This window comes from Hyalella azteca, unplaced genomic scaffold (assembly GCF_000764305.2).
Source record: "Hyalella azteca isolate HAZT.00-mixed unplaced genomic scaffold, Hazt_2.0.2 contig3122, whole genome shotgun sequence".
Classification (NCBI taxonomy): domain Eukaryota; kingdom Metazoa; phylum Arthropoda; class Malacostraca; order Amphipoda; family Hyalellidae; genus Hyalella; species Hyalella azteca.
Window position 1 is genome coordinate 266684 of NW_025933375.1, and position 288358 is coordinate 555041.

At 38.7% G+C, this 288358-nt stretch overlaps 4 protein-coding genes across 4 annotated transcripts in view; 3 read left to right on the top strand and 1 right to left on the bottom strand.

Annotated features, from left to right (window-relative positions):
- Window positions 1–13154: 13154 nt before the first annotated feature.
- Window positions 13155–14818, bottom strand: LOC125179607 (polysialoglycoprotein-like). The gene is made up of 2 exons (XM_047885794.1): window positions 14670–14818; window positions 13155–14566 (listed from the first exon to the last, which is right to left on the bottom strand). The coding sequence occupies exon 2, from the start codon at window positions 14405–14407 to the stop codon at window positions 13175–13177; it is 1233 nt and encodes a 410-aa protein (XP_047741750.1). The 5' UTR covers window positions 14408–14566; window positions 14670–14818; the 3' UTR covers window positions 13155–13174.
- Window positions 14819–47140: 32322 nt separating this feature from the next.
- LOC108674298 (choline-phosphate cytidylyltransferase A) lies at window positions 47141–55573 on the top strand. The gene is made up of 6 exons (XM_047885788.1): window positions 47141–47191; window positions 47458–47680; window positions 48496–48647; window positions 50157–50378; window positions 51825–52105; window positions 53404–55573. The coding sequence occupies exons 1-6, from the start codon at window positions 47141–47143 to the stop codon at window positions 53558–53560; spliced, it is 1086 nt and encodes a 361-aa protein (XP_047741744.1). The 3' UTR covers window positions 53561–55573.
- An 11054-nt stretch (window positions 55574–66627) lies between these two features.
- LOC108674299 (basement membrane-specific heparan sulfate proteoglycan core protein) lies at window positions 66628–184068 on the top strand. The gene is made up of 7 exons (XM_047885789.1): window positions 66628–66849; window positions 162237–162471; window positions 165026–165188; window positions 165848–166008; window positions 169765–170019; window positions 182565–182681; window positions 183941–184068. Exons 1-7 carry the CDS (start codon window positions 66751–66753, stop codon window positions 184066–184068), a joined length of 1158 nt encoding a protein of 385 aa, XP_047741745.1. The 5' UTR covers window positions 66628–66750.
- Window positions 184069–200800: 16732 nt separating this feature from the next.
- LOC108674300 (basement membrane-specific heparan sulfate proteoglycan core protein) overlaps window positions 200801–288358 on the top strand; it is a 218311-nt gene continuing 130753 nt past the window's right edge. Inside the window, exons 1-24 of the mRNA XM_047885790.1 lie at window positions 200801–201156; window positions 223982–224095; window positions 228939–229046; window positions 237942–238064; window positions 239472–239582; window positions 241678–241794; window positions 242081–242191; window positions 243125–243253; window positions 244764–244877; window positions 246039–246152; window positions 247617–247733; window positions 249143–249259; window positions 255423–255545; window positions 256717–256833; window positions 263447–263563; window positions 265550–265669; window positions 268650–268823; window positions 270483–270599; window positions 272951–273082; window positions 275984–276091; window positions 278317–278424; window positions 283299–283421; window positions 285735–285851; window positions 288153–288260. Coding sequence (XP_047741746.1) covers window positions 201048–201156; window positions 223982–224095; window positions 228939–229046; window positions 237942–238064; window positions 239472–239582; window positions 241678–241794; window positions 242081–242191; window positions 243125–243253; window positions 244764–244877; window positions 246039–246152; window positions 247617–247733; window positions 249143–249259; window positions 255423–255545; window positions 256717–256833; window positions 263447–263563; window positions 265550–265669; window positions 268650–268823; window positions 270483–270599; window positions 272951–273082; window positions 275984–276091; window positions 278317–278424; window positions 283299–283421; window positions 285735–285851; window positions 288153–288260 — 2848 coding nt within the window. The 5' untranslated portion in view covers window positions 200801–201047. The remainder of the gene's footprint in view (window positions 201157–223981; window positions 224096–228938; window positions 229047–237941; window positions 238065–239471; window positions 239583–241677; window positions 241795–242080; window positions 242192–243124; window positions 243254–244763; window positions 244878–246038; window positions 246153–247616; window positions 247734–249142; window positions 249260–255422; window positions 255546–256716; window positions 256834–263446; window positions 263564–265549; window positions 265670–268649; window positions 268824–270482; window positions 270600–272950; window positions 273083–275983; window positions 276092–278316; window positions 278425–283298; window positions 283422–285734; window positions 285852–288152; window positions 288261–288358) is intronic.

Genomic DNA, 288358 nt, shown 5'->3' on the forward strand with positions numbered 1-288358 from the left:
AGAAACATTAACAGCAGTGAAGTGCATAATGAGCAAGGACACTAACAGTTACACAGAAATTACTATTGATCTAATAAATGACAACCGAAGTAACAAAATATTGTTCCAATTTTGGAGAGCAGACTTACCAAGGCTTTCACTTCCAGGCTAACACAATACACGGAATGCCAGTGGCTGCTAGGTACTAAATGGCGGAACTGAATTGAACGCGACTGTCGATAGTTGTGCAAGTAAATCACTCTGAACTAAAATGGAAATAATCAAATTGAGTTAGACGTTACTGAAAAATAACGATTTAAAACACAGACTGGTTGAGTGATAAAAGGTCAGATGCCTTCCGGCAACAGCGCCTTTACCCTAATGACCTTACAGGCCATATCAACCCCATTGACCACAATGGCCCCAATGTCCCCAATGATCTTGTAGACCACATTGACCCCATTGATCAATTTGACCCAAATGACTCCAATGACCCCAATGACCCATTGATCACAATGACCCAAATGACCCCATTGACAGCATTGACCCCATTGACAGCATTGACAGCATTGACCCCATTGACAGCATTGACAGCATTGACCCCATTGACAGCATTGACCTCATTGACAGCATTGACCTCATTGCCAGCATTGACCGCATTGCCAGCATTGACCGCATTGCCAGCATTGACCGCATTGACCCCACTGATCGCATTGCCCGCATTGACCCCATTGACAGCATTGACAGCAATTGAGTCCTGTATAGCTGGCAATGTTATCATTTGACCTTTGGTGCGAAATAATGCTAATTATCTTTCATCCAGTCCTGAGAGAATATATTATCCGTTTTTGTTTTTGGGTGTCGTTACAGGGCTTCAAATTTTACATTTGACAAACTTTTAAAATTCGACAAAATGCCTGAAATAAAAGTATTTGTAAGGCTAAGGCCATTGGGTCAAGAAGAAGGGAAGACTCTGCACTGGAAGGTCATTAACAACAATAGCATAGTTAGAGTGACGCCTCAAGCCAAAAATGAGGATACGTTCGTCTATGGTGAGTTTTCTCGGAAACTTGTGGATGGTATGTATGGAATAACCCATTAAATTTATACATCAAGTGAAATCAAACACTCGACTACCATTACCATTATTAAAATTCATGCCATCATATGAATGTAATATTTACTATTCGAAATACTGTATATGATTGAAAATATATACTGTACATATTATCTTAAAATATATTATTTAATTGCATAACGGTAAAAAAACGTTTCTGACGTATTATTATTGTCTTATAGATTGGGTTTACGATCAAAGCGTAAAAAACTCCACAATCTTCAAAGAAGTGGCACAGCCACTTGTTGAGGGAGTTTTAAAGGAAGCAACGCTACAGTGTTTGCCTATGGACAGACCTCATCCGGTGAGGGGTGATATACTTATGATCATAGTCAGCAAAGAAGTTTGTGCAAGGTAGCAAAAATGCAGGAACATTTCTCTCTGTCAATGTAATTAAATTTAATGTCAATTTCACAAGCATGTACCCAATGGTAGTGGAAGTATATGGGTAGATATAATAGTTATAAGTTATATTGTGCTGCTCAAAATAGCAGAATGTATAATTTTACAGAATTGAAGTAATAGATGAAATATTCTGAGGCGCATAAATAAAAAATCTTAAACTTCCAAGCTTGTGGCCTCATTGAAGAACATTTCTACAACCGAGAAGAGGTAACGCGCTTTTCCATGATTACAGTTCAGAGTACCAGGATTTGAGCAGAGAGGCAAGGGTTCGATCCCAGCTCTTACAGAACTTTCAAGTTCTGGCAAAAATGTGTTCTTCTCTTCGATAATAGAGGCTGTGCTCTCCGACAGTTTCCATATCTCCGACTCTTAGAAACTGATTCTTCGCTCGGCAAGCAAAGAATCTGATTCTGATTCTTTTTCAGCCGAGAGCTCGTCACCTGCTCCTGCAGAGCACCGCATGGTTTCCATTGACTGTAGTCTACAGCAGTTGAGACCTTATTAGCTTCAAATATTTCAATACCGAGCACCGCATTTTCAGAATTAAAGTTGGCTTTTGCCATCCTCGCAGGATTTTCGGTTTGACCTCTATGAATAGAGTTCGTCAGTGGCCGATTATATGCAGACCTCGTCAGGTCTTGCTGAATCTAGCTCCTTCCATTTGGACAACTCCACATGACCCAGAGAACGTCGCTACTGTTTCTTTGCACACATTGTAGCACGTGACTTGCTATCAAAGCTAGTGTCCAGGGCTCAAGGTAAAAATAGCGTTGACCGTTGAAAACTAGTAACGTATCCTAATTTCAATTTGTTCCCTGCCTGTTTTTGAACTATGCTAGCACCGCCTTATGCTCCCGCTAACAACCTTCACCTCCTGATCCACACTCCCGCAGGACTTAATACTAAGCAGGAAAAAGAGTTGAGCAATCTGCGCTCCAAGTCAACTATTCCAGCAAGACAGACCTGCGCGTCCTCGCCCGCATTCAGGAGTCACGAAATGGCCTCTAGTTCGCATCCTGCCTGATCTGGTAACTGCATGACTCTTGCAGTTCTGTTATGTCTACAGATAAATGAATTGGGCCAATGACTCCAATAACAGATTTGTCAGTTCCAGGCTGTGAGCATTTCACAGTCCAGTTACCAATTTTTGTGACTTGCAGGAGAGCTTTCAGGTCTGCAGCAGAGATGTTTTCAAACTCAGTGGCCATCAAATTCCTTCTTGGATTGGTGCGCACTTTCATATTTGTGAATTTGCTATATGCAGACTCTCTAATGCATTTAGATAATTTGACTGGATTTTTTAGGAAAGATTCTGCATTAGGTCCAAATGGTTTGATTAGTATGGTATTACCCTTCCCTTGACTGATCAGTGTGGCATTCATAACAGGGGAAACACGCTTGCGGCGGCTGGGGCTGATAAATTCTTGGTCGTTTACTTCATGTTCATGAGGTGGAAATTTCTTCCTAGAGGCCCCCTTACCTCGAGGAGTCAATAGTGGCATAAGATCACTTTCATAAGCATGATAAGCTTCATTATTGATTTCAGATGCAAGCTTTTTTGGTAGGTTGAAATCGTTGAATTCTTCATTGTCTTCATCACTGCTGACAGAGGCAACACACTCAAGGGCACGTTTTCTGCCCCCTGACCCTTCAGGGAATTTTTCACTTTCAATTGATGGCTCAATGACTGAGGTCATGTTTAAGGCACATAGTTCTTCATTTGCAGAAAGATCAGCAAAATCTAAGACCTCCTTGTTCGAGGTGATCGGAGATTGAGATAGGGCCAGCCCTGCCGTATCTGCCATAGCAGACTACGGCACTACGCACAGGGACAGCGTTTAATTAAACGAAGAAGACAAAACCCCAATTGATATATAAGTTTAAACAACCAAAGCAACAACATCAACAACAGAAGAAAACGAAAAGTAATACCGGTAAACAAGATAATAAAGTAGAAAAGAAGAAGAAAAAAAGGAGAAAAAAAAAGGACTGGCAAACCTGTGCAGGAGAAAGCCAGTTGGGTTTTCTAAAGAATATGAGTTGAAATGTAAGAAGAATCACACCGAAGATTTAATGACTTTAGGTTGAAGCGAGATCTTTCAATGAAAAATTAACCGGAATTCAAGGAACGCTGTTCAAACACGTGCTTACTCTTCCAACGCAACTGACTCTCTCATCATTTGACAGTGTTCCACATGAGCGGCTATTGCGGAAATTGCAGTCTTCTTCTTCTTTGGATCCATTTCTATGAGGACTCGGTTGTTCACCACCCGCCTCACGTCTGGATGGTCAGCAATGGCCAGACTGGAGCGGCCCAGAGGTCTTAAGGGGCGGAAGGTCTCAATTGTCCAGCCCGCTGAAGCTGGCTCGAAGGAAGCAGCGTTAGCATCTCAAAGAGACGAAGTGACAAGGAGGGACAGGTGAAAAGCAACAGAAACGAAGACACTCGAACAAGAGGTCGCTTACACGGGACGTCGGCCTCAGGAAATGTAAGGAATCCTACCTACATAATAACTTAACCCCACAACTGAGACCTACAGTCAGACACCGCGAGCTCAGCGGTGGGGCGCTCAGGAAAAACCCTCCTGGGAGCGCGAAATCCCATAGGACTTCTGACGAGCACAGACACCCTTCAGAAGTCCTCCCTGAGGGCGTTAATTTTAGCTGGGATAATCATACATGGAATTTTCGATATGAAAATATAATGGAACTTCAATAGGTCATTCATACAAAAATATCAGAATAATCCGATAAAATTTCGTCTACATAATTACATGTTTAATCCGTCAACTACATTACAATACGAGCAATACAATAAAGGGACGTTATTGCAGTGATATACTGCAGTGATATATACTGCAGTATAAAAACATATCCTTTCAATAAACAACATATCCTTTCTAAATAAAATAAACGAGAATGACAACTGCACATTAAGTCAAGTCTAACTTACGAGCATTGTACATTGATAGCGTATACTTTCGAGCCAATAAGTGCAGTCAGACAGTGTATAAATTCACTTGTATTTGTAAAAATATATATTTTATTTGTGATATTCGTGAAACAATGTCAACAAAACTGAGAGATTGCAAAATGATCGAAGCTTATAAGATCTTTAACGACATCAACCAAAGCTGACGCGGTGCAAACACAGTCGAGAAAAGAGAGTTACTTAACATGATTTATTCAACAGAACAAAATAAACATATCGAATAAACAATAGACACACCATAGGTACATTGGTGTGACTATGGTAGATTCCCATCGACATATGTAGTACATGAGCAAGAAGTTACACGCTCGTAGTTGCGTCTACAACTACGAGATTAATCTGTCAACTACAATTACATTGACATTTCAATGAAGTGAAGTCTGGCCAAATTTTCCCTATCTTTCCCTTTTCCCCTCTGGAACTATCCAGAGAGCTTTTTTTTCTTGCTCATCATCTAGTGAGATAATGACGCACAATAACAGTGACTGCAATAAGCTGCTGCAGCAAACAAAGTTGCTTAACCCCACAACTGAGACCTGCAGTCAGACATCGCAAGCTCAGCGGTGGGGCGCTCAGGAACAATCCACCTAGGAACGTGAAATCCCATAGGACTACTGATAACACAGACACCCGTCAGAAGTCCCATTGAGGGGAATCGCTGACGAAGTCCCATTGAGGGGAATCGCTGTTACGTTCGCTGACGGCTTATAAAACATAACGAAAGCCGTAACGCCGACTTCAAAAACTAATCCGAAAAAATAATTGCATACAATGCTCCAGCCTACCAGATAAGCCTGAACCCTTCTCTTCTTAAATAAATATACTAATCTAATAAACGACCCAATACACCCCAACATAGACATACACTTTCCCACCAAGTAAGACGTAAATCCTATTATACAAAATACACTACCATATTTAAATTCGGACCAATTTCGGACCAAAACACTTAGATCGAATGAATTTACAATTATGCCGCACACAAGAATAAGAACCGATAGGAAGAGCGGAGAAACTGTTTTCTCATGCTCTTCCTCTTCTATAATTAACCGGGCATTTTTAACAATTCGTTCCGACAAACGCATGTAATAATGTGCGTTCCTGAATTGTTCGCAACTTATGATCGTGTGATCAGGCGAACAACAAAATTCGCACATTATTTTTTGCACTGGGACTTCTACTGGACGCACAGGAGCTATTGCTATTGGAGGGACCTCTCCGGACTCGACCATGCCCAGCTCGATGGTGCCCCTGTCGTTGTAGCAGTCAGATATGGGCATCATGGAGGGATCTGCGGCAACACAGTTCATTTAGATACACCCACATGTCCGAGGGCGTGGCTTAGTTCGCCGACCTGCCTGTCTGANCACTTATGTTTTGAAAACAATATCAGGAAGATGGTGTCTGCTAGCTGCATCACACTGTCGGAGTCATTCTCAGAAGTTTTCTACAGCACGTTCACACATTTTGTGCAGGTAGACTTTAGAACACACGTTCTTTTACATGTCCCCAAAGAAAGAAATTGCAAATGCTCAAATCAGGTGACCTCGCAGGCCACTGTAAATCACCCCTCAGACACCAGACCTCCAGGAAACATGCGTTTCAAAACATGGAGTGACATTCGGGCTGCATGAGCTGTAGCCCATCCTGCTGGAACCACACGTCTCCCAATGCTTCATTTTCAATAATGTTCTAGAATAGAATAGAAGTGTCGGCACTGAAGAAATAGGCCCATGGCCTGTTGCCGATTCCTGAATTTTTCATGACTTGATTCACAAGGCATCTGGCCTTTGTAACCCGATCTTTACATAACTGACGATTGATTGAGATAGCTGCTGGATTTACTGCCTGGTCCATAATTTGCAGGGCATTTTAAGACTGAACATATGCTCCTGCATAGCTTCATCTAGTCTGTTTTTGTTTTCTATCCTGGGCTGCAAGAAATTTTGCAACATTGTAGCATAGCGATCGGAATTCACTGTCATGGTTACTCCCTCCTCCGAGAACGACTCCAACAGTGTGTTGCAGCTAACAGCCCCATCTTCCAGGTATTGTTTTCAAAACATAAGTATTCTAAATGGTATGCTATGCTAACCTCTAGGAAAATAAACTTTCTTCTATATGTACCTCCATTACTCTTTCATTTTGCCTCAAAACTGTTCATTCAGTTCTGCCCCACCTAGTATATTGAGAGGTTGAGATTGTATTGACACTTTAGGCAATTAGAAAGATTTTAACGATTTACGCAATGCAAACCTCAAGTCCCATTTAAAATGTGCTGTACTTTGGAATAGCAGTCAATGATCTTTCAGGTGGAAAAGTTAGAATAAATTATTATTGTGATTGAATTCTACAAATAAAATTGTCTTTAAGTGAGTTAAAATAACAGTTCAGCAACTTCAGTTGGAATTGAACTTTCATGTTGTTGTTTGAATTAGATTTATTGGATTAGTATTGGATTGTTTTATTTGAATTCTAGAATGCCACTTATTGGAATGCCACTTGAATTCTGTGGCGCCATTCAATATTTCACTGATCTTGAAAATCATCATCCATTCATAGAACTGGCTGCCTACTGCATCACTTGTCTACTTTGACCTGTCTCCAATGCATTCGTTTAGCGAGAGTTTTCTCAAGACACCTATGTGAAAAAACAACGATATAAAATTTCAACTAAGGTACTGGAGTCCGTTATTCGGACCAAAAGCTATCTACTCAGCCGCAACAAGTGATCACACCCGAAATGTTAGATAAATGCAATATGCAAGCATGTACGCAAATAAAATAAAGCAAGAGGAAGATGACCTGTTGCCGTGGCTTGCTCATGTTAAGCGAAGGGGAGGAAGTGCCTCACTGTGATAAAAAAGAAAAGTGTCAATGTAATCAAACACAGGAAAAGAAAAGTGTCAAAATGTTCCAAACGGAGGGAAAAAATATAATGTGTTAAATTTGGCTAATTATCGTCATGCCAGATAAATGCACATTACACAAGATATATATTTTTCTTTTTCTAACCGTTTCTGAAGAATAATTTCATTAAATTGGGAGGTATTAGTCTGTTTTTGAACAATAGAATTTCTGGTATTTCGAGCTAGGCAATCTGGTATTCTCACCAAGAAAAAAGCTGGCAACACTGGGCTCGGGCGCTAACTGCGGCATAATAAAGTAAATAAACTGCCTCCCACTCCCAGTGTCGTCTTAGCAGTCGTAGGCAGTGGTTGTGTGTCGGCTTTGGTCATCTAACGGTAAAAGCTTATTACAAGAGCTTACAAGGTAGACTAATTAGTTTATATAGTTTAACCTTAGGATTAGGGCCGAGTAATAATTATTTTAGTTTTTGTAGTAAATCGTGTGCCAGTGTGATACGCTATAAGCTAATTAGGAAAATCGGTCGCTTAATTGCGATTCGGCTTGACTACCACCTTAGTCCGGCCAGAGTCACAGGCTTGCAGCACAACTAAACTTCTTTGGTTGTCGTATCAATGCCCGTTGTCCAGACAGTACCGAGAGAGCACCATTTATAATGGTGCCTGCCGGCAACGAAATTCCTTCCACGAACTACGCGACTTAACTCGACATTGCTCGTGCTGCTGAATAGAGGTGGCTAATACGAGCTTTCTCCTGAAGAAAGTCGGGGTCGATGCTAAACCGCAGTGGCAAGCTCAAAATTTTTTTTATCTTGTCAGTTCAAACACTCGAGTCTTTTTTTGCGCTGTAAAACAGCGCATTGGCCCATTGTCAAAAACATGGACTAGAATCTAATCTCGAATAAAATTAAAATGCAGCCTCGGCGCACGACAAATGAGTTTCATTAAATGAAAAATAATAAGACTTGAAGTATAGGGTAAATAATAAACTCGGTCAGAACACGAAAATTTTACGCTTATCAGATTAGAATTGGTTGCAATTAAGGGAAAGATTGACTGTACAATATCAGCCAAACTTGAGCTGTTGAGCAGCCAGGCAACCGCATTCCAACGCACTATAAAGCTTCATAGTCACAAGATTGGCTGTTGTCCGCGACTGTACGCGAGCTCAACTTGGGCTCCACGAAAACTCCCGAGTCCCGAGTCAGGGCGCTCAAGCGAGAACGTGTGGACGGTAGCTCAGTTTTTCGATGCCTGCATCCAGCTTTACGACTCCTACAACGGGATAAGAAGATCATTCAGATCAGCTACTTCTGTCGTGCATATTGATTACTGCGCTGTCAGTTCCGTGTTGCTTCAGCCTAGCTTGGGATGAATATTAGGGGAATATTATTAATACCTCCAATAATATTTATTAAGTGTACATAAACTAGAGATTTAAAGTTGGATCGTCACTGCTGTTAGGAGGCCCTGTATTCAATTGTGCAAATCCTGGATAGCTTGAGTTCCAGTGCAGTGAAGAACTTCAACATCTCCGAGTGATAAGTCTTCGTAGCTTCTGAACTTTGTAGGACTTGAAAGACTGGCGATGGCGATAATCATGAACACGTGCCAGGCTTAACTTCGCCTGAAGGGAGAAACTTAGGAAGCGGCGCGCGTTTCTCGGAGCAACGCTAGATGATTTCTGATAGGACAGAAAGTGCATATTCTCGCTGGCGATTAGAGAACAAAATCTACATCATCGGGAGAAAGAAGCGAGTGCGATTGTTGAAGCTCTCAGGAAATGGAAGCATTTCTTACTAGGCACTCATTTTCAAATTGTTACTGATCAAAAATCCGTGTCATTCATGTTTGACTGCAGGAAACAAGGAAAAGTTAAATGAAAAAATTATGAGATGGAGAATCGAATTGTCGTCCTTTTAACTTTGACATTATTCACAGGCCAGGGAAGGCCGGCCAACTTAGTGGCCGACACGCTTACACGAAACTCAGTGGTGGTGTGCGGCGCGGTGTATAGCTTTCCTGCAGACCTAAAAAAGCTTCATGATACGCTCTGCCATCCACATCCAGGGGTCGCGAGACTTGCACACTTCGTCCGTTCGCGAAACCTTCCTTATTCCGTGGACGACATCAGGAAAGTCGTTGCTTCGTGCTCTATTTGCGCGGAACTTAAACCTCGCTTCTACAAACCACCACCTGCGAATTTAGTCAAGGCTGCACAACCATTCGAGCGCTTGAACACAGATTTCAAAGGTCCCTTGCCTTCTACAAATAAAAACTGTTACATGTTTACCGTTATTGACGAGTTTTCAAGGTTTCCCTTTGCTTTCCCTTGCGCCGATACCAGCGCGAATACGGCTATAAAATGTCTGTGTATTCTGTTCGCTATATTTGGCATGCCAGCCTACATTCATTCAGATCGTGGAAGTGGCTTTATGTCGGAAACTTTCTAGAAATTCCTTATCGAAGAAAGTATCGCTCAAAGCAGAACAACGCCTTATAATCCCACGGAAAATTCTCAATGTGAACGATATAATGGAATTATTTGGAAGACGGTGCTGCTCTGTTTGAGGTCGAGGACGATGGATACGTCACAATGGGAAATAATTCTACCCGATGCTCTGCATGCTTTGCGATCTTTGCTATCCACAGCGACTAACTCTACTCCGCATGAACGGAGCTAACATAAACTAAATTAGAAAATCGACAACTGGCTCTACACTTCCATCGTGGCTAATGGAACCTGGCAAGGTGCTACTCAAGAGACAAGTTGGCCACAGTAAGAACGAACCGCTGGTCGATGAAGTGGAATTGCTCGAGGCCAATACTCAATATGCCCAAATCCGCTTCCCGAACGGGCGTGAGACCACAGTTTCTACGAAGCATCTTGCTCTCATAGCGTCGGGTGAAGTTGTGAACTCCTGGAAGGTGATGTTAAGCCTGAAAATAAGCTTTCCATGACCAACGAAGGCGACATGCGTAGCTTGCAGCCCATTAACATGGAGAACAGTTCAGAGACCAGCATCACCAGCGAAATTGCTTCACGTACGCCACCAAGCCCCTCCAGCGAACTTGCTTCACCAGGCCCCACCAGCTAACCTGCTGTACATTTGCCACCGAGCCCACCAAGCGAACCTGCTTTACGCAGATCATTTAGAGTTTCGAAGCCCACAGATAGGCTAACATATTAAAACAGTTCCCTTTACCTTGGACATTCTGCCGGTTGGCTGTCTGGGGGCTTTGTTCCCAGATTTGGGATCTTCTTGTTTTTCCGCATGATCGCTCTAAATTCTGAACTACGAATTTTATAAGAAATATCTGGTTATTTGAATTGAGAAGACTGGTTTTATTTGCTATGGTCAAGAAGTTTCACTTTAGGCACAGCACGTCTTCTCACCTTCACGGTCAAATCCTAAAAACTCCCTTTGGAACGGTTCAGGAGCGCCGAAACCATTTTCAGACAACAAATCTTCCGCTTCTGCAGAATAATTAAGGAACTCGAAATTTTCTAAATGTGTATGCGTTTGTTTACAATTCCAACAATCGCAATCACATTACTACTTTTAAATTATATAACATATCCATAATGAGAGACTCGGAGGAAATGATACTTCATATTCTTATTTATTTACGAATTCATTTTTTTCTCATGTTTTGCATAAACAGCGTCATCTGTTTCTTGCCATGGAGAGGAGGTGGACGTCGATTGCCTGCAAGAACTTCGTGTTTATTATTAGCTACCAGATTGTGTAAGTTTGCTGGAGCTCGAATCTGGTCACTTTGCCCACAAGTTTAGGCGACAAAACAAGTTGGCTTTGGCTAGAGTAGTGTGATGCAGATTTCCATCATCCACTAAGGGATAGGCAGGCATTATACAACGGGAGAGCAGTAATCGTACCTTCCTCCATGGCACCCCACAGGGAGTGGTGTATGTGATTTTAGAGAGGAATTCCAGATTTTAGGAGTGTTAACGTTTAAGAACACAATTACTGGCTACTGCCTGGCAGCACTCGTACCTACTAAAAATGTGGCTCGCTCCGAAATCTTCCCGAGTGAGCCATAAAAAATTAATGTAAAGGTAATGAGCCATAACCCTTACGGTCATGCCCTCTTATGGTTTTTGGCTCATAACTTCAAGGGCAGGAAGAAATGTGGAATTTCATTCTCTATAAACACTAGCTCCCTTTCAAAGCTCTTTACGATGGTACGTTTGTTTTTCATTTTTTTTTTCATTTTTTCTCGAGTCAGCACCACTTGTCAAAAAGTTGACCCTTACCGAAAAGGTCCGTGACCCGTAAAAATTTGGCTCGGTCGGCTCACTTCAGTTTTCTGTTAAAGGTAGTGGCCCATGCAGGTTTGTCACATTGAAGGGTTAAGTATGAATTGGCTCTCTTGGCTTACATGCCCCATGTATTACCCTTTCAAATGACAATGACCATAGTGGGGTCGTTGAAAGGGTAATAACATAAAATATTTTTTAATCACATTCTAACATGAAAATAAGTTGAATACTGATTGCTGGCGATCATTAAAGATTGAATAAAGGTTTATATCTTGCCCATTCGATGTAAAGAAGATACTTTTACTTTTCATCACATAACGAGATTTTTTCAGAATTTCTTGCCCTGAGACAGCATGTCAACGTCATTGCTATAACATTAGACTATTTTCAAGCTGATCTGAAATGTATTTTCAAGGATCTGAATTAGTCTCACACGAACACGATTGAGACTGTTATTTGATGCTGATGAAGGGAGACTGCCTGAAAATTTCTTGGCATTGTCCGAATACTATTTTGATGCTCCTCCATGGCCATTCAGGTGCCGAGCTGTGTACCATTCTACGAAAAGTTGAATCCTAAATAGAAAAAATAGTGGTATCCAGCTCGTTTTTGTATCAAAATAACCGCGATGATGAGCACTACAACATATTACGCTTGCGAGTTATTTTAAATAAAAAATATGAAAAGTCGTGAAAATCGTCGCAGCTAGTTCCTTTTGGTGTCAAAATGTTTGTAATGATGAGCACAAAAACATATTAAAATATCATCATAATCGGATAATTATTCGCAATGTTACGACTTCTTTTCATCAGAAAAGAAAATACGACTTCTTTTCATCAGAAAATGCAACTACTCCCCAAACCTGGTATGTTGTAGTCCTCATCAGCGCAGTCATTTTGATACCAAAATCAGCTAGCTACTACGATTCTTACTGTTTCAGCTCATATTTGACGTTAAGTCGAGCGTCTACGAAAGTCATAAACGACTATAGCCCATCTTTTGCTGCCAAATTCAGACACTCGGAAAATATTTACAACTGTTTGATATATTTTCACTCTGAAGGTATATGTAAACAATTTTAAGGCAAAAACGTTTATTTAAATCACTTCCATTTACATTCTGAAAATTTGACAATTGAGATAACTGAAAAGTATGAATTGGCAATTAATTCATAATTATAACTTTAATCTAAATCACTTCCATTTCAATTCTAGACATTAGACAATTGAGATTACAGTTGAAAAGTATGAATTGGCAATTAATTCATAATCATAACGCTTATCTAAATCATATCCATTACATTCTGAAAATTTGACTATTGAGATGACAACTGGAAAGTATAAATTGGCAATTAATTCATAATCATAACTTTAATCTAAATCACTTCCATTTCAATTCCAGACATTAGACAATTGAGATTACAACTGAAAAGTATGAATTGGCAAGTAATTCATAATGATAAAGTAACAAAAGCAATTGGAAATTGCAAAAATGAACAGAAATTGACTGAAATGAACAAATGGAAACAAAATTTAGTATTTTAACGTTACAACTTTAACCTTTACAGAGTAATTAAGTACTTTGGCAGTTAATTTTAAATCATAATTATGAAAAGTAGCTGCTTGAAAAGGTTCATCATTGCGCTGTATGAGAAGTGCGTGCCTTCCAACAGCTTCTTTGAACTCCTTGATATATTTTCTGAGGCACTTCTTTGCAGCTTTTAACAGTATATTTGAACATGGTTTCACGTGATCAGGTGCAGCTCCTTCAGCTGCTTGCGAGGAGGATGCAACAACCGGTATTTCAGCAAACTCTTCATGCTCAACTCCCGATGAAGTGTCGTCTTGAGCTGGCTGCTGAAGTGCTGCAGCAGCATCATCATCTGCTGACGATGCTGCAATTGATACTTCAGCTGCAGCATTAGTTGAATTGTTATCGTCTTGAGCCGCCATCGACTCAGCAGCTGCAGAAGTGCTGCTGTCATCTCCTGACGATGGGGCAATTGATACGTCAGCTTCGCGTTGAGGCAGCATCGAATGTGCAGCAGTAGAAGCGCTGCTGTCATCTCCTGACGATGGGGCAATTGATACTTCAGCTTCGCCTTGAGGCACCACCATCGACTGTACAGCAGAAATGCTGCTGTTATCTCCTGACGATGGGGCAATTGATACGTCAGCTACGTGTTGAGGCACCATCGACTGTGCAGAAGAAGTGCTGCTGTCATCTGACGATGGGGCAATTGATACGTCAGCTACGTCTTGAGGCACCACCGTCGACTGTGCAGCAAAAGTGCTGCTGTCATCTCCTGACGATGGGGCAATTGATACTTCAGCCTCGCGTTGAGGCATCATCGACTGTGCAGCAGAAATGTTGCTGTTATCTCCTGACGATGGGGCAATTGATACGTCACCTGCGTGTTGAGGCACCACCATCGATTGTTCAGTAGTGACGTCATTGCTCCTACAACTTTCGTCAGATGACACGTGAAGTCTGGTTGAATTTTGATGGCTAATTTCACTTCCTTTCGGGGTGCTAGCTCGCACATTTCTCTCAAGTTGTACAACGTCTTTACCTTTACCTTTACCAGATTCCGGTATATTGAAAATGGTAAGTAAACTGTCATCTAATGCCGTATCGAAATAATCAAACATTTTGCAGCTTTCTGCCTCCTTGTCTGCCACCACTGCATTCCTTATTCTGCGAACGTCGGCGTGGGTCTTATCTTCGTCACTAAGTTCAGGAAGAGTTGGAGAAATGGCCTTCATATTTGTTGCTCAACCTGGGCTTCAGATGAGCTTGGAGGGTGCCAGTTCTTCATGTGGCGGTTGAGGTGGTCGCCACGTTGATAACATGCGCGACATTCAGGGCAGAGGTATGGCCTTTCATCAGAATGGACCGTATTCAGATGCCTTTTTAAGTTCCGCCTGCACATGGAGAAAATACTTGTAAGTGTAAACAGTAAATAATTTGTAACTGCACAAAATAAAACATAATTTCCAACATTCAAAAGTTTAACTGTATGCTTACTTATACTTCAAGCGTTTTCCGCAATTTTCGCAGACAAATCGTCCATCTTCTTCAGATGGATGTCCATCTTCTTCAAATTGTCCATCTTCTTCAAATTGTCCATCTTCGTCTGTAGGGTCAGGATTACGGGTGCACGAAAAACAGCTTCCCATTTTATCTGTTGAGAGACATGTTGGAGGTTAAAACTTTAAAATCAGTTAGGTGAATTTGATTAGATTAAAAACAAATACACATTATTGATGCTCAGCAAAAATAATTCTACTTATAAAAAAATTAGTGCATCATCGGTCATCACAAAATTGTGCATAGCATGTCATGTATAGAATTGTGCACCAGGCATCATAGAATGAAAAGTAATTGACCTAAACTATGATTTATTTCTCCAAAAGATACGTTGGTTGTCACTGAAACATTTCTTCCTGTTTCAGGTATGTTTGCACGATCTTTTTTACTATAGTAAATTCACTTAACCCAATTAAAATGATGTGAAATTACGAGCTGTCCTGTAAGCTTACAGATACAAAAAAATGCTATGAGGCTGCTGATATGAAGCTTGCAGTGGACAAGGTTGTTGTAAATGCTCAATGGCATCTTCATGGATATGGTAATTTCGCGTCAATATTACGATAATTGCACAGCAATAATACGGTAATTAATGTATATGAGAAAATGAAAATATTAATGTATTAATGAGAAAATGCGCTAAAAAGAGATCTAGATAAAAAAAAACATCGCTGGGAGTCATGAGCTGCACGTGTAGTGTACAAATCGTCAAACAAACGTTCAAACTTCGACTTCGGACTGCTGCCCCCTTATCGCCCCCCGATCGCCCTTTTCTTCTTTACCGCCCCCAAAATCTTTCCACCGCCCCTAGGGGGGCGATATTGCCCACTTTGGGAACCACTGGGCTAAGCAATGGTCATTCCATTGGTATTTTAAAACCCCCCTGGAATTCCAACATGTAGGGAATAATGTTTAACTGCTACTTCTAGGGCAAAATTTGAGCTTATTCATGATCTGCGCGCATGCCGTTGTTGCCAAGAGTTTACAACTTTGTGGTTCAAGAATGGCTTCCCAAGGCTTGAGAAATAGGCTTACGGCTTGAAAATTTGTTAGTTCGTGGCTCAAAAAATTCAGTCGCGGCTCACAGAGTAGACGTTTTCCTTCCCTGTATTCCAACACTTTAAGGACGTAGCAAGAAATAAATGGATATAAATAGATCACCGTATGTGCAACTCTAGTTCTGATTGGTTTACGTCACTCTTAAAACACCACACTACACGCCAGCAACAATGAAATGTCACAAACTGTTTCCATATTGATTTAAAAGCCTTTAGAATTCAAATCTAAAAAATCACTGAATTCTGGCCTGTGTGTGACTAAATGCGGCATATTGTGAAACTAATTCTGACAGCGCTTCAAAATTGTAATTTGTAATTCCAACACCCTTGTGTTGGAATTCAGACACCCTGTGTGAGCTGTGTCAGAATGCGACACACTATCAGACACAGCTTGGAATGAGCTGTGTGTGTCTAATTCCGAGCTGTGTTGGAATTAGTTTTTATGTGTCCAAAACCATCTCTTAAATTAATCATCTAGCTATTAATTTATTTACCACTTAAAATCAGCAAATACAAGTATACTTGAAGGATTCCTAATATAGCTATATTCATAGACTTATTTAAAAGTGTCAAACCATAATATTCCCTCTACACAAACAGTCAATCACTATTAACTATTTAGTAAAGCAAGGTCAATCATCAACTTTTGTAGGGTAAACACGGTATATTCCATCACATTAAGGACGCATCGAGAAATGGAAAAACTATAAAAAAATAACTGTATGCGTTACTCAAGTTCTGTTTGCTTTACGTGACTCTCAAAACACCGCACTACGAGTCGGCAACAATGAAACATCACAAAATGTTGCCATATTTATTTAAAAGCCTTTAGAATGCAAACCTACCAAATCCCTATATTCCGACACTGTGTGTGACTATAGCTTTTGCCCAACGGAGCCTCGTGGCGAAGCTCATCTATCATTGATTCTTCACTAGTAAACACAAGATCTAGAATATTTGGGGTCTGTTTACCCCTAAAATGGGTTGACTTGGTGATGTTCTGGATTAAAAATGAGTCTCGCATAGACTCCAAGAACACGGATGCTGGGTGATTCCCATCTCTTGGAGAAGATTCATCTGCCCAGTCTATTTCTGGATGGTTGAAGTCACCAACGACCAACGTATGCGACCTGCTGAATGACATGCTCGGTAAAAGGCTGTTTAGTACTTTATTGTTATCAAAGGAGCTGATAGGTGATCTGTAAATTACCCCTATGAGAAGGCTATCTTTGCCTTTTAGAGTAAGTTCGCACCACACTGATTGATGCTCTGCAGATAACTCAACTTGCTGGGCCCCAAATGAGGTTCTAACCCACAGAGCTACACCTCTACTGCACTGCTCTTCATTTAAGTTATGAATACAATCAAAACCTGGCAGCTGAAATTCAACAGGTACAATTTTCCCCCCGTGATTTTTAGGGATTGTTTCTGTAATACAAATAATGTCTATACACTCGTTTGCGATCACAGCTAACAGTTCACTTTTCTTGTTCAAAACTGAATCCGAGTTCGTGTAAAAACATACCTCACAAATACATTGTTCACAACATCCGCATGGTTAATTACACGTACGTTTCCCTATTCGCAGTCCCTTAGCTTATATCGGTACCAATATATCCCGCTATAAGCTCTCTGCCAGCTAACGAATTTCGAATAAATTCAGTTCTTCTAGGAGATTTTTACCCGTCAAAGACTAATGGTTTGTTCGAACAAACTGCAAGCCACGAAGCCAGTCGCGGCTCTCAGTACTGACTGTAAATACAAGGGGGCGAGCATTGGCATATCGCGGGTTGCGATAACAGTTACTGAATAGAGGCTGTAAAAATCGCACTCGAGGGTTGATTTTACGACTCATGGGGCGCAATGTTCGCCAAGGCAAATTTTAATTAATTCGATTAGATTTGAATGCACTTGTATATTTGCTCAGTAGCCGCATGAGCGCCAGCATAACGATGAAAATCGTTAGGATTTAATACAGGATACGGCCATATTTCTTCGATGATTGTCATGAATGAGCAAATAACGGCTAGAAACTAGCGAACAGATAAAGATACAAGAGATGAAGTTCTCGTATTGCGTGCATTACTTGCCATTACTTGCATCGTACAGTGTTTACGGCGGTGCATTAGAGTCACAGTTATGGCGTCGGAATGTTACCCAAAGTTAAATAATGAACGGACGAAATTTCAATCATAACTATAATTTCGCACACGCAATAAATTGTTGATAATATTTCCACTTGAAGTATCATGGTTACGGCCTGTACATATAACCTTCCCGCCCGATTTTGTTCTGAAAAATTTTCGCAACTTGTTCCAAAATGCCGAGCGACGAAATTGAACAGGGCCAAGCAGCGGTCGTAGAAGCAACAGAGGAAATGAAGCGCATTGTGAAAAGTCGACGGAAATTTGAAGAAGTGAGACGTTTGCGCTATAGCTTGATGGGCCCATACGAACTGCTAGACCCACTTCGAATGTCAGGGAGTGAGATCAACGACGTGCAGGTCGATACTCTCCTTGACTCGAGTAGCCCCGTGTCCTGTATGTCCCTCAAGACTGTGGAACTTTGTGGAATACGCCATCTGATCCGCTTCAGGAAGCCTACAAAGCGCATTGGCAGCGAGGGTGGCGAACTAAAAGAAATTGGCTACATTCCATTAGTACCAGCAAGAGTAGAAGAAATGAACTTCGTGTTTGAGTGCTTCATCGTTGATGGCATTACGTACCCACTTATTTTGGGCACCAATTTCATTTATTAGACTTGCCACAACATCAACCTTTATACAGTCCACGAAAGTCTGGACAAGAAATTTGATTTATTCAAGGACGATGCGGGAAGCTTACAAAACAAACCGTGCAGATTTAGCATACGTTACAAAAATCGGCGTCAAAAGTAAAAGCTAGAGGCAAAAAGTTGAAAAGAAAAATTCGTCAGCGACACGAAAGCATGCATCAAGAACTTGTAGAGTTCCGCGAACGCAATGTAGTGCACAGCATCGACTTGGAAGCGTAAAACAGAATAGAAGAGATTCGCGCAAGCTCTCTGCCAGCTAACGAATTTAGCATTAAGCTCATCGTCTTTGGCAGTGAAGTGCCCGCCCTCATTTCGACCGGATGTGAAAATACAGTAATAACTTCGGCGTTGATGAGAAAATTACTATTAACGGCACTCATGGATTAATCTGAAAAATTTCGGGACGTCATACACGCAGAAGCTGGTAACGAAAGAGTCCTCGGGACAATAGTTCTTCTTCCTGCAATGTTCGAGCATCTGCCGTTATTATTTCCAGCTGCAGTGACAGAAGCGGAGGAAGAGCTTCTATAACTAGGAATTGACGGAGCCATAGGAACGAATTAGGGTCATCACCTCAAAGAGACAAACTCACAAAGTGACTAGGAGGGAACATTTATAAATAAGTCTAAGGCAAACATTGTCCCAATGATGTTCATCTACACTGCAGGTGTCCTCATTTGGCGAGAGGATCAGCTAATGATTCTGTAGGATATCATTCACTTCCTAGAGGTCCACGTTTATTCATCAGATTAAACCTGCAAGTCCAAATAAAACTAGTAAAACCAGCAAAAGCTGAGCGCCACGCTCAGCCCAGGCTAAAGGCAAATTATCAAAATTAAGAATAAGTTCTAGTGATGAAAGATGAAAACTGTGATATATTCATCCCGATGTAGATTTTGTTCTCTAATCGCCAGCGAGAGTATGCACTTTCTGTTGTCCGAAATCATCTCCTAGCGTTGCTCCGAGAAACGGGCGCCGCTTCCTAAGTTTCTCCCTTCAGGCGAAGTAAAGCCCGGCACGTGTACATGATTGTCGCCAGTCTTTCAAGTCCTGCAAAGTTCGTAAGCTACGAAGACTGAAATCACTCGGAAATGTAAAGTTCTTCACTGCACCGGAACGCAAGCTATCCAGGATTCGCACAATTAGTCAGGACAGTGCCTCACAGCACGGCAGTGATGATCCAACTTCAATTCCCTCGTTTATGTTCACTTCATCCTTAATATTGGACGTATTAACAATATTCCCTTAATATTCATCACTAGCTAGGCTGAAGCGAGAACTGACAGCTCAGTAATCAATATGCGCGACTCTTGTAAATATGTCCACGTGCAACGTAGTAACTGATAGTTATACTAGAACACTGCAAGGCTATAATGTAACGGTTGAGAGGAGCTTCTGCGTTTTTCAGGTAACTTGACTGAAGGGTTACTGCTCTGAATGGCCTTCTCCACGTTGCAGGAGTCGTAAAGTAAAGCTGGATGCAGGCAACGAAAAACTGAGCTACCGTCCTCACGTTCTGACGGGAGCGGCCATTCCAGTGAAGTTACGGGTTTTTTTAGGTTCTTAAAAGGATTAAGCGTACACTATTGTTTGACTCGCTTTGTACGATGAAGACCTACGCATTTACCTCACAATTATACCGTACTTTCCTACTTGACAACCTAAAAGCAAAGCCATCCCGAATTTTACAATTTACACGCTGATGCAAGATCTAATAGCTAGAAAGACGGACATGTATTTACACGCGTATGGCTGAGAAGTGACTAAGGCTCCTCGACAGTTGACCAGTGTTGCTTTATTATGCCGCAGTTAGCGCCCGAGCCCAGTGTTGCCAGCTTTTTTCTTGGTGGGAATACTAGATTGCCTAGCTCAAAATACCAGAAATTCTATTGTTCAAAAACAGACTAATACCTCCCAATTTAATGAAATTATTCGTCAGAAACGGTTAGAAAAAGAAAAATATATATCTTATGTAATGTGCATTTATCTGGCATGACGATAATTAGCCAAATTTAACACATTATATTTTTTCCCTCCGTTTGGAACATTTTGACACTTTTCTTTTCCTGTGTTTGATTACATTGACACTTTTGGGAAACCTCTAGTCGCACCGCTCTGAAGGTAATCTATATAATCCACGCCTATGCTGGAGGAAGTTCAAACTTCAGAGGTGGAACTTAAAGGCAGTAAATTTGCAGTTAGTCAGAAATTACCAGAAAAATGTCAGATTTAGGCAAATATACCAGATCTGAAATATTCATAGCAGACACATGAAAATACCAGATTTGTGAAATCTGGTATAGAAATATACCATCTGGCAACGCTGGCCGGCCCGAGCCCCACAGCAAGCAGTGGAAGCCGTGGCTCGGCTCGCCTTTATTTTTCCCTCCTCGGTTCGTTTGTCGCCATATTTGGGGGGTTTTGAGGTTAGCCGAGTTGGACTCGCTAGTCGGACTCAATGGTGTATGGGGCCCTGGCACTCAACAATCAACATTCTCCAATATTCTACAGCGCTCAATATAATCTCACATTATCCGTGTACGAAAAATTCTACCCCATTCACCCGTACCAAGCACTTCTACCTATTGCGGGTACCAAACATTTCACACATACGGCAGAGCAAAACATTCTCCAACCTCAACCAGAATTGAGCCTTCTCTCAAATTCGCCAGCACCAAACAATCGCATTACCGTTAAGAATTCTTCCGCAATAACCACTTAAGTCAGTCCTCAACGTTCTCCCAAAATATTTGCAAACAACAGCCTAGTGTACCTACAGGGCTCAATTCTAACCATTTCAACACGGCACAGATTTAATATGGTAGCTAATTCCTGTGTTCGCAGGTACGAAGTACATAAATTATAATTACTTGTTCGCGGTAATGCAATTCAGAGCGAGACGAGACCTGCGAGCATTTACATCCAGTGTAATTTGCAAACGAGTCGTTATATCACGACACGTCACTTGTGTGTACCGTCTATCGAACTGTTTTGCAAGAGTCTAAAATTCTGCCTACAGTGGTTTTAAAGAAGCGTAGTTCAATTGCTACCGTCAAAATTCCAGTTGGAATTTGTGACCGTCATAACATTGCAATGGCAAATTCGTTTTACCGGCTGCAATCGGCAAAGGTTCATAACGTTCAATGGCAAATTCGAAATTTATCCTCTAATAAGTTGAAATTATTCTAAAATAACCCAATTCATAACATTTCGATTCCATTCCTGTACCAAACCCGATGATGCAACGAAAAAAACACATAATCACGGAAAACGAGCAACTTGGTTTCTTGTATCCTTGTACGACTACGATTTGTATCCTTGTTTGTACGTGTATCTCTTGAACCTGATTGTGACTGATGAAGACTAATCCCAACTATGCAGTCACACTGTTGACTGGACTTGCATTTCCACAAATGAGCCCAGCTTTCTCGATAAATTAGAAATTAGATCTGAATTATGTGGACACGAGCAGCTAAAATAACACGCTCATGCTAACATTTACCTCAAGTTACAAATTTTCATTACTGTCAGCGCCAAAATCTTTGAAGCTCAACTGAGTGTGCTAGAATACCGGCATCAGGGCGCCCGGCGCCATGCCGACTATTCGCTCAGTGCCGATGTCAGTGTCGTTTTTTAACTTTAAAAATCTATCATTTTTAAATCAAATACTTCACAAGTTCACTTTTCCCACCAAGATTACACGATTGGAATGAGAAACGTTCGCTGTTCGACATCTGATCATCACTAGTACTACGCATGAAAGCGCCCGGCAATACAAACGTGTATCGCCGTGTGCGTGTCTACTCACTCCCTCCAGCTGCAGCACGGTAAATCGGAATAATATTTAAACTTTTAGTGAGTCTAGCAACAAATTTTGCCCTGCGAACATGATAAAGTAACTATGAGGAACTAGAACCGTAAACATTGACCAGGTTTTGTAATCAATGTTTTTCGAATCAATGACTAAACTAAATTCGTGGATCTTCGCTGGTTCGCAGGTTTCTGAGGAATTAAGTCGATCGGCAGATTTAAAGAGGAAGTGTTTGTAAACACTTAAAATCAATGGCAATTTTTCATATTATTTTAATATAAATACTCAAATAAGTACTCTCAGTCGATTAATTTTCCATCGCAGATTTAACCTATCGCGGCCGAGGTTTGGAACATAACACCCACGATAGGTGCAGGATTATTGCATATCCTATAAACTTGTCTTATTATTCCTAAATAGAGAGTTCTGTCCCTTACTTCAAATAAAATTCTAACTGATTCACGTTACCGGACGCTGATCCCTTGAAGTTGAACAACTACCTTGCTACCCTTATCTGGCATCATAGTTCAAAGCCGTAATGTAACAACTAACAAGCAGCTGTATCGTGGCGATAGTCCAGCTGCATCGCGGCGATAGTCCGCAGCGTCACCGTTGCTGTCACTCGTAAACTTTGCTTTCTCGGCTGCTGAAATCTCGTCTTGCCGCTTCAAATGATGTCTGGCCGTTGAGTTAGTAACGGCCATACTTCGGAATGGTTGTTCTCTTGCTTACATTTATATAGGGTGTTTCTTTGGTGGGAGTCATGCCGCTGCTGCTGGCGGCCTTACCCTCGGACGATACTTACGCCGCGTCTGTAACTTGAATGGCTTCACTGTGACCACACATACAAAGATGGCCGAATCACGAACTCCACGCAGATCTAACTTCTAGATAGTGATAGTCATACAATGAAGTACTTTTATAAATCAATTTTATTCTCGTGGCCTTCGTTTCTCGAAGCCGCCAAACCACTGCGATAGCCGACAACCAAGCGCGCAGAACTGCAGATGGTTCACGCGGGGCAAGTATTAAAAAAAGATCCGCGACACTTTTGGTTGCTTATATACACATCGGCTGCGTATTGTACAGCCCCTAGCCTTGCTAAGACACCCACAGTCCTCGCCCTCAGCAACAGTAGTGAAATTCTTCTCGATTTGCCCGCGTGTGCGTCGCTCTTCACCGATTCCAACAATTCCCTCGCACGATATCGTAACATTCCAAGGCTCTACGACGTCTTGCCATTGAGCAATATTACGTAGTACATGTCAAATTCGTGATTCAAGTAATATAGCAATGTATCGTCAAACGACGCATTATATAACGTAAATGCTCCTTGGTATATACTTCCATGTTCAATCTTATGGAAATTGTTTCTAACTTGAGGCATTGCACCTAAGATAATTTAACGACGTTTACTCTTGAAGTTAACGTAGGGTTGCAGGCTTACATGCCTATTAATATCGACTGTAGAAACAAGCCGACAGGCATTCTATCGCTATTTTATATCACTATCACTAAGCATAGAATCTATTTTCATTGTTTTCATTGTAATTTCTCTTTCGCCAGAACTCCTAGTGGTTAAAGTCTTATTAAATTCTATAAAACTATTATTCCATGCTGCTATATTACAGGATAAATTTTATCGAGTCAAGCTGCTGGATGCGCCACCACGGCTCTAGCTGAGAGGCACTTTGCAGGGTCCAGATATTACAATTAATTTCTATGGCGTTAAAAAGAACAAACTCATCAAGCTGCTGAATGCGCGCGCCATCATGGCTCAGAGAGACACTTCGCGGTGTCCAGATACTACAATTAATTTCTATTACGTTAAAAAAGAACAAACTTATTAAGCTGCTGGAGGCGCACGACTCTGAGCGGCACTTCGCAGGGTCCAGATATTACAATTAATTTCTATTGCCTTAAAAAGAACAAAATTATTAATTAAGCTGTTGGAAGCGTTCGGCTCNGGCTATTGAACACTATTGAACACTATTGAACACTATTGCATTAATTAGTAGGGGAAGGTTTCCATTCACAGTACAGTTGTAATTAGTTATAGAAAGCAGTGATGGAAGTCTACCGAGTGTAAAAAATATTACATATTTGACCGTGATACAATTTGTTCTTTTGAGAAGACAATTTCTGAAGCATAAATCAACAGCTATTGAAAACGGTCATTGATTTGGGAAAACAGCTCCCCTACCTCGTTTGTATTTAATTAAGCTTCTAGGAAACATTCAACAAGTTTTCGGATTGAGCGAGAGTCGATGCTTGAAATTACTTTGATCTGTGCCTGACTGCATGCATGTGCATTTTCCAAATATATATTGTATACATGCGGGATATTCAACTTCGTTAGTATAGATAGGATAGGAGTGAGGAGCAAAAGTTCGAGATTCGAAGCTCCTTGTCTCAAGGATGCCGATGCGTCGCCGGATGCGGCTTAAAGGAGGCAGTGCGTCGATGTCTGATTCGGACGGAGACGCCGGCTCTTCTGCTTTGCCTGTTTCTGCGTCTCGACAGTGTCGAGAACTCTTCGTATAGGGAGCGCAGCCGTGCACCACCAATTTTGTGCACCAATAAGCCCTGAATCGAACGCCTTGGATCTCTCCGGACCTCCTCCAATCAGCCGTGAACCACTCTGCTTTGTCTTCCTCCGCCCTCGCATAGAACCTGCCGTGCACCACCAGGCCGCGGATCGAATCTGAATTCCGGGCATCGCTAAATTACGTAATTTTACGCTCACCGCATCTGATTTTAGGTTTCAGATAGCATAGTTCTGTTCCAAAATTTATCGTCCTTCGACAAGTGGCCGTTCGACCGTGGGCTGGTTTGACCCACGGCCTAGATACGGACGGCTTGAAGTGTTGAAGGCTACGTTCCGGAAGGCAGGAATCATGATGGTCCATTACATCCAGGGCAGTGGTGGTCTTCGGCAGGCGACCCTTCATATAAGTAACCAAGGCATTCACAAGCTGACCCAAATAGCCAATCATTGCCAGTTGCTGACGTGTCACTGCCAACTCAATTGTCATACATAAGAAATTAATTAAAATCTTAAGAGTTGAGGAAATTATAAATTACCCTATTCTAAATGTTTACCTAGTTTCTCTGATATTTCTGAGTGACAAAAGCTGATACTAAATTGGCCTTGCCGGGACTTTAGAACTACTAGGTTAGGAGTTTCCCTAACAACAGGCATGACAGATTTTTGTAAGGTTCAGGACTTCGAGAAGTCTTGCGTTGAAAAAGATTTTGGAGTTTGTGTCGACAAGGAACTAAAATTTACTAGGCACACTGAAACGCAAGTTAATGAATCCAATAAACTGCTTGTGCTGATCAGACGCTCCTACGAGTAACTAGATGTAGAAATGATGAATCTGTTGTTTGCCTCTGTCGTGCTCCCGAACGTAGAGTTTGGAAGCGTTGTATGGTCACCGAGACTTGAAAGGTGCACAATTTTACATTGTGGCCAGTTATGATTAAATTTTCATTTATCAATCAGTCAAGATTTCTTGTGGCCAATTCTGCTCCCGTCTTCTTTAAATTGCCGTCTTGAGAAGAATACTGCAAGGCCTGCTCGGTTCCTTATTGTCTTCCGACAGCCAGACTATCTACTGACCTGGGGTCATACTTTCAAAAAAATGAGAGATCGTAAGTTCATCAGCCAATCATTGACAGCCTTTCAAGCAAAATCCGCTAATCATAGACAAGAAAATAGGGCATAAAAGTACTTACGTTAACTTAGCGACTTTTGAAAGTATGGCCCCTGGGCCCTGGCCCAGAGCACACCTTACGCTACCGCTGTACTCCACCTGCCACACGCGCTTACCTGAGACGGTCGACGGTCACGGAGCATTACATGTGGAGACGGTCCCGGAGTTCGATCCTGCGAACTATTCGAGGAACGGGATTTGACACACACGTGTGCGGACTCAACGGGGCAGGGAAAATCGAGGTTGGTTTTCTCCAGTTTATTTCATATACTTGAGTGACGTAAGCTGAGTGACGTAAGCTGGAAATAAGATTTAATATTAGTTAATAGGTCGAGGTAGACATACATGAAACTTAAACTAAGCAGGGGGTAGACTCACATTGTTTAGACTTTAGATATTGTTTAGTACTGAACGTTATAGGATAGATGAACGTTCTTATTTGACTTCTCGATAACAAAATTACAACTGACATGACAGGAATTGTTTATGTCGGCATGAAGACGAATTCATACTAGAAAATACATATCAACTATGATATAGTCAAGAGCCTATGAGCTGGTGTTCGTGATCATGGCCGCCATTACATCGGCGCGGCACGACTCGCAGTGACAACTTTAATATGCACTCAATAACATGAATTTAGAATCACAATTCTGGAATCATACACAGTGAAGGCAATAGAGGAATACATGGATACAATAGGCTTAATAAGCTATAACATCATAAAATAAGGTAACACCGGGAGGGCTCGTGGAGCAACACATTACTCTCTCGAGCTCTAGACGCGCACTGGTACGGCGCTGACGATGCCACGCTAGCTGAGAACGCGGGAACCGCTTGACTCTCGAGTCTTGAGGGCTCGCTGCGTTCACATGGTTATAATTTCGTTGATCCTTGCGATATTTTCCACGCACTTGTGGGGTGAACGCAGGGATGAGTGAAGATTTGAAGAAAGAAAAGATGAGGATAAGAAAACTTAGTGCGTTTAATCTGACGAGTGACGAACGACGTCACAGGATTGGTTGGCCACTTGATTCCAGGCCTTCAGCAGCCAATACTATTTTGGTGACTCTAAGGAACCTGATTCAGTATTCTCTTTTTTTTACACGTATTGGCCTCGCCATCCTGTAGTGTAATGAATATAATTGCTCAAATAATAATCTATGCTTTATGTTCCGTTAAATCGATTCAGTTCTGTTTCTGTAACTTACAGGGAACCTGTGAGGGGGCGATGAGATCGGTCGACGGAACAGCCTCTCAGAAGATATTGTTGGCGCTCCGAGTATGAACGCGTTCAAGAACAGACTAGACATAGCTATGCATATGTATATGCTCCTGCAATACGATATGCAAAAATGGTAATGGTGTCGTGGTGACACTGGAAAGATCTTCAGACGTCAGGCCTTTGTATCGGCTACCGTAGCTGCCACGCGTCACGCATGCATTTTAAATATTGTTTTGAAATGATGGAACTGGGTTCCGAAAATTTTTCAATTAAAATATGATGAATTTGCTTGTTTTTTTTTTTTTTGCTTCTTGGTTTTTAGATTCTTGGTGTACTAGTCATATAAGCTGACTAATGATATAGGACATATTGTATCTATAGAGTTGATTTGAAGTAACAGATCACAACTCTCTAACAATAAAAATACGACGACGAGCCACGAATTTCGCTCAAAACACAGGCCGTCTATGACGTTTTTTTGCGGATGAGAGTAACGAGTACTGGCCACTGGGCAGTGCAGATGCAGCATGAGTGAGAAGAAGAAGGTGAACTCAGCCAGTAAGTGAGATAGGTAGGCCTAATGCTGGTTTGTGGTATCCATGATACTTTGCTGGTATACTCATAGGACTGAATAAGGACTCGAAAATGAACTTGAGGAAGAGTATAAAAAAGTCTCTGCTTTGCCAGTTGCCACAATGCGGGCGGCGTCACATGAGAGGAGTCTGAGGAGAGAGGCTAGCCTACTTTACTGGCTAGCACTAGCCTAGGGTAAACGCGGTATATTCCGACATCGTAGGTAATTCCGTCACCTCTCCAGCTTTTCCTTTATATTAAGCTTTGTTTTAGTTCCATGCATGGTGCCAATCCATAGGTTTATTTAGGTTATTCAAAAGAACCTGTTCTTATGTCATTTTGAACCGATATATAACACTTCTTTATGGACCGATCGTAAAACACACCTTCACCGGCAAAAGCTTTCACACTTCTGAAGAAGGTGAGCTGACACTCAGCCTGACAGCTACACTGGCCGTGGGGTGTGGGTGGACCTAATTTGAATTTGAATGCATGCAGCATTTTCTTGTGTGTGACGTCAGTACACGTCACGGCAGCCATATGTAAACAAACCACAGCTGACGCCTGACAGCACGACAGCTATGAAGATGGGAAGTTCAGTTTTGCATTGAAATCGATGGTTATTTGTGAATAATATTTTCGATTGTGATATTATAACATTTCTGATTGTGAAGTAATTTTGATTGTGATATTGACACTTGACAGAAGTGTCAACATTTGAACATCGAAGTTCTAACATCATGAATTATGAGGACTGACCAGAGCTAGAATCTTGGACTTGGCTGAGGCTTGGCCAATCTTACCGATGGCATTGTCATTTTTTACGTCATTGATATAAATCTGGAAGCAACGTAAGTAAGTAAGGAATTCCTAACCCCCCCGCTGAGCCGGACCGGGCGATGCTCTTGCAAACCCATAAGTACTCACAATAATCCCCTGCCACCATGGTTCCATGCCTTCATTAATGGTTAAAATGGTGACGTCATACATTTGCGTGTCGAACAGTCGAAATACTGCAAAAACACTAGGTCTTGGCCATCTAGTGGGAAAATATTGAGATCCAAAGAGAGACAATGCATGCCACATGGTGAGATCATCAAAAAATGTGTCAAATTTGACAGTTGACATGGCTCTACCAAATAGTGAATAACTGTTTTTATAGGAAGAATATTATGGTTTGAGACTTTTAAATACGTCTGTGAATATATTAGGAATCCTTTAAGTATACTTGTATTCGCTGATTTCAAGTCGTAAATAAATTAATAGATCATTAAGTTGAGATGTTGGATTTAGACACATGAAAACTAATTCCGACACAACTTGAATTGGACACACACAGATCGTTCAAAGCTTTGTATAAAAATTGAAATTTGCTTTATTAAAAGCCTAATAGCTGTTGATTAAAACGTAATTAAGTAGTGTTCAATATTCGTTAGTGTTCTAATTCAAAGCCGTGTTGTATCCCAATACAGCTCACACAGCAAACGGAATTTGTTCTAATTCAAAGCCGTGTTGTATCCCAATACAGCTCACACAGCCCATGGTCAGGAAGATGTGCCAGGTGCGCGGGAATTTATATTGTCATTTTAACGACCTGCGCGGTGCGCCGTACTATGCCGGTAAAAAAAATGCGCCGTGTGCCGACAGCGCCGTACTTTTAGAAAGCTAAAATAGTTTGAATATGGACGCGCGCCGCACGGCAATGCAATTTACGTAATCACACTGTACCGTACACACAAACGTGTATCCGCACTGCATAGTGGCTAGTCTGGAAAAGTCCTATTTTTGTCTGAAATATCGCGGCTGTAATATCATATAATTTCAGTAGGTATGAAATCTCGCGGCTCGAATGTCATAAATTTTTGTTTGATTAAAAAATCGCGGTTTGCACTTCGCAAACATGTCATTTCATAAAATTTTCAACTTCCGCAATCCGCATTGCTTTACCGTTTCCGCCAAAAATATCTTGCAGAAAAAACATAAACATCGTAATGTAAACAAATAAACAAAACGTTTGTTGAAGATCGCGCATAGTTGCGGTCATGTCAAAGCGTTCAGACTGTATATTAACATGTGCTGAACTTACAGTAGAGACAAATTTTATTGTTGCCGTTTGACTGTTTAAGGGTAAAATTAGAGATTTGGGATAACACGTGCATAAACTTTGTAAATAAATTCGCATTCGCACCTCGTAAATGGCTTTTCATGGCCGATTGTACAGCAAGTGTCAACTGAACAAGTAATAAAGCAGTCTGACTGCTCTAATGTGACCGAAACTACGCAATCAAAAAAACGTTGTTTACATTTTTTGCGGGAACTCATCGCAACTGATATCCGGACAAGCTTCGCTGCATCGTAATCCATCCAACGTACCAGAAACCTTACTTTTTTCTAAATAGTTGGCTGAAGACTGAGAAATATATTAAATGCAAGAATTTCAATCTAAATGTGTCGGCAAGATCTTCTGAAGGCGAAAATTTTGCCGATAATGCGTCGCCGTAGGTCTTTAAATCTTCGTTCACTCTCTGCACAGTGGATACGACTCACCACGTGTCGAATATTGCCACACAAAGTGACGGAATATAGGGATTTGGTAGGTTTCCATTCTAAAGGCTTTTTAATAAATATGGCAACATTTTGTGACGTTTCATCGTTGCTGACGCGTAGTGACTGCAGAAGCTCTCAGGCCCCACGGTCATCCTTGCGGTTGTCTTGTGGCTTTAGGTCCACCCAGCGTGGACATCCGGAAAAGAAGAAGAAGATGATGCGTAGTGAAGTGTTTTGAGAGTCATGTGAAGGCAACAGAACTTACGTAACGCATACGTTTCTTTTATAGTTTTTCATTTCTCGATGCGTCCTTAATGTGTCGGAATATACCGCATTTACCCTACTGCTTATTTATTGCTTAACAGCCTTAACTGCTATTTCAACATTGTGTAATTCTCCAACAGTCCAACTGCATGTGGATCTCATCATCCCCATAACGCCATTCTCAATTATCTTCCCTAGTCATTAAATTATTTGTAACTGAAGTCTGAACAATTTTTGCTCTGAATAGTGAATACTATGTTCTAAAATGAGAAAAATAATATCAGTCGACAGTCATCACTCATCAACTAGCTATATCATCTATTGACTATTGCAGATGTTTCACTTCACTTCAGATCCAAAATGATTTTGTCTCTCATTGTGAGTTTTTAAACTATCAAATGGGGTAAAAAGGAACTGGCACTGGCAGTTAAATCAGGAGTCAGGACAGTCCTCTGTCTCTGTCATGGCGTAAACATGTTATAGCAGTGAAACTAATGGGAATATTGCACAACTTAAAATAGTGGCATAAACTTCAACATTTTTCCTATCTACATAGCATAGAGGAAGTTAAGATACCTACTATACATTTACTAGCTATAAAAAATCCTTGTAAAAACTGTTAAAAATTGATATTTGAAATTGAAAAAGTACTTCTGAAGTTCTGAATTCTGATAAGGTCTTTAGTAGTTAGTAGGCTACCTAAAAAAATATTTGCCATTTTGAAAAATTTTGCTATTTTGCTTGAAAAAAGTTGGACGGGTGTCCACTTTAAAACTTCAATGACGGAATTTTTCATACCTCAATCCGAAACAAAATGCAGCCATTTCCGCACATGGCCAAAGGGGCAGGGGGTAATACGGGACACCCCTATAAATGCATTTACAGTAGAACCTTGGTTAGCAAAGGCTCCAGTCCACAAAAAAATGAATAAACAACAATGAATTTTGATTGCATTTACTTCATTCAGTGAGAAAATTCACTTGATGATAAATTTATGCATCAATGGTCATCACAAATTATGCATAGAATATCATAGATAAAATTGTGCACTGGCAATGTAGAATGGAAAGTGATATGATTTATTTCTCCAAAAAATATGATGGCTGTCAGTGTCACTAAAATATTCCGTTGTGTTTCAGGTATGTTTTTTTACAATCTGTTTTTGTTTATATATATATATATATATATATTGTTTACACACGTGCGATCGATGACCAGAGAATTCGTTGATTTATATTATTAGTGGGTGGAACTTTTCTTCAGATGACGGTAGATTAAAAAGCAAGTTTCAGAAAGTAATTCTTATTTATTAACGACGTTTCGAATGCAACAAACATTCATTTTCAAGTTAGAAGAAGCATTAAGCATTGACATTTTGGTGGAAATAAGTACATAAAATAAGTAAATAGGATACAACAGTAAAATTTTTGACCAAAAATTACTCGGAAAATTATTTCAGAGTTCAGACAATTCCGGTAGTCAGAAAATAGATAACTGGAGTCCAATCTGTAGAGATAACGGGTTCAGCCATCGCCGGTCGGTTGTTGTCTGGCCACTGCTTGATCACGATGCTGGTGAGTACCTTCAGCGCAATGCGAGTGACGGTCTGGTTGTGAGCTTGTCTCGCGTGGTTCACCTGCCCTCCAGTTTGAAGGTAGACAAGCCCAGTCCTGTTAGCTTACAGATACTACCAAAGCAAATAAATGCTATATGCAGAGCTGGGCAGCGCTACTTTCAGTACTTTGAAATGTAGGAGCTGCTACCACTACTGCTACATGCTCTAAATGTAGCAGGCACTACCGCTACCACTATAATTGCTTAAATGTAGCGCCACTACCGCTACTGCTGCTGAAAATGTAGCATGCTACTGCCCACCTCTGGTAACAACTAACATGTTGACACTAGTAACAGGCTGAGGTTGACAACATTACACCGAAATCTTTTGTACAGTTATATTCTATAATTTATATTATGTATGTATCATGCTGGTTTTTAAATAATATTTAATACTATTAAGTAAAATCTAAAGGCTTTCTCTATAAATGTAGCGGTAGCACTATAGCGGCAAAACCTTGTATCACTACTTAAATATGTAGTGGGAGCTACTGCTACCACTTCAACTGCTTGAATGTAGCACCGCTACTGCTACTGAAAATGTAGCAGCCACTAGTAGCGGCTGCTACATGTAGCGCGCTACTGCCCACCTTTGGCTATATGGCTGCTGATACCATAAAATGGGGTAACTTAGACCACTTTTTTTCTTATAAATGATGCCATTTTTTACTAGCTAAATTAGACTTGAATTGAAACGTGCAAAATACAGGTCTATACTCTAGCTTCACTCACCATAAATTGCTGGCTCCTGCCTCTCATAGTCTTTATGTAATTTAAAAAAAAATGATGGTCTTTGTTACCCCAGCTCTTGGGGTATCTTAGACCAGGTGGTAAAATCAATTTTATTTTTTGGTAAAATAACTTCAGGTTCTGGTACATTGTAGTAGAACTCTTCTAGTTACATATGTAAATGACAAACTTGAGGAAAGTGTCATAGTTTGCAAATGGGTGTGCTGCCCCATAATGGGGGAAATGTGACTACCTAATGGCAGCCCTGACAGGGTGAATATTGACTGGCTTGGAAATTAAGTTAAAATTACCATATATAAGACTCTGTAGAGTCTGAAACATAAAGAAAAAACAGAAATAGGCTGTCAAACATAAAATATTTTATATATGGTAATTTTATATTAACTTCCAAGCCGGTCTATGTTACCCCGTCAGGGCTGACATTAGGTGGTCTAAGTTCCCCCATTTGGGGGCGGCGCCCCCCATTTGCAAGCTAAGACAACTTTCCTAAAATTTGTCATTTGCATTTGTAACTAGAAGAGTTCTACTACAATGCATCAAAACCTGGAGTTATTTTACCAAAAAATAAAAAAAATTGGAGGGGGTACTCAGACAGGCTTTAAATAAGAGCTTTTTTTCGTGGGTCACATTTTTAATTTTTTAACCTATTAGATAAGCAAACTTTTTAAATCTTTCTATTGTGTTATGTAGCCTCAGTATTAGGCCTTTAATGCCCATTGACAAAATTTTTCTATGTCAAATAGTTTTTGAGTTGTGGGGGTTTTTGTAAAAAAAATGAAAAGTGGTCTAAGTTACCCCGCCGGTCTAAGTTACCCCATTTTACGGTATTAATCATTCGAAAGTTGCCTAAGCTCACACAGAAACAGAATGGCACTGTAAAAAGCAAGATAAACAGTGATACGGATTCCGAGTACTGGGCTAGCAATTGATAGTTACTTTTCTAGCTTTTCGTCTCACTTTAGCACCAACTAACTTCCTTTTTTTACAATTATGTTAAAGCAAGACTCAGATCAGTAGCTCGTTATGGCATGAAGTTCAGATCCTCAGCTTCAAATACTTTAGAGCTGGAACACCAACATCTAAAATCATTGTGATTTGGTTATAGAAACATTTCTTCACGTGTCTGACCTATTACTAGTGAAAATACATTCAGTAATCTTCAACAACTTCAGCAATTCACATCAATTTTTACTGACTACAGAACTGATCACCAAGCACCCAGGCATTTGCTACAGTTTTTGCCAATAACTTGAACAGTTGTCGGAACCACTTCATGCTTTGCTTAGAGCAGTTTTGTAAGACATCTTTTATATGAATTATAAACTTCCCATTTAGCAGCATTTTACCCCAGAATGATTTGTAATTTGATTATTGCAGTCACAATCCAATTTCATTTGCACAGAAAATGTTTTTTTCAAGCGTTAGTACCCGTGTGAAGCAAATTTTTTATTGTAGTTGAATAATAAATACCGTGTACCTCATATGGCGCACGTTGCGTAGAAATATGAAAGTTTCCATCCCAGGCGACATGCACCAATAGAGGCTCACGGTTTTTATGTCAGAAGCTTGTAGAGCTCGCTCAGACAAGAGCAGCACACTAGCCCTGATCTCGCTGCCTTGTCTGTAACTCAAGTTATTCAAGTTTGAATGAGTCGCACCACTGGAATACAGGCTATTTTGCGAGTCGCAGTCAAAGTGTTAAATATGTAGTGGGCACTACTGCTACCACTACAACTGCTTGAATGTAGCACCGCTACCGCTACTGCTACATGTAGCGTGCTACTGCCCACCTCCTGGCTATATGGCTGCTGATATGGAGCTTGCAGTGGACAAGTTCATTGTCAATGCTCAATGTCATGTCCATGGAAAACAGGGAAAACAAGGTTTGTTTCCCTTAAAGGGAAAACAAGTAAAAATCACATAAAATGTCATTTATTCTACATCATCTACAAAGGAAGAGGAGGACTTTAGAGTACTGCTAATAATAGATGAGTTCACTCTGCATGCTTCAAACATTTTAAAATTAAATTTTATTTCAAGTGTCCCAGATTACCCCATTTGCAGGGGTAAATTGGGATGCTTTTCTTATGTGTTTGGCACCTTACTGATAGTATATGGAAATTTTTGGAGATGCCATACAAGAGCCCTTGCTGCAAAGAAATGATTCCAAATTCATACATTTAAAATGAGCCCAAATTTATTTATGAAATGTTTCATGGTAAAAAGTTATCCATGAAAAATTCTCAAAATCGTCCCTTATTACCCCGTTTGAAGGCAGTATTCTTCATAGTAGCAGCATATGATAAATTTGTAGAATGTATATTCATGTTAGATATACCTAGTTCTCTTCATATTAGCAAGATATGATAAATGTTTAAAAATTGTTTGTTCATGTTAGATATAAGTAATTTTTTTATATTAGCAAGAGATGATTAATGTTTAAAAATTGTTTGTTCATGTTAGATATAAGTAGTTTTCTTCATATTAGCAAGAGATGATTAATGTTTAAAAATTGTATGTTCATGTTAGATATAAGTAGTTTTCTTCATATTAGCAAGATATGATTAATGTTTAAAAATTGTTCATGTTAGATATAAGTAGTTTTCTTCATATTAGCAAGAGATGATTAATGTTTAAAAATTGTTTGTTCATGTTAGATAGAAGTAGTTTTCTTTAAAAATTGTTTGTTCATGTTAGATATAAGTAGTTTTCTTCATATTAGCAAGAGATGAATAATGGCTATGAGCAATTACTATTAATAGTATGTATTAATTATTAGTATTATTAATAGTATACAGTATTAATTATTATGGGCCTGGTAATAGTAATAATTACCAGGCCCAAGCTGAACCACAAATGGTACAACTTGATGTGTTATTTTAATTCTACTTCATTTGCAGATACATAAAAACAAACCTAATCAAAATTAGAGTAATTCTACTTCATTTTCAGATACATAAAAATAAAGCTAATCAAAATCAAAGGTTCAATCAGAAATTTTGATAGGTTTGGGAACAACCTGAAAGGATTTCTGTGCTTTCTGAAGCAACATTTGTTTAATCTTGAAATTCATCAAAGATTGATATTAATAATGAAAAACTGGTCACTTTGGCACACTAAGTCTTTCTCTTGATTAATCTATTTTGTACAATTTTTTCAGAGGGTTATATATATGACATCATATTTTACATAGGGCAATAATCAGAGCTATTACATTGGTTGTTTAGTCAGTCATGTCTGAGAGCGTCAAGGCCAAGAGAACTTCAGCAAGTAAGTGGATTGTTGTCAATGAGAGCATATTAAATAGTCCATTGAGCATATACTCCATTGAGTATATTCTCCATTGAGCATATACTCCATTGAGTATATTCTCCATTGAGTATATTCTCCATTGAGTATATTCTGCAGAATTGGGCTATGTTTGCTTTGAAATATTCAATTGTGCTATAAAAAAAACAACATGTCCTGGACATAATTTCAAATGTCGCTTAGCACATGTTATACATTTGAACCTTATAGCCATGCAGTCAGGTCAATTTGTGCTATAAAAAAACAACATGTCCTGGACATAATTCCAAATGTAGCTTAGCACATGTTATATATTTGAACCTTATAGACATGCAGTCAGGTCAATTTGTGCTATAAAAAAACAACATGTCCTACCAATCATAGACAAGAAAATAGAGCGTAAGTACTTACGTTCACTAAACTTTCAAAAAAAGTTAGGAGATCGTAAGTTCATCAGCCAATCATTGACGGCCTTTCAAGCAAATCCGCCAATCATAGACAAGAAAATAGAACGTAAGTACTTACGTTCACTTAGCAAGTTTTGAAAGTATGGCCCCTGGTCAAGACGCTAGTTATTTATTATGTATTTACATTTTTGTTTATTAATTCAATATGGTAGCTTGTGTTTGTCAACTTAGTCAATCTTGCATTGATTAAGTTGAACTGCATGGCTTTATAATTATTATTGATATGTTCAAATAAAATTTCAAGTGCTTAGGTCATTCAAGTTTTCCGGGATTTTTTGACTCCAAAGTTTTAATGAAGTTTATTCCTTCTAGTACTTCTTTTTATTATGATTTTTCTCTTCTATTCCTAGTCAGAAGATTATTTCTTCTACTTTTAACATATTTATTTGGAAAATATAGTGTGTATTTGATAATTCAGGTGATTTATCAACTCAATTAAAAAGAAAAACATTTATTGTCATTACAAGCATTATTTCTCTCCAAACTTGCAGTTAAATCTTGCCTTATTTCAATTGGATTTTTGTACATAGGGCAATAATCAGGGCTATTACATGTAGTTAGTTCTAGGCTAAAGTATTTTTATATCAATACTAAGCATTCATCCCTTGTTATTTTTTTGCACTAATTCAATACTCACATTGTAATTATACTAGCAAACTTCTAATTTAAGTTACCTAACCCTTTAATGAATTGATATTGATTTCAATTGTAACCTAACAATTTTTCTCATCATAATTCTTACACATACCTGTGAATTATTATTTACTTCCAATTATTTACTTCCAATTTTAATTTTCCAATCTATTATTTACTTCCAATTATTTTTTACTTCCAATTCAATGAAAACATTACCATGTATTGTCTGAGGTGGGTGCTAAACTACTGAAAATATTATCTGCATATAAATATCTTGCAAATAGTATTCACTATCATTTGAGTGTTATTCAAAACTTCCCAAGCTTTCACAGTACGGTGTGTGTTTCTAACACCTATTTTGTCAGTTAATGACTTATTCATGCGTGTGTGACCTGAATATACTTAAGCATTGTTATTCTTGATCACATGAAGAATTAATGTGTTATATTAATTTTTTAATGATGGCCATAACACTAACTTATCAGCTATTTTGATAGTGAAGAGGTTTACTAAAGCGTCATGACCGCTGCCAGGCTGCTCGAGAATATTTTGCTTCTTACTCGCCTTGATATGAAAGTTGCATTTCTTACTCGCCTTGATATGAAAGTTGCATTTCTTACTCGCCTTGATATGAAAGTTGCATTTCTTACTCGCCTTGATATGAAAGTTGCATTTCTTACTCGCCTTGATATGAAAGTTGCATTTCTTACTCGCCTTGATATGAAAGTTGCATTTCTTACTCGCCTTGATATGAAAGTTGCATTTCTTACTCGCCTTGATATGAAAGTTGCATTTCTTACTCGCCTTGATATGAAAGTTGCATTTCTTACTCGCCTTGATATGAAAGTTGCATTTCTTACTCGCCTTGATATGAAAGTTGCATTTCTTACTCGCCTTGATATGAAAGTTGCATTTCTTACTCGCCTTGATATGAAAGTTGCATTTCTTACTCGCCTTGATATGAAAGTTGCATTTCTTACTCGCCTTGATATGAAAGTTGCATTTCTTACTCGCCTTGATATGAAAGTTGCATTTCTTACTCGCCTTGATATGAAAGTTGCATTTCTTACTCGCCTTGATATGAAAGTTGCATTTCTTACTCGCCTTGATATGAAAGTTGCATTTCTTACTCGCCTTGATATGAAAGTTGCATTTCTTACTCGCCTTGATATGAAAGTTGCATTTCTTACTCGCCTTGATATGAAAGTTGCATTTCTTACTCGCCTTGATATGAAAGTTGCATTTCTTACTCGCCTTGATATGAAAGTTGCATTTCTTACTCGCCTTGATATGAAAGTTGCATTTCTTACTCGCCTTGATATGAAAGTTGCATTTCTTACTCGCCTTGATATGAAAGTTGCATTTCTTACTCGCCTTGATATGAAAGTTGCATTTCTTACTCGCCTTGATATGAAAGTTGCATTTCTTACTCGCCTTGATATGAAAGTTGCATTTCTTACTCGCCTTGATATGAAAGTTGCATTTCTTACTCGCCTTGATATGAAAGTTGCATTTCTTACTCGCCTTGATATGAAAGTTGCATTTCTTACTCGCCTTGATATGAAAGTTGCATTTCTTACTCGCCTTGATATGAAAGTTGCATTTCTTACTCGCCTTGATATGAAAGTTGCATTTCTTACTCGCCTTGATATGANTGATCATTGCCTGATCATCTCAGTGAAGTTTGGTTCACGGTCTCAGCTTTTACACCTCGTCTTTTTATACTGCGCGCCGAATGCTGCGACATTACACTAGTAAGGGAGGGGATACACTAGTAGTTGCCACTACCGGGATGGGCAATTACAACAACAACCTTACACTAGTCACCCTAAAGGTACGCACACAGTGAAAGCAGGTTTGCCCGCGCGGGCAACCTGCTCCAACCTGCCACAATAATGAACATATGATAATAATGTAAGTGTTCACAGTGAAAACCTGTATGAATAGGCTTCTGTATTCTATGGTTTCAGGCGCCAGCCTGAGCAGGTAACCAGCACGCTGGCAACCTGCTTTCACTGTGTGCGTACCCTAAAGCTGTATTTCTGGCAGTTCCCACGCTCGCTGCTCATTTTGGTAGCTATTAATCATCGGCAGATAAACGTTATATTGTTCTGTGTGATTTGTTGTTGTCATGGGTTAGTGTGTTGGTTGAAGGATATAGTGTGCCGCTAGATCGATCTCGTTAGCAGAAGTGTCTTTAGAATCTTGCAATCGTTGTGGGTTGTGATTTCTTCGCCGAGGTTATATTCTGAATAAAACGCTAATTCATGCATTAAAAATATGGGTTGTGATTTCTTCGCCGAGGTTGACTTCGCCGAGGTTATGTTCTGAATAAAACGCTAATTCATGCATTAAAAATGTGGGTTGTGATTTCTTCGCCGAGGTTGACTTCTGAATAAAACGCTAATTCATGCATTAAAATGTGGGTTGTGATTTCTTCGCCGTGGTTATATTCTGAATAAAACGCTAATTCATGCATTAAAAAAACGTCTGCGTAATTCATGACTGATGGACTCGGAAGTGAAAGACTTATCGAACACACTAGCTAGGACTGACTGCACACGACGTTTTTGATAAACTTGCTTCTGATATTTTTACATGCAGGACGTCCGCTTCTCCTATAAAAAAATGAACAGTAATTTTGTAAAATTTATATAGTACATTTTGAATATATATTAGGAAATTTATGTGTTCAGCTTTGCCGTTCAAACATGTGTACCTGATTACAGAGATAAAATTAAATGTTTCTTGATTCCCATTAACTTGTTTTGTACTCTTATCAGTGTACGTATTCTTGCCATTTACCCCTCGCTTCCCTTGCTGGTGGATATATGGGTATTGCTTCGTTGTCGCTCTCATCTTGGTACTGCCATAAAGTTTATCCATTAGAGGTTAAAAATATAACTCAGTACTCACTGCAGTGAGTGACAGAGAGCGCATTTTCTCGTCGACTAAAACGTGAAGTCACGGACAGACAGACGGACATGACGAGCACAATAGCGCCTTTTATCCATAAATTAGAGATGTGTATAAGAGACAGCTGTANACTCAGTACTCACTGCAGTTAGTGACAGAGAGCGCATTTTCTCGTCGACTAAAACGTGAAGTCACGGACAGACAGACGGACATGACGAGCACAATAGCGCCTTTTATCCATAAATTAGAAAATGTGCTAACCATAAAGTTTATCCACTAGAGGTTAAAAATATAACTCATTACTCACTGCAGTTAGTGACAGAGAGCGCATTTTCTCGTCGACTAAAACGTGAAGTCACGGACAGACGGGCGGACATGACGAGCACAATAGCGCCTTTTTTCCATAAATTAGAAAATGTGCTAACCATAAAGTTTATCCACTAGAGGTTAAAAATATAACTTAGTACTCATTGCAGTTAGTGACAGAGAGCGCATTTTCTAGTCGACTAAAACGTGAAGTCACGGACAGACAGACGGACATGACGATCACAATAGGGTCTTTTTTTCCATAAATTATAAAATGTGCTAAAAATACTCGCATCAGGAGTGTTATCGATCATGCGTATGGTACGTGTGGCTGTAATTATCGGACGTTGATAAGGAAAGCAAAGAGGCTCAGTTAATCAAATCCTCAGACTTTGCGCTTCGGTAAGCCTACTGATAGAACGGTCCTTGCCCTCCTGCTACTTGGTCAGGGGCCATACTTTCAAAACTCGCTGAGTGAACGTAAGTACTTACGCTCTATTTTCTTGTCTATAATTGGTGGATTTTGCTTGAAAGCCCGTCAATGATTGGCTGATGAACTTACGATCTCGTAACTTGTTTTGAAAGTATGGCCCCAGAACTCAAGAGAACGTTTAAGGCACCCAAGCTGCATGTCCTGGGCCCATACTTTCAAAAAAAGTTAAGTGATCGTAAGTTCATCAGCCAATCATTGACGGCCTTTCAAGCAAAATCCACCAATCATAGACAAGAAAATAGAGCGTTAGTACTTACGTTCACTATACTTTCAAAAAAAGTTAAGAGATCGTAAGTTCATCAGCCAATCATTGACGGCCTTTCAAGCAAAATCCATCAATCATAGACTAGAAAATAGAGCGTATGTACTTACGTTCACTTAGCGAATTTTGAAAGTATGGCCTCTGATCACAAAACAAGAATACGTTGCCAGTTTAATGGGCGCATTGAATAACTGAAACTTCTGTAAATTCGCTTTAATATTTAGTTGAATAGGAACCCAAAGGTGCAGCATGATCTAAGTTCAACATAAGCAACTTATCGGCAGCCAAATAACACACTACTTGACGTCTTGTGGTATCATCTCCTTGAAATGTGATGCCCAGTGAGCAAGTCCAGCGTTGTTGTGCTCGATTATCATAACTAGTGTAGTTTGTACAGTATAAATATGATTGATGAGTCAAGGATTGTTCTGATTTTTGCTCCAATCACTCGCCAGGATTGTTACCGTGTTAACCTGTAAGTGTGCGAGCGATATACGTACAGTACCCTATCTGTTGATAGAGCAATAGTGGCTAACTAGAACCAGTTCGTAGTTCTTCCTAAAGTTCAGTTAGTTTGTACAGTATAAATATGATTGATGTGTGTAGGATTGTTCTGATCCTTGCTCCAATCACTCGCCAGGATTGTTATAGCGTGTTAACCTGTAAGTGTGCGAGCGATATACGTACGGTACCTACCCTATGCTATCTGTTGATAGAGAAATAGTAGCTAACTTGAACCAGTTCGTAGTTCTTCCTAAAGTTCAGTTTGAAACTGGGTCGATTTACATTCTTCCCATTATAAATCAGCCGATCATTAATGAAGTCATTATTTCCATTGTCTGAAGTCATTGAAGCAATCATGTGACAAAATACAGTATCTTGGGAAACTTGAGAGAAAATTTTCGACCATATATGTCCGCAGAGACATTCGAAATTTCAGTTTGTGTTTTTAAATTCACAAAGTATGTAATGTGTTGTAATATTCACAAATATGCAAAATATCTTTTGCATATTTTTTCGTTTCACTTGCAATAATACTGTAACTTTTCAGGCTGCGTTTGAACTTTTTATCATTATTCTCCATTCACGACTGATAGCGTATTTGTTCCTTTGTTGTCGATATGAGCTTCCAATTTTAATGTGTTTAGAAAATATAATCGAGAGTCCCACAGTTCAAGCACGTAACTTTTCTCCGAATAATTATCAAGTTTTAATAATGCTACTACTCCGTTTGAATAACAAACAGTCAATCATTTTTAACCAGGTTCTTCGAAACTGATAAGAAATGTGGATTAGTATGGGCTAAGCATTCGTCATTTCTTCATTTACCAAACTAGAAAGAATTCCTTTTTTTTTGCTCGAATTAGATTATAGATAAGAATCGTATTCAAATGTCATGATGTCTTTATCACGAGCGATAGCTTCTATTAACACGTTTGCCTGCTGATATACATATATATATATTTATATACATACATGCTTGTACTGCTCGCCTTACACTTGCTTACTGTAAAGGTCAGGCTTGCTGTACAGTCTTCGTGTATGTCTCGTCTCGTGCGGTCAAGTGTCTCGCGTGAGCGATCAGGGGCCATATACTGTCAAAATTTGCTGAGTGAACGTAAATAATTACGCTCTATTTACTTGTCTATGATTGGTGGATTTTGCTCGAAAGGCCGTCAATGATTGGCTGATGAACTTACGATCTCTTAACTTTTTTTGAAAGTATGGGCCCAGGTCTCTGGACTCTATCATACTTTGTTCTCACTCTTTCACTATCATACTTTGTGCTCAATTTTGTGCTCACTCTTTCAGTCGTCACCCTCACTTATATTTGCTGATCTGGAGGCATTTTCTCTGATTGTTTTGTTATCGTTGGTCAATGCTTCAATCGTTAAATATTGAGAGCTAGTTATTTTATACGATTACTTTTTGTTATCGTTAGTGCTTTAATCGTTATATATTGAGAGCTAGTTATTTGATAGGATTACTTTTTGTTATCGTTAGTGCTTCAATCGTTACATATTGAGAGCTAGTTATTTGATAGGATTACTTTTTGTTATCGTTAGTGCTTCAATCGTTACATATTGAGAGCTAGTTATTTGATAGGATTACTTCTTGTTATCGTTAGTTAATGCTTCAATCGTTACTTATTGAGAGCTAGTTATTTGATACGATTACTTTTTGTTATCGTTTGTGCTTCAATCGTTACATATTGAGAGCTAGTTATTTGATACGATTTCTTTTTGTTATCGTTGGTTAATGCTTCAATCGTTACATATTGAGAGCTAGTTATTTGATACGATTTCTTTTTGTTATCGTTGGTTAATGCTTCAATCGTTACATATTGAGAGCTAGTTATTAGATACGATTTCTTTTTGTTATCGTTGGTTAATGCTTCAAGCGTTAAATATTGAGCGCCAATTGTGAAATATTTTTGCAGTCGTTAGTCAGTGCTTCACGCGCTACGTGTTGATGATCACTTATTAAATATGATGACTTGTATCATACAAGTCATCATATTTAATAAGTGATAAGTTGTATGTTTGTAAGTATAAGTAGTATCTTTCATGGCTCGTGTTGTGTAATTGTTCTTTATTACATAGACCCTGTAATTGTCAGTCAAAGTGGCTGTACTATTTGTTTCTGGTGCAGAATTAATAGCCGTTCTGGGGCCGGATTATCAAAACTTCGTAACTTTTTGTACTTACGACAAGAAAGTTCTGTGGTACGTAAATACACCCTAATTTTGGCATTATCAAAACTTTCGTACGCAAGTCTTAGCTAAAAGCTTAAATGTTTTTCCCGCGCAAATGTTTTTATAATACCACCGCTAGTATTACGTTGTCATAGCAACGCCACTCATATATATAAGTCGATTTTGCGTACTTACGAAGTTTTGATAATACGGCCCCTGTACTATAGTGCCTGGAACGTGCGGGGTCAAGGAAGAATATCATTACTTCAATTACGTTCTGTATTTTGTTTAAATTTCAGATTTTGTCCTTTCGAATTTAAGAGAGAACGACCAAAAAGTGGACTAATAACATTATTTAAAATATTCTTGAAGGAATCAAGTTAGTCGAAAAATGAAACGTAGTCGCTCAGAGATGCAGAGCGGAGTGGAAGAGAAACCTGCTGTTAGGGAGGTATGTCAACGACAGGCTTATGTTAGTTCAAACATAAAGTCATGTGTTACTCATATGATGTACGTTTAAAATAAATAAAATAAAAATAGCAGTTTCAGCGTTTATTAGGCCATAGGCCTGACGCCGATTCTCAACATCGCAGAACATCCACAGCTTGTTGCGGTCTCGAACTCGCAACTCACTTAATTAACCGCCCGGCCTCCTCGCCGATTCTGACCAGAAACTGGCGCTTAGAGCTGGGATCGAACCCGCGCCTCTCTGCGCCAATCTTGGTACTCTGAACTTTAACCACTGGGCCACCCACGGTTTATAACGTGTAGTTTAATTTCACAGATTATTTAAGTATAAGTTGGGACAATTACATGGTTAAGCCAAGTTTCTTTGCTGCTTACGTACACTGTTTAAAAAAAAAACGGTCTCACCGGCGTTCTAGTTGCCGGTCGCCCCGTGAAAAAAAAAACGTTTTGCCGTTTTTATCAGATGTTTTACGGATTTCTAGTGTTAAATTAGAATAAAAACGGCGACACGGTGTTTCTTTTCACGTGCCGACCGGCCACTGAAACGCCGGTAATACCGTTAACGGTAATTTTTCAAACAGTGTAGGTTTCAGAATACATGCGTAGAATTGTCAACAAGTCTTCGTTGTAGGCAAGCATGCGAACCGGTAGCAGCTTAGCTGGTGTCTGTACGCGGTGTCTTGCAACCTTGGTGATGACTAGGCCTGGGCCTATACTTTCAAAAAAAGTTAAGAGATCGTAAGTTCATCAGCCAATCATTGACGGCCTTTCAAGCAAAATCCACCAATCGTAGACAAGAAAATAGAGCGTAAGTACTTACGTTCACTATACTTTCAAAAAAAGTTAAGAGATCGTAAGTTCATCAGCCAATCATTGACAGCCTGTCAAGCATAATCCGCCGATCATAGACGAGAAAATAGAGCGTAAGTACTTACATTCACTTGGCCAGTTTTGAAAGTATAGGCCCGGGACATTGTTCAACTTCACAATTATCCCTTAGTTTTGAAGATAACCTTGCACTCAGCGTTATTTATCACGAATTTTCTTTTATTTTTTTTACCAGATCTTCGTAAATTTAGTGTGCTTGTGAAAAGTATTAAAACGTAAGTTTTCTGCTGACAGTGTAATTATACTTACTAGTTGGGGCTTCATGACCACTTCAAGATTTTTTAATTAATTTTTAGAAGAGTTGTTTTTTTGTGTGAATTATAAATTTTAATTCATATTTTGCGTTGATTATTCGTCTTGGCTCAATACTTTGCTATTAACAAAATCAATCAACAAAATTTTTAACAAAATCAAAATCAATCCCAGGACATTCCTGGGACAAAACATCCATCTTGATGTTGAACATCTCAACTTTTAATGTAGAAATTTAATACGGCAAAAAAGTACTTAGATTTAAAGTAAAATTTGATACTGTTGAACATCTCAATGTACGTTTCATTTCTATGTATTGTTTTACCCGCTTTTTAGCGCATTTTCCCATTTATGAAAAAAATGCAGTATTGTGCTCGCCATGTCCGTCCGTCCGTCCGTGACTTCACGTTTTCGTCGACGAGAAAATGCGCTCTCTGTCACTCACTGCAGTGAGTACTGAGTTATATTTTTCTTCAACTTTTAATGTAGAAATTTGACACGGCATAGAAGTACTTATATTTAAAATATAACTTGATGCTGCAGACGATCTTCAGACCAGCGCCGTTCAGCCACGACGCAGAGGCTGTACGTGAGCGCTTTTTCTTCAACTTTTTGTGTAGAAATTTGACACGGCAAAAAAGTAACCTACGTACCTACTTACTTATATTTAAAGAAAGTTTTGATACTGCAGACGATCTTCAGACCAGCGCCGTTCAGCCACGACGGGGAGGCGGTTGTTTCAAGCGCTTTTTCTTCAACTTTTAATGTCTTTAACTTTTAATGTAGAAATTTGATACGGCATAAAAGTACTTATATTCAAAGTAAAACTTAATACTGCAGACGATCTTCAGACCGGCGCCGTTCAGCCATGACCCAGAGGCGGTTGGTTCAAGCACGTTTTCTTCAATTTTAATGTAGAAATTTTACACGGCAAAAAAGTACTTACTTAGATTTAAAGTAAAACTTAATACTGCAGACGATCTTCAGACCAGCGCCGTTCAGCCATGACCAGGAGGCGGTTGGTTCAACCGCTTTTTCTTCAACTTTTAATGTAGAAATGTGTAGAAATTTGACACTTCAAAAAAGTACTTACTTAGTTTTTAAATTAAAATGTGATACTGCAGACGATCTTCAGACCAGCGCCGTTCAGCCATGACGTGGAGGCGGTTGGTTCAACCGCTTTTTCTTCAACTTTTTATGTAGAAATTTGATACGGCAAGTACTTAGATTTATAGTAAAACTTAATACTGCAGACGATCTTCAGACCAGCGCCGTTCAGCCATCACCGGGAGGCGGTTGGTTCAAGCGCTTTTTCTTTAACCTTTAATGTATAAATTTGACACGTCAAAAAAAGTACCTACTTACTTAGATTTAAAGTAAAACTTGATGCTGCAGACGATCTTCAGACCAGCGCCGTTCAGCCACGACGCGGAGGCGGTTGGTTCAAGCGCTTTAATCTTTAATCTTTTTAACTTTTAATCTGGAAATTTAATACGGCATAGAAGTACTTAACTTTTAAGTAAAACTTGATGCTTCAGACGATCTTCAGACCAGCGCCGTTCAGCCACGACGCGGAGGCGGTTGGTTCAAGCGCTTTAATCTGGCAGTTGGTTCAAGCGCTTCAATCTTTAATCTTTTCAACTTTTAATCTGGAAATTTAATACGGCAATTACTTATATTTAAAGTAAAACTTAATTCTGCAGACGATCTTCAGACCAGCGCCGTTCAGCCACGACGCAGAGGCTGTACGTGAGCGCGAACAGTGCGAGTATCACCGCATCTCTCAGACGGACGCTGCGGCGGGCAGGACGAGACGCCCTGTACGCGTCTACGCTGATGGCATCTACGACCTCTTCCATCAGGGCCATGCCAGGCAACTCATGCAGGCCAAGAATGTCTTCCCCAATGTCTACCTGCTTGTGGGCGGTCAGTCGTTCAGTCATTACGGTCAGTCGTTCAGTCATTACGGTCAGTCGTTCAGTCATTAACGTCTTCCCCAATGTCTACCTGCTTGTGGGCGGTCAGTCGTTCAGTCATTACGGTCAGTCGTTCAGTCATTACGGTCAGTCGTTCAGTCATTAACGTCTTCCCCAATGTCTACCTGCTTGTGGGCGGTCAGTCGTTCAGTCGTTACTACAACTATGCCTTCAATAGAATGCCTTCATTCAGACGTCGTCGTTGAATAGAATTATTAATAAGGCTGTTTGATCACGATGATTATATATGACCAACTTTTTCTTCAACCCGGAATGAAGATTTTTGACGATCTGGACTGTGTTTTGTCGTCACTTGATAGAAGCTTCCCAAGGTACTGTTCTATTAATTCTTCTAGAGTTTGCATTCTGTTTTTTAAGGGATTGCATTCTGTTATCAGTTTGATCTCTGTTCTTGAATGTCGCTCATCTTAACAGGTGCACTATTTCATACTTATAACGGTAGCTTCGTATTATTTCTTCCACAAAGCTACTATTTATAATCTGTTTCAATCAATTTTTTACCATCATTCGCATGTGGCACTTCTGCCACGGTACATATACAGTGCCTATAAGTAGTATTGACCGTGGCAATATATAGCTACTGCCATACTATAATAGTAACTTGTGACACAGTTTACAATAACAGTTAACTTGTGACACAGTTTGCAGCGACTCTCTGACACACTCGCGCAATATATAGCTACTGCCATACAATAATAGTTAACTTGTGACACAGTTTACAATAACAGTCAACTTGTGACACAGTTTGCAGCGACGCTCTGACACACTCGCGCAAGGGGCGCACGGTCATGTCGGAGGCTGAGCGCTACGAGGCCGTGCGGCACTGTCGCTACGTCGACGAAGTCGTGCCGGACGCGCCCTGGACGCTTGATGACGACTTCCTTCTTAAACATAAGGTATTACATCGTGATTACTGGTATTAATACTATTATTATTACTGGTATTATTACTATTAGAATTACTGGTATTCTTACCATCATAAGTCGTGCCGGACGCGCCCTGGACGCTTGATGACGACTTCCTTCTCAAACATAAGGTATTACCTTCACAATTACTGGTATTATTACCGCCCTGATTACTGGTATTCTTACTATTAGAATTACTGGTATTGTTATCGTCATAAGTCGTGCCGGACGCGCCCTGGACGCTTGATGACGACTTCCTTCTTAAACATAAGGTATTACATCGTGATTACTGGTATTAATACCGTCATAATTACTGGTATATCATAAGGTATTACCAGGTATTTCTATTAGAATTACTGGTATTCTTACCATCATAAGTCGTGCCTGACGCGCCCTGGACGCTTGATGACGAGTTCCTACTTAAACATAAGGTATTACCTCGTGATTACTGGTATTAATACTATCATGATTACTGGTATATCATAAGGTATTCTTACTATTAGAACTACTGGTATTTACTATTAGAATTACTGGTATTCTTACCGTCATAATTACTGGTATTCTTACCATCATAATTACTGGTATTCTTACCGTCATAATTACTGGTATTCATAATTACTGGTATAATGCATTCAATTGTTAGATGACAATTAGATATATATTAGATAACAATTTAGATATACTATATTATATAGCGATAACTCACAGGCAAATCTGATTTTTTATTCCATTGATAACTTTTAGTCCGTTTATTAATTATTAATAATAAAATATGATAATAATAATTTAGTTTGAACGATTTTCTTCTTAATAATCAATTTAGAACGATTTTCTTCCGAAACAAATGCTAATGTTACTGCTCTCGCTTGTATGCTATCATTTTGAGTTGAAAAATTTCTAATGCACATTTATAAGCTTATCAAGGCCATTGGTAGCATTAGGTACAACTTCACATTTTTCTAATAATATTTAAATTACACAAGTCGCATTGAAGCATTTGACCGTGCTTAGAACTCATTGAGATGGCAGTTAATTTAACTTATTTTCACTACTATAAATGACTTTATTAAGATCAAATTGAAGCATTTATGGCACTTAATTTCACTACTATAAATGACTTTGTTAGATCAAATTGAAGCATTTATGGCAGTTCATTTCACTACTATAAATGACTTTATTAAGATTAAATTGAAGCATTTATGGCAGTTCATTTCGCTACTATAAATGACTTAGTTTATATAAAATTGAAACATTTATTTCACTCATTTCCACTACTATAAATGACTTTAAGATCGACTTCGTGGCGCACGACGACATCCCGTACACGACGGGGTCGAGCCAGGACCATTGATATCTCAGTTTATTTCACCACTATAAATTACTTAGTTTAGATCAAATTGAAACATTTATTTCACTCATTTCCACTACTATAAATGACTTAGTTAAGATCAAATTTAAGTATTTATTACACTTATTTTCACTACTATAAATGACTTTAAGATCGACTTCGTGGCGCACGACGACATCCCCTACACGACGGGGTCGAGCCAGGACGTGTACGCGCACATCAAAGAGCGCGGGATGTTCGTCACGACGGAGAGGACGGAGGGCGTCTCCACCAGCGACGTTGTCTCCAGGATTGTTAAAGATTATGACGTCTACGTCAGGAGAAACCTGGCCAGGGGATATAGTGCAAAAGAACTTAACGTCGGCTTCATAAACGTAAGTACAAATACCCTAAAGATTACGACGTCTACGTCAGGAGGAACCTGGCCAGGGGATATAGTGCAAAGGAACTCAACGTCGGCTTCATAAACGTAAGGACAAAGCCAGGGGATATAGTGCAAAGGGACTCAACGTCGGCTTCATTAACGTAAGGACAAAGCCAGGGGATATAGTGCAAAGGAACTCAACGTCGGCTTCATCAACGTAAGTACAAATACCTTTCGCTCTTTCAACTTATTTTTTTGTTCATTATAATTTTGTTTCTATTATTATTGTTTTTATTATTATTTGTTTTTATATCTACCTAATTTTTTTTTTATTACAATTTTATGTACATAATTGTTTTGTAAGTACAGATGTACCCTTCGCTCTTCCTACCTAATTTTTTTCATTATATTTTGTTTCTATTATTATTGTTTTTATTATTATTTGTTTTTATATCTACCTAATTTTTTTTTTCATTATAATTTTATGTACATTATTGTTTTGTAAGTACAGATATGGTAGGTACCCTTTGCTCTTTCTACCTAAGTTTTTTCCATTATAGTTTTGTTTCTACCGCACATTTCGCTCATTTTACCTAATATTTTTTTCATTATAATTTTCTTTCTATTATTAGTGTTTTTATTATTATTTTTATCATTTTTTAATATTTTTGTCACGTTTAAAGGAATGATTTTGTCGTCTGATATCAGTTTGAGGTGTGTGAACAGGAATGAAGCTATAGCAACATTATCAAGAAAATCAATGCGTTTCATCGTTCCTCTTGTACATGATTTTGAGTATTAAAGTCAGTTGTATCTCTAAAGAGTTAGAATATAGAACAAAACATTTCATGTTAATGTATTTGTAGAATATAGAATACAACATTTCATGTTAAATGTTAATGTATTTGTAGAATATAGAACAAAACATTTCATGTTAATGTATTTGATGAATATAGAACAAAACATTTCATGTTAATGTATTTGATGAATATAGAACAAAACATTTCATGTTAATGTGTTTGTAGAATATACGTAGAACAAAATATTTCATCTTAATCTATTTGTAGGATAGGTATATAACAAAACATTTAAAGTTAATATATTTGTAGAATATAGGACAAACGATTTCACGTTTATGTATTTGTAGAATATATAACAAAACATTTAAAGTTAATATATTTACAGGAGAAGCGATACAGACTTCAGAACAAAATGGACGACCTGAAGAAGAAGGGCAAGGACTTTATATACGCAGAACTGGAGCGTCGCAGCGAATAATGTATATTATATATAACAAATAATTTAAAATTAATATATTTACAGGAGAAGCGTTACAGACTTCAGAACAAAATGGACGACCTGAAGAAGAAGGGCAAGGACTTCATATACGCAGAACTTTCATCTTAATGTACATATAGAATATATAGCAAAACATTTAAACATAATTTATTTACAGGAGAAGCGTTACAGACTTCAGAACAAGATGGACGACCTGAAGAAGAAGGGCAAGGACTTTATATACGCAGAACTTGAGCGTCGCAGCGAAGTCCTGGCGAAGTGGGAAGAAAAAAGCCGCGACTTTATCGACGCGTTCCTTATGATGTTTGGGCGCGAGGGCAGACTGACGCAGTACCTGGTGGAGAAGAAAGACTCGGTCTTGCATGCTATATCGCCCCCCACCTCGCCCAGGGTCTCGCCTGAACACTCGCCTGCCTCCTCGTCTGATGATCTCAGCAGGTATCTTCTTAATATTTATAGTCGCCTGTCTCGTCGTCTGATGATCTCAGCAGGTATCTACCAAAAAGACTCAGTCTTGCATGCTATATCGCCCCCCACCTCACCCAGGGTCTCGCCTGAACACTCGCCTGCCTCCTCGTCTGACGATCTCAGCAGGTATCTTAATATTTATAGTCGCCTGACCAAAAAGACTCAGTCTTGCATGCCATATCGCCCCCCACCTCACCCAGGGTCTCGCCTGAACACTCGCCTGCATCCTCGTCTGACGATCTCAGCAGGTATCTTAATATTTATAGTCGCCTGACCAAAAAGACTCAGTCTTGCATGCCATATCGCCCCCCACCTCGCCCAGGGTCTCGCCTGACCACTCGCCTGCCTCCTCGTCTGACGATCTCAGCAGGTATCTTCTTTGCTTTATATTTATAGTCGCCTGCCTCCTCGTCTGATGATCTCAGCAGGTATCTTCTTTATATTTATATTTATAGTCGCCTGACCACTCGTCTGTCTCTTCGTCTGATGATCTCAGCAGGTATCTTCCTAATATTTATAGTCGCCTGACCAGTCGCCTGCCTCTTCTTAGCTTTATATTAATAGTCGTATTGAGCCTTTAGTCATTTAGTTCTGCTTACATTGCCTCGGTAAGTCTCTTAAAATACATTTAAATGATTCAACTAAACTAAACTTTAATGATTCAACTAAATTCAACTAAACTTCGTTTACCTGACATCACTCATTATTCTATTAGTGGCACCATTATTTTTGTTCACTGTTGTCAATTAGACGTGATGTGAAGCAATAAGGTTGTACCGAACCTAGGGGAACCATAATATATTGAGAATTAGTTGCTAGAAAAAAAAGATCCCAGTAGAAATACGTGCAATAAAATATGGTTCCCATAGGGGTATAATATTACTGCACTGTCAACTTTACTGTATATTTATTGCCATTTTTGTTACAGTCCGCCAGCAATTAATGTATTTGTAGAATATAGAACAAAACACTGTCAACAAAACACTACTGCACTGTCAATTGTAGAATATAGAACAAAACACTGTCAACAAAACTCTACTGCACTGTCAACTTTATTGTTTTTATTGTATTGTATATTTATTGCCATTTATATTACAGTCCGCCCGCAAAAAGCAGTCGCAGGGAGCGCAGCAAGACGAGCACTCGCTTAGCGTCGTATATTACTGCACTGTCAACTTTACCGTATATTTATTGTCATTTCTGTTACAGTCCGCCCTCAACTTTATTGTTTTTACGGTATTGTATATTTATTGTCATTTATATTACAGTCCGCCCGCAAAAAGCAGTCGCAGGGAGCGAAGCAAGACGAGCGCTCGCTCGACGTCGCGCAGCCAGGCCGCCGCCGCCGCCGCCCAGAACGACTTCTCGGACTCTGAAGAAGAGATCATCCTCGCCAAGCCCACGGGACGGCGCAGCTTGCGATAATGACCGTTACCTTTGCATCATAGTCTTCGATAATCTTAGGCCAATCATAGGCCAATTGATGGCCAATCATAGGCCAATTGATGGCCAATCATAGGCCAATTGATGGCCAATCATAGGCCAATTGATGGCCAATCATAGGCCAATTGATGGCTAATCATAGGCCAATTGATGGCTAATCATAGGCCAATTGATGGTCAATCATAGGTCAATTGATGGTCAATATTAGGCCAATTGTTGGCCAATCATAGGCCAATTGATGGCCAATCATAGGTCAATTGATGGCCAATCATAGGCCAATTGATGGCCAATCATAGGACCAATTGATGGTCAATCATAGGCCAATTGATGGTCAATCATAGGTCAATTGATGGTCAATCATAGGCCAATTGTTGGTCAATCATAGGCCAATTGATGGCCAATCATAGGTCAATTGATGGCCAATCATAGGTCAATTGATGGCTAATCATAGGCCAATTGATGGCCAATAATAGGCCAATTGATGGCCAATCATATGCCAATTGATGGCCAATCTTAGGCCAATTGATGGCCAATCATAGGCCAATTGATGGCCAATCATAGGCCAATTGATGGCCAATCATAGGCCAATCATAGGCCAATCATAGGCCAATTGATGACCAATCATAGGCCAATTGATGGCCAATCATGGGCCAATTGATGGCCAATCATAGGCCAATTGATGGCATAGCCAATCTTTGATGATTGGCCGTGCCATCGCTAACCAACATCGTGTTTGATTACTAGTGCAGCGTCGTGCTGATTCGTGTTGAGTCGTGCTAAGTCATGCTCAGTTGTGCTAAGTCGTGCTCAGTCGTGCTCAGTCGTGCTGAGTCGTGCTGAGTCGTGCTGAGTCGTGCTAAGTCGTGCTGGGTCGTGCTAAGTCGTGCTAAGTCGTGCTAAGTCGTGCTAAGTCGTGCTGAGTCGTGCTGAGTCGTGCTCAGTCGTGCTCAGTCGTGCTAAGTCGTGCTCAGTCGTGCTGAGTCGTGCTAAATTCGTGCTAAGTCGTGCTCAGTCGTGCTAAGTCGTGCTAAGTCGTGCTGAGTCGTGCTAAGTTCGTGCTAAGCTGTGCTGAGTCGTGCTAAGTCGTGCTGAGTTGTACTAAGTCGTACTGAGTCGTGCTAAGTCGTGCTGAGTCGTGCTAAGTCGTGCTGAGTCGTGTTCAGTCGTGCTAAGTCGTGCTGAGTCGTGTTAAGTCGTGCTCAGTCGTGCTAAGTCGTACTAAGTCGTGCTGGGTCGTGCTCAGTCATGCTAAGTGGTGCTCAGTCGTGCTGAGTCATGCTTAGTCGTGCTAAGTCGTGCTTACCAAGTGTCGAGCTGTCCTTCGTCATTGTATGCTCCTGCCAAAAACTAATTTTGTGGGTTGTGTTGTGCTAAAATATTCCATTCTAATTTACTGTCGCTACTGCTGCCCATTGACGTAAAAAAACTTCTTGTAAATCTTGAAAGAAACATTTTTGTGTAGATATATTTAATTCCAAAGCAACACCCATTTGGGAATTGTTGCCTTCGAAATAAATGATTCTATATACCGTATACTAATTCTGAAGTCGTTTTGAAACAGAATGCCGTCTAAAGTGAATAGTAATTCAATCGCATTTTCTAGGACTTAGATAATAATAACTGTGGACGATACTCTTATTTCCAATGATAACTTTATTTATTTTTAGCGCTAAATATGACAACTATCATATTAGGATATTATGTTACAATAAAAAATACGTGGAAGGGAATTACTTAAGTAAACGTTAGGTTCACATTATCCAGTCAAGTTTTATTTGACTCTGCATTCTTGTAGCTACCGAATGAATAAGTTTTTCATTCAGAGACATCGCGTGGTACAGAAAATTTTATGTCTAGGCAGCCCATAAGAAACCTTGTGATTTTTTCATTCAGAGACATCGTAGGTACAGTAAATTCTATGTCTAGGCAGCCCATAAGAAACCTTGTGATTTTTTCATTCAGAGACATCGTAGGTATTGTACAGAAAATTTTATGTCTAGGCAGCCCGAAAAAAAAAATTGTGGACTTGTGTGTAAGTTTGGCACAATCATCTTGCTTACAAACTGTACCATTATTTTCTGTTAATCATAACAGATACTTTCGCTACTTATAACACTTGCTGCAATATATTATCTATATATATTATCTATATATCCATGCATTATAAAATTGATAGCTAATCTCTGTGACTTTACATTTGAAACTTACATAGAAAAAATCTTCTTTATCGTGAAGTTTTCAGGCTTTCAGGCCTAGCAACTTCCTTGACTCTCTGTGACTTTAAATTTGAAACTTTTCCGCGCTTAGAAGAAAATGGAAAAAAATCTTCTTTATCGTGAAGTTTTCAATCTTTCAGGCCTAGCAACTTACTTGAGACACAACCTATTGACCGCCGTTCAAGCCACTGAACTTGCGAATGCAAATGAATTTACAGAGATTGAACAAATGTGCGTTGAATATTGTTTCACTTGCAACGAATCCTGTGTAATTTCCGCGCTTGAAAAACAATGGTACCAATAGTCTACCAATTAAGGAATTGAGAATTATTCATGCATGTGAATATATAAGATGTATATTGAATACCCTTTGCCTTTGATTACATTAGCCGTCGTCACGTTATTATGACCTATGGGCCTGGCAGTCAGAGCTACCGTTGTTAAATAGCAGGTTAATTTAATAGAAAACATACGTTTACTCATGACAACGGAACTGTTGGAAACGTCTCATATAAGTCATATTCATAGCTATAACAATATTCTCTTAATTATTTACAATGGTGTTGTTTTTATTGAGCCGAGTTTTGCTAGTTGCTGTTGTTTCAATGAAAGAACCAACCAAAAGATCCTCAGGGCAGACTTCTGACGCGTGCTGTTTCAAGTCTTTTGTGATGTCAAGTTTTTGGATGCATTATTTCTGAGAGGGGAAGAAATCCACCAACCACAGCAGAGCTTTTGATGCAAGACCCTCGGTCCAATCGCGGAGTTGTGTAAGACCCTCGGTCCAGGTCGTGGAGTTGTGTAAGACCCTCGGTCCAGGTCGCGGAGTTGTGTAAGACCCTCGGTCCAGGTCGCGGAGTTGTGTAAGACCCTCGGTCCAGGTCGCGGAGTTGTGTAAGACCCTCGGTCCAGGTAGCGGGGTTGTGTAAGCAGAATTGGCTGCGCTCTCATCCCCTGGTACAAGAGACACGGCACGTATGAGTGAGCTCTTGTACGCGCCCGTTCTTCTTTGTTGTTCGCATGTCCTTCCTTGGTACTTCGAATTTATGAGATGCCAGCGCCGCTCTTTCTTGACGCTAGCTTCATTTGACTGCCCATTTGAATCATTCTACCTTTTGTGGTGTACGAAAAATGTTTAATTTGATGATTTTTTTTACCATTTGAACTTTTACCACCATTTATACCAATTTGGTCATTATTCGTACGTGTTTCAATGAGAAAATTCTGCCATTTAATACTAATTTGGATTTAATAGACTTGCCCTATCTATTCTAGATTCACCACGTTGCTGATGTTTCTTTGGGTGACTTCAGGCGCTAGATGGTTCGGTAAAGCATGTGTTCATCTGATGGTTCGGTAAACCATGTGTTCATCTGATGGTTCGGTAAACCATGTGTTCATCTGATGGTTCGGTAAAGCATGTGTTCATCACACAACTCTGACCACCTTGACGATTATTGACGTTGATGCAGCTTCTTAACATTCTAGTGCTCCTCGTTTCAGGTTAATACTTTACAAGCACATCTTCATCTGAAAATCATGAGGAAACTTGTAAACCTGAAATATCTTGTGTCTTATAGGGTTCATTGCTGTTAATACCGCTGCCGGTTCTTGATTTAGACGAAATCACATCTCGAGGCAATCTTTCTCAACTCGTGAACTTCGTAAATTCATTATTTGATCAATGGCGGTCATCCTTTGATTGAGCCTCGATGTCTACTGCAGCAGTGATGGACTAAACGTGTGGTAATGCTATGCGAGCAATGGTGCATTTAACCCTCTACCGCCGTATGTCACTCTCCGGGAACATAACTTTCAACTTAAATTATACGTAAACTATTGAGTGCAGCAACCTGAGGACGTTTGTACGCAACAGAGAACATTTTAGAGTAACTTTCAACTTAAATTATACGTAAACTATTGAGTGCAGCAACCTGAGGACGTTAGTACGCAACAGAGAACATTTCAAAGTTGTCGTACGTGGCGGCAACCATCAGTGCAAGTCATTTTGCGCTCACTAGCAACGTATCCTTTTTGGGAAGTATAAAGGAGCGTGACAATATTGCTCCGGTTACTCATGTCAGGCGGTAGAGGGTTAAATGATACTACTATAATTGGTCTCTTGATTGATGACGAACCATCAAGCATTGTCTTTATTGTATTTTTGGTAACCAATTGTCTTCTAGCGCCACTGTGCTACGACGTTTATGTGTCATGCAATCTTTCTCCTTTCATTGCCAAGCAAAAAACCTTTAAAGATCGTAGCAGTTGTATAGATCGTACGTATTACCCATCAAATTGTTCCGATGTATCGCCACTGAGGTTAGACGCGCCGCTAACGTGACAACGATGTATGAGCTTATGAAAATGTTAATGTTTCACATGGGTTTAAATTAGTCAATTATCATGAATAACTTACTTTTCATAGCCATTGTAACCAATGAAACCTCGAAACTTAAAGGGTTGAAGTTCAACGAGAAAATCAATACATTTACTCCTTGCAATGGGTTTTTGTAGTCATGTTTCCATTGTACATTTTTCTGGATATTTACATTTTTTGGGTGGAGCTTCTATGTAATGAACTATTATGCTTTTATGGTAATGTATTTGTTAAGATAACTTGAAAACAATGTCCATGGCCAGCACTGAGCTGTCGACGATATACGGGCATGGAGGTAGAGTGCCTACACTCACTGGGGCCATACTTTCAAAACTGGCTAAGTGAACGTAAGTACTTACGCTCTATTTTCTGGTCTATGATTGGTGGATTTTGCTGGAAAGGCCGTCAATTATTGGCTGATGAACTTACGATCTCTTAACTTTTTTTGAAAGTACTGGCCCAGGTCCAAAAGGCCCAGGAGCCGTATTATCAAAACTTCGTAAGTACGCAAAATCGACTTACGAGTGGTGTTGCTATAACAATGTAAAACTAGCGATGGTATTATAAAAACATTTGCGCGGGAAAAAAATTTAGGCTTTTAGCTAAGACTTGCGTACGAAAGTTTTGATAATGTCAAAATTAGGGTGTATTCACGTACCACAGAACTTTTTTGTCGTAAGTAGAAAAAGTTACGAAGTTTTGATAATCCGGCCCCAGGTCCATAGGTTGTTTATGTTTAAGCTTACGACCGATAATAAATGGTTTAATGGAGCCTAGTCTGCGAGTGAAAAAAAGTTGCATTAAACTTATTTCCGAACGTTCCTCTGGGTTGTTTGAAGAGCTTCAATCGTACTCATGTGTTCAGCTTTTATTGTCGTTTGTAAGTTCGATTCTGTCGGTGATAAGTGATTGTTTTTGCTATTTATATATTGGCTACCTTGAACATGATACTACCGCTGATTAGGTTATTTATAGCGTTGATTTTGCTGATTTTCTGTCTCAGTTGTCGACGGCCATTAAAGTTTATAAGGGAGTATGCACTTTCGATATCATGCGTTTACAATTATAATACTTTGAAGCCTGTGCTCGGAAAATACACTTATGAAATATATTCAAGTTGGCTGCAAAAGCCGCCGCTCGCTGTGTGAGAAATTGAGGATTCTGTAAAAAATTCATGGATGAACTTCTGTACGTATGCGTTGCATTGTGACTAGTTCACCTTCATAAAATGCTGATCAATACTGTTTGAAAGGCGTACGACATAGATTGTGATGATCGAAGCGTATTATTATTTCCCGCTTAGGATATTTCGATGAGTGATGCCGGAAGAGAAATATAGTGTGACGAGAAATTTGGAGGAGTGATGCCGGAAGAGAAATATAGTGTGACGGGAACTTTCGAGGAGTGATGCCGGAAGAGAAATATAGTGTGACGGGAAAACGTCGATTTGTTCTTACATTAAACGCGATGTTAATGCGGATTGCGCAACATCGCGAAGTAGTTACGTGCCTTTTGTGTGATACGCTCTTTGTGACTATATATAGTGAGATAAACCTCTTCGATTTAGCTCGAGTTGAGATAGCGCTTATCTAACCTATTGTTCGCATGGCTGTCACCGGATACATCGCTATTCGATCGAATTATCAACATTTTCAACAGATCGAATTATCAACATTATCAACAGATCGAATTATCAACAATAAAAGGCCGTCAATGATTGGCTGATGAACTTACGATCTCTTAACTTTTTTGAAAGTATAGGCCCTGTTCAATATCCATGAACTTGCGGTTGTATAGAATTTGGACTTAATTAACTTGAATCTATTTAATGATCAGCTTATGCTTTAGAACGAGCATTGGAAACCGTTTTTTTTTTATTACTGCTTCATGGTATTCGAGCAAACTGCAGCTTACTAAGGAAGCATAATTTCTATGGATGAAGGAAGGACAATGGACGCAATTTCGAACGATGAGTTATATTCTTTTCTTAATGGTAGTTATGTTCACTATAGCTAATTGTTCCATTTAATTGCATTTCTTTGTGGAGTATAGTTTTAGAGCACCAGACTGTCCAGGTCATTAGTCAGCCTAATTCTCCTACTGCATTATCTTCATTTGAACACTTTGATGTCAATGAGATTTTATGTATTCTATCTCTAATACAACATGTATGGAAATCACCTCTAATTTTTACCCCCTTCTTACACTGAACGGTTACTCTTTTCTTAACAATTCTTGATTACAGCGTTTATTTGTACGTCTTTTCAAGCGAACTCTGCGTTTCTTCAACAGTATTTAATTCTTCATCAGTAATCCTTGATGCGAATAATCTACTACTATTTAATGCTGCCGACTCATAGGTTTTCCCTTAAATTTTTTGAAAATTCACTGCTCAAAAAAAGTTTGTTCGATCAAAAGCAGGCATGTTTCTTGCAGCGCGAAACGGTGCAATGAAAACGGCAGTTGCCTTGCGTTGCGTCTTGTCCAAACTTTGCGTTGTCTTCTGTACCCATGATTAAATTATATAAGGTTAACCCAGGAGGATTTCCGTCTTTCAGTTCAGCTTTCTTGTTACGTCACTGAGATCGAGAAACGTAAACAATCCCGTCATTCCCATGACGGATTGGTTGACTGGTTTGATCGCATTTCGGTGATTGGTTAATGTACGTGACGTCACTGAGATCAGTGACGTCACAGGCGAACAACAAACTACATCCGCAAAAATGAGCATCTCATGGGTCAACCTTATACTAGTTCAACCATGCCTGTACCCTCTCGAAGTATCACGAATACGTCTGTTTAATTGGTCACTGGAAATTGTTGGAAACAGCCTCCCTGATAGCATCGTTGACGCTCCAAGTATGAACATCTTCAAAAACAGACTAGACGAAGCTAAGCAGGAGCATTTGTTCAGTCTTAAAATGCCCAGCAAATTATGGACCAGGCAATAAGTCCAGCAGCTATCTCAATCAATCGTCAGTTATGGAAAAATCGAGTTCCTAAGGCCGGATCCCTTGTGAATCAAGTCACGAAAAATTCAAGAATCGGCAACAGGCCATGGGCCTATTTCTTCAACGCCGACACTTCTATTCTATCAATTCCAGACAACTCGGATTGATATCAACTCGCGCAGTTGCTACCTCTGGATAGCATTCGTAGGAACTTGTTCGCTGCCGCGCCTGATCTTGTAGCATTTTAACTTTGAAATCTCAGCAGGAGGTCTTTTAATGCTCGTACAGCCATAGTTGTCAGATATGGCAAACTTGAGGTTTGTTATTTTTTGCCCTCAGTTAATGAGGTTATAAATTGACGTCTCCTCTCTTTAACCACAGGGATAAATAGTGGACTGAAATGAACGGGTTTCTCTCTTATTTTTCGCTCAACAAAATAAATATCGCGAGCTTTCCCACAACTTGATCTTGTACAGATGTGTGGTATACATGGATACACGAAGGGGGAAGTATCGAAGTCGGGAGTTTTAATTTTCTGCTTAAAATCGCACTTGAAGTATAATGCGCTCCAAGTATGAACGCGTTCAAGTACAGACTAGATAAAGCTATGGAAAAATATATGTTCAGATTTGAAATGCCTCGTTATCGAACCCGGTGGAAGTCTAGTAGCTACTTCAAACTATCGCCAGTCATGAAAAGATCCGGGCAAATGTGTTGATATTAGATCTTCTGTGAACAAGGCACGAAAAGGAAAAGAATCGGCGACAGGCCACATCAGGCCTACACTCCCGCGCCGACATCACTATGTTATGTTATGTAAAGCCAAAATAATTTATTTCCAGTCGGATTAGGCTCAAATTGTCATGACGGTACGTGGGCATGTTTCATTCCTGCCGAGAATTGAGATCGCTCTAATTTTTAACTCGAAGAAGATCTACATCTAAAAGAATTCATCTAAATGCAAGACCATCATTGATGGTAACATAGACTTCTTTTTAAGTCATTCTTTCGCTTCTAAATTTTGACCAAATAAATTTTTTCACTGTAAAAGTTTTTTCACGCGAAAGTCAGCGTCACTTGCAAGCTGCAAAAAAAAGCTCTTCCACACTCAATCTTTTTCTTCCAGAAATATATTATTGAAAGAGGATCATAATTGAAGGTAATTAGTATATATAATGATATATACATGATGATAATTGAAGGTAAATAGAGGCTCAGAGGCTTCAAACTTACCCCTGTACTACCGGCAGATGAGCAGTTCAGCAGCAGATGAGATTAGGTCTCACTTACAATGTCGTAATTAATGAGAAGGTCCCCAGGAATTTAGGTTATTGTCAATAATCAATTAAATATTTTCTAATGCCCATTTCAACCATTTTTAGCGCATTTTCTCATTCATGGAATCCATTCTATTGTGATCGTTATGTTCGTCCGTCTGTCTGTCCGTCTGTCCGTGACTTCACGTTTTCGTCGACGAGAAAATGCGCTCTCTGTCACTCACTGCAGTGAGTACCATGGTTGAATCAATACATGTATTAATTCAACCATGAGTGAGTACTGAGTTATATTTTTTTATAAGGGCACTCCACAAATAAGTTGTAAGAGGAACGGCGATATCAATTAATGAAACCATCTCAGGAATTTAAAAATGATATTTTTAGCATCGTAAAAGAAAAACAAAATTCGTTCAGAGGAATTTTCCTTCGTTGCTTTTCTTTTTTTCCGTTTTTTAATAATTTCATCTACGATGAGCGGCAATCAAAAATGACCAAGTAAAGTAGTGGACTGTACTACAGCACACACCAAGAACATTGTTGTCCAGCAGCTTCTAGATTATTGAGGCTCGCCTTGCACCCAGGGCCTATTTCCCTAGAAAAATATTTTTATGAATCATCTTCAGTCTTAAAATGCCTAGCAAATTACGGACCAGGCAATAAGTCCAGCAGCTATCTCAATCAATCGTCAGTTATGGAAAGATCGGGTTCCAAAGGCCAGATCCCTTGTGAATCAAGTCACGAAAAATTCAAGAATCGGCAACAGGCCATAGGCCTATTTCTTCAACGCCGACACTTCTATTCTATTCTAAGTGTTGGGCTAACCATGGAGCCAGACCAAGTTAGACGTTCAATTTTGCCGCGGCCAACGATTCCGCTATTTCGAGACTAAAAATAGCGGTTTCAGCGTTTATTAGGCCGTAGGCCTGTCGCCGATTCTTAACATCGTAGAACATTCACAGCATTTTGCGGTCTCGAACTCGCAACTCACTGCTAAAATTATTCTGCTGTACTTAACCGCCCGGCCTCCTCGCCGATTCTGACCAGAAACTGGCGCACAGAGCTGGGATCGAACCCGCGCCTCTCTGCGACAATCTTGGTACTCTGGGGCCATACTTTCAAAACTCGCTAAGTGAACGTAAGTACTTACGCTCTATTTTCTTGTCTATGATTGGTGGATTTTGCTTGAAAGGCCGTCAATGATTGGCTGACGAACTTACGATCTCTTAATTTTTTTTTTGAAAGTAAAGGCCCTGAACTGTAACCACTGGACCACCCTGCGGCAATAATCTACTAACGCAGGTCGAAAGAATTTGGGGAACTTTAATTTACTCTGAGACCCTAAAATTGTAGTATACACACTAAAATAATTTATTTCTGCTATTGTACATGTTGCACGGGGAAAAATTGGCAATGCAGTTTTTGACAGCGAAAGATTGTTTCTTACATACGTAACTAATATTAGTTGGAAGAAGGCTTGCACCAGCCTATAGATGTTGTAGGTGTAATCATATGAAGATAAGCTTATCGTGCTCGCCCTCAATTTCCTTATCGATGTAGCAGTACGTAACTGAAGACGTGTTCTCTTGAAATTCCTATAGGCCTCTTAACGCAGTAAAAAAAAAGAGTTCAACACTTCATATCGTCTAATTTGACATGTTGACAATCCCCGCTTCACTATGTCTCCTGCTAAATAATTTCAAACTGAATTATGTCTGATCCGAGGGCACACAAATTGAACTCACTACAGTTTTTATGCAATTAATAAGAGTGTTAAATTGAGAGTTGCCTGAATTTTAGAGAGTCGGCTATCATACTGAACTTATCCGCGGGCATATTTGATCCAGTAATATCACGTGCACCAATGTTTATAATTCTGCCTCTGTACCAAAATTCCAAAATTATCAAGGTTTTATTCTAATTCATTTTCCTATGTGAGAAAAATATATAACTAATTCGTCCTGTGATGTACATATAGTTACGTTCAGAGCTTAGCTTGTATCTTATCAGCTAGGGGCTTTGTACAAAGTTGATTGTGCTCAATTTGAGTCATAGAATTCCAATACATTACTTAGATGGGTGACTGAACTATAAGCACTTAATTTGTAGCTGTTTCTTTGCTTCAAGGCTAATTGTTTTATCACTGCCTAGAATTGATCACTTCGTCGGAAATCACGTGTTGAATTTACTCGCTTTGCTTTGAAAAATTCAAAATTGTATGTATACAAGAAGAATTTTTTTATCAGCATATACGGCATCTGTTAAGCTATGATACGTAGAGTAATTTTCAGATAGAACAAATAAATGCATTAAATAGTAAAATTTTATCCTAAACTTGGAAAAAATGTGAAAAATAATTAACGGTATTTTTAACGGTTCTGAAATTTATTCGAGGAAGGAAATTTTTAGCTCGTATGATTGCGCTAATGCCTTCACATTTTTCAATGTTTATGCAACTGCATACAATTAAGTTTATTAAAACTTTATGTTCCTGATGTTGGTGATTAAACTAGAACATTTGCTGTGCGTCGACTACTTTGCAACCGCAGACACCATTTGCATTTTCTGTGCAGCTGGAGCAACCAAAACACTTTTTCATGCTTGTGGTAAAACAGATGTTATATGTAATTATTCTACACATAAGCAAATGTTATTGAAGAGAATAAAATAGAAGTGTCGGCACTGAAGAAATAGGCCCATGGCCTGTTGCCGATTCTTGTTCATAGAATATAATAGAAGTGTCGGCACTGAAGAAATAGGCCCATGGCCTGTTGCCGATTCTTGTACTTTTCGTGACTTGATTCACAAGAAATCCGGCCTTTGGAACCCGATCTTTCCATAACTAACCATAACCATAACCAGTAACTAATAACTAAACTTACCTCTGAATTACCAGTGTCTATAGCTCTTCAATAGCTGAACCTACCTTTAGAACTTCATCTCAACATTCGAACACTAAACATGGGTTATGTGTCGCCGATTGTGCAATTGTCGCGAGCACACAAAGAACTTCGTGTTGCGATAAGCACTGTCGCCGCGGTTGCCTTCTTGTATACCGCCGCCCTGTGGGCGACACGCGCGGTGTCATAGAAACTCTTTGTAGTGACGCTAACTTACTTGGCCTTACGATGTCTTCATGAGACTTCATAACATAACATAACATAACATAACATAACATAACATAACATAACATAACATAATATAACATAACATAACATAAGATAACATAACATAACATAACATAACATAACATAACATAACATAACATAACATAACATAACATAACATAACATAACATAACACAACATAACATAACATATTGAACTCGGCGCTGAAGTGTAGGCCTGATGTGGCCTGTCGCCGATTCTTTTCCTTTTCGTGCCTTGTTCACAGAAGATCTAAAATGTAAAAACTTAAAAGCAAAGAAAACTATACATTGTTACTTATTCTAATTAAGTGGCATTATTACTTAGATCTAAATCAGATCTAAAAATTCACATTAAGTGAGATTATTACTTAGATCTAAAATCATGTCATTTGACCGGATCTTTTCATGACTGACGATAGTTTGAAGTAGCTACTAGACTTCCACCGGGTTCGATGTTCATATCAAAACTATATTATGTCGCCGTGAATGCTTAGAGTAATTTGTGTCCGGTATATTATGCCTCATTGCCCATATATAACTGTAATATTTATTGTTTATCATTGTATTATTTTCGTACAGCGCAGTTACAAATTTTATATAAATTTTAAAATTTTATATCCGATATAAAATTTCCGATATATCCGATATTTATAAAAATTTATATCCGATTATAAGAAATTTATCACTGGTAACTTCTACTCAAGAGATTTTAAACGTATCATAATTCCTTTAATTAACAGAATTATTTCAATATACCAAGCGACTAATATGATACTGTCAATGAGAGTTGAGTATCTTGTGACGAATGTATCATATCTAATACGAATAATAGTATCATATCTACTATAAATAAATAATAGGATAATATATAATACTAATAATAGTATCATATCTAATATAAATAAATAATAGTATCATATCTAATCTAAATAAATAATAGTATCATATCTAATCTAAATAAATAATAGTATCATATCTAATCTAAATAAATAATAGTATCATATCTAATATAAATAAATAATAGTATCATATCTAATATAAATAAATNGGCAGTCAGTCAGTCAGTACGTGGACAGAAGTGGTCGTGTGAGGTCCACAGGAGTTGGTGCGTGGTGAGCTGTTGTTGCTGCATGTGCTCTCATCTCTCACTAGTGCTGTGTCGTGTGAACATTTTAGCGGACACTGCTGTTATTTTCTTGCGCGATGGTCCCTTGGACCTCCGCCTTCAACCTCCTGCTTGGGATCGGGGTGACCTCATGTCTCCTGATGCCCCGACTCACGGTTGCCCACTCCTTGAAACAGGTGCGTTCTATGGGGTGCCTCTTCATAATGACCTGCACCGAGCTCGATCTTTTCTGTATATCATATAATATTTCTTTGAATCTCATCAAACCAGGCAATAAGTCCAGCAGCTGTCTCAATCAATCGTCAGCTATGGAAAGACCGGGTTCCAAAGGCTGGAACCCTTGTGAATCAAGTCACGAAAAATTCAAGAATCGGCAACAGGCCATGGGCCTATTTCCTCAGTGCCGACACTTCTATTCTATTCCAAATCTTTAGGTCTGATTATTCTGATCTGCAAGTCGCGAGTCAAGCTAAGGCGTTAGGTTCAATGTTGCAGCTTTGACCTGTGGCTTTGACCGTCACCTATGGGCTGAGTATGTGGCGACCTTCATAATAAGTTAATGACCCTGCCTCGAGCTCGATCTTTTCTTTATATCACTTAATATTTCTTTGAATCTCACTAAATCTACAGATCTTTTTCTGATCTGCAAGTCGCGAGTCAAGCAAAAGCGTAAGGTTCAATGTTGCAGCTTTGACCTGTGGCTTGCGCGACGTCTGCGAGCGGTGACGGTCAAGTGGCTACACCAATTAAAATATTCACTTGTGTACGTGTTGCTAACAAGTGCGTAACGACCAGCAGAGCTTCGTACGTTTTTTTTTTTTCGCTATGGAAATTCTTCACGCGAGAAAAGCTACGGTATTGCACGTGTGTTAGTTTTTACTGCTCAATGTTCATGAATAAGCCAAGTCTATTTTAAAAAACTTTGTATGGGTTTATTTCGCTATGGAAATTTTTCACGCGAGAAAAGCTATTACATGTGTGTTAGTTGTTACTGCTCAATGTTCATGAATAAGCCAAGTCTATTTTAAAAAACTTTGTATGGGTTTATTTCGCTACGGAAATTCTTCACGCGAGAGAAGCTACTGCATGTGTATTAGTTGTTATTGCTAATGAATAAGCCAAGTCCATTAAAAAAACTAAACTTTCTGTATCAATTTTCACGGCGCATTGCAAGGTCATTAGACATTTTGTGGCACATTTGTTTTTTGTTTTATTCAATAAAAATGCGAGACTTCAGAACGCTCGATTTTTAAAATAATGACTTATTTCCTCGTTGTGGTCAGGCAGATTTTGTTGAGCTCCTCGACCAAGTTTGTGACTGAGGTTCTTGCATATTTTTTGCATTTGTATTAAATTCATCAAAACATAAAATGGAGTTCACTGCAGCCTCCTTTATAATTTGCCCTCTTATACTAATGCTAGATAGTCAAGTTATTATTTGCAATACTTAGTGAATCAGAGCGCCGTGTAAAAATTAAAAAAATTAAATGAAGAATTGAAAAATAATACTACCGTGCTTGACATCAACGTTTATGATGTTATATAACTTTCATCGAAATGTTCCATGAAGCATAGAAATTAAAACAAAAGACCAATTTGGTCTTTGTCAAATGTCAAATCTTTCTTGTCAAATCTTTCTTTCTATTCCCAGTTGCGTAATTCGAAAGAAAATTCTAAGTCAGAAAACACGACTATCGTAGCGTAGCGGCCCTCAGTCACACCACGAGTAACGTTTCGTCTTCATGACGTTAGATGCGACAGCGAGAGAAGAAGTGCTAGCAATTATCAGTTTCTTCACTGTTAGAAAAAACGGTCCCACTGGCGTTCTAGTGGCCGGTTGACCCGTGAAAATAAACTGTTTCGCCGTTTTTATCAGATGTTTTACGGATTTCTAGTGTTAAATTAGAATAAAAACGGCGACACGGTGTTTCTTTTCACGTGCCCACCGGCCACTGAAACGCCGGTCATAACGTTAACGGTAATTTTTCTAACATTGTTGGCTAACGCATCCAGTAACTAATTACTCGTATACATACTAATGTTAACGGTACTTTTAATTGAGTTTAAGCCTATAGAAGCACTGGTAAACAAGGTACCATTGCAAAGCGCCAGCTTACGATATACACAGTGAAAATTTACAGACGCGGCAGCTTCTGATTTGGATTACCAGAAGCTGGGGCGACTCTAAATTTTGTTAGGGTAATTGTGAATAAGCTGGCTAATCTTAAATGGGATAAGATTAATTGGCTGGAGCTGATCACTGGCTGCAGCAAAGTGAGGAGGCAAAGTGGAGGTATAGGGATATTAAAAATCCATGAAGACTATACTGACTTGATACTATAATGCAGACATGGCGCTATGGCTTTTAGCCGTTTTGGAACTGGTGTGGCATGCGGTGATTCTAGCGTGGTGTGTGATTTCGCAGTTCCGATGCTGCTATGCCTGCTTCCGCTGATCGTTTGGCTCCAGACCTGGTTTAAGAGTTGAATTTGTGGCTAACGGCTGCGCTTCCAAATTCAATAACATTCAAGGCACTCGTTTTATCTGAACACTAAACACAACATCAGTGTATGAAATAACAGTTTATAAGACTCTGGTATGTTGGAAAATAGTATTAACTGCTATTTTCAACGCTTCTGGTAGGGTTTCAAGTTTTTAATACACTGCTATATGAAGTACTTGATCAAAATCTTTCACTGCGATAAACGAGCGTCACAGGAAAGACGGAATTGATTATAAATGAGCGTTAAAGAAAAGACGAGATTGATTATAAACGAGCGTCAAAGAAAGGCGATATTGATTATAAATGAGCGTCAAAAAAAAGGCGATGTTGATTATAAGTGAGCGTCACAGGATAGACGAGATTGATTATAAGTAAGCGTCAAAGAAAAGGCGAGATAGATTATAAATGATATAAGTGGGCGTCAAAGAAAAGGCGATATAGATTTAATTATAAATGAGCGTTACAGGAAAAACCGTAGATGTTTTCCCGCCCTGCGAGCTGCAGACACTTGCTTGCCCCTTACACCGACTGGCGGCCATAGAGCTCATCGTGCCCCTCAACCCTAAACGATCAAGGGCTTGATCAAACTATCAAACTATCGTCTGATAGTTTGATCCGGTCAAATGACACGAGTTTAGATCTTCTGTGAACAAGGCACGAAAAGTAAAAGAATCGGCGACAGGCCACATCAGGCCTACGCTTCAGCGCCGACATCACTATGTTATGTTATGTTATGTTATGTTATGTTATGTTATGTTATGTTATGTTATGTTATGTTATGTTATGTTAAAAGCTTGCGTCAGCCGATTGTCACGAGCGTGATTGACCGTCTGGGTACCCGTTTAATTGATACTGGATGTGCGGCTTGAATGTGTTTGATGGAAAGTTTGAATGACATGCCCGCCACCATGCCCACCACCATGCCCACCTCCATGCCCACCTCCATGCCCGCCGCCATGCCCGCCAGTATGCCCACCACCATGCCCATAACCATGCCCGCCACTATGCCCTCCATCATTAGTACCATGCTCGCCATTATGCCCGCCTTCATGACTACCATGCCCGCCACCATGCCCACCACCATGCCCACCACCATGCCCACCACCATGCCCAGAGTGACCGAATCATCAACAGTTAACCAATTATTCAACATTTATTTTATGTTATGAAGAAAAGCAGGTTGATTAACACGCAAACTATTACTTTCAACTCAAGTTACAGGATCCTAAGACCTGATGGGAACACGTATACTTATATTACTGCCGTAAACATGAGGCTACTGCCGTAAACATGAGGCTACTGCCGTAAACAACTACAGCCGTAAACATGAGGCTACTGCCATAAACTGAAGGCTTCTGCCGTAAACATGAGGCTACTGCCGTAAACATGAGGCTACTGCCGTAAACATGAGGCTACTGCCGTAAACATGAGGCTACTGCCGTAAACATGAGGCTACTGACGTAAACACGAGGCTACTGTCGTAAACATGAGGCTACTGCCGTAAACATGATGTTACTTCCGTAAACATGAGGCTTCTGCCGTAAACATGAGGCTACTGCCGTAAACTTGAAGCTACTGCCGTAAACATGAGATTATACTATAAACTGAAGTCTTATACACCAGGCTACTGATAAATTGCTTTTTCTGATCTCCCATCTAACTTTTCTTACCGTATTTAATTTGTTAGTTGTTATTGTCAAACTTAGATACATGATGTAACAAATTTAACAAATATTTTTCAGGAACTTAAAATTAATGTTATGTTACCGTCCCATTTGTTTAACGCCTTACCGATTCCGGAATGGTTTCTCCTTAATGTTGGAAGCCTTTCTCGCTTCCAACATTATAATGTGCGATTTCCATTACACATCACACAACTGTCAAATTTTGCAATACATAAATCATCTATATCACTCCGATGCAGAACATTTAAAAATTTCCTAATAAATTTACTTATCTGGCGCCAATTTTGCTTTTGTCTGCAATTTAGCAACTTTTCCCGCCCGTACAAATCAAATTTCTTTTCAATTACATTTTTCCCTCAAAGGAGCGAGCTTGTCTCAGCGACCGGACGCTGCGTTGGAAGGAAGCTTCACGCTTTACGCTCGCTTTATTAGGTGTAATTTTGAGCGGCCGCGCTAGTTGCTTGCCATGCGTCCAAGATAATTACACCAGAACCTGGTGCTTAGAGTTTCCCCTGCTAACCATATAAACTAAGCCCAAGTGAGGGGTACTTGGCTGCGAGACTTTTAAACGGGAAGTGCATCTCATATGCCCCCACTGCTTCAGACACTAGATTAGAATAGAATAGTATAGGAGTTTCGGCCCTGAAGAAATAGGCCCATGGCCTGTTGCCGATTCTTGAGTTTTTCGTAACTTGATACACAAATGGTCCGGCCTTTCATATTGAATCCGATCTTTCCATAACTGACGATTGATTGAGATATCTGCTGGACTTATAGCCTGGGCCTATACTTTCAAAAAAACTTAAGAGATCGTAAGTTCATCAGCCAATCATTGACGGCCTTTCAAGCAAAATACACCAATTAAAGACAAGAAAATAGAGCGTAAGTAATTACGTTCACTTAGCGAGTTTTGAAAGTATGGCTCCTGGTCCGTAATTTGCTAGGCATTTTAAGACTGAACATATGCTCCTGCACAGCTTCGTCTGGACTTATTGCCTGGTCCGTAATTTGCTAGGCATTTTAAGACTGAATATATGTTCCTGCATAGCTTCGTTTAGTCTGTTCTTGAAGGCGTCTTAGTCTGTTCTTGTCTTGTTCTATGCGCCATTTAATCATACTAGAATGCTTACATGGAACATAGCCAACGTGGCATCTTTCACAGCCATGCATGGGCATCAGACTCAGGGAGATGGTCTACCAAGTACTGGACTGCCGTTGTCGACTAGCTTTTAAAGCGCAGATTCACTATTTCCTTGAAGAATTACTTCTGAGAAGTCTTTGTCTGAAGTATAAGTATGTTCTGTACCTGCCAAACATCGCGATTCTACCTTCGCGTCTCGAGATGCTGCCTTGAATAATTCGTCATTACTAATTCAGTTCAAAATTTAAAGAATTTAAATGTGTGTTGATCGAACCCAATTAGTTAGGTTGATACGGACGATAACGCACATGCAACACTGAGGCTCAATCCTTGTATAGCTTGTTGCTAGTATCGTTTGTTCTGATTTGACCAGGTCGATAGTTCATCTCATATATAAAACGTTCAGTCAAGACGAAACGACGATAAACGCTCATAAAACTGATATAAACGCTCATAAAACTACGATAAACGTTCATAAAAATACGATAAACTTTATACTACGATAAATATAATACTTGGATCGCTTTTCTTGGATTATGGCCGCCGATGAGTCTGCGGGCATTTAGAAGTACGGTAGTTGATCATGTAGACTGTAAACCATAATTGTGCTCTGCCTGCGGATTATGGATGTACGGTACTTAATTGTTTATGTAGACTGTAAACCATAATTGTGCTCTGCCTGCGGACATATGGAAGTACGATACTTAATTGTTCATGTAGACTGTAAACCATAATTTAGCTCTGCCTGCCTGCTGACATTTGGAAGTACGGTACTTAATTGTTCATGTAGACTGTAAACCATAATTGTGTTGTGCCTGCGGACATATGGAAGTGCCTATCATCTTCATTTCGGCTGTGGACCTATAAATTGAGGTAGACACGAGTAGTTTGTATTTCGTTGTGTCTCATTGTATGTGCATCAAATTTTTCATAATTTTCTTATTACGTTCTAAGCACGACTGACTACATATATGCCGCTATCCGATGAATGTGATTTCAAATATTTACAGACGAGCACATTCATGATTGTTAGTTTGCAATGCAAGAACACGTCATAGAGGGCACAATTTTAATTATTGAAATTTAGGTCAAAATATTCCCTCGTAATGTTCATGAGTAAGCTGAAGCCCTCAGAAATGTGCATTATATGTTCAGTAGGTTATATATGGAGAAAAAATACTTTAATCGTTCAGTAGGTTATGAATATGAAATGCTTTATACGTTCAGTAGGTTATGGAGATGAAATACTTTAAACGTTCAGTAGGTTATGGAGATGAAATACTTTATACGTTCAGTAGGTTATGGAGATGAAATGCTTTGAACGTTCAGTAGGTTATGGAGATGAAATACTTTATACGTTCAGTAGGTTATGAAGATGAAATACTTTATACGTTCAGTAGGTTATGAAGATGAAATACTTTAAAAGTTCAGCAGGTTATGGAGATGAAGTACTTTGAACCTTCAGTAGGTTATGGAGATGAAATACTGTAAAAGTTCAGTAGGTTATGAATATGATATACTTTAAACGTTCAGTAGGTAATGGAAATTAAATACTTTGAACGTTTAGTAGGTTATGGAGATGAAATACTTTATACGTTCAGTAGGTTATGAAGATGAAATACTTTGAAGGTTAAGTAGGTTATGAAGATGAAATACTTTAAATGTTCAGTAGGTTATGAAGATGAAATACTTAATACATTGAGTAGGTTATGGAGATGAAATATTTTAATTATACGTTCAGTAGGTTATGGAGACGAAATACTTTAAACGTTCAGTAGGTTATGGAGATGAAAAATTTTAAACGTTCAGTAGGTTATGGAGATGTAATACTTTATACGTTCAGTAGGTTATGGAGATGTAATACTTTATAAGCTTCATTTCTTGGCCTCACTGCTTCAGACTTCCCGATAAGATAGGCTCGGTACAAACATTCACGAGTATGTCGTAATAAATCAAGATCTGCTTATGGCTTTTCCGTTGACCGTCACATATGAATAATCTTCAGCTTTCTGCTGCCGAGATTGACACTCAACATTTGTGTTTCTAAATGTTTGCTAACTGATTGAAAAGATACTTATCAATGTTTATGTTTTATTTATTTATTCAGGCAAGTGTATTCCTTGAGCCTAATTTAATGATACTGATAATAAATGTAATTATCAACATGACGTTATATAGAATATTAGTAGACAGGTGCTAATTTCTGTTCGTTGCACTCGAGATACACAAGGTTGGGCTCTCTATCGAGTGTCGCCCCATTGCTACTGTATATAGAGGCTAAATATAGTCCTTTTTGAAACTGTCGGTGACTCTTGATTTTTACTCTCAGGCCATCTTTATATGTTGAAACTACGTGCCATTTATTTCCCTCTCAATTTCTGTTTTCTTATTGCTTATGTGCCTAGCTGTCATCGTCTGGGATGTTTTACAAAGTTACAATATGACTTTCATGGGCTGCATTATTCTAATAAAAATACACGTCGTTTGGAGGTAGAAATGGGCTTGATCAACTTACTGTTTTTCTATGGTTCTGCTGAAGAATTTTTTGCCTAATCCAGAATTGCACTAATGTAATCATTTTCGTTAAAGATTCCTTCGTATAACTAAAATTTCCGTTAAATTTAATGTGAAGAATCGTTTCAACAATTACGCAAGGCGCGCGACTTTCTATAATGAAGAATCGCGTTGAATAATGTAACTTTAAGTGTCAGGGGCCATACTTTCAAAACTCGCTAAGTGAACGTAAGTACTTACGCTCTATTTTCTTGTCTATGATTGGTGGATTTTGCTTGAAAGGCCATCAATGATTGGCTGATGAACTTACGATCTCCTAACTTTTTTGAAAGTATAGTGAACGTAAGTACTTACGCTCTATTTTCTTGTCTATGATTGGTGGATTTTGCTTGAAAGGCCGTCAATGATTGGCTGATGAACTTACGATCTATGAACTTTTTTTGAAAGTATAGGCCCAGGTTTAATCGATTCCTGACCGGATGTCTGTCAAATTAACGAGCTTGTCGATGATCTTCATTCCAAAGACAAGCCAACGATGACTCCCAAACAGAATAATCTATTCATCATCGATGTCGAGCGCTAGCAATTCTGCTCGGAAAGAACTGGATGTTGATGACAATCTATGGTGGTTTATGCGTCCTACGCACGAGTGTTTTAGTTCTCAACTGGTTTCTCACATTGACTTATTTTATAGATGACTTTTTTTTCGCACTTGAATCCCAGGGCAGAACGTAGAATTATTTTTAGCGCATTTTCTCATTTATAGAAAAAATGCACTATTGTGCTCGCCATGTCTGTCCGTCTGTCCGCCTGTCTGTCTGTCCGTGACTTCACGTTTTCGTCGACGGGAAAATGCAGTGCTCTGTCACTCGCTGCAGTGAGTACTGAGTTATATTTTTTTAATTTAGATTTAATTCATTAACGACTGATTTCCTGCCTGGGCCTATACTTTCAAAAAAAGTTAAGAGATCGTAAGTTCATCAGCCAATCATTGACGGCCTTTCAAGCAAAATCCACCAATCATAGACAAGAAAATAGAGCGTAAGTACTTACGCTGGTTAGCACTTGCTTGATTTCATTATTGGATTGCGGTAAGAGAATAAATCAGTTAAATTGGATGAAGCATTTTTACCGCGCATAATGAGCCTGCGGTCCTTGCGTCGCAGTGGCAAGTCCCTAACTTATTTAAACTTATTTAATTGGCTGGCCCCGGTAGAGCTGCCTCGTTCCTATCCATGGTAAACTTATCATGGATAATTGATAAATAAATTAAGATAGTTTATTATAGACAACAATGATGTATAACACTCGGTCAGTACAGCAGGTTTTGTGGAATAATCAATTCAAATTTGCTAAACGTACTTTATTTTTGTGAAAAATTTGAAATTGTCGAAATTGACTCGAATTTTAAGCAAGTAACATTCAATGGAGAAAGTAACAATTCATGTGGAGAAATTAGGAGATTATCCACATGAATTCAGTTGAAATATTCATCGATCTTTGTTTCAAGCTTTATAATAATTTTGCAAACTCGTAATCATATCCTTTAATTTAAGTGAAAAATCAACTAATTATTTAATTTGCAACTTGATAATTTGCAATAATATAATATCCGATAATAATTCAACTTGGCAGTAGATAACAGATAAGTTAACTATTGCCAGATAACAGATAAGTAAACTATTGCCTCGTCTTAATGTTCCTCCATTTTTATTATTGTATTCGATAAGTTAACGGCTCATTCAGCCTACACAACTAGCATCATGCAATGACTTCACCCATTTTTTCACGAGGTGGTAAAGGGTATCTGGGATACGCTCTGTGTCATTCGCTTACCAAAGACATCCTATAATCCCTCAAAGACCACCTTCATTTACCAAAGACATCCTTCATTCACCAAAGACATCCTATAATCCTTCAAAGACCACCTTCATTTACCAAAGACATCCTTCATTCACCAAAGACATCTCAAAGACCACCTTCATTTACCAAAGACATCCTTCATTCACCAAAGACATCCTATAATCCTTAATAGACATCCTTCATTTACCAAAGACATCCTTCATTTACCAAAGACATCCTTCATTTACCAAAGACATCCTTCATTTACCAAAGACATCCTTCATTTACCAAAGACACCCTTCATTTACCAAAGACATCCTATATAAGCTGGCATCAGTGTTTGTTCTCATCGTTCAAAGACAGCGAAACTCTCACAGTAATTCTTGTCGCCATATCGGGCGCTGTTCAGGGGCCGTATTATCAAAACTTCGTAAGTACGCAAAATCGACTTACGAGTGGCGTTGCTATGACAACGTAATACTAGCGGCGGTATTATAAAAACATTTGCGCGGGGAAAAAATTTAGGCTTTTAGCTAAGACTTGCGTACGAAAGTTTTGATAATGCCAAAATTAGGGTGTATTTACGTACCACAGAACTTTTTTGTCGTAAGTACAAAAAGTTACGAAGCTTTGATAATCCGGCCCCAGGGCCGCCTTCATTTCAGACTTGGAGTTGCTTTCACTTTCAGCTCTCGTGACTTTTCCAATTTATTTCACAAACTTTAGTTTCCAACTGTAAATTTTATGATGTATTCAAAACATGATTGGGCTCGCATTCAACATGAAGAATGTATTTATATCAATTTCATTTACATTTCCTGCATGTATCGTAGATGTGGTTGCTTTATTTTTCATTTTCGAATTTTCGGCCACCAGATATCAGTGATAACTACCTTCTTAATGACGTTTAGTAAAATAATCATTGTTCACCTAAAATCTTTTCTCATTACTGATATTTAGCACCAATTATAATTTTTGTTCACTCTAAGTCTTTTCTCACGTTCAAGGCTCGCTTGAAAGAGCTAGAAAATTTATGTCAATAGCCATTTAATGTCCAACGAAAGTAAATATTTAATGAACGTTGAGAATCTAGTCAGCTCCTTTGTTCCACCCACAGCGATTTTGCAGCTAAAAATGACCGCGTGCTATGTTCTACGTTTTCATTATCATCAACATCGGCTGGTCTTATTATACGTTTTCATTGTCATGTAGGTAGTCTAAATAGTCTTTTTCTACGTATTCATCGTCTAAGCTAGTCTCATTCTAGATTTTCATTGTCGTCAATATAGCCTCGTCTTTTTTTACATTTTTATTATAACCTGTATAGATTTGTCTAGTCCGAAGTTTTCATCGTCATCAACATCGGCTGGTCTTATTCTACGTTTTCATTGTCGTCTATATAGGTATAGTCTCATTCTAGATTTCATTGTCGTCAATGTAGCCTTGTCTTTTCCAACATTTTATTTATTACCTGTATAGATTTGTCTAGTCCTAAGTTTTCATTGTCATCAACATCGTCTGGTCTTGTTCTACGTTTTCATTGTCATGTAGTGTAAATAGTCTTTTTCTACGTATTCATTGTCGTCAATATAGGCTTGTCTTTTTAAACATTTTCTTTATAACCTGTATAGATTTGTCTAGTCCTAAGTTTTCATTGTCATCAACATCGGCTGGTCTTGTTCTACGTTTTCATTGTCATGTAGTCTATATAGTCTTTTTCTACGTATTCATTGTCGTCTCTATATAAGATAGTCTCATTCTAGATTTTCAATGTCGTCAATATAGCCTTATATTTTTCAACATTTTCTCTATAACCTGTATAGATTTGTCTAGTCCTAAGTTTTAATTATCATAACATCTGCTGGTCTTATTCTACGTTTTCATTGTCATGTAGTGTAAATAGTCTTTTTCTACGTATTCATTGTCGTCAATATAGCCTTGTCTTTTTCAACATTTTCTTTATAATATAGCCTTGTCTTGTACATTTTTATTATAACCTGTATAGATTTGTCTAGTCCTAAGTTTTAATTGTCATCAATTTACACATCGTCACCTGAGAAGCTTATGCACGATGGAAGCCACTAGTGCATTAACCGGTTTTTAGCTTTTTACTTCTCGCTCTAACCTTGCAACCAATACTTTATTGATGAATTTTTGCATCCATATTTGTTAACATCAATTTATACGAAATTATATTTATTTCCACTAGACTCATCATTTATCAACATGATGAATTTTTTGACATAGCTCGCTATTTCTCCATTCGATTTACTAATTAAAGTCTTAAGTATTCCGGCGTGAACGCTGGAGCTTTGGGAGAACAGGAGAAGAGATTTGGTTGAGCAGGGCTGGCACACTGGTAGAGCACCTGTAGAGCACCTGTAGAGCTCGGGTATATAGGTGGAGCACGGGCAGAGCACTGGTAAAACACTGTTAGCAGGGGTAGAGCTTGGGTAAAGAACAGGTAGAGCACTGGTAGAGCATGGGTAAAGAACGGGTAGAGCACTGGTAGAGCACGGGCAGAGCACTGGTAGAGCACGGGAATTGAGCACTGGTAAAGCACTGGTAGAGCACTGGTGGAGCACGGGCAGAGCACTGGGAAAACACTGGTAGCATGGGTAGAGCTTGGGTAGAGAACGTTTTGAGTACTGGCAGAGCACTGGTAGAGCACTGGCAGAGCACTGGCAGAGCACTGGCAGAGCACTGGTAGAGCACTGGCAGAGTACTGGCAGAGCACTGGTAGAGCACGGGTTGAGCACTGGTAGAGCACTGGTAGAGCACTGGTAGAGCACTGATAGAGCACTGGTAGAGCACTGGTAGAGCACTGGTAGAGCACGAGTTGAGCACTGGTATAGTACGCGTAGAGCACTGGTTGAGCACTGGAAGAGCACTGGTAGAGCACGGGTTGAGCACTGGCAGAGCACGGGTTGAGCACTGGCAGAGCACGGGTAGAGCACTGGTAGAGCACTGGCAGAGCACTGGTAGAGCACGGGTAGAGCAGTGGCAGAGCACTGGTTGAGCACTGGTAGAGCGCTGGTTGAGCACTGGTAGAGCACGGGTAGAGCACGGGTAGAGCACTGGTAGAGCACGGGTAGGGCACTGGTAGAGCACTGGTAGAGCACTGGTTGAGCACTGGTAGAGCACTGGTAGAGCACGGGCAGAGCACTGGCAGAGCACGGGTAGAGCACTGGTAGAGCACGGGCAGAGCACTGGCAGAGCACGGGTAGAGCACTGGCAGAGCACTGGTAGAGAACTGGCAGAGCACTGGTAGAGCATGGGTAGAGCACTGGTAGAGAACTGGCAGAGCACTGGTAGAGCACTGGTAGAGAACTGGCAGAGCACTGGTTGGCAGAACACTGGTAGAGCACTGGTTGGCAGAGCACTGGTAGAGCACTGGTTGGCAGAGCACTGGTAGAGCACTGGTTGGCAAGGCACTAGTAGAGCATGGGTAGAGCACTGGTAGAGCCTGGGTTGAGAACTGGTAGAGCACTGGCAGAGCACGGGTAGAGCACAGGCAGAGCACTGGTAGAGCACTGGCAGAGCGCTGGTAGAGCACGAAAAGAGCCTATTTGTACAGCACAAGTACGGCCCTGAGTAGGTTGGCGGGCGGGAAAAAGCTACACATCTTTATTATCATGAGCTGCTAGACTGCAAGCCCAGTATTGTGCCGCTCTCTACTTTCATGAGGTCGTCTGGAGAATGTAGATGCACGGGCAGGTCACACTCTCTCGACGGCAGCAGCAGTTAGGAATGCGTCATTTCGATGTAGAGTCTCCAGCACCACATTGCTATGTCAACCCTCGCACATGAGCACCACACTGCCATGTCAACCCTCGCACATGAGCACCACACTGCCATGTCAACCCTCGCACATGAAACTTTTTTATCACTGCCATATAGGAACAGTATTTTGTTGCGGAGACAACCCTTGCCCCTATAGAACTCATCTGGCGGCACTAACGGCAGGGGTTTGCCGCTTGAATAACCAGTGGAGACTTCCATCAACTCTTGGCTGTAAAATAACTCCAAAGTCAAAGTATTGATAATTTTATTGTGTACATCAATCTCCAGGCCAGTATCGCTAGTATTACTTTTTTTGCGTTACGATTTTAACCATAAATGAAACAAAACCACTCGAGTGCTGATATACGCAATAAGTAATTTGATTTTGTTGCTATGATGAGAATAAAACTCAATCTATTAAAATATTCCAGAAAGGGAAGAGACATGTTCAGGGAAGTTTGTCGTTTATTATGGAATGAAATGATACCAGAATTATCCGCCGTTTGTTTCACAGGGGTCGAAGCTCTAGGCTATTGAAGGCAAATGTTCCTCATGGTAACGTGGGTTCGCTGCATTGTCCGCCGGAAATGAATAATGAATTTTTTTTCCCTAATTAATTTAGATTACTTTCGCCACTACTTGAACTGCAATTAGCGTAATTTGTGAAGGTTTCTACTGCGTTGACAGATAGAAGTATTATGCAGTTCATAACTATGCCCCTTGTCAATAATGCAGTTCATAACTATGCCCCTTGCCAATAATGCAGTTCATAACCTGTCTCTTATACACATCTAGATGTGTATAAGAGACAGATATACATGTCACCACGAATGCTGGTATACATGTCACTATGAATGCTGGTATACATGTCACCACGAATGCTGGTATACATGTCACTATGAATGCTGGTATACATGTCACTATGAATGCTGGTATACATGTCACCATGAATCCTGGTATACATGTCACCATAAATGCCTGGTATACATGTCACCATGAATCCTGGTATACATGTCACCATGAATGCTGGTATACATGTCACCATGAATGCATGGTGCAATTGGTGCATCGTGGTACCAGGGACCATACTTTCAAAACTCGCTAAGTGAACGTAAGTACTTACGCTCTATTTTCTTGTCTATGATTGGTGAATTTTGCTTGAAAGGCCGTCAATGATTGGCTGATGAACTTACGATCTCTTAACTTTTTTGAAAGTATAGGCCCAGGTTTTCAACCACGTCTTGGCGACGGTTTTTAAGCTTTGTCGTGGGAAAGGTATTCTTGCCCGCTATTGTGCTGGTTCTGACTACTGCTATTGTCGTGTTTCTTCTTCTTCGCTCCAAATGTTTTGCAATGTTGCGGAATTTCAGCATGCAGGTTTGTCTCATACATTACCGTCCGGCTTTCTCGCTAAGTGAGATTTCATTTAATGAAAGTGTTCAATAGTGTTCAAAAGTTGCTATTAAACACTATCGAACACTCCTGAACAATATTTAAAGTGTTCAATAGTGTTCAATAGTGGCTATTGAACACTATCGAACACTACTGAACAATATTTAAAGTGTTCAATAGTGTGCAATAGTGGCTATTAACACTATCGAACACTACGGTACAATATTTAAAGTGTTCAATAGTGTTCAATAGTGACTATTGAACACTATCGAACACTATTGAACCATATTTTAAAGTGTTCAATAGTGTTCAATAGTGGCTATTGAACACTATTGAACACTATTGAACAATATTTTAAAGTGTTCAGTAGTGTTCAATAGTGGCTATTGAACACTATTGAACAATATTTTAAAGTGTTAAATAGTGTTCAATAGTGGCTATTGAACACTATCGAACACTATTGAACAATATTTAAAGTGTTCAATAGTGTTCAATAGTGGCTATTGAACACAATTGAAAAATATTCTAAAGTGTTCAATAGTGTTCAATAGTGGCTATTGAATACTGTCGAACACTATTGAACAATATTTCAAAGTGTTTAGTAGTGTTCAGTAGCCACTATTGAACACTATTGAACACTTTCATTTAGCCATGATGGCTGCCCATATAGATCATGGGCCATACTTTCAACAAAAGTTAAGAGATCGTAAGTTCATCAGCCAATTATTCACGGCCATTCAAGACAAATCCACAAATCATAGACAAGAAAATAGAGCGTAAGTACTTACGTTCACTTAGCGAGTTTTGAAAGTATGGCCCCAGGTCGACACTACGAAGTCAGCACTGTTTTATTAGCGGCTTAATTTATTTGTGCTCGACGATTGCTTTTCTTGTATGTGAGACGCAGCTGTTGCAGCTGCCTAAAGTTGGTAAACTAACGGATTATTTTTGAGTGCGAGTTTTTGAACGCTACTAATAAAAATGTAATTCTTACGGTAACATGTAGTAAAATGCATATCACCGCATTTAGCTGTAACATTGTTAAAAATCACTCTGCCTCAATGATTTCATTACAAAACATTTGTCTGTATTCCTTTTGATGTAATATTGAAATTACCGGATTTTAAAATTATATAAGTGTAGTTCTTACGGTAAAATGTAGTAAAATGCATATCACCGCATTTAGCTGTAACATTGTTAAAAATCACTTTGCGTCAATGCTTTCAATGCCAAATATTTGCCTGTATTCCTTTTGATGTAGTGTTGAAATTACCGGATTTTAAAAGCTATAATTAATCGTTATTTTATTAAGACTAAAACGTTTTTAACCTCCACTGCTAAATAATTACGCGTTAAAAAACGGATAAGTTTGATTGCGCCGCTGAAAACGCGAGTTTCCTGTTCTGTACAAGGGTTGCATCACGGCCTCCATGTTATCTATCATGTTATGCTTCTCGAGTCTAAGTCTTCTAATATCCCATATAACATAACATAACATAACATAACATAACATAACATAACATAACATAACATAACATAACATAACATAACATAACAAAGTGATCTCGGCGCTGCAGTGTAGGCCTGATGAGGCCTGTCGCCGATTCTTTTCCTTTTCGTGCCTTGTTCACAGATGATCTAATATCGTGCCATTTGACCGGATCTTTTCATGACTGACGATAGTTTGAAGTAGCTACTAGACTAGGGTTCGATGTGGTGCTAGGCTGCTAGGCATTTCAAATTTGAACATATATTTTTTCATAGCTTTATCTAGTCTGTTCTTGGCACATATCCAATGCCACACCCTGGTTTTCTGAAGGTGGCTTCTACTAGACGGTGATTTGAACTCTATGTTTATCTTCGTCGAATTATACATATATATACAGTATGTGAGAAATGGTCGGTGCGATGCAAGGTTAAGCTTTGCGAAGTGCAAGTCGGTTTGTATAGCTCCGTGTAGCGTAAACACGTGTGTCACCGCTCCCATTAGAGCTTCGCTGCATTTCTCTACGCTCTAGAGTTGTGTTTAAGGTCGTCAATTCGAACGAAAATTGTGTTGGATTTACATTTGACGTATGAGTGTCTACACTTAGACTTGATGAATCACCACCAATGCCAATACAAAATTTTCAGAATATTATGAATCAAATTCACACAATCAACTTTTGCATTGATTGAATGCCAAACATATATATTCAAATGCTAGATTATTCTATTACTACAACAGTTTACTTTCTATCAGGAATTATGTCCTCAAAATAAAATTATTGCGAATAAATAATGCGCTGGTTTGTTCATCCAAGTTGCTTCACAAATAATTAATCGATGCCTTTATTAGTCTGGTTCCATATCAGTGGCAGTTCTCACTAAAAAATTTCCCATCAGTGAAACAGGATTGAACTCTACATGTGACTAATGGTCCCTCCTTTGCTTGTAAATATGAAGGGCGCTGGGCAATCTGGCATCCGTTAGGAAACTGCAGTCGGTCCAATGGACGTTCAAAGCTCGAGTTCTTTCAAAGACCTTCGGACACAGTTCATTTCGGACACAGTTTTCCGAAGGCACAGTTTTCGGACACAGTTCATTTCAGACACAGTTTTCCGAAGGCACAGTTTTCGGACACAGGCCTTCGGACACAGTTTTCCGAAGGCACAGTTTTCGGACACAGTTCATTTCGGACACAGTTTTCCGAAGGCATAGTTTTCGGACACAGGCCTTCGGACACAGTTCAGTTACCTCGGTGTCAAGGCTGCTACTGCCTCCTGGTGGCAGTTAACAGAAATAATGTTCGTTTATGACGCAGTGTCTGTGACAAATATTAGTTGCTGCAATTTTGGAGTTGAAAGTGAGAATAATTGATCAGATTTGCGCGGCTTCTGGAATGCGACTCTCCTAGAAAATACCAAAACTTTGCAAACAATGATGGATTTCATGTTCTTCATTTTCTTAAGTTGTCTACTGCCGATTTCTAACGCAATCTCAATACATTCTTAACAACGAAACAGAGAAGCTCTGAACGTTTAAGCATCCACGACGACGCAAATTTGTGGTGCATAAATTCTAATGAATTTCTTTGTTGCGGCAAGCCTCGGCTGCAACTCTGCTCAAGTCACGTTTGTTTGTGCGGCGTACATACACAAAACCATGCAGCACTCCGCTCCTAGATTCGATATTCTACCACTCGTGGTTTGCCTGGTCAACCTTTTGGTATGACTTCTTGAATGTGGCTCGCATCTTCCCATGCTAGGGGATTACTTCATTATCACTTTATCTCGATACGGCCGTGAAAGGTTCAGTTAAGATAGAACACTGAGTATTCACACTGTATTTATTAAAACAAATCTGTACACTTGCGTAGTGCCCTTGTAGTCCATACCAGCGCGTAACTAAAACGTGAATGACTACAATCCTGAAAGTATACAAAACCTAAATTGCGGAACGGAATGTCTAAACGAAAATGGAAAAATCGTTGCTATGAAAGTATACAAAACCTAACTTGCGGAACGGAATGTCTAAACGAAAATGGAAAAATCGTTGCTAAAAATATGAATGAATTTATACTATTCCCTAACACCCATGCATGAATAAAAAAGACTTTCAACTAATATTACATAGGTATTACCAATAAAGCATACTACAGGTTCTTGTTTTCTAAAGTCACAAGCTATTAGTGCGCTGCTACGATGAAGAAGTATGTACAGATGCTAGTCTCAGTCAATAATTATCAATTATCGTGTCTGTTAATAATCGACGCTGAACGTAGGGTGTCGGCTAAAACTTCACTTTTTCTGTGTCTATATAGCTATTAAAATATTGGTCTTATATATTAGGCGCAACTTCTGAGGCAGACATTCAGAGGCACCACATGTGAGGCAGACATTCAGAGGCACCACATGTGAGGCAGACATTCAGAGGCACCACATGTGAGGCAGACATTCAGAGGCACCACATGTGAGGCAGACATTCAGAGGCACCACATGTGAGGCAGACATTCAGAGTCACCACATGGGAGGCAAACATTCAGAGTCACCACATGTGAGGCAGACATTCAGAGTCACCACATGGGAGGCAGACATTCAGAGGCACCACATGTGAGGCAGACATTCAGATGCACCACATGTGAGGCAGACATTCAGATGCACCACATGTGAGGCAAACATTCAGAGGCACTACATGTGAGGCAGACATTCAGAGGCACCACATGTGAGGCAGACATTCAGAGGCATCACATGTGAGGCTGACATTCAGAGGAATCACATGTGAGGCAGACATTCAGATGCACCACATGTGAGGCAGACATTCAGAGGCACCACATGTGAGGCAGACATTCAGAGGCACCACATGTGAGGCAGACATTCAGAAGCACCACATGTGAGGCAGACATTCAGAGGCACCAAATGTGAGGCAGACATTCAGAGGTATTACATGTGAGGCAGACATTCAGATGCATCTTATGGATAGTTTTCGATACAATGGATGACTACCTAATTCCTATGGCATCGCTAGGTTATTGTTGTATTTGTATTGTATTGAAGTTATTGTTGGGGAAATGTGATGGTCACAATTAAAGTTACATATCTTGCACTTTGTAAGCTGTTGTTGTGCGAACTCTGCTTCTAATATAACTCACACATTCATTTCGAGATCATTGCTAATGTCCCGGGTTTTATTTGGGAACCATGTATTATTTAAGAAAGCCAAAGCGTCTTCGGTTCGGTCACAGAAAGCAATTGTCAGGACCAAAGGCTCGTAAAGTCACTGCCTTCGTCGCTCATAATCAATGTGTGCCATCAGTTTTTTTATTCTGTTCATTGAGAAATTTCTTCTCCGACGATGAGCCAACAGTTTATGAGGTCTCACTTGGCAAAGCGGCAATCAATTAAGCGGTTTATTGTAGATGTTTTTATAGTTGCACGGCAAGTTATATGGACGAACGGTTGTGAACCTCTCTTGGGATGAGTTTTGGTTAGCTTCAAATCACCGTGTTGGAATGGTTCATATATAACTTCGCTCGTCTAAGTAGTTCAAGACGCAGCATCGATCATCTGGTCTAAAGTAATGAAGCGATGCGACAAACCCCTCGAACATTACGAAGATCTCAGTATTGCTACAACCCAGTAAAAACTTAGAGACGGGGCAGCTTTTGATTTGGATTACCTGAAGCTGGGGCGACTCTAAATTTTGTTAGGGAAGATGGCTGATGATCTACAGTCTTGACTGCTGGAACTCATGAGAAACGTTCGTGTTCATTCAACAAATGAATATCATTAACTCTTAGAATAGAATAGAAGTTTCGGCACTGAAGAAATAGGCCCATGCAAGAAATAGGCTCGCACTCTCTCAATTGAAAAATATGCGACGTTAAGGTATAATGATAACATTTCTGACGTTACTACTCGTCGCTTCGGGTTCTACCTCAGTCACGGTGATTAAACCGACTTCACTTTTTCCATACTTTCTCTGGACTCTAAAACTCAGTATAGAGATTCTTGAGAAGAGTCTATTATTTAAAAAAATATATCGAGACTATTTTGTGTTTTCTGTGTTTTTTTATTCTCTGGCAGCGAAGCAATTGCATGCAATGTAACAAAGAAGTAACCGAGAACGACATCGAGGACAGTACAAGAGCAACAGGTTTCTGTCGCAAGCATGATTCACCAAGACATGGCATGCTTGTCTTCCTGCAAACAAGTGGCATTCAGCCTTGAGACAAACCTTACAGCCATCACGCTTTACTGCAGACTAGCTTGTGCAGACCCAAGACATGGCACGCTTGTCTTCCTGCAAGCAAGTGGCAGACAGCCTTGAGACAAACCTTATAGCCATCACGCTTTACTGCAGACTAGCTTGTGCAGACCCAAGACATGGCATGCTTGTCTTCCTGCAAACAAGTGGCAGACAGCCTTGAGACAAACCTTATAGCCATCACGCTTTACTGCAGACTAGCTTGTGCAGACCCTGAATACAAAATAGTCTGAGAACAACGGTGCTCTCTTATAAGCTACCGAGTCACTATCAGGTCATCATAGTTAATGGTTAGGACTTGGGGATTATCTAATGGGCGAGTGAAGGAGGCTTTGGTGTCGTACAGATGGCAGTGAGCTTAATGGTCAGGACTGAGGGATTATCTAATGGGCGAGTGAAGGAAGCTTTGGTGTCGTACAGATGGCAGTGAGCTTAATGGTCAGGGGCCATACTTTCAAAAAAAGTTAAGAGATCGTAAGTTCATCAGCCAATCATTGACCGCCGTTCAAGCAAAATCCACCAATCATAGACNGCAGGCGTCCCGACACACGCGTCAGTGTGCCATGCAGGCGTCCCGACACACGCGTCAGTGTGCCATGCAGGCGTCCCGACACACGCGTCAGTGTGCCATGCAGGCGCCCGACACACGCGTCAGTGTGCCATGCAGGCGTCCCGACACACGCGTCAGTGTGCCATGTGAGGCAGACGTGCCGTATGTGCCCAAGGGCTCAGATTTATATTGTCATTATCAAGGTTTCGTTGAATTTGATGATTTTAACTTTGCTATGAGAGTCAAACAATCATTCAAGGTGATTCACACTATGTACACGTAACTGTCATGCTGGGCCATCTTCTTTACAGCGATGTGTATGCTACATGTAAAGGATTTTGTATGCAACCATATCTCTTCAGGTATACCTCTCGGACCTAATTTCAATTTAACATTTATTTCCCCCATAAAGTACGATCTAAACCTGCTGAAATCAACGAACTGTTGATTTCAGTTTCCCGAATACAGTTTCGTGTCTCCCAGTTTTCGCGTTTCAGTTTCGTTTTACATCAGTTTCGCGTATGTTATATTCGTGTTTTCAGTTTCGCGTTTCAGTTACCGTACGTTTTACATCAGTTTCGCTTATGTTATATTCGTGTTTTCAGTTTCGCGTTTCAGTTACCGTACGTTTTACATCAGTTTCGCGTATGTTATAAAATATCACGGATGCGGACAACGATGGCGACATGTATGATCGCTTTCCTGTATGATGTATAATCGTACGTTTGATTGTGACTCCTAGAAAAGATGTGCGTAGGATTGTAAGCACACTGCAAGTGCACAAGATAGGAGCAGTTTGAGAGCATAGCTAAGTATAGCGTCTTGTAAACACACCCTAGCCGCGGTGTCCTCAGCATCAACGGCTGTACTCATGCATGCACCCATGGTTGAATTAATACTTATTCAACCATGCATACACCCAATGTCATCAGCATCAACTGCTGCACTCATGCATACACCCATGGTTGAATTAATACTTATTCAACCATGCATATACCCAATGTCATCAGCATCAACTGCTGCTCTCATGCATACACCCATGGTTGAATTAATACTTATTCAACCATGCATATACACTCAATGTCATACTTACAGCCCTCGCTGTTTACCCTCAGAGTGTGGTTGGCTTCATGTGATATTCTTGATATCCTTTGTGTTATGCTCTTTGGTCTCCTCTACTGCCACATGTTTACACTTACTTTTAAGAATAAAGGCTAAAACTAAAAAAGTGGCATAAAACATTTTACTTTTTTAGTTTTAACCTTTATTCTTAAACTTAAAAGAACTCCTCGAGATATTGTGAACTACACTTGCTTACAACGTAGACTTGTTCTTATATTGATATGTTATTTTATTACAATGTTCGAAAATAGTTTTAACCTATTATCCCGTGATAGTAGTAATCACTAAATCTACTATCAAATCGGTTTAACGATGTTACCTTTACTTTTTCATTCAAGTGAATCATTTTACATACTTTATGTCATTTAAACCCCATAGTTTGGTCAACCTAAATTTTTTCATCAAGAATTTATATTTATTGAAAATTAGGCGTTCTAGCTTAAATCTAATTCTCGTTTACTCTTCACTCCAGCCTTGCACAGAATTTTTTCATTCAAGTTCACGTTTGAAATTTAATCCAGCTCCGTAATTAAATAAAGTTCATTCAAGTTCTTCATCGAGGTAATCTAATTTAATACTTTCTTGCCCAACCGAATTGTTTGCACAGACTAGAAATTCTGGGAGTCACGTGGCGAAGCGATCCCAGTGATTACGTAGAAAGAGCAATTATTGTAAATTAAAAACTATTGCCCATCACGATGTCAATTCCCATTCAATTGAGCAAAGCTTGCATATAATTACAGAGGCGTGGTCAAGTTTCTATGCGACGAGAAATGCTCTCTTCCTTTTATCCTTATGGGCATCCCACTTGAAAATCGTTTCTGGATTGTCGACATTCGGCCGGCGGCCAAACAGACGAGACTGATGTGTCTGCTAACATTCTGAACAAGGTTTGGATTAGCGCCAAGTGCTAGAGATGCCGCGTATTTACGCAACGGTTCGGCCCCCCATGTTCCCTTCATCGTTCCTGCGAGTCATACATGCACCTTTACATTTATATTTAGCAGCTAGTTATATAATAGATTATTGGCCAGTGCTACCTTCGGTCATTGCTATAGGTCATTGGCCAGTGCTACATTGGGTCATTGCTATTGTATAGGTCATTGGCCAGTGCTACATTGGGTCATTGCTATAGATCATTGGCCAGTGCTACATTCGGTCATTGCTATAGGTCATTGACCAGTGCTACATCTGGACATTGCTATGGTATAGGTCATTGGCCAGTGCTACATTGGGTCATTGCTATAGGTCATTGGCCAGTGCTACATTCGGTCATTGCTATAGGTCATTGGCCAGTGCTACATTCGGTCATTGCTATAGGTCATTGGCCAGTGCTACATTCGGTCATTGCTATAGGTCATTGGCCAGTGCTACATTCGGTCATTGCTATAGGTCATTGGCCAGTGCTACCTTCATTAATCCTAGTATGTCTTGGTGGTCACCTCGTTACGAAATGGTTATGTAGTGGCAGTAGTGGTGGAATATGAAGCTGATAAGATAACGCTGCGTTTTTCGGTGACTAAGGGTACGCACACAGTGAAAGCAGGTTTGCCCGCACGGGAAACCTGCTCCAACCTGCCACAAGAATGAACATAGGATAATAATGTAAGTGTTCACAGTGAAAACCTGTACGAACAGGCTTCTGTATTCTATGGTTTCAGGCGCCAGCGTGAGCAGGTAACCAGCACGCTGGCAACCTGCTTTCACTGTGTGCGTACCCTTACAGTGCAGTGGAGTGTATATGGCTATGGGCTGTATCTCGCCCTGACCGCATGTTATAGTGACGCAACAACAAGCAGTCTCTCCGAGCTTTGCAGCCATAACAACTGCCAGAACCTATATACTTTCAAAAAAAGTTAAGAGATCGTAAGTTCATCAGCCAATCATTGACGGCCTTTCAAGCAAAATCCACCAATCATAGACAAGAAAATAGGGCGTAAGTACTCACGTTCACTTAGCCGGTTTTGAAAGTATGGCCCCAGAAGTTCTAATTCAAACGATGATGTCACTCACCATCCGGTCCTAAGCAGCATTATAATTTTATCTCGTGTTAAGTCATGAAGTAACCCCGGGCTATTATGTCATTTGTTTTTCTGGTAGTGTTGGTGGAGCGGACAAGAAACTGTATCTAGATTTTGTTATGGCTTTCCTGCCTTATCTCCCGTTTTAAAGTAAATTCATTTCCTGTCAAATTTAATCAAAAGTTAAATTCTCTACAAGATATATTTGAAGTATTAAGTTAAGCTGGTGCTCAATGTCGTGATCATTTGACAATAATTATTAGTTTGGTTTATAAGTTATCACATTAATTACATATGTAATTACATTCGCAAGTTAGTTTATATTAACGTATACACTCGCCATAAGTTAGTGAAGGCATCAAAATTAAATCGTACGCCAAAACTATCAATACTGGCGCACGTCGTGGTTAAAATGTGGTTAATTTATACTTTGCCTGCAGTTACATACTTCTTGTAACTGCACCACTCTGCCTGGCGTTACAGCTACACTACAGTACTGTAACTGCTTGTAACTGCACCACGCTGCCTGGCGTTACAGCTACACAACAGTACTGTAACTGCTTGTAACTGCACCACGCTGCCTGGCGTTACGGCTACACTACAGTACTGTAACTGCTTGTAACTGCACGAAGCACCGCGGCGTTACAGCTACACTACAGTACTGTAACTGCTTCTAACTGCACCACGCTGCCGGGCGTTACAGCTACACAACAGTACTGTAACTGCTTCTAACTGCACCACGCTGCCGGGCGTTACAGCTACACTACATTACTGTAACTGCTTGTAACTGCACCACGCTGCCTGGCGTTACAGCTACACTACAGTACTGTAACTGCTTGTAACTGCACCACGCTGCCTGGCGTTACAGCTACACTACAGTACTGTAACTGCTTGTAACTGCACCACGCTGCCTGGCGTTACAGCTACACAACAGTACTGTAACTGCACCACGCTGCATGACGTTACAGCTACACAACAGTACTGTAACTGCTTGTAACTGCACGAAGCAGCAAATAAAGGGCCGGTGAAACTTGCATTTTGGTCATGCAATAGATCTGCTTATTTAAAATAACTTTTTCTTATGGTTATTTATGGACGAAATCTGCTCGTTGTAATTATATGATTCTTGAATAGTCAAACAAATAAATTTTTCACCTCTTTCTTCGTACTTTTTACAGTTTACCGTCAGAAGCAATTTTGTATATTTTACATAAAGCGGAGAATTGTTGTAATGATACATTGGGCTCTAATGTGCAAGGAAGTAATCAAGTCAGACTCAAAAAAAAAAAAAAGAATTTAATTGATTCTGACTGGTATGTTTTCAATACTACATTGACAGCGACTCATATCAGATGCCTACTTCAATTACAATAAATCAGAAACGTGCTGATGTTGCGTCTTTGGCTGCTGCATGTGCAACAGCAATGTTGATTGCTGAGGCTGCTGCATGTTGATAGCCTGAGACATGCGTGTCAAACTGCTGCATGTGCAACGGCAATGTTGATTGCTGAACTTTACTTTTGGCTTCTTCTTTACTTTAACAAAAGTGTTTGTTAAGAACATTTAGCAAGTAAAAAGACTAGCAATAATTGATGAAAAATTCGATGGGGGGGCAATACGTTTATAATTTACGCGTAAAATTAGCTGCTTTGATAAAGAAAAATTTAAAACATATCTCATATCATAAATGTCGCTTATACAGCTGGATCCCTGACATTCCTATTAATAAACTGTAGATATGGTGCCTAAAATATGCTCGCATTTCTCATATAATACTGCCTTAAAATTACCGACTTTATGAATGACGAAAAATTCCATAATTCTATTATCTTTGTCGAGCCGATGGAGTACCTATAAGGGATCCGTTATTTAAAACTGAAATAACGGATTTCAGTTTTAAATGCCTTATAGAGAGATGCCTTTCATGTCTCCGAACTTATTGGATCAACTAGCAGGAACAGGATTTGGATTTATGCGTATGAGTACTTTGATCGAAAAAATACCAATTTTTATTCATGTTATAATTTGCTTATACATTTTATAGTCATTTGACGATATAACAAAAAAAATTAACCCTGAGTCAATTGGCTTTTTTAAGAAACTCAGATAAGTTCCGTTCTGTTCGATGACGTTCCGTTCGAAGTTCTTATCTGTTTATCTGTTAAGTCAAGCCTTTGATTCACAAAACAAGATGTCCTTGGAAACTGTGAACAGCCTTGCCGCAGTGCGTTAACCTTATACTACGCTCGAGAACTGCTTAGGTCATCAAAAGGTGATATTTCATCGATTAACCTTATCCCAGTTAAAATTTAGGGCAGGGAATAGAGCAGGCCGTCGCCGGCTGCAGAGCCGACGTAGGGACGCGACAGAGCCGCGATAGAGCAGAAATGTCCGCTTTAGAGACGATATCGCCAGCCGCGTAGCAGCGCTAATTCACCTCTGAGTACCTGCCTAGGTGTGCTCTGTATACTACGCTCGAGAACAGCTTAGGTAATCAAAAACTGATATTTCATCGAGTCACTTAGCATTCCATGAACTATTTTTTATCCAGAATCATTATTCGACGCCTAAGTGTAATTGAAAAGGAAGTTTTTAGAAAACTTGAAAAACTGTTGAAACTCTATATAAACTATTTTTGAAACCGCGGGGATCGGTTGCTTTCTGTGAGACTGACTGATTGTTTTCACCCGTACAAATGCGTGTCTTTTCGATTAGCTTGACTTCGAACTTTACCAGTTAATCACAGAATAAAGAAAATTGTATATAATTTAAGCTCGAATATTATTTTAATAAATTTGTTTATCACCAATTAACTGTTATTGTTACCAAGGTGCCAATCTAATGCCAAGATGTGATATATTAAATTAAAATAGTGCTCCCTATGTAGGTATGGGTTATGACCAGGCAATGATTACACAGTGTAACAGAGAGCGCACTATAGCTCAGCGTATGTTGATACCCTATTAAATAATGGCGCCGATTTACCGCCGGCCAAATGCGGCAAATCTTGACGCGCCTATAAACCACCTGTGATATTTTCAGAGCGTTGCGTCCTCAGGTTACATCTCTGGCCCCATACACAGCTCTTGTTCACTTGTCACCAATATACGTGCTTGCTGCTGAATTTTTAGCGCATTTATCATTTATGGAATAAATACACTATTGGGTTCACCATGACCGTCCGTCCGTCCGTCCGTTTGTCCGTCCGTCCGTCCGTTTGTCTGTCCGTCCGTCCGTTTGTCTGTCTGTCTGTCCGTCTGTCTTTCTGTCTGTATGTTTTTTAGCGCTTTTTCTCATTTTGGAAAAAATGCACTATTGTGCTCGCCATGTCCGTCCGTCTGTCTGTCCGTCCGTCCGTTTGTCTGTCCGTATGTCTGTCTGTATGTATGTTTTTTTAGCGCATTTTCTCATTTATGGAAAAAATGCACTATTGTGCTCGCCATGTTCGTCCGTCCGTCCGTCTGTCTGTCTGTCTGTCTGCCCGTCCGTGACTTCACGTTTTCGTCGACGAGAAAATGCGCTCTCTGTCACTCACTGCAGTGTGTACTGAGTTATATTTTTCTACTCATTATCCAAACTTGTGTTCAGTTTACCTCACCAATTCCAGTTCTATGGTTCAGACACATGCTTCTTCAGCTGTTATGTGAATCTGGGTCCATACTTTCAAATCTCGCTAAGTAATCGCTTACGCTCAATTTTCTTGTCTATGATTGGTGCATTTTGCTTGAAAGGCCGTCAATGATTGGCTGATGAACTTACGATCTCTTAACTTATTTTGAAAGTATGGGCCCTGAGCAGTTAAACAATGCCAAATTTTGGTAAACTTTTTTGGGGCTAGAAAAAGGTGCATATAGCTTTTCTTGACGCCATAGTTCAATCACCGTAAACCTTGTTTTTTCCACACTATACAAGAATTTAACGTGTTGCCTTCCCCGGGATTCATCAGAAACGTTTTTGTTACTCACGTTTTGATCTTTTCACCGCCAATAAAGCGACAGATTGACTTACCGTTTCCTTATGCTATTCTTACCCGAAGTTTAAATTAATTTGGCGCCAGTGGCTTATACATATACCCGTTCAGATCAACACAAAAATATGGCTTCGGAAGGCTAACATTTTCCGATGAAAATGACGTACGACGTCCGTGTCATGTTTTTATCTCAATAAATAACCTCTCCTGAGGCTCAAAGATGCAATTACGTTATGGACGATCAGGTTTAGATTCTCGCTTCAATATTTATAAATCGATAAATCGATAAATTTCTTTGCAGTTAAATGATGGGTTAATAGCAATTAATGACTTCAAATTAACAAGATCCGCGAACTTGTGCTTATGAAAACAAAATTGATTAAACTGAACGAGGAATGGAAGTCGCATATGCAATTTGTGTACCCTACAAATTATTCACAATAAATTGATTTGGGAACAGTTTACACTATTTTGATTTTTTATAAGCGATTAATTAATGTTTTAATTTTCTAATGTTTTTTTATTTAAAACATTAATTTTTATAAATTAATGTTTTTTAACTGTTTTAATGACATTGGTGTTTTTTAAGACTGTCTTGATTTATCCTTTCCATTTCTCGATCTGGTGTGCATTAAGATCGCTAGTTGATATGATAAAGGAAATGAAAAGAGTAATTCGCGCCATTTTGGGGCACTAATTTGAGCTTATCGCGGCAACCACAGAGTTATGGATTGTGTATAAACCCCAGAGCCGGGGTTTATATATCAAACCCCAGAACATATATCAACCCCAAGAGCCGGGGTTTATAAATCAAAACCCAGAAGATATATCAACCCCCAGAACATACATAAACCCCAGAGCCGGGGTTTATATATCAAACCCCAGAACATATATCAAACCCCAGAGCCGGGGTTTATATATCAAACCCCAGAACATATGTCAAACCCCAGAACATATATCAACCCCCAGAGCCTGGGGTTATATATCAAACCCCAGAACATATATAAACCCCAGGGCCGGGGTTTATCTATCAAACCCCAGAGCCGGGGTTTATCTATCAAACCCCAGAGCCGGGGTTTATCTATCAAACCCCAGAGCCGGGGTTTATACTATCAACCCCCATAGCCGCCCACCTATGGGCCGTCCTTGTCTCTGCCAAGACTGTAAACACGTCTTCAGTTCCCGGTAAATTGAACAGGAGGAGAGTTTGTTTAGTCTCGCTTCTTGTGAACAGTAAAATGCAGTCTTATGAGTCATGCTTGTTTACTGCATTAAAAGCAAGCATAGACCCTTGAATATCATTGGTTTCTTCAACGCATACATTGCTTATGTGCACATTGATGCAGATAACATTGTGTTCGTGTTGAACAGCGGCCATACTTTCAAAACTCGCTAAGTGAACGTAAGTACTTACGCTCTATTTTCTTGTCTGTGGTTGGTGGATTTTGCTTGAAAGGCCGTCAATGATTGACTGATGAACTTACGATCTTTTAACTTTTTATGAAAGTATGGGCCCAACAAGCGTTGAACAGGCTTGGTATTGTTGAAATTGAACACGCAGCACATTGTTCTACATGTCTCGGAGACACACATGTCTCTTAGCCACATATGTCTCTTAGCCACACATGTCTCTTAGCCACACATGTCTCTTAGCCACACATGTCTCTTAGCCACACATGTCTCTTAGCCACACATGTCTCTTAGCCACACATGTCTCTTAGCCACACATGNATAAGGTTATTTTACATCCGTTTCAGTTTTGATCAGATTTCGACGTTGATCGGACGTTTAATTTTGGTTGTTCAGCATTTCAACCTGAAATCAACATTGATTCAACGTTTAAAAATTAGTAAGAATTCAACGTATCAATATTGACGTTGTTTCAATGTTGAAATAAGGTTGTTTTACGTCCGTTCTAGTTCGGTCAGATTTCGACGTTGATCAGACGTTTAATTTTGGTTGTTCAGCATTTCAACCAGAAATGAACATTGATTCAACGTTTAAAAATTAGTAAATATTCAACATACCAATATCGACGTTATTTTAACGTTGAAATAAGGTTGTTTTAAGTCCCTTCTAGTGTTAGTCAGATTTCGACGTTGATATGACGTTTAATTTTGGTTGTTCAGCACTTCAACCTGAAATCAACATTGATTCAACGTTTTAAAATTAGTAAACATTCAACGTACCAATATCGACGTTATTTCCTTTTGTTGAAATAAGATTGTTTTACATCCGTTCTAGTTTTGATCAGATTTCGACGTTGATTGGACGTATAATTTGGGTTGTTCAGCATCTCAACCTGATATCAGCATTGATTCAACGTTTAAAAAATAGTATAAATTCAACGTACCAATATCGACGTTATTTCAACGTTGGAATAAGGTTGTTTTACGTCCCTTCTAGTGTTGGTCAGATTTCGACGTTGATATGACGTTTAATTTTGGTTGTTCAACATTTCAACCTGAAATCAACCAATAATCAACGTTGTTTAAACGTCAGATGCCTGCTGGGTTTATTCCTACCTGCGTTTTCTACTCCATCCTTACTTAAGGATGGAGTAGAAATTACTACTCCATATCTACCACTCCACACTGCCTTTTCTACTAGTATCGTTGCTTGAGTTATTGTTTGTTGTTGTGTTAGTTATTGTTTACTTGTCACATGTGCGACGCGGTGCTGCTTGAACTTGAGGATAAAAGTTTTATCAAGGATAAATTTTTATAAAGAATTTTTTATAAAGAATAAAATTTTATCCATCAGACATGAAGGCAGTTACTACCTCATTTAAACCTATTCAGTTGTATTGGCAATAAGTTTCATGGTCAACTTAGATTCAGAAAAAGAAATCGGAATTAGAAATGAAGAATTCATTAATTTTACGCAATATCGTTGTTTAATTGGCTGAATCAGTTCACATCTGTGCGAGAAACTGATAACGTTCATAATTAATATAATATCATAATATATTAATAATTAATACAATTAATTAATTTATATAATATCATAATGTAATATATTCTAGAGTTAAACGGTATGGTCTTGCAATGACCGGTCACTAGCTCATCAATGACCGGTCACTAGCTCATCAATAAACGGTCACTAGCTCATCAATAACCGTTCACTAGCTCATCAATAACCGGTCACTAGCTCATCAATGACCGGTCATTAGCTCATCAATAACCAGTCACTAGCTCATCAATGACCGGTCACTAGCTCATCAATCACTAGCTCATCAATAACGGTCACTAGCTCATCAATGACCGGTCACTAGCTTATCAATGACCACTCACTAGTTCATCAATGACCGGTCACTAGCTCATCAATGACCGGTCACTAGCTCATCAATAACCGGTCACTAGCTCATCAATAACCGGTCGCTAGCTCATCAATAACCGTTCACTAGCTCATCAATAACCGGTCACTAGCTCATCAATAACCGGTCACTAGCTCATCAATGACCGGTCACTAGCTCATCAATGACCGGTCACTAGCTCATCAATGACCGTTTACTAGCTCATCAATAACCGGTCACTAGCTCATCAATGACCGGCCACTAGCTCATCTATGACCGGTCACTAGCTCATAAATGTCCGGTCACTAGCTCATCAATAGCCGTTCACTATAGCTCATCAATGACCGTTCACTAGCACAGCACTAGCAGCTCACTATCGTGCGATGACAGCATTGATCGGTCACTAGCTCATCAATAACGGTCGCTAGCTCATCAATAACGGTTACTACTATAGCTCATCAATAACCGGTCACTAGCACAGCACTAGCAGCTCACTATCGTGTGATGACAGCATTAATGGCAGCTCAGCAATGGCTGCCTTCATTGACTTACAGACGTTTAGGGCGCAGTTTTTTCGTCTCTGTAACGCGAAGAATGTGGAACAAATTCCACAGGCGCATCTGGGTCTCTTCTTGATTTTTTAGGTCTCTTTAGGTCTCTTTAGGTCTCTCTTTAGGTCTCTCTTTAGGTCTCTTTAGGTCTCTCTTTAGGTCTCTCTTTAGGTCTCTTTAGGTCTCTCTATACGTGCGCGTTATATACGTGCGCGTTATATACGTGCGCGTTCATCGCCTCATTTAAATGAATTTTGCGGTCAATCATGTTTAATTGTTATGCCAATTAAATACGATACATAATTACGATAAATACTATACGTAATATGATACATAATAATTGTTGTGCCTATTATTTAAATGTTGCGCCAATTGTTTAATTGTTGTGCCAATTTTCCACAGAAGTACAGTGGTAATGTTGCAGGAAGGCATTGCCGTTACAAAGAATTACCGAGATTTCATGTACCACTTTTTATCCAGCGAATCTTATGAAACAAACCTGTTAATATGAGAAACAATGTTATTTATGTTCCTGGAGGCCAGCGGGTTGCAAAAATTGCGTTTATATAGTAAAATGAGTCAAAAAAGTTCCAACCATTTTTTCAAATTTTTTATTTGGTTTCTAACATTATTTATTTTAGTTAATCTTTAAAGGGCTGTTTACTGCCGTGAAATGGTTAATGCGATGTTACACTGAAGCGTCTGCTCTCCGAGTCCCAAAAATCTTACTCATGCATTTTGCGTCCATGTTTACTTTTTTTTAATGGTTAGCCTTTTAACATGCATTTTTGCGTACATGCTTAATGTTTTAATGGTTAGCCTTTTATAAGCCTCTTGCTGCTGATAAGAGAAAGAAGGACGTGCTATAAGCGGCCAAATGATAGCCCGTAGATCTACGGTAGACCAAATTATAGCAAATGATAGCCTGTAGATCTACGGTAGATCAAATGATAGCAAATGATAGCCCGTAGATCTACGGTAGATCAAATGATAGCAAATGATATCCCGTAGATCTACGCTGCTATCAATGATAGCAGCGTCGATGTTGCTCCCGCTTACAACAATGCCTGTCGGTGGTTCGTGGGTGGCCAGCTTACGGGGTGGCCAGCTTCCGAAAATATTATTTATTTCAACCATGTGTTTGAAATAAATAATTCAGCCGTGCGGATGGAAATAGTTCAGAAATGCAGCAGGGTGGCCCAGTGATTAAAGTTCAGAGTACCAAGATTGGCGCAGAGAGGCGCGGGTTCGATCCCAGCTCTGTGCGCCAGTTTCTGGTCAGAATCGGCGAGGAGGCCGGGCGGTTAAGCGCAGCAGAATTGTAGCAGTGAGTTGCGAGTTCGAGACCGCAAAATGCTGTGAATGTTCTGCGATGTTAAGAATCAGAGACAGACCTATGGCCTACTAAACGCTGAAACCATTATTATTAATATTATTATTATTATTATTATTATTATTATTATTATTATATTAGCAACTCTGGTAGGCCGCTAGACATCGAGCCCTCGAATAAGAGTTATAATCTCTGCTACAGGACAGCTTTGCAACACTCACTGTAAATATTGTTATTCAGGGCAAATGCAATGCAGTACATGAATTAAAATTTGTATTAATTCAAGGGAGATGTGTTTGTGATAACGTCGAAAATTAAAGATGCACCCTTTTTTCTAAATGATGAAGCACACAAATATTTCATTATACTATATATTCACCAGAGCAGGTTACTTCTCTGCTATTCTCAAATTAAAGTCTCGACTAATTGCGCTTAGGTAGGCTTGTCATTTAGCACTGGTCAAATTAGAACACAGGTAGAAACATCACTTAGTTGGATGTGATCATTTATTTAATAATCGTAGTGTGTAGTTGCAAGAGCCAGACCCTATAGCTATACTGCTTAATCGTTGGTCTAATAATCGTAGTGAGTGCATGGTTGCAAGAGCCAGACCCTGGCTGCTGCTTAATCGTTGGTCTAATAATCGTAGTGAGTGCATGGTTGCAAGAGCCAGACCCTGGCTGCTGCTTAATCGTTGGTCTAATAATCGTAGGAGTGGTTGCAAGAGCCAGACCCTAGCTATACTGCGTAATCGTTGGTCTAATAATCGCAGTGAGTGGTTGCAAGAGTCATACCTTAGCTATACTGCTTAATCGTTGGTCTAATAATCGTAGTGTGTAGTTGCAAGAGCCAGACCCTAGCTATACTGCTTAATCGTTGGTCTAATAACCGTAGTGAGTGGTTGCAAGAACCAGACCCTAGCAATACAGCTTAATCGTTGGTCTAATAATCGTAGTGAATGGTTGCAAGAGCCAGACCCTGGCTATACTGCTTAATCGTTGGTCTAATAATTGCAGTGAGTGGTTGCAAGAGCCAGACCCTAGCAATACTGCTTAATCGTTGGTCTAATAATTGCAGTGAGTGGTTGCAAGAGCCAGACCCTAGCAATACTGCTTAATCGTTGGTCTAATAATTGCAGTGAGTGGTTGCAAGAGCCAGACCCTAGCAATACTGCTTAATTGTTTGTCTAATAATCGTAGTGTGTAGTTGCAAGAGCCAGACCCTAGCTATACTGCTTAATCGTTGGTCTAATAATCGTAGTGTGTAGTTGCAAGAGCCAGACCCTAGCTATACTGCTTAATCGTTGGTCTAATAATCGTAGTGTGTGGTTACAAGAGCCAGACCCTAGCTATACTGCTTAATCGTTGGTCTAATAATCGCGGTGAGTGGTTGCAAGAGCCAGACCCTAGCTATACTGCTTAATCGTTTGTCTAATAATCGTAGTGAGTGGTTACAAGAGCCAGACCCTAGCTATACTGCTTAATCGTTGGTCTAATAATCGTAGTGTGTGGTTGCAAGAGCCAGACCCTGGCTATACTGCTTAATTGTTGGTCTAAAAATCGTAGTGTGTGGTTGCAAGTCAGACCCTTGCTATACTGCTTAATCGTTGGTCTAATAATCGTAGTGTGTGGTTGCAAGTCAGACCCCATGCTGATGCATAATCATTGGTCTATAGGTATCCACGCACCGTATGAAGGCCTATAGCTGGCAATTCAAATACTATTTTCAATCAATAAAATCACGAGGCATCTGAAAATCCATCAAGTGCTGGACCTGAGTTTATTTATTTCCTTGTATTCTTATCAATTCCGACGTTCTTGAATTTTATTCATGGATTTCTTGTAATCTTACTTTGTTATGTTCCAGGTTGGTCCTGACTGATCCCAACAAAATGGCGTCTGGGTACCGTGCTTGTAAGTATTCTGATTATTTAAACATTTCTATATCAGCGAGGAAAATTATTCAAGTGATTGCAGTGCGATGGTTCCTAGCCCTCTCGCCCCGAGAACATCACCCTGCCGTAGACATGATGCTACTCGTTCATTGTCATACGAACAGTGGGCTTATACTTTCAAAAATAGTTAAGAGATCGTAAGTTCATCAGCCAATCATTGACGGCCTTTCAAGCAAAATCCACCAATCATAGACAAGAAAATACGTAGAGCGTAAGTACTTACGTTCGCTTAGCGAGTTTTGAAAGTATAGGCCCTGCTCGGGAAATTCAGAGCTTGACTTCAGGCTTAATCTTCGTCGTTTACAGGGCATAGCGGTTATAAATTTATATATAAACACAAATAACATCAATATAATTATACCTTGACAAAACCACGCCTTATATAGGCTCTGTTATAGGCGTAACAAGTAAGTGCAGCATGCAAGAGCGGCAACACTTACGTACGGACTGCGTGTCATCCGTCTCTGGTCCGCGTGCTGCTTGGTCCAAGGATTGTACCTCGTAACGAGTGCTGACCTCGCTTGAGTAGACGCTGTGGGCCACTGCAGGACAATCTACAGGCTTGATATTAACGCTGCCTTGCTTAAATTTCCTAATGGAGCATTCTCAGAGTTGAACGTGAACGCTGCCTATGTTGTATCTTCTATGGTATTGTATATAATGGCTGAAGGTGAACGCTGTCTATGTTGTATCTTCTATGGTATTGTATATTGGCTGAACGTAAACGATGCATGGGATGTGTCGCATTATAGAGCGGTCTAAAGGCTGAACGTGGACGCTGTCAGGCTTCTGCAGTATCATAAAGCATTCTATGGGCTGAACCTGAATGTTGGCTGGGTTATGCTGCAATATATATAGAACATTTTAATGGCAGGACGTCAACTTTGCCTCTTTTGTACCTTAAACAGTATGCTAAGGGCTGAAGGTGAACGTTGGCAGGGTTTTACCGCAATACAGAGCATTTTAAGGGCAGAGCGTGAACGCTGGCAGGGTTTTACCGCAATACAGAGCTTTTAAGGGCAGAGCGTAAACGCTGGCAGGGTTTTACCGCAATACAGTGCATTTTAAGGGCAGAGCGTGAACGCTGGCAGGGTTTTTACCGCAATACAGAGCATTTTAAGGGCATAGCGTGAACGCTGGCAGGGTTTTACCGCAATACAGAGCATTTTAAGGGCAGAACGAGAACGCTGGCAGGGTTTTACCGCAATACAGAGCATTTTAAGGGCAGAGCGTGAACGCTGGCAGGGTTTTACCGCAATACAGAGCATTTTAAGGACATAGCGTGAACGCTGCCTCGCATTCTACCATTTAAGAGCCGCTGTAGAGGAAAAGCTCTCTCCTCTCGCTGCACAAGAGGTCTTCTGTCTCGGCGGTTAGTGGGCAGTTTATCGTTGCTTTATTTAAGGATCAACGGATATTCATGAGCCGGACTTGAACCTTGTGTCGGAAAGTTTAAATAGAAAGTTATTATGTCAGGCGAAATGTATTAATTTTGATCGACGTCACAGCAATGAGTGTGTTGCCTCATATAGCACATCCAAGACGCTTAAATTAAACCATTAGTTTAATTTAACCGTCCTTCAAATTACCTTCAATTCAAATTTAATTTAGTTAAACCTTCAAATTACCATTAAGTGATATGGTCCCTCTCACGTCCCCGTCCCTCTCACGTCCCCGTCCTTCCCACGTCCCCGTCCCTGTCACGTCCCCGTGAGAGGGACCCGAAAGCATAACGTCCCCACGTCCCTCAGTGGCAGGACTTGGCCACCGCAGTGCCAGGACTTGGCCATCGCAGTGGCAGGACTTGGCCATCGCAGTGGCAGGACTTGGCCATCGCAGTGGCAGGACTTGGCCACCGCAGTGCCAGGACTTGGCCACCGCAGTGGCAGGACGTGGCCACCGCAGTGGCAGGACTTGGCCACCGCAGTGGCAGGACCGCAGGACTTGGCCACCACAGTGGCAGGACTTGGCCACCGCAGTGGCAGGACTTGGCCACCGCAGTGGCAGGATTTGGCCACCGCAGTGGCAGGACTTGGCCACCGCAGTGGCGGGACTTGGCCACCACAGTGCCATGACTTGGCCATCGCAGTGGCAGGACTTGGCCATCGCAGTGGCAGGACTTGGCCACCGCAGTGGCAGGACTTGGCCATCGCAGTGGCAGGACTTGGCCACCGCAGTGGCAGGACTTAGCCATCGCAGTGGCAGGACTTGGCCACCGCAGTGGCAGGACTTGGCCGCCGCAGTGGCAGGGCTTGGCCACCGCAGTGGCAGGACTTGGCCACCGCAGTGGCAAGACTTGGCCACCACAGTGGCAGGACTTGGCCATCGCAGTGGCAGGACTTGGCTTGATCCTTGCCGAGCATTCCTAGCGATCCGACGCATCCGGCCTTTCGCCGCTTATTGTTTTCTTTTTTTTCTATCCCTTTGTTTGGACGGTTATTTGATCGTTGATTATTTTTATTTTTTAAACCACGGGCTCTATGCCTATCCTATTGTTGAGACGGTTATTTGATCGTTGATTATTTTTATTTTTTAAACCACGGGCTTTATGCCTATCCTATTGTTGGGACGGTTATTTGATCGTCGATTACTTTTTTTTTAAACCACGGGCTTTATGCCTATCCTATTGTTTGGACGGTTATTTGATCGTCGATTACTTTTTTTTTAAACCACGGGCTCTATGCCATTTAGCTTCTCAGAAAATTATTCTTCACAGATGGAATACTAGAGTATAAATCATTGTGCTGCTGCTGCTGCGAACATAAAGCAGTTCTTGGCATGCAGTTTATCCCAGATTACGCAAAATATTTATGTCAATAATCATAAAATTGGCCGATAATAAACTGATATACATATTTTATGGAAGTGATTCGTTCTAGGCATTCAACGATTTCACAAAAAAATTAAATTCACGACACATATGAAACGGTAGATTTTTTTATGGTGCCTCCACTTCGTATTAGAGTTAGCTAGTCTTTTGCTCTATATATATTTCGGCCTATTTTCAAATGTTCCTTGCATTCTTCATTCAAACTTCACTACTTTTTCCGCCAGTCCTGTGAGGTGGCCTGAGTATAACAATATAGAGGCCACATGTTAGGCCACGTAACAATATAGAGGCCACATGTTAGGCCACGTAACAATATAGAGGCCACATGTTAGGCCACGTAACAATATAGAGGCCACATGTGAGGCCACGGAACAATATAGAGGCCACCAATATAGAGGCCACATATTAGGCCACGGAACAATATAGAGGCCACATGTTAGGCCACGTAACAATATTGAGGCCACATGTGAGGCTACGTAACAATATAGAGGCCACATGTGAGGCCACGTAGCAATATAGAGGCCACATGTTAGGCCACGTAACAATATAGAGGCCACATGTGAGGCCACGTAACAATATAGAGGCCACATATTAGGCCACGTAACAATATAGAGGCCACATGTGAGGCCACGTAACAATATAGAGGCCACATGTTAGACCACGTAACAATATAGAGGCCACATGTTAGACCACGTAACAATATAGAGGCCACATGTGAGGCCACGTATCAATATAGAGGCCACATGTTAGGCCATGTATCAGACGTATTCCTGAGTATAACAATATTTAGGCCCCATATTAGGCCCCGTATCAGATATAGAGGCCACATATTAGGCCACGTAACAATATAGAGGCCACATGTGAGGCCACGTATCAAACGTATGCCGAGAAGTTGTCCTTCTCTCCACTGACGCAACTCAGCTGAGGTGCCGACAAGCGCAGGCTTTGATGACACAATATAGTAGATAAGTGTAGACGCGTAGATATGCAAGAGGTAGAATTGTGTCGTGTAAATGTTTTATAGATATCGTCGTATGTAGACGCGTAGATTGGCAAGAGGTAGAATTGTGTCGTGTAGATATCGTCGTAGACGCGATAAGAGCCTCTCTCTGCCATCCGCGTGGATGCAACGTGGGTGATCTTCGCGTGGCAGCGCCTGAGTTTACCGCAGTTTGTGCTGCATTAATTTCAGTGTTCAGCGGTCGAGAGATAAGCAACTGGCGGTCAAAAGCTATAAGCTAGTAGCGGTGAGAATATTAAACTCGATTTTGAATACTAAATTCGAATTCGAATGTTAAATTAGAATTCGAATACCAAATTCGAATCCGAATAATAAATTCAAATTATTTTCAATGGTCGATGAGTGGTTAGTGATTGATAAGATGTCAGTGGCAGTGGTATATAGTATAACAGTGGTCTGTACTTTGCTAGTGTTATGTAGTCTGCAAGTGATCTGTGGTCTGCCAGTGGTCTGCAGTCTGTCTGTCTATAGTCTGTAGTCTGCCCGTGGTCTCTGGTCTGTGGTCTACCAGTGGCATTTAGTTTGCCAATGGTCTGTGGTTTGCCTGGGGTCCGCGATCTGCCTGTGGTCTGCCAGGAGTCTGTGGTCTGTCAATGATTTGTGGTCTGCCAGTGGTCTGTAGTTTCAAGGGGTCTGTGGTCTGCCAGTGGTTGGCCTGATAGCCGCCAATTGCAGCGAGGCTACGGCGCACGGCAGCCTCAGTGACATGTGCGTGTGAGGCTGCCATGTCCTCACATGCCCTGCCTCACATGCCATGTCCTCTCATGTCCTGCTGTCTTATGATGACTCCTAAATATTATCTCAACTTTTCTGCAACACAAAGCAGTTTTATTTATCATTTAAATCGTACCGCAAATTAACTAACTCCTGTATCGCTTCTTCTTCAGTTCGACTTTCTCCCTGGGCAAAATGTTTGCCAGCTTTTAGCCGGCAAACGTTGGCCGTTTGTCGCCCGGTTATGTCCGTAGCGCCGGGTCTTTTCTTGCGGGTATCTTAACGAGGACTTATTAAGATGTTTCATAGCCGTTGGTTAGCCGTACTGAAGAGAACGGATGTCTAGATGCCCCTATGTGGTTGTCCAAATTACTTCAATGGCGTTGAAGGCGCGAAATTTGTAGCTAATTCCGAGGAATGGTCTCCTTCCGTTTATGGGTGCGACCTGCATGTAGTCTCCTACTTTTTAGCGCATTTAATCATTTATGGAAAAAAAGGCGCTATTGTGCTCGCCATGTCCGTCCGTCCGTCCGTCCGTCCGTCTGTCTGTGCGTCTGTCTGTCCGTCCGTCCGTCCGTCCGTCCGTCCGTGACTTCACGTTTTCGTCGACGAGAAAATGCGCTCTCTGTTACTCACTGCAGTGAGTACTGAGCTATATTTTTTATTCAAATTACGACAAATCATTTTAGATTCGTAATATTTAATGCACTTTAAACGTTCCATGTGATGATTCAAATTAATAAAAATGTGTAACACATTAAAATTTTATTCAAAATTAAATTCTAAGTATAATTTATAATCAAATTATAAATAGCTAAATAAAATCTCGTTGTTCGATGTAATTTCCCGTTGCCACAATGGCGGGTTGCTTGAGATACTCTTTGAATATGATGAGTAGTTATGCTACCAACACACGTGTATCTTTTACACCTTCATATCACAATTTGAAGACACTTCCCCGTAGAAATTCTTCCCCATACAAATTCTTTTCTTATTAAGTCCCTGGGTCTATACTTTCAAAAAAAAAGTTAAGAGATCGTAAGTTCATCAGCCAATCATTGACGGCCTTTCAAGCAAAATCCACCAATCATAGACAAGAAAATAGAGCGTAAGTACTTACGTTCACTTAGCGAGTTTTGAAAGTATAGGCCCTGAACACGAAGCAATCGAGCTTCCACGCTTATCGTATGTCATTTGATTCAGCCTGTCATTGCTGCCTTACTTGACTCAAGTTTGCTTCATAGCCAAGCGAATCTGCATCTCGACACATTAGTGTGCGTCGCCTTGAAACCTGCATACATTTCTTTTAATTTGTCACGCTGATAACGTGGAGAATTAATATTCCGTACATCACGGAATAATTTGTACGGTACATAATTTGTACCGTACAAATTATTGTACGGTAGAATACGGTACACGGTACACGGTATATCACCGTACACGGTGGTATACCTCACATATTCCATATTCAAAATAATCGGTTAGGATAATGTCAGATTCAACGATTGCTTTACTCAATACTTGATCTAATTTGTTTTTATTTTGTTTATGGGCAATCAATTATATATTAGCAGTTTCTAGTTTGAACGATGAAAGAAAAGATTAGCGTGCGTTGTTTTCAAATTTTACAATAACCTCGTTAACTTAATTGAACTTATTATTCGGTACAATCGTCCGTTTGATGATCTGGATACATTAAGCTATTTTGCTTTCATGTTAGTTTGGTGCTTGCTTTATGGCCTTGTAATCTTCTTACTCGATTTTTAGCTCCATTCTCAACAAACATTTCAGGGACATAATTTCTACACTGTTAGAAAAATTACCGTTAACGGTATTACCGGCGTTTCAGTGGCCGGTCGGCACGTGAAAAGAAACACCTTGTCGCCGTTTTTATTCTAATTTAACACTAGAAATTTGTAAAACATCTGATAAAAACGACGAAACAGTTTATTTTCACGGGGCAACCAGCCACCAGAACGCCAGTGGGACCGTTTTTTCACCGTTTTTTATAACAGTGTACTACTTGGGTTGCTTGTTCCACTGAATTTTCGCTGCACTGCGCACCCTCTCAATTTAGCGGCGCATCCCAGTGAAAATTTACAGACGCGGCAGCTTCTGATTTGGATTACCAGAAGCTGGGGCGACCCTCAATTTTGTTAGGGATTTGAGACTCGTGTTGAGTCTGAGGGCCATGTGGTGCATGATGATCAAGGCGTCCGTGACTCACGCCTCTAGCGTAAATTTCGTCCAAGGCCGCCGTCATCAGGCGGAGTCAGTGTCCTGTTCATCCGTGCTGCTTATATCCCTTCTGGGGCCGCGTTACATTGAAATTTGAACTTGTTACTGCGAGCATATCTCTTCACTCATGTTAAAGGTTCCACGCAAATTTTATTTTTATCAATAAGCTGACACAACTATTTTCACGTCCCCTCCAAAATGACAAAGATGTTAATTGTCTTGCTGGTTTTTCTTTATAGTCGACTTGTTTGAGCGATAGGTTCACGTGAGATTTACCGTCTGGATGGCATTCGTTCTGAACTGCCTAAATTTTTCAGCTATAGATCACATGTGATCTTTGGCCACTATTCATCATATTAACATTTCCATATCTTTTACCGATCTTTTCTATTAAAAAAATTAACATGAGAAAATGAACCCTAAGGTATTAGCAACATATCTTTTCTTCATCTTGGGGTCAGTGATTTCGACCAGATATGTATTATATTGTTTATAACTGAGGTCTGCTCCGCGCAATAATTAATGTGATTATGAATACGATATAAAGAGCGATTACATGTGTATTCATACGCTGTGCCTCCTCCTAGTTTTCCCTCGCGTTTGTAACGTCGTCTCCCTTGGCGTCGTCATCGATAATTTTTTTAGTTGTTACATAGAAATTAGAAATAGTTTATTGATTTCTTCCTCTTCTCTTGATTGCTCGCATCTGTTTATCAGGAGCAACAAATCAAAAGCGTTTATAGGGAACCAATATTGAGGCGAGCGTACACTGTACTCAACCGCACGCAAATGTGCTAGCGCTTTTCTCTGAGTCTCGTCATGTAGGCTTGCTATGTTAAGTTAGGAGAAGGCCTGCTGTGATAACAGAATTATTAAATGTTGTATTTGGTTAATAGTTTGCCATTCGAAAGATTGTCATCCGTTGTTTTTTTTACTGTTTGTGGGACTAGAGAAGTTGTTAGTTTTCCTGATGTATTACTTTTTACTTTCGAGCCATCTTGACGGTACTAGATTTTTGGTCATTTGCAGTGAACCGAAATATTTATTTTATATCAATTAAAATTTTTGTTGCAACAAAAATGTATTCATTAAAATGAGTCAACACAGATTATACAGGGTGATTCGCGGAAACTTCCTGTTTGCTGTTTCGTGCCAAGCAGCCAGTTGTTATAGGAAAAGGTCGGGGAGTATTTCATATGAAAAGCAAGGTCAAGAAGTTTTGTATCCCGCCAATTTATCTTAAATCAATTGTTTACAATGGTTCTCCAAGGACCCTACCTCATTGGAAGAACAATATAGGCCAAGCTATGTATCCGTCAATATTCTTCATCGATTTGAATGGAACTTGAAAAATCGACTACGTAAATGCAGTGACAATGAGGGCCGCCATTTGTCCGATGTCAGCTTTGAAACAAATGATGCAAAATTCAGGTAATGTATTTTTCAATAATATTTATACTGTAATGATATCTTTACAGATATCATGTCTTATTATCTTTATTTTTTTAATGAGTTTTCGATTCATGTAGTTCACGTTAATCATCCTGTACAACCAAATGACTTACAGAATTCCTGCAATCGAATTCATCATACTACCAAACCCTTAATTTCTCTGGCTATTAACCTAATAATATATAACAATAACAATAATATTAACAACAATGATAATAATGTTAATTATAATAATAATAATAATTATAATAATAATAATAATAACAATAGTAATAATAATTATAGTTAAGTCCCGTTTTGACTACCCTGTCACCGGCCTGCTATTGTTCCCCACCAAAGACTATTATTATATTCCATTTTAAACTCTGTATTGTCTCTTACCCTCGCCTCGGGTGATCTCATACCAGCCTTCGTGCTGTCTCAACTCAAAGGTTCATATTTACTCGTGCCACAACTAAACATTTGCTCGGAGTGTCCGGCCAGTTTGACAGCTATAGTACCTCAACATTGACTCGTAATAAGCATAATTTGGAAGCTCTGAGGCGCTGGGGCCATACTTTCAAAACTCGCTAAGTAAACGTAAGTACTTACGCTCTATTTTCTTGTCTATGATTGGTGGATTTTGCTTGAAAGGCCGTCAATGATTGGCTGATGAACTTACGATCTCTTAACTTTTTTTGAAAGGATAGACATGGATTGCAGCTCACGATCGCCACCACATTGAAGAGCAAATTGTGGGTTCAGTGTCGGTGACATCCGCTGTGCACATCCATTTCAAATATGGAATATAACGAGCAAGAACGTTTACAGTCCGTTGTAGCTGAGCAACCATTGCATAGCAGGCGCAGGATAACTGTATTTTTCTTACCAAATAACGGTAGTTCGACTGCTCATGACAATTTAGTCATGAATGAAATGGAATAAAAATTGCCGCACCTGGCTGGCCATTGCACAGGCTAAATATTTTTCTGCTAAGTTACTGGAAACGAGCCATTAAGAACGTTATTTTCACGGCAAATTACCGTTGCCCACTTACTCGCCTGAAATTTATTTTGTAAAATAGTTCGTCTTAGTATTTTAATCCGACTTCAACCACCACCAGTCATGACGCATCTGCTGATGTTAAATGCGATGTTCTGGTTTAACTTGCGTAGGAGGGATATAAACTAAAATATAACAATAACGTTCATTATTCAACATTATATTACCGTTATGTTTTTTCATATATCCTTGCGGGCGTTCAGTTCAGAGTCACACGCTGCACAATATTCTCGCCATCTCAAAACACTTACGTGATCGCTATGCTAAACGTACGAGCGACTCATAACGTACGATCAACCTATAGCTTGACCTTACAATCTTCGTGATACTTAGATCATCCTTGTACTTATGCCCATAGATCATCCTTGTACTTATGCCCATAGATCATCCTTGTACTTATGCCCATAGATCATCCTTGTACTTATGCCCATCGCAATGATTACGATTGTCATTGAAGCTCCTAACAGCGCCATCACATGTTGCGTACGTGGCACAGCAACCTCGCAGCTCACCTTCTTACTTGCAACAGTTTGGTGGACCGTAAATATGGACCGTAATATACCGTATAGACCGGAAATATTTGGTGGACGGTAAATATTTAATGGACCGCAAATATAGACCGTAATGGACCGTTACCCAGTGAAAATTTACAGACGCGGCAGCTTCTGATTTGGATTACCAGAAGCTGGGGCCACTCTAAATTTTGTTAGGGTATGGACTGTATAGACCGTTCGGTGGACCGTAAATATACACCGTAATGAACCGTTATTGACTGTATAGACCGTTTGGTGGACCGTAAATATAGACCGTAATGGACCGTTATGGACCATATAGACCGTTTGGTGGACCGTAAATATTTGGTGGACCGTAAATATATTTCGCAGCTCATCCTCTTGCATGCAACAGTTATACAACACGAGCCATATGGGCGCCCACGCGGTCAGCACAACTGAGAGCAAGAGATCCGCCCCGCCTTCGTCTCAGACTCGCGGACCGTTGGCCAGGGCCCATACTTTAAAAAAAAGTTAAGAGATCGCAAGTTCATCAACCAATCATTGACGGCCTTTCAAGCAAAATCCACCAATCATAGACAAAAAAACAGAGCGTAAATACTTACGTTCACTATACTTTCAAAAGAAGTTAAGCGATCGTAAGTTAATCTGCCAACCATTGACGGCTTTTCAAGCAAAATCCACCAATTAAAGACGAGAAATTAGAGCGTAAGTACTTACGTTCACTTAGCGAATTTTGGAAGTATGGCCCCTGATCGCTCTCGTAATGACACAAAAGCGAAAAGGATAATGGAAAATGAATTTATAACGGAACCAAACAAGTATCCCATTTATCTATCGAACCATAACATCTTGTTAGATATTTTTTAAATAGAGTCATAATTTCAGCTACTAAAGATTACATGTTATTCTAGTTTGTGTACACGAAGAGACGCGAGTTTTGATTGCTCTGTTCTATGTTTGCCATTATTATTGTATTACTTCTGCTAGCGTTAGATGATGATTCCTTTATTTGAATGAGAAACACGAGTCTGTTTTCAACTAATAGTAGTTGAAGTGAATGTATAACATTCACTTCAACAATATATAGTATTCAATCAGAAATATACTATATTGTATATAATATCAATCAGAAATAGTATTCATCCGAAACTATAACGATAGGACTTGTATGAGAATCCATCGCGAAAGAACAGTTTGGTCCGCATCTACAGACACGTGGTTTTCATAGGCCGGATACAAGACACTATGGAGCCAAGCAAGCTTGGCTAACATGACTTGAACTATCATCGCTAGAAGTTTATCGCTACATCAGCCGCTATAATTTAATGCAGACGATTTTTTGTAGCTTGTTGCCGCCCGCCATGTAGCGTCTGGCTTCGGGAGATCATCAGTAATTGGGAGAGAACCTGATCGTTCGGAATTGAACATTATGGATGACCAGGGCCCATACTTTCAAAAAACGTTAGGAGATCGTAAGTTCATCAGCGTTTCAAGACGGCCTTTCAAACAAAATCCACCAATCTTAGACAAGAAAATAGAGCGTAAGTAGTTACGTTCACTTAGCGAGTTTTGAAGTATGGCCTCAGATCGTTAGGAATTGAACATTATGGATGAACAGATCGCCCGGGACACAAAAAGTTTCACGCTAAATTATTATCCAAAACTTTACGTGAGCTTTAACCCTCCCATATTGCGTTCATTCACGCTTATTTATGACCCAAAACTCAATGAACTTTAACTTCTTCATATAGCGTACACTACTTTTGCTTAGTTTGATTAAAATAACCCGCGGCTCCGCGGGTTAAGAACAAGCGAGTGGCCGAGCTGCATGGGAACCTCGACTCTGCTTATAGGGAGAGAAAGCGTACGTGTTTGCTCGCTGCGTGTCGCGCCTGCTTCTTGTGCCACATGATCCTTTGTTCAGGACATTTGTACAATAATATATTCTCTGGTAATTAAAATAAGAAAGTAAACATGTGTTCTGCTACATCTTTTATGTGCCATGCCTTCTCATGTGCCATTTGTTGACATGGCGCATCAAGCTCGCTGCGTGTCGCGCCTGTTTCTTGTGCCACATGATCCTTTGTTCAGGACATGTGTACAATATTATCTTCTCTGGTAATTAAAATAAGAAATTAAACATGTGTTCAGCCATATCCTTCGTGTGCTATACCTTCTCATGTGCCATTTGTTGACATGTCGCATCAAGGTGAATTGAATAGAATAGGAGACGTGTTCACAATGATGTCTATCCATGCGGTTTGTTAATTATAATTTTGCACATCATCCATCCACTTCTTAACAAACGTGAGTTTAGAACGCACTTAAAGCATTACTGTTGATGGTCATTACTTTTCGGCGCGGAATGTAGATCCTTCAAATGAGCATAAAAATGCCATTGAATAATAAAAATTAACCTTTTAGTCGACAGTCTGTTTTCACAAGCTTATGACGACCTATGACTAGTTCCTAGCATGCAGAAGCATTGTAATGAAATGCTTAAAGTACAGCTCATTATTTTTCTAATTCAATGTATATGCTTCTGCGAACAGGTATAGAAGATTACGAGGCAAAACAATAATTTCTTTTGAAGTGTCTACATTTCAACTAATTAATTTATACTGTATAAATAATGAAGCTGACAACAGAATGTTCAATTATGGCGTTGCTGTCGAACATATGTGTGGTGCACGTGGCTTAGAAGTCGACCATTGTATTTAAAACTTCTGGCTTAGTTAAGTAGCGATTGTAACTGATCAGATGTAACTGATCAGATGTAACTGATCAGATGTAACTGATCAGATGTAACTGATCAGACGTAACTGATCAGATGTAACTGAGCATTTTTTTTTACCTCCACTTTCTCTCCCTTGAGCATTTATCAACTTCTTATCAAATAGATGAAACTTTTTAAAAAAATTTCCATCATATTAACGTTGTTTTGAAATTACTGAAACTTTTACATAAGATGTTTTAAATTTGTTTATTAATAACTAGTTGAAGTTTAAAAGCTTAATATATTCTTCTGTAATATTTAAAGATCGTCCTGAATGATGCAGAAAATGGATCGCTCAACAGCTTTCGGTTGTTTCTAAAGCAATGCCTAATATATATAATATAATATATAAAAGAATCGGCGACAGGCCACATCAGGCCTACGCTTCAGCGCCGAGATCACTATGTTATGTTATATGTTATATTTACTTGCAGTGAAGGAAAATTTACCGAAAAATGTTTTGATTGCTTGTCTGTTTATTTTTCCTTGTGCTTGCGTAAAGTTTTTTTTTTACATTTTAATACTGCCTTTGATCTGTAGTGATGATCTTGGCTTATAAAGATCCTGTACAATCCAACTTACCACTACAATCTTATGATTCTCAAACTCTGGGTGGTCGTAAGTTATCTTACCACTACAATCTTACGACTCTCAAACTTTGGATGGTCGTAAATTAACTATGATCATTTATGTATGTTTAATAATTATATATGTATAAAAATAATAACATAACTATGTACGCTCTGTCGTTGACGAAATAGTTTAGAATTTGTCTTAGATTCAAGATTTGTCTTAGATTCAATTTCATACTTTATGTTACCAACGGAGGTAAGAATGTTTCTCAACCTGAAGATAATATTTCTACGACCGGGGAATAATGGTTGCTTAACTAAATAACTGAATCTTTGTTATTTATTTAAACTACGTTTGAATAAATAAAACTACGCCCGCTTAAGCAGGCGAAGTTTTGAATCTGATCGAGCGAGGATTGTTCCACAATTGAGCGAGGATTGTTCCACAATAGAGCGAGGATTGTTCCACAATTGAGCGAGGATTGTTCCACAATTGAGCGAGGATTGTTCCACAATTGAGCGAGGATTGTTTCACAATTTAGCGAGGATTTTTCAACATTTGAGCGAGGATTGTTTCACAATTGAGCGAGGATTGTTTCCACAATTGAGCGAGGATTGTTCCACAATTGAGCGAGGATTGTTTCATAATTGAGCGAAGATTATTCCTCAATTGAGCGAAGAATGTTTCACAATTGAGCGAGGATTGATTTACAATTGAGCGAGGATTGTTTCACAATAGAGCGAGGATTGTTCCACAGCAGAGCGAGGATTGTTCCACAATAGAGCGAGGATTGTTCCACAATTGAGCGAAGATTGTTCCACAATTGAGCGAGGATTGTTTCCACAATTGAGCGAGGATTGTTCCACAATTGAGTGAGGATTGCTTCACACTTTATGAAAGAAAACATAATTAATTACGATGCTGTATATTGTATGAATGTATATTGTATAGCCCCTGAGTGATTTGAATGCGACCCGCCTGAGATGCTGTGGAGTGATGATGTTTGATGGTGGTGAACTGCTGTGTCGTGATGATGCTTGATGGTGGTGAACTGCTGTGTCGTGATGATGCTTGATGGTGGTGAACTGCTGTGTCGTGAGCTTCTGATTTGGGTTACCAGAAGCTGGGGCGACTCTAAATTTTGTTAGGGTAGGAGTTCTTCCCAGTGAAAATTTACAGACGCGGCAGCTTCTGATTTGGATTACCAGAAACTGGGGCGTCTCTAAATTTTGCTACCCAGTGAAAATTTACAGACGCGGCAGCTTCTGATTTGGATTACCAGAAGCTGGGGCGACTCTAAATTTTGTTTGGGTTGATGTCTCGCTGCATTCACAGCTCTGCTGCACTGCGGAACACAATTCCCGAATAAGGAAACAAATTACATCGTCCGCGAGTGTATGCAATCCTGTTGCTCGCACTCACCAACTCCACCTGTCTCGAGCTCAAGATTGATGTCTACACAACGTCTTCCAATATAAATTAAAGTTGATTTATGTCCGGCCTTTCATCAACGGCCCATTGGCCACCGGTCTCCAAGCTACGGTTTTCAACTGTTAAAGTTTATGGGCTAAAAATATTACTGTGAAGTGACCGCGGCTTTACATTTGCGTTTCGCCACTTGCGCGAGGTGTTATCTGACGCGTTCGCGTGCTCATGTAGATGGCCAAATTGCATTCAAATTAGATAGTTTTTGTAATGCATACCAATAATTTGATAAGGGAACTGGTAATTTGGTTGCAGAACATTTACGAAACACCGAATGACAGCTTCACCCTGCAACGACGAAACAATTACAAGATAGTTTTTCGCATGAACATATTTTTTAATGGTTAGCAACACCTTTAATTTTTCAATGCTGTTCTAATTTTTCCTGCTCTTTTTATTCGGAGATTTTAGGTGAGATTTCTGTATTTACCCCCAACTGCCTCTATCACTTGTCGGCTGTCATCAGAGTCTGAAAATATCTGTAAATATCTTAGAGTATCTATCATCTATTATATCTATTATCTATTATATTATATTATATCTATCATAGTATCTTACATCTATTCTAAAGTTTACACATTCAGAATAGATGTAAGATTTCTTTTCTATCTAACGTCTAATAATGATTTATTTATTTTCTATCTAACGTCTAATAGCAGTTAATGACAACTCTACAGCCATGCAGCTGTCGCTATTTAATGAGTATGGAAATTCTAGAATCATGCAGTCAGCGCTACCCTAACAAAATTTAGAGTCGTGAGCGACCCTGCAATAGGGCTGCCTTGGACTCGGAGAGCACGTAAACCAGCTTCTCTTTGTCCGCTTCTGCTCATTAAATAATTATGTTATGTTTATATTGTAGATACAAATTCATATGGCATCAGGTCATCGTCAATCATGGAAAATCATGAAGTGAAATTTGCTATTTTGAGGGACATTCGTGCACCAAGTACGTACGTTATAGAGATGTCTCTAAAATTTTATTGGAGGTAATAATAATTAACGTTTAATTTATTGAATTACTTATATTGCATATTATGAGCATCTTATGTGCTTTCTACTCCAAAAAATGCCGTGTTTATCTACGAGACATAATTTGGTTTCATAGAAGACAAATGGCAGCACGTGAAGCGGTATTCATGGTGGTTATAAGGCAACAACTGTGTTTATTTGATGGTTTTTTTTCTGTTGAAACGGAAATTGTTTAGTTAGCACTCGTGTTTGTTAGATGGTAGCATTTGAGACGAAATTTATTGTGAAGGTAACACGTACGTTTACATATTCCTTAACTTGATGGCTTAAGTGATACAGGATTCTGCTCAATGCTCAACAACTTTTGCTCGCCGTGCAGACTGCCATAAGATCCGGTGAATAGAATCCTCAATTCTGCAACTGTGAGTGCCAGATTCTTGCTCAAGAAGGCACTGAGTTGGAATTTTCACTATTCTCTTTACCACGTTTTACTGATTTTCACTTTCAGAGCTGTTAAACTGTTAATACCAATTAAAACCAGTTTAGGCAAGAAGCTTTATTGACTAGTTTCTAGTACTCCTATAAGAATAAACAAGAAAGAAGAAGGCACTGAGTTTATTCTTCTATTGACATTTCTTGCGCTCGTTGCACGACCTCGATGACAAGCCGTCTGTCTTCATGGCTGCACAAAAGAGGTGTGAATTAGGACGAAAATATTGGTTAAGTGTCAAGGCAACAATGTACAGCTAGTATTACACTGGTTGCTCGGCCTGGGTAGTGCACCCCACTTGGTCAGTGTTTCCACATCCTACTTGCTCAGTGTTTTGCGTTCAACGTGCTACTCAAATTAGTCAATAATAACGTACACTACGTGGTCGATAGGATTCACGCTGTTAGGCCACTATTGCGCTTGTTGTATGCTGTAATTTATCTGACCGCTGACAAAATTAAACTTAGTCCTGTATCGAAAATTTGTCCCGTTTTCATTCACTTTCACTTTTTGTAGCCAATTGCATTATTACTGGGTTTCTTGAACCTTGACCAGTATGCTGTAAGAAATTATTTACTCATTTCCTAACTTGAAAGTCCCTGTTTTTAAGGATTCGGTGGAGTCTATACCAATGTAATCTCTCTCTAGCAACCCTACACAGCTGGCTCCATGTCAATTAACAGCCCTCAACCCTCTACCGCCGTATGTCACTCTTCGCCGGGAACATAACTTTCAACTTAAATTATACGAAGTTATTGAGTGTAGCAACCTGCATGAGGACGTTTGTACGCAACAGAATACAGTTTAAAGTTGTCGTACGTGGCGGCAACCATCAGTGCTAGTCATTTTGCGCTCACTAGCAACGTATCCTTTTTGGGAGTAGGCTTGTGACAATATTGCTCCCGTTAATCATGTCGATCAGGCGGTAGAGGGTTAATTCATTCTCGTCAGTTCATCGACAAATCTCCTTTGGTCGTCCAACTTTTCTCGTCTATAATCGAAAGTTTCAGTTCAAGACCTGCCTGGCAATTCTGTGGATTCCGCATCTTGTTACTTGTTCTTGCTCCGCGTCGATTCCGCATCTTGTTTTATGTCTAGTCTTACTTGCACCTCTTCACGTCTTTGCTGATGGGGTTCAGACTATCACGCTCCAGGAGGATAGTGCTGAAGGTCCTCTGACACCACATGATTTTCATAAGTTTCCTTACATATTCAGACTTATCGTTCAGATAGTTAATTTCGAAAGTTTTGCGGTTGACGTGGCTTGCTGGAAAGTGAGAAATACTAACATAAATCAAAGAAAAAAGGGAAAAAGACGGGGTTTTCAGCCAACTTTTCACTAGCTCTATCTTCAAATCCGACATACGCGCACTGAAGCATTTCTTCCCTTACGAAACAAGAAATGCAACGAACGTAAGTAAAACTTCCCCAGCGTTTTGCGCTGCTAAGAACTGACAACTAAGGTTTCAATTCGCTAATATAAAATTCAAAAGTTTTTCGTCGTTGAATCGTTATGATGCAACAACCACTAACCGTTCCCGAGTGCACATAATCGTGTATTGTCAATCTGAAGTTTTTAGTCGTTGAATGTTTAAGTGGCCACTAACCGTTCTCGAGTGCCCATGCTCGTGTATAGTCATAACTGCACCTCAAAGTAACAGATTATTTAAATCACTCTCGCGCTGTACTTTTAATGGCATTTTTTCGTGCTTATATGGTGGTGGTGACTCATCGAAGTTTATAGACCATGTGTCGATAGCTTGAGCTTACCGTCTCTCCGAGGCGAGGCTGGTAAAGATCTCGCAGACAAACCCGCCGAAGAAGCAGATTCAGGCACAACCTATAATTTGACTCAACCACCAGCCCGACAGTACCTTTTTGTGGCCTAACTGCAGATTACCGATTAGCTTACGGGATTTGGCTGCGCTGATTGAGACGCTGTGGTAGCGTAAATTTGAAAAGCTGCAATTCTGAATCGAATGAATCTTCATCGAGAAACAATTAGCGGAAACGTTTAGGTTCACACGATTTTAAGTTTAATACAGAAATAGGCGATGTCTGGAGTTGGGCAACAATGCTTAGACCTTGAATCCCAAATAAGGTTACGTCAATTTCCCTCGACAGTTGCACCAGATTACTTGAGCTTTGCAGCTGTGCTTTACTTCTCATTTCTAGACAGCGCCCTTCGTATTTTGCTGCTGAAGTTGCCGTTTATTTAGCGGATTAATTTTGCCTAATAATATAACACTCATTTCCATGTACCTATATTATTTGATATGATATTCAAATTGTCTGCCAGATCGTGTATTTTTAATGGGAAAGATTAAGACAACATTTGTTTCTAACTTGTGTAATTTATGTGTTATTAAAATACAATTTTCAAATTTCTATCGCTATGTTTTGGGTTCATTCACCCAAGTTTTGAATAAGTCGAACGATTTTGTCTACTTGTCTGGCCAGTTTGCCAAGAGCGAGTGTGTGGCTTACTTTATGCAATTTACGTGTCATTAAAATGCAATTTTCAAATTTCTATAGCTATGTTTGGGTTCATTCACCCAAGTTTGGAATAAGTCGAACGATTTTGTCTACTTGTCTGGCCGGTTTGCCAACAGAATGTGTGGCTTATCGCCTCCTAGCCGCCTCTTGTGTGTTGGTATTGGCTGACACACAAAAAACTTCCTGGGTGTGCCGCCGCGTCTACTCTAATCTGAGACAGGTTCTGCCACATAATTCTGCGCACGCATCCAGATGTCGGGGCTGCATTCTGCTCCTCTGTTGCCGAGTGCTGCTTTTAACGCAGTTGCTCATTTGATGGAAAAAAGGCGCTATTGTGCTCATGTCCGTCCGTCCGTCCGTCTGTCCGTCTGTTCGTTTGTTCGTCTGTCCGTCCGTCTGTCCGTCCGTCTGTCCGTCCGTCTGTCAGTCTGTCCGTCTGTCAGTCTGTCCGTCTGTTAGTTTGTTCGTTTGTTCGTCTGTCCGTCCGTCCGTCCGTCCGTCCGTCCGTCCGTCCGTCTGTGGTCTGTCCGTCCGTTCGTCTGTCCGTTCGTCCGTCCCTCTGTCCGTCCATCTGTCCGTCCGTCCGTCTGCCCGTCCGTCTGTCCTTCCGTCTGTCTGTTTGTGACTTCACGTTGTCGAGTATCCATGATACTCGGCAACGAGAAAATCAGCTCTCTGTCACTCACTGCAATGAGTACTGATTTATTTTTTTTAGCTTATAAGTGATATACGCCAATTGCTTCCTTATACGTAGCCTAACTAATCTGCACTTGACCTAACCTCACCTAGCCTATCTATCATTCACTAACCTGGTGTTGCATTCTAGACCAGTCCCTCGTTCTGTAACATTAATATCCAAGACTTCTCTGACACAGCCTGTTATGACTGAACCTTACCTGACTTAATCTAAATTCTAAATGCTAAGCTTGTTCCTCCTGCCGCACTTATGATACGAGTCGCTGCTGCAGACTGACGCATGAAATTAATCTCGTTTCAGATTGCAATTGAAACGAATTAGTTGGGTTATTAACGGAGTTGGGTGCGGATGAAGCAACATGTTTACTCTTCTAACTGAACCGTTAATGTTGCTATTATGTACATGTTAAGATTAGATTGCAACCAGACTTCATATCCGGTCATTCATGACGCGTCGTTGATGTACCTAAGTTTTTCTTAACGAGGGACCGTAGTTGAGCTGCGCAGCAGAGAGCGTCGTATTCTTAGTGAATTTCGTCGTTCACCACTACATAACCGATTCAATGAACGATGACCAATGATTTGCAATAACCACCTGGGCCTATACTTTCAAAAAAAGTTAAGATATCGTATGTTCATGAACCAATCATTGATGGTCTTTTAAGCAAAATCCACCAATCGTAGACAAGAAAATAGAGCGTAAGTACTTACGTTCACTTAGCGAGTTTTGAAAGTATGGCCCCTGCTCAGTTGAATCCCATTTGTACATTATTCTAAACTCAAGAATAAGCGGCAATTAAGTTTTCATTGACGAGCGGTACACTGACTGTGTAATAACAGACTTGCTCCTATGACTTTATTCCATCGCGATCATTAAATGACGCGCGCCAACTTGTCCGACGTGAGTTAAGATTTTTGGCCACCCGGAAATTGACGTTCGTGGGCCCATACTTTCAAAAAAAGTAAGAGATCGTAAGTTCATCAGCCAATCATTGACGGCCTTTCAACCCAAATCCACCAATCTTAGACCAGAAAATAGAGCGTATAAGTACTTACGTTCATTTAGCAAATTTTGAAAGTATGGCCCATGGTCGGTTTCGAATAGCCTCTGGAGTCGCCTAGTTTTTTTCAAGACTTTCTGAAGCATTTATGTTGTGTAGTGAGTTTTGATGCAGGAGACTGCAGGGATGTGATCAGAGGAGCATATATCAGTTATATTCACCCTGTAGCTGCAGCGCTTGTTCATAAGCCGTTCATCCCTCCGTCAAAATTAACTTTTTTAATCCAAATAAAGGCTTCTATGTTAGCAAGAAAAATCATCAATTGTAGCCGCTAATTAAATTCACCTCATCATGGAAAACGGTTCGATGATGATATGGTGAATTAACTCGCGTATTAAATTTGTGGTGTTCAATTAAAGAATTTCACATTTAAACAGAAGGTAATGATGTAAACTAATTGGGTTCATAAATACTTCATCAGTAGAATGATGGTCAGACAGCATGACCGACTAACACTAAGATTAGGCAGCGCCAGTAGTGTTTCAAGTGTCGGCAAGTTCACATTCGTCCTAATGTTAATGATGTAAAGTAATTGGGATTTAAACTAATTAGCTTCATGTATACATCACCAATAGAATGATGGTCAGACGACATGACCGACTAACACTAAGATTAGGCCACGCTAGTGTTTCAAGTGTCGGCAATGTAAGCGGTGCATCTTTTTGCATGCCGAGATAACCAAGAGGGAGAGACTGCTCGCCATGCCTGGCCGCTGTCAACCTGACGCTGCAGAGTAGAACCAAAGCCACGTACTCGAAAGTAATTACGAAGATTAGTGGTTCGGAGGCTCTCTAGTGTATCTAAATCGAGGTTTCTTCAGTATATATATTATAAACATGTATACATATATACATGTATATGTAGTTTGTAGTGTCTGTTGATTATATTCTTTTATCAAGAATAAATACTATTTAAAGATACACGCACTCGAAAGTAATTACGAAGATTAGAAGTTCGGAGGTTCTCTAGTGTATCTAAATCGAGGTTTCTTCAGTATATATATTATAAACATGTATACATATATACATGTATATGTAGTTCGTAGAGTCTGTTGATTACGTTATTTTATCAAGAATAAATACTATATATGAATATAAATCTATTTTATAAAATGCACGATTGGCATTTTCACGAATGTAAGAATTGATAATGAAACATGGGATACTTATTTCATAAGGCCCGTATGCCGGTATTTGCAAATCATGTAGCTACTATCCGATGCACAGAGCTGGGCAGCGCTACTTTGAAATGTAGCGGCTACCGCTACCGCTACACCGCTTAGCGGCTACCGCTACCGCTACCGCTACAATTGCTTAAATGTAGCGCCGCTACCGCTACCGCTACTGAAAAAGTAGCGCGCTACCGCCCACCTCTGCCGATGCATGTCCTGGTTGCGGTTTGGAATGCCCAACTCCTGTGTTCAGGCACAAGTGCAGTTTTCCTCACGCCTGACAACGCTGTTTCTGCCATCGCCTTCAGCCGTTTGCATGGGACATCTTCCTAAGTTCCTATTGCCTACGAATGACGCGTTAGTGCTGCCTGTTAGAGATGCTGGAGGTCACGGGTGCAGCTGCAGTGACTTAGTAACGCGATGCCATCTTTGATAGACAACGTTGCTGCGGCTTGCCTTCCATTGCAGTTGCTTGGTGCTCGATAAAGTCGGTCATTTTGATAAACCTGCCCGGAAGAACTAGTTATATATTTTATTGAAATTATCTCACTTCTAAACATTCTTTTAAGTACTAACGTGATGCCATCTTTGATAGACAACGTTGCTGCGGCTTGCCTTCCATTGCAGTTTCTTGGTGCTCGATAAAGTCGTTCATTTTGATCAACCTACACGGAAGAACTAGTTATACCGTATATTTATTGAAATTATCTCGCTTCTAAACATTCCTTTAGAAGCAGCACATTCGAAAATAATGTTTCAATTGAACATCCATCACCATTTCTCCAATCAAATCACCAAACTAAATATGTCATCCATCGATAATGAGATGTCGTATTTTACAATTTTTAACTAAGTGATGATAATATGCCTTCTTTGGACTCAATTCGAAAAAAATTTTGCACCTACTGGATATATTTTGCGGTTCACTCAGGATACAATTATTAGGCATATATATATGTTTATTTTCGTCAATCAATTTCGTAATACTTTTATCATCCATTTATTAAATGCATTGCATCATGCTTACGTACTGCACAATTTCATTTTGATAAAGAACTTTGTATAACCTTCTTGCCAGAAGAGGTCAGGATTTTTAGATATCACTGCGAAGACTATGGGAGTTAAACATTGTCGCAATTAAAGTGATTACCTGGCAATTGTGGTGCTGCTACAATCCATTTATTGATTTCTTCTTTCATCTTTGAAAATATGCGCCCAAACTGTATATATACTATAAAGCACTCGAAACAAACATTTGATCATCATATCCCATCACCAGAGATCATAATCCATATAATTAATAATGCTCGAGGTACATTCTTTGGCGCGAACGCCAATAAAAGGCCACGTTTTGCACGACCGTCCAAAGCTAATGACCAGCCTGCATTTCTGGCAGTTTTGTTCCGTGCCATCGAGCAGCAGATCTGGACCTATACTTTCAAAAAAAGTTAAGAGATCGTAAGTTCATCAGCCAATCATTGACGGCTTTTCAAGCAAAATCCACCAGTCATAGACAAGAAAATAGAGCGTAAGTACTTTCGTTCACTTAGCCAGTTTTGAAAGTATGGCCCATGCATGCATTTCTGGCAGTTTTGTTCCGTGCCATCGAGCAGCAGATTGGATGAGATCTCGGTCCGCTTTTAGACATTATTTATGCCGGTGACGTACGTACCGCATGCGTGGCTGTGAGCCAACTCTCCGCGCCTGTTTGCTGTCATAACGGTCCGTGGGGTGGAGCTTCATGCATCCCATCTGGGTAGGACGGCCATACATCCCGGCTGGGTAGGGCGGCCATACATCCCGATCCGGCTGGGTAGGGCGGCCATACATCCCGGCTGGGTAGGGCGGCCGTACATCCCGGCTGGGTAGGGCGGCCATACATCCCGTTAAGGTTATGTATGCGTCCCGTCTAATGGAGCATCTGTGTCTTGTGTGTCGTGTGAAACCATATCTCGCTTCTGGGGATGTTTTACTGTGTAGCTGATGTGGGGAAGCGCGGAACATCCGGCTTATAGGACGTGGGTGTTGACTTCTTATTTACCTCCTGGGGCAGATGCTATAAGGGACTCCTACCCTAACAAAATTTAGAGTCGCCCCAGCTTCTGATTATCCAAATCAGAAGCTGACGCCTCTGTAAATTTTCACTGGGTATATAGCATCTTTTTCATGCATAAAAGGATAGATCTAAGGTCTCAATTATAATGTCTCGTCTCAACTCCAACTCGGCTTCTGTAGACATAGGTGCACGCTACTTAATTGTATTTAAAGTTGGTGTGTAGTAATTTTCGTTAAGATTGAAATCCATTTTAGCGCATTTTCTCATTTATGGAAAAAAGGCGCTATTGTGCTCGTCATGTCCGTCTGTCTGTCCGTCCGTCTGTCCGTGACTTCACGTTTTCGTCGACGAGAAAAATGCGCTCTCTTTCACTCACTGCAGTGAGTACTGAGTGATTTTTTACCAATTACGAGTAAAAATACCTGTTCGTCATCTCCCTTTAATTTACCAGGCTACCCTCATCAAATTAGAATATTTTAGCTCCCGAGTACGGAGCCTTGTTTCACAATGTCCATCTGATGCAGAGGTATCTTGTTGTGCGAATATTGTACATAATTTGATCATCAATTGACGTGATCAGTTTGCTAGTGACCAGGGTCCATACTTTCAAAAAAAGTTAAGAGATCGTAAGTTCATCAGCCAATCATTGACGGCCTTTCAAGCAAAATCCACCAATCATAGACAAGAAAAAAGAGCGTAAGTACTTACGTTAACTTAGCGAGTTTTGAAAGTATGGCGCCTGCGTTAGTGTAGTGACGCCTTACACCAGTCTTCTCGCTAATTAAATGATCTCCGTACTCGCACAGCGCCCATGATACTAAGTCTTCAGCGTCTTCAACGCCCGTCGTTAAATGATCAAGAAACGCCTACTAGGACGACATCATCCAAATGTCGTAATGCTATTCCTACCAGAGCTGCAAGGTCTGCGTCACTCATAGAAGGGTTGTTGGTAGTTGGAGGTGAAGTCGTAGTTATGATTTGCTTCATAAGCATCGAGTGACATCATGCATGGAAGTTTCGTTCTGATGCATTACTGATGTTTCCTTGTACACATCGAGTGACATCATGTATGGAAGTATCTATAATTACTGATGTTTCCTCGTACACATCGAGTGACATCATGTATGGAAGTTTCCATCTGATGCATTACTGATGTTTCCTCGTACACATCGAGTGACATCATGTATGGAAGTTTCGATTTGATGCATTACTGATGTTTCCTCGTACACATCGAGTGACATCATGCATGGAAGTTTCGATTTGATGCATTACTGATGTTTCTTCATAAGCATAGAGTGACATCATGTATGGAAGTTTCCATCTGATGCATTACTGATGTTTCCTTGTACACATCGAGTGACATCATGCATGGAAGTTTCGATCTGATGCATTACTGAAGTGTTCCCGTACACATCGAGTGACATCATGCATGGAAGTTTCCATCTGATGCATTACTGATGTTTCTTTGTACACATCGAGTGACATCATGCATGAATTTTAAGGTACAGTAAATTGAACGATTGTCCAGTCTCCAGACTTGATACCTGAAAATTACGGATTTAAGTCAAGTCGTAGACCTAATTTCAATTTTTTCAAATGGGATAGATTTTTATTGTTAATGTAGAGTTTTATTTGCACTATCGAATAACCATCATTCTATTGTATGGAGTGCCTTTGCTTTTGGAGACATTACTTATATAAAGAGGCAAATAAGTGCATGTATTGTGCTGTCAAAATTCGCACAGAATATATTATGATGTCCCTTTTTTTAAGGCCCATTCAATCCTTATTGCCGTGTGATTGAATTCTGGTTGCGTCGGTGATAAAGACTAAATCGGTCACACGTAGTTTTTTTGCCAAATCACGGTCTGTGATTTTACAGTTTTCCAATGAAGTTTTTATATGGCTTCGTGTTATGGTCTTTTCATTCATTGTTTACAACTGAATAACAAATATTTAACAAAATAACAAATACTTAACTATGCCCGTCACTTCACTTTTACTTGACTCAAGCAACTACTCACGATAAATTCATTTACGTTTACTTTATTTTGATTGGATTCATGACTCTGCAGTTTTTTCTATTTAATTTGTAATTCTTGTTCAAATTAAAAAACTATTTTCCCTTCATCAGCTCGCGTTTTAGTTTTTACGTGACGCGGGCATCAAGTTTACCCGTCAGTGTTTACCCATCCTGGGCCCATTCTTTAAAAAAAGTTAAGAGATCGTATAAGTTCATCCGCCAATCATTGACGGCCTTTCAAGCAAAATCCACCAATCATAGACAAGAAAATAGAACGTAAGTACTTACGTTCACTTAGCGAGTTTTGACAGTATTGCCCCTGGAACTCTAGGAATGCGTCCCGCGCCCGCGTCCGAGTTGACGCCAAGCTCCTTAATTGCGTTGCTGCTTACGCCTTAACGTGGCGCCTTTTTTTACAAGAATTGTATTAATGGCAAGCCTTCAAACCTAACCAAACATTTATGTCTGCACGCTTACGTTTAGTTTTACGTCACGCCTCGCATCATTTTTTACATTATAATTTTTTCTACCTTAATTTTTACATATTTTTGCGCATCAATTCACGTCAACTACTATGTGCATCAAAACAACTTGGTTATGGTCAGTCCTGTCTCGGCAGTATCAGAGCTCATCTTATCGTTTGTTACAATGTGTACCATTCATTTCTTTTGTACTTGTCCTCATTGTCTTTATAATACAGATTTAAGATAGTTTACGGTTTCCTACTAGACTTTGGTGTCCTTATTGCCTTTATAATGTAGATTTACGATAATAAACGGTTTCCTGACTAGAACTTTGATGTATTAATTGTCGTTATAATGTAGATTTATGATAGTAAAGGGTTTCCTAAATTTCCTAACTAAAACTTGGATGTCCTCATTTTCTTTATAATTTACATTCATGATATTAAACTATTTCCTACCTAAATTTTGGGTGTCCTAATTGTCTTTATAATTTACATTCATGACAGTAAACCATTCCCCACCTATAACTAGGGCGTGTCTCGGCATGCGGTTTAATTTGAAGCTAGTCTCATCTCTGAGCGCCTGGTATCCTGTATACGCGTGACGAGACAGCCGCCCTCTTTAGCATACGCAGCGCAGCGATCGTCCCAGTGCATTCTTCTCGCTGTGAAGTGCGCGTTTTTTTTCCTTTGATTTGTGCGCGATGTTTATCACTGAAACTGTAGAGGGTCTGTTGGGAATGATTTATTTCAGGCTTTACACTCATCATTTTTAGCGCATTTTCTCATTTATGGAAAAAATGCACTATTGTGCTCGCCATGTCCGTCTGTCTGTCTGTCTGTCCATCCGTCTGTCCGTCTGTCCGTCCGTCTGTCCGTCTGTCCGTCTGTCCGTCCGTCCGTCCGTCCGTCCGTGACCTCAAGTCTTCGTCGACGAGAAAATGCGCTCTCTGTCACTCACTGCAGTGAGTACTGAGTTATATTTTTGCTTCTATTTTGCTTCAGAAAGTCTGCTCTGCTTATTGCAGTTTACCTTCTCGGAAATGTGCAGGTTTTCAACTGAAGTAATTAGAGCAGAATTAATTTTTCTACATAGCCATTATTTATACTGAGTGAAAATTATAATTTATAAAATATAAATATATATATATGTACACGATGATTTGCTGAGTGAAAATGATAAAAATTATTTAATAATTGGTGCGCTGGTGATTTCAGGTCTAATGTTATGTTATTGATTGCATTGTTCATGATTAATTTAGCGAGATCATGGACTAGGACGTTCATTAATTGCTAAGGATGCCGGAATTGTGGAGCTTGGTCCTTAAATCCTGCGACGCTGACCCCTCCCTCGATCCTATCATCTCTCACGCAGCCTGTGGGGCATTATAGGATCTTATGTGAGATATTATCACGTCCCGAATCTTTTATATTTGCGTTGAAGTTCTGTATGAAATGATTAATTATTTATTTATGACATGAATTATGGTGCCCATACTCAGTATTTTACCTTTTATCAAGTCAGTGATTGTCGTTCCTACCAAAACAGTAGCAAGTCCACTCTCCATCTCACCACTCACCAGCTCACCACTCACCATCTCACCACTCACCAGCTCACCACTCTCCAGCTCACCACTCACCAGCCTGTCTCTTATACACATCTAGATGTGTATAAGAGACAGGTATATATATACATGTATACATATATACATGTATATGTAGTTCGTAGAGTCTGTTGATTACGTTATTTTATCAAGAATAAATACTATATATGAATATAAATCTATTTTATAAAATGCACGATTGGCATTTTCACGAATGTAAGAATTGATAATGAAACATGGGATACTTATTTCATAAGGCCCGTATGCCGGTATTTGCAAATCATGTAGCTACTATCCGATGCACAGAGCTGGGCAGCGCTACTTTGAAATGTAGCGGCTACCGCTACCGCTACACCGCTTAGCGGCTACCGCTACCGCTACCGCTACAATTGCTTAAATGTAGCGCCGCTACCGCTACCGCTACTGAAAAAGTAGCGCGCTACCGCCCACCTCTGCCGATGCATGTCCTGGTTGCGGTTTGGAATGCCCAACTCCTGTGTTCAGGCACAAGTGCAGTTTTCCTCACGCCTGACAACGCTGTTTCTGCCATCGCCTTCAGCCGTTTGCATGGGACATCTTCCTAAGTTCCTATTGCCTACGAATGACGCGTTAGTGCTGCCTGTTAGAGATGCTGGAGGTCACGGGTGCAGCTGCAGTGACTTAGTAACGCGATGCCATCTTTGATAGACAACGTTGCTGCGGCTTGCCTTCCATTGCAGTTGCTTGGTGCTCGATAAAGTCGGTCATTTTGATAAACCTGCCCGGAAGAACTAGTTATATATTTTATTGAAATTATCTCACTTCTAAACATTCTTTTAAGTACTAACGTGATGCCATCTTTGATAGACAACGTTGCTGCGGCTTGCCTTCCATTGCAGTTTCTTGGTGCTCGATAAAGTCGTTCATTTTGATCAACCTACACGGAAGAACTAGTNCGGTCTGCAGGTCCAATATGCAGGTCACCACGCCCACGATGCAGGAGTTAAGACGGTCTGCAGGTCCAATATGCAGGTCATCACGCCCACGATGCAGGAGTTAAGACGGTCTTCAGGTCCAATATGCTGGTCATCACGCCCACGATGCAGGAATGAAGACGGTCTGCAGGTCCAATATGCTGGTCATCACGCCCACGATGCAGGAGTAGAAGACGGTCTGCAGGTCCAATATGCTGGTCACCACGCCCACGATGCAGGAGTGAAGACGGTCTGCAGGTCCAATATGCAGGTCACCACGCCCACGATGCAGGAGTTGAAGACGGTCTGCAGGTCCAATATGCTGGTCTTCACGCCCACGATGCAGGAGTTAAGACGGTCTGCAGGGCCTATATTTTCAAAAAAAGTTAAGAGATCGTAAGTTCATCCGCCAATCATTGACAGCCTTTCAAGCAAAATCCACTAATCATAGACAAGAAAATAGAGCGTAAGTACTTACGTTCACTATACTTTCAAAAAAAGTTAAGAGATCGTAAGTTCATCAGCCAATCATTGACGGCCTTTCAAGCATAATCCACCAATCATAGACAAGAAAATAGAGCGTAGGTACTTACGTTCACTTAGCGAGTTTTGAAAGTATGGCCCCAGGTCCAATATGCCACGACGTTTCTTCGTGAACTTACAGATGACAAATGCCGGAGTTCTCATCGTCTCATCGCCATTTATACTCGAGGATCTCAGAGCACGAGTGCATGCAGCCGAGGACTCAAGGATGTATCGTGAGCCATGAAATGTGACTTTTTACGACACATTCATTCGTTTTTTATGAACCCTTCCTTTTGTTACTAAGTTACACCAGCGCAGTGACAGAGCTTACAACTTCGTGAGGTCGCCTCTACGGCTGTTGCTTGTATGGTTCTAATACAAGTCACGTTAGTCAGGCTAATCTTGTATGACTCTAATACGAGTCACGTTAGTCAGGCTCTCATATATAAAGTAAGGCAGATAATTAAAAAAAATCAGTATTGCTTCTTAACGAATATCCGAATAGTGCGGGTCGAGCAACGTATACCCACACGAGATAAAACACCGATTACATGGAACACTTACTGTGCTTGCTTTCTGTGGCGCCTAATTGTTTGCCAATTGTTTGTCAATTGTTTGTCAAATGTTTGTCAAATGTTTGTCAATTGTTTGCCAATTGTTTGGTAATTGTTTGGTAATTGTTTGCCAATTGTTTGTCAATTGTTTGCCAATTGTTTACCAATTGTTTGGTAATTGTTTGGTCTCTTATACACATCTAGATGTGTATAAGAGACAGCTGTATACGCGTGACGAGACAGCCGCCCTCTTTAGCATACGCAGCGCAGCGATCGTCCCAGTGCATTCTTCTCGCTGTGAAGTGCGCGTTTTTTTTCCTTTGATTTGTGCGCGATGTTTATCNCAATTGTTTGTCAATTGTTTGTCAATTGTTTGTCAATTGTTTGTCAATTGTTTGTCAATTGTTTGTCAATTGTTTGTCAATTGTTTGTCAATTGTTTGCCAATTGATTATCAATTGTATGCCATTTTGCGCTGTTGATAGCAGCCTTCTTATTGCCTGTATGCCTGTGTCGTTTGTTGAATCAACCAGTGCTTTTTTCCAATGCCATATCATGATTTAGTGTTACATTTGCATTGGATACAGTAATTTTCTCAATAATACATACACATTAATATAAATTATTTCTGCATTTGATACTGTAATTTTCTTACCAAAAAACACAGTTACATACATTGTTTTCATTAATTTTAATATTCATAACGCATCCTCATAAAATGTTCCTGACTGGAAAACCATACTGAATGGCATCTCGTTCGTCGCCGATTTTGCTGCACTTCTCTCGTACATCGTCGTCGATTTTGTCCGCCGTCATGCAATAGATCCTGGGCCTATACTTTCAAAAAGTTAAGAGATCGTAAGTTCATCAGCCAATCATTGACGGCCTTTCAAGCAAAATCCACCAATCACAGACAAGAAAATAGAGCGTAAGTACTTACGTTCACTTAGCGAGTTTTGAAAGTATGGCTTCTGGACGTCAGTTGTAGTCGTGACGTAATGCGTGTAAGGTCCTCCGTCCCAACGGCTTAACGTCTTCGCGGAGCCTGAATGTTGCTTATCAGCTGTTATCGAAGGCATCTTATCGTGTACGTATACCAGCGTTGCGGTACGACCTTGCCGACCAGTCATGTAGCTTATAGGTGGCTTCAAGCTCCGGTAAATCGCGACTTTGACTCACATGAACATTCATGATCTGTAACATCTTAATATAATGTGTGATCTGTAATCTGTCTTAATGTGTAACATGCACGTTAATATGATAGATTGAATCTGTTTACGAATATTCTGCATGCCAGGATAGTGTAGTCTCCTTTTTCTGAATTAATTTGGCTAATTTTGAACCTTTTTGAAACAATACCTGCTTTCATGATTCTAAGTTGATGATAAAATTGTTCTGGACTTTTGATTCATTTTTCAGGTCGGGCACAAAAACCTGTAAACTTTTCTCTGTTTACTTATTCATGTTAACTACTTGAAGAATGTATGATTGATAAACTCTGTCCTCATGTTTGTCATGATTGTTATTGTTCGTACATATTTGAGTTATAAATAATTGAAAAACTATCAAAACAATACAATTCCATTTAATGAAACATTCATCACTTCATTGTTGAGCTGTTACAGGTTAAGTATCCACTTCATGGCCTCAAAGTATCCACTTCATGGCCTCAAAGTATCCACTTCATGGCCTCAAAGTATCCATATCTTGGCCTCAAAGTATCCACTTCATGGCCTCAAAGTTTCCATATCATGGCCTCAAAGTATCTCCATGGCCTCAAAGTATCCATATCATGGCCTCAAAGTATCCATGTCGTGGCCTCATTATTCGCATAACATCAAATTCGTACTTCCGTTGCTCTATAATCACTGAGAAACACAAGGTTTTTATTAACCACTCATGTAATGAATAACTCGATGAGTTCAATGATAGTGTAGCTCTGTAATAGGTTGATTAAGTTCAATATATAGGCCTGGCAGTGACGGCTGAGGTGATATTAACTGATCAAGGACACTCAAGATAACTTATCGGTTATTGACGTGGTGACTACAGCCTTACATAGCTGCTCGACTCGAAGAATTTCATTTGTTATCCCAGTGTGAAGTTTTAAAATCTTCAATCTTGCATTCTAAAAATTTGGAGAGAGAACAACGTTTTGGCATGTGGCACGTGTGGCCATTTTGCATAACTCTGTAATTAATAAAGTACTGATCTTAATAGAATGTGATCATTTTGCCTAACTCTACCACAAATAAAATACCGATCTTGATAAAGGCAATTTCGCCTAACTCTGCAATTAATAAAGTACTGATCTTGATTGTGGACATTTTGTCTAACTCTGCAATTAATAAAGTACTGATTTTGATTGAGGACATTTTGCCTAACTCTGCAATTAATAAAGTACTGATTTTGATTGAGGACATTTTGCCTAACTCTCTAAAAATAAACTGCGGATCCTAATCGTTGATATTATGCCTAACTCGGCAACGAAGATATATGTAGAAAAGATCTTGCTTGTAGATTGTTTGAACTGTTTTTACAATAAGATTTATCTAAGTTTGAATATTCATTGTTCCTGCTTGAAGACTTTTAAATAAAAATAAACTAATGGTTTCTGCAAGGCCACTCTTATTTTTCTATGCAAGCGATATTGGTCTTGCTTAATGCCTCTGCTTGACTTGTATATAACATTCCTAGTGTAAAATATTAAACTTCCATTGTTCGGTGCTAATTTCTAATTGATATCTATGAGTAATTATTAGGGATCTGGAATACTGCATGCGTGGCAAATTAGTTATGTGTAGAAACATAACATTATTTACAGCTTATATGAAAATATCTAGAATAAGTGAAAACCCATACCACCGATAATCCTAATTTCAGCTAAGAACATTCCAATAAAGAATGTGTTATTTTTTGTTGCTGTTGTTGCTGCTATTCTTGCCGATGCTACTTATGTTGTTGCTGTTGCTGGTATACTGCTTCGTATTTTTGTTTATGCTAGTGTTGTTGTTTTCTTTCTATTATTTGTGCCGTTTTACAGAGATTTTGCCTGCTGTTGAGGCTTATTCGTTGCTGTTGTTGCTGGTTTTGCTGCTGCTGCTGTTGTTGTTGTTGTTGCTGCTTGTGAGCCAAGATTTTCTGGCTTGGTTACAAGAGCCCGCGTGCTCGTGTCTTCCTTCGATGTTTTTTGCTGCCAATTTTTATGTTCATGTCATTTTTCTTATGAACTTATTACTCAACGCAATTTTTTCATTTAGCCGCTCTAAGCAAATTTACAGTCTCGATACTGTCTTCTACTATTAATCTTATTTCTTCTTGATGAATTTCAGGAAATCCTACCACCGAAATATTCATATTATACAAGTCATTCGTGTCTTTGCTCTCGTTTAAAAAAAGTCTGCAAATTTGACGTTTAAAGCTCGCCTTATTCGCTCAGAAAAAGTTTTGATTTAACTCAAAAGATGAGGGCCTATACTTTAAAAAAAAAGTTAAGAGATCGTAAGTTCATCAGCCAATCATTGACGGCCTTTCAAGCAAAATCCAACAATCATAGACAAGAAAATAGAGCGTAAGTACTTACGTTCACTTAGCGATTTTTGAAAGTATGGCTCCTGTCCTTGGAGGAGGTGGCAGAGATCCGTGTGATGTCACGTGATAGCCTCGTTAAATGACCTCCGTTTATTTATCCTTGTCAGTTAAGTCACATTCATCGCGGACTCAGCGTGTCTTTATTTACATAATAATTTGATACGTTGTTGTGTCGGCGGCCGGGTTTATACTCTCGAAGTCACGTATTATTGCAAGCAAATGTGCTCTTTATATAGTTTCCAACCAACGTAATTTACGTCTGAATTAGTTTCACTTTTAATTTATTAATTTTCACCTAATGTTTATCTTTACGAAATGGAATTTAACTCATCCTAGCAAAAAATTTTTTAACATATCGAAGAATTCTGGTACCGGAACCTAGTAAAAACCTTTTGATAAATCCAATTTCTAAGCCAGAATATAGTACCGAATTTTAATAGTAGACACATTGCTGCTGCTTGCCCGTATTTTAAGTGCAGTGCATCTCGCGATTCTTTCATATAGCTGACAAAACAAACTCCTTGACCAACTGGTCTTATTTCTTGGGTACGTTGTTTCTTCCAGCATTTATTTCCTATAACGTCCCTCATAGATATTGCTCTCGCGTTATCTTTTGAACGTTCTATAACGTCTCATATTTTTACCTCTTGCTTTTACTGAATCAATTTGCTGAACCACTGTAGAAACAACTCGCTCTCTTGTCACGTCACTCAGATTATTAATAGAACTTTGTTGAAGACTGCAGGGGCCATACTTTCAAAATTCGCTAAGTGAACGTTAGTACTTACGCTTCATTTTCTTGTCTATGATTGGTGGATTTTGCTTGAAAGGCCGTCAATGATTGGCTGATGAACTTACGATCTCCTAACTTTTTTTGAAAGTATAGGTCCAAGGTTATTTCCTAGATCTTATTCAGCCGAATTATTCAAAGGACTTCGTGAAATATTTCGGATATTTCCTCATCTGTGTCGGCCAAATTATGTGGCGACCACTCTGGAAACTCCGGTCACTTTCTCGTCTCTGGGGAGAAGTTGGCGCATCCATCGCCAGCTATTGGCTAACAGGCCTTATTCCGGGCTCACATCTTCAACAAATTTGCTTTACTATTTTTATATATGAACAATTTTCTAACAAAACAATTGGTTCCCGGTAAAATACTTAATAATACTTTCAATAAACCACGAGGATTTCGAACAATTTTCTAACGAAACAAGTGTTTCTCGGCAATATACTCATGGATACCTGCAATGAACAATGAGGATTTAAATAACTTATTAATTTATAGATACGAATAAAAAATGACCGCCGTTATGTCTTATGTCAGCTTTTTCAGCTTGCTTCCTAAGCTGAATTAATATTTGAACAAAAAACGGCCAACACTCTGGTTTTGAACGGCCAGTCATGGCCCTGCCAAGTGTATCTGTCTGGCGCTGGCGCCATGTGCCAAACGTCGGCAGCAGCGCCATGCCATCCCTAACAAAATTTAGAGTCGCCCCAGCTTTTGATTTGGGGTACCAGAAGCTGGGGCGACTCTAAATTTTGTTAGGGTAGGAGTTCTTCCCAGTGAAAATTTACAGACGCGGCAGCTTCTGATTTGGANCATCATCAGTCGCTTTATGGGATCACTTAATTTAGAGCGAACACCAAGATTTGCTATGCATCATCAGTCGCTTTATGGGATCACTTAATTTAGAGCGAACACCAAGATTTGCTATGCATCATCAGTCGCTTTATGGGATCACTTAATTTAGAGCGAACACCAAGATTTGCTATGCATCATCAGTCGCTTTATGGGATCACTTAATTTAGAGCGAACACCAAGATTTGCTATGCATCATCAGTCGCTTTATGGGATCACTTAATTTAGAGCGAACACCAAGATTTGCTATGCATCATCAGTCGCTTTATGGGATCACTTAATTTAGAGCGAACACCAAGATTTGCTATGCATCATCAGTCGCTTTATGGGATCACTTAATTTAGAGCGAACACCAAGATTTGCTATGCATCATCAGTCGCTTTATGGGATCACTTAATTTAGAGCGAACACCAAGATTTGCTATGCATCATCAGTCGCTTTATGGGATCACTTAATTTAGAGCGAACACCAAGATTTGCTATGCAGTGAACATCATCAGTCGCTTTATGGGATCACTTAATTTAGAGCGAACACCAAGATTTGCTATGCAGTGAACATCATCAGTCGCTTTATGGGATCACTTAATTTAGAGCGAACACCAAGATTTGCTATGCATCATCAGTCGCTTTATGGGATCACTTAATTTAGAGCGAACACCAAGATTTGCTATGCAGTGAACATCATCAGTCGCTTTATGGGATCACTTAATTTAGAGCGAACACCAAGATTTGCTATGCAGTGAACATCATCAGTCGCTTTATGGGATCACTTAATTTAGAGCGAACACCAAGATTTGCTATGCAGTGAACATCATCAGTCGCTTTATGGGATCACTTAATTTAGAGCGAACACCAAGATTTGCTATGCAGTGAACATCATCAGTCGCTTTATGGGATCACTTAATTTAGAGCGAACTCTAAGATTTGCTTAAAAATGAACGTCGACAGAGAGAACCAGGAATCGACTTGGAATGAGGTCGTGGAATCACCGTGGATTTAACGTCAGGAATCGGCGCGGAATGAACGCTGGGTATAACCTCGGAATGAGCTCAGATCTTGGCTATGGAACTCTTATGGGGCCGGTCTGGCCGGCGGATCCGGAATGAAGCTACCTTATGTGCTGCCGCCTTCCGCCAGCTCCAGATTTTATTTTGACTTTAGCATAATATATTAGAGACATTGTTGGCGTAGGCAACCCTCCTGCATCTAACACGCAGAATTCTTAACAGTTTTTCTAGCCTGATATTCTTCCACCCATGAATTTTTTGCCGCATTTGCCATTCGAGTAGAAAATTCTGCGCTAGCTACAAGCTATTAGAATTCTCGTGTTGCTCTTTTTGATGTTGCTGCGTCAGATGATCTTTGCAACAGCTACAGAGCTTCATTTATTTGTAATATTAACTGAAGTGAACTATGTTACTTGAGTTTCAGGAATATAGAATGTAGCATTTCGAAGTTAGCTAAAAATTATGCCTGACTGATAAATATTTGGTTGTTACTGTATTGATGGCCTTCCATCACACAGATGATTATTTTTCCCAAATATATTCCGATAGAGCAACAATTTTAATAGATTTATTGTAGGTGGACTACACCTTAGTCTGCTTCGATTTTAATCGATTGAATTTTATTCTAATTATAATTATTTAAATATTCTCTTCATTATTAAGATATCCAGCATTTGAATCCACACTCGCAAACTCGCCTAATTGGGCTCTGACTTTTCGTTTACAAAGTTTTACTTGACATCCACACGCGATCGACAACACTCGAAAGTCATACACGGCATCAATGTCCGATTGATTTGCCGTCCTCAACAGCCTCATTAGATCTACCGTCCCCAACAGCCCCTCTTGATCGTCCGTCCCCGAGAAGTCCGCTTGATCGTCCGTCCCGAGAAGTCCGCTTGATCGTCCGTCCCGAGAAGTCTACTTGATCGTCCGTCCTCGAGAAGTCCACTTGATCGACCGTCCCCGACAGACCCACTTGATCGGCCGTCCCCGAGAACTCCACTTGATCGACCCTCTTGTTATATTTCTCGCTCGAGATCATGAACGAAGCTCAGTTTCCTTTCTAATGACTTGGAAGAGTCGGCCGACGCTGAGTTCTCTTCTCTTCCTCTGCGGCGCTTTGCTCTTCAGCGGCGGAAGCTGCACCCGATCTCCAGGACCATGTTTGCCGTCCCGATCGTGCCACCTGAGCTCCTGCGTTCGTTCCTGACAGAAGAAATTTTGAGAACATCTTTTTAATGGCAGAAGTTTTCGACTCTTACAGCCGCTGGGAAACTTCAGTGCTAACGACGGAAAATCTTTTGTCCGGAATTGCAGCAATCAATTTTTGCCAAATTCTTTTGCATGCATATTTTATGAAACTGATAATTTCGTTCATAAATGTTTTACTTGTAGAGAAGCTTGAAAAAAATTGAAAAAATTACCCCTTTTGCCAATCGTATCTTGATTTGAATTTTCTTTTTCACTTTTATTTTAATTTGTTATTGTCAATGACAAATGGCGTGCCTCACATCAATAAACGGTTTTGGAATCGTTTGGTGTTTCTACTTGTGATTCGAAATTGCGTTCTTCTCCATTTAAATTATTTCATTCATTCCTTCATTCATCTCGTATATGTCGTATAATAATTCATTCAATCATTTCAAAATATTTTGGTAAAATGTATGACAGACGTCCCGCTGTATGCCCGACCCGCTGTATGCCCACGCAGTAAGAATAAACTCGGATTGAACTAGAGAACTCCTTAATGATTGCGCAGTAAGAATAAACTCGGATTGAACTACTGAACTCCTTAATGATTGCGCAGTAAGAATATAGACGCGTCTTTTTATTTTCTCGCGTCACTTTCGTTGACGTGTAGCTGAAGCCGGCGGCCCTACAGTCGGTGCCTCAAAGACTAGACCTACGCCTTCAATGAAAGCTCCGAGAAAACAATGTCACTATTGTGCAGTGTGTCCTCGACGTCGCTGATCGGAGAGTTCACACAATTCGATACGATCAGAAATGCTCATTGATGACGGCAACGCTATCGACTTTGTGTTAATCAAGTACCGTCGTATTCGGCACATCTATCGATGAGCCTCAACTCGCCCGACCATATAATGATGTAACAGCAATATTCCCTCTTGTTTTCGACCAGTCATTGAACTCATTCTAGAGATCACTTCAATGATTAGCAAATATTCATCAGAAGAACTGTTGTTTTGTTGAGCGTGAGTGTTCAATGAATGCGATGAATTGCCACTCCTCCTGTATACATCCCTGATTTCCTGCCCTCCTTATTCAGCATCGGAATGAATTAACCTTCGCTATGTCACGTCACGCAGTCAAAAAATGTGCTTTGTTTAAATATATTTAGTTGTGGGATTGAAGTGGGTTAGGGTGCCAACCCAAAAAATGTATTTCTTTTAGTTTCATGGTCCAGAATTGTTTCACTATATAGGCTGGGTAGCAAGTCCCACAAGAATTTCAATGATGTACCATAAATGGCACATACATATCTTCATAACTTCATAACATACATATCTTCATAATTGCACAGTGAATTGTTTTATTGTTTGACTAACTGCTGCGACATGCTGGTGTGAAGCTTTGAGATTTAGCTTCACAGTAAACACATTGAACTGTTGAAGTCCTTTGAATTTAGACTGTCTAAGATGAAACTGCATGGGATCGAAACTGGTAAATTTTCGAGCTGTTAATCAATTTTCCCATCAAATGCATCAGTGGGCTCTGTGATGGACTCTTTGATCTGTGATTTCGGCGTGTGTCATTGCTCTCAGCTAAATATTGACAATTCGCGCGATTCTACAGTTAAAAAAAAAACGGTGAAAAAACGGTCCCACTGGCGTTCTAGTGGCCGGTCGCCCCGTGAAAATAAACTGTTTCGCCGTTTTTATCAGATGTTTTACGGATTTCTAGTGTTAAATCAGAATAAAAACGGCGACACGGTGTTTCCTTTCACGTGCCGACCGGCCACTGAAACGCCGGTAATACCGTTAACGGTAATTTTTCTAACAGTGTATTAGTCAACAGGAACACTTGAATTCTATAGAAATGGATTCTCGTCTTAGAGTCTTTTGTGCTTAGGGTGCCGCTCGATGACCGCTTATTTATATGAGCTTAGAGGATGCATACATCATTGTGGCAACTGCGTCGCGTGGAACAGGCCTGCTCTTAGAAACTCTTACCAGCGCAATACTCTTGCCTTAATAGTAACTTATTTGAGTAAGTTACCAAATACCGGCATATTAAGACCACTGTCATTGAGAGCCATTACAGAAAATGCAACGGTTACCGGCACATTAATGCTGCTGTCATTGAGGCCAATTTTAGGAAATTCTAAGGTTACCGTCAATACAAATACTGTTATTTAAGGTCAGTTGTGACGATTATAGAAAAGGCTACGGTTACCGCCATACGAATACTATTATTTAAGGTATTGGCAATTACAGAAAATGCTATATGGTTATCGGCATATTAATGCTGCTGTCCTTGTGGCAAATTTTATGAAATTCTAAGGTTACCGCCATACAAATACACTGTTACCTAAGGCAAGTTGTGACGACGTAGCAATTTCATACGTACCGGCGATTGTTGGACTCTGCCTGGGAGCCGTAATAAATTACCTAAAATTCATGCAATTTTGAAGGTTGAATACACACTATTGAATAAAAAAACTTCTACAAGATCGGCCAAATAACCAAGCTACACAAGGAGCCGTGAGAGCATCCGTCATGACGCTCGTTGAAAGTGACAGCTTCGAGGAGCTGTCCTCGTTACGGCCCTGATAAAAACGACCTGCAGTTCTGGGGCCTATACTTTAATAAAAAAAAGTTAAGAGATCGTAAGTTCATCAGCCAATCATTGACGGCCTTTCAAGCAAAATCCACCAATCATAGACAAGAAAATAGAGCGCAAGTACTTACGTTCACTTAGCGAGTTTTGAAAGTATGGCCTCTGCACGGTATTTTACACGCGCACAAAAAACATTCATGCCTGTTCTCCTTATCATCATCTCAGATGATAATGATATTGACGATCATTGTGTCTTCTTTGCTGAAATTATTGACTCCAGGATGTCGCAAACATTACTTCATTATTGATGAAGTTAAGCATTATTGTCACAGCAATTTACAGAATTTTTGTAGAATATATTGTGTCATGGTAGTTGAAATTTTGCGTTAGGTCTTCGGAAATTTTGCGTTGTTGTGGTTGAAATCATTGTGTCTATCCTGAATGAATTATCGCGTTATTTTAACGAAATAATAAATCGTTATCATGCTATTCTGTTAATAGATATTGTTTCTTTAATTATAAATTTGCCCGTGTTTTCCTCACTTAAATCTGCACCCTTGTAAGCTGTTATTCTCGTATCTACCACAACCCATCGAGGATTGTGGTAGATACGAGACTGAATTTGTCATTTATCGACTGAACGAGACATATGTCTGAATACGAGACATTTGTCGACTGAACGAGACATATGTCTGAATACTAGACATTTATCGACTGAACGAGACATATGTCTGAATACTAGACATTTGTCGACTGAACGAGACATATGTCTGAATACTAGACATTTATCGACTGAACGAGACATATGTCTGAATACGAGACATTTGTCGACTAAATTACCTCGTTACTAATTCAGTCGACAAATGCGACTGAATTAGTAACGGGCGGATTGAAACAGAAATGTCTATACTAAAGGCTATATATGCCTTTAGTATAGTAGTATAGTATTTAGTATAGTATTAGTATATTTAGTAAAGTATTTAATATAGTTATTATATATATAAAGTTCTATATATGCCCTCCCGCAGTCATGCGGCATTTCACGCTTATGATGCGGAGAACCTGCTCGCTTCAGATGTATATATTTCACTACATTTGATTTAATTGCAATTTATTTCATCTATTCTAATTTCCTTGATTGATTACCCGTATTCATTTATATTTTCAGTTGTTCTAATGAATGACTTTAAGAGCATTTATGCCTTTAATTGTGGCTTATTGGCACTGTAATGTACGAATGTGCAACTTTTTTTCACGGTATACAATATACACGCTATAATAACGTAGTCAATTTCAATTTAATTAGTCTATTCTAATTTCCTTGATTAATTACCCGTACTCATTTATGTTTTCAATTTTCCTAATGGATGACTTAAAGAGCATTTATGCCCTTAATTGTGGCTTATTGGCAATTTAATGTACGAAGGTGCAACTTTTACACGGTATACAATATACATGTTAATAACGTACGAATTGATTTTCTAGCACTATAGGCTTTACGAATTGCTTATGTCTGGCCAAAAAATGTTATGGCCTGAATGCGCACCTTAACTGTACATTCGGATGAACTCGTAACTATATTTCTCACAGTCAACTCAACAAATTCGAGTTGACAGCTTGTTGACATTATCAACAGTCAGCATTGGTGTAGGCAATCAACACATATGTCAACATTCAGCATTAAACGTTAGCATCAGAAAATATACATCATCAGTTACCTTAGCATCAGCTTCTAATGTAGTGGAGTTAGTGATGGCAAGTTGACATGGCTTGTCATGTGATACTATGCAATACACATCAGTTGACATGGCGTATCATGTGATACTCTCTGTAATACACATCAGTTGACATGGCGTATCATGTGATACTCTCTGTAATACATAATAATATTAACAAGATCAAATTCGGGGTTTTCTTTAGTCCGCCTTCACTACGAACTTAAAGCACGTGTGACTTCGATATTTTTTGTTAGTTTAACCTCTGTGAAGTTCAGGCAGAGACAAGCTCTACATAAACACATGCAGCCAACGCTAGCATGCAGGGTGTTAGCGCTATGTTTGTGTTCCCTGGGCCTATACTTTCACAAAAAAAGTTAAGAGATCGTAAGTTCATCAGCCAATCATTGACGGCCTTTCAAGCAAAATCCACCAATCACAGACAAAAAAAAAAAGAGTAAGTACTTACGTTCACTTAGCGAATTTTGAAAGTATGGCCCCTGGTCCGTGCTTTGTTGAACTGCTAAGTTTATTTTCGTCCGAGTTTGGAAGGTTGCAGCCATGCTTTTTTTTAATACTTATATTATTAGTCTGCTTATATCGCAAGTTCACAAGGAATTTAAAAGCAAAGAAAACGCCAAGAAAATTCACCATATCGATATTGAAGCGATTCAGTATCGATATTGTGAATTTTCTTGGCGTTTTCTTTGCTTTTTAAAGGTCCCTGTCGCTTGCTTTTTTAAAGGCTTGCCCAAAAGCGCTGGTGTCATGGTTTGTTCGGCACCAGAGTCCCAAGCTCTCGGAGTTTTTCTCTCAAGTCTGCTTTTCCATCTCATCCTTCACGTCAACGGTGCAGTCGTCTGCACTTGGCAAGGAAAAAAGGAATCTCATGCAGTTTGCTTGAAGTCTTAAATGTTTTTTTTTGTGCTAGCTTTAAAACAAAAAATATGGCTGTGCTTGGCACGGAAAAAAGGAATCTCCTGCAGTTTGCTTGAAATCTCAAATGGGCTTTTTGTGTTCGCCTCAAAAAATTATGACTGTGTTACTTACAATTAGATTAATTTTAACACGCTTTATAGATGCTTTCTACCACGTACATTTTTGCTGTTCGTATGTCGCTTTAAAACAAGAATGTTTTATGGCTATATTATGTGCGATTAGATTAATTTATTACGCTTTATATATGCTTTCTATCATGTACAATTTTGCTGTTCGCAAGTTATTGATTGTTAAATATTGTTAGCTAGTTAATGATGTTTGGAAGATGAATAGTAATCTTGAGCTCGAATTAAATTCTTACGTCACTAGATTTTACTTCTAGTGATTTTTAGAATAATTTCATCGTTGACGATAATATCATAGAATACGAATAGATGACGAATACCATAATACATAGATAATACATATAATACATAGATAATATCACAGAATAAATACAATAAATAGTTTTTGAATTACTTTCCGCGCCACGCGTATCAACATTTATGTTCTTGTGTCACTGATCAATTTGGATCTGAAGAAAGTTATCAAAATTTAGTTTCAAGTCTCAGTTATTTCAAGTCTCAGTTATTTCAAGTCTCAGTTATTTCAAGTCTCAGTTATTTCAAGTCTCAGTTATTTCAAGTCTCAGTTATTTCAAGTCTCAGTTATTTCAAGTCTCAGTTATTTCAAGTCTCAGTTATTTCAAGTCTCAGTTATTTCAAGTCTCAGTTATTTCAAGTCTCAGTTATTTCAAGTCTCAGTTATTTCAAGTCTCAGTTATTTCAAGTCTCAGTTATTTCAAGTCTCAGTTATTTCAAGTCTCAGTTATTTCAAGTCTCAGTTATTTCAAGTCTCAGTTATTTCAAGTCTCAGTTATTTCAAGTCTCAGTTATTTCAAGTCTCAGTTATTTCAAGTCTCAGTTATTTCAAGTCTCAGTTATTTCAAGTCTCAGTTATTTCAAGTCTCAGTTATTTCAAGTCTCAGTTATTTCAAGTCTCAGTTATTTCAAGTCTCAGTTATTTCAAGTCTCAGTTATTTCAAGTCTCAGTTATTTCAAGTCTCAGTTATTTCAAGTCTCAGTTATTTCAAGTCTCAGTTATTTCAAGTCTCAGTTATTTCAAGTCTCAGTTATTTCAAGTCTCAGTTATTTCAAGTCTCAGTTATTTCAAGTCTCAGTTATTTCAAGTCTCAGTTATTTCAAGTCTCAGTTATTTCAAGTCTCAGTTATTTCAAGTCTCAGTTATTTCAAGTCTCAGTTATTTCAAGTCTCAGTTATTTCAAGTCTCAGTTATTTCAAGTCTCAGTTATTTCAAGTCTCAGTTATTTCAAGTCTCAGTTATTTCAAGTCTCAGTTATTTCAAGTCTCAGTTATTTCAAGTCTCAGTTATTTCAAGTCTCAGTTATTTCAAGTCTCAGTTATTTCAAGTCTCAGTTATTTCAAGTCTCAGTTATTTCAAGTCTNCGAGATGTTGTTATGCTGGGGACATACGAGATGTTGTTATGCTGGGGACATACGAGATGTTGTTATGCTGGGGACATACGAGATGTTGTTATGCTGGGGACAGACGAGATGTTGTTATGCTGGGGACATACGAGATGTTGTTATGCTGGGGACATACGAGATGTTGTTATGCTGGGGACATTGTGTTGAAGTTACATCTCTAGTAAGCTGCACTGGGTGACGTGACTGGGTGACGTTCCTGATGCTATTTGTAGACTGTCAAGAAATAATCTCAGTTCAAGCAGGCACATTTGAACACAACAGTTGTGACAGAGAGCATCCATCTTGCATCATGAATATTGTATCATTAGTTAAGTTAACGCACGCCTCTGGTACCAATCAACCACCCAGAATGAAGTTCCAATTGAGATGTGTCAAATCGATTGCTCTGCAACAAATCGATATCTGAAATTTAATGTCAGTGAATGTATTCGTTGTTACGTAGATTTTAAATCCATCTAGTCCATTTGCTTCTTTCTTCCGACAGGATGATCAGGATCTTAACTGCCATTCAAGTACATCCTTGTGTGCATATGCAAGGAATTTGTCATGAATTGATACCTTAGCAGATATTTATACCATAATTGCCTAGAAGCTGAAAAAAAGTTTATCACGAGGTTTTTACTGAGCGTCTTTTTTTCCTATGATTAGAGAACCCATACGACGCTATATGCATGTAAGGTAATCTTATCATTGTTTCAGCGTACATGTGTTTTAGTCTCGTTTCATCCTAAGAGAAATCAACGTGAATGTGAAAATCAAATTACTGCAATAAATTTTTTTTTGTTATTTGTGGTCACGAAACTTGTTCAAAAATTCCCCAAAATTTCACCATTCGGATTTCACCAAAAATAAATCTGGCTCATCCTAAGATCATCTTGCATTGATATTTGACCCTACAATGCTTAACAACATCAATGATCTCTCAAACGATTCTTGCAGTCTAGCAGGGTCAGCATTTAACGGCAGAGCAAAGGTTTAATTCTGGTGCCATACTTTCAAAACTCGCTAAGTGAAAGCAAGTATTTACGCTCTATTTTCTTGTCTATGATTGGTGGATTTTGCTTGAAAGGCCGCCAGTGATTGGCTGATGAACTTACGACCTCTTAACTTTTTTTGAAAGTATAGGCCCTCACACGGCTACGAGGTTGTATTTGTACCGCAATTTATCCTTAGGCTGTCCATTCATGGCATGTGACATAATTTAGCCGCCTTACCTCCGATCTAAATTCGAGCTCCGACCACGCGAATTACTGGAGTTAATAACATTAAATGTCATCTATTCCCGGCGAACATTTAATTCAGTCTCACCGATATGGCTTTCTAACCTCATTATAAAACAGAAGATTGGAGAAACTTAATTTTAGGAAGTTGAACAACCGAGTTTATGGATCCAGACCGGTTTAATATGGAGAGCTATAAACGTTGTTTGTTTCTATCTAAATTTTCTGTCCTACTGCGCAACAACGAACGTACATTAATAAAATGTTTTACTATATGTGGTGTAAAAAATGACAATAAACGATGTGTTATGACGAGTTCAAGCTCGAAATTAACCTGTGAAAGAAGGTTTTTGGGTTCGATCTTGTTTTAATTGTGAGAAATTTTTTCTTATCATCCTGTATTAATTATTATTTTACAGAAATGAAAAAAATGATTTTTTGCTTGAAATTTCATTTTCACAATGAGTTAGATTGTCTGTGATTTATTTTAAGCACAATCTAGCATGTTGACCAGATTGCTAATTCTTATTGATTACATATTTTGTCCATCACAAGCTATATACACTGTTAGAAAAAAACGGTGAAAAAACGGTCCCACCGGCATCCTAGTGGCCGGTCGCCCCGTGAAAATAAACTGTTTCGCCGTTTTTATCAGATGTTTTACGTATTTCTGGTGTTATCACTATATACTTTAAAAAAAGTTAGGAGATCGTAAGTTCATCAGCCAACCATAGACGGCCTTTCAAGCAAATCCACCAATCATAGACAAGAAAATAGAGCGTAAGTACTTACGTTCACTATGCTTTCAAAAAAGTTAAGAGATCGTAAGTTCATCAGCCAATCCTTGACGGCCTTTCAAGCAAATCCACCAATCACAGACCAGAAAATAGAGCGTAAGTACTTACGTTCACTATATACTTTAAAAAAAGTTAGGAGATCGTAAGTTCATCAGCCAATCATTGTCGGCCTTTCAAGCAAAATCCACCAATCATAGACAAGAAAATAGAGCGTAAGTACTTACGTTCACTATGCTTTCAAAAAAGTTAAGAGATCGTAAGTTCATCAGCCAATCATTGACGGCCTTTCAAGCAAATCCACCAATCATAGACGAGAAAATAGAGCGTAAGTACTTACGTTCACTTAGCGAGTTTTGAAAGTATGGCCCCTGACATGTTAACTGAGCCTACCCTAACAAAATTTAGAGTCGCCCCAGCTTCTGGTAATCCAAATCAGAAGCTGCCGCGTCTGTAAATTTTCACTGGGAAGAACTCCTATAACTTTTAACCAATATGCAATGGATCTCTGCCCGGTAGTTTTTGCTCATGTAACTATACTTTATTGTCTAGCCGATTTATGGAGCTGCATTGTTGCTGTTTTATACGAGTCTATATCTAGTCGACTTAAATATAAAGCCATGGCGTTAATTATAAAAATTTTCGTTGTTGATTTATTTTCGAATAAATAAATCAACATATTTATTTATTATATGTATATATAAATAAATATTTAAATAATTTTAAATATTTAAATAGTTTTAAATATTTAAATAAATATTTTCAACAACGAATTTCAACATAAAATAAATATTTTCTACAACGAATTTATTTTCGTTGTTGATTCGAAAAAGTATTATTATATACCTATTTTTTGTGTCGGACTGCTGGTTGCATCCATGCATTTTGTCAACAATGCTACCGTACCACATGACCCATTATAAAACATTCCGTGCTCCTACTTTTAGCAACAACTCACAAATACGTTCTGTGAATCAACGGTTAATTTTGTGAATAGCAGTCGTTTACTCAGATTCATTTTATACTCTTAGATTGATGTTAAGTGAATGATTTTCTCAATATTATACATGATTTAAATCTTTGGTCTTGTTCAATAATTATTTTCATCAGATTTCCTTCTGATTCTTGCACACATCCATTTCACGCCGCCTTCATCCATTTCACGCCACCTTCATCCATTTCACGCCCCCTTCATCCATTTCATGCCACCTTCATCCATTTCACGCCACCTTCATCCATTTCACTCCACCTTCATCCATTTCACGCCACCTTCATCCATTTCACGCAACCTTCATCCATTTCACTGCACCTTCATCCATTTCACTCCACCTTCATCCATTTCACGCCACCTTCATCCATTTCACGCAACCTTCATCCATTTCACTGCACCTTCATCCATTTCACTGCATCTTCATCCATTTCACGCCACCTTCATCCATTTCACGCCACCTTCATCCATTTCACGCCACCTTCATCCATTTCACGCCACCTTCATCCATTTCACGCCACCTTCATCCATTTCACGCCACATTCATCCATTTTTTTCATTCACATCACGCCTCCTTCATCCATTTCACGGCACCTTCATCCTTTTCACGCCATCTTCATCCATTTCACACCCCATTCATTCCTACATATAATGCCGTTTAAGTTTAGTGTTCATTGTCTGGCAACTCCTGCGCTGTCGTCGCTTCAAGCCGCGGCGACTACAGCGAATGAATTCATTCTTTTTCTGTCGCTTCTTTTCAGCGAGCAAATTAATTGTCAGCTTTAGAAATCCTAGTTTGGTCAGATCAATTATTGACCTCGCTGCTGGCCCGCGGCTTTATCGACTAGAATCTTTGACAATGAAACTCCTGAATGCCTTGACTCTCTCTTATGTTTCTTTTGGATAATATTTCTTCCACCAATATCACGATATATATTAATCTTAGTTTTAAACGTTCATTTAAACATTGATTTGTGGCAGTATAAGTCATGACTGAATTTGACGCCCACTTCGACGTTGTGCTACGAGAACAGCGATATTTCTATAACGACATGACAGGTTTTTTTTCATAAAAGATACGCATTTCAACAATGCACAGTGTCTGTACGTTACAGTAATAGTAAGTAAATTCCTTTTCTTTTTTTTCGTCTACTTTTATAAATTTGTCTCGGAAACGACTAATATATTCCAGGATTGACCAGAAAATCAATGCTTGTTTATTTCAATTTAAGATATGAAAATATTTTAATATAAAGACAAGCGCACACAATTTGATTTTTCGTGTCTTCAATTCTGTGTCGCAACGTCGTTGATATTGAACATATCTGAATAACAAGCATTATGAGCCTATACATTTGCGGCGAGAAAAACTAATATGCTGCTACCATGCCGAGAGTTGTATGTATCATGAATGGTTGTATGCCTATTGATATTGACCTATTATATATTACCTATACATTATTTATGAACCTATTGATGGCACAAATGTTCGTAACCAATTGATCACACTAATATTCGTAACTTATTGCTCACACGAATGTTCGTAACCTATTGCTCACACGAATGTTCATGACCTATTACTCACACGAATGTTCGTAACCTTTTACTCACACGAATGTTTCGTAACCTATTGCTTACACTAATGTTCGTAACCTATTGCTCACACGAATCTTCGTAACCTATTGCTCACACTACTGTTCATAACCTATTACCCACACGAATGTTCGTAACCTATTGCTCACACGAATGTTCGTAACCTATTGCTCACACGAATGTTCGTAACCTATTGCCCACACGAATGTTCGTACCTATTGCCCACACTAATGTTTGTAACCAATTGCCCACACTACTGTTCGTAACCTATTGCTCACACGAATGTTCGTAACTTATTGCCCACACGAATGTTCGTAACTTATTGCCCACACGAATGTTCGTAACCAATTGCCCACACTACTGTTCGTAACCTATTGCTCACACGAATGTTCGTAACCTATATTGCTCACACGAATAATTTAAATGTATTTCTCAACCCTCCCACACTGAAACAGTGACCTTATCTCACCATACACGGAATTCCCAAACGATTTCCCCACACATTTGTATTCCTTTCTATTGCGATAGGCACGTAAACATCTAACATGAAAATACCTCGAGATACTTGGGCATTCAGCTCAGGCTTGTCATTTTTCTACACTGTTAGAAAAATTACCGTTAACGCTATTACCGGCGTTTCAGTGGCCGGTCGGCACGTGAAAAGAAACACCGTGTCGCCGTTTTTATTCTAACTTAACACTAGAAATCCGTAAAACATCTGATAAAAACGGCGAAACTGTTTATTTTCACGGAACGACCGGCCACTAGAACGCCAGTGGGACCGTTTTTTCACCGTTTTTCTAACAGTGATACGTACATTAAGCAGTTTAATCTGATGTGTTGCTATAAGAGCGTCGGATGCGAGACTTCAAAGATGATACTGCATCGCATTTGCATCGCCATTATTCGGCCGATAACCGGCAAGGAAGGCCGATTATCAACGTTTGAAGAAGGCCGTCGGCGAGAGCGACTTATGGACCCCATATTCTGAAAGGCTTCGTTTTTTTACAGGTCGGCTGTTCCTAAAATGGACGGCCTAAGCTTGCACTGCCTCTATATTAGCATAATAATGGGCGCAAGCAGGGCACTTTACTCCCATGTGCTGTTGCGAGAGCTCGATCTTCTGACGCTCGTACATGTGAGTGCTTCTTTCTGCCAAGGTTATGAAGTTATACCCGAGTTCTTTGGTGACTCTGATTTTGAGGGTTAAAGCTAAATTCAAATAGATAAATTAGCATTAACAAGATGGTTTTGATGCTTATGATGTTTTTTACCAATCGATGTTTTTGATGCTTTATCCAAGGTAAAAATATTGGTTCATCGTGCTGATATCTGAATATTCTTAAATTCCTCAATGTTTACTTTTCAGATGATCTGGCATCTTAAATTTGTGCGCCAAATTAATTAGACTCGTAGAATGACTCTTGCCAGGCTCCTTTTACTTCGTTGGCGCGGGGAGGCATTGTTTCTCGAGCTAATGTAAAGAAAGTATAATTATGGAAAAATTATTGTAGCAAATCCGTTTATTACTACAATGCACAATATCGCTGTATCGCTACCCGAAACAAAAATTAATGTGGCAAGACACACAATATTTACAGTAATCGCAAACAAAAATCATTGTGACAAGGAAGAGCTTGCGGCAAAATTAACAGTTTGTGGCAATTTTTAGCGCATTTTCTCAATAATAAAAAATGCACTATTGTGCTCGCCATGTCCGTCCGTCTGTCCGTCTGTCTGTGACTTCACATTTTCGTGTACGAGAAAATGCGCTCTCTGTCACTCAATGCCACTAGTGAGTACTGAGTTATATTTTTTGTGATAATTCCCACTATATAGTCCGTCAAAACGTTCGGCCAGCGACTCCCTCGTGAATTGCCGCTGCGTGGGCGGCAGTTAAGGAGCGTCTGGTAGACTAGAGGTTAAGACGCTATATTTAGTCGAGATTCCTTGAGAAACAGAGAAATCCACGCGAAACATCATCCGCGGATATTTTGGTAATTTTCGATGGATTTTTTTGAACACACATGTATATATGCGTGTTCAAACATGAGGTTGCTCAGTTTTTCAACTCGGAAATCTTGAGTGAATCATAACCGATAATTGTTCACTGATATCCTCATTTTTTGCGATGCAATAAATTTTCTTTACTTAAATAAACCTGATCTGTGACCTGAAAAAATGGAAGTCGATTAGTTTTCAACAGTTTTCAAAGCGTATTATTTATCAAAATATTTACAAATGCTCAGTTATACTATTCCATGATGTGGCTTCTGAATGGGGGACGAATTCTTTCTTATTTTTCTGCATGCACATGACTTAAATATATAAACCTGATCTGTGACCTGAAAGATTGCATGTAGATTAGTTTTGAACAGTGTTCAACGTGTATTATTTATTAAAATATTGACATAAGTTCAGTTTAATTATCCCATGAAGTGGCTTCCGATCGAATGAGTGACAAATTATTTCTTATTTTTCTGCATGCACATGACTTAAGACACGTTCAGTAACTGTAGCTGTCGCTTCAAGACATGTAAACCCACTTCAACGACATAACCAATTAGCGTCCATTTAGCTCTACTCACGCTCAACGTCCTCGTGACGGTTCCAAATAGACGTTCCCTTCTCCCGCTACTCTATCAGTCACGATCAAAGTTGAATAATTTGCTGAGGCGTGAAGAAGTTTTCGTAGTCCAAGACAAGAGGTAATTACCGTATGAAGGGTGAGGCATTACGAATGTCCCATGCACATGAAATAGTAATGGGTTGCATTTATTGCTTATTTAATCTATTGCTGCAGCCTTAACTGTCGTGTTTTTTTTAATTATAGTTAAATAGTGTTCATTTAAGTGTTTATTTTAAGTATAGTTAAATTCATAGTTTTTTAAAATTGAAACGTATGGGTAGCTCCTGAATGTTATGGCGATTCGTATATTATTGAAATGAATGGTCAATATATATATTAGAATAAAAAAAAACATTTTATTTCTGTCTCTTCGCGTTTAAACTTGCGCTATACCGACATGCAATGCAAATGCATCTTGATTGCACAAACTTCAAAACTCTGTCGGAATAGGAGCGAATTCCCTTGAAATATTTAGTAACTCGTATGCTTGATGCTGTTAAAAAATTCACAGATAAAAATAAACAGATACACTTACGCTTCATGGGGACCGATTCAATAGATTTGTCCTGAAACTGGAACCTGAAGTGAAGAATAATTGCTGCCATTTCCTATCACAAACCTAATAAAGTTTAATCGTTATTGTAACGAAGTCGGTCTTATTTCAAGTTCATTAATAACATATATAATAAGTTGACCTTGTCCTTTGTCATCCCTATTGAGCACCGAACAGGTTCTAAAATAAGTAGAGAACCTCTATGGAAGGCCTCGGAATTTTTGCAGTGTTGCCGGCCTAAGACCCTTATTGTAACGAAGACGGTCTCACTTGAAGTTCATTTAAAGCATAATAAGTTAACCTTGTACTTTGCTATCCTTGTTGAGCACCGAGCAGGTTCTAAAATAACTAAAGAACCTCTATGGAAGGCGTCGGAATTTTTGCAGTGTTGCCGGCCTAAGACCCTTATTGTAACGAAGACCTTATTGTAACGAAGACCTTATTGTAACGAAGACCTTATTGTAACGAAGACCTTATTGTAACGAAGATGGTCTCACTTGAAGTTCATTAATAGCATATCTAATAAGTTGACCTTGTCCTTTGATATCCCTGTTGAGCACCGAAGTAGAGAACCTCTATGGAAGGCGTCGGAATTTTTGCAGTGTTGCCGGCCTAAGACCCTTATTGTAACGAAGACCTTATTGTAACGAAGACGGTCTCACTTGAAGTTCATTTATAGCATATATAATAAGTTGACCTTGTCCTTTGCTATCCCTGTTGAGCACCGAACAGGTTCTAAAATAAGTAGAGAACCTCTATGGAAGGCGTCGGAATTTTTGCAGTGTTGCCGGCCTAAGACCCTTATCAGGGCTGGGCGTGACGCCGAAATTCCTCGCAGCCTCGGAGCTCTCGTAACGAAGTTATTGTTCGCTGCGATCCTCTTAATTAGAGTGGTGAGCCCTCGGCCGTGGTGGCTCATCACGAGGGTAATGAGGGTACTGAGTGGGGTGATGAGGGGGTGATGAGGGTACTGAGTGGGGTGATGAGGGTCCTGAGTGGGGTGATGAGGGTCCTGAGTGGGGTGATGAGGGTGATGAATTAGGGTACTGAGTGGGGTGAAGAGGGTGATGAATGAGGTTACTGAGTGGGGTGAAGAGGGTGATGAATGAGGGTACTGAGTGGGGTGATGAGGGTCCTGAGTGGGGTGATGAGGGTGCTGAGTGGGGTGATGAGGGGTGATGAGGGTACTGAATGGGGTGACGAGGGTGCTGAGTGGGGTGGTGATGAGGGTGCTGAGCCCTCGACCGTGGTGGCTCATCGCGAGGGTAATGAGGGTGATGAGGGTGCTGAGTGGGGTGATGAGGGTACTGATTGGGGTGATGGAGGTAGTACGTGGGGTGATGATGGTACTACCACATGTATGGCTGAGTGGTGTGTAGGATGGCTGCGATGATGCACTTTACATGTGGTGTCGGCCTGCGTGGTATGGTGACTTCAATACTGGTTAAGGAAAGCTCAAAATTATGTTTTAACTATCAACTTTGTTATTTTTTAACTCTCGAGGTCGTTTTTCAATGAATTGTGAGTGTGTGAAAAATTTTGACGTGTAATATTTATCGGAATCAATGCTGCATCTTTTTTAAAGGCAGTGCTATCTTCTTACAGGCCTTTCATTACCAGCTTTCTTGTGCGATACGACAATGGTGTGAACTGTTGTTCACAAATCACAAATAAAATTTACGACGTTTCGAATGCATATACATTCATTATCTAAATAGGGGAAGACTTCAGTTGAATTTGAAATTTCGAAATTCCGTTATCAAAGTTTATATTACGAGAACAGTTTCAACGTCTTGACAAATCCGGTAGTTTATAAATTAATAGCTGGAGACTCCTGCTTGATGATGAGAACCTCAGCTATCGCCAGTCATATGGCGTCTGGGCATCTCATGACGATTCTGGTGCAGAGCCCATACTTTCAAGAAAAGTTAAGAGATCGTAAGTTCATGAGCCAATCATTGACGGCCTTTCAAGCCAAATCCACCAATCATAGACAAGAAAATAGAGCGTAAGTACTTACGTTCACTTAGTCATAGACAAGAAAATAGAGCGTAAGTACTTACGTTCACTTAGCGAGTTTTGAAAGTATGGCCCCAGGTCTCCAACGTCGCGCGAGTGAAGGTCTCACTATGAGTCTCTAATGTGGTTCTTCGGTCCTGTGAGCCTCTCTCTAATATGAGACAAGCTCACAACTAGGGCCTATACTTTCAAAAAAAAGTTAAGAGATCGTAAGTTCATCAGCCAATCATTGACGGCCTTTCAAGTAAAATACACCAATCATAGACAAGAAAATAGAGCGTAAGTACTTACGTTCACTTAGCGAGTTTTGAAAGTATGGCCCCAGACCATCACTCGCATTGTGCTGGAGGAACCCACCAGCATCGTCATCAAGCAGCGGCCCGACTTCAACCGACCGACGATAGCTGAACCCCTCATCTCTACAGATTGGACTCCAGCTGTCTATGTCCTTAAAATTACTGTCGGATTTGTCTGAACTTTAAGATAGTTTTCAGAGTGATTAGTCTGGTTCAAAATTTTTCTGTTTTACCCTATTTACGACATTATTTACTTATTTCTACCAAAATTTCAATATTTAATGTTTCTTGTAACTTGAAAATGAATGTTTGTGGCATTCGAAACGTCGTTAGTAAAGCAAAATGAGTTCCTGATGCATGCCTTTCGATCTCCCAACGTCATCTGAAGAATTGTTCCACTATCTGAAAATTTATATCAACGAATTCTCTGGTCAATAATTGCACGTTTATAAACAAGCAAAATCTGCCCCCATCTAATACTAAAATACATATGTATACAGCTAAGACGTGTAAAATGGCTTACATTAGCATGCAAAATCGATTTTCCGTATTGAATGAATTAACTTCGTTCTCTCGCCATCGAAACACAAAAATTGTAAACATTACTTGACAACACTCGCTTAACCTTCATATAACTGATTTTCAACATAAATATAGTATAAGGTTTCTCCCGTTCCTCCTTTCGATCATAGTTATCAGTATTCGCCCTCTCTCAGCTTCATCAGGCTGACTCTACCGCAGTTTATTTTCGTGTCACTGAGCCTCCCAATGGCCGCTGTGATGAGCAAGCTCACTCCTCTCATCCCGTTGACGGTTCGAGAAGATGAAGAGGAGAATATTTTTGAGCTTGTTGAGAGGAAATCTCCTTTTGATACCTCGAACAAGGAAGTTTGCTAGGTACGGCCTAGTGGGCGCGACGTGATCAGAATCACAACGTTCATGACGCTCTCTGCGAATGCCAGCGCCGCGGCTCCGGAATTACGGAATGACGTCGTTAACGGACGGACGGACGGCTGCAGTTGCGAGTGCCGTCTTTTCTTATCATCTTCGGCGATGAGGAAGTGTTGCGATATCTGGCTATCGTGGGCCAGACTCATGAATGACTGCTCTAATATTCTTGTTTACGTGGAGAAAATAAGTCTAATTTTTTTTTCTAATCTTATTACAAAAAATGTAACTCAGTACTCATTGCAATGAATGACAGAACGCGCATTTTCTCGTCGACGAAAACGTGAAGTCATGGACAGACAGACGGACGGACGGACGGACAGACAGACGGACATGACGAGCACAATAGGGCACTTTTTCCATAAATGAGAAAATGCGCTAAAAATTTATTTGTTGAATTTTCTCGTGATATTCCAGTTCAGTGGCTTAGGCGTGTAAAAGTTTTTACCGCATTTTGCTTTCAATGAATTCAATTTAGAAATCTGCATAGAGATTCAGTAGATGCTGTTAGGATTATTTTCGTTCTGAAATGATTTCAAACGTGACTGGATGCCTCGAAAATTATTTCTTACTAGACCCCTTTGGAAAACAGCCAATAAAATTTAAAATCTAATTCTTCAGATCAGTTTCCACAAAAAGACTAGATTCAAGCCGTTTGATGCCCCGTTTGCGTATCGCATCAATTTGTGTTTATCTTCATTTGACTTGATATTAGGGCGAAACTTTTGGATTTAGCAAGCGAGTTTCTGAGCTCGAGTATCAAAGAGCTCTCTGATTTATGGGCACTTTAGAGCTCGTGTAAAGTTGAACTTACCCAATCTTCCATCAGAGAGATTTTCTCCAGATCTCGTCCATAGGTCCGCATCTCACGTTTAGATCGCCTGCTTCTGTTTCTATGGGTCGAAATTCAGGGCTCGTTGCACTGTTAGAAAAAACGGTGAAAAAACGGTCCCTCTGGTGTTCTAGTGGCCGGTTGCCCCGTGAAAATAAACTGTTTCGCCGTTTTTATCAGATGTTTTAACGGATTTCTAGTGTTAAATTAGAATAACGCCGGTAATACCGTTAACGGTAATTTTTCTAACAGTGTGCGCAGAGCTTAAATTGCAACCATGCGTTCACTACACTGGAACGCATAGCCCACATCAGCCTGGTGAAACTTCTTTTATTTCCACATTGATTTTATTGTGAAATTTTTATTAGTGGTAAGAATTACAAATCTTTCATGTGTTTTTCGAGCACTTGTAGTATATAAATAAACTATTTTTCATAAATTCACGAATCGCTGTTTTTACATCGTAAGATATTTGTATCTACTTCATTAAAGTATATTTTTGTCCTTATTCTGAACCTTCTTCTATTGTTAACTATGTTATATAACATGTAAAATTGTTACATGTTATATAAAATAGTTGTATAACATTATGTTATATGTGTTACGTTTCATTGTTACGTACTTACACTGTTAGAAAAATTACCCTTAACGGTTTTACCGGCGTTTCAGTGGCCGGGCGGCACGTGAAAAGAAACACCGTTTCACCGTTTTTATTCCAATTTAACACTAGAAATCCGTAAAACATCTGATAAAAACGGCGAAACAGTTTATTTTTACGGGGCCACCGGCCACTAGAACGCCGGTGGGACCGTTTTTTCACCGCTTTTTCTAACAGTGTAGCTGCGTAAGTGTTAAGCGCTTGTATGTATTCAAAGATGCGTATCTCCCCTCACTCTTGCGCACTGCGATGTGAATCATATGCATGGGCACCGTGCGTGGGCTGCGAGCTGTGTTATGCGCATCATGTGATGCTGTCCGCATTATGCCTAGCACATGATAAGCTTAATGCGGACAGCATAACATGATGCGCATATATTATGCGTATCATTTGATGCTATCCGGATTTTATAGTGCTGGTCCTCTGATCTGCTTAATAACATTTATTATATTTTTATTATATGAACTACATGCACCTAAACTTAAAAAATTTAGGCATGATTATTTAGTTAGAAAGTTTCACAACTGGCAAATTCTGAAAGCTGCTTAATAATATTTATTCTATTTTTATTATATGAACTATACGCACCCAAATTTTGAAAAATCGAGCCATAATTATTTAGATAGAAAGTTTCACAACTGGCAAAATTCTAAAAGTATTGAAAGATTTTACTTATAAAACAGTTTGAAAATTTCGTTCACAATCCTGCGCTAACGTTCACCACGATTGTTACAATTAATGCCCTTTTAACATTTTATGAAACGTCATCGGATAATTCGATTGATGTTGAATTATTCTGAATGGCTTCAACAGTGCAAACTGGCTTCAATGGTTTCAACAGTTTGAATGGTTTTAACTGTGGTTTCAAACTCTCAAATGGTTTCAACAGTGGTCTCAAACTCTCAAATGGTTTCAACAGTGGTCTCAAACTCTCAAAAGTTCAACAGTGATTTCAAACTCTCAAATGATTTCAACAGTGGTCTCAAACTCTCAAAAGTTCAACAGTGATTTCAAACTCTCAAATGGTTTCAACAGTGGTCTCAAACTCTCAAATGGTTTCAACAGTGCACTGCAATACCAGATATTGTGCTGGACATCGTCCATCTTCCATGGACATGTAATGCGTCTCAGCTGCGACGCCGACTCCCTTAACGCGATATTGACTTCACTCGCTGCACATTCATCGATCCGTAGCCAATAGTTAACTAATCATTACTTACATTACTTAACTTAAGTCAACTAGTCATTTTAGTCTATCAACACTAATATAGGTGTCCTAAAGCAGCAGTGGCCGCTAGCATGGCATGTCTTCATTAGTATCTCTACGTCTCAATATGCAGGCTGTTATCTAGCATATGTTCTAAATAACATCAGCTAAAGTATATCCAATTAGCAAAGGATCCAAAAACTTTTTCTAAACTGTATTATCGATTAACTAAAATGATTTTTCTGTGCCAATAGTACCGACTCACCAGCCAACCTAGAACTGAGGAAATTAGTGGTACAGAGAAAAACATTTTTGTCGTAGTTCGTTCAGCGACTTTGCTTATCACGTGGACAGAAATGATTTCTATTCAAGTCATTTTACACTCAAACGAAATTTTCAGTTTATTCGTGTACTAATTTAAGTGCTTCCTCATAAACCAATTTTTTTTAATGATGCTTTCCTTATATTTGATCGAAATTTACCCGAATCGTTTTTTACAAGGGGCATCTGGAAAGTAGTACCCGTTTAGGAATTGAAGAAAAGGAAGTATATAAATATTAACAAATGTAAACATGTTTATTGAAAAGAACATATATTACACTACTTCTCTACATAATCTCCGGACAAAATTTACATTTGTCGTATCGTGTCACGAGTTTTGTATACCAGCGTCATGTTCCTCCGCCGCCAGTGTATTGAGATACGCAGTCACGTGTTCTTTCAGTTCTTCGTCATTTTGAAACTTTGTCCCTGCCACGAAGTCCTTGAGTTTCGTAAACAGATGAAAATCTGAAGGAACCAAGTAAGAACCAAGTGGATGGTAGAAAATTTCCCACTTGAATTTTTTGTAGAAGTTGTTGTGTTATCCGAGCCGTATTTTAGATCTATGAACAAGGCATGAAAAGGAAAAGAATTGGCGACAGGCCACATCAGGCCTACACTTCAGCGCCGACATCACCATGTTATGTTATGTTATGTGTGCGGCCTGGCATTATCGTGCAGGAGAATGACGCCAGTAGACAACAGACCTCGCCGTCGATTTTGAATTGCCCGCCGTAATTCTCTTAATTAATGTTGCACAATATGCATTGGCATTGATTGTGTCTCCACGGGTCATGAAATCGATGAGCAGTACACCTTGCCGATCCCAGAAACACTGGCGGCGGAGGAACATGACACTGGTATACAAAAACTCGTGACACGATACGACAAATACTTGAATTTGTCCGGAGATTATGTAGAGAAGTAGTGTAATACATGTTCTTTTCAATAAACATGTTTACATGTGTTAATATTTACTTCCTTTTGTTCAATTCTCAATCGGGTACTACTTTCCGGATGCCCCTCGTATTAATGTGATTTGTTCACGGGTAAATTTGCAAGGAAAATATACCAGATATTTTTTTATGTTTGATGTTCTTCCAGAGATATATGCAGAGGCTTAATTTATCAATGCTAAAAGAAGTTGCCAGCACACCAAGATGTTTTAAAATTTGTATTATTTTAGTGGTAAAAAAAACTTTCCGAAATGATGCGTGGATTTTACTGAAAGATATCGAACAACAACAAAAAAGTATAAGCTTAAAAATAATTATTATAAAAATGAAATGCAAATAAAATTACAGTCAGCCATCTACCGACACGAGCTTCCGCATTATCCGTCGGCACGGAGATCCCATACTTTCAAAAAAAGTTAAGAGACCGTAAGTCTATCAGCCAATCATTGACGGCCTTTCAAGCAAAATCCACCAATCATAGACAAGAAAATAGAGCGTAAGTACTTACGTTCACTTAGCGAGTTTTGAAAGTATGGCCCTGAATGGCAAGACAACAATTATAAGGGACCAGGCCTGGCAATAACTCGCTCATTGCTAAAATACGCCGCTGCCTATGAGGCTAAAGATCGTCTGAAAATGTATTCATTTGCGTTATTGTTCTTTATTATTTAGTTTATAATTAATTAAAATAATGGACAGTTGATACTCGGGAATGTCAATTCGTTTACCTATTGAAAATTGACCACCAGAGTTGATATTACGTTGTAAATCCCGTTTTAAATTTTTAGGTGCCTCAAGGAAAATCATTAATGGCTTAATTGTTAATTCCTTCGAAGAACTTTTCATTGTTACGTGCCCCTCATTAAAAAATAAATTATGGTCGGATAATTAATGTAAAAAAATTTCCCTCTGCCCCATTTGGCATGGTTAGCAATGCATTTTCGAAAAATAGTGAACCCTACTTGAATGAACATTAACTTCGAATACATGTCGATTTAAATAATTATTCAATTCTGGCCAAAAATTGGGCCCTTTGCATCAATCTTTATGGTTTTTATGGCCGGAATGTTATGTTATGTTATGTTAACTTGGAATAAATGTCAATTTGAACAATTATTCAATTCTGGCCATAAATCGGCCCCTTTGCATCAATCTTTTTGGTTTTTTTGGCCGGAATGTTCACACAGATTTTATTTTTCCAGACCTCCGATGACCAAGACCTGGTATTCGAAGACGATGAAGGCATCTTCGGCCACAACAATCACATCGATGACGTGCCCATCATCAAGCCCATCGTCATCGGGGAGAACGACGAAGGCTTACTACTCCCCAGCTTTGTCTCTAGAAGTCGGACCAAACGTCAAGCCTTCCCTCGGGCTCCTGTCGACGACTCAGACGGCGTCGACGGGTCCGGGATGGGGTCCGGAGACGGGTCCGGTGGGTACACCTTTGTCTTGTAGGGTCGTATCATTTGGGGTCCGGAGACGGGTCCGGTGGGTAAACCTCTGTCTTGTAGGGTCGTACCATTCGGGGTCCGGAGACGGGTCCGGTGGGTGAACCTTTGTCTTCTAGGGTGGTATCATTCGGGGTCCGGAGACGGGTCCGGTGGGTACACCTTAGCCTTCTAGGGTCGTATCATTCGGGGTCCGGAGACGGGTCCGGTGGGTACACCTCATCCTTCTAGGGTAGTATCATTTGGGGTCCGGAGACGGGTCCGGTGGGTACACCTTTGTCTTCTAGGGTCGTATCATTTGGGGTCCGGAGACGGGTCCGGTGGGTAAACCTCTGTCTTGTAGGGTCGTACCATTCGGGGTCCGGAAACGGGTCCGGTGGGTACACCTCATCCTTCTAGGGTAGTATCATTCGGGGTCCGGAGACGGGTCCGGTGGGTGCACCTCAGTTTTCTAGGGTCGCACCATTCGGGGTCCGGGATGGAGTCCGGAGACGGGTCCGGTGGGGACACCTCTGCATTCTAGGGTCGTATCATTGGGGTCCGGAGATGGGTCCGGTGGGTACACCTCTGTCTCTAGGGTCGCATCATTCGGGGTCCGGAGACGGGTCCGGTGGGTACACTTCAGCCTTCTAGGGTCGTACCATGCGGGGTCCGGAATGGGGTCCGGAGTCGGGTCCGGTGGGTACACCTCTGTCTTCTAGGGTCGCACCATTCGGGGTCCGGGATGGGGTCCGGAGACGGGTCCGATGGGTACACCTCAGCCTTCTAGGGTCGCACCATTCGGGGTCCGGAATGGGGTCCGGAGACGGGGCCGATGGGTACACCTCAGCCTTCTAGGGTCGCACCATTCGGGGTCCGGGATGGGGTCCGGAGACAGGTCCGGTGGGTACACCTCAGTTTTCTAGGGCCGCTCCATTCGGTTTGATGGCAATGATTCAATTCAATTTTTTATATACATTTTTCTACGGATGCATTAACCATAGACCAAAGATACGGTTGTCTGTAAGACAGTAATTTTATCTACGGATACATTAACCTTTGATCAAAGATACACTAGCTTTGAGACAATAAACTTTGTCTACAGAAACATTAACAGATGTTACCTTCTGATAACCACAAGTTAACAGAAGCCTGATAGCCGCTTGACTTACCGACATGAGAAATGGGATGAAATAAATAAATGGGACTTGCCATTTGATCAACCTAAGTCCGTCCTTTACTATTGATAGTTATCGGGCCTATTGCTTAAATTGTTCAGTTAAAAATTTAAGTGAGAGTTTCGTGTTTTTTTGTTGTTTTGTTTTGCGTCAAATTGTTTTTGCGGCCTGGCCTGCTCATTTAGACTATCTTATGGTGAAGCTTTTGACTGAAATTACCCTAAAAATTTCTAAATTGCATAGATTGACTGTTACTTGGTTAATGATTTGTTAAAATATATTAATTACTATGTAAATTTATCAATTTTGAATAATGTATACACGTAACACATACCTAGAATTCATGTTAAAACTTCTTCAAAAGGAAACAGAACTTCACATAGTTTTTCCACGTCTACATGTGGTCATTTTCTGCAATCTAAAAAACTATCATGTAAGATGTGCTCAATTTAATTAATTTTGTTCATAAATTGCATTGTTTAACAGTATTTATTGATCATGCTAGTAATTTAAACAAATTCATCTCAATTTTACGTTATCATCAATATAAATTTTTCGCATTTTGTATGCCGAGAATATCATTAAGAATATATTCACTTTCTGTTGAGTCTTGGGCAATCCAGCATAAGACATTAGTTCATAAAGAATCCCATGAATTTCCGGCCATTGCTGCATAAATTTCTTTAGGCAATGTACCATATCAAGCAACATGCCTCCTAACAGTTTCTCATTAGTCAATGTACCATATCCAGCAACATGTCTTCTCACAATTTCTCTTCAGGCAATTCACCATATCCAGCAACATGTCTTCTCACAGTTTCTCTTCAGGCAATTCACCATATCCAGCAACATGTCTTCTCACAGTTTCTCTTCAGGCAATTCACCATATCCAGCAACATGTCTTCTCACTCTTTCCCATTAGGCAATGTACCACATCCAGCTACATGTCTCCTCACAATTTCTCATTAGGCAATGTACCACATCGAGCAACATGTCTCCTCACAATTTCTCATTAGGCAATGTACCACATCCACCAACATGACTCCTACAGTTTCTCTTTAGGCAATGTACCACATCCAGCAACATGTCTCCTCACAATTTCTCTTTAGGCAATGTACCACGCTTTTAGAAAAAACGGTGAAAAACGGTCCCACTGGCGTTCTCGTGGTTGGTCGCCCCGTATAAATAAACTGTTTCGCCGTTTTTCAAATGTTTTAGGGATTTTTAGAGTTAAATTAGAATAAAAACGGCGACACGGTGTTTCTCTTCACGTGCCGACCGGCCACTGATACCGTTAACGGTAATTTTTCTAACAGTGCACTTCCAACAACATGACTCCTAACAGTTTCGACCGTTAAGCTGAAATTCTCGTGGTGCACAGGTCGGTTCAGGATAGAGCTGGAGGTAGACGGACAGTTCCAAGCAGACTACAACGACCCTACGAGCGCAGGCTTCACGAGTCTGGCAGCACGCGTGCAGTATCCTATTGATGTGAAGCTCCGAACCCTGCCTGGCACGGCAGATGCTCATCTCACCAGAATACAGTGAGTTCTTCTGAACCAGGGCCTATACTTTCAAAACTCAACAGAATACAGTGAGTTCTACTGAACCAGGGCCTATACTTTCAAAACTCACCAGAATACAGTGAGTTCTTCTGAACCAGGGCCTATACTTTCAAAACTCACCAGANTTCACACAAGTGTGCAAAATTTCAGATCAATTAGACAGGTAAAAGTGTGTCAAATATCAGTTATAAGATTTGCAGCTGACAAAATTATTTTTTCAATTTTTTTAACATTGAAAAAAATGTTTTTTTTTAATTTTTAAAATCATTTTGTTTGACATTTGATTCATGCATTGTCTCCAACTTTACACAAGTGGGCAAAATTTCAGATCGATAGGATAAGTAAAAGTGCATTAAATTTTGATTACAAGATTTGTAGCAGACAGACAGACAGACAGACAGACAAACAAGAAGTGAAGTTAAAGAGAAGTGTTGTAAAAGGATACGTTCTAGTGAGCGCAAAATGACTTGCACTGATGGTTGCCACCACGTATTACTTTAAAATATTCTCTGTTGCGTACAAACGTCCTCAGGTTGCTACATTCAATAGTTTACGTTTACAATTTGTATCTGGCCGGTAGGCCCGGTAGGTTGTTGTAATTTTATAATAACACCGACAATAAACATGTCACACCTCAGGTCCGCTGGTCCAGGCCGCTTGAAGCTGTTGGTCGACGTCAGTGTCATCGAGTCTGACGCCGAAGAATCACAAATCCGAGCAATATTCGATGACTTCGACGCCAGCGGCCGTATGGGTGACCTCACCAACGTTAAGCTCCTCAAGTTCAGTCAGGAGGAAGGTAAGATCTTCAGGTCCTCCCTTAAGGTTGAGACTGAGACCCGCGAGCCCTCAGGCAGGCTTGGCTCTTGGCCGGTCTATTTTACTTTGTAGCAGAAGACGCGATTCATTTCAAGTTGGCAACAAAGGATCGCTTTACGTTTTTGAAGCATCTGAAAGTAAGCTCTTTATCGAACGATGATCTTCATTGAATATACTGGTAAGATTTTTGTTTAATTATCTTTGTGAAGCTGTGGACTTTTATTTCGAGCCTGGCTTGCACTATGCATTGATGCTGATGACTCGCTGTAAAACTTATCTCTATACCACAAAACGGCGGAAAAGTAGAGCATTCATAAAAGAAATTAATTGAAAGTAATGCAAATAATTTACAATATTGAACATATATTATGCAATATCATTGCTATACGACTAAATGTTTTTATATGGCAGAAAAGGTTCCAATTGGAGGTAATCAAAGTTTTCCTTCATACTAAATATTCTTTAAAGTTGGAGTCAACTATGCTCAGTGTGAAAGGCTCTAGGTATATATATTGTACGATTTTGCATAAATATATTTATTCCAGTAATCGTTTGCTTAATTTTCGTGATATTAAGATGATGCTTGAAATTCTATATATATTGCAATGAACAATTTTACCTATTTATTCGTTGATTAGCCAGTGGCTGATTTGAATACCTTATACCAGCATGTTGGTGCAATATAGAGCATCGTAATTGAATTTCATTCAATGATTGTGGCTGATGAATCCATATCTTTTTGTCGTAATTTTTCCCACTCCCTTTTGCTAGGCCATGGTCCTTGATTGTTGTCATCCACTGTCGAGCTTTGATTAACCTCGGAAGTTTTGTTGTCTTCCACTGTCGAGCTTAGATTAGCCTCGGAAGTTTTGTTGTCTTCCACTGTCGAGCTTTAAATTAGCCTCGGAAGTTTTGTTGTCTTCCACTTTCGAGCTTTAAATTAGCCTCGGAAGTTTTGTTGTCTTCCACTTTCGAGCTTTAGATTAGCCTCGGAAGTTTTGTTGTCTTCCACTGTCGAGCTTTAAATTAGCCTCGGAAGTTTTGTTGTCTTCCACTTTCGAGCTTTAAATTAGCCTCGGAAGTTTTGTTGTCTTCCACTTTCGAGCTTTAAATTAGCCTCGGAAGTTTTGTTGTCTTCCACTGTCGAGCTTTAAATTAGCCTCGGAAGTTTTGTTGTCTTCCACTGTCGAGCTTTAAATTAGCCTCGGAAGTTTTGTTGTCTTCCACTGTCGAGCTTTAAATTAGCCTCGGAAGTTTTGTTGTCGTCCACTGTCGAGCTTTAGATTAGCCTCGGAAGTTTTGTTGTCTTCCACTGTCGAGCTTTAGATTAGCCTCGGAAGTTTTGTTGTCGTCCACTGTCGAGCTTTAGATTAGCCTCGGAAGTTTTGTTGTCATCCACTGTCGAGCTTTAGATTAGCCTCGGAAGTTTTGTTGTCATCCACTGTCGAGCTTAAGATTAGCCTCAGAAGTTTTGTTGTCATCCACTGTCCAGCTTAAGATTAGCCTCAGAAGTTTTGTTGTCATCCACTGTCCAGCTTAAGATTAGCCTCAGAAGTTTTGTTGTCATCCACTGTCGAGCTTAAGATTAGCCTCAGAAGTTTTGTTGTCATCCACTGTCGAGCTTAAGATTAGCCTCAGAAGTTTTGTTGTCATCCACTGTCCAGCTTAAGATTAGCCTCAGAAGTTTTGTTGTCATCCACTGTCCAGCTTAAGATTAGCCTCAGAAGTTTTGTTGTCATCCACTGTCGAGCTTAAGATTAGCCTCAGAAGTTTTGTTGTCATCCACTGTCGAGCTTAAGATTAGCCTCAGAAGTTTTGTTGTCATCCACTGTCCAGCTTAAGATTAGCCTCAGAAGTTTTGTTGTCATCCACTGTCCAGCTTAAGATTAGCCTCAGAAGTTTTGTTGTCATCCACTGTCGAGCTTAAGATTAGCCTCAGAAGTTTTGTTGTCATCCACTGTCGAGCTTAAGATTAGCCTCAGAAGTTTTGTTGTCATCCACTGTCCAGCTTAAGATTAGCCTCAGAAGTTTTGTTGTCATCCACTGTCCAGCTTAAGATTAGCCTCAGAAGTTTTGTTGTCATCCACTGTCGAGCTTTAGGTTAGCCTCGGAAATTTTGTTGTCATCCACTGTCGAGCTTATTAGCCTCGGAAGGTTTGTTGTCATCCACTGTCCAGCTTAAGATTAGCCTCGAAAGTTTTGTTGTCATAAACTGTCCAGCTTAAGATTAGCCTCGGAAGTTTTCACTCAAGTTATTGAGCTACGAACGGCTGTCCCTCCGTCCAAATATTCCTGTTGTAAGAATAAAGCAAGCTGGTCTGTGCAGTTAAATACGCTGGTCCCTGCTATGAAATTCGCTGGTCAGTGCAGTGAAATACGCTCGTCTGCGTATTGAAACAAGGTGACCAGTGCTCTGAAATACGACAGCGATGCTAATGTATTCATTGATCCGTTGAACACAGCGTTGGGCCACGCATCTCTCTCTCAGTTGTCTGCGTTAGGTTGTACTTCTCTCTCCGTTGTCTGTGTTAGGCTTTTCTTCTCTCTCCGTTGTCTGTGTTAGGCTGTACTTCTCTCTCCGTTGTCTGCGTTAGGCTGTTCTTCTCTCACCATTGTCAGCGTTTTGCTCTTCATCGCTCTCTCAGTTGTCTGCGTTAGGCTGTTCTTCTCTCTCCGTTGTTTGCGTTAGGCTGTTCTTCTCTCGCCGTTGTCTGCGTTAGGCTGTTCTTCTCTCTCCGTTGTCTGCGTTAGGCTGTTCTTCTCTCTCAGTTGTCTGCGTTAGGCTGTTCTTCTCTCTCAGTTGTCTGCGTTAGGCTGTTCTTCTTTCTCCATCGTCAGCGTTAGGCTGTTCTTCTCTCTCCGTTGTCTGCGTTAGGCTGTTCTTCTCTTTCCGTTGTAACGCAGTTCTTCTTTCTCAGTTGTCTGCGTTAGGCTGTTCTTCTCTCACAGTTGTCTGCGTAAGGCTGTTCTTCTTTCTTTATCGTCAGCGTTAGGCTGTTCTTCTCTCTCAGTTGTCTGCGTTAGGTTGTTCTTCTCTCTCCATCATCAGCCTTTGTCGATGCGTTTCTCTACATCGTGACATTGCGCTCCGTGATGTACTATGTCTTGTGCGTTTGGCAGCCTTACGCACCGTATATGTGTGCGTAACGCACCGTGTTGTGTGCGGAACGCACCGTGTTTTGTACGTAACGCACCATGTTTTGTGCGTAACGCACCGTGTTGTGTGCGTAACGCACCCTGTTGTGTGCGTAACGCACCGTGTTGTGTGCGTAACGCACCGTGTTGTGTGCGTAACGCACCGTGTTGTGTGCGTAACGTACCGTGTTTTGTGCGTAATTGTCACCATGTTGTGCTCGTAACGCAACGTGTTGTGTGAGTAAGGCTTTCTGTTGTGTATTTCACAACGCATGTTGCTCTGTACGTCGGGTTAGTTTCACATCCAGTTTTGTTCGTTGGGCTGTACAATGCTCGCCGTTATATTTGTTATTATGCGTATTGTACCGTGTTGCACGTGGTTGGTTCTGTTGCGTTCAGCTGAACGTTCTCTGGTCTGCCTACGTAACTCTTGGACTACCGTAGTCCGCTAGTCAACACTGACTAGTCCGCAACTAGTCAGTGACGACGTTTGTCTCGTAGATCCTCACGCCGGCACTTGCGAGGCTGGCGATGTCTGGACTAGTCCGCTAGTCAACACTAACTAGTCCGAAACTAGTCAGTGACGACGCTTGTCTCGTAGATCCTCACGCTGGCACTTGCGAGGCTGGCGATGTCTTGTGTCCTGATGGCGTGTGTGCGACGCCCTGCGACGGAGTACCAGAGTGCGAGAACGCCGAGGACGAACGGGACTGCGAAGATGTGTTCGGCGCAACGGCGCGCCCCACGCTGGATCTACCTGGCGGCGAAGTCGAAACTAACTACATACCGGCGACCACCACCAGCTCCTCGACCACCACTACCACTACTACTACCACCACCACCACTCCGCTGCCGGGTTAGTGTTCATACTACTATTTAGGATACGGTCAATAGCTGAAAAATTTGTTTTACGTTGCCGGGTCAGTCTTGGTACTATTTAGGATACGGTCAATAGCTGAAAAATTTGTGTTACGTTGAGCAGTTTTTCATCACTGTGTTAATATTTGTGGTAACTCCGACACGTCACGTGTTCCAATTCGGCTAAACAACAATAATTGTTGTCTATTAAACTCAAGATTTTGTGCCAACGGTACAAGAAATTGCCAACTCCTAGCAAAATACACGAGGAATTATTCATTATGGAATACTTGCTTCTTGGCGCTTCCTTTTATTTTGAGTAAGAACATCCACCATAAAGATCATTTACCATGTCTTTGGAGCTTGGGCAAAACAACGCGCATACTGCCAGACCTTCATAGGGTACGCACACAGTGAAAGCAGGTTGCCAGCGTGCTGGTTACCTGCTCAGGCTGGCGCCTGAAACCATAGAATACAGAAGCCTATTCGTACAGGTTTTCACTGTGAACACTTACATTATTATCCTATGTTCATTCTTGTGGCAGGTTGGAGCAGGTTGCCCGCGCGGGCAAACCTGCTTCCACTGTGTGCGTACCCTTAGCTTCACCTACGTCGTTGGCGCGCTGTAAAATAGCCGACTTGAGAGGTCAAAGGAAATAAATTTGCCGAGCCGTTCATAACCTAGGAAAGTCGATGCACTGAACAATTCTTGCGTTGACGTAAGAGTTTATCATACGATATTCGTTTTATTTTTCATTAAACTTTGCATGGATTTAGCGATAGATACCAGACAACTTCATTTCTCGCCTAATATTACATTTTATAGCTGGCAGGGTACCGGTGAAACCTAAATAAATTATTTCATTTGCAGGGCTCTAATTTTTGTGACATTATTCCTTTTCGTTGTTTTGCGATTGGTCCAGGCTTAGAAAAATGAACAGTGAGCATGGCTTTCTTCCAGCAGATATAATTGTGTTTACTAATGCACCGATGTAAGGTCACGCGACATTATTAAATAAAATGTGATTTTTTCTTCTTGCGTTGTAGAGATCCAGTGTGTGGGCGAACGTCTCATTTATTACACCGTCCTTTTTAGTGCTTCTTTTGTGGTAGCAAATTTTTGCCAGTTTCGTGCACAGCTATATCAGTCGACTGCCAGCTTTCTATGTCACGGGTGTTTCAATCTTGACTTTACTGTCACTGTGATGGTATGTTTCATACCTCTTCCACTCGTACCCTTATCCCAGTGATGGTATATTTCATACCTCTCCTCACTCCCTTATCCCAGTGATGGTATCTTTCATACCCCTCCTCACTACCTTGTCACAGTGATGGTATGTTTCATCCCTCTCCTCACTCCCTTGTCACAGTGATGGTATGTTTCATACCTCTCCCCTCCCTTGTCTTTGTGATGGTATGTTTCATACCTCTTCCACTCATTCCCTTATCCCAGTGATGGTATATTTCATACCTCTCCTCACTCCCTTATCCCAGTGATGGTATGTTTCATACCTCTCCTCACTCCCTTGTCACAGTGATGGTATGTTTCATACCTCTCCTCACTCCCTTGTCACAGTGATGGTATGTTTCATCCCTCTCCTCACTCTCTTGTCACAGTGATGGTATGTTTCATACCTCTCCTCACTCCCTTGTCTTAGTGATGGTATGTTTCATCCCTCTCCTCACTCCCTTGTCACACTGATGGTATGTTTCATCCCTCTTCTCACTCCCTTATCACAGTGATGGTATGTTTCATACCTCTCCTCACTCTCTTATCCCAGTGATGGTATGTTTCATACCTCTTCACTACCTTGTCACAGTGATGGTAGGTATGTTTCATACCTCTTCGCACTCTCTTGTCACAGTGATGGTATGTTTCATACCACTCACTCCCTTGTCACAGTGATGGTCTGAGTGAGTGACCGACATAATAATTGATTGTCGACAATGTTATTCTCAAGTGATTGAATGTTCTCGGTTCTTTCAAGAAGAACCGAGTAAGTACGTAATGTATTTCGTGTATTTTTCTTATTCATGATCTCTATTTATATGTGTGCTACGTTTCCAGATTTCGGTCACACGTGCTTGCGATCTCGCGCTTCTTCCCGCCAATCTCTAGTCATTAAATTTTATTACCGGTCCCTGTCCGTACATTTGTTATGTGGTATCTTCATCCCGCGAATGCAATATTTCTTACTACTACTTGTCAGCATATTTTATTATGTACGTTCGTGATACAAACGTGTCAAATTCGCTCATCTGAAAAGTCGAGCTGTGATTCCCAATGTGCAACCCAACGTTTTTTGTGTGTGATTAGAAACCTGGTTCTTGGAATTTTTTTGCAATAGAACGATGTGAATTTGAATGTGGGAGTTATTCTTCTTGTGTTTTTTTTGTTGGTGATATTGTGCACCCATATTTTGGAGTATTCGTCTTATGGGTAGCCCTCGAGGACACTTTTTTTGCGTGCTCTGGAGTTTGATTTTACCGGCAGCCTAGCACTCACCATCGTAGACGCTGTAGTGAGAGTCGTTTGGAAGTAATTAAGGTAAGGAAGCTTCGTAACTACATATGCTACCAAGTGTCCACTAGTCCAAGGTGTGTATGCATGGATTTCTTTTTTTTGCATGAAAATTTTTTTGCATGAATTTCTTTTTTGCATGAAAATTTTTTTCCATGAATTACTTTTTTTGCATGAATTTTTTTGCATGAAAAACCTTTTTGCATGACAATTTTTTTTGCATGAATATTTTCTCTTCCCAATTTCAACGTCTATTAATGCTTATTTCCGTTAACCTAATTTTAAATTTCAATCGTCATGCATGCCTAATGCTTAATGATATTTTATCTGTTTCAGTATCAATTAAGCATGAAAATAACATGAAGTGAGCTTTGTCTGATAGAATACAAACTTCATGTACAATATACATTAATGACATACACAATCATACTGTTCGCATGCTACATATTAGCTCCTGGTTGGCATATATATTAACACTAATTACATTTGTATTGCATAGTTTGATCTATTATTTTCATGGTATCGGCTTTAGAATATTGGATATGATGAGAATCACGTTAATTTTGTTTTCCAAAATAATTTGAGCTTACAGCACTGGTGATAGCGATATTTTTAATAACTTTTTTTCATATGCTTGCATCTATTCGTGTTACAAGCGTTTTTTTAAATTGTATCATAAGCAAAGCTTTATTTCATCCGGCATGTGATGATTTGGTTAGGTAATTTGTAATTAAATTTGTCTATTCTTTTCCTGGACCGATAGCCCTATCAATGCTCGGGTTCCGTACTTAGGAGCATAGTCAAGTCGAATTTATTTTATTATAGAGAATGGATTCACCTAATTAGCTTCGTAAAATATAAATAATTCATTTGATATGACAGATCCATGAAAAAATCGTTCAAATAACGTCTGAACGCATTCAATGTGAAACCCTATGCCGGTTTCCGGATCCCTTGTGAATCTAGTCACGAAAAGTTCAAGAATCGGCAACAGGCCATGGGCCTATTTCTTCAATGCCGACACTTCTATTCTATTCTATAAGAATAGGCAACAGGCCATAGGCCTATTTCTTCAATGCCGACACTTCTATTCTATTCTATTCTATTTATCTATTCTAAAGTATGTTTATTTGACGCACGTATCGAACAGACCGCATTGACATATGCCCGTCCGACGAAGAGTATCCGTGCCCCTACGGACGCTACATTATCTGCCTGTCACAAATCTGCGATGGCAACATCGACTGCGACGACAAATCTGATGAGGAAAACTGCGGTAACCCCTTACACGATCAACCCTTAAGGATAATACTTAATAGTTTCTTCTCAATAGTATCAACCTTTAGGGATATTACCTAATAGTTTCTTCTCAATATTCCGATAGTTTTAGTTCTTTTACAGTGATGGTGTGGTTACGGTAACCGCTTACACGATGATCCCTTAGGGATAATACGTAATAGCTTCTTCTTAATATTCCAATAGTTTCAGTTCTTTTACAGTGATGTTGTGGTTGTAATCGCTTACGTGATCAGCCTTTAGTGATAATACGTAATAGTTTCTTCTCAATATTGCAATAGTTGTAGTTATTTTACAGTGATGTTGTGCATGGTTGCGGTAACCCCTTACACGATCAACCTTTAGGTATAATACGTAATAATTTCTTCTCAATATTCCAATACTTTTAGTTCTTTTACAGCGATGATGTGGTCAGAATTGAATCAGGTTATGGCTGAAGTGTTGATTTCGCTTAATGCGTTGCTACACGTGACCAAAATTTCTTCCAAAGTAACCATTAGGGCCGCAAGTTAATGAATGGTTCTTGCATATACTTACATTTTCTTAATTCTCTTCTAATTTATTACCGTTTAATCCCTTAATAGATTAACAGTATTAATGCTACAGCTTGATATATTCCTGTCCCAAAGAATTTAGTTTGTCTTCACTTTCATAACTCCTTATAATAACAGCTAACTCTTAAGCTAACGTTGACAGCATGTCTTGGATCGCAAATGACAAGTAATCATACTTCAAGTAATCAACATGAAAAGTAATGTATAATAATGAGCGTCTTTACAGCTCACCAGTTAATTTACGTTGCACAGATTTAAATTAAGATCTCAAGCATTATGTTCTGTGCACAATATTCGACACCTCTTTGCATTATTTTATTCGAGTCACTTTTCGACATTTTGATCTGTGCACAATATACGACCTCTCTGCATTATTTTATTTGAGTCACTCTTCGAAATTTTGTTCTGTCTACAATATACAACCTCTCTGCATTATTTTATTTGAGTCACTCTCCGAAATTTTGTTCTGTGCACAATATACGACATCTCTGCATTATTTTATTTGAGTCACTCTTCGAAATTTTGATCTGTGCACAATATACGACCTCTCTGCATTATTTTATTTGGGTCACTCTTCGAAATTTTGTTCTGTTCACAATATACGACCTCTTTGCATTATTTTATTCGAGTCACTCTTCGAAATTTTGTTCTGTGCACAATATACGACCTCTTTGCATTATTTTATTTGAGTCACTCTTCGAAATTTTGTTCTGTGCACAATATACGACCTCTCTGCATTATTTTATTTGAGTCACTCTTCGAAATTTTGTTCTGTGCACAATATACGACCTCTTTGCATTATTTTATTTGAGTCACCCTTCGATGGTAGCTCACGCCAGAGCTTCGGTTTCAGGTTGTGCGGGGTACACATGTCGCGGCGGGCGATGTATTGACCTCCAGCAGAAATGTGACGGAAACGTCAATTGTCTTGATGGCGATGATGAAGAGAATTGCCGTACGTTTTTTGCTATTATTTAATACATTGTTTATCATGAATATAACTTATCCAATTAGACTGAATCGATAGTTTATATAAGTTTTATTCTATTTATAGATAACTGCTGATAAGTACTGATAAACTGATAAGTAAAAACTGACAAAACTGATAAGTAAATAGAAATTCTTTAATTTTACCCTGGCACATGTCAACTTTCGTTGTAAATGATTCTTACTGGCCTTTTTAGTGCATTTCTCATTTATGGAAAAAATGCACTATTGTGCTCGCCATGTCCGTCCGTCTGTCTGTCCGTCCGTGACTTCACGTTTTCGTCGACGAGAAAATGCGCTCTCTGTCACTCACTGCAGTGAGTACTGAGTTATATTTTTTTAACGTTAACAACGACCACGTATTGTTTGTTCAAATCATTCTGGGGGCGACTTACTCAAGTTTCAATAATTCGGCCGTAAGTTATTGTAGTGGATAGCTACTTGACGCTCGTTGCCATCGCCAAACTAGAGCCATCATAAATCTTTATAATGTTATGGACCTCTGATATTCTGCAGAAATTTCTTCGTGTAACCCGTGTGCGGAGCATTACTATTGTAATTATCGTCACAAGACAGGAATTACGGTTTAACCGACTTTAAATGCTTGTGCATGAAAACCTGTTTAGGCTCAGCTTATACAACTAATTACGTTCAGTGTTTTGTACTCAATTCAATTTGAATACCGTTTTCCTCACTAACATTACCATTAATACGTAAATAGAGCTATTTTTTAATCAGTATGCATTAAAAAGGCATTAAATCACATTTAATTTTACCTTTGAACGTGCTCATTAACAAAACGGCCTGCTCATTGCCTCATTAATACGTAAATAGAGTTATATTTTAATCAGTATGCATTAAAAAGTCATTAAATCACATTTAATTTTACCTTTGAACGCGCTCATTAACGAGTACACTTATTTCTTTATCAGTATGCACTAAAAAAGCTTTAAATCACATTTAATTTTACCTTTTAAATCACATTTAATTTTACCTCTGGACGTTCGCATTAATAAAACTGTATTAATTTTAACAATGAACGTGCGCATTAATAAAACTGCATGCTCTTGCCTCAGCTTGTAATACTGGCGAGGAAAAATGCTCCAATGGCATGTGTCTTCCTGAGACGCTCTTCTGCGACGGTACAGCGCACTGTGCCGATGGGTCGGACGAGGGCGACTTGTTCTGCGGTAAGTTCGTGTCCAAGACCTATACTTTCAAAACAAAAGTTATGAGATCGTAAGTTCGTCAGCCAATCATTGACGGTCTTTCAAGCCAAATCCACCAACCATAGTATAGACAAGAAAATAGAGCGTAAGTACTTACGTTCACTATATACTTTCAAACAAAAGTTATGAGATCGTAAGTTCGTCAGCCAATCATTGACGGCCTTTCAAGCAAAATCCATCAATCATAGACAAGAAATTAGAGCGTAAGTACTTACGTTCACTTAGCGAATTTTGAAAATATGGCCCCAAGTGCCATGCACTCAAGACGACATCATGATGTCATTCGCCAGTCACTATTTATGATTTATTATGAATTAAATGATTGTAACGCTTATGAGAAATCGGAGGTTTTGATTGAAATGGTTTTAAGAATGTGTCCTTGGATCTTGCCGGACGTGTACTAATTTTTTTTACGATAGAATATCCTGCAAAAATGAGTGAAGTTGATCGTGAGTGATATGCTGGGCGCTTGGACTTGATTGAGAATTCGTTAACAAATACCAAAAATTTGTTGCCATACATCAAATGTGGTGTGCTTGTGGTGGGGAGTTAATCTTGGCAAAGCCGATGTCAATTTGTCTGTTTTTTCCTAGTGATGGATGTTAAGGTAATTATGATTGATGTTGAACTCTCCGAATTCATATCTGTTTTATTTCCTCTCCCGATTTGTCACCTTGGCCCGAGATTAGCCTATATTTCCAATAGATGCTCTATGATTCTCAAATTACCTCGATTGTAATAAAACAACCTCTGTACTTACCATTTATATTATTTAAAGGATTTTTAAGGATGTTCTATATACTTGGGATGAGATCGTAATTTCTCGTCCCGAGCAGGACTATTGAACTATTCTTACAATAAACCAATTTATTTAAATGCCTCCACGCCTGCAGAAATGTTGTTTCCCAAGTTCACGGTACTAGAGCTAGGGAATATCTTGATCGAGAAATAATTTCTATTAAAACAATTTTTTAAAAAATTATTCAGATTTTGGGACGATAAGCGTTGGTTTATCTAAACACGGAAATAGACGCACTGTTCCACTCACGTATTAATAATGTAAACGATTTTTATTATTCATGATCATACAACAGCAAATGATTTATTTGGCGATATTTAACGTTTTGCGACGATATAGCACGTTGTATAATAATTTAGTAGTAATGTTTAACTTTTGACTTTTGAATTTGATGCCATTCATTATCAATCTTTGAACAAATTTACGATGTTTTCATATGTGATCGAGTTTTGTTCCTGTGACATAAGCTTATTTCCTCGCTTACGTTCATTCGAGGATAATCAGGACCTTCAAGTAAACTATTATTGGACTGCAACTAAACCCAACGTGGCAGTTGACAATAACTTTCATGCCCAATTTCACAATAATTCATTGAACAAATACCTGCTGCAAATAAGGTAAAGAGGCAGTTGACAAATACTTTCCTTGCCCAATTTCACAATAATTCATTGAACAAACACCTGCTGCAAATAAGGTAAAGAGGCAGTTGACAAATACTTTCCTTGACCAATTTCACAATAATTCATTGAACAAATACCTGCTAAAAATAAGGTAAAGAGGCAGTTGTCAAATACTTTCATGACCAATTTCACTATAATTCATTGAACAAACACCTGCTGTAAATAAGGTAAAGAGTTCAATAGCTACCGCTTATTAGTCAGGACCTTCAAGTAAACTAAACTATTAACGGACTACAACTAACTCACGTGGCAGTTGTCAAATACTTTCATGACTAATTTCACTATAATTCATTGAACAAATACCTGCTGCAAATAAGGTAAAGAGTTAAATAGCTACCGCTTATTAGTCAGGATCTTCAAGTAAACTAAACTATTAACTGACTACAACTAACTCACGTGGCAGTTGTCAAATACTTTCATGCCCAATTTCACAATAATTCATTGAACAAATACCTGCTGCAAATAAGGTAAAGAGGCAGTTGTCATATACTTTCATGCCCAATTTCACTATAATGTATTGAACAAACACCTGCTGCAAATAAGGTAAAGAGGCAGTTGTCAAATACTTTCATGACAAATTTCACAATAATTCATTGAACAAACACCTGCTGCAAATAAGGTAAAGAGGCAGTTGTCAAATACTTTCATGACAAATTTCACTATAATTCATTGAACAAACACCTGCTGCAAATGAGGTAAAGAGGCAGTTGTCAAATACTTTCATGACAAATTTCACTACAATTCATTGAACAAACACCTGCTGCAAATGAGGTAAAGAGTTCAATAGCTACCGCTTATTAGTCAGGACCTTCAAGTAAACTAAACTAATAACGGACTACAACTAAACCCAACGTGGCAGTTGACAATATCTTTCATGACCAATTTCACAATAATGTATTGAACAAACACCTGCTGCAAATAAGGTAAAGAGTTAAATAGCTACCGCTTATTATTCAGGACCTTAAAGTAAACTATTAACGGACTACGACTAAACCCAACGTGGCAGTTGACAAATACTTTCATGACCAATTTCACTATAATTCATTGAACAAACACCTGCTGAAAAATAAGGTAAAGAGGCAGTTGTCAAATACTTTCATGACAAATTTCACTATAATTCATTGAACAAACACCTGCTGCAAATAAGGTAAAGAGGCAGATTTCAAAACTTTAAAAAAAATTTAAGAGATCGTAAGTTCATCCGCCAATCATTGACGGCCTTTCAAGCCAAATCCACCAACCATAGACAAGAAAATAGAGCGTAAGTACTTACGTTCACTGAGTGAGTTTTGAAAGTATGGCCCCGGGTGTGAAACCTTGCTGCTGTGTTCTTGTGTGATGTATTTCGTCTTTTGTGTTTCGTTTTTATTATTATATATCTTGTAATAGGTCGTAGTGTTTCGTCTAAGAATCAGTTTGCCAACTGTGGTATTTATTTTTTTCTAGATTAGTTAGTGTCGTAATTGAAATTGCGCATATAATTTCGTTACTCTTTCTTAGATTTCATATCGCAGTCTACCTTCTACGCGTGTGTTTCCATGATTTTCCTCGTAAATTTAATTAGAGCCCTCGATCCCACACCTTACTTAATTAGAGCCCTCGATCCCACAACCTTAATTAGAGCTCTCGAACTCCCAACCTTACTTAATTAGAGCCCTCGATCCCTCAACCTTACTTAATTAGAGCCCTCGAACTCCCAACCTTACTTAATTAGAGCCCTCGATCCCACAACCTTACTTAATTAGAGCCCTCGATCCCTCAACCTTACTTAATTAGAGCCCTCGATCCCACAGCCTTATACTCTACTTAAACCAGGAACATCAGCAACCAACACCGCACACGCTGCAGCCATCAGCTAAAATTATAACCTGGAGACATTGAAATCTGAACAATGGACTGTGCGCTGCGCATGCCCGCATTTATTTAAAATGAGTCAATTAAATAGTGAACACATATTGCAGCTCCGTGTGTCCCTCCCTCAATTTCCTGCTACCCTGGAGGGGAATGCCTGCCCCCCTCCCTCGTGTGTGATGGTATCTTCCACTGCTCCGACTACAGTGATGAATCTTACAGTCTTTGTAGTCGTGAGTCTGGCAGCGCGTTCACATTGTCGGCAGCGCCTTCCCTAACAAAATTTAGAGTCGCCCCGGCTTCTGGTAATCCGAATCAGAAGCTGCCGCGTCTGTATATTTTCACTGGGAAGAACTCCTTCCCTAACAAAATTTAGAGTCGCCCGAGCTTTTGGTAATCCAAATCAGAAGCTGCCGCGACTGTAAATTTTCACTGGGAAGAACTCCTACCCTAACGAAATTTAGAGTCGCCCCAGCTTCTGGTAATCCAAATCAGAAGCTGCCGCGACTGTATATTTTCACTGGGTTCTTCGTTGTCTAATTTTACACATTTGCTGCCCACCAAGTAATTACATGTTCTAATACCGCGCTACATTTGTCTATGTTTTACTTATTGACACTTTAAGTAAGTGATATTATTTCCGCTTTATTGAATGATTCGCTCGTTTGGTGTTCTAATTCCATGTCTGTTCCGTCATTCATATTCGTATTTGCCTTCTTCGTTACGTGAAAATAATCAGCCTCTCTGGTAATGACTTCATTCGAAGCCGCTCGACAATACCTGACTTGTTCAAGTTTTACACAACATTATCCCTGCTCCTGTGATCGAAAATTCTTCGTAACGACTCCAGGAAGAGCAAATAAGTCGCCAAAAATGATCGCATGCTTCCATCCAATGATTTTCTGATGTCTGATAAACGAGGTTAAAACTGAAGTGTTATTAAGTGTTGTTAATGCTTCAAATTAGTGAAATGTTAATGCTTCAAATACAAGTGTTAATGCTTCAAATTAGTGAAAAAAAAATATTTGTGTTGACTTGGCGCTGTTTATAATTTTTATTTTTCAATGTGGACTTTCATTTTGATTTTTTTGTTGTTTTCATAACGAAATGCATTTCTTTGTTTTGTGTTCTCGCATAACCTTCATAGCGCTGATGAACTGACAGATAATATTTATTTCCAATACCTAGCTTGAAGTGATCATCACGATCATCCTAATGATCGTGATGTATTCCGCAATTTAAATACGTGTATATCCGTACTTTCTACAATTGTTAATGAAATTGATTAATTTAGAATAATTTGTGTAACTGGTTATTTTATTATGAATACTATTACTGTTTAATTTATAACGATTACTGTGACTACATTGCTTAAGTCGCAAGTTTACCAGGAACTTAAAAGCAAAGAAAACAGCCAGAATATTAACCATTTCTTAAGAATGAAAACGTTTCGGAGTCCAGCTCCATCGTCAGTTCAAAAGTTCAAAACCTATAAGAAAATAAGAATCAATTAGAAAAGTAAATTCACATCGAAGATAAAAACGTAAATTGACAAAATAAAAACAAATACACATAAGGAGACAGGCCTATCTATTTACAATTTCAAGGGGATAGGGGCTGAAGGCTGCATTTAAACCAGGTTTCTGTTTAAAAATGTACAGGGATTCTAAAATCCGTAGATCGGAGCTGGACTCCGAAACGTTTTCATTCTTAAGAAATGGTTAATATTCTGGCTGTTTTCTTTGCTTTTAAGTTCCTGGTTACTGTGACTAATAATTTAGGGCAATTCATGTGGTTAATTAATGTTTAATGATCAATGTGACTGACTAATCTGTAGCTTGGTAGCGGAAATTCTTCTCGTTCACGCGCACGCTGATGTACGTGATTTGACCTCATAATTAATGATGTTCTTCATTAGTGATATATATCATTTAACTAGAACTTTATTTACTATTGATCTCTTGTGTTCTAACCACGCACAAACTTAAGGCCATTTCTTGACCTGAATTCATTGCTTTACGTGTTTGAATGATTCTAGACTGGCATGGCTTCATTTGTCGTCACTGAATTACTAGTTCAATCTTCCGCAATTTTTAGAAAGTAATTTTAAGTTTTTTTGTATATTTGATATTTTTGTTGAGCTATTAGAAGGCTAATATTTTTGATGTGTAAACGCACATCATGAAATACATGCATTCAAATCTGTTAAGATATTCTCCCTTTGCTTACTACAGCTCCTTTTAATGAGTTAGAAAAATGACCGTTAACGGTATTACCGGCGTTTCAGTGGAATGGTCGGCACGTGAAAAGAAACACCGTTTCACCGTTTTTATTCCAATTTAACAACAGAAATCCGTAAAACATCTGATAAAAACGGCGAAACAGTTTATTTTCACGGGTCGACCGGCCACTAGAATGCCAGTGGGACCGTTTTTTTCACTGTTTTTAGCACATTTTCTCATTTATTGAATAAATGCACTATTGTGCTCGCCATGTCCGTCTGTCTGTCTGTCCGTCTGTCCGTGACCTCAAGTTTTCGTCGACGAGAAAATGCGCTCTCTGTCACTCACTGCTGTGAGTACTGAGTTATATTTTTCTAATAGTGCGTACGTGTCCACCATACCAGGATGCTCTAGCGACGAGTTTAAGTGCAGCAGCGACGGGGTGTGTATACAAGACTACTACAAGTGTGATGGCAAGCCAGAGTGTCTCGACAGCTCCGACGAGGCTCCCAGCGTTTGTGGTGAGATATTGGATCTGAATTTTATCGTAGCAAAGCCAGTATAAAAGAAAGTCAAATAGCTTAAAGAACGTTTTTAAAAGTACAATAGCTTAGAGAACGTTTTTTTTTAAATATCTGAGAACGGAATAAACTTTTTATTATTAGTTTATATGTTTATTATTAACTTTTAACTTTGAAGCCTAAACTTTATCGTATCAAAAGCAGTTTAATGTGCGACGAATTCGTCACACCAGGGCTTAAAGGGTTAAAGGAAAGTCAAATCGCTTTAAGAACGTTTTTAAAAGTCAAATAGCTTAAAGAACTTTTTTTTTAATTTACTAAGAACAGAATAAACTTTTTATTTATAGTTTTAGTTACTTGGAACAGAATAAACTTTTTATTTATAGTTGATATGAATATTATAACATTTTAATTAATTTTATCTTTAAATCCTGAACATTATCGTAGCAAAGCCAGTATAAAGGAAAGTCAAATTGCGCAAAGAACGTTTAGAACAGAATTAACATTCATTATTAGTTGATATGTACATATATTATTACATTTTAGTTAACTGGTAACTCTAAAGCCTAAACTTTTTCGTAGCAAAGGCAGTATATAATGGAAATTATAATAGCTAAAAGAACGTTTTTTTAATTACTGAGAATATTTAAATTTTTTATTATATGTAATTTTAATATTATTAGTTAATATTTATATTATTAACTTTTAACTTTAAAGCCTAAACTTTATCGTAGCAAAGGCAGTTTAAAGGAAAGTAAAATTGCTTAAAAAATGTTTAGAACAGAATTAACATTTATTATAAGTTGCTATGTATATTATTAACTTTTAATTAACTTTAGAGCCTAAACTTTATCGTAGCAAAGGTAGTATAAAAGAAATTCAAACTACTTAAAGAACATTTTTTTTAATTCGCTGAGAACAGTATAAACTTTTTATTATTAGTTGATATGTATATTATTAACTTTTAATTAATTTTTATCAATAAAACCTAAATTATCGTAGCAAAGGCAGTATAAAGGAAATTCAAATAGCTTAAAGAAAGTTTTTTTTTAATTCTCTTAGAACAGAATAAACTTTTTATTAATAACTCATATGCATATTATTAAGTTTTAATTTGTAATTTTCATTCTATAAATTTTTGGTTCACTGGTAGTAGTTTGTTAGCCTTTAGCTTTTATATTTTAATATTGCAAATTTTAGGTTCACTAGTAATAGTTTTGTTAGCTTGCAAATAGTAATTTATCGTATGTTGACACTAGGCGGTTGTCTACCTGGTCAACACACGTGCACGGCTGACGACACGTGTCTGCCGTCGTGGAACACGTGTGATGGAACACCTCAGTGTTCAGACGGCTCCGACGAGAAGCTCAGAGAGTGTGAGTTTTAAATTTGTTTTAAATTTAAATTAGATTTAACAGATAATACAGTGTATAATAAATAAACACAGTATAATATAACACACAGTATAATAAAATTTTATTGTGATGTATTTTCGCTGCTGTATTTGGAATATTTGAACAGCCGCTATGAATTTAGTACGTTATTTTAGCTTTGTTGCCATTTCGAAGTTACCATGTGAGTTCAATTTAACACATAAACATAATGAATAATATACACATAACACATAAACATTCATTAGTATAATAAAATTTTATCTAGATTTATTTTCGCTATTGAGTTCAATTTAACACATAAACATAATGAATCATTATTATAATAAAATTTTATCTAGATGTATTTTCGCTATTGAGTTCAATTTAACACATAAACATAATGAATCATTAGTATAATAAAATTTTATTGTGATGTATGTTCGCTATTGAGTTCAATTTAACACATAAACATAATGAATCATTCGTATAATGAAATTTTATTGTAACGTATTTTCGCTGCTGTATTTGGAATAGTTAAAATAAACATAATGAATCATTAGTGTAATAAAATTTTATTGTGATGTATTTGCGCTGCTGTATTTAAACATCACAAATTATTGTGATGTATTTAAATGCTGCTGTATATAAAACAGCAGCGATGAATTTAGTAAATTACTTTATCTTTGTTGCCATTCTGAAGTTCCTTAAAAGTTCTGTCATTCTTTGCTTAGGATAGACTTAAGAATTTTAATTTTACTTCATATAATAATTTTTCTGGAGTTAGCTTCTTTTTCAGGAGAGAGGAGCTTTTCACACATAATTATTGGTTTTCTTGAAATTTGTAACTATCAACTTATTACCAATTTACGAATGACATTTGTTATTAACTTGAATTTATGCAGTGAATTTCTGACTTCAATTGATATATGCTATGTGTCCGCGCATAATAGTGTATGTAAATCCATATAAATGCACAAAAAATTTTCAGTGAGTGTGTTACTCGCGTAGGAATCGTTACAAGGTCGACGGAAGTTTAATATTTACATGCATTTTCAATTTATTCCTGTTATATTTCTTACATCAGAGAGGTATAAGAACCTATGTCATATGCAACGTTAAAGGGGAGCATGATTATCTACATGACAATGTTATTATTTCGTTAAAGTGATAACACATTTGCAAATTATTGTTAAATTTCCTTGTCTGTTGAGTTATTATACTCGGAGAAAAAATACCCAAGTGCTCATACAGGTTGGGACTGTCTTACTACATTTCTTTATCAGTCATTTTGCATGTCGGGATAAATACGTCTAGTGTAGTTGTTTCATTGGTTGTTCATTGACTGCCTGGCTGTCAAATTTTGCACGCTCTCTTGCCTATGAAAATGTTTAGTTGTCTAGCATCAGTCATTAGTTAGCAGCCTGGGCCTATACTTTCAGAGAAAGGTAAAAGATCGTAAGTTCATCAGCCAATCATTGACGGCCTTTCAAGCAAAATCCACCAATCATAGGCAAGAAAATAGAGCGTAAGTACTTACGTTCACTTAGCGAGTTTTGAAAGTGTGGCCCCTGGTCATCTGCAAGGTAAATCAATGTTCTTCATGTTGAGGTCTCAAGACGATATTTTCGAATAATAGTCAAGCTTTGGCTCGGCTCGAACTCTCTGGTCATCGGCAAAGAAGCTAACGAACATTGAGTGCCTATATGTGCTAATGTATGAATGTGCGAATGTATCTGCTGGTTGTTGAAAGATTAAAAAGCCTAGCTTAAAGTTATCTACAAAATCTTGTGGATTGACAATTAGAAGTATTATGTTAAATAAAATTAAAAAACCTAACTTGTTGTTATCTACAAAATATTCTGGACTACAAATTCAAAATATTTCCGTGAAATAAAATTATAATTGATTTATATACGCTTGTCATTTATGCGAGTTGAAACCGAGAGAGGAATGAGATGCATGATCGATGCTTCTCTGTAACACTTTTAACGAAAGATATTGTTACATCCGAATAACTGAAAGTGATAACGCTTGATATTTTCATCTGAAGCCTCACATCTTTTCTATTCCATAATGAGCAAATAGGGAAGATTGTTTATATCTACTATTAAATTTTACGACGGCTTAAATTTCAAAGCTGCTAATTTTATGTTGGACTCTCTATTAGCTATTAGTTGATTTAGTTCTAATATTAGAAACTTGAAAATTCTAGCCTATTTCAAATTTCTAGCCAAGTAAATGGCATTTACTACAGTTAATTAAAAATTTATAAACTCTATAGCATAATTTACTACCACTAGATAAACACTGTGATCAACTACGGCATAATTTACTAACACAAGATTAAGCACTGTGATTTACTACAGCATAATTTACTGCCATTAGATAAACACTGTGATTTACTACAGCATAATTTACTACCACTAGGCACTAGATAAACACTGATTTACTACGGCTTAATTTACTACCACTAGGCACTTGATAAACACTGATTTACTACAGCATAATTTACTACCACTAGATTAAACACTGATTTACTACAGCATAATTTACTACCACTAGATAAACACTGATTTACCACCACTAGATAAACACTGTGATTTACTACCACTAGATAAACACTGTGATTTACTACCACTAGATAAACACTGTGATCTACTACGGCATAATTACCACTAGATAAACACTGTCTCTTATACACATCTAGATGTGTATAAGAGACAGCAGCTATTCCATCTGGTCCNTTTTTATTAAAAGTCTCAATCTTTTTATTAAAAGTCTCAATCTTTTTATTAAAAGTCTCAATCTTTTTATTAAAAGTCTCAATCTTTCTATTAAAAGTCTCAATCTTTTTATTGAAAGTCTCAGAATTTTTAATGTTATAGATTTTCTCAAATTCGTTTATTAAAAGTTTTAGAATGTTTAATCTTATAGATTTTATCAAATTCGGTGGGTAACCTTACAAGTTTGTTTAATGTTACATTTGTAGCATTTTACTTCTCCCTCTAATCAAGCAGTAAGAAATTTGTTAAGTTTTTGCAGCGTATTTCGACAATAATCTGTTGCTGTGATGTTTGACTGGATTTTTTTTTCATCGGTCGAGAATATTCCTTAGTATTTTCGATATCTTTCTGCATTCGACAACGGGAGTTTTGGGTAATAAAAATCTTGACGTGGTAAGACAGCACAATTCGTTGCGAGAGATTAAACCTTTCGCGCACGTTCAATGCCATACGGACGGTGAATAACAGGTCGTTATTGAAATACGGGTGCCGGTTGTAATACGGGGGCCGGTTGTAATGCAGGTGTCAATAATAAGATGATTACCTGTAATAATACGATTGTATTATCCTTGTACTACGGGTACAAGGAGTAATGAGGGAGTAGGGAGTAATTACTAATTACTCCCTCATTAGTAATTACTCCCTCATTACTCCCTCATTGAGGGAGTAATGAAGGTGTCGGCAGTAATTCGGTAGGCTGCTAAGATACGGGTGTGAATAGTTGTACGGTCGTCAGTATGTAACGCGGTTGCTTAAACTGATACAGCAATACGAGAATCTGAAAGAATACGTGTTTTTATTAAGTGCTCCTGCAACAAAAAGAACGCCTGCTTAATTGTGACTTGCGCGCGTACAGTAATTGAGCATGATTTACTACCACTGAATTGCTGACTACAATTGATACGGCACCTACAGTAGGACCGGTGCCTATAGTGATATGGGTACATGCAAATACGGAACGTTATTAATCTGGCAACGTTTAACAAGTTCGATTGAAGATGAGGATGAATTTTATTAAAAAATTTCCAATTCATTTTTTTTCAATGTGTTGGATGTAGAAGAATTGATTGTAAAAATGAGTAAAGGATCAAAAGTTAAAATTTAATTTTGCAATTTGCAAAGCTAAACTAATATTAAACATCACAAAAATATTGTTTTGCCATATTTTGTAACAAGAGTAAACAGTGAGTCGTATCTTGTGGAAAAAGTGCGCCCACATTTAATTAGAATACATGAGCTTTTTTTATTAAAGCGATATTGCGTGTATGACAGGGTTAGGATTCTAAAAGTGCAGAATCCCCAAACCGGTGCCACGCGGGGCCAACTGGCTAGTTAATACTAACCGATTAATAAAGTAATGTAAGTGCCAGCAGTGATGTGGCAGTCTTCAGTAATGCTCTGCCTACTAAAAACGTACGGCGGTAGAATAGGCTCGCTTTTGGAACTTAATACGCGCAACCAATTTCAATATGCGTGTTTCTTGACGCGTTTAGAAACAGCTTTTCGAATTGACGAATGAGCGAGCAATAATATCTGATGTGTCTGTACTATTTTGTACTATCAATTATTTACATCATTTAAAATTAATAAACAATGAAAATGAATACGTCCATCGAATCCCTATGTAATTTTTCTGTCCTTTCTTACATATTGCCATTAGTTAAGCACTTGAGATGAAACGAATGCACGCATTTTGAAACGCACTTCAATTTCAAGTTATCGGCATCGACAGTACGAACAATTTCTTTTAATAATCCTTTTGCATATTATTTGACTCTGACTTCATTAGCGGCTTTAGATTCTGCCGCCGATAATGCACTACTCGTGGCAGACGAATGAAGTCAAAGTCACAGTCTAATATGAATGTGATGATGCGATAGGGAATGCGGACCAACCGGCCCTTTTAGATGGTCCATTTAATAAGACCCCATCAATAGTCTAAGGAAAAAAGGTCTAGATTACAATTTTCCAGCAAATGAAGTAAATCCTTAAAACCAAAGGAGTTTACGAGAACAGATCAATATTTTTAGAAATAGATCAACAATCTCATTATTTCTAGAAATAGATCAACAATCTCATTATTTCTAGAAATAGATCAACAATCTCATTATTTCTAGAAATAGATCAACAATCTCATTATTTCTAGAAAAAGATCAACAATCTCATTATTTCTAGAAATGAATCAACAATCTCATGAATCCAGATGCGCGTATGGGATGTTATCCAATTAATGCCTTGAGAACCTTAATGGCCGTTAAGTTGTCACGCTAACTGAAAAGAGCCTTTGTTCTTGTTGACGCGGGAATACTCTGCCTCAGTGGATCTTTGTTAGCTTTTAGATCATGTAAACTGAGAATTTAATTGATCTCGCTTTACTGCATACTTATTGAACGCCTGCTTTATTCACATTTATACCGATTGCAAACTGATAACATAACACTACTGACTCAATTATTCAAAGTTTTAATTGCATCAAAGTTGTAATTTAATTTAAATTAAAAAACGTTCAATTTCGTCAACAAATGTATTAATATAGTAATAAAATTATTTAGTAATAATATGAATTTCTCGGAAAACTTGTTTTCAAGCAGAGCCCCAAATTGACCACCCAACACATGAGTTTTATTTTTCGCTTGTTATTAGTTATGTGTAACGTGCCCTCGAAGTTTATGTGAACCTGACGCCACGGTAACTGCTTCGTAGAATAATATAATAATAATAATAAGCAGGGTTTTTTTATTGAGTGATTGAGCTCCCTGAGCTGCTCAGTTGATTTTCCTCGTTTATAGTTTGTTTTATTACAATTATCATGTCATTATTCCAATTATAGTGTTATTATTTTAATTATCGCGTCATATCGTGTTTCATTTATCATGTCTCTGCTGTATCATGCTTATAGTTTCACTCAATCGCTCACGTATGTTTCACTGCAACGCTCACGAACGTTTCATGCACTACAACGCTCACGTTTCACTGCAACGCTCACGTACGTTTCACCACAACGCTCACGTACGTTTCACTGCAACGCTCACGTACGTTTCACTGCAACGCTCACGTTTCACTGCAACGCTCACGAACGTTTCACTACAACGCTCACGTTTCACTGCAACGCTCACGGACGTTTCACTACAACGCTCACGTTTCACTGCAACGCTCACTTACGTTTCACCGCAACGCTCACGTACGTTTCACTGCAACACTCACGTACGTTTCACCGCAACGCTCACGTACGTTTCACTGCAACGCTCACGAACGTTTCACTGCAACGCTCTCGTACGTTTCACTACAACGCTCACGAAGACACGAACGTTTCACTACAACGCTCACGAAGACACGTACGTTTCACTACAACGCTCCCGTACGTTTCACTACAACGCTCTCGTACGTTTCACTACAACGCTCTCGTACGTTTCACTACAACGCTCACGAAGACGCGAACGTTTCACTACAACGCTCACGAAGACACGAACGTTTCACTACAACGCTAACGAAGACACGAACGTTTCACTGCAACGCTCACGTTTCATTGCTTCATACCACTAAGCATTCACTGCTGCAGTGTTGTGGAGAACCTGCAAGGACGCTATGGCCACCCCGGCATCGATGTAGGCAAATACAAACAAGCTCGGCGCATTCCTGGCATTGGCTTTCATTGAGTCGAGGAGCTGCCGTCGCAACTGCCCATTTGCTGGCAGTCGACCTCCCGTCAACGAACCTACAATTTGGCTGCGATTTACTGGCGCCGACGTGCAATTTACCAATCAATGCGTTTACCACTTCTGTCTTTGGCTGTGTGAGCTTGCTTTTGATTTATCCATTAATGCTGCCAAGCTGCAATCTACTTGGTTTGTTTGCTCTCAAGTTTGATATTGTACGCTCAGCAAACTTGAAAGGATACTAAATTTCAACAATTACGGCCATCGTGTACCAGCATATATATGAACCTAGAAACAAGCCAACGCACACTCGAGAGAAATTATTTTAAATTCTACAGATATTACATATACTTTGTTGATAAGTACAGATAGATACTTCCACCACAACGTTGTCCAATAAATGATCGGTATTTGTGCATGCTAAGACGACACGAAGATGCGGTGTGACACCAAGTCGTATGTTAATGAGACAACCCGTAGCGCGCGACCAAGTAGGTAGTCTCTCTACTCTGTTTAATTATATTCGACTGTGTCAATGTTTTCAGTGCACCGAACGTTCGATATTGTACATTTACGTCTTGCGGTTAAGTACCGCGAGATTTCTTCTGGTAGTTTAAATGTTCTTGCGAATTACTACAGGCTTTTTAGCGACGCTTTAAAGCTTCGAGAGTGAGTACAGCAAAACCTCTCTAATAAATTGCACAAGATTATCCACCCCGACATCTGCTTCCCGCCCTCGCGCGCGTTGGCTTAGGACGATCAAGCTGTGTGGCTTAGTGAATAAATCATAGCTTGGTTTTGAACCTCAATGTTGATCGCTAATCGCCTTTGAAATATCATAAAATTGGTGTCTCCTAATTTAGCGCCCATTAATTATTCATTACTAAACAGTTGCAGGGTATTCGGTTAGGCTGTCTTCAATTCTAGCTCATTTAGGCTTCAATGTTAGCTTGGTTAGAATTATTTAGACAAATTTTAATGTTTAGACAAATGTTAATTATTTAGACAAATGTTAATGTTTTTAAAAACTTGAAGCAAAGGCCGTTTCTTTAATTGTAAAAAAGCTAATTTTGGCACATCTTTTATCGTAAGATTATATTATTCTTCCTGAGAGAGTTTTTTGTGCTTCCATTATTCTTCCATGGTTTAACAATAACCGCCAAAACCTTTCGCTGGCCGCTCACCGTCTCTCTAACTCCAGTCATTATGTTTTAATTTGAACTTAATTAATAAAACGTTCTCAAGTTTGGTTCCTACATTCAATTGCTTGAGCGCCTATATTTGGTTCGATTTCACCATGAAACTGAAACTCGATTTGTTGAAAAATTTTTTAATCAAGTTTGTAGCACCTTGACTGTAATTTACACATAAACACACACCGCTTGAAATTGCTTGGTGCAAATGAAGAGACTTTTCATGTTTCGATGAACATCATAAGTTTTTTAAATTCTATCTTATTATTAATTACATATTTATTTTTCTAAGATCTTAGCAAGGAAACTAACAAGCTCTAAAATGTCAATAAAATCTACCTTTTCGTATAAGAATCAGTGCGCTCTCGATCATACACAGGAAAAGTCAAGAAGATTTATTCACCGAATTGCAGTATCGTGCAAGTTTTTATTCGCATTCATTCAAAGTTTCAGGCGATTTTTCCTCCAGTGATTGTTTCATTTAGATCCAAAGTACAACACCGACGCATTATACCTTTTTGCACAAGGGGCTTTTGAAATTACCTTAGAGTCAATTATAGCGATTGACATTTCAATTGCTGTCATCGATTTTACCAAGACACTTTTTCGTCCAAATATGGTATATAACCTTTGATGGGTACCTCTAATAATCTATTTATTTCTGTTAGTTCATTTACATCGCTGGAAAAAAACATTTTCAGTAAATTATTTTTCATACGTATTCCACAAATTTGTGAGCAAAGTAAAGATGTAAAGTGAATTAACTGGCACTATTTTCTCTGTCTCGAGTGCCCACATTGGATATCAGTTCATTATACGCCAGACTGGCTTTAAAAACTTGAAGCATTTCCTCTCGTAATAATTTGTACTAACAATTTTTCCACGCATTAAAGATTAGAATAACCCAACTGTAAAATGACTCGAATTTGTAAAAAATATCCGTGTTGCATTTTAATCGATCCTAAATTCGAGAACACATTGCAAAAAATTGGCCATGCATTAGATTCAACGCTCACTTGAGTATGGAATTCACTTCTTTAATTAAATTCTTCAATACTTAGTTAAGCAAAAATGAAAAATTTTTCTCCTCTGATTTAAAAATAAGTAACCGCTATTGCTAAGCGGGTATGTAATACTGTACTACTTAGCGAGTATGTACTACTGTACTACTTGGCGGGTATGTACTACTGTACTACTTAGCGAGTATGTACTACTGTACTACTTAGCGAGTATGTACTACTGTACTACTTAGCGGGTATATACAACTGTACTACTTAGCGAGTATGTACTACTGTGTGGGTATGTACTACTGTACTACTTAGCGGGTATATACTACTGTACTACTTAGCGAGTATGTACTATTGTACTACTTAGCGAGTAGTAGAAATCTTAGTACAGTAGTACAAATAGCCTGATAATCTTGCCTCTGTTGAGGTTACACCGCGTTTTTTTATCCCGTAATTGAATTCGTTCGCCAAAGCTAGTCATACAAACAGCAAGGCATCATACAAACAGCACGGCATCATACAAACAGCACGGCATTATACAAACAGCACGGCATCATACAAACAGCACGGCATCATACAAACAGCACGGCATCATACAAACAGCACGGCATCATACAAACAGCACGGCGTCATACAAACACCACGGCGTCTCGTGATAGTGGACGCCGACGTGGTGAATGCTGACGACGCTGTTTTCTAATGAGCTGAACATTGCACTACAGTCGCTTAATTAATTTCATTTTCATCTCTGTAACCACGGCACATTTCATACTGTTAATTACTAATATTCTTAGCAACGTAAGACTATATAAACAGTCATGATTTGAAAATTATAGCGAGGTAAGAAGTGCTACAGCCTGCAAAACTCCAGCATTAATTAAATTGTACCTCATGTTATAAATATATGCATGCTAACTGCAATTCCTCTCCAGTCAGCTACAGTTTGGAATAAATTGTGTGATTTTGTTTTGCTTTATTTTTACAACACTTCTCTTTAACTTCACTTCTTGTTGTTTGTTTGTTTGCCTGTCTGCTGCAAATCTTATAATCGAAATTTAATAAACTTCTACTTTTCCCTTGGATCTGAAATTTTGCACACTTGCGTAAAGTTGGAGACTATGCATGAATCAAGTGAGAGAATAAAAAATTTTGGATATTTAAATTTATTTCTTATATTGAAAAAATTTAAAATTTGTTTTCTTAATATATGGAAATAAAATTAGAAATTCATTGTAGATGTGTAACATCGGAGACACTGTATTCTATGGAAGTGTTGTCTTTAAAAAGTAATTTTAAAACGCATATTATAACACATTAACTTGCTTCTGAGTCTATCCATCGAATAATTGGTGATGGATATGACACTAGCAGGAATATTCTTTCTTGAAAGTGATAAAAAGCCACGGAAGGATTAAAAAGGGGATGGCTGTTGATATAAAGCCTGTAATGTTTGTGTGGAAATTCATCGCATCTGCAGATAGACTACTTTATACGTAGCGATGGATACTGATTTATCTGAACTAAAAGTTTTTAGTTTATTTCTTCTGCGTGAAAAAATGAAAGAGTTTTGGGTGGAGGAACTATAATCTGATCTGATGACTGACGAATTCCGTTCCATCAGCTTTCCAAACGATGATTAAACGGCGGGGTTAGTGATAAACTTTCCAAACATGAGACTGAGGGCCCACTGTTAGAAAAATGACCGTTAACGGTATTACCGGCGTTTCAGTGGCCGGTCCACGTGAAAAGAAACACCGTTTCACCGTTTTTATTCCAATTTAACACCAGAAATCCGTAAAACATCTGATAAAAACGGCGAAACAGTTTATTTTCACGGGATGACCGGCCACTAGGATGCCGGTGGGACCGTTTTTTCACCGTTTTTTCTAACTGAGGGAATGCACTTGGCTACCGCTGCACGCTGGTCGTCCAAATCGCCCAATATTTGGGTTTCCTCTACTTCTAGAGCAGCGTGTGCATTTGCCTCAGTTAATTCTAGTGCTTTTCACACTGAGATGCGGAACCCACTGTTTAGAAGTTCCATAAAACTTCAATGAGTTTTAATGCTATTTTGTTGTAAAAAATCAGTGACTTTCTGATTGATAATGAGTAGCCACTTGTCAATATCACATGAGAGGTCCTGTTTCCTGAAATGATTCAAAAATATCTATTTCAGTTCTTTCCTTCTAACCCCTTCTAGAATTCAGTTCTTTCTAACCCCTTCTAGAATTCCTAGAAACCCCTTCTCTCCACTAAAATTATCCCAAATTACTTTTGAAAGAAGTTTATTTACTCACTTTTGTAATACCTTTTATCTTCATATGCGAAGTCATACCTTTTCTTTCCCTATAGTATGGTTTGCAGCATCTGGAACACGCTATTAAAACATTCTGTCTCAGGCACAGTGATCGCAAAGGTTATCATTTATTTATATTGAATGCTGCTTCTTCGGTCATATATATCTACAGCCAACTTTTACATTTCTGAACTTGAAACATCTATCAAGAATGATCGTAAATTGAATATGTTCAATAATAAGTTTTGAATAAGATCGTTAATAAAAAGCATGCTCTGGTTTCAATCAAACTTGCATAATACGTTTTTTTGTATGCACTTCTATTCCATTGATTTAATTTTTCCACAATTTTTAATCGACAGGTTCGAGTTATTGATGTACTACTAGCGAAATTAATGGAAAGTTCCAGTTCTAACAGTATCCGTTCTTTGCAACGTCCTTTTTCATTTGAAAAGCGCACGCTTTTTCACAAGTGGTGCGACTCGACGACAGTGCCACGGCTAGGAAGTTCCCCGCTGTTGGTGGCACTGAGGCTCGTAGGTGCCAAAATGCCGGGCCACGCCCTTACACTGAGAGAAAATTGACCGCTATTTTGAGACACTTGGGTGTCTCAAGGCCTCTCCGAGCGATCGTTCCGAAAGCGAGACGCCTACGGCCGCCTAAGTGTCTTAAAGACGTCCGAGTGTCTCAAAAATTGGGAACTCGTTTTAATTTTTTCTAACCTCTAAATTTTTTTTAGTATGATTTGAATAATTTCTATGGTCTAGGAATTGAGTGAGACTGCCCTCTTATTTCTCTTGCCTAGCATAACAGTTGCTCTAACTCATTACGCAATCCCATCACTTCCTATATTGTTTAATGGAATGAATCGGAAAACGAAATAAATTGCGGTAGGGTTCAGACTTTAAATCCCTCGCGTCCAAGAAATTATTGAATTATAATAATAGTAATAATATAGCAAACCATTTAGTAAATAATTCAATATGGTTATTGAATTATAATAATAGTAATAATATAGTAAACCAGTAAATATTGGCGCATCGCACTATTTTGAGCGGCTGTCAGAACTCAGCAGCTCCCGGTAAAGCTTAAGTCTGCATGTCACGTTTTTTCTCCAAATTGTTTAACTAACAAATCCCCTGGTTTAGAATTTGCATACGGTAAGCCACTAAACCTAGTTGCTCACCAGGGCCTATACTTTCAAAAAAAGTTAAGAGATCGTAAGTTCATCAGCCAATCATTGACGGCCTTTCAAGCAAAATCCACCAATCATAGACAAGAAAATAGAGCGTAAGTACTTACGTTCACTTAGCGAGTTTTGAAAGTATGGCGGTATTTCAGCACTCTTATCTGTGAATCGTACGCAGTAAATAAGTTGACGACAAATTAATGATGGTTGACCGGCACTTAAGTGGCAATGAGAGAGTTTGTATATAATTTTGAAGCATCCGTAACTTGTTTTGAAACACTTGCTGAAGGTGATTGCATCAGTGCAGGTTATTACATTGGTGTTTGCAGCAGGTTATTACATGTATATATCCTGCAGGTTATTACATATGTATTTACCGCAGGTTATTACATATGTATTTGCTGCAGGTTATTACATATGTGTTTACCGCAGGTTATTACATATGTATTTGCTGCAGGTTATTACATATGTGTTTGCTGCAGGTTATTACATATGTATTTGCTGCAGGTTATTAAATATATATTCGCTACGGGCGTTTGAATCGACAAACGAAATTGTTGATATCAGAGTGGACGATTAAGTGTAAGAGATTACCGAGCCTATAGTCACGTTTTTATAACCTCAATTTACAGCCACTATACAAGAATGCATTCAAATAACAACCTCTCGAAAAGCTATAGGCATCAAGTGATTATTGGTATATTGTTGTCCGACGAAGAGAATGAAGCGGCATATTAAAGTCATACATATCTCTTTTGGCCTTCGTTTTTACGATAGTGAATATCATAGGAGATTTAGTCAAGGCCACAAGGCCTACGTTTTGTTATGCCCTCAATCAACTTCATGTTTAAGAATGTAATTGTAAATTGTATCTGTTCAAATATCCGCTTGGAATAAATTGCGATTGAATCCAATGTTGTTACTGCAGTTGTTTTTAATCACTTTTTTTGTCATGTATAAGAATGTAATTGTATTTGTTCAAATATCCGCTTGGAATAAATTGCGATTGAATCCAATGTTGTTGCTGCGATTGCTTTTAATCATTTTTTGTACAGAATTCTGGTACGGACGCGAGATGTCGGCTTTGTCTAGAGATTAGGTATGGCCTTCTTGATTTGTGAATTACAGCCATTGGTCATATAAAGTTTAGTGCTTTGGCCTCAAGATTTAAAAAAACCTTGGAGTCTTATTAAATCCAGGTAATCCGGAATAAATTGATAGGTTATGCGTAGGCCTTTAGACTTCAATATTGTGAATTTAAGAGCAATATTTAGCGAAGACACTAAAAACTAGCCTCGTGATAGCTGCAAGGCTGATGAGGTACATAATTTTTAATAATTTGATGAGGTACCTTACTGATTATCGCGTAAAGTCACCGAGAAGGTGACGTGTCTTCGATGGTATTCCACTTTCCTGTAGCTGTCATATGGGTTATTTCTCCACCTTCTTTATCCATCTTTTTGGGTGTCAACTCCTTTACCTTGAACAGTCAGACTTCTCCCTTCTTCCTTGGCTCTTAGCTGGTCAATAACGACCATCGAGTCCAATAAAGGAGCGTTGATTCACTAGGTTAACGGCTATGTTCAATAGCATAAAGTGGCACTCGGCTAACCTCAAACATTTACGTAACTTGTCTCATTCATTCCGCGATGCGTTGAATTAAATGCAATTCTTAAGGCACCTGCAGAGCGAGAATGAAATCTCCGCCATGGCTTCACTCATCATGGGCTTTGCATCGCATGCCCAGGCACTGCTTGACTCTGTTGAAAATTTGAGCAGATTTAACCCTCTACCGCCGTATGTCACTCTCTGGATACATAACTTTTAACTTAAATTATACGTTAACTATTGAGTGTAGCAACCTGAGGACGTTTGTACGCAACAGAGAACATTTTAAAGTTGTCGTACGTGGCGGCAACCATCAGTGCAAGTCATTTTGCGCTCACTAGAACGTATCCTTTTTGGGAAGTAGGCGCGTGACAATATTGCTCTGGTTACTCGTGTCAGGCGGTAGAGGGTTAAGAGCGACCGACCGTAGGCTATACTCATTGCCCTGCATGAATAAGGTCATCAATTCCAGCAGGAAGTGAATTATTGAATGTAGAGGAAATTATCTAAAATGGTTCATTCACTCATAACCATGGAGAAAAAATTGGCGTGGATTCACGCAAGATTTCGATAATATTAAACTAGGTGCAATTGACAAGCCACCGTAAAACCAAAGGAGAAAAATTACACTGTTTCAAGGTCTCTTCGAGACCTAAGTTTTGACTAACGCAAATGTGGCGTTGTTTGGTAAATTTTTTTTCTGCTATTTTTACGTTTTATAGCACCTTTGTTGTAAAGAAGTAATTTTTCTGTCGTGAATTGCATGACTTTTTTCAATTTCAAGTAATTCTTCTATTAGAAAACATTCATTTAAAGTTTCATTTCGAAGGTCACGTGTGAGTTTTCAGTTTTCGCTTGAAAGTTGTATTAAAGTTTCAGCGATAAGTTTTCTGCACTAGATCTAATTTTATCCAAATAACTTGATACGCTATATGGTATGTTATGAATTTATACTCGCCATCAAGATAGTGCTAATCATGGTTGAACTATATAAGGTTGACCCACGAGGATTGTCGTCTTTCAGTTCAGCTTTCTTGTTACGTCACCGAGATCGAAAAACGTAAACAAACCCGTAATTCCTATGACGGATTGATTGATTTGATCGCAATTCGGTGATTTGTTAATGCCTGTGACGTCACTGAGATCAGTGACGTAACAAACGAACAACAAGCTACATCTGCAAAAATGAGTTTCTGACGAGTCAACTTTATACTAGTTCAACCTTGGTTTTAATGCTCAACAAGCCAGCGGCCGTACTGGTACGTCTGGTTGCTTGCGTGTGAGCTTCGCTGCAGTGGCAGTGAGGCGGGTGCTCCCTGCCTGCGGCCGTTAGTTCTGCGGCAGACGGCGGCGTGTAAAGTGCAAGCAGTCGTAGCTCTTGATCACGTGTTCAAAAAGATTTCATTTTTAAACTAATAATTTTATTATAATTCAACTCTAAATCCTATTAGTGGTGAATTTATCTTCCTGGTTATTTATGATTCCGGTATTATAAAAGGAAAATCGTGGATTTTTTTATAAGAAATGTCGGACCACTTTGGTTAATTGCGGTTTTAGAGGTTGTTTATCGAAAATTTTGCATCGAAAATATCCTATAATCTGGATGTACACGAATAATCTAATAACGCTTGTTGAATAATATTGCAGTTTAAACCAAAAAATTTCAAAGTGTGCACTTCCGGAAAATTCAACGTACGAGTTTGGATGTGTGATGAAAAATTTTATTACGTCTGAAATAATTTATAAACATATTAAATATTTGAATTGATATTGTCAATCTGGATAGCACTCCTTGGTTAGAAATGAATTCTTTATTTCATTCTCCTATTGAAAGTATTGAATTTTTAATGAAAAATTTTCTCGAATTTTGCTTGAAGTTGAGTTGCTTAGACATCTTTTGAATGGATATTTAATTGAGTGATACAACCCTCGAGTTTGTGCACTGAGTAGAAAAAATTGAGAAGTCACCCATGTGCCACCGCTACAATGAAAATATTTGAAAATTCCAGAAGCTGATGGATTATCTCGACAGTGATTTAATTGGTTAATTAGTTTAGTGAGATTGTTGTTCGATGTTATAATTTTCATTTAATCTATAATAGCTTATCAACCTCACCTACACTGTATCAGGTCTAGCTATAAGTATACTCTAGTTTTGGTAAGACACGAATTGATCTTTTTCAGTTATTGTATTCGAGAATATTATTTAAAAATTTAAGATTCAGTACCGAAGAAATTTGGGCGTTCCTCGCCAACGCGCGCGCGTGACAAGCATCCTCAAGTGCCATCATTGTTGACATTCTTGAGTGTATGTTGCACTTGTTGCCGTGTCTCCTGAACAGCCATATGCATGCTCACCATCACTGCAGAGTGTAGAGGTGCAGTCTGCCGCCGCGAATAATAGTCATTAACAGCTGGTGTGAACCTGAACAGGCTCACCATCACTGCAGAGTGTAGAGGTGCAGTCTGCCGCCGCGAATAATAGTCATTAACAGCTGGTGTGAACCTGAACAGGCTCACCAATACTGCAGAGTGTAGAGGTGCAGTCTGCCTCAGCGAATAATAGTCACTAACAGCTGGTGCGAACCTGAACAGGCTCACCAACACTGCAGAGTGTAGAGGTGCAGTCTGCCGCCGCGAATAATAGTCACTAACAGCTGGTGCGAACCTGAACAGGCTCACCAACACTGCAGAGTGTAGAGGTGCAGTCTGCCGCCGCGAATAATAGTCATTAACAGCTGGTGCGAATCCGAAGTGACGATCCATCTTTCTGTTCGCTCAAAATTCTTCCTGGATTGTTCGTCATTTGAAGTTTGAGGTCTCCGAAATTATCCTCACGGCTTCGATGATCACGTTAGCTACTGCCAAAAAATTTTTCCATGTGTAAGGAATACTTCAAACACTTCACCTCGATTGAATTTTCCTGTATCCGCTAATCAATCCTGTGGATTTTATTCCAATAAATGTAGATTTTGTGTATAGAAGGTAAAATTCTCATGAGAGAAACTCTGGAGCACGAACATGAGGCATTAGGAGAGTGGAATCAAACCTATGAAATCGGGAAGTCGGCATTAGGAGACTGGAATCAAACCTATAACATTGGGAAGTCGGCATTAGGAGAGTGGAATCAAACCTTTAATATTGGGAAGTCGGCATTAGGAGAGTGGAATCAAACCTATAATATTGGGAAGTCGGCATTAGGAGACTGGAATAATACCTATAATATTGGGAGCGAGCAAGTCAGCCATAATTTGGGCTGTGATGCCGCCTCGCGGCGTCGTCTGCCTGCTGCTGCTTGTGGGCTTAGGAACTGTGAGCCCTCAGCGCTCCTTCAAGAGTCCACGCAATCCCAGCAACACGGTCATCGAAGGTGAGCAACCTATGGCCATACTTTCAAAACTCGCCAAGTGAACGTAAGTACTTACGCTCTATTTCTGGTTTATGATTGCTGGATTATGCTTGAAAGGCCGTCAATGATTGGCTGATGAACTTACGATCTCTTAACTTGTATCGAAAGTATAGGCCCAGGGGCCATACTTTCAAAAGTCGCTAAGTGAACGTAAGTACTTACGCTCTATTTTCTTGTCTATGATTTGCGGATTATGCTTGAAAGGCCGTCAATGATTGGCGGATGAACTTACGATCTCTTAACTTTTTTTTTAAGCAAAAGCTGTCAATAGAAGTTAAGAGATCGTAAGTTCATCAGTCATTCATTGACGGCCTTTCAAGCATAATCCACCAATCATAGACTGCTGTGGTCTCTGCGTTATGATATCTTCAAACATGAAGCAGACTTTTGCTATGCTAGCTTTTATGTCGAAGTCAGCTAGTTTTGCCGTTTGAATTTGGTGGTCCATCTGCGACTTGTGTCTGGCCCGAGCAATGCTACGATGCTGGAGGTAGACGGGACCCATGCAATTTACGCTTGCATCGCCTTTGCAGTGCTGTATTTTTTGTCGTTTATTATAAGCCCGACGAATGTCTTTCTTGCTGCCTTAGCAATCTTTTTAATTTATTTCGACTATTGTAATAAAAGTTTGTTCTGTACAGAAGGAGGCTGTAGAAGTTACGGTTTCTTCACCTCTTCGTCCGCACTCATTTTCATTCATGGTGCCAGCTCAGTCAGGGTTCTAGTTATCATTGCATTTTGGCGTAAACTTCCTTCTGGAGAGAAATTTTACCGTCAGGTCTCGGACTGCTAAAAATAAGACCTTTGTCGCCAGTGATGCGTCATATCCTTGTTATTTATAAAAAAAAAGTAGAATCAATTCTAAATTCTCGTTCCGTGCTCGTGTTTGGTTGCCAATCGATTGCAAAGTTTCCTTCGGCATCATTAGGGCTTGTCAAAATTTTAATTAAGACTCTCGCGTGATCCATTCCATTTTTAGCGCATTTTCTCATTTATGGAAAAAATTCACTATTGCGCTCGCCATGTCCGTTTGTCCGTCCGTCCGTTTGTACTTCACGTTTTCGTCGACGAGAAAATGCGCTCTCTGTCACTCGCTGCAGTGAGTACCGAGTTATATTTTTTATACGTTGTACTCAGGTTTCAGTTTTTGCTCCACCTGTACAATTCTTGTGCATGAACTCTGTGTTCTAATAGATCCATAATATTCAACTTACCTTGGTAAACTCGGCGAGTGAATCCCCAACGGCGATCCTATTTTTAATTGTTGTTAATTAATCAGCCAGTGTTGGTTCAAAAGGATTCCGCCACTTGGTTATTTATGAAGTTTGTTTGTCTGGTGATCTGTATTTGTCGCCCGCCACTTTGAGCAACCTTACAGTGTTACGCCTCCGCACTTGCTTGGCGGTGCCTTTAAATTCTAAGCACGTTATAGTGCAGCTCGTTCCACCAATTACTGTTGTAAAATGTGATGCATTGGCCTAACATGGCTTAATGTTGCTAAGTCGTGGCTTAATTTATTGGCCTGGTATGGCTTAATCGCAGAAATTAAGCCTCAGTCGTTGAATTTCACGCAAGTTCTAATCATAATCAAATTATATCTCTTTTCTAAGCAAGAAAAGAGATAAAACTTCTGAAATAATTAAAGGTAAATGGAGAGAATTAATGAATAATTTCAAGAAAGCATCAAGGCGACAAGTTGTATTTTGGGTTTGACTCAATTCGACCATTTGTTGCATTCCAGCGACAAAAATTCTCATCATTCAATCCATCAAAGGTTTCATGTCTGATTCAAGACTCGCCGCGTGGAACGAACCACCAATTATTGATTCATGTATTTTCCTCACTTTAGCGTAGAGTGACGAAACAGTTCCAAGCTTCTTATCGAGTACGTTCTGCATTATATACAATAAATTTTCCGGATTTTTAGCGCATTTTCTCATTTATGGAAAAAATGCCCTATTGTGCTAGTCATGTCCGTCCGTTCGTCTGTCTGTCTGTCCGTCCGTCTGTCCGTCCGTCTGTCTGTCCGTCCGTCTGTCTGTCCGTCTGTCCGTGACTTCACGTTTTCGTCGACGAGAAAATGCGCTCTCTGTCACTCACTGCAGTGAGTACCTACTGAGTTATATTTTTTGTTAATTCATCAAATTCATACTTTCAGGAGTTGTCACATCTTTATATTCGTATTATTATAAAGCCGTTGTTGTCTTATCGCTCATCTTCGTTTGTTCTGGCTTGCGCTTATCGATCAACGAGGCGTTGACAGCTGAGATGCTCGGTACACAAGCATGGCCATTTCAACGATCAAACATTTCTTGCTCAATGAGAAGCCGGGAGAATCGTGCCTTTTGTCTAGAACTGTATTACTGGGCGTGCCGGGGTTGATTCATTTGAAGTGAAGATTTTGACGCGCAAAATCTCTTGAGTTACGGACTGCACATCGGCATAGTATAATAGTATAATATACTTTTGGAAACTGCTATTGGATTGACATAGTAGAATATATTTTTGGAAACTGCTATTCGATTGACATAGTAGAATATATTTTTGAAAACTGCTTTTCCTTTGAAATAGTTTATAGAATATATTTTTGAAAACTGCTATTTGATTGACATAGTAGAATATATTTTTGGAAACTGCTATTCGAATCTTTATCCATTCATTTTGATGACCTGTTCCCCAGTGTATCACGTAATAATGAACGAAAAAATCAGTGTGAATTGTGAGCGACCTCTTGAGTCGACGCTCTAGTGCCTGTCTGGGATCTAATGAGATATATTGGCGCGCCATTATTTTGGTGTTGAGACTTCATGAATAAATTAACAGTGAATCAATTATTTTTTTTTTTTGTATCGCGTGTCTGCAAATTCCATAATGATCTTCCTTGCCTCCTACGCTCGAATTATTCTCGACGTTAACTGCAGTTGCACTGCGCCTGAAATGCACAACTATACTCAGCATAAATCAGCCGCACCCTGCGATGTTATGTGAAGTAAAATAGTTCTGTTATGAACTAAATAGTTATATAAATAGTTATATAAATAGTTATGAACTAAATAGTTATGAACGCTTATGTTTAGTGCGAGTGAGATCCTTTATTTCCCGTAATATTATCCCGTGTCTACCTATCATGATGTGTGACTTCTCGTTATAGGCATGCGTGTGCCAATTGTTGTCATATGTATATTAAATTTTATGTTAATTAAATTTTATCTGAAGCTCTATTTGAGGCATCAATATTGCACGTATGAACTCGCCTCATTTTTCGATTTATTTACTGAATTATTTGCGTGGCATAACACAACAGCAGATTGGATTTTCAATCCATTTAAAACTTGACAATTTTTTCATGTATGCAAAATTTACTGTTGTTTGAATATTTTCTTTAGTATCTTCATTTTAGTCTGTAGGTAATAACGGTGATGTAGATTATGAAATGTTTCTTCATTCTCTCAAGTCTAAGCTAGCCTCCTGTGTATACGCTGAACGTGTTAGGTGTGGTCGCAGATTTTGACCCATTGTTCATTATGCATCGGCGGCTTTTTAGTCCGTTTCTGATCTGATCATAAACTGGTTATCGTGTGTGTGGGCTTCCAATTGCCTCGAAACTTATGATTTGGAGCACTACCTCCCATTTTATCTCAGCTGCACTTGCATGAAAATCATTCTTCCCTGACCAAAAGCGGCTCAACTGCCATGTTGCCGCAGCCTATATACCACTGATTGCTTCTGACGCTCACAGCCGAATTATGTTAAATTAAATCCTTAAAAGTCTCGAGATGTGTGCCTTATTGATTTTTGCCTTATATACACATGTCTGTTTTCTTATATCTTTAGCTTGTGATGGACTCACCGCATTAATTAACCTTCAGTGCCGACAAGTTAGTCAACTCATTATGATGCCTTTCAACTGACTTGAAATTAGATCAAGAATTAATGGGAGATGGCCTTCTCTTAAAATGTTTGTTTTCAGTTTAGCGGTCCAAGGTGGATTTTCATCATTTTACTGTACGATTTTTGCAAATGTAGATAAAATGTGGGAATTTGTTAATTTGATCTGAATTTTCATTTGCAGTAAATATAACTTGAAACAAAATTTATACAAAGAAACATGGCCTTATCTTACATTATTCTGTCATCTGTTCAGCTGTAAATTAAGCATGTCATCGACGAATCAGAGCAAGCTTTCGTTTAAGAAACCATGCCTAATAACTATCCTCGGTTAAATTTCTTTTCACTCAAAGAAATGTAAAAAATTGAATGAATATTGTATCATCACGCATTGAGCTAAATTTCTTTCCACCGATCTATCCTTATAATTGTTTAGGATTTAAAGATGCATGATTATAATGCAGCCGTGAGCTGTTAATAGCTTCAAACACATTCCATTTCGTCCCGGGAATACGCAAGCTCGCAGAAAAAAATTTGAGGCTGTTTAAATTATTTTCTTAGTCAATCAACTTTTTGTGGTCTCGGGAAGTCCGGAAGATCTACTGACATCATCGCAGAAAACTATTCATGTTCCTGGCGTGAACTTAGTTCGTTAAAAGCATGACGAGCAAATTATCCATAATATTGTAAACATGTGCTCATAAGTGTGCTTTGATCGCTCACGCTTCTCTAATTTCTCCCTCAACTTTAATATTATGAGTTACCCACAACCGGGTGCCTTACCTCGTCTGCCTGGTTTCCCGACAATAGTTGTCAAATACATGGCCTACCGCAGTCTGATATTCAGTTATCTGGACGCGCCTGAGCTCGCCCAGCAATTATCACCGTCGAGCACCGCGTCTGATAAACTTTGCCGCGTCTGCCGAGCCGCTGCGCAGAGTGGACGCGCCTGAGCTCGCCCAGCAATTATCCCGCTCGAGCACGGCTTCTGATAAACTTTGCCGCGTCTGCCGAGCCGCTGCGCAGAGTCTGCCGAGCCGCTGCGCAGAGTCAGCCGAGCCGCTGCGCAGAGTCTGCCGAGCCGCTGCGCAGAGTCTGCCGAGCCGCGGCGCAGAGTCTGCCAAGCCGCTGCGCAGAGTCTGCCGAGCCTCTGTTTTCACGCATGCAGTGGAGCGCGACCAAGCCAGACCGTCCAGCCGCCTAGTCCTGCTGATTGTTTAGCTTAAGAGTAAAGCCTTTATTAGGAGCGGCGTGGTGCCCACTTATGGCTCCGTAGCTGTAAACAAAGCTCAGTCTTGTAGTCGTTAACGCTCGAGTTAATAGAAACATTCAAAGTATAATAGGCGGGCACTCGTGGCAAATCAAGCGAGTGTATTATTCGACGCTGTATTGGTGCAGAACAATGCCATCATGTCTTCGTTTCTGTCTGGTAAATTAGATTTCATGTTGTAGAGAAAATAAAATGTATATTACGTTAATTTTAGGCACTTTATTGCATTTTGTTAATCATCACTGGCATCGAAAGGCTCAGATTCACTTTTCATTGGTTTAATCCAAAAATTGTTGTTGATCGTCGTAAGTATATCTGATATTATTTTTGCGTTCATGGGTGCAATGATTACTCCAGTAAACTTATGGGTTTTACTACCTATATTTTAATTCGTATTAATTGTATTTATACGAAAATTGAATTCATTTGAATGAGGGCCATGCATTGAAAAAGGTTGAAGGGACTCGACCAAATGAGGGTCAAGTGCCTTACTTCTGTCCCTCTGACAGATGGACCCTCACTTCTGTCCCTCTGACAGATGGGTCCTCACTTCACTTCGATGAGAGGTCTGTTTATGAGGCGCCTTCTCAAAGCGGCTTCCATCTGTTCCGCAGAGCTCGTCTAACATCCAACCAAATTTATATAAGCGTCATTGCTGAAGATTTTTGAGGCTAAATGACATATTAAAAAGATTTTTGAGTCCTTTACCTAAATGCCTTTACCGTCTCTTGATTGCCTTTTTCTGTAACGTATTAACTTCTTATTATAAAATAACTGTTCTTGGAAGATCTTAGCTAGGTGCATTGTTGATTATTTAAAAAAATGGATTGGCAGACGATATTCCGCCTCAAGTCTTTGTTGGATTTTTGTTCAAAAATCTTCCATCTGCCTTCTAACTTTGCATTTCAATCTACTATCCTTATAGTAGATTGAAATGAAATTTTAACCTACAATTTCCGCGTTATATCAGCGCTCACTTATTCTTTGTCGTGTTCAGGCCATCCCTGCATCACTTTTATTTTTGTTTAAAGGTAAAAGTTCACATTTAATTAGGATCTGTGAAAATGTATTGATAAAAGATTTAGGATGAATCAGCCTCCACAAACATCGATCTACGCTACGGGTTAACTTTGAATTGATTTCCAGGTTGTTAATCATATTTCTTGTGCACTTTTTCAAATCGGAAAAAATTTGTAATATGTTGATGTACTGCCACCAAAAACATGCCATGAAAGAGTGATGGATGCCAAACAAAATTATCTGCATAATAAAAATGAATGGACTTGAGAACGAGCCCAAACATAAGCTCAGGTGTTGTCTACATAGGATATCTGTTGAACAAAATTATCCGCATAATAAAAATGAATAGACTTGAGAACGAGCCCAAACTGTTGTCTATATAGGATCTGTTGAAGTGTGAGTAGTCAGGATGCCGGTCTACTTGAACTCGAGGCATTAGTGTCAGTTGTGGAGTGTCAGGTGACATGGGATTATCACCTTATATCAAGTCTCCTACAGTTTAGTCCGCAACAGTACTACACTGCTGCGGTTTTGTTGTACAGTCAACCATGCCCAATTTATTGCTTTGTGTGAATGCGATAGTTCTCTAGTCTTCTGGGGCCATACTTTCAAAACTCGCTAAGTGAGCGTAAGTACTTACGCTTTATTTTCTTGTCTATGATTAGTGGATTTTGCTTGAAAGGCCGTCAATGATTGGCTGATGAACTTACGATCTCTTAACTTTTTTGAAAGTATAGGCCCTGTTTGCTTGTTGTCTGAGAAATGCTAACTCTTCAATACCGACGGTTCCACTTCTATGCACAATGGCTGGCTTATTGGATGCAATTGTAATCGCTTATGGAGCCGCGGTGTAATTATTTAAAAATTGGAAACTTTCATATACGAGTCTGCAAAACACGTTCAGATTTTAGATTTTTTCGAACTGTTGACAAGCGGGCACTACTAAAAAAATATAACTCAGTAACTCACTGCAGTGAGTGACAAAGAGCGCATTTTCTCGTCGACGAAAACGTGAAGTCACGGACGGACAGACAGACAGACAGACGGCCATGGCGAGCACAATAGTGCATTTTTTCCATAAATGAAAAATGCGCTAAAAATAGAACTCAGTATTCACTGCAGTGAGTGACAGAGAGCGCATTTTCTCGTCGACGAAAACGTGAAGTCACGGACAGACGGACGGACGGACAAGACGAGCACAATAGCGCTTTTTTTCCATAAATGATAAAATGCGCTAAAAAGGTGCCACTATTAATGCATCAGACATGCCTACTCCTTCGATCGCTATTATGCACGTATAAAAATGCGAATACTTCTCACCTAAACGTGTACTGATTACTCTAAAATTTAAATCCTGAGGCTCGTATTTTCAGTACGGTCCTGTATAAATTGATGGAGTGCACCATATATGCATCCACTTAGATTGCCGTCTCCATCAGATAAAGGTGAAGGACATTTATATTCTGGTCCGCTTATTCGCCGATATTCACCGAAATTTATAGCAATTTTCTTTTGAAAATATATCTACGTGAGCAAAATTCACCGTTTACACAAAATTGTGTCTTTATAAATAGTGTCCAACTATCTATGGCGAATTTAAATGAGGACTGAGTGGATGGCAAGCAAAAAGTGTTTAAATTTGAACGTCGCAGTTTGATACAAGAACTTAAAGGTAGAACGATTCACTCTTTGTCTGCTCAGCGGCTCTCCATTCATAAGATCTCATTTGCTGGGAGCGGCAGTCGTATAGTATGCGGGGATGATGTGGGTTGCCTCATGACATCATCCCTCCCGTCCTGCCAGTGTCGTGTATGCATTTGAAGAAAAAGCCTTACACAAAAATGAATAAAAGAATAAACTCACATGGTCCTCTTGGATTACCGAATCCATGATTTAATTATTCCATAGGAGTCAATTTCGACCCTATGCCTTAGAAAGACAAAAAGGAATAAAATTATTCGTACGGAATTTCAACTTTTTTACACATTTACTGACGGTAAATTTTATAGCGTATAAAAAGTCGCCTTGCTTCTTTAGTTAACAATACATAAACTTCAGGTGACCGCTCATAAGCTGTGCTGCTTTGGGTGAACAAAAATTAGATTGAACTTGATTATATTTAAATTCCTGTAATGCTCTGTTTAACTTGGTCTGCTAGTTATGTGTAACGATACAAATGTGTGTTACTCGTACAATTAAATGGAATGTGTACCGATTCTAAAGCGAAACTTTTTATCGAATGCAGTTCGGAAAATTCTCATTCCAGTCCCTTAATTTACCCGCTGCATAAACCACCGTGTACTCCGCTAGAGATCCTAATTTATTCACATTTCATTGTTGTAAAATAACGCATCTTTTCCGTTTACGGTTGGTATGAACACGAGTCTTGGCTTAGTGGATTCAAATGTGACCCTCCATGACCTACACCCTTTATATACTTGGACGCTTAAGTCGAGAGCTACATCAGCTTAAAATGTGGGCTAAATGACCTTCTACATTTGTGCACCATCCATCACTATGTCTGGGTTATCACGTCATTATGCCAACCTTTTAAATCCATGTTCATGCATATATAGGGAAGCAATTTCATGAAGCGATGTTTAAGAAATGACAACTGCTTTTGTGTTGATCGAAGTTGCTGGAATGGTCAAATGTTAGCGCGATTCGTCAACTGCTTGACGTATCAATTCAAGTAATTTTCCCACATCAGATTTATGCCTTCTTAATTTTCCTGATTTTATACTTATTACTTTGTGAAATTCTCCATCCACAGTACCATCTACGTTTCATGCTAAAAAAAGGGTCAAATAACAATTCATGCCAGACGTCATCGGTATTTCTTCTTACCACAGCGTATCCCCGTGGCTCCTACCCCAGTTAAAATTTAGGGCAGGGAATAGAGCAGGCCGTCGCCGGCTGCAGAGCCGACGTAGAGACGCGACAGAGCCGCGATAGAGCAGAAATGTCCGCTTTAGAGACGATATCGCCAGCCGCGCATCAGCGCTAATTAGCCTCTGAGTACCTGCCCAGGTGTGCTCTGTCCTGCCGTCACGCAGCCATCACTGAGCACCGCCTGCTCAAACCTGCCCAACGCCTGCTCTGGGGCGGCTCTGGCAGTGTACGCGGCAGTTACGCGTCGCCGTTTGTCAACAACGATTTAAAAAAATTTGTTACTTCTCTCTCTGAGATCACCTAGACTTTACTCTTGCAATGACAGGTTGCATTGACATTGGTTACTGACATTCTCGTCGTATTGACTTTAGCAACGTAATTTAGAATCTAACAGATTCAATTATCGAGGAAATATACACATCAAATTACTCACCGCTATGAACTATCTGCAAACGTCGACTGAAGCTCCGGGATTCGAACGCAGGTTCTCCGCGTCGTAGTTCGCGCCTGTACCAGTTGACCACGCGAACACCTTACCAGCCTAGGCTCTATGAACTACTTAACTGTAATACGGAACAAATGACTCGCCATCATCTAAGCTTCTGGTAATCCAAATCAGAAGCTGCCGCGTCTGTAAATTTTCACTGGGTAACAACATTTAGAGTCGCCCCAGCTTCTGGTAATCCAAATCAGAAGCTGCCGCGTCTGTAAATTTTCACTGGGTAATCGCGCTAGGGTTTCAATGGCTGTGCGCGCAGTCACGCGTATAAATATAGGCGTGACGAGCGCAAGCATGTCGCGGAGTCAGGCTGTTCGTCTCCATTTGCCTGAATTAGCTGCTAACTGGGGTAACTCTGTGGGGTCACTGCAATTGTGGGGTGGACTGTTTTATATTACACAATATGAGTTATTTTTAAATGTTGTGATTTTAAGTTAGTGATGAAATGATATAACTTAGATGAAACCGTCTCCACTCATACGATGGCAAAACAAATATGAAGACCACTAAGTTTGTCGAATATTTTCTTCAAGTATAATAATTGATATGTAGAGAACGGGCCCGTACGAATTTACCTAGGAAGACCTTCGGTCAAGTCTTCGTTCTGATCTTCAGGACAAAGACTTGATCTTAACTTAGATTTATTTCTAAACCTATTTTCTCGAGTCAAACAACAGCATTCCTCTAAAAGTAACATTGCTTCTATTGTTTGATGTGTGGAAAAAATTAAATTGCTGTATACTGCAAGCTTAGAAATGCTAAGACTTGAGTGACTGACATGCCCGGCTAGACGTGTCAGCTGCGTGCATCGTGCGCCGCTTATCAGGCCCAGTCTTGGCGACAGGAATTTTTTCTGTCATTTGTTAACGTCGCCTGGCAACGAATTTGGCAGACATCGCCTTCAATTTAAATGCATCGTCAGACCCCATCTTGACACTGCATTCATTCAGGATTTTTTTCTTGTGAGATTAATCAATTCACACGATTTACGGTGACGTATGATGCAGTCACTGATTTTACACGATTGATTTGACATGGCAAATTTATAAAATTGTATATGATATTGACTTGAGTGATGAAAGTCTCTGCTAATAACGCTAATGAGTGTCATTGCACAGAAAACTTTGTGCAGCAGAATGGAATCAATTTACATGTTAATCAGTTTACATGTCAATTTGACATAATTTTGTTTTGAGTTTCTTTACGAAATTTTGTATTATATTGATTTGAGTGATGAAAGTCTATACTAATAACGCTAATAAGTGCTCTGGAACAGAAAACATTGCGCAACAGAATTGAATCAATTTACATGTTAATCAGTTTACAAGTCAATTTGACACAATTTTGTTTTGAGTTTTTTTACGAAATTTTGTATGATATTGACTTGGGTGATGAAAGTCTGTACTAATAACGTTCTTGAGTACCCTGGCACAGAAAACTTTGCGCAACAGAACGGAATCAATTTACATATTTATCAGCCTGACAACTTGACACAATTTTGCTTGAATTTCTTTATGTTGCACTGTGATCTTTTGACCGTGACTGCTGTATAAACTCTTGCTCGGAGGAGACTGCCAAGAGACAACGCCTCTCACGTACACTAGATGCAGGCGCTTCTCAAGAGACAGGTGGTCTCTTTACTTCTTAGCGTCAACAACTCAACTGTAAGCAGCAGCAGCTCGACTTTTCCTAAACAGATTATTCTCTAATGTGAATTCAGTCAAAATAAATACAATTATATTCTACCATCATAAGATATTGCCAGAGGAATTTAAAAGCAAAGAAAACGCCATCCAAATTCACCATATCGATATTGATTGATTCATTGATTGATTGACGAACTGATGATGGAGCTGGACTTCAAAACGTTTTCAATATCAATATGGTGAATTTGCTTGGCGTTTTCTTTGCATTTAAATTCCTTGTGAACTTGCGATATAAGCAGACTGATAATATAAGTACTTATATTGCCATAGATATCGATTTCCTCAGGTATTCGTTAGAAATAGTTGAGTTGCCAATTAAGGATGGTATTTCTGTAACGTTAATATCATTTTCAATTATCAATTATGACCTCAACGCGAAATCATTTACCTGTCGTAGCATTAAAATGTACCTGATAATATTCAAATGCCTTAATATTAGAGCCATTCATCATGGTAACAAGTAAATGACTTGCTGCGTTATTTCTTAAATTTCACGATTAGGTTTATTGTTCTCAAGTTAATACGGTACACACGCGAGATTACGGCTGCTCTTTCTCATTGCTAATGAGTTAATACGGTACACTCGCGAGATTACCACGGCTCTTTCTCATTGTTATTGAGTTAATGCGGTACCTATGAAATTTCCGCAGGCTTTTCCTCTTTCTTGACGAGTCATACGTCATTAATACGAAATTTCCACGGCTCTTTCTAATTCTTGCAGATTTCAGACGGCATTCATACAAAATTTCTACGGCTCTTTCTAATTTTTAGAGAGCTCATACGGCATTCATACGAAATTCTCACAGCTCTTTTTAATTTTTTGGCGAATTCATACGGCATTCATGCGAAATTTCCGCAGCCTCTTTCTCTTTCTTGAAGATTTCAGACGGCATTCATACAAAATTTTTACGGCTCATTCTAATTTTTGTCGAGTTCATATATTCATACGAAATTTCCACGGCTCTTTCTAATTCTTGGCGAGTTCATACGGCACTCATACAAATATTCTCACGGCTCTTTCTAATTCTTGACCAGTTCATACGGAACGCACATGAGATTCTCACGTCTCTTTCTGAGCGTTGACACGGCCGAGTATATCGTGGCAGCGGTTGACACACGTCAACGATGACAGTTCTGTTCATGTTTGAGACACTTGTAATTTATTGGTCAGAAGTAAATGCGGTGGCGGTGACTTGTATTCATTTTTATGCAGCCTGGTCTGAAAATAGGCTTTAAATTGAGACTTGAATCTGGCTCTCATGTCTCCTATAATGAAGGTATACATAGTTTTGTTTTTTTAATATATCATTTTGAATATCACAATCCTTCACTCAATATATTGCAAAAACTCTTTTTTATAATTCCCTACAAAAAATTAAGTGTTCTATATTTGGTTTAGGTTTCATCCAACAGGGAAGTTCACATAAACTATCAACTTAAATTATTTCGACTTTTGCGGCTTTGACATTCAAATTTTTCCGAGAAAAATTTAATATTTTTTCCTCACACGCTCTCCTAAAATAATACCTACCTTGAAATTGGTCATTAGACACATGAATTAAGGCTTTTTGTTCATCTATGTTAGCATTGTCAAAACTTGAATATTTCTTATGTTCTGTGCCGAGTGTGTTTCAATGCTGAGAACTTTATTGCTTTGGTTTACAGGGCCTTGTTGCATTGCAGGTAAGCAGGTGCATGATTGATTTTTGTTACAATATATTGATACTTAATTCATCGCTGTATTTGGAAAGGCTCCCCATTCCCAGTGCGACGACGTACAAACTAAATTAAGTAACATATGCTTGGCCAAGCATATACGTGGCCTAGCATATACTTGGCCAAGACTGGTTAGGGACGCCTAAACAACAGTGTTGGAAATTTGGAACCATTAAACTAGTTATTTGTCAGTACTTCTATCATTCATTTGCTTAAATCGCAATTGTATCAAGAATTATGAAGAATATGTCTGATTCAGAATGATATTGCTCGCAACAATTTAGTTGTAATTTGTTGCTTAAATTGCTAATTCTGCGGATCAATTTTAATAAAATGTAACAATTTTGATAAAGCCTATTTATCATATAGTGTATTGCAGTGGATTTATATATCAGGACTTCGATCCACAATTTCCACATGCACTGCCATCCATTAGAGTTGCGCGACTGCCGTATCACGCAAGCATCAGGCACATTATCCAACTGGCATTCGCTTGATAGTTGATAGTTCATAATAGAATTTATTTTGAGCTGTGCACACAGCGCAGGTATTTGCGTCGGTAGTTTGCTAACGTCTTGGCGGTGAGAATCTTGAACTCTTTATCCAACTTTTTATGCCGAAAATTTATTTTTAATATATAACTTTATCGCCTTTCAAATCACTGGACACTACTTTTTAAAAACCCTAAGCTGTTCTTTGTTTAAAAGAATTTCATCGCTGAGGTTGCGAAACTTTCTCCTTGAGTTTAAATCGTGATCCCATTAATTTATAGTTTATACTACTGAACAGTTGCTTTTTTTCGGATTTTACTCCAAATTTCAATGAATTTACTCGGTAAATTTATGTTAGATAATGAAAACTCTTCCAGTGAAATCTCAGCAAGTAAGCAACTCATGCAGCACTCTTAACGCAGAGTTCATCACGCAAGCAACATACGAGCGTCGCCTTTCGGCGTCTCGCATTTCGTTTGCTGTCACGTGGACGTCAGCGAGGCTGACGACTGGCAGTGCGTTTTATATACCTGCACCCAATGAAAATTTATACAGACGCGGCAGCTTCTGATTTGGATTACCAGAAGCTGGGGCGACTCTAAATTTTGTTAGGGTAGGAGTTCTTCCCAGTGAAAATTTACAGACGCGGCAGCTTCTGATTTGGATTACCAGAAGCTGGGGCGACTAGGAGCCTCCCCTATTTTGTTAGGGGAGCCACGTCGGCAGTTGCGGTATATATAGACCGCCTGTCCTCATCATCTGCTTGAATGCATATATAATTGTCCGCATAAAATTGTTAAATGTTATTAAAATTGATCTGTAGAATTAGCGATTAAAGCAATAAATTACAACGAAATGCAGATGCCGGGAATATGACGTCCGCATTTACTAAATGCTACGTCTTCATGCATTGGTATGCCGGGAAAATAACGTGCGCATTTACTTAATGCAACGTCTTCATGTATTGATATGCCGGGAATATGACGTCCGCATTTACTAAATGCTTCGTCTTCATGTATTGATATATGCCGGGAAAATAACGTGCGCATTTACTAAATGCAACGTCTTCATGTACGTATTGATATGCCGGGAATATATTGTCCGCATTTACTAAATGCAACGTCTTCATGCATTGGTATGCCGGGAAAATAACGTGCGCATTTACTTAATGCAACGTCTTCATGTATTGATATGCCGGGAATATATCGTCCGCATTTACTGAATGCAACGTCTTCATGTATTGATTTGCCAGGAATATTTTGTCCGCATTTACTGAATGCGCAGCCACATGTCAGAATTACCACAGCGAAATTCATGTTAATTATCCAGCTTAAATTAAAATTTCCTATGCCTCTATTATGACTGGAATAATAAATAAAACGACTTCATGACCCGAAAGTATTACTGTTAAAACTTCCCTCCCTCCGTGTTGAAAACGAAATAATATTGCCATAATGAAATGCTCGTTGAATCCTACACGCCAAAAGATTATCCGGATTATTATACATTTTGAAATTTACAGGATTATTTTAAATTTTAAATCAATTTTATCATCTGCATTTAAATAAATTTTATCATCTGTTCTTAAATCTCTCTGAACCGAGTTGGAAAAGTTTAAGATTAAGATGCCACATGTAAATATAGTGCTGTTGTCATTGTCGCTAAAGGATTTTCCGAATTATAATACATTTTTAAATCTGTTATAATAAATTTTTATTTTAATTTGTTCTTAACGCTCTCGCAACCGAGTTGTAAAAGTTGAACATTAAGATGTCACATGTAAATTAAGTGCTGTTGTCATTGTTGTCGCTAATGTGCTGTTGGCGCCAAAGGATTTATCGAATTATAATAAATTTTAAAATCAGTTATAATAAATTTTTATTATAATTTGTTCTTAACTCTCTCGGGACCGAGTTGAAAAAGTTGAACATTTAGATGTCACATGTAAATTAAGTGCTTGTGTCGCTGTTGTTGCTAAAGGATTTTCCGAATTATAATACATTTATAAATCTGTAATAATAAATTTTTATTATAATTGTTCTTAACTTTCACGGCACCGAGTTGTAAAAGTTTAACATTAAGATGTCACATGTAAGTTAAGTGTTGTTGTCATTGTTGTCGCTATGTCGCTAAAGGATTTATCGAATTATAATACATTTATAAATCTGTTATAATAATTTTTTATTATAATTTGTTCCTAACTCTCTCGAAACCGAGTTAGAAAAGTTGAACATTAAGATGTCACATGTAAATTAAGTGCTTGTGTCACTGTTGTCGCTAAAACGCTGTTGTCGCCAAAGGATTTATCGAATTATAATACATTTTTAAATCTGTTATAATAAATGTTTATTATAATTGTTCTCTTTCACGGCACCGAGTTGGAAAAGTTGAACATTAAGATGTCACATGTAAATTAAGTGCTTGTGTCACTGTCCCACTTGAGGATTTGGCCGCCGCGTGCGTGACTCCCCAAATAAAAATTAAGGGTGGAGCACCGATGATAATAGGTGGCGATAGTAGATTATAGGTGGCGTAACGGTGGGTGGCCAGATCTGCCGAAAATAAAGAGCTTTACGGGTAGGGGGGCCATAGGCAGGTTATAAGTGTGGTAAATTTGGTGCACGCCACCCTTAATTCACTAAATAAATCATAGCTGCTCCACCTATGGCGTCCGCCTATAGCCATCTTAAAAACATAGGTGCTCCACTCTTAATTTTTATTTGGGTCAGGCGCCGAAGGCAGCGCTCGAGCGGCTGATGCGCCGCTGTAAATAGAAGGCACTCACTGAATCTTCGTATCGGAAAAATTGTAGTGTTGTTAGTGTTGTTAGTGTTGTTTAGTGTTGTTAGTGTTGTTTAGTGTTGTTAGTGTCGTTAGTGTTGTTATATAGTAGGGAAAATTAGACTATGAAAGAGCTGCTATATTACGAACAAAATTGCGTAACCACTGATTTTAGGTGTAAATTCTGATATTTTTATTCGAACTTCTATAGGGAACACCGATTAGCAATAATATTGATTAAAGCGAGGTTTTATCAAAGGTTTTTAAGTACATATTTCCAATGCAATCAATTAAATCGTAGCTTGCATCTGCTCTGAATATGTTTATGCCTAATTAACGATTACTTTGAAGTGGATCAAAACTGAATGGACCCGATGAATCTCTCCGTTATACTCTAGCTATACATCATCCACCGCTGTGTGTTTGACGCGCCCTGATTTCATGTGCGCCCTGATTTCACCTGCAAAGCTTATTTATGTGTGTCATTATCTTGGCAAGGACAATGCATTAGGCTCAGCTTTAGGCATTATTTACTTATTTTAGCGGCCACGGTTTACGTGCTCTATTGCCGCACTTAAAATTCGATATGGCATCTCCTGGGTTGCTATATTGCAGGATCTATTTAGCTCGTTATACTTCTTAGTTTCTATTATATATGTATTATATATTATGCGTGAATCAAATTTTAAACCATTCAATTCTTCAAATTGTGTTATAAGTTACCAGTGAGTTTTAGTTTCAAATAGTATCGTTAAAGATTCAAAGAATTCAATCAATAAAAACTGTAGTAATAAAATTTTAATTTGCTATCAATTCAATTTTTCATCTTGCAACATATATTTTTTTATAATTACCGTATTTCTCATGTTAGACACTGAATCCACAGTGAAATGTTCCTAACTCATTTGTACTCTGCTTGACCATCATCTTTCGATGAGGCTAGAAGTGGAATTATGACCGTAACATTTACTTCCACACTCACTATGAGTAATTTTTCCAAAAAATTATATATAGTTAAGGATTTACGACTGCTTGAGTATTTGTTAACACCACATGTAAAAATTTTGGAGGTTTGTGTGAATTTCCAAAATATGTTTGTGATTCTCGAATTTTATTATATATTATTATCTGAATATGCGGTGTGCCATAATTATAGTTGACTGAGGAGAGTCGTACGGATGCCATGCTTCGCTTTATTGCTTGCTGAGACGCCGCTGCAAGGATGCCATGCATCGCTTTATTGCTTGCTGAGACGCTGCTGCAAGGATGCCGTGCATCGCTTTATTGCTTGCTGAGACGCTGCTACAAGGATGCCGTGCATCGCTTTATTGCTTGCTGAGACGCCGCTGCAAGGATGCCGTGCATCGCTTCATTGCTTGCTCAGATGCCATGGACCAGGAATGTTGCCAGCACCAAGGCAATCAACTTGCTCATCTCGCACCTGGCTAGCGGTAACTTTGCCGGTTTAGTTAATTCCTTAATTTAGTTATTGCCTGAATGATGCTGAAGTCAATTGTCAAGTTGAAGTTTGTTTACCAAAAGAACTTGAACGATATACCTTGACTATTTATATCTTATACATTAAAACAATAAGTAACATATGGTCAGAGTGTGTTGATGCATGTAGTCTCCCTTTCGGCATACGTATAGTTCAAATTTACAACCGAATTATCAGACGATTATTGTAGTTTAATATAACAAAATTATTGAAACGCCTAATTTTATTTTTTAATTTAAATTTTCATTCCTTCTTACTGTCATTTCTATATAATTGCTCAAGACTGCTGCTTGTCGGTTCAAGTACTGGTGGCAGTTCGTGCTTTATTAAGAATGCAAAGCTCAACACCCGTGTATTTATAATTGCTCGCCATAGATGTATACTGGAATGCAAGCGTCTGCCGGTCGATACACTTCTTCGAGGCTAAAATGAAGATAAGAAAATAAGTCGTCCTATGAGAAGTGTCTGGATTTTATACACTCACTTCTTGAGGAATTCATAGATGCACGCGAAGACTTTCAGTTTGCATGCATGCAATTTTTTAAATTTTATTCGCGGCCGATGTTGATATCAGAAAATGTGGTGACTGATGAATCATTCAACCGCTTTTTCATTGCTTAGCCTGAATATTCCTAGAGAAGTTGTCCTCATATTATATGTGTACACGCATAAATACGTTGAAAGTACCTAACAGGTATACAATAGACAACATCTACAACGCCATATCATTTAGTGTCAACATCAAATTTTGTTTGGAAACAACCGCATTGATTTGTCCCGTCTCAGTATTGAGACTTCATCGTGACTATTTTTGGAGTATTTTTTTTATTATATATGGCACATTGTTATGTACCTCCTATGCGAGTATATGAATTATTTAAAATTACAGTGTATATATAATTAATGCAAGATCTTCAAATTATCTTCAGATTTGATTGGATAACATTCTTCCATGTTAGCTGCCTATATGATAAGATATAAGATAACCCCTTATAAATTAAATTTTTTGTTTAGGTCTATCTTGTGCGATTTATTTTATCCAAGTTAGCTATTTGTGGAATCATATTAATGGGCGATTGCTGGAGCGGGTGGGCTAGCACTGCAATGAATGGTCTGCTCGCTGACACTCTGATCAACCGATTACATCTGCCTCTCCTCGGCAGCTATTGGACTTGTGCATTTGTCGGTGATTGGATGTTGGTCATCTCTGGCCACTCGTTAAATCTTTTTCTTGTTAATAACAAATTCACGTCCACTAGTAGCTGACACCATTGACTTCTCCAAAGATCTTACACTAGCTGGCCACTGGGCAGCAATTCATCAAATGCCATATCGTTCACATGTATATCTTTCATATAATTCAGGATATGTCACATACAACAAATTTATATCTTTCAATTCATTCAGCATAAGCCGTATTAAACACTCGATTTTCTTTCGTTTTATGCAACATGTGTCCTACAAAACACATGCTTTCAAGAGTTAGCATTTGTACTGCATTGTTGCCACAGAAGGAAGTTGTAAATAAATAGATAAGGTCGACGGGCGAATCTTGCGTCCGCTTTTTACGGAAGGTTTACACAAAGTACGATGCATTCGGTCTATAAGTTCGACTTGATCGTTACGATCACTGCTCATGTCCGTTCAAGATATCTAAATTATGGCGTACTTTTATCTAACGTTAGGCAAAAAACCAGCTTTCCAAGTCTCGACGTTTAAAAGATTTTGTCTCATTTTTACGAAACTAGATATTTACGTAGCTACTGCTGTACCTTATATACAAGTACCGGTATGTGCCGAAGTGTTGTGAACTATAGAGTTACGCGCGCTACTCTAGCCTCATGTTAGCCTGTGTAACATGATAAACCTTCAGCTATTAATCACTTACGTTTGCTATTCTATGTTCCTAGTTGGTCAAACTTTTTGTGCTCGGGGCTTTTGTTCTACAATCAGCCGGTTAAAATTTTTGTGTTCATTATATTATCAGCGTTACTTTTAAATTGTAGAAATAACCTAGCTCAGTATACACATACGGAAAATTTGCCCATTTTATGCGACTGCATGCACGCTCTCCTGCGTGTTGTTGTCACCGGAAGTTCTAGAATGTCGAAAAATTATTTTTTTATCGATTCACTGATTTAGCATTGATGTTTTTTATTTTATTATTAAATAGTGTATGTTCTGTAGGCAATTAGATGTCTTTTTTTTAATGCAAATAGAATGCAGGGAAAGTATAAATTTTGTTTTGGGGCATGTTTTTGCCTAAATTTCTATTTTATTTCGTTTCTGCTGAACTCTCTTACAATACTTGCTTCATTAATCAAGTTTTCAGTTAAAAAAGGAGAAAACGATTTACTTTCAATTATAGAATTTTTTGATGAATGAAAAATAGATATAATTTACCCCGTTGAACGCGGTATTGGAATGAAGTGCGAAATTGGTCGCAGGTAACCTTTTTTTCTGGCGAATGCAGCATGTATTTCGTTGACATAATTAACAGCAAATATTTTAAACCATGCAAATAAACTGTCTTTTTCTGGAACTTCATATCCATTATTCGTCCACATAAGCCCCGCGAAAATATATTGCGAATCCGCTAACTGAAAATTATACTCGAAAACACTAAAATCGACACTCAATATTACACGCTTTTCAATTTCAGTTTCATCATATCAGGGAATTTTCTCAACTGAGGCTCAAGGTTGACACTAACCAGCGTTCACTGTGTCAATGGGCATCATGCCCGCTAACTTTTACTAAGTGAAGTCAACGAGGCTTGAACGCGAAGCGCGGGTGCTTCAATGCGCCGCATTGACAGCTGGCCTGGCTCGGCAATAAAATTTCTAGGCAGCAAAACGATCACCCGCTGCTGCATGGCAGTGTAAAGGCACTCGAGTGGCAACCTACGTATGCTGGCAAAACTCGTGTCTTTTTAGCACATTTATGGAAAAATGCACTATTGTGCTCGCCATGTCCGTCAGTCCGTCCGTCTGTCCGTCTGTTTTTCCGTCCGTCTGTCCGTTCGTCCGTCTGTCTGTTTCTCTTTCTGTCTGTCTGTCCGTCTGTTTGTCCGTCTGTTTGTCCGTCCGTGACTTCACGTTTTCGTCGACGAGAAAATGCGCTAAACGGCACTCACTGCAGTGAGTACTGAGTTATATTTTTTATCTTACTTTAAAAGCTTAACTCATACACACATTTCAGTTTTAATATTGCATAAGATGAAATAAATCATTTTTTTCGAGTCAAGTGATGACAATCTTTGACAGACTTGAATAAGATATTATATAAAAAATTATATTAGAAAGTTATATACAGAGGGCAAAAGCTAATCTCTAAAATATTCAGGCTTTTTGCTAACCGTCTAATATAACAATTGGTCCCATGAAGTCATTCATTTCTGAGATTGTAGGGAATTTCTCCCTGCGCAGACAGCTATCTTCGTCAAAAAATTATTTCACATTGATTCAAACAAGGATTGAAGTCAGTGACGACAATGAAAGTAGTTCGATCAGATTTAATTTGATATCTTCAGCTGTTCAGGTAGCGGTAACTTCCATCGAGGTAATCTAAAATTGGAAAAAAACAGCGCCCAGATCTGTTTGATGGGAGCCGAGACTTGATGTTTGAAAGAAAATGTACTGAGTGAGTAAATGCGCAAAGCTAAAAACACGTACGGTGACACTAGAACATTGCTGTGAATATTTTACTTTCAATATTGCATTAATTCCAGAGTAAAGCTCACTTTATTTAATCAAAATATGTGCACGTACAAGGTGCTTCTAGAAATTCTGTTTAATGGCAATAGGCAGGTTTCCATACGATCGTCAGTGCGCTGCCACATCAGATGTAATAGAAAACCGCGAGAGTTACAAAGTTCAAAGGTCGCCACTGGTCCAAATTTCACATGCGCAACAACATGTTTGAACGTTTGAACACCTTGACATTCCAGGTTAGGTTGAACAGTTAATGTTTAGAGTCGAACATTTAAACATAACTTGCCAATCAAAGTAACCGCACTAGAATTTTAATAAGAATTTACGGCGCAGCTCGAGCAAAAGTTTAGCATTAGCACATAATTCGTTACGGAGTAACTGAAACTAAGTTTGACGGGCCTGCCAAAGCGTTCGTAAGGTGAAAAACGCATGCGCCATAAACTTGAAAGAATAACGCAGCGAGGGTTGTGCACAAAAAATTAAGACCTTAACCCTCTACCACCCTATGTCACTCTCTTGGAACATACAATTATACGTAAACTATTGAGTGTAGCAACCTGAGGACGTTTGTACGCAACATAGAACATTTTAAAATTGTACGTGGCGGCAACCATCAGTGCAAGTCATTTTGCGCTCACTAGAACGCATCCTTTTTGGGAAGTAGGCGCGTGACAATATTGCTCCGGTTACTCTTGTCAGGCGGTAGAGGGTTAATTAAGATGGTATTTAGGAAAATGTGGCGCAACACCATAAGTACAGTGGAAACTCGAGTGATCGTTTTTGTACACTTTTTAGATTAGCTATCCTTTATTAGAGAGCCGCAGCTCTTTCTTATTAAGACGAGCCCGTTCTGCTTCTAATTATAAGCTCCAAGAAGCCTGGTTGAAAATTTTTCCCAACGGTCTTTTTTTCATAGTTTCGTTGATTAAAAGTGTCTTTTTAGTTATATAGTCGATATGAAATTAGGGCACGCAACCTTATTTTCAAGGCAATCGTCATTCATTCAATATACCACTAGTCGAATTATATTTATTATGTGCGCTTTTAAAAATATTTCTTATTCTCTACCTCCATTTAATCAGCTTGCACACTGTTGCATACTGTGAAAAAACGGTCCCACTGGCGTTGTAGTGGCCGGTCGCCCCGTGAAAATAAACTGTTTCGCCGTTTTTATCAGATGTTTTACGAATTTCTAGTGTTAAATTAGAAAAAACGGCGACTCGGTGTTTCTTTTCACGTGCCGACCGGCCACTGAAACGCCGGTAATACCGTTAACGGTAATTTTTCTAACAGTGCATTCTCTCCCGAGCAGTCGCGGAATGCAGAATGGACCAGTTCAAGTGCAACGATGGCTCCTGCATCGAGAACTTCCAGCGATGCGACACCTTTCCTGACTGCCTGGGGGGCGAGGACGAGAACAACTGCCGTGAGTACCGCTTTTAAGTCACGTTTTGGCTTGCATATCTCAATACGCTTGCTTCTTTAATTGTAATTACTAGTCTTATTTTACGAGTACATCGTAGAGACATTCTACCCTAACAAAATTTAGAGTCGCCCCAGCTTCTGGTAATCCAAATCAGAAGCTGCCGCGTCTGTACATTTTCACTGGGGAGAACTCCTACCCTAACAAAATTTAGAGTCGCCCAAGCTTCTGGTAATCCAAATCAGAAGCTGCCGCGTCTGTAAATTTTCACTGGGTGTGGGTGTTCTCAAGTTCTACTGTTCCGGGAAGTAGCGCTTCCATGCCTTTAATCGGCATGTAGGCATATTCACGTTAATTCCAACATTGAATAGGTATTTGTTTATCGAATTACGTAATTGATTCCATCTGAATGCTTTCGTTTTCGGTGGTACATCGGCTGGAAAATATACAATCAAAGTTCTACAAAAATCGTACTGTCAGCTACGCTCGTAAGCTCAACTGTCATTAGTAGAGTGATCTAATAGCGAATAATGAGACTAGTATATATTAATAATTTATAAGATCTAATAATCATCAGCCGTGAGAAAAGAAAATGAGAGTTGCTCAAAATTAATTGATTGTGCATTTAATATTGTTAATCAATTACCAAACAACAAAAAGCAAACGAACATAAGGAAAGTGCACGAATTTTTTTTATTCTCAATTGATCAAAGCAATTACTTGGTGTAGATCTGATACACGCGTCGGATTATTTTCAGATCGAATGCCAGCCTTATATATTCTATTCTAAATTTGCATCCAACAAGTGAAGAACCTTCAGTGAGATTCTGGCTTTAATTGATTCTGATTCTGACTATTGTTGTTTATGAGTTCCGAAAGAAAAATTCTCGTAGGTAGGTACCTGACTTCTCTGAGTTCTCTCTGAATAGATGATTTTTACAATGTAAGTACCATCCATATTCATTGCTTTTCCTCAAATGTATATACTTTATTTCAATCATTTCTTTTGATTCTTTGATAAATTAAAGGGTAAGTGGATCAACCATTGAAACATTTTTTTACAATTTTCGTCTTTCAATTGACGCTCCTTCATTGTTTTTTATCGTTGATATATGGTCGGAATGAATTGTATTGGCTACGTTGTCGCATAGTTTTTGACGAACTGGTCCAATAGGCTTGAACTTTCTCACGCTCGTCTGTTTTCCAACACATGGGAAGGCATTTCGTCGTCCACATTTCAGCATTTTCCACACTAATTAGGATTTGAACCAATTCGTAAAAACGGTTTTCTGATTGGCGCAGTGATGTTCTGTTTTGATATTTTGGCTACTTAATGTAAAGTTTCGGAAGAAATAAATGCGTGCTTGTTACGCTGCTACACTCTGTGACCGCTCTTTTGATGGCTTAAAGTCTTTTAATGGCTTTAAATTCTTATGATTCATGAATTGTTTGTGATGACTTGGCATTTATTTATCTGTTTTTGGGGACTTAGCTACCGTCAAGGTTGAGGTTTCTTTATTTCCACTTTTCTTCGATTCTTGTTCTACTGGAATTTCCTCTGCTCATTTTTCAGTCTGCTTCATGTTCACCGAGGGAAGTGATGAGGTTCAATTTAGGCTTGAAAAGAACATAATAATATAGGTTAATTATGCCAGAAAAGCGCCCCAAATATAACTTCGCAAATCAATACAGAATATAACTTCGCAAATGAATACTGAATATAACTTCGCAAATCAATACGGAATATAACTTCTCAAATCAATACCCAAATATAACTACGCACATCAAAACCCCAAATATAACTTCGCAAATCAATACGGAATATAACTTCGCAAATCAATACGGAATATAACTTCGCAAATCAATACGGAATAAAACTTCGCAAATCAATACGGAAAATAACTTCGCAAATCAATACGGAATATAACTTCTCAAATCAATACGGAATAAAACTTCGCAAATCAATACTAAAGCATCAAATCTTTTTCCCGAATGTTGCAACTTTAAAGACTCGACCACCTGCATAGTCGAGCGTCAAACACAACCGAATGCTATGGTGTTGATGATGGTGCCAGAGATGTGTTCTCGTACCTTGACTTGTTTATTTTATCGGGCATATTCTTCTATGGGCTTCCTAGACTCGTTCAACAGGGGCACTCTTTGTCTCATGGCTATGGCTCTTGGCTCATCTGCTTAGATTAAATAGAATAGAATAGAAGTGTCGGCACTGAAGAAATAGGCCCATGGCCTGTTGCCGATTCTTATACTCTTCGTGACTTGATTCTCAAGGGATCCGGCCTTTGGAACCCAATCTTTCCATAACTGACGATTGATTGAGATAGCTGCTGGACTTATTGCCTGGTCCGTAATTTGCTAGGCATAAATTGGCTCCTCGTCATTCCTATCTTCTAATAATTTGTTTTCGTTTACTGTATAGAATGAAGAAGCTTTACACTCAGTTTAGGAAACTATAATTGATAGTGGTTTTTTTATGAAGTTTTAAGCCTGCTACTAATGATAGTGGATGGAAATTGAATCTTTGATGTACTTTTACGTTGAACTCAGAGGTCATACAAACATTCGTCGATACATTCATAAACATTCTGTTTCATTGGCTGATGAAAGAACGGTGACTGGCTGTGAAAAGTCCGGTTCTGATTTTCCGCAACACTTTGGTCTAAGTTTCATCACTTGTGAGGACAGATCTTAAGACCCAAGGCGACGGAAAAATTTCAGGAGTTTGCATATAATTTGTGCATTACGTGTTATTTTGAACGTGCATCATTAGGCTTCTCTGCAAAGTAACCCAGTGAAAATTTACAGACGCGGCAGCTTCTGATTTGCATTACCAGAAGCTGGGGCGACTCTAAATTTTGTTAGGGTCGGAGTTCTTCCCAGTGAAAATTTACAGACGCGCCAGCTTCTGATTTGGATTACCAGAAGCTGGGGCGACTCTAAATTTTGTTAGGGTAGGAGTTCTTAAGAGCAAGGCCTTTTCAGGCACAAAGAATAAATTAATGTTTGTTTGTATGAATCACTTTTATCCTAAGTTTTTCCGCTCTGCATCACCTGCAATGAATGACAAATAGAATAGCTTCCCTTGTTTCTACCAATGCTTTTTATTCCTAGTTTTTATTGTTATGGTGACCGTCCCTTTGAGAGTTGTTTGTTTTGACATATTTTAACGTCCATTTTATTTTTATTCTAAGATCTTGATGTTTCGTTTTGCCTGCTGAATTATTTCTGCACATTTCCCATGATGTATCTTCACAATATATTTTACATCAAACGCGTCTCTTCCTCGAAACATATATACATATTTATGTCAAATGCATCTCTTCGACGAACTTGTGTCGCTTCTATACCGAAAATGCCCCCTGACGCCACCACACGCATCCTGGCCGCTCACATACTGAGAATACCTCAAATTAAACCGATGTACTCGTAGTTAAAGATTAACTTCGATTTGGATGTTCCATTTGATCCTGTTCAGGGGTTTAATATTTTCTTAGAAATATCACTGAAAAAAATATTGATGTTTCATTACCCAATATGAACTCGCATTGAAAATGATTTTCCTTTCCGACCTCATAATTAAATGCTCTTTAAATGCGCCGTTAAAGCTTACAAATCCTGGATATCACAAATTTTGTATCTGGAACATTGAGAGTCTGTTTTTTTAACTATAAAATCGCCTTTACCATTTAAGAGCATCTACTTGGTTTTATTTATGGTATTCGGATTTATGTTGAGTCGGCAACTGGTTGTTTAGTGCTTTGAATGCTGTCTTCTCTTATTCAAAATTAATTATGGAGTCTGAATAAAAAAATGAATTTACCTATGTATTCTTTATTGGTTTACCTTTGATACACTGTTAGAAAAATTACCGTTAACGGTATTACCGGCGTTTCAGTGGCCGGTCGGCACGTGAAAAGAAACACCGCGTGGCCGTTTTTATTCTAATTTAACACTAGAAATCAGTAAAACATCTGATAAAAACGGCGAAACAGTTTATTTTCACGTGGCGACCGGCCACTAGAATGCCAGTGGGACCGTTTTTTCACCGTTTTTTCTAACTGTGTAACAATGTCAATCTAATTTCTCGACCCGTTTGTGATTACATTATCTCAATTATTTCTCTTTAATTATGACCAAAAAAATACTCAGAGCACTAAAATTTGAATCAACATACAAGAATTTTGCTTGAAATCAACTATTTGTTGGTACATTAATTTCATCATGTCATTCCCGAAAAAATGTTTTACCCAGTGCATAATAGTCACATTGATTGCTGCATGCTACATTTTTTGCACTCATTACTATGAGGATAATAGCGGTGATGACGGTGTGCACTGTTAGAAAAAACGGCGAAAAAACGGTCCCATTGGCGTTCTATATAGTGGCCGGTCGTCCCTTGAAAATAAACTGTTTCTCAGTTTTTAGCAGATGTTTTACGGATTTCTAGTGTTAAATTAACAATAAGAACGGCAACTCGGTGTTTCTTTTCACGTGCCGACCGGCCACTGAAACGCCGGTAATACCGTTAACGGTAATTTTTCTAACGGTGTGTATTACAATGTTAGCCAATGTTACAGGGTGGCCCAGTGGTTAAAGTTCAGAGTACCAAGATTGGCGCAGAGAGGCGCGGGTTCGATCCCAGCTCTGTGCGCCAGTTTCTGGTCAGAATCGGCAAGGAGGCCGGGCGGTTAAGCACAGCAGAATTGTAGCAGTGAGTTGCGTGTTCGAGACCTCAAAATGCTGTGAATGTTCTGCGATGTTAAGAATCGGCGACAGGCCTACGGCCTAATAAACGCTGAGACCGCTATTATTATTATTAATGTTATAGGATGTCAGCCCACGAACTTCGAATGCATCAGCGGTATGTGTATCGACGGCGACAAACACTGCGATGGATTTGATGACTGCGATGATGGATCCGACGAATTCACTTGCGGTAAGTTTGACTAGTCGTATGCTCAATAAGCACGTTGTATACACTCTACTTGTTGAAGGATTCTGCCGGTTGATGTTTCAAGTTTAATATGAGTTTGAATTTAAATTAACAATGTTTATTGTCTCCTGGCGTAGTAAGCTAATACACATTTCAATGCTGGAACACTAATATCTTGGCTGGTTTTTGGGTGGTCCAATATGAACTAACGACTTTGCATAATTAATATTATAATCAATACGATTTTTTTCACATGTAGATGAACCTAATATGAATTTTAGCATCATGTCCAATATTTATTTAACCTATTTGTACAAATTGAATGGAATGTTTAGAAAACATGGTTCTGTGTCAATTCAACCAGATGTTGATAAACTGCCTATTTATCCATGTAATTTTTACGCGTTGTTAACAGCGCATCGGTTGTTTTGTTACCTGGCACGTCGGTTGAGTGGTCAGCTTTGATATGGGGTTGCGGGTTGCTGAATTGTTCTGGTCTTTCGATGCCTTGCTGTTCCGTGGTCTGTCATCAAAACAAATTTGTCTTTGTTATATGCAAATGTCACGAATAAATGTTAAATATGTGAGACATATATGTATCATAAATATGTGCCACATGTATGTATCATATATATGTGCCACAGATATGTATCATAAATATGTGTCACATATTTTTATCATAAATATATGCGTCATATCATGTTTGCTGTAATGCATATCTGACACTCTCGTGTAAATTTTTTATTCCAATGGGCTCGAGATTATTTTTAACTTATCATTCGGCCCGAATTTCACGAACTTCCGATTTATGAGGCATTGCAATTGTTTAACTAGAGACCAAAGCTTCAATAACATCTAGTGTATATCTAAGACTCTTTCTCTTCTAAGACTCTTCTTTAGACTCTTCTTTATTTCGGAACTAAGAAGCTTGTTTCTAAGCCACGGTATTCGTAAACTCAGACTCGTGCAACGCGCTGGAGTTTAAATGCACAAACGGTTTATGCGTGCCGCTGAGGAAGCGATGTGATGGCATCAAGGACTGTCTTGACGGCTCCGACGAACTCCTGTGCCGTGGTTAGTAACATGATCGACTCCACTAAATATATACACTGTAATTAATAAAAGAAGAACGTAATGAAATAGCACGTTTCTGTAAAAAAAAACAAGGAATCCACGTACATTTGAACTGAATCTACCTTGAGTCACCATTGTCAGTTCACTATTACACAACGGCCTCTTAAACTATCGAATGATTGAAAAATCGATTTGTCAAAAAGTGGAATCGGGCTGGTCAATTTTTAAGCTTATTCGTTCAAAGGAGTTGAGATAATTCTGATAAAAGAATGATTTCTAGGGAATGTTTGATTCATATTCATAACAATAGGCAAAAATTATCTAAAATGTATCATATCATATCATATTTCTAAAAAATATTGTAAAAATATTTTGACGCCTGAATGAAGGAAGGATATTTTTAGGTTTTCAATCATTAGCCTAACATTGATCTATTAACCCGTCAACTATAGCAATTCACCGGATCAATCCATGAGCCACTGTTTATAATTTTCCCGTGTTGGAATATATATAGTTTTCGCAGTAGTTTTATAAGAGTCTAGCCTCTCACTTCTAAAGCTGCTGCGTGGAGCAAGCAAGCTGTCTTCATCGTTTGTAAAACTTGCTAACTCACATAAAATATTATCATGAAATAATATCATGCAATGACAAACACATACGAAATTCCTGGCGTTTTTAACCTGGTTTGTTGCGTTGGTCGCGTCCTCGACACGATCAGAGTGTCGGGGCGAGTCCAAGATGTGCAGAGATGGCTCGTGTTTGCTACAGGAATATTTTTGCGACGGTAGCCCTGACTGTGACAGTGATGAACTCGACTGCACGGGTATGAGCGAGAAAAATATTGTTTTCGTGTCATAAATGTTATATTTTGATTTCTAATTGGCCTTAGATGGCCAGAAAGGCGGTAGTTGTACGTAATGAAGCTGTTAATTATTAATATTTTGATTTCTAATGGGCCTTAGACGGCAGTAAAGGTGGTAGTTGTACGTAATGAAGCTGTTAATTATTTATATTTTGATTTCCAATTGGACTTAGATGGCCATAAAGGCGGTAGTAGTACGTCTTAAGTGACAGAACTTGATTTAAACCATGTTATATTTATATATACGCATCATTAAAGTGTTAATTATGAATATTTTGATTTCTAATTGGCCTTAGACGGCAGTAAAGGCGGTATATATAGTTGTACGTCTTGAGTGACGGAACTTGATTCAAGCTATGTTATATTTGTATATGTACATCATGAAGATGTTAATTATTTATATTTTGATTTCCAAAGGGCCTTAGATGGCCATAAAGTCGGTATTTATACGTAGTATGCGTCTAAACATGATTCAAGCCACGTTATATTTCTATACGCATCATGAAGGTGTTAAGTGGTGCAGCTGTTATAACCCGATCCGTATTGATATAAATTCCCCGTATTTATTCTGCAACGGTGTATCAAGTACATTGATTGCAGCTCATACAAGATTCGTAGAAGCAGTACAGCAATTGAGTTGTAGTATTATTCTGTGTAACGTTTACAACCTGATTAATTGTTCGTTTTCATTGTACAATGACCAATATCGTCGTAACGGTCATTTTTGTAACGGGAGAAGTCAGATTGATTTCTTTTCCTTGTTAGATTTTTTTATTTCTGAATACTTTCCCTGTAGTGAGATCCCCATAACTTTAGAAAAGCTATTCCTTTTCCGATTGTGATTCTCATCATATAGTAACGTTGAGGTTTCATCGTTTTAAATTATCTGTTTCAAATTGATTTAAAGTATATACATTGTCCCTAAATAATCTTTAGGTGATCTGGGGCCATACTTTTAAAAATCGCTAAGTGAACGTAAAAACTTACACTCTATTTTCTTGTACATGATTGGTGGATTTTGCTTAAAAGGCCGTCAAGGATTGGTTTATGTACATACGACCTCTTAACTTTTTTTTTTTTTTGAAAGTATAGGCCCTGTACCGGCAAATACGCTCATATTTTAAGACTCCTCTCTACGCTTCTCGCATTATGGAAGTTTCATTTCTACTGAATAATGCCCAAATATATACCTTCATCTAGTATTTTTCGAGACAAATTCTCTTTTGCTTACTAATTATTTTAAATCCATTATGAAATTTCATACCAGTTAATGTCACATTATAATGTTTTTTGTTAAATGTGAAAAGTCATTGCCGCTGAGCCTTTGAGCTGTCATTAGACTGATGCATTTGGGTACATGTTAATTGCCCCAGTGGAGGCTTATATCTCTTCAAAAAACTCAGAAGTTTTAAAATCCATCTGTAACGCGTTTTTTTATATGTTCTGAGCTCTTAAAAGTTACGTTCAGATCGGTTTTTAGCATCGCAAAAATGGCGATTCTCTTCCACTGAAATTCTCAAGGGTACTATAGTGAAGATTTAAATGCACGAAAACTTATAGCTGACCTCACTAATCATTCAAGATTTGATGAGAATTAATTCACCTTACTTGAAATTTTAGGAACAATTGACTTTAACCTACAAACCGCGCTCAACCTATTGTTTAATTATAGTCCAAAGACCAACACCTTTTGTTTATCCTACTTTAATTAATTACGTAATGTTGGGGTCAACAGGCGTTGCTTGGTGAGCTAAATTATGTGACTGTAATTGCCCCAGGTTTGCTTGCTTTGCACTGTGTTCATTGCTGAACTTTGATTGGCCCTGGGTTCGCATAGGGGAATAATTTCTGAAATCTCCATTAATAGAAATATTTGAATGATTTAATCCATCTTAAATTCTAAGAGTTCGAATGAGTTCTCTGATCCATTTAATCCCTAACATTCAGTGTATCAATTCAATCTGAATGAACTTGTCTTAATTATAAAGACTATATTTTCGCTTACAAAAAATTTATTTTCGCTTACAAAATATTGAAATTTTCTGAATATTGCCGTAGATTTTTTGCTGAACATTACCCATATTCATTACAATCAATCGCCCGCTCTTGTCTAGCCTGCACTGAGCTAGAATTCAAATGCGTGAGCGACGGAATGTGTCTCAGCGCCAGCCAGCGCTGCGACGGTGTGCCGGACTGCGCCGATCAAACTGATGAACAAAACTGTCTCCGTAAGTTTGCGGAAAATAATAATAATTTGTACATGTTATTCAATCCTTACATTCATTGGATTCTGCAGTTGTTCTTTTTGTAGATCTCGCTTGAATTTTGCGCCATTTTTTTAAATAATAGGAATATTCTCGGTTTTGAAGCAGTTTTGGTTAAGATCAGGAAACTGGTAATGTCATATTTCGCTAAAAAAAACTTATTTATAACACGTAAAAACTATTTGCGAGGTATCTCATGAATAAAACGCACATCGCCCAGTTTTTAGCATTTAATTTATTTCGTAAATCGACTTTTGAACAAATCATCTTTGTAAATAGATTGTTTTAACTTCCTCAGTCGGAAACGGAATTTTCAAGTAAAAAATTTGCCGCTTCTTGTTAGTGACTTTCAGAACCAGTAAACAATTACGATGGCTTTCTGTTTACATGAATAAAACTTGAAATTCGGAAACAAAATTTTCAAGTCAGAAAAATTTGCCGCTTCTTGTTAGTGACTTTCAGAACCAGTAAACAAATATGGCTGTCTGTTTATAAGAATAAAACTTGAAATTAACCATCTTGGTCAAATCTCAGATGAGACGCAAATTAAGATACTACACTGGCTTCTTTATTTCCTTGCTATAGTTCATTCCTTGTACATCTCTCGCTTTACCACACCCAGACTCGTCGAATTGTTCAAATGATTATAACTGCTGTTTCACTGAATTGTTCTGTGATCATTAGCTTTCGTGGCATGTTTCAATAACATCTATGACAAATTTTATGTTTCATTGTATGATATTTCTTTATAGTGTTGGAACTTTTATTTGTATGAGTGTGCCCGAGTTCCGTGAATTCCGTGTAAGATTCAGCTTTGATCAGTCTTGTATCAAATGTGGTTTTAATGGGGGTGTTTGAGACGAAATGTTTAACACTACTCTGTATTTTTAGGTATCAAACGATGTAGCACCCATGTTAACCTAATTAGTTACATAAATCCATCCAATTTTCGAGGGTATCGAACGATGTTGCACCCATATTACGCTAGTTAGTTACATAAATCCATCCAATTTTCGAGATCCAATAAGGATCGACCTCCTGCAGTTTCGTGAATTGAGTGATATTGAGCCCAAGAATGAATCATCTGAGCAACTGTGACGAACTGTGCCTACGGCAAGCTCTTTTGTGTTACAAGTCTTGAACAATCAATCTTCGCTACAAGTACTAGAATATTATTTAAGTTAGACTAGAATATTATTTAAGTTAGACTCAACAATAAGTGACAGAATCATACCTTGTACTAATTCTAGCAGCGAATTGAACACTATAGGATGTAGTGGAGCGTCTTTTCTCTGCGGTGACGGGCAGTGTCTCGAAGCCGACTTGGTCTGCGACGGCGACCTGGACTGTGATACCGACGAACTTGATTGCGATCGTCGTAAGTCAGGTTTTGCGTAAGGGCCATACTTTCAAAACTCGTTAAGTGAACGTAAGTCAGTTGTTGCGTAAGGGCCATACTTTCAAAACTCGCTAAGTGAACGTAAATACTTACGCACTATTTTTTTGTCTATGATTGGTGGATTTAGCTTGAAAGGCTGTCAATGATTGGCTGATGAACATACGATCTCTTAATTTTTTTGAAAGTATGGGCCTAGGTCGTAAGTCATCCACTCGATGGATGTCATCCACGCTGATTTACCCATCATGAATATCAAGGCTTTTTGCGAATAATGATAATTGCATTCCATAAACAAACGTCCAGATGTGTTCCTGAATTTGTATGACTATATCAAAATGTAGATTTTGAATTTATGATGAATTCTAATTTACTTGATTTTCAATATAAATTCGTTGAAAACCTGACTGTAAATGAGTTGACGTTGTGACTTTAAACTGTAAAGTATCTTCCTCTGGAGGAATGAGAAATAAAAAGCTGTAGAACGTTGATCTCAAGAGTAAGCTAACTATTGCTTTGACATGTTTTTATTCGCATTGTTCGTATGTCTTTCAAGTACTTAAGCATAAATGTTCCAGAGGTGAGCTATCACACTAGTAGTATATTTAAGTGTTAGTAAGAATTGTGCGGTCCTAGCCTTAAACAGTGATCTAACTTACACTCTGGAGTATCAATGGATATCGCTAGACTGATGGCGGAAAGGTAAAATATGTTCGAGTAAATAGTACTTTCAAGTTCAACACTTGATTCCTCCGACCTTTTCTACTCAATTAAAATCAAATTAATTGCTGTATCTCACATTATGTATGAATTCTTGTCGTGTTAAATATCAAAAGTGACATCGCTGTCATACTATATGGTATTGATAATAAAATCGTGTGTTTTTCTACGTGTTAGTACTTACAATATTCTCAATATGCGGCGTAAAAAAATTGAATGATGTTATTCATTTCACTGTCTTGACATGAAGCTTATCTTGGCCTGATAATAATCGATCTCTGCAAAATGAACTCCATAAAGTGGTCTACCACACTAGTTAGGGGCTATCACAATTTTAACCTATTTAGGTCAATTTTATAATTCCTAATATTTTATGCTTTAATTGTCAGCAAATATGAGGTTAACAATTTTCGTCTACCTGTGAACCGCGTCACGGTATTCGCGGAATCATGTAAAAAATATAACTCAGTACTCACTGCAGTGAGTGACAGAGAGCGCATTTTCTCGTCCGCCCGTCCGTGAATGCACGGACAGATGGACGGACGGACGGACATGACGAGCACAATAGCGCATTTTTTTCATAAATGAGAAAATGCGATAAATACATCAATAAAGCTAAGTGAGCAGCCATATTTTCAATTGCGTAAAACATGTCAATAAATCCAAGGGAGCCATGTTTTCAATTGCGTTTACACTCGGTCATCTTCAGCTGTGATGCAAGAAGCGGTTCTTCTAGAGTGTAAAGTTATATCAATACGAGTTACTTTATGTCTCTATACCTTAATTAGATCTCAGCTAGATGCACGACCTTATTTTCTTCGTATTGCATTCGAATGTTTTCATTGAACTTCGTGTCAAATAATTTGTCGAAAATGTCTTTCCATTTAGTTACGAGGTAATATGTTGATTTTCGCTCGTTCATGTGTGTTTGCAAATTTTGTTTTTCTGTAGTGACGCCTTCCGTTAATTTCGTAGCACCATTTCGTACTAGTTCCATTCACTTCGAATTCTTTTAGTTATTCAATTGTTCGTTGAGTTTTGCTGTATTTGTTCGATGTCTATGTAGTCAATCGAATTTTTTTATTGACTAGCAAGTCCTTACTATTCGTATATTTTGTTCACTATGTTTGGCTCGCTTCGTTACTTGCATGTGCATCTTTTCAGGTGAGGCACTGATGTTTGGTGTGGTCCATTCGTTGTCTTGTGTCCAGACTTCATCTTACTTCACTTACGCTTGCTTTTTTCATCTTTAACATACGTGTTGCGTGTGATGAAAAGCCCTTTCAATGATTCAGAGGCTGCGCTTGTATCACAACCCAAACAAAATTTAGAGTCGCCCCAGCTTCTGGTAATCCAAATCAGAAGCTATAACAAAATTTAGAGTCGCCCCAGCTTCTGGTAATCCAAATCAGAAGCTGCCGCGTCTGTAAATTTTCAATGGGAATGCATCACTGAACAGCCGTAATAGAGTGATGCATTCTGTATGTTGGAGCTAACTTAATTACACCATGCTTATGTTTTATGTTTTTGTCGCTTTAATTCATATCTATAACTGATTGCTTTAATGATCAAATATTTGGTTCTGTGGACATTAATTAGCCTTTGATTAATTTTCAGATTCATATATGATCATAGATATACCCTAGGCTGGTCATGTGCATATATATAATTTTCCAATGACGACTTTAGCGTCAATTAAAAAATTTATGTTCTGTTTGAGAACACGTTAAACAAACCTTCTTGGTAGTTATTGCAAATCTTGTCGATGCCTGATTCTCATTAACATTTTTATCCAAATCAGTATTTATTTGGATAAAAAATTATTAATGTATGTACTGTACATATAATAAACCCCTGATTATTTATTCACTCATGCATCAACTTCATTAACACACTATTCAGTGTTACCTATTCTGATAGAATTTTTCTCTTCAGACGTTAGAATATCGAAAATTTTACATTATTCTACTTTTGACACCTGAAGAATTTTTAACAAATATGGTTGCTTTTAATCCCTATGTTTTCAACAAACATTTCGAGTAAATAGAGAGAATCTATTCCTGAATAATTTGAATTGAATAATTTTATTCATATTTATTACTCGTTTTCAAGCAAATGTTCTTGAAATAGAATTTTTTCTATGTAAAAGTTCCCTCCACTGTAATTCGATAGCACTTCGGAATTTTAAAATTTTTTAGAAAAAATCCCTTTCATTGTTTTGATTTATGGTACTCCAATAATCGCCAACATTAAATAATTATTATTTAGATATGAATATCATTTGTCTTTTTGACTGCCACTGATATAAATTCATTACTGATAATCAAGAATATTACTTAATCTTATAATTATCACTCAATAATCGAGCATTAAATGATTATTATTTAGATACAAATATTCTTTGGTAGTCTTGTTGACTGCCACTGATATAAATTCATTACTGATGATCAAGAATATTAGCTAATGTAATAATTATCATTATTGATCGTAAACTAAAATTTGACACTCCGTGCATCAAGATTATTACTTAATGTTATACTTGTCATTATTGATCGTAAACTAAAAATTGTCACTCCGTGCAGCCGGTCCACCCGATGTGTGCCCTGCCGGAGAGTTCCGCTGTGTCGACGGCACATGCATCCCCCAGCCAGAGCGATGTGATGGCAAATACCAATGTCCTGATGCCTCCGATGAAGACGATTGTGGTGAGTGATACATCTATCTTCACCATGACGTATGTATGACATACAGGCCTGGGCCTATACTTTCAAAAAAAGTTAAGAGATCGTAAGTTCATCAGCCAATCATTGACGGTCTTTCAAGCAAAATCCACCAATCACAGACAAGAAAATAGAGCGTAAGTACTTTCGTTCACTGAGCGAGTTTTGAAAGTAGGGCCCCTGTAGTTCTTCACTCGCTGGCACTGAGGTGATTGTGGTGAGTGTAACCTCCATCTTCACCAAGTATGTATGGCACAGAGGCCTGTTGTTCTTCACTCGCTGGAACTGGGGTGAGTGTGATGAGTGAAACATCCATCTTCACCATCTCGTATGTATGGCACAGAGGCCTGTAGTTCTTCACTCTCTGGCACTGAGGTGAGTATGGTGAGTGATACCTTCATCTTCACCATCACGTATGTATGGCACAGAGGCCTGTAGTTCTTCACTCGCTGGAACTGGGGTGAGTGTGGTGAGTGAAACTTCCATCTTACCATCTCGTATTTATGGCACAGAGGCCTGTAGTTCTTCACTTGCTGGCACTGAGGTGAGTGTGTTGATTACCGCCTGCACCTCGAAGTGTACCATCAGGTATCTGTGGTACCAAGGTCTCCAGTAGCTCTTCCGTCGCTGGTACCGAGACGAGTGTAGTGACCTCAAGCTGTACCATCAGGTATCTGTGGTACCGAGGCCTCTAGTGGCTCTTCCGTTGCTGGTACCGAGACGATTGTAGTGACCTCGAGCTGTACCATCAGGTATCTGTGGTACCAAGGCTTCTACTGGCTGTTCAGCTACAGGTACTGATCACCTATAAGTAATCAGTACCTGTAGCTGTATACAGCTACAGGTACTGTTCAGCTACACAGGTTCAGCTACAGGTACTGTTCAGCTACACAGGTTCAGCTACAGGTACTGATCAAAGGTTCAGCTACAGGTACAGGTTGGTATGGTAACGATCACCAACACCAAGAGCTAACTACTCCAATGAACATGTCCCCGATGTTCCGCCGTATTCCTAGATTTCCGGACCAAAATTTCGTAACTATGAAAGCGATTCTAAGTTGTATATGTTCGAAATAAGTTTTTTGTTCAATTACAGGCTTCAAGATCCTTCATATAAGTTAGGTTCTGTGCGTATTCACGACAGTTAGTAAAGAGGTTTCTTTTTCAACATTCAATGCGTTCCTTAGCAAATTAGACAAATCTTAATTAATATACAAGTGTTATATATTATACAAGTCTTGTATAATATACACGTGTTATAGATTATACAAGTTTTATATATTATACAAGTGTTATACATTATACATTATTATAGTGTCGCATGCTTTTCTCTTTATTCACGACATTTCTTTTGACTTAAGAGCGAAGCTGAAATTTTTACTAATTTCTCAGGCTGCACTCCTCAAGAATTCCGTTGCACGGAAGGTACATGCATTCCAATAGATCAACGATGCAATCAAGTTTACAATTGCATTGACGGAACTGACGAGATCGGCTGCCCAAGTAGGATTACGAAAAATAAAATTATTTTGGTTTTTGATCCTGGGCAGCGACTTGATTTTATTGTTGGGTCTGAAATTTGTCCAGCTTGGTTTTTCGTGCGACTTTGTTAAGGTTTGTGTTATTGTGCGCACAAATTTCATTATTTATCACATTCATTAAATTGTAGTTCCATTTGCATTTTATCTTGTGATTGTTGATACTATGCGCATATTCTGTACCACCCAGTGAAAATTTACAGACGCGGCAGCTTCTGATTTGGATTACCAGAAGCTGGGGCGACTCTAAATTTTGTTAGGGCATAAGATTTAAATAATGACATGTCTCTGAATGCTCCACATGGGCTCTATGTGTAAAGATTATTAATTGTACATGACCTAATATTTTTTGTGGGGGATGCAAAACAATCTTGTGATTCTATGTTCGGCTTAACAATTTTTGGAATTTAACTGTTTATTGTTTACAATTACAATCGAAACCACTTGTTATTTATTTTGTTGCTTGCTACTTAGTTGCTGAAAAGTCAACGTAGCTAAATTGAAATTACCTTCTGATTTTTCCTGTGTTTCTCTCCTGATTCACTGTTCGAAAAAACGGTAAAATAACGGTCCCACCGGCGTTCTAGTGGCCGGCCGCCCCGTGAAAATAAACTGTTGATCCGTTTTTTCTTATGTTGTACGGATTTCTAGTGTTAAATTTGAATAAAAACGGCCATACGGTGTTTCTTTTTACGTGTCGGCCGGCCACTAGAACGCCGGTGAGACCGTTTAACGGTGATTCGCCTTACAGTGTAATATTTAGGTTGTTGTTATGAGAGATCTTTGCCGCAAGAATTAACGTCTAAACAACGTTTATTTGAGCGGTGGAGTGTGATTGCTTTGACTGATTTTCTCTGATTGTCGTCAACGACCATTTTCTGTCTGCTATATTCTCGAGGTAATTTTATGCATATATACCTTGTTTTGTTATAATTTATTGGCCTGTCACATTTAAATACTCCAGTATGCCGTGGCAATTTATCCCTTCGTTGGAAATCAAAATTGTTTACAGCGTGGGCTGCAAATTCTTATCTTGTTCATCTAGTTATATCATTTGCTCAGTTAACACGTTGACTACGATTGCTTCATCTTGTACTATTATTTCATTTTTGTACTATTTTTAAACAGGGTTGCCAGACGGTCATTTTTTTCCGGACAAATTCCGTGATTTAGTTTTTCTCAATTGCGTTGGCCTGCTAAAATTTATGATAGGGGGACTTCCTAATTACATTTTAAATACTGAAAAAAGGAAATGAATGGAATTTTTATAGTGGAACCTACAAATAAGCTAGTATATTTTGAGCTATCAGCCTTTTTTGGCCTTTTTTGTTCTCGGATTTGGTCAATTTTAGGCGACCTGAATTATGTACCACTACGTCCTGGAGAAATACATTTCGTGGTACGCATATGTACCACTTCGTAGTCAACGTGTTGAACTTTCGTATAAACAATTTACCGAAATGAAGTCACGAGCTGTAGATAACCGTGCTTACTTCATTGATTGAATGAAGTCGTCATCGGTAACTGTTATCGGTAACGACATGCACTCGTTAATTATTGTCGTGGTATCTATGGTTTGTTTATTGCTTTGTTTGTTCTGTGTTAATTGTCATGTTGTCGGTACTCATTCAACTATGTGAATGTGAATTTTTCAACGTATCTCTGTATTTATAATTTAATATTATTGCTGTACAAATAATTACAGCATACATGAGTATTTTCTATTTTATCTTCGTTGTGTTTGAAAAATGTTAATGAAATTATTGCAGTGCTACATCTAAATGAGTATTTATCGAAAGAATTATGATTTTCACTATGAAGATTCTTATATCTGAAGCAGAAATTTAGTGTTTGGTAACTTATCGTGATGATCATATGGATAAATGGCTCTCTGGATTTATGTCTGAAAAAGGAATTTTTTGTTTGCTAACTTATCGTGATGATCATATGGATAAATGGCTTTCTGTATTTATGTCTGAAGTATGAATTTTTTGTTTGGTAACTTATCGTGATGATCATATGGATAACTTAGGATGCCCACCAATAAAGTTTGTGAACAGCTCTGTGCAGCCAAGACGAGTTCTCCTGCGACACCGTGCGCTGTATACCGAGAACGTCTGTCTGCAACGGCATCCCAGAGTGTCTAGACAACTCTGATGAGCGCGACTGTACACCCGGTACAATGACCAACAGTATTTATATATATTGCATAATGACATATTGTCGGTTGTATTCAGCTGCATCAAACCTTTTCCGAATTCAACATAAACTGTTTTTATTAATTGCCATAAACCTTGACTATGCATATTTAAAATGCAAGACGCGTCAAATCAGAGTCGTCTGTATCATCAAAGTTAATTATATGCACTTGGTAATCTTGGTACTTGGTCAACAAATTTAATATCAAAACATACATATATATCAAGTTTTACGGTTTTGGTTAAGAAAATTTATAAATTTTAGAGCAATGTTCGGTCGACGAGTTTCGCTGCGACGACATCCGCTGTGTTCCGCGAGCCTCGGTCTGCAACGGCCTGCCTGACTGCTTCGATGGCAGCGACGAGGCGGCGTGTGGTGCGTTGAATTTTGGGTCAATGCGCCGTGTAATTCTTATAGCTGAAGTAGGAATTTAGTGTTTGGTAACTTATCGTGATAATCATATGGATAAATGGCCGTCTGGATTAATTGCCGCTGTTGAAGAGTGATGACGTAGCTATTAATCATATGGATAAATGGCTTTCTGGATTTATATTTAAAGTAGGAATTTATTGTTTGGTAATGCTTCGTGATGATCATATGGATAAAGTGCTCTCTAGACTTATATCAGAAGTAGGAATTTATTGTTTAGTAACGCTTCGTGATAATCATGGAAAAAGGGCTCTCTGGATTTATTATCACTGTTGGAGAGTGATGACGTAGCTATTAATCATATGGATAAATGGCTCTCTGAATTTATATCTACTGCAGGAATTTATTGTTTGGTAATGCTTCGTGATAATCATGTGGATAAATGGCTCTCTGGATTTATATCTACTTTGGGGATTTTTTGTTTGGTAACGCTTCGTGATAATCATATGGATAAATGGCTCTCTGGATTTATTATCACTGTTGGAGAGTGATGACGTAGCTATTAATCATATGGATAAATGGCTCTCTGGATTTATTACCGCTGTTGGAGAGTTATGACTTATCTGTTTACGAAAGAAACGCCTTTGCGGCTTTGCCGTCTATGTTTTACGTTGTTCGTTATGTTTTGTTTTGTTATGTTATTGTGTTGCTGCAGTGAGCTGTAACTTATTGTGTTGCTGCAGTGAGCTGCAACTTATTGTGTTGCTGCAATTCTTCCCGTTAAGTATACAATAAACATGTTGCTGCAGTGAGCTACAACTTATTAATATTGCACGTTCTTCCCATTAAGTATATAATAAAAATGTTGCTGCAGTGAGCTACAACTTATTAATATTGCACGTTCTTCCCATTAAGTATACAATAAACATGTTGCTGCAGTGAGCTGCAGGCCCGGGTACTGGCTGTGTGCTGAGGGCACGACGTGTGTGCCCCAGAGCGCCGTGTGCGACGCGGTGCCCAACTGCCCCGACGAGTCTGACGAACTTTCCTGTCCGCCCCCCGCGCCCGGTACCTTAGCTCATTATGTTCGGTCCTGATCGCTTATGCGTATTATTGGCAGCTTATTGATTAGTTACTCGCCACATTTGGTATTTATTGATTACTTACTCGCCGCGTTTGGGAGCTTATTGGTTAGTTACTCGTCACATTTGGTATTTATTGATTGGGAGTTATTGATTACTTGCTCGCTATATTTAATTACTTCATTTATTTACTCGCCATTTATTGATTACTTACTCGCAATATTTGGAGCTTATTGATTACATATTCGCCACATTTGATTTTCTTCATTTATTTACTCGCCATTTATTGATTACACACTCGTAACATTTAGCATTTATTGATTACTTACTCGCGAAATTTGGTATTTATGTGAACATTTTCTCTATGCTCACAGTGTAAACTTCCAACAAGAGTTTTTGATTTTTCATAAACTGAGTTCTTCTATAGATATATTTTGTTGAATGTTTATCGTCGAATGCTTTATATTATCGCACATGTTGGGGTTTCTTTCGCTAAGCATACATGTTCGTTATGAACTACTTTTAATCATTAGATGGAATAAGTCCTTTCTCTTTCAAAAATTTCTATACTAAATAAAGACTGTTATACGTGTTTGTATTGTATGTATAGACTGTAAGTATTGTGTTTTACATTATGGAAAGCGCGTTCTTTTATATTTATTATTCGGGAAGATCAGATGGTTGCTTCCGCGATCGAATTCTTCGTTTCTTATGAAATTTACCAAAAGCTTGAACCCGTGAACATGTTTTATCTCTCACCAGAACTTTATGATCCGAATTATATGCGCAAAAACCACCATCTTTGATAGATTTAATACACTAAAAATTATCTATGTTATTATTTTTACCGTATTTATTCTCTGATTACTAATAACTAGCTATGGAATATTGATTTTTGTTGACTGATTTTTGAAGTTATTCTCCTTGCTATTTAGTTTTATTGTGTAATATTCTAATGTATTATATTCTAGTCCATAATATTCTAGTGTGTAAAATTCTATTCGCGTGCTGTTGTATTTGTTCTGTATTAACTTGTTGGGAATTGACGTATTATTTTCTCCTGCTTTTTATTGTATTTATTTCCATCTTTTATTGTAGGGGCGTACATCAAATTCTTGAAATAACTGTCGCATTATTATCGTAATTTTGAGAAGTTCTGTATGAGGAACTTGAATGTGAGGTATTTTATCCGCAGAGTTTTAGGAGACGTGTTTAATTATACTGCTTTATGAATACATTATAAAATTATAAAGTATCGTAGCATGAATACTGACGATTATTATAGTTTATTTCACCCTCTATAATAAGAAGTGACCGTATTGCTTTTTACTGGATGTTAAAAAATATTATCGTGAATAAATATTTCCGATCTAATCTTGTTGACGGCCTTAACTTCTGTTCTGGTGTAGAAATTTTTTTACAAATAAATGCTAAATTGCTTCAAATACTAACATGAATTAGTACTCGTGTGACTAACCTATTGCATGCTTGACTAGTTTGTGCTGCTGGAGAATTTCGGTGCAGCGAAGGAACTTGCATTGCTGAACATCAACGTTGCGATGGTTACACTCACTGTCCTGATGCTTCCGACGAACTCACCTGTGTCTACGGTACGCTAATTCCTTAACAAAATTTAGAGTCGCCCCAGCTTCTGGTAATCCAAATCAACAGCTGCCTCGACTGTAAATTTTCACTGGGAAGAACTCCTACCCTAACAAAACGCGTCTGTAAATTTTCACTGGGAAGAGCTCCTACCCTAACAAAATTTAGAGTCGCCCCAGCTTCTGGTAATCCAAATCAGAAGCTGCCGCGTCTGTAAATTTTCACTGGGTTCCTGTCACAAGCATACTATTTAATTTTACATTATTATTTAATGTATTGTATAATTAGTGTTTTTGTTATATCATTCTATATAATGATTTATTATGTAATATCATCTAACAATTGGAAAATTCACCGGAGGCGCTACATCAATAGGAAAGTAGGGGATAAAAAAGTTATAGTGTACCGTAAATAGAATTAATTAACGTTACCGAGGCCTATTCATAAATTATCATCCGTCTATTACTTATAAATAGTATTTTCTCTTGTTTCCTCGAAACATGATGATGTGGAACATTCGAATATTCTCTTAGCTTATCCAGTTGTCATTACCTGCTTCGTCTCTATATTCCCGCGCTCAATAATGCCGAGACATATTGTGCTTCGATGAACTTTTTCCATGCAGTCTCTTATTTTAACACGTTGACTACGATTGCTTCATCTTGTACAATTATTTCATTTTTTGTACTTTTTTTAAGCAGGGTTGCCAGACGGTCATTTTTTCCGGACAAATTCCGTGATTTAGTTTTTCTCAATTGCGTTGGCCGGCTAAAATTTACGATAGGGGTATTTCCTAATTAAATTTCAAATACTGAAAAAGAAAATAAAATGGAATTTTTATAGCGGAACCTACACTAATAACAAGGCCTTTTTTGGCCTTTTTTGTTCTCGGATTTGGCCGATTTTAGGCAACCTGAATTATTTACCACTACCTCCTGGAGAAATACATTTCGTGGTACGCATATGTACCAATACGTAGACAACGTGTTAAGATAATAATAATTATCTTTAAATTTTGTCTAAATCTGAAATTCCGATAAGATCCTTTCTATAAACTTCATCCTGTTATTGTAGGGTATTTGCGAATTATTATGGCATTTGAGCGTTATTAGGCTAGTTCAGCGTTATTATGGCATTTGTGAGTGGCATGTGACACGGCGCTGCTGCAGAGTGCCGGCAAGGAGACTGGATGTGCGGGGACGGATCTTGCGTGCCGCTGCGCGTCCGCTGCGACGGAGTGCGCCACTGCGCCGACGGTTCCGACGAGACGCAATGCGTGCCTGGTACTGTGGACCAGAGCCTATACTTTAAAAAAGTTATAAGTTATAGGCCCAGGGCCTATACTTTAAAAAAGTTATAAGTTATAGGCCCAGGGCCTATACTTTAACAAAAAGTTATAAGTTATAGGCCCAGGGCCTATACTTTAACAAAAAGTTATAAGTTATAGGCCCAGGGCCTATACTTTNTACACATGGAGATGTGTATAAGAGACAGATCATTGACGGTCTTTCAAGCTAAATCTACCAATCATAGACAAGAAAATAGAGCGTAAGTACTTATGTTCACTTAGCGAGTTTTGAAAGTATGGCCCCAGTTCTCGCTACATGTCCTCACCTAACAGTTGCTAGACATGATCGCCACTGTATTGATTCTGAACATTATTTTACTACGATAATATTCATCACTTGTTCAATCTGTCAGATTTGAATAATTTGTAACTGGTAATAAGTAAACTTTATTTGTTCTATATCTCCCTGTGTTACTCGGAAGTTTCGTGCATATTTTCTTTCACTGCCAGTAACTTGATAGTGTCTGGAGCTGAGCATCCAGGCGCCTATTGCCCTCCTTTTTAGAAGTTTTAGTTCCTCTTAAAGATAAAAACGATGATTTGTTTTTTATAAACAACAAATATAGATATATATTATAACGATTATACATATCAATTTTCAGTTATGATATTTAACATTTTTTATTACCTCAAGTTTAGTAATTCTTTATATATTATTTTTTCACTTTAATTATTCATTTCACCCCACCAATTATTCCCAAATCAATTGGGCTTTCTCCTTTATTTTCTATCTACGAGATTATATTGATTGGAAATAGTCAAGTTCATTTCGCGGACATGTGGTTGCAGTTTCGTGCAGTTTCACCCCACCATGTATTCGCAAATCAATGAAACTTTCTTAATAATTTTCTATTTGTGATATTGAATTGATTTGAAATAGTGAAGTTCATTTCTTGGACATTTGGTTGCAGCGTCGTGCAGTGTCACCTCACAAATTATTAGCAAATCAATGAAACTTTCTAATTAATTTTCTATCTGTGACATTGAATTGATTGGAAATACTTGAGTTCATTTCTTGGACATGTGGTTGCAGTTTCGTGCAGTGTCACCCCACTAATTATTCTCAAATCAATGAAACTTTTTCATTAATTTTTTATCTACGAGATTGAATTGATTGGAAATAGTCAAGTTCATTTCGCGGACATGTGGTTGCAGCGTCGTGCAGTGCCACCCCACCAATTATTCGCAAATCGATGATACTTTCTATTTAATTTTCTATCTGCGAGATTGAATTGATTGGAGTTAGTCAAGTTCATTTCTTGGACATGTGATTGCAGTTTCGTGCAGTGTCACCCCACCAATTATTCTCAAATCAATGAAAATTTCTATTTAATTTTCTATCTGTGACATTGAATTGATTGGAAACAGTTGAGTTCATTTCTTGGACATTTGGTTGCAGTGTCGTGCAGTGCTAGCGAATGGCCGTGCAGCGACGGTCGTGGCTGTATCCCCTTGTCGCTACGTTGCGACCGAGTGCTGCAATGTTCCGATGGTTCCGACGAAATTAATTGTCCAGGTATACTCGCTATCGCTATTTGTTTAGCCGGCATTTGTATGACTATCTTGTGGTGCCTTTTTTATAGTGCAAATAAGGTATATTAAGTGCTAAATTGTGGATTTTGTTGGGCGAAAATTTTTTGTTACGATTGTCCATAAATTGTTCAGGTATACTTGCTCGCTATTTGTTTAGCCGGCATTTGTAAAGTTATCTTGTGGTGCCTTTTTTTTAGTGCAAATAAGCTATATTAAGTGCTGAATTGGGGGTTTTGTTGGGCAAATTTTTTTTGTTACGATTGTCCGCACTACAAATTAAGTTGACTTTGTGCACGATGCCGATGATCGTTTTCTCCTTTTGAACCTTTGGAGCGCACAGAATGTTCATAAGTTCATGTTTCCGGCTTTAACTTCGTTGCTGTATTGGCGATTAAGTGTGAGTACTATTCAATACTAATTAATATTATTATATACACACATAAATTATTTATAGATCACATGTGAGTTGCCTCCCAATTAGATTTGAAATGTATCTCCCGAATGCAAATCACTGGTTTAATTGTATTTGCTGATTAATAATTTCCAGACTATACGGATTCCCTTGTGTATGTGTTGGACAATAGGTTGAGAAAATGTCTATCTATGGGTAATGTAATGTGTAATGTAAATGTTTGTCAAAATGTAAATGTAATGTGAAATGTAAACAAAATGTAAATACAATGTGGAATGTAAACGTCTGTCAAAATGTAAACGTAATTTGGAATGTAAATGTCTTTCTAAACTAAGCTACATGTTTGAAAATTTTCGGTGCTGGTGTTTGTTATTTTTCTTTACGGAAATTATTTAGAAATCATGTACGAAATTTATTTTCCGAATTTATTTTTAACTCCACATCATGAGTTTAATCATGGGTATCGTATTATTAAGATTATTTTTCTGTGAAATGTATAATTTTCTTTTACAGGGAACTTATCGAATTACCTAATTAGGCTGCAGCTCATTAGGTTCAGCGAGACTACTTCGCGTGACAATTCACGCTTCTCGTTTAGAATGTCCTTCCGAATTTCTGTGTCGAACGTGGTCTCATTTTCATGCTCTGCGCTTGAACTGTGCATTCTTCACTGATTTATTACGAACATCTCTAAATATCCCTGATTTGTATACTATTCATACTTTTTCTTTATACTATTTATATTGTATACTATTTATATCTGTTGGTGTCCGAAGAAATTCAATTCATCAGCATATGTTTATTTTTATTTGCTGTTCCATCAAAAAATCAGTTGAACGTCGCCCCCTTTCTGCTCATTTTTAATTCATCCCATTCTACATTACATTAAGCATTAGTTGTATTTTTTTTTTTGCCAGAACTTATCCAAATTTATTTTTTTACTGCCTGTTCACTTGTCTTTTTTTTGCTGGCTTTTATAGAATGCAGACCCGACCAGTGGCAGTGCGTATCGGACCAGACGTGCGTCTCGATCTCTCAGCGGTGCAACGGAAGGCGTGACTGTAGCGACGGCTCTGACGAAGCCAACTGCTCACCAGGTCAGTTACATGCAAGTTTATCAAACATTATTTAGTTCAGACATTTTTTGTTCATCAAACATTATTTAGTTCAGACATTTTTTGTTCATCAAACATTATTTAGTTCAGACATTATTTTGTTCATCAAACATTTTTAGTTCAGGCATTATTTAGTTCATCAAACATTATTTAGTTCGTCAAACATTATTTAGTTCGTCAAACATTATTAGTTCGTCAAACATTATTTAGTTCATCAAACATTATTTAGTTCATCAAACATTAGTTCGTCAAACATTATTTAGTTCATCAAACATTATTTAGTTCATCAAACATTTAGCTTCAGTTACTCTTCTATGTTATTTTTTAGTGGGTTGATTCAACGGTCGAACTTTAGTCAAACCGGAATCGGAATAGATCCCCTTCCATTTTTTTGGTAAATCTTTTTCATTACGATTTAATGTCCGTTGCGAAATATTTCTCTAGTAGTTTTACCAGTGGGTAATATCGAAATATCAAAATACTATCACGCGAGACGATTGTCAAATTATTCCAGATATGGGTGGTACTTTTGCGTGCATTGTCGTAAGCGCAGCGTGTTCATAATTACGTTCGTTATCTCTTTTGTGGAGATGTTTTTTTTTTCACAACCCATCTTCTGTGTGCACCAGATCCGCCTCGTTTTCTTGGGAGAAAACATGGAAGTTTTTTAGCGCATATTTGACGATTTCTCGGTCATTTTCTCTTTGAATGGAAGTTTGGTTATTCAATGAAATCACTTCAGGAACTCGAATAAACATTTTCTGCGTGCAGTTTCTTTTCATTTTTTAAGGTATGTTACCGTGTTTGTATTAATTGCGAAACCGTTTTTGCTGCACTGTGATGCAAGTAGCACTAACAGTAGCAAGTGTGCTTTGCTTAAAGTTTGTGAAGAAACGCTCAGCTGCATGCAGATGTTTTTGGCTCCTTGCTTTAGACGTAGTGTAAGATCGCTTCAGAACAATAACAGCCTAATTTACATTCAATCCTTGGAACTTATTCCCAGCAATACAGGATTGCAATATTGTTTTTGTTTGCCTGATTGCCCCCTTAAAGAAGTTTTAGTAGTCCATTTATGGCGCCCATAGATGACGCCTTTTTCTAATATTGTAATATTTCAGTGGCTGATTGTATTAAATGTTAACTCCGTTCAATATCTTGGGTTTCGTTAAGGAAGACTGGTCCTGATAAAACAGGTTTCACAAGCGGATCTGAAGATGTACTACCAAACTGTTTATTGTATAATTCAGTGCAAGTGCAGCCCGAGAAATTTAATGCAAGAATGTTTGGTATTTTATGGTCTCTCTTAACGGTTTTTTTAATCCTCGGTATAAGATGGTGTCTCTTAACGGTACTCTTAAAGTAATTTTTTCTCATTCGGTGCTTAAATTCTAGGTCCACAATGAATTTCAGGCAACTTTCCCACATTGAGATGTTAGTTATTAATCCTTTGTATATTTAAGTTAGAGCATTTCATTTAGACACGTTCGGTTAAAAATAATGCCAGTGTTATTGAGAACTTCTTTTGAGTTTAATTTCTCAAGCTTTCTGATAAAAGGTACAATAATAGGGTCAACAAGCCTTAAAATTTGTCCAAATGGAAGGTTAAGTAAATCCGACGATGCATTTCGCTCATCACAATTAATCGTTATCATATTTCAACCAGTATATAAGTCGCTCTATTACGATACTCATTTTGTACGTATGTTGTACGTAGGTAAAAGTAATATTGCTCATTCATTGCTCAAATTCTAGGTCAGCTTTCCCAAATTGAAATGATAGTAATTTATCGTTATCATATTTCAACCAGTATTCAAGTTGCTCTATTACGATACTCACTTTGTACGTATGTTGTACGTACTTAAAAGTAATTTTGCTCATTCGTTGTTCAAATTCTAGGTCCACAATGAATTTCAGGCAACTTTCTCACGTTGAGGTGATAGTAATTTATCGTTAGCATATTTTGACCAGTATTCAAGTCGCTCTATTACGATATTCACTTTATACGTATATTGTACGCACTTAAAAGTAATATTGCTCATTCGTTGCTCAAATTCTAGGTCAAATTCCCCACATTGAAATGATAGTAATTTATCGTTAGCATATATCAACAGTATTCAAGTCGCTCTATTACGATACTCACAATTTGTACGTATGTTGCTCCCTCACGGTAGTGCGTTGGTGGCGCTGTGGCAACGGCTGCTACGTCAATTATGCCAGGAAGTGTGACGGTAGAGTAGACTGCGTTGATGGCGATGACGAACGATACTGTTCACCTGGCGGTTAGTTTGTTGCACTTGCGTTTGTTGGTTGACGAGCTTTGCTTTGGTTTACGGGTGGAAATTGGCACGTGTCAATTATAAATGAGGCAGTGCCCATGGCTTCGATCTTGGAATTGACTATACCATCTATGCGAACGTCGTTCCATGTGGGTTGGGATGCAGGTTTACTGACGCTCGTCATCCCGAAATGCTTTCAAGACAGTGGAAACCATTAGCCAATTGTAAGTTCGACCAGCTTCGTTGCAGTTGAATTGGTCACCGTTTATTTATTCTTACGTGGAAGTATAAGCTTTTGTTAGGGTCTTTGTAGCAGCAAAATTTACCTTATTTTTACATTGGAGTCATCCAATCCGAAGTTAAAACATTTAGGCGCTATTTTCTTCAATTTTATATGGAATATATTCCTAATAGTCGAAACATTTGGGTGATTACGTTTTTTTTTTTTTTGATAAAAGTAAGCGAGTTTAAAAAAAAAACCTGACGTACGGTGTTGGCCGCAATTGTTATTTTTTTCACGGACTAATCTTACTGTTAAAATAAAATATTTTTTCGCTTTTTGGCCTGATTCTTTGTTTCGGAGTCTTAATCGTTTTTGTTGGGTCAGCGGAAGAAAAATTTTAAGCCGTACTTAAAGAAGCTCCGATTGGGTGTCTTGTGTACGGATAAATGTTGGGGAATTTAAGTTGAAAGTTCTCGTTCTTTATATAAATTCCGAAGGTCCAATAGATGTTGGAGCTGCTGGAGATGCTTAAGTTGCTATCTTCAGTTAAGGAAAAAATTGACAAATTTGGTGACTGTGTTTTGAAATGGCCTTATCGTTGAAAATTTGGTATTGTCGAGTTAATGTTATGGGAAATGGAAGAAATCGCGTTCATCATTAATTGCTTGATTTAAATTAGCATTCCATTCCAATGCTGGAATGTTGCATTCATTGCCAACTTTGGGTATCATGCTTTAGCATCTACAACCACGACCACAATTCATCTTGTGACTGTTCGAAATATCAGCTTACTCGTTTTCTTGCTTTAAATGTAACATATTGGCTTATTTATTTTTTAGTTATAAGAACACATTTCTTGTGTAATCGCAGATTAGTTACGAATTTTGGTCGTAGGTGAATTCGAATCTATTCACATGCATAGCTGTCGTCAAGAATTCGAATCTATTCACATGCATAGCTGTCGTCAAAAATCTTGGCATTGAATTGGGAACACGTTTTTTTTACCACGCTTCAAATACACATTTTCTTCTTGCATTACTTGTACATGATGAATGTTCAATATTAGCACGTTGCAAATACATTGTTATGATGCATGTCCAATATTAACATGGCCCATATAAGGAATTATGACACGAACATGTCCATGAAGCAATTAGTAGTCAGAATTATGCACTTGGTCAACAGCCGAGACTATATAAGCATGCCGGGTGGTATGAAGGTTACCATTGGTGATACCAATATTTTACGGTAGTTGCAACCTGAATTGTTAACATCACTATTCGCTTCTCCGTTACACGACACTCCCTAACAAAATTTAGAGTCGCCCCAGCTTCTGGAATTCCAAATCAGAAGCTGCCGCGACTGTAAATTTTCACTGGGAAGAACTCCTACCCTAACAAAATTTAGAGTCGCCCCAGCTTCTGGTAATCCAAATCAGAAGCTGCCGCGACTGTAAATTTTCACTGGGCTATTAATGTATATGCTTCCCCTGACAATGTAGCTTCACGCAGTGATGCGGTAGAAGCTGAAATCATCTGTGAAAATAATATTTGTCCGTGGGCTGGCAGACCATTATTTTTTTTTTGAAAAAGTACGACTGCGTTTGTGTCCATTACGGCTTGGGGTATTTCCGATCCTTGGCATGTGTTTGATTGAGCCAAATGAATTTACATATATAAATTTATAAAAATAATCAACAATCACATTTCTATAAATTTCACACTCGTATTACTCACCTGTTTCTGACTTAGACTCGTATTATTATTACGCAGGAAAGATAAACAATTCAAAAGATGATTTTGACGTGCAATTTTAATAAAAATGGTTGTTTTGATCGAACACGCGTCAAGGATCCATACTAAGTATATATATGTATATACATAGTACTTCACGTAAACATAGTTGAAGCTGGAGTTGCTAACGAAAAACTGGTCACCATTTGCTCGCTAATTTAATATCAGTGTCAGCCAAAATATACAAGTACGGACTTTCAAATTAATATTGCTATAATATAACTTAACTATCCACGAGTTATAATAACGGATATAAATCCAATAAGCAGCAAATCGAAGCAGAAACTAATAGCATAATCCAAGTAAATAAAGCTTGACTAATTAAAGTGACTACCGCATTTTACAATTATATATTTGATTTTACGCAAAATAGAATTATATTTTACCATTTTTTTATTTGAAAAATAATTGTATGCATTCAATGAATTACTGAAGATATTACTGAGCTCTTACAGAACGGCTTAACAATAACCAATTGTTAGTTATTGTGTGTGAGGCTTATATAGCCTATCCAATGAATGATACAGTCTCCTTTATATATTTATATTAATTACAATCTCCTTTATATGCATCGGTGCGCACTGAAACCTTTTTCTTTATAATTAAATTCGTTTAGTAGGTCAACTCCGAATTAAAAATATCCATTAGTATTGCGTTTGAATGCGACTTGGAAAGAAATGCGCAATTTTCGAAGAAAGTTCTTGCGAATTGAATAGTAATTTTTATCACGAATCATTCAAATTTCTTATTTTTTCGACTGTCAAGCTGTGAACCGAAAACAAATTTGGCAAGCGCGTGGTGATCAAGTGTGTTGTTGTCACGTGTACACGATGTATCCTCGCTACCACTGCTTCAAAACAATATCTACAGTCAAAAGTTGTTGCAACAACAACTTGGTAAACTTGGAACTAATCTCCCTTGGCCCATACTTTCAAAAAAAGTTTTAAGAGTTCGTAAGTTCATCAGCCAATCATTAATTGACGGCCTTTCAAGCAAAATCCACCAATCATAGACAAGAAAATAGAGCGTAAGTACTTACGTTCACTTAGCGAATTTTGAAAGTATGGCCCCTGCTGGTCACGATAAATTAGTTTTTGTGTCTATTAAATACGTATCATTTAATTATTGGTAAAGTTTTCATCGTTATATACTGTAGATATCGAAAGTGAAGAGTGGTGCAGAGGATATACACGTTTCCCTTGGGCATATCTATTACACTTGCATTTTGTTTGAAGATAATGGTGGTGGCAAATCATGCTGAAGTTCCGGAATTTTTCATTCTGTTCATAATGCTGGATAAAACCACAACTCTAAACACATAGCTCAAAATTTTGATTAGTACTAACGTTTGTTTCGGTATTTTTAGTTTTCCTCATTATCAAACTTTGATTTTGCCCAGAATCTTCAATTCCTCATAAGCTCGATCTTTATTCAAATGATGTTGAAGTTCACTAAAAGTTTCTGTTCTTCAACACGAGTTCGCTTCCACCAAAGTATTTATTACAATACTTCATATTGCACCTTCCTGCACCCATAGCAGATTACCCGTACACTGTTAGAAAAATTACCGTTAACGGTATTACCGGCGTTTCAGTGGCTGGTCGGCACGTGAAAAGAAACACCGTGTTGCCGTTTTTATTCTAATTTAACACTAGATCTCCGTAAAACATCTGATAAAAACAGCGAGACAGTTTATTTTCACGGGGCGACCGGCCACTAGAATGCCGGTGGGACCGTTTTTTTACCGTTTTTTCTAACAGTGTTCCTGCACCCATAGCAGATTACCCGTATATAGTCTCACATAGCGTAGCAGCACTTGCTAATTTCGGTGTGGTTGCTATACGAACCTTCAGCATGTGGTCCCGGAGAGTTCAGATGCAAAGACGGAAATTGTGTGCCTGAACGAGTCCGCTGTGACGGACAAGCCTATTGCTTCGATGGGTCTGATGAACACGACTGTGACGACGTTCCGCCAGGTGAGTTACACGGCTCCATGTTACCTTTAATTGCCGGTCACGTATCAAATGTTATCAGTTTAACTACCTATTATAACCTACTCATGAAATACCGTCAGTTGTGGTAAGATTGGCTCTATCATTGTAACATTAGGCCAAAGTTAGGGAAAGTTTATTGTGCTGTAACAACACTTTTCCCAACTTGGGGCCAGTCTTACATTAAGGGCCAATCTTACCTCAGATAACGGGAATAATAACTAAAGTCTTGAAAAATAATGAATCCAATGGGAAAAATAGCAACTTACCCTGTTGGGGCTGCGGGCCTTAATTTGGAGCGATTGCATGAACGCTGTCTAATGAATAAATTACTGATATCACATGAAGGATCAGAATGTTCGGTAACATCTGGAAAACTGCATTCGCGATGCAGCTTCAAGTCCGTCCAAAACATGATCGTGACTTCAGATGACGTCTCTGTTATGAATTGTTTAACAGGGAATGTAGGACTTTCTTACATTTTTACGAGATAACATTTTCGTCAACTTAAAGGTGAGTTATAACTTGTCTCTATTGAACACGCTCCATTTATTAATTTTTAATTCAATAATTTTTTTGGTGGAATTAAGATCCTTTTCTCGTAGTCAATCTGGGTTTATTTTGCATAAAATGCTGCAAGTAAATGTATGAAACAGCGTTCTGGTGTTCTTATAACCAATTGTTGGCTTTGAACCTCTGGTATTACTTGCTGCTTACGTTTTGCATGTGTATAAAAATGCTTTGTTCACAAAACATCTTTAACCTTTATTAAAGCAGAGTTAACATTTAGGTGCGTTTGAAAGTTTCCCCATTTTGCGTGTTGCATCAAATCTAGCATAGCATCTGTTTATACTTGATGCATGTTTACGGATGAAACGCTATTAATTGTGGAATATTTCTCTGTTAAGCTTGGTTGCTACGCTATTTAGCCACAGTTTGAAGAGCTTGACATAATTTACTAATATTTAATTCGAGGAATTTCCACGTTTCTGTTTGCCGTCATTCCAGTAAGCGTTCATTTGTCGACACTGTTGCCGAATTGAATTTTCTGCTTGACGCATTTTTACAATTTATTTTGCTCGGGTTCCTCTTTGACATTACTAGCCTCTGCTTCTTAAAGGAAAGTCTTCTTAACTTATTTTTTTATCGTTCTAAGCTGGTTGCGCCTCAGGCCAGCTGCAGTGTAAAGACAACGGTATCTGTTATGATGAGCTTCTCAGGTGTGATGGGCACGTTTGGTGCCGTGATGGATCAGATGAACTTGATTGTCTCGGTGAGTTCACGAGTACACTGAGAGAAAAAAGGCCCCCTGTTTTGAAACACTTGGGTGTTTCAAATCCTCCCCGAGCGATCGTGCCCAAACCGAAACACCCAAGTGTTTCAAAACGGGGGGCCTTTTTCTCTCAGTATAGAAGTAATTCGAGGTTTGAATTTGTGGGGGATCTATCGCCAACCTGTGCTGCTTCCGTCAAACTGCAAGATGTCGACAAGTTCTTCTTTCATCAATTCTAATCTGTCCTCAAACCTCGCACAAATCTGACTGTGATTTTTAAGTGATTTACGATTCTGCAAATTTTCATGCCACATTTACTTGATTTAGAAGTTTCTGGCTGATTCTCAAGGTTGATTTACTCTGATTTAGTTAATTTTAGTTAAAAAATTGTAAGGCAACTCATTAATTCCTCACTTTATAATCTTGCTGCTTAGGTTTCCTTTTGTTTAGACAGCGGATCTCTACCCTAATTACTAGTTGAAGACGGCTTTTTGTCGTCTTACGTCTGTAACTACTGGACAGATATTGAACACATATAATGGAGTTTGGCAGGAGAAGAAATTAATTCACGGCATTTGACTTACGTGCCATGCAGTGAACTCTACTCCGTTGAAGAGATTTTCTTCAAGTCGGTCGTTGGCTCTCGTGGATTGCTCGAGTTGATGATTTTAATTTCTTTATGCACCTTCATAATAATCCTGTAGTTTGTTGTATGTCAAGTTGTCTGATCATCTTTTGTTTTGTTTTCGAGTCCTCATATAACATCAGAACGTATAATTTGATTACGCCAACATCTGTGCATATATGCTCATTTTCAAGTACTGTACGTGAAAAAAAAAAAATTTCACGTACCAAAGATTCTTTGTATGAGAGGAAAGAATAACTCATGAAATATTTTTCTGTATCAATTTTTCAAAGCGATATTGGTTCTGTAATATCGTTTATTCACAGATCATGTGTACTATCGCATTATATCTTCTTTTAATATTGCTTAGGACTGCGCGATTTGAAAATTTCATGCCAGCTTCTCTTTTTTGGCCTGAGCTCTTCTCTAAACATGGCTTTAATGGGTTGACATTCAAATCTGGCAAATAAATTGAAGAATAATTAATTCCATCATAACGGCTTCATCTCACGGCTTGATATAGGCAATTTTTTACCAATCCCTCTAAACAATAGTCTATGTTTCCCTGCTTAATAATGTCCTGCCTCGAGTTTATTATTTTGTGTGATTTGCACAATTGTGTCCTGCCTTGTTTTATTCACTATTGTGTTCCTCGTATCTGTTCATGTTCGTGTCGGGCTCTAATTTTCTCAAGTCCTCTTGCGACACCTGCTGCGTGATGTACTTAACCTAATTTTCTTGACCTAATTCTTATTTAACCTAATTTTATAATTAGAATGAATCTACAGCTACATTTGTGTCTTTATTTCATATGACTAAATATAATCTTAAGGGTAATGTAATTATGATTCCTCTCTCGGCTGTATTGATCACGACTGTACGTACTACGTAATGTTCTTACGGAGGGTGAATCTCACTTCTTTCAGTTTCCCAACCGCAACGAATCTGGTCGAATTATAATATTGCATGAAGATAATAATTAATAAATAATTACCACGAAAATTGTCAACTGAAAAAGCGTATTAATTTGCAGAGTAAAAATTTTTTCTTTCAAAATGCAAAATGTACTGTTTTTCCACAGGGTGATGGTACGCAGAGCTATTTATCAGGCAATCTTTTGCAAATGAACTGAAGGTCGCAGCTATTTAGCTTAATTTTTACTTTTTGTCTGTCGGAGCTTGAAAATTGGTCGTATGGATTTACAATACTCCTATTATTGTGGTTCGCTCTATTCGTTTCAATACCAACCATATCAGCGTGAATTCTACGTAACTACTTGGAGACATTTCGTATCTACTCAACTTGTCTATTGCTGATCTTCCGATACATTCGTTTCTATATCAACCATGTAAGCGTGAATTCTACGTAACTACTTTTTACTCTTAAGCGTAAATTCTACGTAACGACTTCAAGGCATTTCGTATCTACTCAACTTGTCGATTGCTGAAAATATTAGCTAGATACAGTGTACGCAGTTCTTAGGAACTCACTTTGCAACTACGGATAGGTAGAACTTTTCAACTACATGTCGTTGAAATGTATTCTATTGACTGTTCTGCTGACTTCATTTTAAATCATGATCGTGAGACAACAATAAGAAATGCCCATCTCTTTATCACACCTGTTACCGTTACCTACGCTCATTTGTCGACTATGCTGACACCAATTGTGCTCTTTGTCACACATATTACCGTCACCTACACTCAAATGTCGACTACACTAGCACCAATTGTGCTTTTTATCACACCTGTCATCGTCGACTACGCTAACACTAAACATGTGTCGACTACGCTAACACTTATTTACTTATTGTGCTCTTTATCACACCTGTTACCGTCACCATGTGTCCACTACTCTTGCACTAATTGTGCTCATGCACAAACACACTAATTGTGCTCACATGACCACGGATTGACTGTCTGCATGTGTTCATGTAGCGCCGAGGTGTGGCTCGGACGAGTGGCAGTGCGAGGACGGTACGTGCTTGCCGTCTTACTTGGTTAGGTAAGGTTAGGTTAGGTTAGGTTAGGTTAGGTTAGGTGCCTGCCGTCTGGTGTAAAATCTGATTAAGATTTTGTTCATGTAGCGCCGAGGTGTGGCACGGACGAGTGGCAGTGCGAGGTCGGTACGTGTTTGCCGTCTTACTTGGTTAGGTTAGGTTAGGTTAGGTAAGGTTAGGTAAGGTTAGGTTAGGTTAGGTTCCTGCCGTCTGCTGTAAAATCTGATTTTTGTTCATGTAGCGCTGAGGTGTGGCACGGATGAGTGGCAGTGCGAGGACGGTACGTGCTTGCCGTCTTACTTGGTTAGGTTAGGTAAGGTTAGGTTAGGTAAGGTTAGGTTAGGTGCCTGCCGTCTGGTGTAAAATCTGATTAAGATTTTTGTTCATGTAGCGCCGAGATGTGGCACGGACGAGTGGCAGTGCGAGGACGGTACGTGCTTGCCGTCTTACTTGGTGTGGTTAGGTTAGGTTAGGTGCCTGCCGTCTGGTGTAAAATCTGATTAAGATTTTTGTTCATGTAGCGCCGAGGTGTGGCACGGACGAGTGGCAGTGCGAGGACGGTACGTGCTTGCCGTCTTACTTGGTTAGGTTAGGTTAGGTTAGGTTAGGTTAGGTGCCTGCCGTCGGGTGTAAAATCTGATTAAGATTTTGTTCATGTAGCGCCGAGGTGTGGCTCGGACGAGTGGCAGTGCGAGGACGGTACGTGCTTGCCGTCTTACTTGGTGTGCGACAGAAGCCCTCAGTGTCCTGACGGCTCAGATGAGAGAAGCTGCCCTCCGCAGGGTTAGAAATAAATTTTTATAACAATAAATTATCTAAACATTTGCCTAGCCTAATTAACTGAAAAGTTGCCTAATTAATTAAATAATTGTCTAATTAACTAAAAAATTGCCTAATTAACTAAATAATTGTCTAATTGACTAAATAATAGTCTAATTTACTAAATAATTGTCTAATTAACTAAATAATTGCCTAAGTAACTAAATAATTGCCTAAATAAGGAAATAATATTAATAATGATGAAAAATTCTTTTATTTACTGATTGATTGAGATTTAGTTTAACAGATTTCAACAAGGCTAAGTAATATTTACGTTTAATTGTCAAATAAAATTAATATCTGACTCCTGTTTACGGGGCGAGCTCTCTGATTATGCCTTCACATCATTCTATTTGTATCTTACTTCTCATTCAAAACTGGCTTCTTATTTGAATATCTAAATAATTCAAATTTATGACAACGTATGATCCATTCATAGTTATTATACATTTAAATTAAATAACTATTTCAATTTCATTGTCATGTTCTTCCTCAACTTAATTCATTTTCACCCCAGCACAATAATTCAAATTTATGATACTGTATGATCCATTCATTGTTATACCATATTTAAATTAAATAACTATTTCCATTTCATTGTCATGCTCTTCCTCAACTTGATTCATTTTCACCCCCCATTATATGTTATCATCAACATGACCTGATGCTAACATCTCGCGTGCTTCACTCAACTCCCTCAACTTGATCCATTCATAGTTATAATATATTTAAATTAAATAACTATTTCCATTTCATTGTCATGATCTTCCTCAACTTAATTCATTTTCACCCCCATTATATGTTATTATCAACATGAACTGATGCTAACATCTCGCTTGCTTCACTCAACTCCGTCAACTTAATTCATTTTCACCCCCATTAAATGTTAACATCAACATGAACTGATGCTAACTTCTCGCGTGCTTCACTCAACTCCCTCAACTTGATCCATTCATTGTTATACCATATTTAAATTGAATCACTATTTTCATTCCATTGTCATGCTCTTCCTCAACTTTATTCATTTTCACCCCCATTATATGTCATCATCAACATGAACTGTTATGCTAACATCTCGCGTGCTTCACTGCGGTTCAGAACTTTGCCGCTCTGACGAATTCACGTGCGCGGACCGAACGTGCATCCCTGCGTACCTGACCTGTGACAGCACGCCACACTGTCCCGACCGCTCTGATGAGTCTAACTGTGGTCTGGGTACGACTTAATGATAGCCTAGCATTATCTAATTGTTAAGAGCAATTGCCCTTAACAATCGCCCTTAACAATCGCCCTTAACAATTGCCCTTAACAATTGCCCTTAACAATTGCCCTTAACAATTGCCTAACAATTAATAATTGCCTAACGTTGCCTAATTGTTAAGAGCAATTGCCCTTAACAATTGTCTAACGTTGCCTAATTGTCAAGATCAATAGCCCTTATCAATTGCCTAACGTTGCCTAATTGTCAAGATCAATAGCCCTTATCAATTGTCTAACGTTGCCTAATTGTCAAGAGCAATAGCCCTTATCAATTGTCTAACGTTGCCTAATTGTTAAGAGCAATTGCCCTTATCAATTGTCTAACGTTGCCTAATTGTTAAGAGCAATTGCCCTTATCAATTGTCTAACGTTGCCTAATTGTTAAGAGCAATTGCCCTTAACAATTGTCTAACGTTGCCTAATTGTTAAGAGCAATTGCCCTTAACAATTGCCTAACAATTAATAATTGCCTAACGTTGCCTAATTGTTAGGAGCAATTGCCCTTAACAATTGCCTTACAATTAATAATTGCCTAACGTTGCCTAATTGTTAAGAGCAATTGCCCTTAACAATTGCCTAACAATTAATAATTGCCATACGTTGCCTAATTGTTAGGAGCAATTGCCCTTGACAATTGCCTTACAATTAATAATTGCCATCACATCTAATTCACCAATTAATACCCACGGTGACTTGATTACCAATTACAAGTTATTAGACTTCCATGTAAGCCGACTGTTCATACTACTCCATAATATACAACTACTTATCTATGTTATCTATACTACTTAGATATCTATGGTTAATACTACTCCATAGATTCTTACTTGAATCTATGAATCTACTGAATTTGTTTTCTGCAATTGACAAGTTGAGGATAAATGTGGGGTTGGGGGTAGAACCTTTTGAATTTGAAGCTATTCACTTGTTTATGAATGCATTTTATCTTGAAACTACAATTTGATGGATACAAATTTACTGTATATTTGTTCTTCACGACTGTAATGGAGTTTTTGGAATATTTTGGTTCTGTTATTCGAATTTACTTCTACATTTTAGCAAAAATTGAGGGACACAACAGTTGTTGTACATGTGTGTTTTTTCATCTTTATTTCAACAATTCCGTGAAATTTTAGACCGAGGTTTTCTTAGCAAAATTCATGGCAATATTTTTTTTTGCGTGAGTCGCCTATAGAAAATGTGTTCTAATTAATGACATTATCTGCTTGCTGTGCACTTCAACTGTTATACCTTGCACTTCAACTGTACCTCACACTTCAACTGTACCTCACACTTCAACTGTACCTCACACTTCAACTGTACCTCACACTTCAACTGTACCTTACACTTCAACTGTACCTCACACTTCAACTGTACCTCACACTTCAACTGTACCTCACACTTCAACTGTACCTCACATTTCAACTTTACCTCACTCTACAATTACGTACGATGTTTTTTTAAACTGTACGTACGATTTAAAACTGTACATACGATTTAAAACTGTACGTACGATTTAAAACTGTACGTACGATTTAAAACTGTACGTACGATGTTTTTTAAACTGTACGTACGATTTAAAATTGTACGTACGAGGTTTTTTTAAACTGTATGTACGATTTAAAACTGTAAGTACGATTTAAAATTGTACATACGATGTTTTCAAAATATTACGTACGATTTAAAACTGTACGTACGATTTAAAACAGTACGTACGATTTAAAACTGTACATACGATGTTTTTAAACTGTACGTACGATGTTTTTTTTAAACTGTACGTGCGATGTTTTTTTAAACTGTACGTACGATTTAAAACTGTACGTACGATTTAAAACTGTACGTACGATTTAAAACTACGTACGATTTAAAACTGTGCGTACGATTTAAAACTGTACATACGCTGTTATTAGCGCGTTGCGACGACTCTGAGTGGCAATGCACCGACGATGGCACATGCATCCCGCTGTACCTGCGCTGCGATGGCTCGCCGTACTGCCGCGATGGCTCCGACGAGGCTAACTGTCAAGGTGGTGTATAACCGCCTTTATACTAACTTATTTAATTAATTGGCTCATAATTATAATTAATTGGCTCATAATTGTGTGATTGGCTTTATTGTTTGACTGATTATCAGGTAACAGTGCCTGACTATCAAGTTTTCATTGGCTCATAATTGTGTGATTGGCTTTATTATTTGACTGATTATCAGGTAACAGTGCCTGACTATCAAGTTTTCATTGGCTCATAATTGTGTGATTGGCTTTATTATTTGACCGGTTATCAGGCTACAGTGCCTGACTATCAAGTCTTGATTGGCTTATAATAACTACATGTATTGGATTCTTGTCATTGCAATATGAATAAGTATTAGTTAACCCACTCATCCAACTTTTAAACATATCGTCGTGTGAGTGGAGTTTTTATTCACTAATGGAATGACATAATCCCATGTCACTCCAATTGAATTATCACATGTCCGACTCACTCCTATTAATTCTGATGGCTATTCAGATCTCCCCAAAATAACTCTAAGCAAATATTTCCCTTACCTTTATTGATACGCATCCTATTATTTTGCTTGAAATAATTTTTGTTTTCAAATTAATATAAATTTCATAACAAATCTTTTTGGTTTTTTGACGTATGTTTATTTGCTGTCGTGGAACTTTAAACTCAAATGATTGTTCTCACTATCTGACAATAAACGTATGCACGCTAATGAATTGTTAAACTAATTTCTTGTAATTCAAAATATTAGACAATTATTATATTATTGGTTATTCTATAACAGAAAAACACTATTTATAATCAATTGTCAATAAGATTGTTTAAAAAATTTTGTTCCATTTTGATAAGAAATTTTTTTTAATTCAGCTCGATTTGAACATTTTTACGTGCACTCCTGCAGTTATAACAGCTGCCATATAGCCATTCACTGAACACAATTAATGATCTCTGGATATATGCATATGTATGTAGGCTAAATTTCAAATACTTAAGATTAACTAAATTATTTTAATTGAGGCAATTCTATTGTACCTAGCTCCTCCGACTATACAATGCTTGTTCATTCACCAGATAAAATGAAAAAAATTTTAATCAGTAATTAATTAATTTAATTTTTAGTCAGTAATTTTTTTATTCAATTTTTCAACCAGCATTGGCTCTCTTAGAAACATTTCTTTAGAAATAAGGCTTACAATACACGTAGATTTTATCTAATGCAAGCGATTTCAAAATTTATTCTGTTCAATAGAGCCAATCATTCAATATTATCAAAATTCTGTTGCAGCCAACAAAATTTTCAACTTCAGATGTCGGAACCTGCGCGTGCATTTCATGTGGGCGCGCTGCATCATTTCCATACATCATTAAAAAATAATTAATTATCTTCATTATTATATTCATTTTCCACAGACTGTACTCCTAAAAATTTCACAATATATTCAACTCATCACGCAGTAGCAGCTCTTCAATGATGTCGCCGCTGCCAATTTCCTACGTCAATTTCCACCACAAAATTTCAAAATTTTATTGTGACAGCCGCTTTGACCGTTGACTAGTTCTCTTAAGTGATCCATTTTTGGACCAGAAAAGTTTAAAAGCGGAGAAATTACTTATTTTCTTTCAACCATTTCAAGTAGTCGAAGGCTTGAGTATTTTCAACAACATATACACCGTCACACCTGTTTGTGAAAAATGCAACGCATTTTTCACACACAAAATTGTATATGAATTCACACACATTTGTGTGTGTGAATTCATACACATTTGTGTGTGAAAACACATTCTCACACACAATGTCTGTGAAAAATGCAGCGCAAAAATGCAACGCATTTGTGTTATTGGGCATGTTCTGACCCTACAAACATTTGAATGTTTATTAATTCATTGAACGTTTTCAAGAACATGTACACCGTCACACTTTTGTGTAGAAAATGCAACGTATTAAGTGTAAGGTTGTGCATGTTCTGACCGTACAAACATTTGAATGTTTATTAATTCGTTGCTAGCGCCTTCCTGTGGCTCCGGCGAGTTCGTTTGTGCGGACGGAGGCTGCGTGCCCGACTACCTGCGCTGCGATGGCACGTCGCATTGCCGCGACGCTTCCGACGAGGCAGACTGTTCGCCCGGTACTGTCGCTGAACGCGTGCACGTCGTTCATCATAAACCATTAATGCGTCACATAACGGCACTTTTGAACTGATTAAGATTAATGACACGTTTTTAATAATCGTCCTAAAGCATTAATTAATGCGTCTAATAACTGCACTTTTGAACTGATTAAGATTATTGACATTTGTTTAATAACTGTTGAAACCCACACGTCGTTCATCCTAAACCATTGATGCGTCAAATAACTGCACTTTTGAACTGATTAAGATTATTGACATTTTTAGCGCATTTTCTCATTTATGGAAAAAATTCACTATTGTGCTCGCCATGTCCGTCTGTCTGTCTGTCCGTCCGTCCGTGACTTCACGTTTTCGTCGACAAGAAAATGCGCTCTCTGTCACTCACTGCAGTGAGTACTGAGTTATATTTTTTAATAACTGTTGAAACCCTGGCTGCGAAGTTTGGCACACGGCGCTATGTGATATCACAATATAAACAATAAGCTATCTGCTTATTGTTTACATAAAATGTTACGAATGATGTTGTTAAAATATATGAATGAAATCATGATTAATTGTGTGACTGACAAAATTCGGTTCGCATCGTAAACTTACGAGCTTGGGCAGACTTTTAACTGCGGGTAGTAGCAGTGATAACCAATGGAATGCAAACACAACAAAACCTAAGAAATATGTTGTCTCTTGTTGACTTCTCTGACTTTCTTATGTATCTTTTCATTAATTTATGTAGATAATTAATTTTACGACTGGCGATAACCTGAAGGACTATCTAGCAATAATTTCTACTCATATCCCCTCCTTAATATATAACTAAATCAACAGAAACAAACTATAAGCAAGATGCCGCTAACAAATTAGCGTTGAAAACGTTTTGATCCCTGAATTTTTAACCATTAAGAGCGTTTACATTTTCCAGCAGTTTCTCTTATATGAGCGAGGATTTAATTTAATCAAAATATTTGTTCTAACTTAACCTTGCATGTTCAAGTTTAAATTGAGACTCGGGTTGGTTTGCTCAATAAATGTTGACGTGAATGTTGATAAACTTGTTAAATGCTCGGGATTCGGCATGTGCAAAAACCTATTTATTTAGTGTTATGGTTTAATTCCTTGTAATGGAAATTTTTCGTACAAGTTGTGTTATTTTAATTAATATGGTAACGGTGAAATATTTATTGTGGTCGTTATAAATACAAAGTGTCAATGGGGGAAGGCGCTGCACTTCTATATTATGTACAACGCCTAAGTACCTGGTGTCACTGGCGTTGTTCTACCTTGTAATCGTGTAGGTTGCTTATGTGATATACTTGGTAGATATTTCTCTTCAGTTTACATGGCAGGTGATCGTTTTTGCGCGATTAAATGGCGTCCTAATTGTCATTCCCTCATTTATGAGTCCTATTAATCCTTAAAATGTGTGTATCGTTTGATACATCAACTACTTCTACTAATTACTGCTATTCTATATTGAATTCAAACATTTGTATTATTTAACCTATCCAGACCATTTTATTTGAGACTAATTTTCCGTAACATTTATTCATTTAACCCCACCTAACAAGCTCCCTTTTCTCTTTCCTCACGTTGCCTTCTGGAATCGGACGTTTCGGATATTTTATAACTACGCTGCCTACACAAACCCTGTGATGACTCCTGTCCTGCATCTATGCTACGAATGAATTTCGAATAATTGGCATCTATCCTCGTAATGCTACGAATGAATTTCGAATAATTGGCATCTATCCTCGCAATGCTACGAATGAATTTCGAATAATTGGCATATCGGAAATAGCTTGTCAGCCAGCGGTACAGTGGCAGTGTGACAACGGCCAATGCATTGACCGCCGAAGATACTGTGACGGTTTTATCGACTGTCCTACTGACGATTCCGATGAACGCAATTGTCGTAAGTGTTCAGCTTCTTTATTACATCTCTGATGAACGCAATTGTCGTAAGTGTTCAGCTTCTTTATTACATCTCTGATGAACGCAATTGTCGTAAGTGTTCAGTTTCTTTATTACATCTCTGATGATTGCGATGTAATGCCGATTCGCATCAAGTACCGTTGACTTGTGCTAAATTTGATTCCGTCGTTTGGCTTTTAAGTTTTATATTTTATGGGCCAGCAAAATTCAAACGAATTATCTGCTTTGATTATGCTTGTGGTTTGTTTTAAGCCAGTGCCTGACTTTCGTCTGCATTTATGTTTAAGGTTAACAATAACCAAAAAAAATTTTTTTTTGTACCCCAGCAAGCATCCGACTGCAGTTGTTCAACGTGAAGATAGTGGTTGTCATCATAAATATGAATTATTGATGTTTTGTCCTTCTGTCATGTTTTTTATTAATTAAATAAGTTCAACTAATCTAATTGCAGATTTTCTCCGCGTCGCCAGCGCTTCAATTTGACAATACAATTTTTTATTTTTAACATCGAGTTGCCAATTTTCGCTGGCATTTGCAATGCAGATGATAATTTACTGTATTTACTTTTCGTAAATAATTTGTATTTTGTAATCATAAAAAATTTTTACCTCTAAGTTGTCGCCCTTTGCATGCTGTTGTAATGACCAATTTCTAATTTGAATAAATATAAAGGCTAGATGAAGCTACATCCATGGAGATCCTACAGCTACCCTAACAAAGTTTAGAGTCGCCCCAGCTTCTGGTAATCCAAATCAGAAGCTGCCACGACTGTAAATTTTCACTGGAGCTTGAAAGGCCGTCAATGATTGGCTGATGAACTTACGATCTCTTAACAACTTTTTTTTTTGAAAGTATGTCTTGTTAAGTGAACGTAAGTACTTACGCTCTATTTTCTTGTCTATGATTGGTGCTTTTTGCTTGAAAGGCCGTCAATGATTGGCTGATGAACTTACGAGCTCTTAACTTTTTTTTAAAGTATGGCCCCTGAACGCTTGTTTTTTGAAAGTATGGCCCCTGCTGAACGCTTGTATGTCTTGTGCTCCCGTAACAGAAGGATCGGGCGCCCAGCCTCCTACTGCTCCTGAGGTTGGCAGTGGCGTGGATCCTTTTGATTGCTCACCACCTGACTTCTTCCTGTGTGGAACAGGTCTCTGTATCCCCATACGAATGAAGTGTGATGGCACTACCAACTGCCAAGACTCCTCCGATGAACGAAATTGTGACTGTAAGATTCATCTTGCTCCACAGACTCCCATATCATGCCGCCCTTTTTTCACCTGAATGAAATGTGATGATAAATTGACCGGTAACCGGCAACACATTCCTATGTCATGGAATTTGTTGAATTTAAATTCAACAATATAATTCAACAATCCAACAGAAAAGTATTAATAAATAATGATGAATAATTGATTACTTCCATTATCTTGATGCCCATTTGCGTTAGCTCAATTTTACTTATAATTTTTCTAATGATATAATATTATTCAACCGCCTTGCTACATCAATTATTATCAATATTTGTATTTTTATTTTAGATTTTGTTGACCTCTTATCAAATATATTGCAATTCATAAACATTTTAACCAAGTGAATTCGACACCGCCCCTTCTCTTACTCATTTGCTAAAATTCAAGGAATTTGGTCCGGTGATACGAGGTTACTTTTTACTGCCTCTGCCTAGGCATATTTAATTGGGCCGTAGTGTTGCTCAAGCTTTATATTCTTACTAAATTCATTTAATTGTTTTGAGTGCTGCACTAACCCTTGCATTATTGAAGCATCGTTCATCACTCATCTTTATTTTGCGTAAGGCATCATAATTAACCTTTTTTTTAATTAAGCTCATTTTTTGGATTTTGCTTCAAAATTTACAGTTTTATTTGGCATGAAACGTAAAAATTCGTAATGGGATTATATCCACGTATAGTGTACTTGCATCAAATTTGTTATCGTATACACGTATCGTACATCCACGTATAGTGTACTTTCATCAAATTTTCAATGGGTATAGTGTAATTTTCATCATGCATAGTTTAATTTCACGAGTAAAAATTGTGACTTTATTTGAGGGATTCTGCTGGCCGGAGCGAGTTATCGTTTCATTCCTAGGTCGTTCTAAAATTCAATAATTCATTTGGTCTTTTATCCACATACCTTTCTCTGTTATATTTCTTTTGATTCGGTAAAAGTAATTTCATTGATATAAGAATTTTCGTGCCATTTGCTCTCATTTATACCGTGTCATTTCTTTGATATGATATCAGCTATTGGATAAACAAAATAACAATTAAAAATCTCCAGTACTCATTCCTGCTCACAAAATCCCCCGCGCTTCGTGAACCAACAACTCAATTAAAACTTTGCATTCCATAATGAAAAAAATATTTGCATTCATAATGAAAAGTAAATTAATTTATTCGCCTTGTAACGGAATTTTAAGCCTGTCATTCATTACAATACGCGAATCACTAGAGTATAATTGCTGAAATACTCGTAACTTCTCCTAACCTTGGGGGTTATACTGCTCATTCCAGCGTGAACAACTCCATTAAAACTTAGCATTCATAATGAAAAGAAAATTAATTTATTCGCCTTGTAACGGAATTATGAACCTGTCATTAATTACAATACGCGGATCACTACCCTAACAAAATTTAGAGTCGCCCCAGCTTCTGCATGGTAATCCAAATCAGAAGCTGCCGCGTCTGTAAATTTTCACTGGGAAGAACTCCTACCCTAACAAAATTTAGAGTCGCCCCAGCTTCTGCATGGTAATCCAAATCAGAAGCTGCCGCGTCTGTAAATTTTCACTGGGATAGAGTATAATTGCTGAAACGCTCTTAACTTCTTCTAACCTTGGGGGTTATACTGCTTATTTCAGTCACTTGCACGAGTAGCCAATTTACCTGCGAACGAGAAAAAAAATGCGTCCCAAGCGAAGCTGTTTGCAATGGACGTCCGGACTGTGTGGACGGATCTGATGAACGCGACTGTAGTAGTATGTACAACTGCCAGTTTCTTCATGTCGATATTGTCGTTTACAGAATTTCTATGCCTTCTCTGCTGTACTTTTCTTTTCCTGCAGCTCTCAGGCAGGACCAACAGTCTAAACTTCTCATGCACTGTTAGAAAAATTACCGTTAACGGTATTACCGGCGTTTCAGTGGCCGGTCGGCACGTGAAAAGAAACACCGTGTCGCCGTTTTTATGCTAATTTAACACTAGAAATCTGTAAAACATCTGATAAAAACGGAAAAACAGTTTATTTTCTAGGGACGACCGGCCACTAGAATGCCAGTGGGACCGTTTTTTCACCGTTTTTTCTAACAGTATGTGCTTCTCTTAACATCAGGTTTTGGCTTCTCTCGGTTATGGAGTCACCCAAGAGAATTTAGATAACTCCGACTTCTCTTGGACTTGATATACTTCATTTTCGTCTAGTGCTCACTAACAATATTTTCCCCAACATTATTCTGTTATATGTTCACTGAATTGGTTTTTTCAACAGGGATCTTGAGAACTGACTACTGTAAGAATGCGGCTTCTAACAAAATTTTTATATTTAACTGTTTATCTTATGTTATGTTTCCTGTGTAACACGAACTCTTGTGGCACTAACGCGTTCAAAATTCTATGTCGGTGTACTTTTTTTCTTAATATACTCGTTGTTGTGCATCAAAGCAGGGGCTTTGAGTACATTTTTGCGTATTATTGTTCTATGTGCTGCATTGTGGTGTGTTTGTGCCCGTCATTCTCTTGGGTTAATTTGTTTATTTGATTTTTTGCATGTGCTATTTCTTGCTAGGAGTAAAGATTGTATCCAGTCAATATAATATTTGAATGTGATCTATTCATATAACTCATGTAGCAATGCCATTGCTCACACAAATCAGTTTCTCTAAACGTTCTCACAAATTTCATTGCCTTGATCGGTCAAGTTCAGAATTTTCAGACTTTAGGGAAGCCCCGCTGAAAATTAGCAGTTTATTCTGATTCATTTTACTTGAATTACGCATCACATGTATGTAAATATCGTTTTTATTTCTGACTGTTTCCTAAATTGTTTGATTGCTTATATAGGGTTTTTCTAATTTGAAAGTTCTTTAATCACTTAAATATATTTTTAAATCATTTTGTAGCAACCGAAAATGTAAAGATTGAAAATAAAAGTGATAATTGAATTATTTTTACCAGTAAAAAATCCATTTGCATGAATTTCTAATTTCTCATGAAAGGCTTAAGAAACTATCAAACTACATTGGTGCAATAATTTTTTTTGTCTCAAGTTCTGAGGAGCAACTTGGGTTCGAGAATTATTTTGTCTCATTCGAGCCCTCAATAAATTTTGAATTTCAATCTTGAAAAATTAAGCCGTTCCTAAGTTATTGTTTTGGATTCATTAGCTGTCACCTAATTCTGAAGTTGTTATCTGCTATTGCCATTAATAAAGCCATGAGTCACTGCTACAGTTCAAATCAAATGTCAGTAGCATCAATGATACTATAGGCCATCACCGCCGCTACCACCACATGTTATCAATACTACCGACTATTGCTTGCACCAGCAAGATATCCTAGTATTGATACCGTCAATACAACAATTGATAATCGTAATTGGCAATGGCTGCCATTACCACCATCGAAAACCACTTGCCTTGCCACCTCCGATATCACCTGCCATCAGACGTTGCCGCCACTGTTACCACTCACAACATGCAACATCAACAATCTCCGGCACTGTTACCACTCACAACATGCAACATCAACGATCTCTGACACTGTTTCCACTTACACATGCAACATCAACGATCTCTCCTTACACTCCCAGCCCTATTCCCCATCCCTATTCCCCAGTCCTATTCCCCATCCCTATTCCCCATCCCTATTCCCCAGCCCTATTCCCCAGCCCTATACCCTAGCCCCATTCCCCAGCCCCATTCCCCAGCCCTATTCCCAGCCCTATTCCCCAGCCTTATTCCCCAGCCCTATCCCCAGCCCTATCCCCAGCCCCATTCCCCAACTAAGCCTGTTTACACGTGCAGCCTCAGCGTGCGCGTCGGACCAGTTCCGCTGTTTTCCGGGCTCACACTGAACAGACTCAAGGTTGCTCTTAGTAAATCCATAAACACATTAATGACCAGCCACACAAAAGAGCACCAATACAGACCAAACATCACATTAAAACATCACATCCCAGCCCTATCCCCAGCCCCATCCCCCAACTAAGCCTGTTTGCACGGGCAGCCCCAGCCCTATCCCCAGCCCCATCCCCCAACTAAGCCTGTTTGCACGGGCAGCCCCAGCCCTATTCCCCGTCGTATTCCCCAACTAAGCCTTTTTACACGTGCAGCCCCAGCGTGCGCGTCAGACCAGTTCCGCTGTAGCGACGGTCAGTGTCTGGACATCAGCCGACGCTGTAACAACCTACCAGAGTGCCGGTCCGGCGAAGACGAGAGAAACTGTCCTGGAGTTCCTACCCCATGTGAGTATAATTCTGCCTTTTTGTCTTCCTATGCATCTTGTCAGTTAATTTATTAATTGGGTGATGGTTTTAATTGAATGAGCTGATAAAACTCTAATTTAAGCCTCTCGGTTTAACTACGAATTCATATTTTTCACGTTATTATTAACATAACCTTCTGAGCTGGGTTTCCAAGTGTTGGACATTTATCCGGAGACAATTTATCCAGAGACGTCGATAGTATGTCCTCAAGCGTGATGTTTTCTCAAGTCCAATAAACTTATTTCTATATTTTGCATCTTAGTTGCATCAAAGAGCATGCAAATAACTCCAGTTTCGGTTCTATCTTCAGTAATTGACTTCTTAAATCGTGTATGCTAATGTTTGAGAGCCGCGTCGTCTTTTTAAACTCACTATGTTACGGGCATCGCGCTACTTGTGCCCATCATGTTTATACTTTGTATCCAATTCTATTATTTTCAATTCAAATAGTGCGTTCTGTTCAAATATTTTTCTTACCACTTTCTTATCTTACAACTTTCTTTAAATCAGTCACGTTTGCAATCTGGGTACTGCATGAAACTAAATTAAAACTACAGAATAGAGTTTATTTCCTTTTGGGTTTGCACTTCATAAGATTTCTTTGGTATGATCAAACGATATAAGTTAGAGAAAAAAAACTTTTATGCGTGTCTTCAACAGATAAAAATTTGAAAGTAACACGTTTCATATTTAAAATTCAACTCCATCACAATGCTGCCTTCAAAACTTTTTAATTTTTACCTGCATTTTTCGAGTTGAAAAATCTCTAAAATACGCTAATTTTTATTTATTTGTATTTTTAGTATCAACCATCACCTGTTTTTGATCTTGTGCACGCAGCACGGCTGCCCTGGACCAATACGACGTTGGCTTATGACTTTGTGCAGATTTATTTTATATTCATGAGATTTTATTCATAATCTGAATGCGTTGCGCTCGTGACCCATCACTTGTAATTAATTTGATTGAATTATCAAACCCTTTTCACTTGTAATTAATTTGATTGAATTATCAAAGCCTTTGCCTGAATTAAGACTCAAAAACCGCTCGTTTAAATTAGAACTTATTTAGAAAACTTTAAATGATAAAACATCTTAGCATTGTTAACTTATCCACAACAATCTGCATTACAGGTGTAATTAATTGGGAAAACTTTAAATGATGAAATAAGTTAATGTTGATTTAAGCATGGTTAACTTTTCCACAACAAGCTATATTGCGGGTTATACTCGAATTAATTGTTAACTATTTCAGAAATATCCTAATCAGTACAATCGTCTAACGTTCAATCTCTAACGTTTTTATTGCAGGTTCATTGATCGATTAGTATCTTATTATAGTATCTTATATTATTGATTAGTATCTTATATTAGTTTTCCTCAGTAAACTTCGTAGCCAACACACCCGTAGCACATCAATATATATTTTTCGTGCCTGGAAAACATCATTAGCCACTATTTTGTTGTATGTCCACTTATGAGGAACTGTTGACGACGACATGAAAACTTCACCTATGTCGCCACGAGACATTTAAAAATGAACTTCAATATGTTCATTTCATATTAAGACTTAGAATAAATATAAATTAGAATATTAAAAATGTTTTGCATTTAAAATGTCAAATAAATTAATATGTTTTGGTTTATTAATGGTCTAAACGATCATATCTTAATTTTATAGAACTTGTTTTGGCGAATATTTCTGCTAGATGGGAAGTGCATTCCTTTTTCACCCGACAATTCTTTCTTTATTCTTAATTCAGGTTAAAGTTCTAAGACCAGATTGCCCTTCAAATTGTATTAATAATTATTATCTGCTGGTGCGATTGTTCCGATAATAATTTGTTGTTGCTCGTTAATAAAGTTATCGTATCCAGACATATCAAGATAATCAGTACATTGCCAGGGTCTAAACTCTTAAATTGTTGTGGACTCAAGTTATCGAAGGGGTGTTTTATATACGACAGAAAATTACAATCTTTAAGTAAAACTCCAAGCTCTGGTCCTGCCTTACTATGCATATCATTAATATATTCAATTGACTCTCGAGGCGGCTGATGGATTATCAATATATAAAGAAAATTTTGAATCTTTCTCTATCCATTGGTGTATAAATTATTCATTTTGAATTTATGCTTGAATAAATATAAATTTATTAAATTGGATCTAGAATAACCCTGTATTTTGATTCAAAATTGCATGCTTCAATGTTGAAACATTTAATTGCTGGTATGTTTCGAACTTCGTCTTCAAATGAAATTATCAATAATTAACAAAGAAATTTTGAAAATGGTTTGTTCACGTAAACGCCAATTGAACTTTAGATCATTTGTATTCGGACATAATTCATATCTGGAAATAAAGTTCATCAAAGGCTCAGAGATGTTGGGTTTGAAACCCGTAGAGTTAAGTAATGAGCATGAATAGTGTGTCAGTCAGTCACCTAATTTTTTCATATACTTTATCTAAATATGAATACATCGGCAAAGATCCATCGAACTAATTTGACTGAAAGGACACGACGACCGTGTAAACAGAACACATTATATAAAATTCAGGGCAGTTTTTTGACCGCTGTAACAGAAAGGACTGAAGAGATTGAAGCGAGTTATACCCACTGGGCACGGTGGCCCAGTGGTTACAGTTCAGAGTACCAGGATTGGCGCAGAGAGGCGCGGGTTCGATCCCAGCTCTGTGCGCCAGTTTCTGGTCAGAATCGGCAAATAAGGAGGTCGGGCGGTTAAGCACAACAGAATTGTAGCAACGAGTTGTGAGTTCGAGACCGCAAAATGCCATGAATGTTCTGCAATGTTAAGAACCGGCGACAGGCCTACGGCCTAATAAACGCTGAAACCGCTATAACCGCTATACCTGACCGCAGGTACTGCCTTCGAATTCCGGTGTGTTAGCGGCCAGTGCATTGACGTTCAGTACCGGTGTGATGGCGCTAGCAATTGCCCCTTCGATAACTCTGATGAACAGGGCTGCCGTGAGTGCTGCCGCGTCTCAATATTACTTTACACTCGTATCAATCTCTGATTAATTTTCCCTTGTTAATTCCTCGCTTTTTGTGTGGCAGCAACATTCGTTTTTTTCCGTAATGTTTGCTTCATACATTTTGTCTTCTTCTAAAGTCTAAATCTAGTAAAAGAGATCATTTACTAAATTGTTTCCTTTCGCCGTTTTCGATTGATCAACGAAATGAGCTGGAGAGGCTCGTAGTGAACCATCCACCAACACTTATTTACCCTTACCTGAATTTAAATACCTTCTATTATGTTTCTCCTTAGAATGATCTTACATTTTCTTAATACGTTAAACTTTACCCTAAAAAGTGGAAAAAATCTCAAATTTTACGTCGCGTCTTTCATAAACATTCATTATTTACTCTTCCAAGACAAGTGACATCCAAGACCCGAAAGCTGTTGTGGTAAGCCTAAACTGATTGCGATTCAATAGAATCCGGTGACATTTATTTATTTTTCTCTCAATTTTCTGAACCGCAATGTGTCAGTTTATTCGCTTACGAAGTTTGCAACCTTCTTCGTCTAGGTTATTTTTTTTACTACGCAGAAACGAGTCTAAGTCAACGGCTCCTATTTCAAAGCTTAATTTATTTCTTCAAACCATCGTCAGCCACTACTTATCATGTGCCCAGGTTTTCTCCGCAATTTTAACTCCATTACTTCGTGTCTTCTGATTCCAATGTACGCTAAGCTGGCTGGGGACGTCTCCTAATAATTCCTGTTTCGTATTAATGATTTACTGTTTGCCCTTCAGTTTAAAATAATTCAAGAACATTATTTACAATGTATAAATTTTAATAATAATCAAGCTGCTGTTGTGTTTTGTTTCTACTCTACAATAATTCCACTATTATGCTTCATACATTTCATAATTTTTTATTTAGTCAGCCTTTACTTTTCCTACCTACGGGATTCTGGCGTAGATTATATATTTGCGTTATGTTTTGTGATATCTTGTGAAAAAAATACATTTTGATTCAATTTATGTTTACTTCTCTGTGTTAAATAATTGTTTAACCTAAATCAATAAATGTGCTGTTTTTTACTGATTATTATAATCATTTCATGCTCTGTTTGAACGTATTGCAATGGTCGGCATGGATGTGCTCAAGCCTCGTTATAACTTCTGCTTTACCACATCTGATTCGTGTTTCTAATTTTGGTCAATCCATGCATTATAAAACTACTAGCCCCTAGAACTTGTTCTAGTGCCTTTGTATCATTTAGAAGAGAAAATTTTTCCGTGATTTTTGTTTGTTACCAAGGAAATTGATACCATTGAGTAAAACTGAGTGTTTAGTGTTAATAATTTTCACCCAGAATGTTCAGCGATTTCCAGCGCGGGAAATGTTCTCAATTTGCACAGACGAAATGGAGAATATTTGCAGAGTATCCATCTATCCTAAGTATTTCCGCTTTTTATATCTGTAAAAAATGTGTTTGTCGAGAATTTATAGCCATTTTTGCTGAACTAGTTATAGACTGTGCTTATTTGCATGCCAACAGTAAATCTATGCTTAACGTCCTACGATAACCTACCACTGGTATATAAAAACTTTTCTAATTGAATTATCGTTTTCTGTTCAAGTTGCTCTGAATTTAAAGTTTTGATATTTCCCTGTCTCCTCAAAGTTCAAGAGCACGATCAATAGTCTCAATTGTGTTCAAAATTTAAACAGTCTGCTCTGTTATGTAAATAATAAGCTGTCGTTTATCATTCGAGTACGTTACTTGTACAAGTACATTAGTGTACGTTTAAGTGTTGCAGATAAATATTCTGAGGCCCTGCATTAATGTTATACCAAGCCATGATTGCTACCATGATTGCTGCTATGATTGCTGCTATAAATTCTTACAAATGCGCTCAGGAAAAGCTTGATTTTACCTGATTTTAGGATAATTGCTTATGTTGTACGGGACATGTCACTTCAAAGGCTATGTTAGATGTTTTTATATTTGAAATAAATTTAGGAATATATAAATGAATGAAGTTGTTTATCACATGTACCACATTATTATGATTATAAACAGGATTGATTTAAACACGATTTAATGATAGTGCTTTTACATGCACTAATTAGTTTCAGAAGTTACCATTTGTCATCAATAGTCTAAATATCTATACACAATACCACATTTATGCATCATTAAAGCGATGAACTACATATGTGTTTGCTGCATCCTCCAGCCTGCCGAGCGTCAGAGTTCCAGTGCACCGACGGCGCTTGCGTCCCCGCCGACCGCGTGTGCGATCGCTACGACGACTGCCAGGACGGCTCCGATGAGGCAGCCTGCCGTGAGTACCTGCTTGTCCAGTGTAGTGTAATGCGCTGAAGAGAGGCAGCCTGCTTGTCCAGTGTAATGTAATGCGCTGAAGAGAGGCAGCCTGCTTGTCCAGTGTAATGTAATGCGCTGAAGAGAGGCAGCCTGCTTGTCCAGTGTAATGTATAATGCGCTGAAGAGAGGCAGCCTACCGTGGGTGCCTAAAAATTATTCACAATTGAAAGATTGTATCTCGGCGTGAAATAAATGGTCCTTCCACTTAAGATATTCGTTGTCGCCAAAGAGTTTGTCACTTGTTTTGAATATTTTTTTTAAATGTATGACTGAGTATGAGAATTTGTCGCGTATGATGTGATGAGCTACGAGTTTCAATGGAATAATCGTATACCCTCAGAAGATATTTCTGCATTTCATTGTCAAGTTTTGTTATAAATAGATTGAAAATTTCAATGATAAATTTAAGATCATGAATGGGGAACTGTTTTCATTCGATGGAATTTTATTGGTACATGCCAAAATAGCGTGAGAACTATTGCCCGAGTCGTGCGACTCCTTATAATCAAAACCGTCCAAGTTTCCCTTTGAAAGTATGCATTATTTGCAGCTCAGTGATAAGATCCGAAAAGGTTTCTTGAACCTGACAATGATTCAAATTAATGTAAATGATAATACTGATATTTTTAATAGTGAAATCTCTGGCACTCCAGCGTCATTTGTGTCCACTTCAGTCTGTGGATGATTGAACATATTTCAAGGGTATCTTCTGTCATTTGGAGTTTATTGTAAATGGACCAATTAATCTGCTTATTTTTTCAGCATCAGCGATATTTTTGAAGCATTTTGATTATTGGGCCACTTTGTGCGTGGGGATTTTTTTAATTGGTTTCTTAATTAAAATGTGTCGTGTGTTATTCTTCACATTGATTTATGTTTTTTATCTTATTTCATTGCAGATCTTCTAATACATGGGGTTACGTTAAAAAATTTTCTGATTTCAGTTTCAAGTTGTTCTTGAATAATTCAATATTACACAATGACATTTTTGGAGAGCGTTGAAACTGACGCTTCTGGAAGTTTTCAAGAAATGGTTTATTATCTTTTGATATGATATGTTTGTTGCGGAAAAATATTCACTTCTGAACGTCCATCGCAAAATAAGCATTGCTCATCAAAGCATCAACATTCGACCACAGACTGTCTGTTTTTGAATGTCGGTTGCTTTTTGGGCGTTTTGATGCAACTGAATGTGTGTTTCACCAATGCTGTGTGACTGCTTTGTGTTGTTGTCCAGCGCTGTGTGACTGCTTTGTGTTGTTGTCCAGCGCTGTGTGACTGCTTTGTGTTGTTGTCTTCGGTTGAACTGGTGTGCTTGGACTCGCGTTTTTCATGCACAATGTAAAATTTCTATTCCAGTGCCATGCTTCATTTGAAACACTGGTTTGAGCTATTCATTTTAAAATTAATTATGATTTAGAATTGTATGGCCATCTTATATTGCTTTGTCATTATTTTGTCTATTCATCGGAAAATCAATACACCAGACAATTAAAAAATTTGTGCTATGATAAAGTATTTTTAAATCTTGTATGATACTCCGTCATGGTTTACAGTCAATTCAATTAATCATGACATGTCAATTATTCACGTAAATTCTGGGATTTCTGTCAACGATCCACGCTTTCTCGAGCTGACGGGAAGAAAACAGTTTGTGTTTTTGTACAACACGATTGAAGGTTAAGAGGCCTACGTTGCCCCATGTACAATTTTTCATTTGGGTAAAGCGAAACTAATTTTATGGAAATTCCCTCCAAAAAATTTCCGACTTGAATTTCTTTTATGTGGACACCTGGCAAATGGATCCCTTTCAAAGGATTTTCTATGAAACAAATTCCAAATTTGTCGACTAGTCATTGTAAATTAATAAAAAATATAATTTTAGGGCTCAATCTTTGAATATAATGGATTTGGCAGTCAAAGTTTGGAGCAATCCGTTGCAGCAGAACCTCCATCCACGAAGAGGTTCTCGGATGAACAAATGAACGGTAAACGATTTCGTCGATCAATAACATGAATCAGCTCAAAGTTCAATGCGAAGTTCATGTCATGACGCCAAATTTTTCTATTATTTTAAATATTAAATAATACATTTTATTAAATAATTCTATTCAAATTATTTACAGCGCTCTGAGATGCCGTCGCGTTGAAAGCCACTTGCTTCTGTAGCATCAGTTGCCTTCGCTCAATTTAAACTAAATGGTTCATGATTGAATAAAGAATATCTATTCATGAGCTATCTACTCAATAAACATGTTTAACTTCCGATAATTTGACAATAAAATCAGAATTACGCTAAATATTGAAGGGTATTCAAGTGATAGGTGTCCACATAAAGAAAATTACAGTCGGATAACGAATTTCGAAAAAATTTGTTTATCACTCCATTCTAATGTATATTCCAGGATCGGTAAATTTTGATGGATAATAAATAATTCGCACAAATGGTATTCGTGTCTATTTGTGCATGCCTGGGATCAGTGCCTAGGAAGAGAACTTGGAACGTAACCATATATACTAATGCGGTATAATGCCAATACATAAAACCCTCGACCCTAAGGGTTTTTGTGGATAATCCCTTTTCTCCCGTGGACTAAAGTACTTGTTCCACTATGGGCGCAGGGCTTGACCCTTTGGGGCTTACATCCATCTACGTAACGGTTACAGAATCGGAGAATTTGTCACCCCTTAACTCCTAACAGTTACAGGCCCTAGCTCCACTGAAGGTTCAGTTACTCCGGAGTCAAGCACTGGGTGTAACCTAGGACAGTATTGTCACCCCTTAACTCCTAACAGTTACAGGCCCATGAAGGTTCAGTTACCCCGGAGTCAAGCACTGGGTGTAACCTAGGACGTACTGCGTGTAACCCAGGACAGTATTGTCACCCCTTAACTCCTAACAGTTACAGGCCCTAGCTCCACTGAAGGTTCGGTTACTCCGGATTCAAGTACTGCGTGTAACCCAGGACAGTTCACGTGCCTGAACTCTGAGTGTATTCGCTACGGTTTACTGTGTGATGGAGTCATCGACTGTGCTGATGCGTCCGACGAACTTAACTGCCGTAGGTTCATTTCCTCCATCACAGCTGTTTCTTCCCTAACAAAATTTAGAGTCGCCCCAGCTTCTGATTTGGTGTACTAGAAGCTGGGGCGACTCTAAATTTTGTTTAAGTTACACCCTATCGATGTGAGGCATCGTTGTCGTTGTCCTAGATTCATTGAGCCCCTGGTTATAGTGATAACTATTTAAATAATATTTTATGTCATAGTCCATTCAAATTATATTTTATATCTATCATTCTTAACACGCCACAAAATAGTGGATTTCTCAGTTGCTATTTATTGAATTAAAATTTTCGTCATTTCATGAATTAAGTTTACTTCTCATGGATTTTTCCTTTTGTTTTGTAGTTTATTACAACTTCAACGATGTCTCGAAAGCTTCGTAATCATAACCACCCTTTTCCTGCTCGTTTGTACTTGCACCGTAGTTATTGGTTCACTGTAATTCCTTTTTGATTAATAAGGTTAATTGAATTTTTCGATGCCTTGTCCATAATCCCAAGTACTGCTCGAGCAACGTGACGTGAACTTTGTCAGACGCATCTTGATTAATTATTGTGAATAGGCAATTCAAAAACTCGGACCTGCATTAACATATCTGAATGTGTTTTAATCACATTCAATCTTAATGCAAAAAGTTATATTTTGCCTTTAAGCATTTTTAATTCGTACATTAACCTCAGTCATCCTCTCCCTTCCTTTGCTGTTGCAATTGGTCTCTTTATTGAAGTAGTTATTTAGATTCACTTACTTCAGTTAAAATTTATTGAACCAACTCAGGTGAACAATGGTTCTCAACTTGGTTCATTTAAAATTTATCGCAATGCCGACACCCGAAATATAGTACTGGGTCCACCAATCAGATTGATGAATTGTTAGCTGCAGATGTTAACGTGTAGCTCAATGTGATATGGGCATGACTCTGCAATATTAGCAATTCATGTTTAATTATATCAAAACTGCATCCGTTGGTCGCATTTTGGTTGTAGTTGTTCTTGGAATCTGTTACGCTTGCTTAAATGTTTCATTAACTATGATATTTTTTAGGAGTACGGGCCTGGATAACTAACACGAGAATGAGATCCGTAATACACCTTTCAAGCATTTTCTACACTGTTAGAAAAATTCCCGTTAACGGTATTACCGGCGTTTCAGTGGCCGGTCGGCACGTGAAAAAAAAACACAGTGTCGCCGTTTTTATTTCTAATTTAACACTAGAAATGCGTAAAACATCTAATGAAAACGGCGAACCAGTTTATTTTCACGGGGCGACCGGCCACTAGAACGCCAGTGAGACCGTTTTTTCACCGTTTTTTCTTACAGTGTAGGTAACAAAAAAAGACGTGAAATGTTTCCACATTTTGTACTCCTGACATGCAGATCGTTTCATAAAACGCAGACCTTGCAATTTAATCTGAAGTCCAGATGATAAAAGTAGTTATAATATTCACTTCGTTCCAAATTATGACAAGCAGCAACTATGGAAAAAACACCGACTGAAACTCTATCGCTTCTGACTGATAGAATGTCTGATGTGAACATGAATGATGTCGACCATTTGACTTGCCTGATAGATTCTCATCAATGTCGTCTTCCTCAGTCGTCAACACTAAAACTTTGTCTTCAACCAATTTCAAACCTCGGCGTCATTCCTATCATCGAAATCATCTTCAGAGTGAATAAATTTTCTCCAAATGCATAAATAAAGCTCGGTCTACGACAGTCTTGAATTTCCTGCAATTCGGTATTGCATTTTCTTCCACTGTGCAGCCGAATCAAAATGTCCCGCGAATTCGTTTACTTGTAACAATGGGGATTGTGTGGACATATCGCAGCGCTGTGATCGACTGTCTCAGTGCTCTGACAACTCTGATGAAATCGGATGCCCTCAAGGTTAGAAAAGTCTGGCATTTTGCCTCCGGGGAATTTTTTGTATTTACTACTTTTTCGGAATTTTTTAATGAGTTTCAATAATGAAATAAAACAAAAATTCAAGTTTTTCTTTACTTAAAACTACTTATCCTCAAATTTTAGTTCGGTTCAAGTCTTCTAGAAATTTCGATCCATTGACAGCAGTCGAGATTTTCATTCAAGTTCAAAGGTTCATAATATTGAAAAATTTAAGGAAATAACAAAAAAAATTAGTATCACTTTTCCGCGTCACGAAATGAGTAGGACGGTTGTAAATTTTGAGGTTGTTTTTTGGCTCTAAATTGTATGGCTTTAACCTACTCATACGTGACCACAAAATAATAATAAATATAATCTTTCCATGAGGTTCACTAACATCGCATGTTTCACACCAGAATCTTGTTGATTATATAACATTGCATGGATAACAACCACTGTTGAAATAATTATTTAGATAACCTTAATTAAGCTTTTTATTAGTTTTTCAATCGGTTTCGCCAATTAATTTGAGCACGGCTAACTTTTTGAACGTTATGCCTACGATTCTGCGAAGAATTTTTTTCGACCTTCGCGTTGAAAATAATTCCTACTCTTAAGGAGTTTCAAATCTGAAATTTTGCCGGAGCCGGAGATATTTTTTCTAATTTTAAAATTGTCTTGCTTAGGACAAACTTATTCAATGTCCGATTACTACAAGAAAAAGTAATTTGAATATTTTCGCATATTTGTAATTTATTCCTATCGTAAAACTGCATTCAAATTGTTAATTGCAGTTAATTGAGAAACCGATCGAATTAATGGCCAGCTTTTCGGGTTTGAGCTCCGCTACGTGTTTAAGTTGTGCACATAAATTCAGGGGAGGAAGAGTTTATCTTGCACCCGCTCGCTTTATTATATTTTGTGGCTTGAAGCTTGAGTTGAATATTTATTTATAACTTTATTTGTTATCTGTACGTTTATGTTACGTTATTAAATAACGTTATGTACGTTATTAAATTTACTACATAATTTACTACTCAGATCTAGTGTTGATGGATTTTAAAAGACGATTTAAAATAAATTTTTCGTTCACTTGTGAATTAATGGAGTGGTTTATGGTGTTTAAGAATAGATTCTTTAGTCCTTCAAATCTCTTTTCCTGATATGGGTGTCGTTCTTCCTCATTTTCGTCACGTTTCTATTCTATTCGTAGATAACCCATTGATCGAGTATAGATTTGTTCTCTCGTGAGGGTTTCTATTTTTAAAAACATTTCTTTTGATCTGACAAATTTTCCAATATATATAAGTACATCTGAATGCCTCCTCGCTGAGGCTCACATTAGCCCATTCTATTCCTCTATTTATTCTTCTATATTTCATTCCTCTATTATGCTTAAACTTGCATAAAATTAATATATACGCACCTTTTCTACACTCCTTATTTACTCTGGTTGCTTACTGTCATCAGTTATAGGCCGAATCAAACCTCCTCTGCTTAAGTTACTTTTAATTACATTTCAAATTGAATGAAAATTCAGCATCTTAAAACATTCATCACATTCAGCGATCGAGCTGTTTTACTTCTCTCTTTCGTCTCATGGTTACTTTGCTATTGCTTTTGTGATACTTTCTAGCTATGAGCTGGTGCTCCCACTTTCATTCTCTTACTCTCAAAAGTGCTTGCAGTTTTCCTCCAAAAATGTTTTAAAATAGTCTCGATTTATTACGATGGTTTTGTCTTTAGATTTATAGTATGTACACTGTTTGAAAAATTACCGTTAACGGTATTACCGGCGTTTCAGTGGCCGGTCGGCACGTGAAAAGAAACACCGTGTCGCCGTTTTTATTCGAATATAACACTAGAAATCCGTAATACATCTGATAAAAACGGCGAAACAGTTTATTTTCACGGGGCAACCGGCCACTAGAACGCCAGTGGGACCGTTTTTTCGCCTTTTTTTCTAACAGTGTGCTTTTGTTATACTTTTTAACTCTGAGCTGGTGCTCCCAAATTCATTCTCTTGCTCTCAGAAGTTTTTGCGGGGTTTCCTCCAAAAATGTTCTAAAATTGTCTCTATTTATCACGATGGTTTTGTCTTTAGATTTATAGTATGTACACTGTCAGAAAATTACCGTTAACGGTATTACCGGCGTTTCAGTGGCCGATCGGCACGTGAATACGTGAATCGGCACGTGAATAGTAGATAGTGGATAGTAGATAGACTATACTATCTATACTTTAGATAGTATAGTCTTTAGATACAGTCTTTTTGTCTTTAGATTTATAGTATGTAGTATGTGTTTAATTTCACAGTGAATCGCAATTGTACTGCTGGTGAATTCCGTTGCGACGACGGGGAGTGCGTAGACCTGGCCTGGAAGTGTGACTCTGTCGACGACTGCTATGATGGCTCCGATGAAGCTTATTGTCGTATGTCATTCGCTGATACTGCATTTACTGTGCACCGTTTATTAACAAACACCATCTTTACTCGTAGAAATAATTGCATGACTGGACCCTTCGCCTACAGTTGCTGTTGTGAAATTCAATCTAAACTCCAGAATATATCGTAATCTTTTCGTCAAAAGTTTTTTTCTCTCTTCACTTTGAATGTTATGCTAATTTTAACTCAAAACCTGATGTTCATTAATTTTCATTTAACGTATCCATATTGTTCCTTCCTTCCATCTCCTAAGAGCCGGACTAACCATTTAACGCTGAATGCTCTTTTCGGCCTTCGCTTTAGTTAATGACCTTTAATCTCTCTTATGCACCATCTCTCGTTCTCTTTAATCTCTCTTACACACCATCTCTCGTTCTCTCTTTAATCTCTCTTATACACCATCTCCTGCTCTCTCTTTAATCTCTCTTATACACCATCTCTCGTTCTCTTTAATCTCTCTTATACACCATCTCTCGTTCTCTTTAATCTCTCTTATACACCATCTCTCGTTCTCTTTAATCTCTCCTACACACCATCTCTCGCCCTCTCTTTAATCTCTCTTATACACCATCTCTCGCTCTCTCTTTAATCTCTCCTACACACCATCTCTCGCTCTCTCTTTAATCTCTCATACACACCATCTCTCGCTCTCTCTTTAATCTCTCTTATACACCATCTCTCGTTCTCTTTAATCTCTCTTACACACCATCTCTCGTTCTCTTTAATCTCTCTTATACACCATCTCTCGTTCTCTCTTTAATCTCTCCTACACACCATCTCTCGCTCTCTCTTTAATCTCTCCTACACACCATCTCTCGTTCTCTCTTTAATCTCTCCTACACACCATCTCTCGCTCTATCGATGTTTAAAGCCCTCACCCAGCCTCCAAGTTGCACACTACTTTTTTGTGCAGAAGAACCTAATCTGTTTTTCTCTGGTCATGTTTTCTTGTTTCATCGGAAATGCAAAAAATTTGAAATACTCGCTGTATTTTTGACTCCATGAGCCTCTTTTATTTCTTCTTATAATCTTTATTAAAGATATAACTTTTGAGAAATAATTCAATTCTTAAGAAAATTGTTGCATCGTTGAATGTTTTCAAGTTAAATTGCTAAAATTTAGCAAATTTTGTGGTCTTATTTTTGTAGTTTCGAAAATGTAAAAGAGAACGAATTCCTGAATTCATTTTGTTCGATTCAAAACATTTTATTTCGTTTTCCTTTGCCTCTTGCATGCACATTTTGTGGGCTGAATTTTATGCTCATTCTGTGAATACTAATTTTCAGCATTGGCTTTATTTTCTGATTTTTTTCCGCTTGTTGCAGTGTGATTTGGAATTTAATTTGCATTTCAGTTTTTTTACTAGCCTAAAGGTTGAAGCTTCATTCCAGGTAATTTAATTTATATCGAGGTGTATCCGCAGTACGAGGGTACGATCATTTGGATATATTATGTTCTCGTTCCATGTGTATTTGTCATTTGTACATCAATAGTTTATTACCTAGTCACTTTTATTACACGTGTCTCTTTTTTCTCACATATACTCCTCCCATGAATGTTATTTTCGTTTAATTGTCAATTTTCAAATAATTTCCGTTTTCCTGTGTTGTTTTTCTTTTTTATGATTTACGTTTAATTGTATATTTTCAAATAATTTCCGTTTTCCTATTTTTTCCTATGTTTTTTTTTTCCTCAAATAAATTGGCGCTTTTTTTCTCCTTCTGTTATTCTCTAACCTACAAATCGATGCGCTTCATTTTCTCCCTATCCTGTTTTTCTATATACTACCGATCTACTTATATTAACGCTCTTCATTTGTTTATTCCTTACCCTCCGCTCGTACCTGTTCTGTAACCTACAGATCTACTTATATTAACAATCTTCTTTTGTTTATTCCTCACCCTCCGTTCGTTCCTCCGCATCCTGCGTGTATATTTCATACTTCACTGTACTGGCACATCCCATGGTTGAACTAGTATAAGGTTGACCCATGAGAAGCTCATTTTCGCGGATGTAGTTTGTTGTTCCGCCTGTGACGTCACTGATCTCAGTGACGTCACAGGCATTAACCAATCACCGAAATGCGATCAAACCAGTCAACCAATCCGTCATGGGAATGACGGGATTGTTTACGTTTCTCGATCTCAGTGACGTCACGGGCATTAACCAATCACCGAAATGCGATCAAACCAGTCAACCAATCCGTCATGGGAATGACGGACCCAGCTTCTGGTAATCCAAATCAGAAGCTGACGCGTCTGTAAATTTTCTCTGCGTGGCTCGCGCAGAGTGTCCGCCCGGCGAGTTTCAATGTACGGACCTGACTTGCGTGCCTGAATACCTGCGCTGCGACAGTCGCTTCGATTGCACTGATGGTGGAGACGAACAAGGATGCAGTGAGTACATCATTTCTCATTTAGAGAATCCTATGCTTAATGACTATTGTGAAAAAAAACTGATATTAACACAATTTACTAAAGTTTCTTAAGAACAA

Bases quoted from the DNA above. Each gene is read 5' to 3' on its own strand.
- LOC125179607 (XM_047885794.1), bottom strand. From the start codon at position 14,407: ATGAAGGCCATTTCTCCAACTCTTCCTGAACTTAGTGACGAAGATAAG.
- LOC108674298 (XM_047885788.1), top strand. From the start codon at position 47,141: ATGCTGCAGACGATCTTCAGACCAGCGCCGTTCAGCCACGACGCGGAG. The intron at 47,192-47,457 runs GTTGGTTCAAGC...TTAATTCTGCAG, and splicing joins TCAGCCACGACGCGGAGGCG to ACGATCTTCAGACCAGCGCC. The intron at 47,681-48,495 runs GTCAGTCGTTCA...CTTGTGACACAG, and splicing joins TGTCTACCTGCTTGTGGGCG to TTTGCAGCGACGCTCTGACA.
- LOC108674299 (XM_047885789.1), top strand. From the start codon at position 66,751: ATGGTCCCTTGGACCTCCGCCTTCAACCTCCTGCTTGGGATCGGGGTG. The intron at 165,189-165,847 runs GTGAGTTCTTCT...GTCACACCTCAG, and splicing joins GCTCATCTCACCAGAATACA to GTCCGCTGGTCCAGGCCGCT. The intron at 166,009-169,764 runs GTAAGATCTTCA...CTTGTCTCGTAG, and splicing joins CAAGTTCAGTCAGGAGGAAG to ATCCTCACGCTGGCACTTGC.